Source organism: Mirounga leonina, unplaced genomic scaffold, assembly GCF_011800145.1.
Source record: "Mirounga leonina isolate KUSES-001 unplaced genomic scaffold, KU_Mleo_1.0 Mir_53, whole genome shotgun sequence".
NCBI lineage: Eukaryota > Metazoa > Chordata > Mammalia > Carnivora > Phocidae > Mirounga > Mirounga leonina.
In genome coordinates this window covers 103,408,331-103,696,688 of record NW_023270807.1, presented here as the reverse complement: position 1 = coordinate 103,696,688, position 288,358 = coordinate 103,408,331, and the positions used below count along the sequence as shown (strand labels likewise).

The 288,358-nt window shown below is 39.7% G+C and overlaps 2 protein-coding genes, 1 non-coding gene and 2 pseudogenes across 9 annotated transcripts in view; 4 read left to right on the top strand and 1 right to left on the bottom strand.

Annotated features, from left to right (window-relative positions):
* The window catches only part of CNKSR3 (CNKSR family member 3), a 159,048-nt gene extending 106,308 nt beyond the window's left edge, over positions 1 to 52,740 (top strand). For 3 of the 4 annotated variants that reach the window (XM_034991062.1, XM_034991065.1, XM_034991064.1), the window contains 12 exons: positions 20,857 to 21,020; positions 27,274 to 27,476; positions 27,987 to 28,074; positions 32,598 to 32,639; positions 35,154 to 35,273; positions 37,374 to 37,433; positions 41,650 to 41,718; positions 41,968 to 42,114; positions 45,627 to 45,750; positions 48,338 to 48,547; positions 49,047 to 49,136; positions 51,379 to 52,740. In XM_034991062.1, the coding sequence (XP_034846953.1) occupies positions 20,857 to 21,020; positions 27,274 to 27,476; positions 27,987 to 28,074; positions 32,598 to 32,639; positions 35,154 to 35,273; positions 37,374 to 37,433; positions 41,650 to 41,718; positions 41,968 to 42,114; positions 45,627 to 45,750; positions 48,338 to 48,547; positions 49,047 to 49,136; positions 51,379 to 51,677 (1,616 nt within the window). In that variant the 3' untranslated portion in view covers positions 51,678 to 52,740. Of the gene's footprint in view, positions 1 to 15,333; positions 15,555 to 20,856; positions 21,021 to 27,273; positions 27,477 to 27,986; positions 28,075 to 32,597; positions 32,640 to 35,153; positions 35,274 to 37,373; positions 37,434 to 41,649; positions 41,719 to 41,967; positions 42,115 to 45,626; positions 45,751 to 48,337; positions 48,548 to 49,046; positions 49,137 to 51,378 lie in introns of those variants that run through there. The other variant, XM_034991063.1, reaches the window with a different exon arrangement.
* A 42,140-nt stretch (positions 52,741 to 94,880) lies between these two features.
* Positions 94,881 to 278,496, top strand: IPCEF1 (interaction protein for cytohesin exchange factors 1). Of its 4 annotated transcripts, XM_034991067.1 has the most exons (14): positions 94,881 to 96,372; positions 135,448 to 135,613; positions 138,703 to 138,772; positions 150,719 to 150,762; positions 189,951 to 190,004; positions 203,670 to 203,709; positions 204,344 to 204,513; positions 226,475 to 226,548; positions 228,062 to 228,133; positions 233,397 to 233,455; positions 234,773 to 234,861; positions 247,272 to 247,629; positions 263,228 to 263,421; positions 272,973 to 278,496. In XM_034991067.1, exons 5-14 carry the CDS (start codon positions 189,981 to 189,983, stop codon positions 273,177 to 273,179), a joined length of 1,287 nt encoding a protein of 428 aa, XP_034846958.1. In that variant the 5' UTR covers positions 94,881 to 96,372; positions 135,448 to 135,613; positions 138,703 to 138,772; positions 150,719 to 150,762; positions 189,951 to 189,980; the 3' UTR covers positions 273,180 to 278,496. The 4 variants fall into 4 exon arrangements, with proteins under 4 accessions (XP_034846958.1, XP_034846961.1, XP_034846959.1 ...); XM_034991070.1 differs by lacking the exon at positions 138,703 to 138,772 and having other exon boundaries at positions 203,673 to 203,709; XM_034991068.1 differs by lacking the exon at positions 138,703 to 138,772.
* LOC118001644 lies at positions 186,194 to 186,317 on the bottom strand (annotated as a pseudogene).
* On the top strand, positions 243,093 to 243,213 carry LOC118001670 (annotated as a pseudogene).
* On the top strand, positions 253,399 to 253,500 carry LOC118001691. Its single transcript, XR_004676799.1, has one exon. It is a non-coding gene; the product is annotated as a U6 spliceosomal RNA (small nuclear RNA).
* Positions 278,497 to 288,358: the final 9,862 nt, after the last annotated feature.

The window sequence follows — 288,358 nt, the reverse complement described above, 5'->3', positions numbered from 1 at the left end:
AGGTGTGTGTTGTAGGTCTGAGATCTCTTCTGTTTGGAGAGCTGGCTCATCCTCCCAGCTTCACTGTCTGAGCCTCCCAGTGGCTTGTGGAGTTGGATGAACTTGAGTCTCAAGACTAATTCTGCCACTTTCTAGTTGTGTTGTCTTCTGCAGTTTCCTTAGCTCCTCCAACATCAGCTTCCTCATAAAAGGGAAAGAGATAAGACTGATCTTGTGGATTCCTTAGAATAATGGCGACTCCATTTGGCCGTGCACTATATAAACCTAGTATATGCATGGCAAGTGGTAATTTCCTTGGTTCACCCCTTCCACAGCGTCCGGTCTGGAGCCTCCAGATGCCCACAGGCTGTGCCCACTTGCTGACTCACTGATGGGCACAGTCAGCTCAGCAGGTGCAGGAGGAAATGCATTACCTCATCTTCTTCTTATACTTCTCCTCTCCCTTTTCAAATCTGTTTGCCCTTTCATGTTGCCGTTTAATGTTCGGTTAGAGTATGAATTTCTCCAGTTAGCCTAATTCAGCCCTTGATGTTGTCTTTGATGAATTCTTGCCTTTCAGGGACATTTCTACCTCATCATCTGCTTCTATCCATTTCTTTCTCTTTTGATGCCACAGTCCCCATCTGTGCTGTGCTTACGTCACTTCATGAATGGATTGCCCACAAGTTTTTTGGGGGGATTCTCTGACTTTGATCTGTCCCCGTCCACCTTGCACATTCTTCAGATGCTACTGAACTCCTGTCTCCTTCCATTGTCCTTGGATCTGGCCCTACATTTCCCCTCTAACCTTGATTTTCATTCGTTCCAAACATAATAATAGCTAACATGTATTTGTGTTTATTTTGTGCTGACGACTTTATTTTAGCTCGTTTTAAGAAATAGCACCACGAAGTAGGTACTGTTATTGCTGCCATTTTGTAATGGAGTAAGCTGAGACACAGGGAAATTAAGCGATTGCCTGAAATTGCCCAACTCATCAGTGTTTCAACCTAGGCCACCTGGTTGTAGCCTCTGCCTTCCTCAGACCAGCTCGGCCTTTGTTGGCTTCCGTCCATATATAAGGTGCTAGAGAGCAAGGGCTATGTCATTCCTCTCAGCGTGCCACGCTCCATTCCTTGTCTTGACATACGATAGACACTTCCTCAGTGCCCGCCTTGCCAGGCCTTTCTCATCCCTCCTGTGAGCCCTAGGTCATAGCAGGAGGTGGAGGAAGGGGTAAGTTTCCTGATAGGAGCTCAGACAGCATGGGGTTCAGACTACAGACACTTAACCAGCTGCCTCACCTTGCTCGGATCCCTTCTCTCAAAGCCTTGGTTTTACCCTACAAAATGGGGACGATAATTATGTTCACCTCATAGGGTTTATATGCAGTACAAACGAAATAATGTGTGGTAGATGCTTTAGTCTTGTGCCTAGCCCATGGAACATTGTCAATACACATTAGCTCTTATAAGTAGTTGTATTATAATACTCTCCTCTGCCTCTTGCAGTGAACCTTTGTCTGTTCCTTTTGGCCTATTTCAACTTGTATGTTCCCTACAGCACTTGTGTAACCTCTTCCCCTCACAAAGAACCAGATCGTTGTTGGGTTTGGCCACTTGTTAGCTGTGTGACTTCGAGCAAGTTCTGAAATTGACAAGTCTCAGCTGTATCAGGGTGGTAACAAAAGGTTTTTTGTGGATTAAGGACTATGCCCCACACTGTATCCACTCAGTAAACTTTAGTTCTCTTGCTTTTTTCCTTCCCATGTCACTAGCCCTCTTCCACTACTCAGGCCCTCCACAAAGGCTCATTGACAGACTCAAGTACCTAGCTTAGTTGGGTGGAAGTTACATGGAAGAAAAAGAGAGGCTTCCATTGTATGGGATAGACTGGATTGAGGTGCAGTAGTGGAAAACTGTAGGAAGTTTGAGAGCCTCTGCTTTGTGTCCTTTTGCCTTTTTGAAATGTACCCTTAGTGGTCATTCTAAACACGGCCAAGACTTATAATGTAGAATACAATTTTGACATCCTTTGAACTCATTCATTCAACAAATAATGCTTGATCACCTCTGTGCCAAGAACTGTCCTAGCTGTTGTTGAGGGTATAATGATGGACAAAACCAACCTGTTCCTTGTTTTCACGGAGCTTGTGTTTGGCAGACAGACACCAACTGTGCAAATATAAATTATAAAGAGAGGTGCCATGAGATACATAACCAGGGGGTTTTGCGTTGAGGGCAAGGGAAATATTCCCACTCAAAGGGGTGTGTGAGCTGAGATCTGAGGGCTGAGGAGACGTGCCCAAGTAAAGAGGCAATGGGATACCTTCAGATTTCATGCTCACTCATTTTCTGTAAATGTAATATGCTGTTTAGTATTTTATTAAGCTTGGATGATGACAGATGATAATTAGTCTTCAAATCTGGAGGTGCCCAAATACACTGTCACTGACTGTTTTTTATCTGACTTGTGTATAAATAGTACGTGTGTCAGGCTGAGTGAGGAAGGCTGAATGTATCTGAGCACAAACAGGGCATTGTGTTTCTTATTACACTCTTGAGGCCAGTGCTGTCAGTCAAACCCATCAGGCACTTTGTCACGTTACGGGTCGCATTGCCTGGGCTTGCCTACCCAAAGGCAGGTGTCTTACTTTTAATTCATATTACATATATTTGCTCTGAAAGCTGTTTTTGTTGAAACTTGAAGAGCCGGGTGCTTGCAACTAGAGTGTGGACCGACTTACTGGAAATTTGCTGAACAAAGTTTGTTAATGCGAAGAAGGGACACCCGTCAGCCAAGTGTAACCGGCTACCAAAATATGATGCTGTTTTAAAGCCCGCCCCCCAGTATAATCATCACCATGGAACTCATTTTCTGATCCTCTTTCAGGAAAGGTATTTTATGAAATGTTACAGCAGTCTTCCAAAGTGCAGAGCCCATGATGGTAGTAGAGATAATTTTAGACAGTCTCACTAAGCCGAAGGAAGACTGTATTTGTGGCCAGCATGTCTTCAACACCTGTCACTTGCAGTTTCCGTCTTACCATGAAGAAGGCGGCCCTGGGAGACGATTATATCCAGCTAACTTTGTTTTTATTATATTTATGTTTCTGATACTTTCTATTTATGGCAAGTGATGCTCATTTATAACAGTGATTTCAAGGCTCTTTTAAAAATGAATTGGTTTTTAAAAATTAAGTACATAATAGTAGAAATGGCACCCAGTTGTGGCAAAATCATGAAGGTGGTTCTTGAATGACTGAAGTTTGAGAATACTGCCTTGGTGTAATCTGATTTTTTTCCCTGCTATCTGGCATTTGGTTTCAAGGGCTTATTGAAGATTTGAATGTTAAGACACAATAAATACTGTGATAACACAATAAATATTACTTCACACCTATTAGTATGGCTAGAATTAAAAAGGTGGATAGTAGCAAGTGTTGGTGAAGATAACGGAGACATTGGAACCCTCGTCAGTTGCTGGTAGGAATGAAGAATGGTGGACATCTGGGTGGCTCCCTCGGTTAAGTGTCTGCCTTCGGCTCAGGTCATGATCCCAGGGTCCTGGAATTGAGTCCCATATCAGGCTCCCTGCTCAGCAGGGAGTCTGCCTCTCCTGCTCCCTCTGCCTGCCACACCCCCTGCTTGTGCTCACAATCTTTCTCTCTCTGACAAATAAATAAATAATTTGAAAAAAAAAAAAGGAATGAAAAATGGTGCAATCCCTTTGGGAAACAGTTTGGCAATTCCTCAGAAAGTTAAACATAGAGTTACCATAAGACTCAAAAAATTCTTTTAGAATCGGAGGTATATACCCAAGAGAATTTAAAAAACATAGGTTTAGGGGCACCTGGGTGGGTCAGTCGTTAAGCGTCTGCCTTTGGCTCCGGTCATGATCCCAGGGTCCTGGGATCGAGCCCCACATCGGGCTCCCTGCTCAGCGGGAAGCCTGCTTCTCCCTCTCCCACTCCTCCTGCTTGTGTTCCTCCTCTCGCTTTGTCTCTCTCTGTCAAATAAATAAATTCTTAAAAAAAAATTAAAAAAACACAGGTTTACATAAAAACCTACACACAGATACTCATAGCAACATTATTCATAATAACCAGTAAAAACAGTCCATATATCCATCAACTGATGAATGGATTAAGGAATATGGTATCAATGCAATGGGATATTAGTCAACCAGGGAAAGGAATGAAGTGTTGTTATATGCTACAACATGGGTAGCCCTAAAAATATTTTGCGGAGTGAAATGAGCCAGACATAAAAGGCCACATATCATATGATTCCATTTATAGAAAATGTCCAGAATAGACAAATCCATAGACAGAGGGAGTAGGGGCTGCGTGTCGGGGACATGGAGACTCACTGCTGATGGGTATGGGGTTTCTTTCTGGGGTGATGGAAGTGTTCTCAAATTAGATAATGGTCGTAAAACCTTGTGAAAATACGAAAAACCACCAAATTGTTGTACACCTAAAAAGGGTGAATTTTGTGGTATATGAATTATATCTTTAAAAAATCTGGCAGCATAAAAATGCGTGACTGGTCATAGAAGGCTTTGTATAGAGGTGTTAGTGACTGCCGCTGCTTATGGAATGGGCCTCCTGTCATTGCCCCTCTGTTACTAGGACTGCATTTTCCCCACGTGCCCACATGGCTCTGGAGCCGGGATTCTAACACAGGCCGCCATGGGTCAGCTGTGACTTGCTGTGCAAAGCAAAACGCTGCGTTTTTCTATTAACAGCAGTACTCTGAGATGTGTGAGTTATTCATGTATATTCTGCATATGTAAGGGAGGGAGGATGGACTCAAAGACGCTGAATGATAGGTAGAGTAGGGACTGGAACCTTGGTCTTCATACTGTGCTTTCTACTAAAATGTGTACGCAAGTTGTCACGTACTTGAGAGGGGGCCGGGCAAAGGCCAGAGTTGCCAAATGGGGTTGAGGCTGAGAAAGTTCACTCTTGCCAGATTAGCACACCTATTTAAGGATTTATTCTAATGAACCTTTTCATCGATGCCACTGTAAATACTGACTCAAAATGTCTTTAATAATAATAATCATAAGGTACTTCATGATTTACAAAGTACTTACAAACACAGTACTTCCTATTATCTTAGTTTACAGGTAAGAAAAAACAGACTTCTGAAGGTTAAGTAACTGTCCCTAGACCCATAGGAAATTAAGATGTCAAGCTGGATCTCAAGCCCAGGTTGTCTGACCCCATGGCCACTGTATTTTCATGCTTTCCACATGCTCACCTGTTGCTTTGGAGTGTGTGGGTCCATTCATTCTTTATTCAGTCAACAGTTACTTACTGAGAGCCTCCTATGAGCAAGAACCTGTTCTCAGAGCTGGAGACAGGCAGGTAATAAGGAAAATGAGAACCCTAACTCTGCAGTGCAGACTGTTCAGAGGGAGGAGACAGACAGGAAGCCATTAGTCTAATAAGCAGGGTAATTTCAGAGAGTGATGTCTTAAGAAAATCAAAGGGCAGCATGGTAGACATGACTGTGACGCATAGATGGACTTTTTTAGATTGGATGATCAGGGAGTGTCTCCCTAAGAGGTGACATTTGAGTTGAGAATGGAGGACCTGAGAAAGTCAGCCAGGCAAACATCTGGCAGGAGACTTTTTAGGAAGATGAACATCTTGTATAGTGCATACCCTCAACATGTCCTGTGTTCCTTATAGGATCATATTCTGAGACTTGAGTTTAAGCCGTTGTTCTGGTTCTCTTCTGTGTTTACATCTGTCATTTTGTACTTTTTAGCAGAGTGCATGCGTGTGTGCGTGTATGTATACTATATTATACTGTATTATATATAGTGTAAATATGAAATATGACCTATGGTTTTTGCTTGGGTGACCGGAACCCCTGAGGGCATTTGTAAGCCCCCTCCCAAGAGTGCTGTAGAACAGCTTCTAGGTGATGCTAAATATATCTGAATCAGCTCAGATGGAACAAACTCCTTATTCTAAGGAACGTGTCATTCTTTTAGAACTCTGAAACAGAAAACTTTTGTTGGTAGTGCCATGCCTGTCCAAAACAAGAGCCAGGCAACAATCTGTGAGTTTCGGGGAGTGGTGGTGATGGGGTAGGAGGTTCCACAGACTGTGGTGCAGTCAACCTTCTAGTTTTATGGCGTTTCCCAATTTTTGCAACATGGCGGCTCACGCTTGTGTGGGGCTTCTGTGGGGCAGGTGCTTCTTTTGTTCTTGTGTGTGTGGTAAGACTCAAGTCAGTCCATGAGCCCAGTGAACTGGTCTGTTCTCCACTTCGGGAGCACACTGCGGACAGAGTTGGGTTTTTTTTTCATTTTTCTTTTCTTTTTCTAGAGCCTTCAGGATAGACAGGTGGGTTTGATCTGTACTGACAGCTGCATTTTCTCTCCTGTGTGGTATTATCTCTCTCTGCCTTTGTTTCTTCTGGGATGCTAATGCCTACAGAAGATCTCAAGTGGCCTAATGGCCCATGTTTTTATTTGGTCCTAGAAACAGAAAACTTGCCTTTTTCTATATTAAAGTTTTTGAAAAATAACTTTGGGAAATATAGGGAGAGAGTCTTGTGACTTCCACAGATATTTAATCCTTGACTTATTTGTTTTTGAGAGAGAAAGAGAGGGAGAGAGAGTGCGCATGCCTGCATGGGAGCGGTGGGGGTGGGGTGAGGGTAGAGGGAGACGGAGAGAGACTCTTAAACAGGCTCCACGCTGAGCATGGAGCCCGACACGGGGCTTGATCTCACGACCTTGAGATCAGGACCTTAGCCAAAACCAAGAGTTGGACACTTAACTGACTGAGCCACCCAGGTGCCTCGATATTTAATCCTTTAAAGGCTGTCAGTTTTATTGGTGTATCACTACTCTCTTATGGTCACCACTGACCTAAAGAGCCTGTTTCTGGAGCTGCATTCAAAATCGAAAGAGCTAGAAAATTCTATCTCGATTTCTTAGACAACCAATAGAGTCCGTCTCACCTGTCTTTTAGAGTGGTACCAGGAAGACTGGGACACGAGTTAATACTGTCAGGGCATTAGCAACCACCAGTCTGCAGGAGCTGTTCATTTTCTCATCTGACCTATCTAGGTGGGAGGGACATTTGTATTTACATTGTCATTGCAATGTCCGATGGTCATCACAGACCATAAACCCAGCTGAAAGGACTTTGTACACTTTCCTGTTACACAGAACTGTATTTTCCTTAGATCCGTTAAAGGTCTGTGGATGAACATGCTGCATTGGAGCACGGAGAGGCAGTATATGGGGATGAAGAGCAGAGACCCTGTTGCCAGCCGCCAGGGTGTGAGCCCTGCCTCTGTGTGGCCTCGGGTAGGTCACTTCCCTTCTCTGGGCCCTAGCTCTTCATCCCTGAAGTGGGAGACTATAGTACACACTCATGGGAACAGGGGGAGGATGAAAGTTTTAGATATTTAAGTCTTGAAAAGGGGCCTGCCGTGTAGTAAGTGACATTTAATCGTCTGCTATTTTATATGTGTAATTTTGTATATTTATTTTTCCCAATTATATTTTTCTTAATTTTATATCATAGAGAACTTGGTTTCTTGTTATCCACAGTATTTGGTAAGACGTCAGTCCTCTTAAAGACTTGAGAATTTGTTTGAAGGCATCAGTTTTGCAGGTCTCCAGAGCAAACACAGACCTCTGAGGTTTTGACCTGCATTTGCTCCCATACGAGGCTGCTTCTCTTGAGAGGAGGCTGGTAGCTTAGGCTCCACGGCTCATTCAGGCCTTTGACTTTCTTTCGCTTACTTTTAAAAATCTATGATTTGTACTGTATGTCTGTATGAATGTTTCCACGTAGGGAATTATTTTTTTCTTTTGAATAGCTCCGGGAGCTCTTGAGGCCCGTTCTCTCGCCTTGTGTGGGAGCACGAGTGGGTGGGCCCTGCTCTCCCTGCTTCATGATGAAGAAGGGTTCTGGGGGGGGGCCAGTCAGTCCTAGCTGAGCCAGCACAGGACCTGCTTTTTTGTTTAATTCTGCTCCATTTTTTGGGCTTGTGTGATCTTATATCAACCTCAAAAGCACTGTTTTTTCATGTCAGTAACTGTATACAAATAGTGCTAATTACGTGTCCGTTGACAGGAGCTGCCTATGATATTTGAGCCCTTGACCTCTCTGTCAGCGGGGGGTTGGAGGATGCTGGTGTCTTAACTGATTCGAAGGTGGGAAGAGGGAGGCGGTGTCCTGAGATCATAGAATCTTAGAAATACAGTGCTGCTGGGACCATGGGATCAACCTTTCAGTCCCTGCCTCGTGCACATTGGTGAAGGGGTGAAGTGATCGGCTCAAGGTCACATAGCTGGTAAGATTGGAGCCATGGGCCTACACACTCCGCCCCCCTGCACAATACAAAGGTGACTTAATAAAATAAAAGGGTCTATGAAACTAACATGGTGCAGGGAGCATAGGACATGGACATTTTGTGTTGGCCCCAGAGCATAATAAAAGCTGGGTTTTCTGGAGAACGAGGAGAAGGCTTTCCTTTGATCACTCTGGGAACTAGAGCAGACATTCTGTCAAGCCATAATCATGGCAAACCTGTGAGGATTTTGTGTGCAAGCACCTAAAAGATTCTCCCCCCGCCCCGCTGTAAGCTGCGAGGGCTGGGACCTCGTTTCTCTTCTCCCGTTGCGACTACCCACCCCTCTTGTCACGGGGGGTTAACGAAAGACCCGGAGGAGGGGAGGCTTGGACAGGTTCGCTAAGAAGAACGCAGCCTCATCGGTGTACGCCCCTAAGCTGTGGTCTTCCTCCTCAACCAGGGTTCTCCTTAGTTTCGTCTCTTCTACCTGACCGGAACTTGAGTGCCATCTTTGTGCCAGGGAGCGTGCGTGGTGCCACGCTGAGGAGTTACGACAGGCCGGTGCCGGCCCTGTGATTCAGAGAGGGAGAGAGGCACGTGCGGGATAATGAGTCTGAGTCTCATGAAACCAGCAGGATCCACAGGGAAGAACAAGGACTGTTGGTCTGCTTTATATACTGGGTCAGCTGGGGCCTCCCTCGATGCGCTATTTGAAGCTGAGAGGCTGAGGGCCGGGGAGGTAAGATCATCTAGGGAGAAGGAACATGCTCTGGGGTAGAAAGGAGCTTGAGGTCTGGATGAAGTAGATAAAACCGCTGTCCGGCGTAGTAGCTGGGGGGAGCGTGTGACACAAGATGAAGTTGGAGAGGCCGGTCAGGAGGCTCACAGACCAGACTGGACTTCGCTGGCTTGGATTTTTCCCAGGCGCAGTGGGAAGCCAGTAGGGCTTGGAGCAAGGGTGTGGCATTTAAGCTGTTTTGAGAAGGCTTTAATGAGCCTTGACAACATTATATTGTGTGAAAGAGGCCAATCACAAAAAACCATATATTGTAGGATTCAATTTAGTGGAAATGTCTAGAATCCATTATGTGAAGTAACCAGGCAAATCCACAGACTTAGAAAATAGATCAGTGGTTGCCTAGTGGTGGGGGTGGGGGGTGTGAAACGGGTTTTGTGGGTGTGTGTTGGGGGGCGGTTTGAAAATGTACTAAGATCGGTTGTGTTATGTTGCACAACTCTGAATATACCCAAACTCATTGACTTGTGAATGTAGTAGGTGAATTGTATGGTATGTGCATTATATCTCAGTAAAGCTGTCATTTAAAAAATCAGAGAAGGGGCGCCTGGGTGGCTCAGTGGGTTAAGCTTCTGCCTTCAGCTCAGGTCATGATCCTGGGGTCCTGGGATCGAGCCCCAAGTCGGGCTCCCTGCTCAGCAGGGAGTCGGCTTCTTCCTCTCCCCCTGCCCCACTCTCCTTCTTTCTCTCTCTCTCACTCACTCACACACACTCTCTCTCAAAGAAATAAATAAAATCTTAAAAAAAAAAATCAGAAAAGACTGATAATGCCTTACAACCAGAGGCATTGCCCCAGGCAGCTGTCCACACATAAGCAGCTGTTTGGGCTTTTTTCTACCCTCCCTGTATCAGAGCACCCCATTGCCCCCATCTCCTGCCATAGTACAAAAAAGCATCAGCTGCTGATGACGTCAGTGTCTTGCCATTAGACCTCCAGCTCCCCCGGTCCCACATGGGTTCCCGTGCTCCGCTTCAGTGCTCACCAATGGTTTAAATCCTGACCCTACTTCTTATTGGTTGTGTGACTTCAGGTCAATTGCTTAAAAGCTCCCTGAGCCCCAGTTTCTGGTCTTTAAAAAAACAAAAACAAACAAACAAAAAACCTTAAAATTTTTATTTTCACAAACACTTAAATATCACTTACTGTGTGCCTATCATTATATTTGTAAGTGCTTTAAGAATATTTAACATGTTTAATCATGCAGATAACCCCACAAGATAGGTACTCCTGTCCTTCCCATTTTGTAGATTAAAAAAACTGAGGCACAGAGAGGTTAAGTAACTTGCCCAAGGTCACACAGCTGGGAAGTAGCAGAGCTGAATCCAGGCAGTCTGGCCCCAGAGGCCCTATTCGTTAATGACTCTGCCTTGCTGCTGATCCTGGCCTGTAAAGTAGGCTTAATAACAGCCCTTTCCTTGCTTTGCTTACAGTCCTTTAATCTTAAATTACTTGAACATCACTTGTAATGTTACAGCATTTCTGTGGTGCTCAGCATGATACCTAAAACATAGCCTGTGAATTAATGTACTTAATTAAGTCACTTTTCCATCCTTTCATTTCTTCTTTGACCACCTCAGACCCTACAAGGATTTGGGTGCTGGGTTGAGGTCTGGGTTCTACCTTAGTCTTGCCCTTTTACTGGCCCAGTGTCCTGGGGAACCCACTCTCTCATTTTGACTTCCTCATCAGTGGAGTGGAGGTAATTATAAGCTGACCAGCATCCTCCCAAGGGTCATTGCATGGAGCAATGAGATATTGTGCATGCAGGTGCTCTGTAAACCCTGTAGCCTCCTCTTAACCCAGGGGCTTCATTTAACATGCAGCCCAGCTGTTGGGACTGTGCCCTTGGAAGCGATGAGGGCAGTGATAGTAGAGGGCTAGACGAGTGGCAGTTTCCCCCTGGAAATCCTGATGGGCCCAAGTGGAACAGAAGTGACGGATGTGTTGCATGTTCCCCTCCGCACCAGGGTGCTTTTCCCTGGGCAGCATGGACACCCAGGCGATGGGCAGAGCTGAAGGCTGGCTTCCAGGCTTGCTGGCATGACCACCGCCTGGTCCACCTGCTGAGTTGATTCTCCCCCGTGCTGTAAACTTAGACTTGCTGTGTGGGGGGAATAGTTCATTCTTCCCTCCGTTCATCATAAGCATGCGAATGACAAGAGCTGTAGCCAATGTTTGGTTTTAGAGCAAATCTAATTTAGAGTTTTGGCAGAATAAGTTGTGTTAGAGGAGGGGGAAAGCATAACTTGAAGTACGTTATTTTCTCCTCTTGCACATCTTGCTCCTCCCCACCCCCCCCTTTGGTCCAAGTATTGCAGAAGTGGATACAATGGTTTGGTTACTGAATTACACCAGCCAACCTTGGAAAGTACCCCAGAGCATTGTGGAATCTTTTATGTTCCTCTCCACGACTTTGTTTTTGTTTTTAGAATCCAAAAAATTGTTTTGCATTTTGTGTTGAACATCTAGTAGTAAACATTTGTATAAACAGGTATACACACAGACACATGTAGACACCGTCAGACATAGAAGTCAATGTCAAGTTTCTTCCCTGCCTTCAATGTTACCTTTCATATTCAGGATGCTGGAGGGCAGCAGTCAAGGCAGGAGAACTCAGAGCTGAACAGTTAGGCCTGCCATTATATTCTGAATTCTGATCATCTTTTTAGATCATCAGTTCTTTGGTTGATTCTGATTTGCATCAGAATTTGCATTTGTCAGTTCTTTTCTAGTGATTTAGATCTGGATAAGTATCTCCTGAAAAAGATGATTTCCAAACTTTCATCTCCCCTGTCCCTGCTCTGGGCACTTCTCCCTTCATGGCTAGGCTCAGGACACTCAAGGGACGGCAGGATGGGTCCCTTTCACAGTGTTGTGCTGGATCTGCTGGAGGGATAGGAGAGGACAGGGTCAGACTGCAAGACCTACAACTTTGACGCAGTGAAAATTGCCTGGTGAAAATTGCCAGCCGGAAGGCATTCCTTACCAGTGCAGAAACCTCAAATGAGGGCAGGCCATTTGACTGACTGTTTTCTGGGTAACTTGAATCCTTGAACTAAGGTAGTCTTTCTATTTTTACTTCCTTAAATTATCCTGGCAGGGATAGGTTTGCTATTTCCAAGTTTTGTTTCGGTGATCGTCTGCTTTGGTAGTGAAACCCAAAGAGCAGTTGTTTCTTGGTTACATTTTCTGATGTCTTGAGAGTGACAGAAGTCTTAAACGACATGAGTTCCTAACAAGAAAGCGGAGTTTGCTTTAGAAACAAAATACTGACTGCCCTCTGCTCTCCCTGTTGTTGTTTCTTGTGAGAAATTGAAGCCCGAGTTTGTTGCTATACAGTGGGTAGCTCTTTAGTGATGTGTGGACCAGCTTTTCCAAAATGATTAAGAGCACAAGCTTTTACTTTGCCCTCGGCCTTACTGTGCTCTTAGCTTGGTGCCCTAAAAAAATGTCCAATAGCCTGTCCCTCCTCCAAAGCAGTTGCTCCATTCCACAGATACAGTTGGTTCCTAATTGGGCTCCCAGGGCTCCCATTGCTGGATCTTTCCATGTGTTTGGGTTTTATACAGCCCGTGCTTTGAAGGTAGCAGAGGCCTTAGGGATGGCTGTGTATGCTTGGACTCTAGTCGGGGCAGAAAACCTGACAGAGTTTTCCCCAAGACCAAGTTCATTCTCCTGCTCATTATTTTTAGCTCTGAGGATGTTTGAGATTTAAGTTTCTGGGCAGTTTATTTCCCTTCTTCATACTTGGCTATTATAAATGAAGGTAACTCGTGCTAGCTCAGACATGTTATAGGAACATACACTTAAGACCTGGAAGGAACCAAGCGGTCCTCTAATCTAGTTTTCAAGACACTGTGTTGTGGTCCCCTTTCTTCAAATTATATTTAACCAGAAGTGTGGCAGGATGACTGAAAAAATCAGAGCTGTGAGTAGTGGTGCGCGTGGGGGTTGGTCCTAATCCAAGCCAGCTCATACGTGTGTGAGGAGCCCAAGGGCTGGACGTCAAAGTGGTTTAACCAGAGTAGGGTTAAAGGCCATGGAGTAAAGTCCAGAATAAGAAATCAGTTCCTTTTGATAGAAAGCAGATCAGTGACTGCCAGGGGCTGTGGGGAGGGAACTGACCAGCAAAGGGAGCTTTTTTGGGGGTGATAGAAATGTTTATATCACGATTGTGGTGTGGTTACATGACTGTATGTAATTTGTCAAAAAAACTCATTGTCGAGTTGAAAGTTGGTGAATTTAATCATGCCTAAACAAACAAACAAACAAACAAAAACCAAAAATTGACCCAAAGGAAATAATAAAGTGGATAAAAAGTTGTGAGAGGTGTCCTAAAACATGGTTAGGATTTTTGTGGGGGAGGGGAGATAACATTTTCTCTGCTTTTTAATTCAATGTAATTACATAAAATGATTCTTTCAAAAATATAAAAAGAAAAAACCAGATTCACTTAAATTCCAGTCTTGTCTACTTTTCCACTTGGCAGATTGATCATCACTTTGTTCTCATCACTGCTGTTAGTTATACCAGGGGTTGGTAGAGGGCCAAATAGTAAATATTTTAGGCCTTGTGGGCCGTTGGGTCTCTGTCACCGAGTTCTGTCACTGTAGCGTGAAAGCTGCCGGAGGCAGTAGGTATGCCAAAGAATGTGGCTGTGTTCCTATAAAACTTGACTTACAAAACCCGGCAGTGGACCGAATTTGGCCTGTGAGCTGTATTTGCTAACTGGGAGTTATGCTTTTGTTCCTTTTGGAGAAACTCAGCAAAGTGGGCATTTTCTGCATTCTCACCAGAAGGATGAATGTCTTTTTTTTTTTAATTTTTAAAAAATTTTTTTTAAAGATTTTATTTATTTATTCATGAGAGACAGAGAGAGAGAGAGGCAGAGGGAGAAGCAGGCTCCCAAGGAGCAGAGAGCCCGATGCGGGACTCGATCCCAGGACCCTGGGATCATGACCTGAGCCAAAGGCAGATGCTTAACCATCTGAGCCACCCAGGCGCCCCAGAAGGATGAATGTCTTAGAAAAGTGGGAGTACAGGGAAGGTTGGAAGAGGACAGGCCCTCCAGGGCTGAGCTCATGGACCTGGATCTGTAAAGGATAGGGTGGTTTTGCTGAGACGGAATTGTGGACAATGAATTAAGAGAGAGGGGACTGACCATGGCAACCAGTTTCTAGATTACCGTGGAAACCTAGGCAAGAGGGTTTAGCTATGACAGTAACATGGGATGGACGGGACCTAGGGAAGGGATACAGTAAAACCTAACATAAGAAATAGACAATTCCAAAGGAAAAGCTAAAGATAAAAACTTTTTTTTAAAAAAAATCACAAAGCAAATATATATTTAGGGTGTGATTCTTCATTAACACAGGGTGTGATGCCACATTTCAAGTGATTCTCGTTAGATCTGATTATCATTGCTTAGAAACATCAATTCTACCATTTTTGATAATTTGCTGGACTTGTATTATCTTCATTGCTTTCCATGCTACTCCTTGTCCTCTTGAGCTCTGTGAGGGAGGACAGTGCATCCTGAGCCAAAGAAGGGGGTGTGTGCTTGCAGTTTCTTCCCTCTGAATGGATATAGGATAGGCTGACGGGACAAAGAGGATGGGGTTGTGAGGAAATTGGGTCCTTCTTTTTTTTTTTAATATTTTACTTATTTGAGAGAGAGAGAGCGAGAGCATGAGGGGGGGGTGGGGAGCAAGAGAGAAGCAGACTCCCTGCTGAGCAGGGCGCCCAACTTGATCCTGGGACTGTGGGATCATGACCTGAGCCAGTTAACCGACTGAGCCACCCAGGAGCCCCAAATTGGGTCCCTCTAAACTAGAGGGAAGAACTGCCTGCATCAGAGGCCTTGGCAGGTACAAAGACCATTAGCACAGCTGGGTGTGTGTCCTACTGTCTCAGGCTGCCCCCGAGAGGTGGCCCTTGGGCCCCACTCTTCCCCTGTTACCTAGAGACACTGGTTGTAGTTTTGACTCTTTAGGAAAGGTCAGTCAAGGGCCTGTCCAACCAGGCAAAAAGAATTCCTCAGTCCTTTAAAATTACACACTTCTGTGTCTCAAACATGGTGTTATTGCCGAAACTCAGATTGCTATATTTAAACCAGTTTTATCAGCTAGTTTTAAAATTAAAGCCTAGAGATGTCAACAAAACAAGGGTGACAAAAGAAAGTCATTCCAAAGGGATATAGTTGGATGGCTCACTTCATTAAAAGGGCACTTGGAGGTCTTACCAGTACACCATGCTGTGAAATTAGTTTTGCTCCGTTAATCAGATTATGCCCACATAGAAACCATACCACACTGAGTTTTGGTTTGAAACCCGATTTTTTTTTTTTTTCTTTTATCCTTAGCAAAGGACCATGTTTGGGAGATATTACAACATAGTGGATCAGGAGTGTCAGCCAGTTGCGAAGGCAGAAGAGCTTTGATGTCAGGTCTTTACTGTTTAATGTTTTTAAAAGGGCTGGGAATTCCAAGAATATTTTCTTTAGGTATAAATGTATGACCAAGTCTTGTTTCCTTTCCTCCGGTTCAGATCATCAAGAACTGACCTGTTCCTAAGTCCTCATCTCCTTTGTAGTGGAAGGCCTTGCACTTGGTAGTTAGTTGCTCCATAAATTGTGTTGAATTAAATTGAATTTGTGTGATCTGTAATTGATCCCCTTGGTTGAAGAACACAGTATCCCTGATCCTGTTGGTACCATCTGTCACTTGTGGCCCTTAAAAGTCCTAAATAAGACATGAGTTTATAAGCGTTAGCTAAACCAATTTCTGAATCAAACAAAACAAAACCCTCTGGTTAAAACATGCTTCAGTGATCAAAAGTACTAGGTATAAAATGCTGTAAGACCACTGTGGGCTCACTGTATTTGTAGAATTATAGTTTTTGCTGCCTTGAGCATATAGGCCCAAAGCATAGCCATTGGGAGGTCCTTCCAGTGGGCCTCACCTGCAGAACAGAGGGTGATCTAGTCAGTGACCTGATTAGAGAATAGCTCTATATTTTCTGTAGTGGGCCATTTACTCTAACTTCTTCATCTTCATGGACACAAGCCCTCCCACATTTTAGACGGATTAATTAATTAATAAAGAATAATTTTTAGTATGGGACAAGTATCTTGTCAAAGACTGGAATTTTACTTTGGGATTTTGTTTTCTGTATGATCCTTTCCTTAATGTAGAAGTGACCTTCTTTAATTTTGCAACATTGAGACTTACAGCACATACCTGTAGATGGTATCACCGACCGTAGTTTCTTTCTCTCTAGTTACTCACTTGCATAGGGAAGTAAAATCAGGTGGCTTGTACATTGGTGTGACATTAATAATTTTGTGAAGTTCCTTGTCTGTCTTCATGCCTTCACTTATTCACAGATATTATTAAGCACTGGCTGTCTTCTAGATGCTAGGGGATAAACAATGAACAAAGGGAAGCCTCTGCTTTCTTGGTGCTTCTATTCTGGTCTCAATCAGAAAACATTTTTGGGTGGAATCGATGATGATGATGATGGCAGGCTCCCATGTTTGGGAACACCTCCTGGGGAGGACAGTGATAATTTCTAGTTTACTGTGTTTCCGAGGAGGGGCTACCTAAGCATTTGGGGCTTTCTGTGTCTCCCTAGCAACTTTTATTCTGAACACTGAGGAAATTGAGGAGCTGAATAAATCACATTAAAGTAATTACCGTGTGCTTCATAGTGTTCTCAGCGCATTACAAATAACTAACATTTCAGGCTTGTTACGGATCTGTGCAGTGGGTAGCGCTGGTATCCCTGTCTTACAAACCAGGGAACTAAGTCACTTGCTCCCGTAAGCAAGTGGGACTAGTACTGGTACTCAGGCTCTTTAACTGCTGCCCTGTCTCCTTCTATATCTGGGGAGAGAGGTTGCTTGTTTTCCTTCTCCCACTTGGGATTTCTTTGAAAGTTTAAGAGTATTCACTGCCAGATTTGGGGACAGTGAAGGGAGTCTGGGCCTCCTTCCCTTGTGGTTTGCATTCTTTGGGAGCTCCCTTTCCTTTTCCTTCCTGATTCTTTCACATTGAATTATGTGTTTAATTTGTGTAAATGGAATGTGTTTAATTTTATTTAATGATGTGTGTTTCTCTCTGTTCTGCTAGACGTTCTGTAAATTCCTCGAAGCAAGGATCTGGCAAATAGGTACATGTGACAAATAGGTCAAAGCATGTATTGTGAATTCTAAAATGATTAGATCAGTTTACTTGAAATTGGGGATTTCCCCATCCTTTGTGGGACCGCATAATAGTTTAATTTAGCTGTTGACAAATGTTTAACTGTATTCTGATCAGTGGGATGTGAATAATAGGCCATAGCATATTGGAATAATAAGACTGGGAGCAATATTATTTAAAACCTAGCATATTCAACATATGTGTCTCTTGGGAAGAAGTCTTTATGCCACTGCAGATGCTGTTTTTAGGTAGGTAGCAACATGGCATTCCTACTTGATAATTCTACATGTCAGGGATCTTTTGATTATTTGAGGTTAGGTCATTTATATTCCCCCAGAATCCTCAAGGACATTCTGGCCCCCCTTTCAGGGAAATGTTCTTCTGTTTTCTTCAAGTTCTGATCATATTTACAACCTTGGTCCTATCAAGATCCCTTATTGCACCTCCCCCCCAACTTTCTCTGTGTCCAGAGTATTTCCTCATGCTTTCAGGCTACCTCTGAAATCCTGTTCCCTCAGTGAAACTCTTCAGTTAATTAAAAGAGGAATCTGGCCTCATCTTTATTTCTACTTATTACTCAGGGATGAAGTTCAACGAACATCCATGGTGCATGGTTTCTTCCTTTTAATTTTAATGGACTAATTTATTCTGCACATGAAAATAGGAATCTCTGTTTTATGCTTTACTTTGCACAATGAACTTGCCCATCACAGTAAACATGAATTTCAGTTCTGCCGGTCCCTGGTCCTTGTTTGTTTTGTTTAAGAAAGAGTTTGTGACATGTGGATGACAAGGAACTGAAACGCTGTTACATTTGTGTTGGTTTAATGGGGCTGCCATAAAAGAGCACCACGGACTGGGTCATGAGACAACAAAAGTTTATTTCCTCCCAGCTCCAGAGGCTGGGAGCCTGAGATCCTGGTGTTGGAAGGGTTGGCTTCTTTTGTGGCCTCTCTCCTTGGCTTGTAAATAGCTTTCTCTCCCCGTGTCTTCACGTGGTCTCGCCTCCGTGTGTGTCTCCTCTTCTTATAAGGACACCAGTCATTTTGGATTAGGGCCCATCCTGATGATCTCATTTTAACTTAATCGCATCTTTAAAGCTTTATCTCCAAATACAGTCACTTTCTGAGCACTAGGGGTTAGGACTTCAACATACAATTTCGGGGAGAGACAATTCAGCCATAACAAAGTTTAAATGTATAACATGGTTGTCCTAAACTTTTATGACAATTACAACAAAAATTCCTTTTAAAGCTTAAAAATGGGCAAGGGACGAGGACATCCCGATGGAGAGGAGATTGCAGGATATATTGCTCGTGATCTGGCTTAGACCTGGCTAAGGGATTTAGGGTGAAAATTCATAGTAATGAAGACTTTTGTTTGTACTTTCCTAGTTGTTCGGATTCAATGACAGTACCTTCTAAGTACCTCTAAGTTTTCGTGATTCTCTCTTAATAAGTGTTTGTAATTAGACCTGACTGCTTATTTGGGAAGATGCTTGGAGAGGCGTTTTTATAATCCCACGTTTCCCGGGTAGAATGTGAAAGAGCAGAGCTTGTGTCAAATAGGCCTTGATTTGAATTTGAGGCCTTTTCTGCTTATAGCAAGCTGAAGAAGATGGCTCTAAAAATCCTTCTCTTGACATCTTACCAGCTGTGTGGCTGTGGACAGGTTATGTAGCCCCCATGCACCCTAATTTAGGCATCTATAAATTGGGAAGGGACGCTGTCAGGAGGCTTTCCTTGGCTCTTGGTGCTTGTCACGATTGCTCATTGCAGATAGATGCCGACCCTCTGTAGACGACCCTGGGTGGTGGGGCTCTGGCACGCAGCCCCTGCAGCCCTGGGGCGGGGGGCATCCGCCTCCACACCTGTTGCCTTGGGTAGCCTCCAGTGCCTGTCTGACTCGCGTGCCCTGGTGGATGTCTGGCTCGCAGCCGTCAAAGTGGACCTGGGTTTATGTCAGTGTCTCTACTCTTGCTCGCTGTGTGATGGAGCCTCTCGGCGAGACAGATGTCACTTGAGGGAAGATGGGTGGGTTCCAACGGATCACCTTAAAATGATTTTTTCTTACCTCCTCTTCCTGTATGTGCTGGGGTCCCCAATAGTTATAAGGACAGTCTTCTTTTTATTATCTTCTTAGGAGGCAAATGGTGAAAGTTTGTGGGGCAGAGGTACCATTTAGCCTAGCACATCAGCTTCTAAGATCCGCAGACATTAGTATTTGCCAAAACCAAGTACTGGACCTTGTGCCTACTTTTTCTAGTGCAGAGTACCCACACGGCAGAGGGCTCAATGAAATGAGGTGTGTGTGTGAGTGTGTGCGTGTGTGTGCATGCGTGTGTTTGAGGGTGGCAGAGGACAGCCGCTTGCCTTCCACGTACTTTATGCTAGCTAAATTGAATTTTCATCCTCTGTGTTGGGATTAAAATTTCATAAGCCTCATTGTTGAAAACACTAAGGTGGCTTTTATTATTAGGCTTGAATAGACCAGTTGATTCAGTGTGAAGTTTTATTCCAGTAAAACCATTGAAACAAGTTGACCAGCGAGTTCTTTATATAGGCATAAGTAACCCCAAGGTCTGTGAGGCTTACCTACTTTACATATTTTAATCATTATAGAAGAGCATTAAAATACAACACTCTCGACAGTAGTATTTGACCTGGAAAAAGTCCCATGAGCGAACCCATTGATCATTGCCTTTCTCTGGTACCACTGCTGGTATCTTCTCCTTTGGATTCTGTATTCATCAGAACTTTTTCAGCTGCAAGGGACAGAAACCCAACACAAACAAGCTTAAGCTGGAACGGGAATTTATTTCAATTTAAGTGAAAAATCATAGGACTAGAAATATCCTTAAGTGGAGTTAGATCCAGGAGCATATAGGATATTATTGGAGCATTTTCTTTCTCTCAAATGGATTTGTTTTCAGAAAATTGATGAGAAAAATGACTGCCAGCATCCCCAAAGTTGTATCCTTATGACTTCCAACTGGAAAGGAAGAGCCTCTGTCTTCCTGTGTCCATATATCAAATATCAGGGAAGATTTTGATTATCATCCTTGAGCCTATAAATGACCAGCCTATAACTGGCCAGAATATTGTGGCCAGCGACTGTGGCAAAGCATCTTGATTGGCAAGTCCACTGGGATCACATGGGCTGGGACAGGGCCGATGTCCCATCCCAGCCTAGCAAACAAACTGCCTAGCAAACTGCCTAGCAAACAAACATATGTCTAGTACACATAACCAGCATTTCCAAGTCAGCAAGGGTTTAGTGTTTATTCTTTTAGTTGAAAGGGAATGGGAAGGTAACCGTCATAAAACTGCTAAATCCATTTGAAAATCATAAGCTGCACATTGCAGATCTGTTTGAGATGACAAGATAATGACACACATGAAAAGTGTCCATCAGGTGGGATATACATCGTATAGACAATCGAATAGTTGGAGCGTAATGGAGATTCCTGAGGTGGATTTAACCGTGGGCAGTGTTTTGCGTAAAGGTAACAAAATGACAGTAATGGACTTCTGCTTTTTTTGGTAGGGTTAGATGATTGCCTGCAGCAGTATGTCCACAAGTTTGAACGGGAGAAGATAAATGGAGAGCAGCTGCTGCAGATTTCCCATCAGGATCTTGAGGAGCTGGGGGTCACGCGAATTGGACACCAGGAACTTGTGTTGGAGGCTGTCGACCTTCTCTGTGCCCTGGTGAGTTCAGGAAAAGATGATCTGTGCCATGATGATGTCCTCTAGAACCTTACTCGCTTAAATCCTCAATGTTCGCGATTTGGTGTGTAGCATCGTTTTGTATTAATGCTCCATTGAAGTGAAGCATGAGCTGAAGACAACATAAAAAAGGAAGAAAAGGAATCGTTTTCTAGGTGAGGAGGGGGCAAACTGGCCTGCAGGTTAAGCCTGGCCCATTATTTTTGTCAGTAAAGTTTTATCGGCACATAGCCACGCCCATTCACCTGTTGTCTGTGGCTACTCTCCGGCTACAGCAGTAGAGTGGAGTAGTTGGACCAGGGACCCTGTGGTCCCCCAGAGTCCAGTGTATTTACTGTCTTGCCCTTTAAGGAGAAGCTTACCTTTTACAGAAAAAAGTCAGTGTTAGTTTCATTTTCTTATCTTGTGTGGAGAGTACAAAGAGGGAGATCATCCTGAACGCCGGTGGCATCTTCTAAACTAAAATGAGAAATAGGTTCTGATTTTCATGTCTGTTTTTGTCACTATGAAAAGCTTTTTTATGTTTCCCAGGTATTTGTGATATTTAAATAACCGATGCTCATGCTTGCAGTCACCAACCTATGAAATGGTAGCTAGATGGGAAAAAATGTGAACATAGTTACACTTTGCAGATGCTTGAGCTTTGGCTTGAACATAAATGAGTTCAGTCCTGCCAGGTTCTGACTCTTGCACGACACCCGTGGCTGCGTGAGTGACTTTTTTAGGCGTGGGCTAAAAGTATCTGTGAGGGCATTGTGTTTACAAACTGGCTGCCGTGCGGTGGGATCCACGTCCGTGTGTTACGGTGCCATGTCCAGGATGCAGTTTCCCCAGCTGTCAGGATCTGGACCCGCTCCGCAGCATTCAGGCTGGGTTAAGTAATGCCATGAACCTGAGCCAGGGGTATATACAATTACATCACTGAGAATGGTGGGAAAGAATGTGCTCCCGATTATTTTGCCGTTGCTGGTCTGCGTTCCGTTGATTATGTAACACTTGCCACATTGTGCATATTCTTCTTCTTAAAATGGACAGAGCTTTGTCTCCCGCTCTGAGATGCGCTGCTCTTGTTTACAAAAGTAATGGGCAAATTATTTGTGGTTGATAAATGAGCTGCCACAGGGGAGACGCGGTGGCCAAGTGGTGTGAGTGTTGGCCTGGGAGGCAGGCTTTCTGCATTCTAATCCTGGCTCTGCTACACTCCTCACTCTGTGACCTCCAGGGAAACGGGGGTGTCTGTTTTCCCCATCTGTACAGTAACACTCTCTGGATGTGGCAGGACTCTAACGTGTCTGTTGCATTGCCCAGAAGATGTCTTAGAGTCCTGTTTATTATTAAAGCTGTATGGTTTTCTTATATACAGTGAAACATGTTTGAGTTTACTTTTATTGTACTTTCTGGGAAGCTAACTTTTCCATCTTTTCTGCTCATTTGATTTGTCTCTTTCAACTTTGAGGAAGGGCTTTGAGGTAAAATGACTTTGGAGTCCACAATATGAGAGGTGAGGAGGAAGGGTCGATTTGAGGCACGTGGTGTATAGCAAGCCAGGTAATAAACATAACAACTGCCTCTCTGCTCTTGCCCCTTCCCTACCTCTTAAAATATTGGACTGAAATGAACAAAGCTGGACAAATGCCAGAACCTAAAGCTGCATTTTATCTCCTACAATTTCCTTCTAATTTCCTTTGCAGACAAAGTTTGACCTCAAACTCATTCTGGACATGCTTTGTGCCGCAGAGTGCCGGTGAACGCATTTGACAGGAGGGGCACGGGGGGACTCTCAAATGAGTGTGCCTTTTCTGGGTTGGGGAGGGTTTTAGAGGGTTTGATTAAAATATCTTTTTCATCTTGATGTAATATCCTCATAAAACGTTCCTATTGAAATGCATATGTTAATTATTATACTATCTGTTTAATCTATTTACACTATAAGATCTTTGTATATATAAATTGGTGATAATTCTTTGCCTTGAACAACCCAACCCTTGGGCAGTTCATGTATATTTGCAGTTGGCCCTGGGGTTATAAAAGAGGTTGTAACGTAAACTTAGTTTGGTGGATGTTGGTTTTGTGATGGACAGGAAATGAATAGAATGTAGAAGAAAGAGAGGAAAAAACAACCACTGGAAAGTTCTGGAAAGAACGGCGCAGATAGAATGGATAAAAACCTAACATAGGGAATAGCTATTGGTAAAGATTCCAAAACCGGTGAGCAGCTGGCCCACAGATAGCTAGTCATGGATAGAGAAGAGAACCAGGAGAGACCACCACTGCCTTTTGCAGATATTGACCATGGACTTGTATCATGAGGCTGAACCAAGACCACTTCTTAGGATTGAATTCAGAGTCTGAGCCCAGTTTTTCTCCACCTATCTGGGGCAGACTCTAGAGCTGCTCTTTCCAGTAGGACAACTATTCGCTACATGCAAATATTTAAATTAAAATAATTAAAATGAAATAAAATTCACTTCCTCGGTCACCCTAAGCTGCATTTCAAGGGCTCATAGCTACTGGTGGCTAGTATCTACCATATTTGGACAGTGCACATAGAGAACATTTTCATACTTGCAACAAGTTCTGTTGACTAGCGCTGGTCTGGAGGGTGCGATCGGGAGTAAGAATAAGTATAATTGTAACCGATTTTCATTGCAAAATCAACCAAACCCTAGTTACCAAGGCAGGCGCATATATATAATTATATATAAATTAATTAAATATTTTATAATTAAATATAAAGTATTATATACATGTCTTAAAGATTTTATTTGTTTTGGAGAGAGAGAGAGATCCCGTGCATGTGCAAAGGGGGAGGAAGAGAGAATCTCAAGCAAGACTCCATGCCAAGCACAGAACCGGTTGCAAGGGCTCCCTCTCACGATCCTGATGAGATCAAGACCTGAGTCAGACGCTTAACCAACCGAGCCCCCCAGGTGCCCCATATTTTTAAGGTTGAAGTAGGTTGAGAAAGTGAACAAAGTAGGGATCAGTAACACATGTTAGGTGATGCCACCTAAATGTATGATTAAATGAAATACCTGTAATGTATTTACCTGGCCAGGGCACTTCTGTGCACTTGTATATCCCTGAGATGATTCATTTCCTCCTTTACCTACATCTATGGCAAATCATGAAAACATGTTATCCTTCTTTATGGGGAAAAATCATGCCGGAAGAGTAATCTTTGCTGACAGTCTGAATTTAGCTGGATCTTGCTTATGAGTGTATTAAATGCCTTTTGGAAAAAATGTGGAATACATCTCTTAGGTTGTGACTGAACTGAGCCAAGTCAGTGGGATGGTTTCGATTGTGTTTTCTCTGGCACTCCTTAATCACATATGTTAGATCATGGACAGGGTCGGGAGGAATGGGACAAGAAGGTAGAAGAGAAGGAGAAGATTCATCTTTAGCTAAAATGTGTATAATGAAGGCACCAGAAGAGTGAGACTCTGCCTTTTTCCTTCTCTCCTGTCTCCTGTGTGATTTCTTAGCCAGACCAGGAAATAACCCCCTGATGGCTTACCTCTAATGAAGCGGGATCTCAATGGAAGGGTTTGTGTATGTGTATAGATTTTCAGAGACTCATTTCATTTCTTACTTGGTTTGTATCTTCTTGATACTTTTATCTTAGAGCAATTTCTGAATGGGACAAGTTTGAGGGAAAAGATTAATGAAGGTAATCAAATCTGGTGTGAGTAATTATTCATTTTCTGTTTTTCATTGTGGGGCACTTAAGTCAATAATCCTTTCCTGATTATGTTTCTACATTAGAGGTTCTCTTGAGCGAATATAATCAGTTTCTTGTTCTCTTCTTGTGTGGAATGGGGGCAGGGAGGGAAGGAATTGTCCTTCTTTGCTCCTTCTTTCTATCTTGTTAAAATTGTACTCCATCATAGCTGCATCTGTCCCTCCTTCCAGTCCTATGATTTGTTTTGGGTGGGAAACCAGATTCAGAGCCCATTGAGTGGAAAGGAAAAGAACCAGTTAACAAGAAGCTACACTTCCCCTTTATTTTAATATTAGAAATGGTAGGTTTGTAGGAGATTGAGGTTTAACACTTCTTGCAACACTAAAATGCATTTAATCCTCTTTGAGTTCAAGAAGTAAATGTTGTGTGTAGTAATAAGAGTTCCAAGTCATTTCTGGTGACACTGATTCTAGAAAGCTGACTTTCCTGCTTTTAGTTCAGAACTCTTGATAGAAGTTGGCAGGCTGAGTAATTGACTGAATGAGGGGACAATTCCCTTTAATCAGTCACAAGTCCTTCAAAACAAGCTGGTCATGTGGCTCTTTATCCATTCACTTGTGAGTCTTTGATTCTCTGGGTTTAAAAAGCATGATGAAAATCCATCTTTGTATTTTTGTCTTCTTTGTTGAAGGACAATGTCATATTTTAGTCTGTAGAAAATGACAGGAAAAAAATGAAGGAATATGAGATTTGGATAGAACCATTACTGTTAATACAGAACACTCATGTTTATTATGAAATTTTATTTCATTAGATTATGAAATTATGAATTTATTACGAAAATTTTAAAGCTTGCAAAAGACAGCCTCCAGTTAACGGATCTGAGGAGGTATTTTCATTTTTATTTTTTTATTGTACTCCACTCTTTTCAAAACGTCTATCTAAATTTTTTTAAAAAGCACTTTTTATTTTATTATAGGCAGCAACATTAATTTAAGCTTCATGAAAATTTCACTGCAGTGAAAACCCAGCTGTAGTGTCTGTAGTCAGTGTCACCAGAAATTACTTGGAACTTTTATTACGATGCAAACATTGACTTCTTGAACATCAGGGGACGGAGCAGGTCAAGATAGAATTTGGGGGGAGGTAAGCAGCTTGTTAGTTTGTGTAGATACAAGGCCACTGGCCACTTTTCTTTTCCTTGTCTACTACCCATCCTGCTTTCTGTCTTCTCCTTCTGTCCTCCCTTGGGCAGGGAGCGTGGACGGGGATCATGCAGCATGGTGATCGAAACCTTGTGCCCTCGCTACGGTTGGCCTTCATTAGAATCCCACCTCTCCACGGAGGAGCTGTGTGACTTTGGGGAATTTATTTAATGGCTCTGTGCTTCAGTTTCCTCACCTATAAAATAGAGATCCTGTCATTTCCACCTTTGTGTGCTCTTTCCCTGAGATAATACTTGTTGAGCACTTGGCCCAGTCTCGAGATGGCGGAGAGTAAGTGTTCAATAATATTGGTTATTCTTTTATTCCCAACGTTTAAAGGGCACCACATTCTTGCTTTGGGGATGCTATTGCAACAGTATAACAGACCCCAGAAATATCTTCATTTTTTGTTAAAATAATGAAACACCAACTTGGGATATGTCCATGCAGCTGAATACAGAAATGCATCCTTCCTCCCCTCAAAGTCATCTCAGATGTAGGTGTTGGGATTTGTTCTCTACCTATCACATGAGGTTCATTCTTTCAAAGCACCTAAGTAGAACATTATTATCCAGAAAGAACACAGGTGAGAAACTCAAGAGACGGAAATTACATTTCAGGTGAATTGACGTTTGGTCAGTGTTGCTGTTTCTGGGCAAGTGAGTCTCACCTGATGGAAATTCATCCATTCAGGGGCTGCTTTGTTGTCTTCTGTGCTGCCAGTATGAATGTGAGCCGGACACAGAACTTGGCTCTCTTGGACCTCAAATTTCCGTGGAGGAAGGTGGTGCCAAACAGGGTGGTTCAGAGAGGTGGCAGATCAGTGATGAGCTAGAGAGTGACCTGAAGGGGCATTTGGCAATGTCTGGAGACATCTTTGCTTGTCACAACTAGGGAGAGGGTGCTACTGGCCAGGGGTACTGCTCAGCATCTTGCAATGTACAGGAATCCTCCATCTCCCCCTCACCCCAACCCAAACAGAATACTGGGCTTTAAATGTCAGTAGGGCTCAGGCTAAGGAACTTGCTCTAGAATGTCAAGGAAGCCTCAAAGAGGAGGGAACCTTTGGGCTAGTAGGTAAATATAAAAAAGCTGTTCGTGCAAATATTTGTGGCAGGAGCATTTGAAAAGAGGAACTAGCAAGGACAAAGTCCCTGGGACAGGAATACGCTGGAGGAAGGACAAGAGGCTGGAGTGGGTAAGATCAGCACTGTGGGTAAATCATGTAGGGTTTTGTGGCTGTCGTAGGAGTTATTCAAGTTGCTCAGTGGGCTTTTGAGTTACTATGAGAGTTTGGATGTTGTTGATTGTCTTGAATTTTTCCCTTTGATTTTATTTTCCACAGAATTATGGCCTGGAAACTGATAATATGAAGAACTTAGTTCTGAAACTGCGAGCATCTTCCCACAACTTACAAAATTACATAAGTAGCCGGAGGAAAAGTCCAGCTTATGATGGAAACACTTCCCACAAGCCCCCCAATGAGTTCCTGACTTCTGTGGTGGAGCTAATAGGTGCTGCTAAGGCCTTGTTGGCTTGGCTGGACCGGTAAGTGATGCTTTCGCTCGACCGTCTGATCAGGGGAGGGCCCGAGCTGCACACAGGCCTGTCTGTTGTCTTAGGGAAATGAGCTGGTGTCTCTTTCCTGTCCCTTCCACTGCACCGCTGCGGGAGTTCGGGCTCAGTGGGGGGTTTTTGGGTCCCTTTGGAAGCTACCGAAAGGGTGAATAGCAGGAACAAATTAAGCTCCCCTTGGGGAAGGCCTGGAACCATGCTGAAGCTGTGTATCACTGTGGTTAAACATTTGTGATTATTTGGTTGGTGTGCAGGCTGTCAGTTGACCTCTGAAGGGACATGAATTCTCTTAGCTCCTTTTCTGAGGTGTTCTTACCTAGCACTTCTCTGTCTCTTTTCTGTTCAGATCCCTGTTTTTGAGAGGAAACAGTTGCATGACCAGTCTTTGAAACCAGCCTGTGGTGTGGCTGTGCTTCTCAGCCTATCGTGCGGGATCCTGGTGCCCCCACCCCCTTTTTTAAAAAAACGTTTGTTGCTTTCTAGGGCTCCATTTACAGGGATCACGGATTTCTCAGTAACGAAGAACAAAATCATTCAGCTTTGCCTGGACCTGACAACTACCGTCCAGAAGGTCAGTACGTCACTGTTGCTTTTTAACACTGTTTCCTCCCTCTGCCCTGTTCTCTTCTTCAGAGGACTCACATGCTTTTCGCTTTTCTGCCCCTCGCCATATTTTCCCCATCCCAATTGGGGAGAGAGGAAAGGCTTTTAGTTAGATGCATTGTACAGATGGTTTCTAGAAAGTGACCAGTGGCCTTTATATCGAAGATTACCTTCTTTTGTTTTAAAATAGTTGAGCTAATAGGCCTGTACTTTCTCTAAACTGTTTGAGCACTTAGTTTTTTTAAATAGAAACTCTGGAGGAACTACGTGACATAAAGTTAAGGAATGCTAAGGAGGAAAGAAGCATGAGAAGGATTGAGGTGGAATTCAGGTTTAGGTATGGGGCTGGAGTGACCCTCCGTGAGAAGGTGACTCTTGTCTGGAGGGAATGGGCTTGTTAATGTCGTCTTGGGGTGTTTTTCTGGTAGTCACAGAAGTGTTGATTGTTATGAACTGATGGTAGAAAAAAATCTCTGCATGGGAGGTACAGATCCTGAGCTGTTCACGTTAGGAGAAGGCTGCCCGCCAAGCATCCTCATCACACTTGCCCCTTCTTTGGGCCTCACACCGCCTGGCACATGAGAAGTGGTGATTTTTAAATGTGTTTTTAAACAAATGAGACAATGCTTTTGACAAATCAGCTGATGAGACTTTGTCACTTGTCGGAAGAAGTTTAACCCAAACTTAGGGGACACAAGGGGTATTGTTTTTGTTTTCCTTTGGTGCTCATTGAACATGTGCTTCAGAGACAGATAGCCACAGGTTCAAATCCTACCTCTACCACTAATTAGCCCTGGGACCTTGGACAAGTCACTTAAAACTTAGGAACCTTAATTTTTTTGTCTGTAAAATGGGAATACTAATATTTACCTTACCAGATGATTTGGCAGGATTTATAGAAGTTATTACTGAATAAGAAAAAAAGAAAAAAAGTGTAGTATAATGACAAATGGTGAACCCCCCCAATATGGAAGTGTATGTATATATGTATTTATAATACACATCCAAAAGCCTGTGTATGAAGGAGTAAGTACAGTACGCAATTTGGAAGAAAAGTTGGGTTTACTTTGGCAGGGAGAGAAGTGGGGATGGAGCGTACGAGCCAAGCCCCCTCCACCCCAGGAAGGAAAAGAAGCACTTCTTTCATTTACAAAGAATATTATGGGACCACATGTATGTATTTGTGTAAAATTGGATATAGAGAAATAATGTAAAATATTTGATTTTAAAATAATAATATCTACCTCAAAAGATTGGTATGAAGATTAAATGAGATGTAATATATGTAAAGCACAGTGCCCACAAGAAATAAGAGCATATAGTAGGAAATATAAAAAATCACGCCTTGTACTGGTTTTCTGGAAACAAATTTGATGGTTTAAGGAGAGGAAGTTGACAAGTATGTTGCTCTTTTCTTTCTGTTGTTGGTTTTTTTTGTTGTTGTTTCTTTAAATTTGAACGATTTTTAAAGATGGAGACTGGCAAAATATGAATATATGTGGGAATATCATTTTATGGACTTAGATTGAGAAAGATGTTTAGCTCTTGTGAACATACGTTGTCTTTAGCGATTAGAGAGCACAGGTGCCCTGGCAAGTGGACTGTTTGTGTGCACACAGATTAGAAATAACAAACTTGGTGAATGAGCCGGACGCCTCTTTCTGTGTGCCGTGTGATGGCAGCCACAAGACCGAACGAGCCAGGGGACTTCACGCTCTCGTCCAGCGAGGGGACGTACAGTTTTCTTCAAAGCTTCTTGGCAGAAGGTCTCTTGACTTTTCTGGAAGAAACCCGTCTTTTCCATTTATTCCTTTTCTCTGGGAAATTGAAGGAATGAAAGCTGTGTCCTTCTTTTCCTGTGACAAGGAACATGTTCTCCTTGGGTCTTTATTCCTTTCGTCTCCGTCTGTGAGGACAGGCATTTGCTTGGCCTTCTGCTCCTTTCTCTCGTCCATGTGTTGCCGTCCGCCCTCTTTCTTGTCACGTTGTCTGCATCCTTCTGTTGAAGGATAATGTGTCCGTCTCCTGATCTGAAGGGTGAAGAGTTGCTGCTTTTTCCCCTGTGAGGAGCCTGCACCATTCTTGTAAGCGTGCCTCAGCTGCTGTCCCACGCCAAGTCCATGGATAGAGCTCCCGTCCAGTTTTTAAGCTCTACCGTCGGACGAAGGAAACTGGGGTGGGAAGGCGTTGGGCTCTGTACCTTCAGTGTGTCCTCGTGAAGTTGTGATGACATGAAAAGTGCAGTCACAGTGGTGAGAGACGAAATGGCAGGGGCAGGCACCAGAGTTCCACTGGGGGAAAAAAGGGGGGAATGAGCAATAGAAAGCCCAGGAGGACTGAACAGAAAGTGAAGTGGCCACGGAAGCAGAGGAAGAAGCCCCGAGAACATTTATTGAGTGCTGGTCGTGTCTCAGGTGCATGCGACATCTTTGACACCTGTTGCCGTGTTGACTTCTCGGCAGATCTCGGAGCTGGGGTTTATCATGCCCGCTTTACAGAGGAAGAGACACAGCCCGGAGAGGGTGACAGGTTGCTGAAGGTAGAATGAGGAAGAGCCGTGGAGGGAAGGGGCATCCGATGGTGGCCCTGGCGGGGTCCCTGCCAGGCAGGCTGGTCTGCTGATCTGGGTGACCAAGGAATGTGACAGAGGTCAGCCCCACTGTCTGGCTTCTGAGGGGTGACTCGGTTCCAGAACTTCTTTTTCCCATTCCATTGCCTTTATGCCAAACAACATGAAGTCATGCCTGCAGCTACTTCCTCCCAGTAGGAACGGGTGTGGGAACCCACGTTCATGGTGGCGGAAGGTAAAAAGGGAGCTCTTTCACATGCTGACTGGAACAATTTTGGGAGGCAGGAGAGCCCCTCTCATGCCTTGGTTCCAACGCTGCAGGGAGCCCATTTTCTTGGCGGCTTCTTGGATCTGTCAGGGAGTCAAGTCTCAGGAACCATGAGGGCCCATAGCCATCTCGAATCGTGGGCCCTGGTGTATCGAGAGGAGCTCTCTGTCTGCGGGTGATTATCTCATGAGGGTGACAGGGCTCACATCATTTTGGGATTTGTAATGAAAAGTCATAAACACATATTTTATTTCTAGCACAAGACCGCATATGTATTCTGTTTGCTAAAATTGATATTTTTTTAATAATTCTGTCTTTCTGATGGTTTTAATAGAGGTTGACCCGTTGTGGTAGTTGATGGTTTAGTTCTCTGCACAAGAAGGAGAAGAAGCAGCACATTTTTAAGCTATGATTATTCTATTTTACAGAAGTTGCTCCTGTAGTTTGAGTTTATATCAGATTCATGCATGTAAAAATACATTTCTAAATTTCTTTTTTTAAGTGTGTTCTTACTTGGCTGCTCTTTTCCTGAGAATCAGTGTAAATTTTGGGAGCAGTGGAATATTATTGTTTTCCCACAGTTTTTAATCTAGTAGAGAATTTTTTTTAGGAAGACACTGAAAATCTGATTACAAAATCCTATAGGGTAGAATATCGTACATTTCTAACCCGACCCCCACTCCCGCAATGGTAGTAGAAAAATGACCTCAAATGACTTTTGATTGAAGTCAAAATCTGTGACAATTCCAACAGAGTTGATTAATATCTTTCATGTACATGAAATAATTAGGATGTCCTAGTTTGGGATCAGACTTAATGATGCAAAATAAAGTCTAAAGAATCTAGTCCCCTTTTTTTTCTGCATACTCTGCCACGTAGATGGGAAACCTCCGCTGTAGACCAGTTCTAGAAGGTTAACTGTGAGAGTTTGACGTCGGTGGCTTCACTGTGACCACTTTTAGACAGGACAATGGTGACTCCTGTAATCAGCCAACTGGGTTCGTACAGTTCTGAGTCTTTTGTTCTTAAGCTGAGTAAATAATGCTTTGCATTCCAGCGCTTTATTTAATGTCATCAGTAGCATACCTCAAGACCACTTTTTTGGCAGCGTGTTAATGAATGTTTTGTTGAACCTTTTTCATTTATTAAGGACTGAGATATCTGATTTAATCTCAGTGGTGCTTAAAATAAACTTCTGTGGCTACGTTTACTGAAGCCCTTATTTGAAAGCTATTCTTATAGGCAGGCCCAGAGCTAAAAGATTCCTGGCTTGTTGGCTAAGGGCTGGCTGAGTACGGGGTCATGTTTGGGAGCCATTGTCAGGTTTCTTGGACTTGACTTTTGGCTTACTACTCTCTGCCCTGTCTAGATGGTCGGTGGATTTCAGTTCAGTTATTTTTCATAGGTTTTCTGATTAAATAATTGGTCAAATGCATTCCTTGGATGATAAGCTCCTTCGGTCAGGAGAAACCAGAGCCTTGGGAGGAGTTGGAGTTGGCCCCGCTCTGTACCCTCTGTATTCAGTGCAGGACTCCTTGGGCTGCAGGGCGAGGAAGGACCCTCTTGGGCTCCAGGAAGTACCTATAGAGCTAAGCCAACAGTTTTTGGAAGTTTCTAGCTCTTACGGTTTTCTTTTTCTTTTTTCCTTCTTTAGGATTGCCTTGTAGCAGAAATGGAGGATAAAGTTTTAACCGTAGTAAGTATACCTTTTACAAGTTACTGTAAAATTCCTTTCCCCAAACCAGTGGGACTCAACATCAATTCAAGCAAAAACTCTGTGGCTAATTCCTTCAGGATATACTTTGAAATACTGGCTTTTTGGGAGTTGAGTCTATTAATTTAGGTCAAAAGGGAAGAATAAAAGTTATTTAATAACAAGAAAATGACTACTGTGAAAATTCCTGTGCTTGGGTAAATGGGGGTCCCTGTCTCCTCCGAACATTTCATTAGGTACAATTATACTTAAATTACTAGCTAGCCTGTTAATCAGGGGTACACTGATTTGTAGATTTCACTGGAGGAACATTTTGATTAAAAAAAAAAATCCTTGGCAAAAACCTTATGATGGAGGAGGGGGGAATGTGCTGTGATTGTTTAAAGAGATTTTGTGACTATTCATCATCGCTTCCTCCCTTTGACATAAGCTGGCCTGTGCTCTTTTGATAAGGCCTTCCTCCCACTGATGTTGAGGAATTTAGCAATGCAACAGCTATAAATATATTTTCCATAAATAGGGAGGCTAAACAAATTGGGGGAATGTAATAAGTGTCACTTCTTGGATTCTCCCCCTTGGAAAAAAAAATCCCTCTTTGGAATTTCCTGATTTCTTTGGTGGCTTAATTTTGAAAGGTTAGATGAATCTAACTGGAGGAAACCACCACACATAACCATGGTTATTTCTACACGGAGACCACTTACTAAGGATCTTCGTGTCTCAAAAATTTTACCTTGTCAACGTTCGGGGTCAGAGAATGTGAGCCATCACTAGAAAGATCATACACCCTAAATGTAAAGCACAAATCTATGTATCTCCTAGATGATACCAGGAGAAAATCTAGGTTGACCTTGTGTTTGCCAATGAATTTTTAGATACAACACCAAAGATAGAATCCATGAAAGATAAACTGATAAGGTAGATCTCCTTGAGATGGAACATTCTGCTCCATGAAATGCAGTGTTAAGAGGATGAAAAGACAAGACACAGACTGGGAACAAGTATTTTTAAAACACATATCAGATAAAGAATTTGTATCCAAAATATACAAAGAACTGTTAAAACTCAATAATAAGAAAATAAACCCAGTTAAAAAGTGGGCAAATTATCTGAACAGACGCCTCACCAAAGAAGATAGGCATTTGACAAATGAATATAGGGAACGGTGTTCCAACGTCATGTTTCGTTAGGGAATTGCAAATTAAAACAATAGTGAGACAACACTACACACCTATTAGAATAACTGAAATCCAAAACATGACAACACCAAATGCTGGCAAGGATTGGAGAAGTAGGAGCTCTTGTTCATTGCTGGTGGGAATGCAGAATGGTACAGCCCCTTTGGAAGATACTGCAACAGTTTCTTACAAAACCACGCGTACTCTTACCCTACGATCTAGCAGTTAGACCCTTAGGTATTTACCTGATCACAGAAACCTGTACAGAATGTGGTGGCAGCTTTATTCATAATTGCCAAAACCTGGAAGCAGCCAAGATGTCCTCCAGTAGATGACTATATAATCTGGCACATCCAGACAATAGAATATTGTTCAGAATATTCAGAATATTCAATATTATTCATAAAAAGAAAGGATCTATAAAGCTATGAAAAGATATGGAGGAAACTTAAATGCACCTTACCAAAGGAAGGAAGCCAATCTGAAAAGGCTACATGTTGTAAGATTCTAATTATTTGATATCCTGGAAGAAGCCAAACTGCAGAGACAGTAAGTCAGTGATTGCCAAGGGTTCATTGTGGGGAGGGTGAGAGAGGTGAAGTGGGGGGTTTTTAGGTAGTGAAACTAGTCTGTATGGTACAACAGTGGTAGATACATGACATTATGCGTTTGTTGAAACCTGTGGAACTGTGCACCACAAAAAGTGAACCCTAATGGAAACTGTGGACTTTCTGTTGATAATAAGGTACCAGTTTTGGTTCCTTGGTTGTAACAGATGTGCCATACTAATGCAAAATGTTTTTTATATCTTGTTCTTATTAGCCGTGTTATAGGTATTATTGGAAATTGTGTTGGGGTGGGGAGGGAAGTCTAGAGAAACTCTGTACTTTATGCTCAGTTTTTCTGTAAACCCAAAATTACTTTAAAAATAAAATCTATTAAAAAAAAGCAGTTAGAGACAAAAAAAATTTTTTTTAACCTTGTGAGTGTTTGATATGCACCGAATGTGAGTGATCGCTAAGACACTATGCGGACGGCTGGGAAGGGGTGATTCTCTTCGACTGCCAAACGGGGGTTTCTGTACAGCGTCTGCTCTTCAGTGGCCGTAATTCTTGGAAGAGCTGCACTCTTTAAACAAAGCCCATTTCCAGCGATTGCAAATACGAAGCCCAAATCCCTCGGCTTCATGGAGTAGCATTATTAAAATGATTGCTGACCGGAGCTGAAGATTGTAGGGAAGTGCCTATCTTTAAAATTCAGCTTGAGATAAACTTGGTTAATGATTGAACCTTTTCTATTTGCCTCTCCCAACCTTGAGGTCAAGGTTTTAAATGGTATCTGTGACAAAACAATACGATCTACTACGGATCCTGTTATGAGCCAGTGTGCGTGTCTGGAGGAGGTTCACTTGCCGAACGTTAAACCTGGGGAAGGCCTGGTAAGAATTCTAGAAAGACTTGTTGTTTTCTTTTTTTTTTTTTTTTAAAGATTTCATTTATTTATTTGGAAGAGAGAGAGAGAGATTGAGAGAATGAGTGGGGGGAGGGGCAAAGGGAGAAGCAGAGCCCCTGCAGAGCAGGGAGCCTGATGTGGGACTCGATACCAGGTCCCGGGATCATGACCTGAGCTGAAGGCAGACACTTAACTGACTGAGCCACCCAAGTGCCCGAAACACTTGTTTTCTTTTCAAACAATAACATATCTTAATTTATTAAAGTTTTTTTTTCCTGATTCCTTATTGCTTTTACTATGATTCTGAATAGAATTAAATTAGATTGTCTTCCATTATGTAGTTAGGAATTTGCCATCTCGAGCTGCTGATATGTTTTATGTCTTCAAAGTATAAAAATAAATACAGTTTTTGAACTGTGTTCTCATATCTTGAAGGAATTGTCTTAACAGTTTTATTTTAAGACTCAGCCATGTAAGGAGATATAAAACATTTACACAAAGGAAAGATGGTCTCTGGGTACAAAACAGCATCTGCTCTGAAAGTTTATATTAGCACTTAGGATGAATGTGAGAAGAGATGGAGGAACGGCATGATTTCTTTGAGAAGAGTTCAGAGCTGGATGAGCCCTGTACTGACAGGCCCTGAGCATACAGACAGGTAGGTTCCTGGCTTCCAGCATCTGTGCCTCAATACCTGGATCTGCCGGTACCTCGCCTGCCTAGGGCGTGCGTGATTCATTTGCTGAGATTGAAGCGGAGAAACTGTGAGGCCCCTTGAGCTTGAGAGAGCTGGGTTTCCTCATCTGACGGACGCGAACGGTACCATTACTGCCTCACAGAGGTGTCGAGAGTATTAAAGTAGACGAGGAGTGTAGGGCCTCAGCGGCTGGGGGCTGGGTAGGTACTGGTGCCAGCCCTGAGGAGGAGGAGGAGGAGGAGGAAGGCCCAGTGGGTAGGCAGCTGTGGGGAGACACGAAGGTAGCCTCTGCTCTCGAGAAAACAAAAATCAACCGAATATCGGTAAGTTCAGCCTTAGTATGTAGAAATACACGTGTTGAGACGTCTCGGCTTCAGAGTAAATGATGGATTATGGTGGATTAAGCAGGGAAGACTTCTGGAGGTGAGTTTATAGTTACGGCTCAAAGTTAAGGCAGAGAAGTGGGCAGAAGTGGGCAGAAGTGGACTTGCTGTTTCAGATGGTAAAGTTATATGAGCAAATGCTTTGGAAGGAGGAGCCCCATAGGTCGGGACAAGCGGATTCCTCTGTGAATGAAAGAAACAGGAAAGGAGAGGAATGGGGAGATCCTTGAAGGTGTTAGCATTTGATGAGAGTCTCATTACAGAGAGGTGTAGGTTGCTGACCAGGGCAAGTTCCGGGTCGAATGATTTCTGAGGAAGATCTATGTTACTGCAAATTTAATACCAGAGCGAGCAACTACTCTTTGCCCAGTCGACTTTTTGCTCTTTTCCCCCCATCTTATAAAAGTTTAATAAACATTTTTTGTATGTGATACATCAAACAGTGGAAATGTTTCCTCCATGGTATGGTATTCACCTGTGAGTTTGTCTTTACGCTTCCCTTAAGATGGAGGGGTGCCTGTTTCTGACGTACGCCCTATGTTGTGTTGCTTAATAATCTTTGCTCATATATCCTGGTCTGGGTTGTTAGTGGCTTAAACAAGTCACCCACGATGACTGCTGATCCCCCATTTGTCTGAATATATTGTGTCACCAGGGAAAGAGATGGTCAGGAGAGAACGGTCCTTGTTTGAAATGCCTCATTCATTCCGCAGGTCTGAGAAGGTATCTTCTGAGTCCCCAGAGTTATGGCAAAATTCTCTGTGCCTGGTACACAAATTATAATACTAGAGAGATCTGGCTCCTGATTTCTTTCATGAGTGTTTCCCTTTGTTAGCTCCCTGTCACTGCTCCTTGGCTCTGGTTTCCCAGTGTTTCAGGAGGCTTAGAAATAAATGAGCGTTGTTCTGAAGGGATTGCCTTTAATGTTTTATAAGATGAAGTCTCCCTGGCGGCTATGTTTGTAAATGTTGGAGTAATGAGTTAATATGTTTGTGACTCACTCTAGGGCATGTACATCAAATCAACCTATGATGGATTGCACGTGATTACTGGAACCACAGAGAATGTAAGTGCGCCTATCCGTTAAATGTAAAAGCTATTATGTGTTTAAACAAATGTGACACACAGTCCTTATACTTTTCGTTCAAACGTGTGCATCGTATTTTATTATCTGCAGTGAGAGCGTGGGTGCTGTTTTGTTTATTTCTGTTGCTAGCATGCTGCTTATCACCAGCTGTTGGAAATTTATTATTTAAATTGTCTTTTATTGCTGTTGTTCACATACCTTGCCCAGTTTTTACCCCCCACCCTTATTAATTATTCCTTTTGCACCCTGGAAGTGTTAACCCATAAGTCTAAAAACAATGATCTCATTGTGGTTGAGAAACTACTTTTACAAGAACTGGAGTTAGTAGCCATATGTGTAAAATACAGTTTTTTGTTGTTGTTTAATGGAATTTAGATGTATCACCAAAGCAGCTATTTTGGGATTTTTACACAATGTAGATTCTTTTTATAGAGTTGTGTTTTGTCATATTTGGCATGATATTGAAATTTAGCTTTTTTTTTCTCCCCTGATCTTTTAAATAGAAAAAGCAGGGCTGCTTCTACTGTGAGAGTCTTTGTACACTGTTAACTTCCTTTTGGAAATGCTGCTCCCTGAAAGATTTTTCTTGAGCCCCTCAAACATTTTGAATTTGTAAAAAGTAGAGCTAATTGAATGCTTTCTTTTTGCAACCTACAATATGGCTAGTTTTTGATGACATTGATATGAAGCTAAAAATGTTTGAATAGCTTCCTGGATCTGTATGAAAGAAGCATGTGTCTGTGGAACTAATCTGCTATTTAATCAACTAAGACCAGAGGAAATAATTCCTAAAAATAGAAGAAATTTGGTAACTCCTTCTCTAATCTGGTGGAAATACGTGTTGAATTTTAAACTTGAGCTGCTGGGTCTTTTGATAAAATAAAATGGCATGATCTTTGATTGAGGGCTTGTGACACAAGCTTGATTTTTGTAGCAAGAAAGAAATGGCGTTGCTGAAGGCAGTCAGTGAATTTTAAATATGGTGTGCGGTTCTGGCCGAGGAATGAGTGGAAGATGGTGGTGTCTTTAAGACTCCTTCGTCAGGCTACCGTGAAAATGCATTGAGAAACGATAGGAATTTTTACAGCACATCACCTGATAGGCAATAACTGCACGGGAGGTTCTGCTTTTAGGTCAAGGATGGTGCAGAAGAGAAAACGCATAACTCATTATGTGGTTCATCCCTCGTTCTTGTCAGATTCTTGAGCATATTTCAGCTCAAGCAGAACGAGGACCACTCAGTGCATTGTTTGGGAGTTGGTTGGATTCAGAGGGACGGTGAAGGTCATTTCAGGTTTTAAAGAGTGGAAGTTTTGAGTCCAGCAATTTAGTAGATTACATTGTTTAACCGCCAGACCTGTGTGGTTGCAGACTCTCACTGGTCTTCTTAAAGCAGTTTTCATCTTGGATAAGCGTATAGTTCACCATCCTGTTACTACTAGAAGGCACACAGATTTCTCCTCCTCAAACCAGCCCCCATCCTTTGGTTTTAAGGATGAAAGTTGAATGAGAGATGAAACAAGCTGCTTTTGAATGAAGTGAAATGTCAAATGCAAGGATACATCTCCTAGCATTCCTACCAGACTCAATAAGACTGGATGAGAGGTTCGGGGTTTACCTGAATGTAGTTGATACCATGCAGGATGATACAGAAGCCATCCTAGGGACAGGTGGTTTCCATCTTGTTAAAGAGCAAAAAAGGGAAAACTTATTCCATCTGGCAATCCATTTGAGAATGTCCCTCATTCTTTTTGATCACTGAGCTTGTGTTAACCGAGTACCTGGAATGTGCTAAACACTTGCTAAATCTTACAGAGGGGGGTGGGAAGTTAGGTAAGAGCGTACTTCTCAAGGGCTTAATCTGGGTATTTTACCCTAAATGCTGGATATTTTACACTTAAATGGCAGTAGAAAATGCCAGCTGTCAGCTCTGGGACAGCCTTCCAGCTAGCACTTCAGGTTGTTGTGACTTTCGAATCAGAATGTTGGTTAGTTAGTTATGTATGTATGTATGAATGAGAGAGTGTAAGCAAGGGGAGGGGCAGAGGGAGAGGGAGAAGGGAGAATCTCAAGCAGACTCCCCGCTGAGCTAGGAAGCTGATGCGGGGCGAGATCATGACCTGAGCCGAAATCAAGAGTCCATGAGCCACCCAGGCGCTCCCAGAATCAGAATGTTTTAATGGAAGCCTAGTGTGGTGGGTGGTAGTGGATGGAAATCACCCACTGTATTCCCTATATTTATCTTGGACTCCAGGCTGAAGCAATGATAGCAGGTCATCTTAGGCCTCCAATCCATTCTGGGGGGAGGTTACCTGAGAAGTCAGGATCATTCCAAGGTCAGCCTAACAGTATCTAGTGATTCTCTATGACTTCTTTTTTGATGTTGTTCAACACCTTGACAGGATCCCATCCATACTTCTATTCCCCACCTCTGAGATAATGTGGGAATTAGATTAGCCTCTAAAGAATGGACGCATTCTTCTCTAGGTCATCACCCTTCTGCAGAAAACCAGAACAAGCATCATTTTTCAGTAGTCTGGCTCATGGTGAAGATAGGCAAGAGTCACTGCCCCAGGAAGAATTTTGGTATCAAGCTGTCTCTTTACCAGTGTTCTGCCAAACACATCTCTTAATCACCTGGTAGGACATTTGAGAAATGAATGCTTGAGGATTCCTAAGAAGGAAAGTCAATTCAGGACATTTAGGCTTGGTTTTTAAGATTGCACATCCATAAACAAGAACTTCTTATAGCCTCAGGGTCATCTTTTATAAAGTGAAGCTTACCTTAAATGAATCCCCAGCCAGGAAGATTATCTGGGCTGGACTGATTCTGATCGGACTTACCAGAATTGGTCTGTAGCTGTTGGTTAAGCATCTGATGTGCAGGGGCAAAAAGGAGCCTAGACACATTCGATTTTTTTCTTTAAGTGCCTCAAGAGAAAGAGATTTGAGGTAGACCATTTCCCTGAGGATGAGTTACCCACAGTGCAGGTCTCTCAGGGAAGACACCCCTGGTTGTTATAGTGGCAGGTTAAATGTTTTGAAAAGTAATTCTCACAGTTAACCTGCGCCTTGCACTGGGTCTAGATGCATCAGAGGGACTGTTTCTACAGTTTAATGTTGCTTGCTCATTTCTGGTTGAGCCTATCCCAACAGTTGAGCGAGAAGATTCAGCCAAGAATGTCTTGGGTTTGGTTCCTGCCCTCCTGTGTTCAGGGGTGCTGTTTTTTTAAAAAAAAAAAAAAAACTATAAATATGTCTGAAGACTCAGCCAGTTACATAAGTTACATAAGTAACTGGCTGAATAAAATAAAATACTCCAGCCTAGATAACAGATTGTAATTTGAAATCAAGGGTTTATCCTTTTCTTCGCTTTTGCTCATAGGAAATACCTTAAACGTAGAGAGTGCTAGTTTCATTAATTGAACAGAATATTGTGGACAAAATTTTGACAGATAGATTATATCTAGATATTTATATGCACACATGTGGAGAGAAAGCTATATATATATATATATATATTTATATATGTGCAGATTTGTAGCAAAGTATTATTTGGGGGAATCAGAATCTGGACTTCTGATACTGAAAACACATTTCATTTTCAATTCAACCTGAAAAGGACAAAAATTTAAATTCGTTTTCTCTAAAGAAGTACATTTTCTATTGTCACCATCTTTCTATGCTAATAGCATTGTGATAATTCGTAAAACAAGGTTGAGTAGATGAGATTTTGTTTTAATAATTGCTTAAAAGGAGATAGGATGACACTGTTACAGTGATGGTCTTTATGTGTTAAGCAGTTGGTCAGCTTTTACAAGATTAATTATTAATAGGGATCTACATAAGGTATTTTTTAGATGAACCAAAGGGGTTTTTTTTAAATCAGTTCATTGTGTCAACAGCGTGTCCCGCTTTTCCTGATGGGTTAGATGGACCCGGCTATTGTAACTGACAGGTGGTCTGGAACAGCCGACCATTCATCAAGTAGGGAACGTGAGTGCCCACCCCCATGCCAGGCTCTGCAGACTGTGTCGTCCTGGGATCGTCTCATAAGTGCACCGTGTAATAGTTTTTGAGAAAATTATATTTCCATTGCTCATTGTCAGCAGAAGAAAGAAGGAGGAAGAAATAGAAGCAGAAAGAAATAGAAGATTTAAAAAATAAGGCTGGTCTCTGTGTTTGTTCCTAATAGTCTCCTGCAGATAGATCTCAGAAGATTCATGCTGGTGATGAAGTCATTCAGGTTAATCAGCAAACTGTGGTGAGTTTGTTCGTTGAGACTTAAGACGTTTAATATTCCCCTCTAGAACTTTTAACTAAATCCAAAGTCAGTTTGCTTGAATTTTTTAAATTTGCGATTTCTAGCCAATTTTCCATAGTTTTAGGTAGTGCTAAGATAAACATACTGGTATCTGCTTATTTGCTCACAAATGATTTCCTTGAAATAAATTCATAGATTTGATTTTTGATAATTCACAAGTGAGTCCCTTCTCATTTTCTTTCTCTGAAGGTGGGATGGCAACTAAAAAATCTGGTGAGAAAATTAAGAGAGAATCCTACAGGAGTCGTATTACTGCTTAAGAAGCGCCCCACGGGTTCTTTCAACTTTACCCCTGCTCCCCTGAAAAACCTCCGGTGGAGACCGCCCCTTGTGCAGGTATCCGTTATTGGTTGTAAACCCTTCTCTGCCAGCCACTCATTAACCATGTCGAGGATGGGATTTGTCTCCAGAAAGAACAGTTACCATCTGAAGGTGATTGGTTTCAGGAGTTTGTGTATGCAGAATCATTCTCTAGTTCTACTTCAGTGAAAATACACATTGTAGATTTTGCACTAGCCACATGTGACTATTTAAATAATTAAAATGAAAAGTCCAGTTCCTCGGCCTCATTAGCCACATTCCAGAGGCTTGGTGGCCTTGTGTGGCCAGTGGCTATCGTCATCCCTGCAGAAAGTTCATTCTGGTCCTTTTCCCCTCTCCTGTCAAACACATCGGACAGTACCCAGTTTGAGCACTAACCGTGGAGAGACTAACCCCTGCCTTGGCAGGCGAAGTCCTGCCAAGGCAGGAGTAGGGACGGTGGGAATAATCCACACAGTGGGGAGTGGTATCACCGCATTGTTTAGTTCAGACCTGGCAGCCTTGGGTGATCATCAAAAGCAGACCGACTTACAGTATCGTACTGTATAGTATTGTATAATTCTATACGAACAGTACACTCCTTTATTGCCTACACCTGGGTGGAGTGTGCTCAGGGACCAAACCCCCTCCTGATACCATGGGTCCTTAGTGTTTATTTCTTAAATCATGAATAAAAAGCAATGACATCTTAATACCCCTTTTTAAGATTGAGATTGCAATTTATATGAAACTGTCTGCCACATTACTGTTCATCTTCGAATGGAAGGAATGGTAGCCATCTCAGGCTATCAATTTGGACCCGTGGTGATGCATAGAGCATTGGAAATACACCTACATGTGTACCCAATGGGGGAGGGGGTTAAAATAAATAACAGGATATGGAGTAAGGAGGGGCACATAATTAAAATCACTTCTTAAATAATAACTGATTAACACATGATTTAGAAGTCAGTTCCTATAAATAATCCTCTCTTAAATAATAACAATATCAGTCACACTCCAACTGTGATGGGGCAAGTCCAGTGAAAGACTCATGTTAAGAGGTCATTTGGAAGAAGCATGAAAAAGACTCATGGAGCAGCACCGCATAGTGGTTGGGCGGGGGGCTTGGAGTTAAACTTTTCCAGTTCAAATCCCAGCTCTGCCACTTATTAGTTATGGGGCCTCTGATAAAGTATTTAATCTTTCTAAACCTCACTCCTAATTATTAGTATTTACTGTGAGGGAAGGCTGGGCTCCTGGGTGGCTCGGTTGGTTAAGCATCTGCCTTCGGCTCAGGTCATTATCCCAGGGTCCTGGGATCGAACCCCGCATTGGGCTCTCTGCTCAGTGGGGAGTCTGCTTCTCTCTCTCCTCCTGCTTTTCCCCCTGCTTGGGCTCTCTCTCTCTCTCACATGCACACACACACTCTCTCTCTCTCTCTCAAATAGATAAATAAACTCTTAAAAGTAAAGGCTTTGGGCTAAGGGATGAGGAAGGCAAGCAAGGCAGGAGTGAAATGTGACTGTGAACCTGGCTGGTGATACCAGTGACAGAAATTAGAGAGTCAGGGACGGCAGAGACGGTGGGTCTTTTGAGCATCACTGAGTTTGAAGTGAGGGAGGAAGATTCAAGTGGCTGTGTTGTTCAGGTGGTAAGTGAAAGTTATTTTTAAGTACAGGCTAGAGTTAGTCCCTTCACCTCTGGAAATTCACTTAAGAAGGACATGCTTCCCTCCTCTCTGGCTTTGTCCACCTTCCTGCCAAGTCCCACTAACTGTGTAGTTTTGGGGAGCAGATGATGGTGAGGGAGGAGACACCTCGTTTTGCTTCTGACCAAGGGAGAGAACCACCATCACAACTGAGAGGCCATTTTTTTAGCTTAGCTACCAAGTGTTCTCACGATGCATCCAGGATATTTTCAGAATATAAACTCTGGAGCACCAACACTGCCTGGGCATTGCTGTGTGTCATTCTCCAGGCTTCATGCCCGGGCACCCACCTCTTGTGGGAGGGAGCTTCTTTGCTTCTTGTCAACACCATTAATGTGGCCTGTCCCTGAGAAGGTGCCACCATCCTGGTGAACGGGAGATCTTTTACAGCCGCCATCATCAGTGTTGGAGTCTTTGGAGAGCGCTTACTCTGTGCCAGTGCCGTACTTTACTTCTGTTAGCACTTACGGAGGGCCTCCCTCCCGGCCCCGTGTTTTCAGACATTGTTCAAGGTTGGCGGATTGAGGTGTTGGTCAGTTCCGTACTGAGTAGAGTGGGCTGTGTTAGTGGCCGACATCCAGGTTGTAGGGATGATGTCACGGGAGACTAAAGACTAAGCCCCCATTTCTCTTGAGCCTGGGGGTCTCCCCCTAAAACAGTACATTCCAGTCCTTAAAATCTAGCTCATGGTCTCATTTCGGGGGGGCCTTTGGGGTCTTTGATCACCATCCAGGCTGGATAGGGTTTGAGGTGCCAGGGGCCAGGCACAGTTCTCATGTCCCCCCCCCACCCCCAACTGGCCATCACCAGACATCTCCATGCCTCAACTCTGGGATTTCCTCACGATTCCTTTACCCACCAGAAAGTGTGTCATCATTGTTCGTCTATAGAAGAGATAAGATTTGAAGGTCTCACACAAGATTTTTAAAAATAGGTCCTTTGAGCCCAATAACATAATTAAGCTGTAAGGACTTTAAACTTTTAAAGTTAACTTGTATGGATGTGTGTATATATAATACTAAATTAAACAGCATAATAAGGTTGTGTACTTACTATGTGACAAGCAGTGTGCTAAGCCTGTGACATGTGTCACTTAATTCACCCTTCATGGGTGCTCTTCTTGTCCCCACTTACGCCCATCTTATAGATGAGGCACAGAGAAGTTAAGTGGTTTGCTCAGAGATACACAGCTAATGAGAGCTATAGCCAGGCTAGCCCCTGGACGGAGTCCCAAGCCCATGCTCCTAGGCCATGATGGCATCGTTAGTGACTTGTACGAACTAACTCGTTCAATCTGCGCTGTAGCCCTATCAAGAGGTACTATCAGGATGGCTGTTTTTTTGAGGAGGAAACTGAGGGATGGGTATTTCAGTGATTTGCTCAGAGCTAGAATTCTAACCTGGCTCCCAAGCCTCTACCTCTTGTTTAAAGATTTATTTACTTGAGAGAGAGTGCACAGGCACACATAGGTGAGTGGGGAAGAGGGGCAGAGGGAGAGAATCTTTCAGGCAGACTCCATGCTGAGCACAGAGCCTGATGAGGGGCTCGATCCCACAACCCATGCGATCATGATTTGAGCCGAAACCAAGAGTCAGACACCCAACTGACTGAGCCACCCAGGCGCCTTCCACCCCCTACCCCCAAGCCTCTACTTCTTCCTGTGCATCTAGTTTTCTGGAACTCCCAATTAATTCTGAGTGTCTCAAAGACTACAAACTGAATTGTTGCTAATAGTTGTAAACACACAAATGACCTCGGCCCTCAGTGTTGGCTTTGGGGAAGGAGAGTTGCCCAAGAATAATCTCACCTCCACCCTTTGCACTGGCTTCCATTTCAGACCTCACCTCCACCCACAACAACCCAGTCCCCTGAAAGCACTATGGATACCTCGCTGAAGAAGGAGAAGCCAGCCATCCTGGATCTTTATATCCCTCCTCCACCAGCCGTTCCCTACTCCCCCCCGGTACGTCAGTGTCCGTTCATAGTGTACATGCCTGTCTCCTGTGCGTGAAGATTCTGAGTGGAGGTGTGAAAGCCAGGAGGATTTCGAGGGCAGGAGTTGATGAACTCCAGGGTGACAGGGCTGAGTCTTGACATTGCAGTTGTTTTAAAAAGTGTCATCCTGGGAGTAGTAGGGGTGGGAGGAATGGGTGGAGGGGGTCACAAGGTCCAGACTTCCAGTTACAAGATAAAGAAGTTGTGGGATGTCATGTACAGCACGGTGGTTATAGTTAACAATATTGTATTTTATAGTTGCAAGTTGCAGGGAGAGATTTTAAAAGTTCTCATCACAAGAATAAAAGAATTTGTAACTGTGAGGTGATGGATGTTAACTAGACTTTTTGCGGTGATCATTTTGCAATATATACACATACCAAGTCATTATGTTGTATACCTAAAACAAATACAATGTTATATGCCAATTATATCTCACTAAAACTGGGGTGGGGGGACATGTGTGATCCTTTAGGGGGAAGTGTAGGGATGGATCTAGGTTTCATGGGTCTTGAAACTATGTAGTTTGGTGGGGAGGGGACTCTACGTAAAGAAAGCATGTGCTCTTGGGAATGCATTGTTTTAGTTCCTCCCAGAACATCAGAAGGGGGTGCTTGGGGGTCCCTGAAGCTGAAGTTTGATTCCATATAAGGTAAAAATCATCTCTGAGGAGGAAGATAATAAATTTTCTTATACGGCAGGTTAAAGTTACAGCTTTATTTTACGGGGAGAGTTGTGTTCTTCATAGGACTTGAAAAATGTGAATGGAGGTGTGATACTCTGTATTTGTGCATGCGTGTGGTTGTGTGTGTCTATTAGAAATTCTAATGGAATAAATTCTTAATTGGTACATGGTATAACGAGGCTAGTCATATTAGCTGTTCCACAGGGGATTATTGAGGTGTGAAATATAGGCTTATTTATATCAATTTACCCATTTACAGAGAATTTGGCTCACTTATTCAACATACATTTAGTGAGTGTGGGGCCTGAATCACCATCTTAAACAAAACAGATGCAGTTCTTACCCCCAGAGAACTGCCAGTGTCTTAGTCAACTATCCAAAAATAAATTGAGAAATACATAATTATGCTATAATATTTCATAAGAAAAAGTTCGGGCTGAACTTAACAGTGATATTTTACTTTATATTGGGAGTTTTTGTTGGTTGTTTTTTGTTTCAAGCTGAGTATTTGATTCTATCCTGTTTCTTCCCTGGGCACAAGGAAGAATGAACATCATTTTCTTCTCCCTGGCTTTGGGCTGCCCAGAACTTAGTACAGCACATAAAGAACTTACCTTAGCTGATCAGAGACATCCTGGTTGGTAGATGGGACCCTTCCCTGTCTTCACAGACCAGAGTCATGTGGTCACAGGATCTTAAATGTGTTTAAAGTGACAAGTAGTTGCCTTTGCACATGGAGAACACAGTTTCACTGATGACCAGTGTGTGGGTTGTTCTATAAGAAACCAGGAGGCCACTCCCAAACTCCCAACTCTGAATGTTCTTGTCTGGGTCTCAGTGAAGGGTCACAGAGCAGTGGCAGGAAAAAGGGTATCTACATAGTAGAGGGGAAAGGGAACTGGAGCTTTTAATCTACTCGGGGGAAATAGACATAAGACACATGCACACGTGCATACACACACACACCTATACACCATTAGTGAAGGATATCTTCTGAGGAATGAAACACGCAAATGGTGATGGAGAATGAGAGGTGAGTCTTGAGAGCTTTGTGAATGGGGAAGTTATATGCCAGGTTTAAAAGTATAGAAGGAGATGGATTTATAGAAGGAAAAGGGGGCGCACAGGCAGGGGGTTCACTGGGAATACCAAGCAGGCAAAGCTGATCTTCAGATTGTTTTTGGACTCAGGTGATGTTGTAGTTTGTCTAGTAGTTTTTGCAATGATCACCTAAGAGAATTTTCTAAATGCAAAAAAATTTAACTAGCTGGTAACTTGGACTCAACTCAAATTAATTTTAAGTTTTATAAAAGCTGACATTTAGAAAGAATTAAGTTGGAGTCATTAATCCAACATTTGCCAGTTTCTGTACGGAGTTCAGAAAACAGACACTCTCCATGGGTATGATAAAGGCGCCTTTGTATTTTTTGACATAATTTTCAAACCTAACAACTCCATTACACATCCTGTCTTTGCTGGATCTTGGCCAAGATACTACTTGGGGCATCAGAAAAATGGCTCAATCATACGTTAACTTGTGATTTCTGTAATAAATAGGAGATTCAGATATAGGATAGAAGTACAGGGAACCAGAGCCGTCTTTTCAAAGCTATATTTATACTCTTTAAACATATCTGAAAAAAAAATGTCATTTTCTTTTATTTAGTAGGATCATGCTATTTACTCTTACCTAATAGGATTTCTGTGTATTGGAGGGGTAACAGAGATAAAAAACGAATGCTTTTTTACTCCAGTGGAAAGGAGGATTCAAATTTTCTTATGTGTGTTTGCTGGAGGAAGTCTGTCCTGTAATTCTTCTGTAGGAGAGGATCTTTGTAAGCAACTTAATTATTGCCCACTGTCTTCCAGGAATGAGAACGGGAGTTTTCTTTATGGAGGCCTCAGTAAATGTAAACAGCCATTGCCTGGTCCTAAGGGTTCCGAGTCACCAAATTCCTTCCTGGACCAGGAGAGCCGAAGACGGAGATTTACCATTGCTGATTCTGATCAGTTGCCTGGGTATTCGGTGGAAACCAATATTCTGCCCACAAAAATGAGAGAGAAAACACCATCTTATGGTACATTTCTGAGTGTTTGTTTTGTTCTGCCATTTGTTTTTCCTTCCCTCCCCCACCCCCTTCCTTATTTGGAACTGTTGGATGAATTTGGCAGACTTCAAGGGTAATCTGAGGAAAACATAAACCTCAATGAAATTCTAAGTATGAGACCTTTATTCATCTCTCTAAAGCGAAGTCTTGTTGAATCATTACTCTCTGCCTGGCATCAAAGCCCAGTGGAGTGAGATCATGTTACAGTTTTAACTTGCAGGGCCTGGGTTTTGGCTTGGAGTGGCTTTGCTCTGTAGATACACAGACTTCAGGTCAGCCGGCCTCTGTCCTCATTGCTTGCCATGGAAATGGGATGCTTTAAGATACTTTTCTTAGTTTACAATAATGTTATTACTTATGGTTAAGTGAGTGTGATATGGGGGAGTCTTAAGTTATAAACAAAAGGAAAGATTCTCTAAGGTCCAGAAACTCTTGTCAACTTGTCGCGTTCCTTCCCCTCCCTTTGAAGGCAAGCCCCGGCCTTTGTCCATGCCTGCGGATGGGAGCTGGATGGGGATAGTGGACCCTTTTGCCAGACCTCGAGGTCATGGGAGAAAGGGTAAGTTTAAGCAAACTAAAAATACACCAAACCGGAGTCAAAAGAGCCATGGCCCTCGTTTCAATCCTATTCCTATTGTGCTGTAATAACCAGATAGAGGACCCCAGCCTGAGACCTGTCTTCTCATCTGTAAAATCGGAGTTGCTGAATCTCTGAGGCCCTACCTGTTTCTGGAATGGCAGAATTATATTATCCTAGTTAGTGACTGAATCTCCTCATTAGCATCATGTGCTTTAAAAAGGTTGTGGGGGCACCTGGGTGGCTCAGTTGGTTAAGCCTCTGACTCTTGATTTCAGCTCAGGTCATGATCTCAGGGTTCTGGGATTGAGCCCTACATCGGGCTCCCTGTTCATCGGGGAGTGTGCTTCTTCCTTTCACTCTCCCTCTGCACGCTCTCTCTCTCTCAAATAAATAAATAAATAAAATCTTAAAAAAGAAAAGGAAGAAGAAAAAAGTTCTGGAGGCTCAACTTCCAAAGTGATCAACCCCTCACATCTCCCTGGGCCTTGGTAAAGTTCCTCCCTTAGGAACCCAAATCACCTGGATTATAATAAAGTGGAAAAGGGAGAAGATGTCTGTGTAAGGTCCAGGATACCCTTAATTGGCATGTGAAAATCTGTGGAGCAGTCAGCAGGTGGCAGGGCTGTCCTTTGTTTAGATTTAGAAGCATCAACATCTTCATTGCTAGTCTCTTAGGATTTTAATCCCCGATTTAGCCTTTTTATTTCCTTTTAGTATTGAGAGGTCGGAGTGGGAGGTGGGGAGTGTTAAGTCTGGAAGTGGAGACATACTTGACCTCCTATCTCACCATATTTCCATTGTAGGATCATTTTAGAATGAAAAGGTGTCTGTCTGCACGATGGGCACTTAAAAAAAAAAAAAAGCTTTCTTGAGAGAGGACTCACATACCATAAATCTGCTCACCCCATCAAAGTGTACAATTCAGAGGTTTTTAATACATTCATAGAGTTGTGTGTCCATCAGCACTGTCTAATTCCAGCGTATTTTATCACTTCAGAAAGAAACCCCTGCAGGCAGTCATTCCTCATTGCCTCATCCCTCAGCTCCTGGCAACCACTAATCTACTTTCTGTCTCTCTGGATTTTTGTAGTCTCAATGTTTCCTATAAGTAGACTCTTACAATATGTGGTTCCTTGACGATGGGCACTTCTTAAAAGTAACTACCCCTTTGATTACAAAAGCAAAACAAGTACACTGAAAAACATCTAGAAGACTCGAGAAAATAAAACACCTGTAATCTGCTTTCCCAACCTAGAAATAATCACTCTGAATGCTTTCTGTTTTTTTCCAACTTAGAAAAAACTGTGCAAAATGGAAGAACTAGGTGTTTGACAATACTGTGAAAAGTGACTGTTTTTCAACACATGTATGTTTTCTGTAATAACTGCATTAGGAATCTGTCTTAGGGCTGTAGCATGTACTTATTCAGGCTGCTGCTGAAAGCTTAGTTTGTGCACTCTCCCCATCCCCCATTGTAAGTAGTGCTGCACTAAGCATCTTGTACCTAGATCTTCATACACTTTTCAGAGTGGAATTTCTGGGTCGAAAGAATGCTACACGTTGCCAAAGTGCCCTGCATTTCAGGTTTCCATTCAGTTTCTTACCCCCCGCCCCCACTCTCATCCCAGGAGCTGTCTACTGACATTTAGGCTGGGACCGTTCTTCCTTGTTTGGAAATGTCTTAAGTGTGGCAGAACATGAAAATCTTTCGACCCTGTCCGTTAAAGGTGAATAATAGTGCCTGCCCTTCATTGAGGGTGACAACCCGAGGCTCCCCCACCTTTTCAAATGCTCTTCAGGAGATGCTTCAGGGTAAGAACCACTGTTCTAGAAGCGTGTGCTACATTGAACAAGAACAGATGGGGAAGGAGTGATAGACACAGCTTTTTCGCTTTTTTTTTTTTTTTTTAATTCGAGTGAAATTATGAAAATTCTTACACTGGTAAAGAAGTGTGGGCTCCCTGATTCTGCTCTGCCTTTGTGTTGCCTCTCAGGTGTAAAAGCAGACTAACTGATGGACTCCTTCCATTTCTACTTTCTAAACATCCCGTGGGGTGGGCCTGGCTGTCTTGGAGGCTTCGCAGCCCACCCCTGGGAGGAGGGCAGGGTCAGGTGCCCACCTCGAGGGCATCAGAAGTCTCAGCAGGCTGCCGGCCCAGCTGGACAGGGCTGCTCAGTGGATGGTTATTTTAATGGACTTGTGGGCTTTGTCTGAAAACAGGTGAGGAAGCCCTCTGTCGGTATTTCAGTAATGAGCGGATCCCTCCCATCATCGAAGAAAGCTCCTCTCCCCCGTACCGGTTCTCACGGCCCCCAGCGGAGAGGCAGCTGGTCCGCGGCGCAGACTACGTCCGGGGGAGCAGGTGCTACATCAGTTCGGATCTCCACAGCAGCGCCACGATTCCGTTCCAGGAGGAAGGGGCCCGAAAGAAGCCGGTCTCCTCGGCGGCCAAGTCCTCCTCTACAGAACCGTCCCTGCTGGTCAGCTGGTTTACTCGCCTCAAACTGTTGACTCACTGAGCCCCTCCCTGCCGGGACTCTTCCCCCTCTCCCGCTCGCAAGTGCCTTGCTTCCTCAGTTGACAACCTGTTCTGGTTTTCATCCACAGTATTATGTAGTGACCTTATGCAATTTCATTGTTTGTTTTCTTTTGGAAGTCGTAGACTGCCCTTCTCGGCATTTTGAAGTAACTGGATGGGAACAAATCCGGAGGATCTTAGGTGTTGCCTTGTGGAGGCCGAAGGAGAGAAATGAGTCCGCTTTTCTTGCTTCCTTGTGGTCGGAACACGGAGACACGCTGTAACTGGGGCCTGGACCAGGAATGTTGTGGCCATGATGAGGAACTGGGCCATCGTTGGTGCTGGGCGTGGGGCTGAAGTGGGTGTCCATTGTCACAGAGATGTGTTGGTTTGTGGTCCAGCTTCTTCACCTGAAAAAGCCAGTGGGGAAAACATTTTTGTTTTGATTTTTCAAGCTACATACCGTATTTGTAAGTGTAGCAGCTTTGACTTTGAAATAACATGTGGCATGCATTTCATGCTGTTTCAGAGAAGTGGTTTAAGTAAGTGTAGGCCTGTTACACTTGGCTCTTCCCTTTTCGTAACAATCTCAGTATGTAGGTCAGTTAATACAGAAACACATGAACACATTTAGATAGGGCTTATTACACACAGTGAAGTTTATGGTTATTTGTGAGGGGTGGTGTTGTTATATATTATTGTCTTTAAGGGAAAGAAGCTATAAGATTTGCTGACAGCCAAAGTATCATTCAGAACAATGAAGCAACAATATTTAGGTTAACGAGAGATACATCAGTTTGCATTTTGACTGTGTAACGTCTGTCTTCCAGAAAAAAACAAAACAAAACAGGCAGTTCTTCAAAATTGTATATATTTTGCTAAATAGAAATCTCTTGGAAAGTCTCATGGTCACTAATTTTCAACTAGCATCAGGTTTTTTGGAAAAGTGTGTCAGGATATTAACTCTTGTTAAAACTGAATGTATGATATTTTGTTAGAACAGAAAAGTACTATCTTGTTAATTTAAGTGTTTTAAATATAGTTGTATATTTTTCTTACCCGTAGTCACATGTAATTGGAATACTTCTGTTTTGCGTCCTACGTGAAGCTAATGAAAACGAGTGGTTCAAGGTGTTTTCTGATTTACAAGTGACCACCACGGCCGCTGCCACTGTGGGCCCTATTATTAAAAAACAAAATAAACCCTCCCAAGCATTTTGGGATGTTATGGATCAGAAGTGGGGGTGTTGAGGAAGCATGGTACAGTAACATTACATCTGGGGACTTTTCCGAGGTATTTTCCTAGGCAGAGCTGGTATCCCCTACTCAACACCCTCCCCCGCCACACACGCCCCTGAAATGGTTTACTTTGCTCAGGTGCCTGAAATTCAACGAATTAGAGCTCCCCTGGATTTAGTAAACATCTTCCTTTTTAAGCGAGGGGATTGAATTCAGTCAGGCTCTTCCCGTCAGCCTCTGAGGGAGCTGCAGCTGAAGGATAGAAGAGGCATGGAATGCGTGACTCATTGGGTGCTTCAGACACAATGTAAGGGCAGAGCACGGGGTAGGGAGGTCTGGTAACAGGGCTCTGGAGACTAGCATGGAAGCCCTGGAAAAGGAGGGGCACCAGCCTTGGCCCATTTTGCTGTTAGCTTGAGCTGGCTTTATGCCCAGAAAAGGGGATGCCAACACTTCCTCTCTGTCCCTGGATTTGGGAGGATTCTTAGTGCTGTGGTTCAGCTGAGTAATGAGTTAAGTAGCGTTGGAGGTCTTAGCTGGAGGTTGGCCCCTAATCTGTGGAGAAAATGCAACTTGTGATCAGATGACCATCCTCAAAAGGCATTTTCGGGTGTCAGTCTTAACTACAGGCAGTACCCAACTTAAATTACCATACCAGATCGGTGTTTTGCGACTTTGTTCCCTCAAGCCCTAATAGAAGACCAGAGAAATTTCTGGGTCCTCTACCTTCATTCAGTCAGACGCCGCAGCTTCATCTGTATTTTTATTTGGGGCTTTCTCCTGAATTGTGTTTGAGAGATAGATCCCTGCTAAGAAAAAAAAAATTTTTTTTGTATATAGCTGTACCGTTGAGATATATAAACAATAGTTTAATACTAATTTCTTAGCCATAAATGGAAGCCACTTGCCTCCATAGTAATCCAGGTTTAATGGTGGGCGTTTGGAATGATACTTTTTGACATGAAACTTTAAAATAGTGATTTTTCCTTTAACCCTACCAGACGCAGCTCAGCACCCACCCCTTTTTATCATAAATATTTTGCAGCATAGCTACAATCATCAGCTAAGAATCATGGATGATAAAACCTATCCTCACACATAAAAGCATCACCCGCATTTCCTTTTACGATTCCAAAATGAAATTCATCGGTAATATAACCAACTTCTATACACATGCATCAATTTGATGTCCTAAATGACATATAAACAAATATATAAATACTTTTTAGTGAAAATTATTTTCCTATGTAATATTCTAGCATGGTTATATTACACAACGTATTGAAATAATGAAACAAGGCACATACTCGCACCTGTAGATAAAATCGCCACAAATGTGGCAGCTACAAATGGAGACTAGTACAGGTGTGTTCTGTTGGCAACTCAATGCCAGGAGCAGACTGATGGGAGTGACACGATTTTCTAAAACGTGGCCAATTGTTGATAAAGTTGTAGACAAAACAAAAGTCTATGAGAGCTAACACCCACCTAGTGCTTACCGGGTGCCTGCCATTGTTCTAAATACTTACCCAACAACTTTATGAGGTGAGTGTCCCTGTTCTTCCCATTTTACAAGTGAGGGAGTTACCCGAGGGTAGAGAGCTGGTAACAGCAGAGCTGGGATTAGAAGTGAAGCAATTTAGCTCCGCCCTCCTTGTTTATAACCACTTTACTGTACAGACTTCTCTCAATTTGGGGAATGATTGCATTCCTGAAAATTCCAACACCTCTTAAAACTGGACTGAAAATTTCCCGTGTGTATACAGATAAAATGAGATTACAGACTCAGATAATGCTGAACCGGGTTTCCATCCACATTAGTACTTGGTGGCGCAGTTGAATGCTGTACTGATGGGGGACAGTTTTTGGTTGTAAGGGATCTAACCAGTGGGGCTCATGTAGCACCCAGGCCCCACCTGTTGACCAGTAGTGGCCCTCCCCATCATTGGCACCTCACATTTCCAAAACTGCCACTAGGACGATACACCATCCTTTTGAGAACAAGTGATTTAAAAGAAATCCTGTCATCATCATCATCAAGTGTGATTCAGTCTTCATGCTATATTCTTGCCCATCGTCTATCTCTGCTTCTTTCTCCTTGCTTCTCTACCCACCAAACCTGAAGTTCTAGAATCAGTTTATGGGGTATTTTGTTTTTCTTTTCCTCCCCCGAAAGCCAAGCAGTTGTTGCTGCCTCTGGCCCAAAGACCATGAATGTTACCGAGTTTCAGTTTGTTGGCCCTCAGAAAACCCTGAGGTATTTACACATAATTTTATCCCTTGAAGAGCTTAAGTAAATTTCTGTTTGACATCTGAATATTATCATCAAAGAATAAAAGGCATGGAGCTTTTTTTGCCACCATAGGCATAAATGGGATGGCCTCATTTGCAGGTCTCCATGTGTCTGTGACTAGTCTTTATGGAAAAGGGGTTCACATTTTGCTCCCTCCCTTGTGATAGAGACCCTGCATCATTTCTTTTGGGTTGAGACTACAACAAACCACTACCTTGGAGATTATATGGAAGGTGGATTTTTTTTATACATTCATGCTAGTCACCTGAAGGTGAGTATTTAAAAATCTGTTGATTAAAAACTGGCTTAAATAGTACACAAAAACTGTCCTTTCTGATGTTTCTTCAAATGGATGGAAGGTCTTGGCATGATGAATCCAACCTAGTGGGATCATAGTATGTGGTTGGGGATACCTCGAGAGACTTAAAAAAAAAAGATTTTATAACCTGTAGGATATGAAATCAGAAAAAAATAGTCATCTTCTTCTTATAAAATTTACCTTATAATTTCCTGGAAATTTCTTAACTGCTAAGTTTTGCCCTATGGGTTTTACTTTTGGTCACTAAAATTACTGCTAGAAATGTGGTGGTCTCACAAAGTTTTGACAAATGTAAGGTTTAATGTAAGTAAAGGAAAAAGAGATTATATTAAATTCAGATTTGCTAGATGGCCATGTTTTTCTCCAGTTTTAGGGATATGAGGTCTGTCCCAAACCCTGTGTGTGTACGTCGAAGAGAATTTTGTGCTCTTACAAGAGTCCTTCTACAATAATGGTCTATGGCTTACTGATTTGGAAAGAGGAGAGATAAGATTTTGTCCACAATCAACAAAATAACATCACTCAGCCAGGAGCCTGTCACACACAGTCTTTGAGAACCTTTGGGGCACCTCCTCCACCCCCCTCACATAGAAAGGCACATGGTGTGGGGTTATTGAAGACAAGATTCTGGGCATATGCTGACCGTCCTTAGGGATACTCAGAAATTCTATGGCAGCGTTTGTGAAGTTCATCTTCTGATTGATCAACAGTTCATGGGCTGCCAATTTACAAGAGACCTCAGGGACTAAAACCCTTGAGGCTGCAGCCAAGATCATGGGGTTTAATCCTACACCCTCTCCCGGATCCTACCTACTGCTCTATAGTTACTACTCCTGGGAGGATGGGTCAAGTCTGAGCGTTCGTGCCATGCTTGCAACCGAGTATTACACACGCTCTTCTTTACGGAGATTCTTGTCTCTCTGAGAAGTTGTGAAACTGAAGCCGTGGGAGAAAATTAAAAAATAACCCTCAAAGATATTTAAAAAAGAAGAGCTATATCACACCTGAAATCCAGTGATCTGGGGATGGGGATATTTTCATCATTTTCTCTCCCCATGTTCAGATAGCATTGTAAGCACTCAAATGTTTGTGAAGGAATGATTAAAAGAGAAAAAAATCTGGAAGCAAGTTATTTTTTTTGCTCTTCCATAGACCAGACCCATTTTAAGGGATTTACCCTGTAATTTTAATGTTAGGGTGACAAAGACCAGATTTTAAGAACTTCCTTCAACATTTTGACGTGTCTTGGTCTGAACGTTTTGATTATTTTAGAGAAATGTGAAGGAACTTTAAAAATGAAGCTTGATATAAAGTAATACTGTCTCTGAAGTTAAGAAATTGTCTTTTAATTTTGTCAGTGTCGAGTTCTGTTTTTCCACTCATAAATACCTCTCTGTCATTCCAGCTGAGGCTGTGCCAGGGTAAGAGTGGAGAGATTTCAGGAATTAGTACTAATTTAGGGGTCTTTGACTTTTGGAAATTGGCAGTAGTTAGAAGCAGTTGGGGGCTCAGCTTTTGAAGTCAGATAATCCAGCTGACCCACTTTACCACTTAGAGGCTTTGTGACTTGAAGCAAGTTACTTATCTCTCTGCTCTCCAGTTATCTACAAAATGAGGGTAATAATAGAATTGACTTCATAGGCTTATGGGGATTAAAGGAGATAATGTTTGTAAGGCCCCTTAGTATCGTCTACCAAGCAGCACTTAATAGATACTGACTTTTGTTGGAATACTCTAGTAGTAGTGTTTACACCATCTTAACCTCTAGTGAATGAGACATTCCAGAACTGGTCTACAGAGAACTGCTCATTCTTTTGTCCATAGGCAGCAAAATACTGCCTGTGTCACACAGAGGGCTGCTGTGCCGTGTGTGACCCAGAAGTGTGGTTTTTGTTGGTACAAATCTCAGTTGCTCAGAGGTGTTAGCTGAGTCAGAACTCAAGCGGTAACAGCCTGTCTGACTGGACACATCCAGAATCACAGTATCATGACACCAGCTTGACTTAGCGCCAACATGTCTTCTCTCTTACTGCCCCCCTCCAGCTTTCTTTGGCAAAATGATGTAGGAAAACAAAATCTGAGCATTTGCCCATCTCCTGTTCGGCTGAATGACTTTTGCCCCTCATCCCCAGTTTGGAGTGGTACCCCCAAACTTATTTCTGTGTTTCAGAAGAAATAAGGAGTTAGAAGAATAGGAGTCATGTAGAATGGTACCCATTTTGAAAACGTTCATGAGAATGAACTCTTACATGAATATGAAGTGAAAAGATTGTGTATTGCCTTTGCAGAAGCTGAAAAGGCCCGTCCTTGGATGCCTTTTCCCACTAATGCTGTGGTGGGCTGGGGGTAATTAGGGAAGAGAACCTGTGGGAGGGACAAGGGGGCTGGAAGGTGATCTTTAGGCTTGGCTTTCACTTGCTTTATGGAGCTGTGCCTGACTTTCAACCATCTGGGCATGTTGAGCACGCAGACCAACAGATGCTTAGCTAATACAGACATGAATATTGGTCATGAATATTGTTTCTGGAAAAACTTTCCTGAATGGAGTCCATATCTGATTGCCCACGAGTCTCGGCTGATCTGTCTGTGACCTGGGACTGGGGTGGGACTGTGGTTACACTTTTTACAGTGAATTTCCCAGCCCCTTCAGGGCTCAGGCTCTTGCATTTGTGTCCCTCCTCTGTGAGGGGAACCATGTGAATGTGTGAATTTGGCCATATGAAATAAAAACCTACATAATCAGCAGTCCACACAATTCAACTTAATCATACTTTCTTCCTTCTTTCCCTTTCTAGCAAAACTCAATTCTGTTCTGTACCATGTGTCACAGGTGCATTTTGTACGAATTGTCTGTCTCTGTGGATCTCTCACTACCCTGAACACCTAATGATGACCCCCAAATGTGATTTTACTCATCTGTTTTATTTCCTAAGAAATAATCTGTTTAATTACTAGAAAAAATGGAAGACAACAATCGTGGATTGATGAAATTGGCATTTTATATTATTTGTGCTCAGGGCAATGCCAAGGATAGATAAGGGTTGGCCATGGTCATTCAGATCAGAGGAGCAGTAAAAATCAAAACAAAGCAAACAACAGCAAAACAAAACAAAACAACTAGAACCTGGTATTTGGAGAAGAGAAGACGCAAGCTAAGACCTTTCAAGATTTTTTATTTTTTTATTATTTTTTTAAAGATTTTATTTATTTATTTGACAGAGAGCGAGAGAGCAAGAGCAGGAACATAAGCAGGGGGAGTGGGAGAGGGAGAAGCAGGCTTCCCGCTGAGGAGGGAGCCCGATGCGGGGCTCGATCCCAGGACACTGGGATCATGACCTGAGCCAAAGGCAGACGCTTAACGACTGAGCCACCCAGGTGCCCCAAGACCTTGCAAGATTTGCTCCTCCTTTTGCTCTTAGGGCATTTAAATAAGTGGAAGAACATTTAAACTAATACTGTTTAGAGTAGTATGTTTTACTTGGAAGTGCCTTTTTCAGAGTTTTCCTCGATGAGGGGATGCCTCTGAAGTGCCCCCTTAGAGGGTATTCGATGATGTTAATTGAATTATGTCCTTTAGACAACATAAAATACAAATGCCGGGGTATAAGATTTGGTTTGTATGTTAGCTTTAACTAACAACTATTTAATTTTAGCTAATGCTCTTCTCATACCCCTTACTTAGCACTTAGTTCTGGATTCTTTAATCCTGAGGATGGATTCATCCTTCCAGATCCAGTCACTGGGGTGAGTCCCAAGATCATCCCTATAAGGCTCTCTTTGATCCTACTCTGGACATAATTAACTGGTCTCTCCTGTTTTTCTATAAGATTGACTCATCCTGTTAGATGTTTGGCTCTCCAGCTTGGATTATGAGCCTTTCTGAATCAGAGTCTGTGTAACTCCCATGGTAGGCAGTAGAGCAAATATTATTGAAGTAACTAGATGGAAAAATTAATGACTGTACAGTCAGAAAAAAAACTAGAGAAAATTATTAAAGTTTTCTGTAAAAAAAAAAAAGATCCTATATTAAGGTTTTTTTGCAGACTACCGCATATAGAATTTCATTACATTGGCTCTCATTCTAAAGAAAAAACATGATATCATGTGTCAGAACTCACTTGTATTTATAGGAAGAATTTACCCGGGCCGTCAACAACAGCTTCTTTGGTTACAGGATTATAGGAACTGCTGAGAACGTAAGCTCTTTCAGAAGTGTACAGAGGACTCATTTAAGACTCGAGACAGGTAGTTTCAAATTAGGCAGAGAAAAATTAACAGTTGGAGAGTAAGGGGCAAAAGAACACTCCCATAAATTTAGGCAAGATGGAGGACCATTCCAGTTTTCTGATGTTGTGTTGAAGGAGAGTAATTTGGGCCTGAGAAAGCCAAGTGTGTCAGTATGAAGGCTGTTGAGTAGACAATCTATGTTCCTAAGAGCCTTCATCCCGAGGGGGCGAGTGACAGCACTAGGGAGACTATTATTGCTGTGGTTTAGAGACAACAAACAACACTTGCTACCATCTGAGATTGTGGACATCTGGTTTTACAATAAGGTCGTCCTTTGCTCACTGGGACGCTGGGCTCACCTGAGTCTGTGGGGTTCTACATTGCTGATGGATGGAAACAAGCAGGGTCCCCCAGGAACCCACACTCTGAAAAGATGACAAGTAGCAGGAGATGTTCAACTATGATGCCCTTCAACAAAGAAAAAAAGATTAAAAGGAAGAAATATCAGGTGATTAAATAAGAAAAAACCTCCTTTGCAAATCACAGTTAATGATGAGGATTACTGGACCTCCTTTTGGTTGCTTTTCTTGGATGGATCCATCTGGGCACTTTTATCAAAAGCATTCTTGTAGAATTAACTGAACATGTGGACTACACTTATTACATGGGAAATGGGATCGAATTCCATTCTTGACAATGGAGAATGCTTGGGGTGCACAAATGACAATATCTGCTTTTGTCTTTTTTCCCTTGCACGGGGAGCACTTGTCCTGAGCGCCCCAGGAAATCCTGCCCTCTGCTCTGCGGGCCTTTCATCCCCGTGCCCTTTTTACCGTTACTCTCTGACTTCTGGTCTCTTGCTCTGCTCGCTCGCCTTGGTGTTTTCCTGATACTGCTGCGATGGGGGAAAATACAGCCCATTGATTTGACACTTGGAGAAAGAAGCAACAAACAGTCCAGCCCATGCGGCTTCGAATACGTGGGGGTTCAATGCGTGCTTCTTCTGAGCAGTGTGGGGAGAGGAAAACACCACGGCGAGGAGAGGCAGGGCAGAGTGGAGCAGTCATCCGCTGGCTTTGCCCGAGTTCTGGCAAGAACAGCTGTCCCGTTGTTGGAGACTTTCTGCTGCGTCTTTGTTTCCATTTCAGCGATTTCTGCTCTTTTACTTTCTCCTTTATTCTATGTCCTTTGGGTTTATTCTGGTTTGTGTTGTGTTTTAGCGTCTTATTTTAGGTTCATGCTGCAAGAACTTGCATGTCTCAGTGCCTCAGCACACGAAGAGTTTACATGTTCTTCATGCACAGTCCTCTGTGGACGAGCCGGTGGGCAACTCTCCAGGCCAGCGACTCAGGGACTTGGGCGACTCCTGTTTTATGGTTTCTCCAACTTGGGGCTCACCCTGGCATTGCCTGTCTGGTAGATTGGGGTGTGGGACATGCGGAAGTGAAGCTGCATAAACCACTTAGCCTTGAAATGATGACCACGACCCCGTCACTGCAAGGGCCGTTGGGAAAGGTGGTTTCTGCCATGTTTCTTAAGTTGGATACTTGGCTCATTCATATACAACTTCTAAACTATGAACACTTAAGACTGTAGGTTTCCCTTGAAACATTACTTTTGTTGTATTTCACAAGGTTTGGTATGTGGTATTTCATTATCATTCAATTCCAACTAATTTTTAATTTCCATTACGATTTATTTTTTGGTCCATGCATCACTTTGAAGTTTATATATTTTTATGGCATTGGGATGGGGAAGGATCTCTTATACACGACAACAAAAGGGCAAACTATAAAAGAAAATGTTAGTACATTCAACTACCTTAAAGTTAAGAACTTCTGTTTGTTTTTGGTTTTGTTTTGTTTTGTTTTTAGAGAGAGAGCACGACATATCACTAAGAGATGAGGGTGGGGAGGGGCAGAGGGAGAGAGAGAGAGAATCTTAAGCACGCTCCATGCCCAGCAGGGAGGCTGATGGGGGGCTCAAGCTCACTACCCTGAGATCATGACCTGAGCCAAAGTTAAGAGTCAAAGGCTTAACTGACTGAGCCACCCAGGCACCCCGAGAACTTTTGCTTATCAAAAGACACTGTAACGAAATAAAAGGAAGCCTACAAATTGGGAGAGGATAAATTCTAAGGATTAGCATTAAGAATATGTAAATACTTTTCACAAGTTGGTTAGAGAAAGACAAATCAGTGTAAAAATGAGCAAAAAGCATTTCACAAAAGGGAATGCGGATGGCCCATATGCACATGAAAATACACTCAGTAGTCATCAGGGAAATCAAGTCAAAACTACAGGGAGCTACTCTTCTATACCTAATTGATTGGCAAAAATGAAGTAACTACAAAATACCAGGAGAATATACTAGGAGGATAGGTGGGACTTCATGTGGATTGCTGGTGAGAAGTTAAATTAGCATATTTAATCTTCATATGTCCTATGCCCCAGCAATTTCAAGCCAGGATATGTATTCTGGAGAACAAAATGGTAACTACCTGCGTGGTAAATGCTAACATGTCAAAGACTGATCCCCTACAAGCTGGTATCCCAAAAAAGGAGTTGGACTCCTAAAGAGCTTCATGGAAATTGGCTATGACCCGTTATTTAGGGCAATAAAATCTGATCCAATGCAAGGCTTAGATCCTATTTTCCTGGTGCTACAAGGGGAAGGAAGAGCTTGTTGTTCTTCACCATGAGTGCTAATGAGGCTGATCCTGCTGCTAGTTGGCATTATGTCAGTTACAAACACAGCCCCTGATCACCCCAGGGGAGGGCCTAGGGCATCTTTCACCAGGCAGCTTAAAAACCCCATGAGGTTTAGGGACTCTCTCCTAGCTCTGAGGTTGGGGTCTGTTAGACTTGAGTCTATTGAACAAGTCTAGATGAAATCGACAATAGGGGACTCACTCCTTCTGTACTTTTCTGCGTGTCCCCAACAAATGGTCTCAAGAGGCCTATTGGTGCTGCTTGGCATTTGCTTTTGTTTGCACAACACAACCTGATGTCCATCAACACAATACTGTTTACATTGTGGTTTATTCTTACAATGGAATAATCTGCAGCAAGTGAACAGGAATGAATTACAGCTCTTCACATCCAAGATGAATTCTATTAACATAATGTTGAGTGGAACAAGGAAGTGCCAGAAGGCAACATAGAGGACGACACTCTTTAAACATTCTAAAAGAGGTAAAACTGAAGAAAATATTATTGAGACGTAACATCTAAATGAAAAGTGAAAAGAAAGTGAATAAGAAACACCAAGCTCAGGATGTTACCTCTGCTGGGGTGATAAGAGCATGAGAAAGGAAAGCACCCACAGGTGGGGGTATGCAATGATTGCTGTATTCACCCAAGTCTCACTGGGGTCAAAGATTAAAGTGTTGATACTTTATATGCAAAATAAAGACCCAGGGCAACTAGAGTGAGAAAAAAAGGAAGTGAAGCCATATAAAGTGTAATGGGTTGAATGGTGTCCCCCACCCCTCACCACCCACACCTCATCACCCCCAACGCCCTCCCCTCCCCCACCGCCCTCCCCTCCCCCACCCCCGCTCCCTTTCATATGTTGAAGTCCTAAATCCCTGGCCCTCAGAATGCAACCATATTTGGAGATGAGGTCTTTAAAGAATTAATGAGGTCTTTAGGATGGACTCTAATTCAGTATGATAGGTGTCCTTATAAGAGGACATTTGGACAGAATTTGGACATGCACGTGTACACAGAGGAAGGGCTATGGGAAGGCACAGGGAGAAGAAGACCCTCTACAAGCCAAGGAGAGAGGCCTTGGACAAAACCAGCCCTGTTAACACCTTGATAGCAGCCTTCGGGGTCCAGGGATGCGAGTCGATAAGCTTCTGTTGTGTAAACCCAGTCTGTGGTCCTTTGTTCTGGCCGCCTGAGCAGACTACACCCAAATTGGTGCTCGGCGTCATGGGCTACCACTTCAGGATGAGCCATGGAGAGGCACAGTGGGTCACTCGGGATTGTGTCCTGCTCAGTGAGGCTTCTCTGGAAAGCTGTAAAGAGGCAGGATGAAGAAGGAATTTATCTTCCGGTGCCTCCCGGCTCTGGGCTCCCATTGGTCAGGGTCTGCCCGTGGAAGTTAAAGTCCCCATACTTTCGCCTCGTGTCATCCAGACTGTTCGGTGTCTGCTCAAGAACCCGGAGCCCATGCCACGCAGTGTGGCCTTTCATCGTAAAAGGAAAACTAGAAACCTGGATGGGTTACGTGGGGACGGTCAAGGGGATGCCCCGCCCTGATCAGCCCTAGGCGGGGAACCGGGTGCCCAGGTGAGCTGGTCAGCTGTGGGTGGGGCCTGAGACCAGGTAGTCCTGAGAGGGTTGGGGAGGTGCACGGGGTTTGTGGCTGGTCAGTAATATTCTAGTTCTTGGTTAGCATAGTGGGTACATAGGTATTCATTTTATTATTTTTAAAATGAAATTTAAAAAAGTAAAAGAAGGACAAGTATGGGCCGAGGATGATGATGTAGTGTAAAGAATCTAAGATCAAATTATGAATAATTCAATTCTGTGTTCCCAAGTTTGTTTTTCTATACAAAAGAGAAAAGCAGGTTGCATTTCAATTCTGAGAACCTCACTCTTCTTTGCATCCAGGAAATTAGCTGACTCTTTTGAAAAGCTATTTTAAACCTACTTTGGGAAGAAAAAGAATCAAATCTCCTGTAAAAATTCAACTATGAAGCCTGATTAGTTTTATTAATAAGCTATTGTTTCAGATGTTGAAAAACAATGCACAATACATTTGCTTATAGAAAATTTTCCTCTTTAAATAAGGCCTAATAAAATAATTGAATATGTATGTTTCTAATTTCCAAGGCTGGCCAGTTTATTATGTTTCATTAAAAGTAGAAGAATCATTACATATGCATATTCATATCCATCGTGAATTACTCATGTGGCTGCAACATGCAGCGATCTGCGGTTATCATGGACCCTGAACTTGACAAACATTCCTGCTTTTCTTAACATTCCTTTCCTATTGCCTCAGTTAAATAATGTACACAATAAAACATCTTTCTTTAATTTTCTTTGCGGCGATGCCTAAATTATTTTATTAGTTGTGCAAAGTTGGGCACCCTGTGGTTGGCTTATTCTTTTCTTTTGTAATTTACTTTTCATTTGGAAAAGAGTGAAATGCTTGATGCATTGATATGAAGGTTAAAAAAATCAGTCATGTACAATGCTGGTCATGGTCACTGCAGGAACCAGATGGCACCCTCCAAAGGGGTCATTGATGAGAGTCTCGTGAATGGGTTATTTATAGAAGTGTTGTTAGATGCAGAGATCTCCTGAGGGATAGTGAAGCATCCCAGTATCAGAAAGAAGGACCACAAGTTAGGGGAGGGAGAGGTCCCTGGAACCCAGTGAGAATGAGGCAGGAGGAGAGGGGAAGGGGTGCCCACTGGAAGCCTTGATCTTTGGTAGAAGATCACTGCCAATGCAGAGGAGTGAGAGAGAATGAGAGAGAGAGAGAGGAGAACGTGTCCTGACCTTTCTCTCCTGTTACTACCTCCCGCCATTGGCAGGACACAGCCAGAAGACAGAGGGCAGGAGAGGCTGGTTGATGGAAGGGTCCATGCAGGGCAGCTTCCTATAGCCCAAAGCAGGGGTCAGGGTGCCGAGAAGGCTTGAGGGAGTGAAGAGTAGATCTGAAGTGAAAATCAGAAAACATCTGGCACACTTCCAAGGCAGTTGCTACAGTGGTAAACGTATTTTTATTAATTCTTTTCAAATGGAACAAAGTACCTTCATGTTTTGATAATTGCCGTATTCGAAGATTTTTTTTCATTTTTCTCTTTAACATTGTAGGTTTGGGTAATTAGTCCCATTTCAAAAATGAGGAGCTACACAGGGGAAACTTGTCTTTGGATTTCAGGGGACCATTGTCATTTTTGATTTTAGAGACTGACAGGTGGAAGGATGCTGGAGGACTTGGGCACTCCTTGTCATGAGGGCAGAATGCTAATAATTTTGTATGAATCTGGGTATTATGTAATCCGTAAGTGCTTTAAAATTGCTTTTTAATGGAAGGTTTTAGGATGGTTAATCTGTAATGTAGAAAGATATCTTTAGCAAATATCACATGATCTCACTTACGCATGGAATCTTAAAAAAAAATCAAAGCAAAATACTAGCTCACAGATACAGAGAACAGATGAGTGGTTGCCAAAGGCAGGAGATGGGGGTGGGCGAGATGGGTGAAGGGGGTCAGAAGGTGCAAACTTCCAGTTATAAAACAAATCAATACTGGGGATGGAGTCTACAACATGGTGACTATAGGTAATAATACTGTATTTGTATATTTGCAAATTGCTAAGAGAGTAGATCTTAAAAGTTTTTACTACAAGGAAAAAAATGTGTAACTGGGGGTGGTGATGAATGTTAACTAGACTTACTATCGTGACGATTTTATAATATGTACAAATGAATCATTATGTCATAAACCTGAAATGAATATAATGTTATACATTAATTATTCCCCAATTAAAAAAAGAATGCTGTCTTTAGGAAATTTAGATATTTCAAGGTGGAATAGACTAAGAGCTCCACTTCCTAAACCTAGGCGCTTTTGCATTGTGCCTTTTCAAAGAATTCTCAGTGATTTGAGGGATAGATAAGAGAGGCAAAGGGAAGGTGATACTTATAAATAGGATAAAAAAATTGAGTGAGTCTTTAGTTTGGATGGAGTAGGATTACTTTTTTCTTCCTCAGGGAAAAAGAAGAAAGTTCCTAGGCTGGATTCAACTCAGAGAGCCCATTTGAAAAAGCCATTGCTTCTCCCACTCCTATGCATCCTTCCTGGGAAGGGTGTCATCCTACATCACCAGGACAGATGTTCCTGGCTCTCAAGCCTGCTGTGGAGCCCTGGACACACTTCTTCCATGTAAATCACTGGGGGCTGAGATATACCGAATGAGACTCCGAACGTATCAGATTTGGAGGGAGAAACATTCCTAGAGCCAGGTTCTTGCCCCTCCCCTCCACCAGCTGTGCTGTTCCCAGGAAAGTAGGGGGTGCGGGTGGGGTAGAAGGGAAAGTGTAAGGAAGAGGTCTCCAAACTGAATCTCTGTATCACTGGATCTTATGTCCTTTTTTTTTTTTCATTCTTATGTTAATCCCCATACATTACATCATTAGTTTTAGATGAAGTGTTCCATGACTCATTGTTTGTGCATAACACCCAGTGCTCCATGCAGAATGTGCCCTCCTCAATACCCATCACCAGGCTAACCCATCCTCCCACCCCCCTCCCCTCTAGAACCCTCAGTTTGTTTTTCAGAGTCCATCGTCTCTCATGGTTCGTCTCCCCCTCCGATTTCCCCTGCTTCATTCTTCCCCTCCTGCTACCTTCTTCTTCTTCTTCTTTTTTTTTTCTTAACATATATTGCATTATTTGTTTCAGAGGTACAGATCTGAGATTCAACAGTCTTGCACAATTCACAGTGCTTACCAGAGCACATACCCTCCCCAGTGTCTATCACCCAGTCACCCCATCCCTCCCACCCCACCCCCCACTCCAGCAACCCTCAGTTTGTTTCCTGCGATTAAGAATTCCTCATATCAGTGAGGTCATATGATACATGTCTTTCTCTGTTTCACTTATTTCGCTCAACATAATACCCTCCAGTTCCATCCACGTCGTTGCAAATGGCGAGATCTCATTCCTTTTGATGGCTGCATAATATTCCATTGTATATATATACTACCTCTTCTTTATCCATTCATCTGTCAATGGACATCTTGGCTCTTTCCACAGTTTGGCTATTGTGGACATTGCTGCTATAAACATCGGGGTGCACGTACCCTTTCGGATCCCTACTTTTGTATCTTTGGGGTAAATACCCAGTAGTGCAATTGCTGGATCATAGGGTAGCTCTATTTTCAACTTTCTGAGGAACCTCCATACTGTTTTCCAGAGTGGCTACACCAGCTTGCATTCCCACCAACAGTGTAGGAGGGTTCCCCTTTCTCCGCATCCCCGCCAACATCTGTCGTTTCCTGACTTGTTAATTTTAGCCATTCTGACTGGTGTGAGGTGGTATCTCATTGAGGTTTTGATTTGGATTTCTCTGATGCCGAGTGATATTGAGTTCTTTTTCATGTGTCTGTTGGCCATTTGGATGTCTTCTTTGGAAAAATGTCTGTTCATGTCTTCTGCCCATTTCTTGATTGGATTCTTTGTTCTTTGGGTGTTGAGATTGATGAGTTCTTTATAGATTTTGGATACTAGCCCTTTATCTGCTATGTCATTTGCAAATATCTTCTCCCATTCTGTCGGTTGTCTTTTGGTTTTGTTGACTGTTTCCTTTGCTTTGCAAAAGCTTTTTATCTTGATGAAGTCCCAATAGTTCATTTTTGCCCTTGCTTCCCTTGCCTTTGGCGATGTTTCTAGGAAGAAGTTGCTTCGGCTGAGGTCAAAGAGGTTGCTGCCTGTGTTCTCCTTTAGGATTTTGATGGACTCCTGTCTCACATTGAGGTCTTTCAACCATTTGGAGTCTATTTTTGTGTGTGGTGTAAGGAAATGGTCCAGTTTCATTCTTCTGCATGTGGCTATCCAATTTTCCCAACACCATTTGTTGAAGAGACTGTCTTTTTTCCATTGGACATTCTTTCCTGCTTTGTCAAAGATGAATTGACCATAGAGTTGAGGGTCCATTTCTGGGCTCTCTATTCTGTTCCATTGATTTATGTGTCTGTTTTTGTGCCAGTACCATGCTGTCTTGATGATGACAGCTTTGTAATAGAGCTGGAAGTCCGGAATTGTGATGCCGCCAGCTTTGCTTTTCTTTTTCAACATTCCTCTGGCTATGTGAAGTCTTCTGGTTCCATACAAATTTTAGGATGATTTGTTCCATTTCTTTGAAAAAAGTGGATGGTATTTTGATGGGGATTGCATTGAATGTGTAGATTGCTCTAGGTAGCATTGAGATCTTCACAATATTTGTTCTTTCAATCCATAAGCATGGAACGTTTTTCCATTTCTTTGTGTCTTCCTCAATTTCTTTCATGAGTATTTTATAGTTTTCTGAGTAAAGATCCTTTGTCTCTTTGGTTAGATTTATTCCTAGGTATCTTATGGTTTTGGGTGCAATTGTAAATGGGATCGACTCCTTAATTTCTCTTTCTTCTGTCTTGTTGTTGGTGTATAGGAATGCCACTGATTTCTGTGCATTGATTTTATATCCTGCCACTTTACTGAATTCCTGTATGAGTTCTAGCAGTTTTGGGGTGGAGTCTTTGGGGTTTTCCACATAAAGTATCATATCATCTGCAAAGAGTGAGAGTTTGACTTCTTCTTTGCCAATTTGGATGCTTTTGATTTCTTTTTGTTGTCTGATTGCTGTGGCTAGGACTTCTAATACTATGTTGAATAGCAATGGTGACAGTGGACATCCCTGCCACGTTCCTGACCTTAGGGGGAAAGCTCTCAGTTTTTCCCCATTGAGAATGATATTCGCTGTAGGTTTTTCATAGATGCATTTTATGATATTGAGGTATGTACCCTCTATGCCTATACTCTGAAGAGTTTTGATCAAGAAAGGATGCTGTACTTTGTCAAAAGCCTTTTCTGCATCTATTGAGAGGATCATATGATTCTTGTTCTTTCTTTTGCTAATGTATTGTATCACATTGATTGATTTGTGGATGTTGAACCAACCTTGCAGCCCAGGGATAAATCCCACTTGGTCGTGGTGAATAATCCTTTTAATGTACTGTTGGATCCTATTGGCTAGTATTTTGGTGAGAATTTTTGCATCCATGTTCATCAGGGATATTGGTCTGTAATTCTCCTTTTTGATGGGGTCTTTGTCTGGTTTTGGGATCAAGGTAATGCTGGCCTCATAAAATGAGTTTGGAAGTTTTCCTTCCATTTCTATTTTTTGGAACAGTTTCAGAAGAATAGGTATTAATTCTTCTTGAAATGTTTGGTAGAATTCCCCTGGGAAGCCATCTGGCCCTGGGCTCTTGTTTATTGGGAGATTTTTGATGACTGCTTCAATTTCCTTAGTGGTTATAGGTCTGTTTAGGTTTTCTATTTCTTCCTGGTTCAGTTTTGGTAGTTGATACATCTCTAGGAATGCATCCATTTCTTCCAGGTTATCTAATTTGCTGGCATAGAGTTGCTCATAATATGTCCTTATAATTGTTTGTATTTCTTTGGTGTTGGTTGTGATCTCTCCTCTTTCATTCATGATTTTGTTGATTTGGGTCATTTCTCTTCTCTTTTTGATAAGTCTGGCCAGGGGTTTATCAATCTTGTTAATTCTTTCAAAGAACCAGCTCCTAGTTTCGTTGATCTGTTCTACTGTTCTTTTAGTTTCTATTTCATTGATTTCTGCTCTGATCTTTATTATTTCTCTTCTCCTGCTGGGTTTAGGCTTTATTGGCTGTTCTTTCTCCAGCTCCTTTAGGTGTAGGCTTAGGTTGTGTACTTGAGACCTTTCTTGTTTCTTGAGAAAGGCTTGTATTGCTATATACTTGCCTCTTAGGACTGCCTTTGCTGCATCCCAAAGATTTTGAATAGTTGTGTTTTCATTTTCATTGGTTTCCATGTATTTTTTTAATTCTTCTTTAATTTCCTGGTTACCCATTCATTCTTCAGTAGGATGCTCTTTAGCCTCCATGTATTTGAGTTCTTTCCAACTTTCCTCTTGTGATTGAGTTCTAGTTTCAAAGCGTTGTGGTCTGAAAATAGGCAGGGAATGATCCCAATCTTTTGGTACCAGTTGAGACCTGATTTATGACCTAGGATGTGATCTATTCTGGAGAATGTTCCATGGGCACTAGAGAAGAATGTGTATTCTGTTGCTTTGGGATGGAATGTTCTGAATATGTCTATGAAGTCCATTTGGTCCAGTGTGTCATTTAAAGTCTTTATTTCCTTGTTGATCTTTTGCTTAGACGATCTGTCCATTTCAGTGAAGGGGGTGTTAAAGTCCCCCACTATTATTGTATTGTTGTCGATGTGTTTCTTTGCTTTTGTTATTAATTGCCTTATATAATTGGCTGCTCCCATGTTAGGGGCATAGATATTTACAATTGTTAGATCTTCTTGTTGGATAGACCCTTTAAGTAGGATATAATGTCCTTCCTCAGCTATTACAGTCTTTGGTTTAAAATCTAAGTTGTCTGATATAAGGATTGCCACCCCAGCTTTCTTTTGGTGTCCATTAGCATGGTAAATGGTTTTCCACCCCCTCACTTTCAATCTGGGGGTGTCTTTGGTTCTAAAATGAGTCTCTTGCAGACAGCATATCGATGGGTCTTATTTTTTAATCCAATCTGATAGCCTGTGTCTTTTGATTGGGGCATTTAGCCCATTTACATTCAGGGTAACTATTGAAAGATAGGAATTTAGTGCCATTGTATTGCCTGTAAGGTGACTGTTACCGTATATTGTCTGTGTTCCTTTCTGGTCTATGTTGCTTTTAGGGTCTCTCTTTGCTTAGAGGACCCCTTTCAAGATTTCTTGTAGGGCTGGTTTTGTGTTTGCAAATTCCTTTAGTTTTTTTTGTCCTGGGAGCTTTTTATCTCTCCTTCTATTTTCAGTGACAGCCTAGCTGGATATAGTATTCTTGGCTGCATATTTTTTCTCGTTTAGTGCTCTGAATATATCATGCCAATCCTTTCTGGCCTGCCAGGTCTCTGTGGATAGGTCTGTTGCCAATCTAATGTTTCTACCATTGTAGGTTACATATCTCTTCTCCTGAGCTGCTTTTAGGATTTTCTCTTTGTCTATGAGACTCATAAGTTTTACTATTAGATGTCGGGGTGTTGACCTATTTTTATTGATTTTGAGAGGGGTTCTCTGTGTTTCCTGGATTTTCATGCCTGTTTCCTTCCCCAAATTAGGGAAGTTCTCTGCTATAATTTGCTCCATTATACCTTCTGCCCCTCTCTCTCTTTCTTCTTCTTCTGGGATCCCAATTATTCTAATGTTGTTTCATCTTATGGTATTGCTTATCTCTCGAATTCTGCCCTCGTGATCCAGTAGTTGTTTATCTCTCTTTTTCTCAGCTCCTTTATTTTCCATCATTTGGCCTTCTATATTACTGATTCTCTCTTCTGCCTCATTTATCCTAGCAGTTAGCGCCCCCATTTTTGATTGCACCTCATTAATAGCCTTTTTGATTTCGACTTGGTTAGATTTTAGTTCTTTTATTTCTCCAGAAAGGGTTTCTCTAATAACTTCCATTTTTTTTTCAAGCCCAGGTAGTATCTTTAAAGTGATGATTCTGAACTCTAGATCTGACATCATACTAATGTCCGTATTGAGTAAGTCCCTGGCAGTCGGTACTACCTCTTGTTCTTTTTGTTGAGGTGATTTTTTCCGTCTTGTCATTTTGTGCAGAGGAGAATAGATTAATCAGAGAACAAAATGCTAGCAGAGTAACAATGTCCCCAGAAAATATACTCTAAACAAATCAGAAAAGACCTGAAGCATTGGAAAAAGAAACGGAAAGAGAGAATAAAGAAAAAGAAAAAAAAGAAAAAGAAAAAGATAAAAACAAACAAAAACAAACAAAACAAAACAACAACAATAACAAAAACCAGAATGTGATCAGATATGATCAGGCTGGTATATAGATCAGTGTCACACACTAGATTTGGGGTGTATTTTGGTCTTTTAGAAGAAAGTGCCTCCCAAAATTTTAAAGAAAGAAAAACTTATATATGTACAAAAATTAGGGTTAATATGATGAAGGGATGGAATATGACTGTAAAGATGGAAATTATAAAAAATTTTATAAAAGGAATTGATAAGAAGTTGTTTGAAAAAAGAAAGAAGAGGATTTAAAAAAAAAAAGAAAAAAAAAGGGAGAGAATGTGATCAGGCAGGGGAATAGAAAACACCATATACTAGAGATTTAGGGTATATTTTAATCTGTTAGAAGAAACTATCTCAAAATTTTAAAGAGAGAACAACTTAGATATATATGCCAAAAATACGGGTAATTACTATGAAGGGATAGAATATGACTCTAAAAATGAAAAATAAAAATGTTTTTTTTTTTTTTTAAAAAGGAATTGATAAGATGTTGGTTGAAAAAGGGAAAAAGAAAAATTCAAAAAGAAATAAAAAGACAAAAAGACAGTTAAAAAAAAATTAACTTTAAAAGACTAAAGAATCATGGTAAAAAGCCATGAATTCTATGTGCAGTATTCCCCTAGCGCTGGGGTTCTGCCGTTCTCATTGATCGGTAAACTTGGTCTTGGCTGGCTGTTCTCGCTGATCTTCTGGGGAGGGGCCTGTTGCCGTGGTTTCCAAATGTCTCTGCCGGAGGCGGAATTGCCCCGCCCTTGCCCCCTCCCGGCTCAGTCATCTGCTCGGGTTTGCTCTCCGGGGCTTTTGTTCCCTGTGAGCTTTCCCTACAGCTGTGGAGGCGGAGAGTGAAAATGGCGGCCTCCCAATCTCCGCCCCGGAGGAGCCGAGAACTCGGGCCCGCTCCTCAGGGAGCCCCCAGAGAAAAGCCGTCAGTCACTCCTTCTCCCCGGTCTCCGGCCGCACTCCGTGCTCGCTGGGCCTGTGACCGGGCGCCTCTATCTCTGGCCCCCGACCCCGGGTGGAGTCTCCAAACCCAGCAGATCCCTGCGGTGCCCTCCCGCGCGGCTCCTCCTGGGGGAGGAAGGGGAGTCTCCCCGGATCTGCCGCTTGTGGGGTCCCTGCTGGAGGAGCAGGGGCCCGACTGGGCCGCGGATCCCGGTTTATGGCCACCCCGAGCTGAGAGCCCGCGCCTCGGCTCCGCCTCTGCAGCCGGCTTCCCTGCTCCGTTACCTGGGAGCTCTGCTGCACTCAGGCACCCCCGGTCTTTCTGTGACCCTGAGGGTCCTGAGACCACACTGTCCCGGAGGGTTCCACCCCCGCTTAGCCACCAGAGTGACGTCCCTCAGCGGAGCCAACTTCTAAAAGTTCCGATTTTGTGCCCCGCGGCTCTATCACTTGCCAGAAGCGGCCGACGGAGGCCCCTCCCCCGCCGTCTATCCTCCCGAATATCGCCGCGGATTCACTTCTCCGCACGTCCTACCTTCCAGAAAGTGGTCGCTTTTCTGATGAGAGAGTTGTTGCTCTTCTTTTCTTCGATCTCCTGTTGGGTTTGTAGGTGTTCAGAATGGTTTGATCCCTATCCAGCTGAATTCCTGAGAGGAGACGAAATCCAGGTCTCCTACTCCTCCGCCATCTTGCTCCATCCCCCGGATCTTATATCTTATTACAAGTTGATAAAAAGGGGGGATGTCATGAAAATCCACACCGGGTGTAAGAGGTTTCCCACACTGAGCAGAGACCTGCTAGCTCTGGGAGGGCAGGGTCTTAGCTTTCTTGATAGCTGCTGGAAGTCTAGAAAAATATCTGGCATATTCTGGTGATAGATTCTTTCATAAATGTCTTTTGAATTTGATTACTCAGGAGGAGGAGAGAGCTTAGATAATACTCCTTTGTGATGTTGATGCACCTTGAAGAACCCTCCTTCTTCAGGGGGTGGGGAATTAAACAGTTTTATATAAATATTTTTAAGCCACTGCTTTTTTGAACTTTTCAGATTTCTGGCTTGCTAACCTAGCAATGATAAGGCTAACCTTGTTTTATAATTAGACTTATGGCTTTCCACTGCCTTAGAAGATTGTGAGGAAATTCCAGAAGCTCTGTGGGTGCTGTCATATCAAGCATTCCAGAGAGCAAAGCAAAACAAAATAAAGTGTAGTCTACCATTATTCTATGATGACAGTTACTGTCAGAAGGAGAAGGGCAAGGACATTTTTCACTGAATGGAGCTTATTATTTGGTGGAAAATTACTAAACCAAAAGACTCTTAGGAGGAATACTTAGGGACATTTGAGTAACAGCTTTCTGCCACGATCCCATTGTTTCTCTCCGCTCTGCTGCTCCTCACTCTTTAATCATGAAATGTAATTTCATTTTTGGAATCTCAAAAAAGATGTAAGGTGATAAGCCACAAAGCTATGAGATTTCTTGCAAAAATGTGAAATCATCTTCTTCCGCACAGGAAACGTAAAAGCTTACTTTCTGCTCTTTACTCAGCACACTGGAGTAGTTCACAAACTAACAAGGGTCAGGCTTTGGGAACCTTTGGCTTGACACCTCTTCCAAAGGAAAAATATTTGCCGGGTATAGTACTCAGCCTGCGGGAAGACCTCCGGTGATCTCCAACACCAAGTGTGTAGTTTCTCCATCATCCCACTGGGTGATTCCCTCGCACACTGTATAGAGAGGACCTGGGATGCCAATGGCAATTCTGTGGGAACGACGGTGAGTGACTGCTGAGGTAGGTCATAGAAGACGTTGATCTTGGACAATTCAGTGTGGGGGAATTCAGTTGCTATGTTGTAAGGACACTCAGCACTGACTTGCCGGCCATGTGAGTGAGCCAACTTGTAAGTGGATCCTGTACCTTGTCATCTTCAGATGACCATAGTCCCAGCTGCCATCCCAATTGACCATCCCCAAATTTCTTTTTTTAATAAAGATTTTATTTTGTTATTATTATTTAAAGATTTTACTTATTTGTTTTACAGATAGAGAGTGCAAACAAGGGGAGTAGCAGAGGGAGAGGGCCAAGCAGACTCTGCATTCAGAGCAGAGCCCGATTGATACTGGGCTCGATCTCATGACCCTGACAACCTTATTAATGACAAGGGCTCCAAAGGTAGATCTGGGTAATCAAGGACTAATCCTTGAAGAGTAAAAATATACATTCATCGGAAAAATGCAGACTTTGGACCTTAGGCTGTCGAGGTTGAATTCTTGTGAGACAGTCGCTCATATGCCTTCTCGCAGTGGTGATTGACCTTGCATTCCTGAAGTGCTTGGGAAAAAATCCCAACTTCTTCAAGACTGAATTTCAGGTAACCACTACCAACTATTTGTAACTGTCATAGGTAATCCAAGTCTTAAGGGGCAGTGGCACCTAAAATAGGATTTGCTGTAATCCTTACTTAGAGTATAGCAAAGAAGGGAGATACCATCTCAAGACCAGAGGCAAGGACTATGCCCCTCAGACTTCCACTCAAAGCAGTCTGGGCTGCTAGGTACCACGGAGAGCCCTCCTGCTGCACCACAACTAAATCTTGCACTAATCATGGTGAAGATGATTTTGTGTAATGTACGGCTGGATTTGTGAGAATGGGTGGGACCTCCACCAGGGAGCTGAGAATTATGACTGGAAAGGACAGGCAAGTGTGCCCGAGGGCAAATTCTTACCTCAGCCCTGGGATGTGGAGCCTAAGCTTTGTGGGTACAAAGCATTAGGACTAAAGGAGGCAAAAGTGGCCCCAGGAATCACCTAACTCTCCGCAAATGCACACACACATCTTCTTCGGATCAGATCAAGTAGCAACACCCAGGGAGCTTTAAGGCTAGTGTCATATTCTGGTTCTTACGTTGCAGGGGTGGGTTGTGCTTGTATTTACATGTATATGTAGCTCTTTTATTTAAACCAAATATAGATATGCAGATAAATAAAACGACACCATCTGCCCCCTTTACCTGTCCCCCACAAACAAAAAACAGATTTAGGGGTTCAGGCAGGTGAGATCAGGTGTGGGAGTTGAGTTACCCAGTTCAAATTGCTAAGCTTTCAAGCTGTCCTAACCAATTCCGCTTCAGAGAAAATTAGGACCCAAGGGTCTGAAGAGGAGCAGGAATGAGTATGACAGGTCTCTCTAATTGAGGATAAAGATCTTGAAAGCTTTTGGGACAGAAAAAGTTTGTAGTTGTTAGAGTCACTTGAATGGAAAAATCGAGCTGGGGAACGGAGGAACCCTGAATTGTAATAAGGGGTAATGTGCTGTTAATTCCTTCCACTGCCCCCACCTCCCCAGTTTTCAGGAGAGATGGTGTATTTGGTTTGTTTTGCTGCATGACAAAAGATAATAAGAAGCCTGTTTATTCCTCTGCACCTCATTATCCATTTAAATAAATGTTCTGATTTTATGATTCAGCCTCTACAGCTCTGAGTTCCTAGTGCTTTACATTTTTGAACTTGTCCTTTCTCATGGATGCCGCTGGAGTACGCTTCTGAGGCCAGGATTTTTCTGTCACCTTTTTCTTCATCTTTCTATAAATTGCCTTTTGGTCTCATACATTGCTAATGAAAATGCAAATGGCACAACCCCTACAAATTAGCGATATTTAGCACAATCATATCTCCGTTTACCCTTTGATCCAACAATCACAATTCTAGGTATTTTTTCCCCATGTTTTAAAAATTTTAATTCCAGTATAGTTAACATATATACACTTCTAGGAATTTATCCAAAGTGACAACTGGTAAAAATACAAAATGCAACAAAGATGCACGATGTCATTCGTTGCAGCGTGACTTACGATAGCAGATAATGGAACGAGAAATATTAATGTCCATCAATAGGAGACTGGTTGAAAAAACTAGCTGCATCCACATAATGGGATGCTACCAAGCAATAAGGGGTGATGAAGCTCTCTCTGTACTGCTGGGGTATCATCTCTGAATACATTACGGCTCCGGATACATCAAGTATATGTAAACAAAGTTTGTCCGCCCCCTTTCCCCTTCACCTTTCTTTGGTGGGCGGATTCTCACTATCCTTAAAACAGTCCAGCAATGCCTTGTCAGGGAGAAGCTTTCCTTTCTATTCATTCTCCAGATGGATTAGATGCCCCTCCCCTCCGCTATCAAAATACACTGTGTACATCCTTGTCCCTGCGCTCCCTGAATTGTCCCTCAATTATCTGTGCATCTGCCGGGCGGCCAGTCCAAGCAGGTAACTTCAAGCATAGGGCTCTCAACTTGTTCATCACACACCCAGTGATTGATAAATCCTAGCTGAGTGAAGGAATGAATAAATGGAGAATGTCAACCAAGGAGTCTGAACTTTAAGTGAGGTAGTGAGGACCCAGGAAAGGATTTTTTTTTAAAAAGGACACGGATTTCAACTTACTTTTGTAAGATAGCAAAGCATTGATCAGGACAAAGATACGAAGGTGCAAGTGCAGGGGAGAGAGTTGCCCAGTCTGTGGTCCATTTGGTGGATGAGGGGGAGGCTTCTCAGAGGAGGTGCTGCTGGAAGTGAGACTCGAGGATTCATTCATTCATTCATTCATTCATTCATTCATTCATTCATTCATTCATTCAAAACAGAATTTACCTGGCACATACTATTTGTTAGGCGCTGTGGTAGAGACCAAGGTATAAAGATAAATAGGTCTCTGAGCTGGGCAGTCAGATAGTGGGGGTGGGGAAGGCATTCTAAGAGAGGAAATGACTCTGTGGCTGTGAGAGAGTAAGGCTTTCGAGTGAGTAGCTAATTATTCAGCCTAGAAGGATAATATATGCAACATGTCCTATGTGAGCCTAGACTGGGGGGACAAATGCCCACATATCCCTTATTTTGAAGCCGAAAACTGGCATGAAAATGACAGCTATGCTCCAGGTATATTCAGCTTGCCATGGGAAAAGTGCTTGTTATGGGGAACACCCAGAGTTCTAGAACTCTGTCCTTGAATTGCTGATAATCACCATGGGGCAGTTTCTGAAATAGTCTTTTTTATAGGTGAAATAATGATGATGATCCCTGGGGAAAAAATGGCATTTTGACTTCAATAGTATGTATGTTAATTTGGCTAAAGGCCTGATGATACTAAGACCATTCATTTTTTTTTCTTTTTGGGGGACCCGTGGCCATGGAAGGTAGGCACAAGGTGAGGTAGCCTTGAGAATTTGCATCAAGAGCCTATGTATCAGTGATTTCATCAGAAAGAGGTCAAAACCCTGGAATTCATGTTCCCATTTAAAACAGAGTGGACAGGGGTGCCCGGGTGGCTCAGTCGGTTAAGCATCTGCCTGTGGCTCAGGTCCTGATCCTGGGGTCACCGGATCGAGCCCCACGTGGGGCTCCCTGCTCAGCGGGGAGTCTGCTTTCCCTCTGCCCCTCTCCCTGATCGTGCTCTCTCTCTCTCTCAAATAAATAAATAAAATCCTTTTAAAAAATAAAATAGAGTAGACAGTCCTTGCTTTGGGTAGTAGTATAGGACCTTTAGTACGACTGTGCAGGCGGGCACTTCCCATAACCAATGGGCAAAATTATGGTTCTTCTGTGAACTTTGAAAGTTTTTGTCCAAACATCAAACACTCTTCCTGTCAGTTATAAATGTATAAGGAAATGAAAAAAGATAGTAAAACTGATATATATTTAGTATCATCCACTTTAGAATGTTAAAAACATTAAGAATTAAAGTGTTTTTATTTCTTTGTAAAAAACTTATCAAGAATACTTTGTCCAGTGCTTGCCTTCTTCGAATCACTCCTAGACCTTGAAGCTGCTCATACTCCTTTCCTAAGTTTTAATCAGCCTCCGACATTTTATCCTTTGTGCTTTAATGGGAAATATCTCTCAGAGTTCTTTAAACGCAATTTTATTTATCTATTTACTTATTATTTATTTGGCCCACATCACTTCTTTTAGGACATCTTCATGTTTTGTGTCACAACCACTGTCCTCACTTATGAGGCATCTGTCTTCAGGGTGAGGGCAGTGTCCACAGTCCCGTGGTTGGCTGTTTCTTTCTAACTCCACTTACATTTATTTTTTATTTTTTTTTTTAAGATTCATTTATTTTTTTGAGAGAGAGGAAGAGAGAGAGAGATCGGGGTTGGGGGGGGGCGGAGGGGCTGAGGAAGAGAGAGAATCCTCAAGCCCAGAGCCCGACACAGGGCTTGATTCCAGGAGATCATGACCTGAGCTGAAATCAAGAGTCAGAGCTTAACCGACTGAGCCACCTGGGCGCCCCTCACTTACATTTATTTGGTTGGAAATTTACTTCCAGCCTTATTAGTTTTCATTTCTTTGCTGCACTTTCATTTTGGTGCCTTTGATTAACCCTTTTTGTGCACACCTTGCTGGCTGTATGTGAACGGAATTACGGGTGCACGGTGACCCATCACTGATAGATGTGGAAGAAGTGATCTCACTGATCATGGACTGCATCTGTTATTATGTAGTGATTAGGGGGCTGAGAGGCCAGCAGCAGTTTGTACTCAATCAGTTTCTCACAGTTAATGTACTTCAGTCACTGCAGTTTGCACATGTTGTTGCACGACTCGCGTCATTTAACTACACCAAAATAACAAAGTCATGCATAATGGAACCTCGCAAAGTGCGGGCTACCTGTATATAGGGACAATATCTGGATGGGTTTTATTTCTTACTTTCTAATAATGAAATAACCATACAACAAAGCCACCTACATATTATTATCCTAATATAAACTTTTAAGTTTATGTACAAAAAGCGACTCTTACCGAGGAGTTAATCCCTGACACAACTTCTCCCCAAACTTTTTCCTTCTTTGGTTCAAAAATGATCCCAATAGTGTTTGCCTTGCTGTATCCTTAATTTCAAAAACAGAGGTGAAATTTACAGATGTGATCCTGAATTCCACCTTCAGCTTTATGTTAATTTAATCTCCCAACTTATTTGCTGCCAGTCATGGCCTTTTAGTTAAAAATCGTAGTTGGAACTCAATCTTTCAAACAGAGCTAGGGTTCTCAGCCTTTGTGTTCCTTCTGCCGGGGCCTGTGAGAGTCTCTTTGTGAACTCCCGTCCAGAGCAGGATGCACAGACACCAGAGAGAGAGATGCTTAGACCGCCCCGCAGTTGGTCACACAGACCCGGGGAGCTACACTCCCTTTGGTGGGAACCGAAGTTCTGCCTCACGCTCACTGGAGATGCTTAGGGGGTGTGTTGTGAATTCAGCATGTGTCTGGTTCCTTTTTTGCTGCGTGGAAGGATATTAAAGTAGTGCAGCCCAGGGGTCATGCAAGGCTGAGAGCAGTGAGCCTTCAGGCAGATGCTCTGGTGTGGTTTTCCCCTTGAAACTTAGAGCAGTAGTCACATCTTAAACAAACAAACAAACAAACAAAACCAAGGAGGGGGGACAACAACAACAACAACAACAAAACAAGGAGGGGGAACCAAACCAAACCAAAACAAACAAAAAAACAACCCAGGGTAGATTGTCTTATTGCAAGAATGTTGATGATAAAAGGAGACATTTTTTCTCTAAGGGAAATTTCATCATAGAACTTGCTACAATTGTGAGCTGCATGACTTCGTTCTGGGTGTTTCTGCCCACCTTGCAGAGGAGAGCAGTCTTTTGGGGGTCCATGTTTCTCTTGCTTCTCTGCCCTCTGACCGGTGCAGCCTGGGGTCTAAAACTGGGTGGTTTGGTTCTGATTCCCAGATTTTTTTACTGATGATTATCAACATGTAAAAATCTTCTCCTTTCACTTGGGTCTGCAAAAATTTAAATCAGAAATGTCATGGCCAAACGAACAAACAAAAAAACCCCTCAGCTACATTTTAGCTCATTTCAATTTTGGCTGCTAGGTGCATTTCTTGGCTTCTTGGCAACCCAGTTAGGACATTTTTGAGGCAGAAATAGCATAATCTGTTCGAGGTCATACGTGACTACTTGGGTCTTCAGAAATTGCCTGAAATTTCCAGAAATTTCCTGAGTTACTAGCTATGTATGAACAAAATTGAGAGCTGGCATTTTAGCAAGACTTATAATCCAAATATACCACAATATTATTATAAATATTTTAAAAATCTCTAAATAGACTCAAGCAGGAGAAAGGCAAAAGATAACGGACAATGCTTATGCAAAAGGGAAAATGAACCAGGCTGTTCTCCTGACAGGATCCTCCTAGTACAGTGAGTACGATGCAAGGTTCATAGTACACTCTTTACACCAGATACTGGCAAGAAGCTTCGAGAAGCTGTTCCATGACTCCTTTTTTTCAAGAGGCACATTTTCCATCTTGATGAAGAGAACAAAGGCAAAAGACATGAAGCTACAATTAAGGGTCCTTACAACTTGCAGCCCATTGACAAATGCTTGACTCAGGCAGAGAATGATCTTCCTCAAGGAACTCACAATGGTCTTAGCTTGACAATAGCCAGACCTCCAGGATCCTGTAAATCTTTTGTAATATATGAAAATCCCTTTAGAAGCTTCCTTTATCTCTACCTCCACACCACCTTAAAAGTATATAATCAATCTCCTCTCAAACCCAGGCAGCTTTCTGCCCAAGGGTCTTGTCCCCATGCTTTAATATAAACACCTTTTTGCACTGAGAATGTCTCAAGAATTCTTTCCTGACCATTTGCTCCTGGCCCACCTCACATCTTATAATTTTAAATGCCAGAATAAGTATTCAATGTAAACTAGGAATTAAAATACGGAGTCAGAATTATTTAAAGTTTTCTAAACAGGGCCCTGTCTTAAGTATATCTTAAGAAACAATTGGTACATTAGTTTTGTGTTGTTTTTAAGAAAGGCAGAATTTGGGGCGCCTGGGTGGTGCAGTCAGTTAAGGGTCAGACTCTTGATTTTGGCTCAAGTCATGATCTCAGGGTCCCGGAATTGGGCCCTGCATTGGGCTCTGTGCTCCGCAGGGAGTCTGCTGGAGATTCTCTCTCTCCTTGACCTCTGCCCCTCCCCCTGCTCATGCGCATGCTGTGTCTCTCTCTCTCTCTCTCAAATAAATCTTAAAAAAAAAAAGAAAGAAAGGCAGAATGCCACATGCAGTGCTTTATGGATGTGTCTGGAGGCTTGGAAGCTAGACTACCCCACCTTCTCCTACAAATGGACCTTGAGACTTGTTTCACGTTTCTAACAGGAGAGCTCAGCTACTCATATACCCTTGACCAAAGAAGATCTTCCTCTATCGGGAAAGGATGTCTTCTTGGACAGAGCACCCAGCTTCGGGAGGGACACACATGGCCCCATGAGGGAGGAAGGGAATCCCCACTTGACCAGCCAGATCAGCTGAGTGAACACTAGCAATCAGTCAGATCACCCTCACATCTGGCCCATCAAGTTTTATAGATGGAAACATAGTAAGAACAGTTTCTTTATACTTGGTATAATTAGAGATAACTTAGCTCTAAAGACTTATATTTGATGCCAGTGAACATAAGCAATACAAACCTGAAAAGAAATGGTCAGAAATCCACACATCAAATACAGACCTTATTTTTTAGTTGCTCATTACTGCCTTGTTAACTCACTGCTACAAATCTCAGCTCATATATTCACAGTATAAGAGTAGATTCTAGGAGATCCGGCTACAGTGTTGGCCCTGCCACAAATTCTGTGATTTTAATCAAGATACTTAATCTTTGCATTTCTCTGTTAATTCACTGTCTTTATCAATTCCTTAGTTGCTCTAGCCCCATTGTTGTTGTTTTTTTCTTAAGTAGGCTCCACGACCAACATGAGGCTTGAACTCACCGCCCTGAGATCAGAAGTCTCATACTCTCTCTGACTGAGCCAGCCAGGCACCCCCTTTGTTGCTCTAGCCCCATTTCAATAGTCACAACGTAGCTCGGGGCTACCATCTTGGACAGTGCACATCGTAAAACATTTCCATCATTGCAGGAAGTTGGCGGATAGTGCTCGGCCTACACATAGACTTCTCTTCAAGTATAGCTGAATTCTGGGGTTTGAACAAAGCCTCGGGGAGTCTTGTTTCATTCTACCTCTCAACTATTTTTGCTATTGTGTTGGCTCATTCTCAGTCCAGCGGGTGGTCCTAGCAGCTCTGACCTCACATCTTGACAAGTTGAAATTCACCGTGAAAGAGAATCTTCTCCTGAGAACTCCAGTACAAATGCTGGTATGTCGCTGATTGGACCAGCTCGGAACAGATGGAGTTCTCTGATTGGCTTAGGGCTAGTCACGTGCTCTCGCCCCGCAACTTGGAGCATCCGCGGAACACAGACTGACAGAGGGCAGAAAGCAAGCTGACGAGAGAGCACGCGCAGCAGTTTGACAAACACAAGCAGATGCAAAATCTTAAAGCAAGGTTTTATAAAGTACCAAACTATAAGCTACAAACGACAACCAAAAACATCAAAAATGAAATTAGTTGGAGGTGTAAGAATAAAAAAAAAAAAAAGATAGGCAAAGATTAGTCATACAGACAAAAGGAAACAGGATTTGGCAATATTAATTTCAGATAAGATAAATTTCCAGGCAAAAGCAGAAGACAAACTGTCATTTATTTATTTCCCTGTAACATTCCTTTAAAAAAATTTTTTTTTTATTATTGAAGTATTGTTGATGTACATTTTATTAGCTTCGGGTGCACAACATAGTGGTTCAACAATTGTATACATTATTTAGTGCTCGCCATGACAAGCGCAGTCACCATCTGTCACCATGTACCATTATTACAGTATTATTGACTATATTCCTTATGCTGTATTCTTCATCTTTGTGACTTAGTTATTTTATAGCTGCAAGTTTGTTCCTCTTAATCCCCATTCACTTATTTTGCCCATCTCCTTCCTTCTCCCCTCTGATAAGCTCCCGTTGTATTTTGTTTTGTTATTTAGGTTCTACATATAAGTGAAATCATATGGTATTTGTCTTTCTCTGTCTGACTTATTTCACTTGGCATGATGCCCTTTGGGTTGTTAATCCATGTTGTCTCAAATGGCAAGATCTCAGTCTTTTTTATGGCAGAGTAATACTCTATTGTATACATTTACCACATCTTCTTTATATCCATTCATCTATTGATGGACACCTGGGTTGCTTCCATATCTTGGCTATTGCTGCAATAAACATAAAGGTGCATACATCTTTTCAGATTGGTGTTTTTGTTTTCTTCAAGTAAATACCTGGTAATGGAATTACTGGATTATATGGTATTTCTGTTTTTAATTTTTGAGGACCCTTCATACTGTTTTCCATGGTGTTTGCACCAAGTTTCATTCCCACCAATGATGCATGAGGGTCCCCTTTCTCCACATCCTCACCAACACTTGTCATTTCTTGTCTTTTTGATACTAGCCATTCTGACAGGTATGAGGTGGTACCTCATTGTGGTTCTGATTTTCATTTCCCTGGAGTGTCAGTTTAGATAAAAGGTACAATCTACAAGGAAGATGTAATGGTCAAAAACCTATATAAGCTCAAATACATGAACTTAAAACATATAAAACAACATCTATTGGAAATATAAAAGGAAATTGACAAATATCCAAGTGCCATAGAAATTAACATACCTCTCACAGTCTTCGACAGATCAAGTAGATGAAGTAGAGTTAAGAGCAGTGACATATATTGAAAGTTGAATTAATAGATATAAATTATTTATAATACAGAGAACTGCCCTTTTTTTAAGTGTTCATTGAAGATATACAATAGTCATATACTTGAACAATAAGAATTATAAATCTATTTTACAAAGAAATTGCACAGCTTACCTTCTCTTACTACTATGTAAAGAAATTAGAAATGAATAGCAAAAATGTAAATGATAACAAAAAATTCTCAAGTGTTCCAAAATTAAAAGTGGACATAAAAAACAAAACATCATCCTTAAGGACTCTCGTGTTTAATAGTATTTTTAGCTCATCCTTTTGTTCTCAAGAAACAGAGACTCATGCAATTTATCTCAGAAAAAGGGGGCATATTGCTAAGCGACATGAACTAGAACAGGAGCAGAAATGCCATCCGAACCCAGCTCTCTGCTTCTCTCTGTTAAGGGCGATCTATGTCTCCCCCTCTTCTTTCCTCCTGCCCCTGCCCCCCAACCCCTGACACAGCTTCAGAAAATGTTCCGAAAAGAGTAGTCAGGTTAATGTCAATATCTCATGTGTTGTATTTCTTATCTCAAATGAATACCTACCTCTGCTCTCTGGTTTTTGTGTGTTATTTGGTTAGGGTAAGTCAGCATCCCTGTGGCCAGGAAACCCCAAGGCAGGGACAAAATGGAGTTTCTGTGCCAGCAAGGATGGGCCTGACCCTGGACAGCGGAGAATTTACAATGCAACATGGCAGGAGCTGCTGTCCTGTCACCACTGCACTGAGAGAAACGGGCACGTCATTTTGTTCGAACTTCTGTTGCAGGGAGGCACCGCACCTATTCATGCCCGTGTTAGATGGTTGGATTGTAAAAATAAGCATTAATTCTTAAAGACCTAGCTTGAGTTACCTTGAAAATAACCTTCCAGATTGTTGTATTCCCTTTGATGTCAAGTAAACAAGGTATTACTGTGTTTTGTAAAGCTGACTGTGGAAAGTAGAAGTTAAAAATAACTCCTATGGTGAAGCTCACTAGTATTTTTACCTCTTTTTTCCTGTTATGACATAAAAATCTTACAAACTGCTGTTCTAAATAGCACCTCATTGGACCAGTAAAGCTCTGAGGTCTGTTTCATGGCCTGACTGTCATGGAAAAGAGGGAAGAGGCTGTCGTGTCTGCGTGAAGGCTCGCTCCAATGACAACATTTGCCACTTGGTGGCAGTGATCAGTTTAGTCCAGGCTGAGGAGTCCATCACAAACTCCTGTGATTTATCTTCTCGATCTTAGAAAGCTAATGTTATAAATATGTGGGGTCCGCTCATGTGAATTACACAAGCACTAACTGACCAGAGTAATGGGCTTCCTTACAGAATTGAATCATGTAGTAGAAACAGGTGAAATCCAATCAAAGTAATCCTTCACAAATAAGGAAGTAGCAGAACTTAGGTTATAGGATCTCTTTTTTGAACTTTTTTTTTTTTAAATCAATATCCATTATCACTAGTTCTGCTTTAGAAAGTATTACAGCAAATCTTTTTCAAGGTGTATGGGCAGCTCCTGGGGAGTGACAGATTTTTATGTTTGAGAATTCAGAATCATGGAGGATAGCTTTAGGGAGATCCAGCTTGCGGTGAGGAGTCTGGCTGGAGAGGTACTGCAGTTCTGTGGAGGATGAGGTCTGAAGGTGGAGTGAGGTGGCAGGCAGGTTTGGAAGAAGGACATGGATTTGGGAATTATTAGGTTACAGTGATAAAATTTGGTGATTTACTTGTGAGGGTAGATAGGGATCTGGAAAAAAACCCTAATGTCTCCCCTGCTTTGGCTCAGTTGGTATTAACGTATCTCACGTTCTGGATAAGATCTAGCTGCTTACGGAATATAAAAGCAATATAAACTATTAGAATTAGGTGAGAGAAGGGGCGCCTGGCTGGTCCAGTCAGTGGAGCATGCAACTCTTAACCTCGGGATTGTGAGTTCAAGCCCCACGTTGGGGGTAGAGATTGCTTAAGAAAAATAAAATCTTGAAAAAAAAAAAAAGCATTAGGTGAGGGAAAAAGAGTCTATCCCAGTGGACTGTTGGTAGGCTGAATAATGGTCCTTCACAGACGTCCATGTTCTAATCTCCTGAACCTGTGAATCTGTTATTTTACATGGCAAAGGAACTTCACAGACGCGATTAAGGTAAAGATTTTAAGATTGGGAGATTATTTTGGATATCCTGGTGGGCCCAATTCGATCACAAGGGTCCTTAGAAGAGGAAGATGGGAAAGTTAGACTAAGAGGAAGAGCTGTGACAACAGAAGCAGAGGTTGGAGTAATGTGGGGCGATGGGCCAAAGAATTCAGTAGCCTCTAGAAGCTGGAAAAAGCAAGGAAATGGTTCTCTCTTTAGAGCTTCTAGAATGAATATAGCCTGGCCAACCCATTTTGGACTTTTGCCTTCCTGAACTGTAAGGTGATAGGTGCTTTAAGTCACCAAGTTTATGGTAATTTGTTACAAGAATAACGGAAAACTAATATACCCACTTCTGGTATTTCTTCACTTCTTCCATCTTTCCCTCACCTATTCAACAAATATTTACAGACAGCCTGCTCTGTGCTAAGCATTGTGAGATGTATCAGTGAACAAGATATCGACCAGTGGTTCTCAACCTTATCAGACGCAGTGCTTCCCTTTTCTTGAGAGAATATATATTAAAATGCCCTGTTTACTATCTTGAAATGAGAGTCATAAATAATATAACCTACTTATACATAAGCTTAGAAAGAGCAAATATCACGCAATATGGTAATTTGGCTAAATGCATTAGCTTGCCCGGGTTCAAATTCAGGCTCTGCTGTCTGTTAACCGTGACATCAGGCAAATGACTTAATTTCTCTATGCTTCAGTTTCCTCATCTCCGAAATGGGGCTATTAACACTAGCTTCAAGGAGTTATATATAATAGGTCTGGCACACCCTCTATTAACTCTTAATGTCCTAAATGAAATATAAAGGTAGCTTATAATAAAATAATATGTATTTTAAAGATGTATTTGTTTATTTATTTTTAGAGAGAGAGAGCCTGAGCAGAGAGGGGCAGAGGGAAAGGGAGAAAGAGTCTCAGTGTGGAGCCCAATGTCGGCTTGATCTCAGGACCCTGAGATCATGACCTGAGCTGAAACCAAGAGTCAGAGGCTTAACTGACTGAGTCACCCAGGCGCCCCAAGTAATATGTATTTTAATATATAAATGCTCAGACATGACCACACTAGGAAAACAAATCAGACACTTGGTCCAATAAATAAGGTATAAGTTTTGAGTTAAGCTAAATAAGACAGTATTCAACTAAATAGTTTTGATACTTTATTGAAAAAAAAAATTGGCTTTGGAAGTCATGCTCAACTAACCATATTCATATACATGCTAAATCATTGGGAATTTAACAGCTATTGATGCAGATCAATACCAGACTGATTCCATAAGCAAGGCTGCCAGTGAGTGCTTTTCTGAAATGATAAGCAGTTCTTTGCAAACTTCCAAATGAAACACATTTACAAGATAAATTTGGAAGTAACAACAGTAGTATTCCTAGATATGTCAGTGGTACTAAAGCCAAGTAAAAAATATACTTTGTTTCTAGACTCAGGTGGCTAAAACTGACATACTATTCACACTTAAGAGGACGTCTGAAGTTCTGTGGGACACAGGATGATTCTTTGTTATGAGGGTTGCCTTTTGTTCTGAGAGACATCAAACTCCCCCCACCTCTTCATGAAACTCACCCTCAGTCAACTAAATGGGGGAGCAACTCAATCACTGTGACAATCAAAAGCCCCTACAAACCTCCAAAATGCTCCTTAGGAGGCTCTACCAGCTCAGTGAGGACCACCGAGCTGGTCGTCACCCTGCTGATCTCCTGAACCTTCACCCACTACACGGATTGTCATCCCCTGGCTCATCTTCTTGTCAGTATTGTCAGCTGGGCTCCAAGGATCAGCACCTGCACTATCCTCTCTGGGACGTTAGCTCAAGTAGATCCAACCAGGTTCTTTCCTTCTCTCTCTGACCTCTCCTACTCCTTATCTTGGGCAACGTCTATCCCACGCTGCTTCCTATTCTTGTCTACTTGGGTCTCTGACCCCTCCTCCTTTTCTAGCTCCACGGTCCTCAGTTTCTAGCACGTCCTCTAGCACATCATCACCCGAGAAACACATTCTATAAATACACTGAATAATAAATAAGCAGGTAAGGGTTTTGATATCTGATTGGTGGAAACGGTGAAAAAATACTTCAGGCAGAAATTAGAGATGATGTTATGCGTGTTGGAGACAATATATCTTTCAAAAAAAATCTTGAGTCAACGTTGATATGTTTTCACATATAACGCTGAAATCTTCACCTCACTGATTTGCAATGGCTGAGGCTCAGAAAGCTATTTGAGTTATTTGTATACATGTTTTACCAACATAGTCCGCAATCAGTAACACAGCTCCATGTTATAAGTTCAGAGTGTGAACTTAAAATGATTTGCCTTCTTTTGGGGCAGGGCTGGTTCTGTCTGAAGGGATGTAACAAATTCATATCAGTTAAGGTTCGCTAGCAAAATTTAAAGACTACCTCTCCCAGAGACATTTGACAGTGCAAGAGGAGGACATGCCTTCCAAAAAAAATGGGGGAGGGAGTAAAATTATAATTTTGACATTTCAGGCATCAGAGAATGATTAAGAGATGTTTTATGGATAGTGTTAGAGTGACTCCATAGCTTTCCTGAAGATGGATTATATTCTTGGATTTTAGAGTATAAAATTATGGCCCTCAGAAGTGAAATATATCTAAGTATCAGTTAGGCAAACAGCCATTTACTGAAGGCTTTATACTGGTTCATGGGGATACAAATCTCAGAAAGGATCCATCCCTGCTTTCAAAGGGCTGACAGTCCAGTTAGGAGCCAAATGTATAAACAGATGGCCGCATACTTCGCAGGGCTCAGTTCAAAATGAAAACATGGGCTCCTTGTTCACAGATGATTAAGAATTTCTCGAAAGGGCGACATCAGAACATTAAACCAAGCATGGGGGCCCTTCTAAGGACAGGGACTTGAGAAGGTACATGTCATGTGTGCTTATAAATATCATAAAATATGATAAGTGTGATCTGTGGGCTGAACCTTGAAGGATGGACAGCTGGAAGAGCTGGGGTGACTTGGGCCAGAGCAGCTCTCCTGCTGTAACCCTGTCCACAGACTGCAGGCTCCCCCTTAGCTCTGCTGTTTGCAATTCCTTCCTTCCTTCCTTCCTCCCTCCCTCCCTCCCTCCCTCCCTCCTTCCTCCCTCCCTCCCTCCCTCCCTCCCTCCTTCCTCCTTCCTCCCTCCCTCCCTCCCTTCCTTCCTTCCTTCCTTCCTTCCTTCCTTCCTTCCTTCCTTCCTTCCTTCCTTCCTCCTTCCCTCCTTCCTTCCTCCCTTCCTTCCTTCCCTCCTTCCTTCCTTCCTTCCTTCCTTCCCTCCTTCCCTCCCTCCTTCCTTCCTTTCTTCCCTCCTTTCCTTTTTTTTTTTTTTAAGATTTTATTTATTTATTTGAGAGAGAGAGAGAGAGCAAGAGCAAGGGGGAGGGGCAGAGGGAGAGGGAGAAGCAGGCTCCGCACTGAGCAGGGAGCCCAACACAGGGCTCGATCCCAGGACCCTGAGATCAAGACCTGAGCCGAAGGCAGACGCCTAACCGACTGAGCCATCCAGGTGCCTCTCCTTCTCTAGATCTCTCTATATTGTCTTCACGCTCTTTATCAATTTCAGACACTAACTATTGACCTCAGGAAATAAGAGATGATGGTTTAGTTTGCTTGAGAACTGCCTCGCCTCTATTCTCCTCCTGTTAAAATCAAACCTCCATTTTTAGTGCTTCTGTCAGTTATTTGGGTGACTTTTTTTATTTTTATTTTTTAAAGATTTTACTTATTTATTTGACAGAGAGAGAGAGAACACAAGCAGGGGGAGCAGCAAAGGGAGAGGGAGAGGGAGAAGTCGACTCCCCAATGATCAAGGAGCCCAACAAATACACATGGACTTCTATCATGGGAAATCTTCTACGTTATTGTTTTGATGAGATCATTGCATACTATTTCCTGGAAGACTTACTTGGATTTATCCCCTGACGCTTCCATGATAATCCTTATTTGGCAATCATATTTATAATATCCAAAAGTTCTTTCTTGTTCTCAGGTTACTTATTTTTCCTAGCACCCTGTTCATTTTTACGGATACAAGATCTTCATGCATCTCTGTAGAGAGACCCATTAGAAGACCACTCCCCCCACTCTTCTACAGCATTTCATGGTTACCCAACAGGGAGATGATGTTATGCCCCAGCACATGCTGGGTGATGCTCTAATAGCCAGAATGTGGAGTTTCCACTCTGGAGTGCCCATAGCCACATACCTTGTCTGTATTCTTTGCATAATTTCACTATTTTTAGAGATGAATCCTTCACAATATTGTGGGGGGTGGGGGGGGAAAATGGCTGCCCACAGGCTGGTCAGTGCTTGCTCTATAAAGGGGGGAGGCTGATGGAGATACTTGAAAGGGAAGTGTGGGCCGGGGTGGGGCTAGGTTCTTATACACTTTGAATCAATCTTCCCTTTTTTCAGCCCCTTTATGTATGTATGTATGTATGTATGTATGTATGTATTTTAAAATATTTATTTATTTGGGAGAGTGCACCACAAGCTAGTGAGGGTGGGGATTGGGGTGGGTGGGGAGGGGCAGAAGGAGAGGGAGAAGCAGGCTCCCCTATGAGCAGGGAGCCCAATGCGGGGACTCAATCCCAGGACCCTGAGATCATGACCTGAGTTGGAGGCTCAATCGAATGAGTCACCTAATCGCCCCAGCCCCATCACTTATTTAGATTCTCAGACTTGTCTTGGATTTTTGAGTCCTGATCCTTTCTGGGATCCCGCCGCACAGATGGCCAGTTTCTCTACCACTGTGTGGAGTCTTACTGACAGGACGCTCTGGTTTCCTGCCCTCCTACGCTTCATACCCCCCTCCGTCACTCCATCTTCCAGGAGTCTGCTGAAATTGCTCAAGCTCTAATGCTCTTCCTCCAATTTTACTTTTGTTATTTTGGGCTTATATACCTTTTATGCTTTTCCTATCATTTTAATGGAGTCTGGGGAGGGAGGGAAAAGGGCATGAAGCATCTGTTATCCGTTCCTCTTAAACTGGAAGTCCAGCCACCTTGAGCACTATTTCACTTCTATCAATCAGGAGATCTGTGCTCGTGGAATTTCAGGGCTCCAATCCCGGCCCCATAATTGTGAATGACGTGCCCTTTGGGGGATGTCTTCGATGATGGCATCGAAAAGCCTGAGGAGAAGCAAGTCCCTGCTACTGATGTCACTAAGTCCTTCCCATAGCGTCTGGCACTTTCAGCTGCCACCCACAACAGAGTCCTGCAGGGACAAGTCCAGGCAGGGAGGGGAGGAGGCAGCATTGCCCAGAAATGGAGGTTCATGCAAACAAGAAGCCACTGAGAGAACTTTCATTTTATTCCTGGTCAGAATTACAACATCTTCTTGTCACCCTTTCACTCCTCCACAGATTCAATTTCATTTTTGTCTCCTTATGAAAGGAATATAAAGAAACGGAGAGGAAGTCTGCAACCGGAGACTGAGGTTGTTTTTCAAACTATTTTCTCTTCCCCAAAGGCAATCACTTTCACCAAATAGTAACTTTATTATATGCCCTCGCTTTCTCTGCTCCTCCAATGGCTTTATTTATTTATTTATTAAAGATTTTATTTATTTATTTGACAGAGAGAGAGCTCAAGCAGCAGAGGGAGAGGGAGAAGCAGGCTCCCCGCAGAGCAGGGAGCCTGACGTGGGGCTCGATCCCAGGACCTGGAGATCATGACTGGAACCCGAAGGCAGACGCTCAACCGACTGAGCCCCCCAGGTGTCCTGGCATTATTTATTTTTAACACGGTTTTTAATTGACATTAGGTTTGTGAGACGTGGGGTATGTTGGGATGTAGGCTATGTTTAATCTGTAAATTCAAAAACTTCTGAAGAAGGAGAGACACAAAACATGACATACAGAAGATCTCCACTTGGCTTTTGAAAATGTTGCCCTTCATCTTTTGCCAGTTAAACTGCAAATCCAGTGCCTCAGGCTTCTGTCTAGAATGTCAGCTATTATCCGCACATCATCAAATGACGAAGATCTAAGGTCAATGGGATTCTTTACTATTCTTCACTTCTCAACCCAGAATGACCCTTTCTTCCTCACCCCCAGTGGTTTCAGGCCGGGAAGTAGCCCTTCTAAATGCTTACAAAGGAAGATGGAAGGAGTAGTATGTTTTTGTTCCATAGGGTGTTGGGGAGACTGTAGCAATGAAGCCCTGCTTGGTCTATTCTTAGGAGGGAGAAGATTCGTTGAGTGTCAAGAGGAGAGAAGCCAGGTGTTGAGGAGTTTGAATCTCATTGAGATGGATGCTTAAAGAGACTATATAAACCCGCTGAGGAATCTCTGGGTTTGCTTGAAGGCTTCTCATGCTTGTGGTTAGGTGAAAAGTTATTCTTTTGATTGAAATTGCAGACTCTAGTTTTGTAGTTTATTATAGGGTTTGCTTCTATGTTAATTTGTCCGTGTCTTGGAGATTGAATGATTAGGGTCATTGGGTTTTCAGGTCTGAGCAGTAAGTATGATCTTGGTAATGAATACAGTGAGTGGCAGGATATTATAATGTCTGGAGGCAAGTCTCAGATTTTCTCATAGCAGTGTGACTATATTTGTGATTTTATCTTTAGAAGGGTTTTCCCTTTTGTTAACATTTGGCTGGACCAAGGGCGACTTGTATTTGGGTAAAATTTTCCATACGGTATCTCACCCTGCAAGATGGCCCCCTGTGATCCCTGCCCTGGGAGTGCACACTGTGTGACCCTCTCCTCTTCTCACAAACACAATGTGGCAAAAGTGATGGGATATCACTTCTGAGAATAGGTTACAAAAGTTGTGACTTCTGTCTTGCTCACACTCTCTTCCTGTCAGGAGCTCAACAAAGCTGGGCAAGGTAGAGGTGATGAGTGGCTGATGGAAACGACCAGCCACAACTGAAAGAGTTAAGGCTTTAATCACTTACTGTCAGGGCAGAAGCAAGAGTCTAAAGCTGGAGGAAGCACCAACTCCCCCTGTTTCGTTTTCCCCCGTGGAATGGTGCACTGGTGGAGTCAGGTGGATGAGCACAGATGTGGGGGTAGTCTCAATGTTGAGGGAGCCCCAAACAAAAGGCTCCAGCAGTGTTATAGACCCTAGTGGGTGTGGAGAGGGGAGGTGGCTAGGAAGTACTGAGTAGTCAGAAAGGTATCTTCAAAGCTTCCCTCCTTCCTGCATAAAGAGGCCTCAGTGGAAGCACCCAAAGAGGACCTTGACCTAAGGTCCCAGATAAGAGATCTTGGAATGGACAATGACGTAGGTAAGATGTTAGGGTTCAAAGCTGATGGCTGAGAAAGAATTCTTGAGATGTCTTTGGTGCAAAAAGGTGGCTTTATTAAAGCCCAGGGACAGGACCTGTGGGCAGGAAGAGCTGCACCAGGGTCATGAGGAGTGGCCCATTATAGACTTTCAAGTTCGGAGGGGGTTAGGGATAGCATAAGTCTCTAAGGAATTTTGGAAGCAAGGTTTCCAGGACCTTGAGGAGGCTAGCTATTGTTGGGAAAAGGTCATTTATTACTGTCTAATAAAACCTTAGACCTGAGACCCTTCAGATGTATATCGGTGAGCCATATGCTTGGGGGATGATTGCCAACACGTATCTTGGGGGGGTAGAGATAAAGGAAGTTTCCAAAGAATTTTTATATGTTAAAGTAGACTTACAGGATCCTGGGGGTCGGGCTTAGATTGCCTTTTGCCCTTAGCAAAGTATTAACATGGAGGCAGCTGTGTTCTGAGAGGAAGGTCACTCTGCCTATTTCAAGGACTTGTCAGTGGGCTGTAGGTAGGAAGGAAATTTAATTTTTTTTTTTTTGCCTTTATTTCCCACTTCAGACACCTGGGGCTGAGAATGGGCCAGGGGACCCCAAGGCCTTCACTGCAACACCCCTCAGAGACCAAAGTGCCCTCGCTGTCACTGAATCCGGTGTGGGGAGGGCAGCTTTCCCCATGATGCCAGCCGGGGAAAGCCTTTGTAAGCACCCATTTTCAGGACTGATGGGCCACATGTAGGATTTTAACCAGGAATGAGAGCTTCTCACTCTCCTTCATTCCCTTTCACTCTTGCTTTTTCCCTCTGGTGAAGCCAGCTGCCATGTCTTGAGCTGCCGTGCAGAGAAGCCCATGTGGTAAACAAGAGAGGGTGGCCTTGGTCAACAGCCAGCGTGAACTGAGGCCCTCAGTCTCAGAGCTGTGAGAAACTGAATCCTACCAACAACTGCAGGACTGTGCCTGGAAGAGTTTCCTTCTCCAGTCAAGCCTTGAGGTGGCTGCAGCCCCGGCTGACCCCCTGAGTATATAGCCTGTGGAAGACCCTTAGCAAGAGAACCTAGCTCAGCTGGGCCCAGACATTTGACCTCCAGAAGCTTTGAGGTCATAGGTGTTGGTTGTTTTAAGCCTCTAAGTGTCAGCGCAATTAGATAACCGATACCCATGCTAACGATGTAGCTCCCACATTCTGGAAGATTGCCTTGGTCACGAGCTCAATTCTAATGGTTTGTTTCCTTTTCTTTGAAAGCAGAGTATAAATATAATGAGATTGTACTCTTCCCAAGAAACAAGATGCTGCCGTTGGAAAGGAGAGGTGGGAGGGCAGGAATTTATTGGTGAGGAGTTCAATTATCTCTGACTCCCAGCCCGTCATTTCCTTGCCTGGTGGGGGAAAGACAAGTGTTGCTGTTTGAGAATTTATGATTTGTGCTGCAAAACAGTGGCAGGCTAAGACTTATTTTTACCCGAAAATGCTTTTAGCCTCTGTTGAGAAGAGCATTATGAACTATTTGGAGAAGAGAAAGAAGAGAACTTTGAAATAGGACTGAGCCTAAACGAGGTAGGTGATGAACAAGCAGCATCTCCGCTGAACACACTGAGACCAGCTCTGCCAATGTTTCCACCCTCCGTGCCTGTAAGTACACTTCTTTGCCTCCAAAACAGGAAAGCAAAACCAGGTAATGTTTTGTGCGTGTGTCCTGGAAACGAAGACAGTGGGTGGTGTTTAGGGATAAGTGAAGTCGGACAGACAGGACATGGGTACTCTTTGTGCACGGTGCCTTGGATTTGGGGATTGAGGAAGGGATCAATAACAATAAGAGGGAAGAACAAGAAAATTGAGGAAGTAGAGATGACACTTCCTCTTCTTTCGAAAGAGCCTTAGTCTCTGCTCAGTTTCTAATCTAGTCCTGTGTAGACTGAGCCTCCAGAGCTGTTGACTGTGTAGGGTGGAATCCCAGCTTTTGCTTCAGTGGATTATGAGTTTTCTGAACTCAGGGATAACCAGCCAGCTCTTGGATTTACTCTCTTTTTCTTGCATGTAAGTAAAATCACTCCTTGGCTGATGTATCAGGCGTCATTGCTTGGCTTATCAAGGTGGCAAAGCAATTGATACCCTAGCACTCTCTCTTTCAGAATGGTGATGAGTTTTAAAATGTGACTCTTGGGAGATGATACAATGTTGGCTCAGCTCTTCATGAACCTGCTGTTGGGAAGTCCAGTGTTAAAATTACTCTTTAATTCCCTGGGAGAATTGTTGTATACTCATTCTGCTTTTCTCTTTCTTGAATGGATGTTGTATTGACAGGTGCTTGGACTGTGGACCATGGGTTTGATTTAGAAAAGCACAATTTAGTACTTGTTTGGGTCCTGAGGAATTCGCCTGGGGAATCACTCTGTGGCCACCCTCTTTGGAGAAGCTGGGTTCTTTGTGGAGGATCCCCCTTTGTAGGCAGGCAGCTGGATGGGATTTTAGTCTTAGGAAAAAGTCACAGGCTTGAAATCATACCTGTATATAAATGACAACTTAGGTAATGTTGGTTCCAAGGTTTTTACCAAGCGCATCTGGAGCATTTGGTTTACTTTGTGTGTATGGGAAAGAAATGTAATTGTAGGAGTCAGAGTTACCACCCACCAAGGCATCTCTGACTGTAGTGGTGGATTTTCTTTTTCCGCAGGGGCCCATGTGTTCCTACTATGGTCCTAGGCAGTGCACAGTCATATACAGAGTCTGATTCCTCTACCACTCATTATTTTACATAGAAAACAGGAACAGAAAGAATACACGTTTCTTTCGTGCAAGTGAGGAGGAAAGGGACTTCAATGTATGTATCTGTTGAGGTACTCATCCTTTCATCGATGTTTGAATTGTCTTCCTTTCCTTTCCTTCCTATATCAAGAGTCTTTTCTGGGGAGGGTGTGTGTGTAAATTATTGCAGCAAGCTGCATTAAGCAAATGCACATCAGCTGAGTCTGGAAAAAGGAAGTTCTTTCCTGTGGTAGTTTTCTGTGGCAATAAGAGATAAGAAATTACTTCATGATGATTGCCTGAGACTTTCCTTTTGACGCAGGGATCCTTCTTGAACAGCTCACTTCTGCTTTCCAGCCAGCATGGAGGCTAGGCTGTGGGGACTGGTAGCACCAACATGGGCTGGCAATTTGCAAGTGTGTTTCATACGGCAAACAGTATGTGAAAATGAAGAAAATTCTAAACAATGAGCTCTCGGGGTCGGAAAAAATCCGCAAATGGGGGACTTCCTATACACTGAGTGCTCAAAACAGTGTCTGCCACATAGTATGTTCTCCGTCAGCTTTTGTCGAACGGATAAATAATGGGGATTGTTCCTAAGGCGAGTGTGGTAGGGTGGCTTTTGCTCTCTCTCTGTTACTCTGACACTTAAGGAAATGCTTGTTGGAGGTTAAAGTGAAGCAAGAGAGGAGGAGAATATAAAGGTGAGAAAAGAAGAAAGGGTATATAGACATGAGATGGAAAGAAGTGGTGATGGAGATAAGAAGCCCTAAGGGTGGCGATCTGGTGGTGATGGGGGTGGTGGTATAGAGTTGGAGCTGGTGGTGGTGGTGATGGTGGGAGTAGACATGGCGGTGGAGTGGAGGTGATTCTGGGAGAGCAATATTGACACAGCGAAGAGAAAACATAAACATGGGGTCAGACCCATCTGTTCAAAACCTATGAGCTCTGGACCTGTAAAGTGGTGATTATAACACTCTGAGCTTTCGGGGTTGTTTGTGAAGGTCACAAATCTGACTGCCCACGGTCTGCTACTTCTTGGGTCTTCACTAAATGCCAGTTGTCAATGTATTTTCTTCAGTCTTCAAATCATCACGGCCACCTTTAAAAATTTAGCCACCAATTTATATTCTCTTCTTTATGCGTTTCAGTATTTTCTAAATTACGTAAGTAAGCATGATTCTTTTAAAGAATTCTGTATTAAAAATAAATGTCATGAGCCTAGTTATCAGGATGGTTAAGCACATGACCGTAGATCTATATAAAGGAATACCATCAATCCAAGGATGTTTATGGAAATATTGTCATTTATGAATGCTAAGTAAAAAAAAACCAAAAAACAGAAGCACAACTGTTTCACCTATGTAAAAATGTTGTAGAGAAGCAAGATTGAGGTAAATATGCTAAAATGACACTATATGATTAGTGGATTTATAACTGATAGTTATAGTTGTCTTTGTACTTTTCTATTTTTTTTCCAAGTTTTCCACTAGTGGAGCATATCTGGGCTACCTTAGTAATCTGAATACAAAATAAATGTTGAGTTAAAATAAATGAACAAAAATTTAACCCTCTTTTAATCTTCCACCAAAAATAAAACAAAAGCAGCTTCTTAGATGTAGTGTGCTAATGTTTCTGGTTCATTGCAATCTAAGAAATGACACAATTTATGTTATTTAATGTTTGTATGGGGATTCCTTTTGAGATTAAGACTGGTATGGAATCATGTGATAACTCTAACATGAAAATAAACAAATAAGATCCCACCTGGGGCTGATTGGTCTAATTAGTACCTAGCATCACATTAAAAAAAGGGGGGGGGATTATTTTCTCTGGGTGATTTATAATGGCCTCTAAATCTGTATTGGATGACTTTCTAGCAAGTTCAATAGTCAGTTCTATAGTTAACAGTTCTAAATTACGTTTAGGCTTGCCAGCATAAGGGTAATTACTTTTTTAGGGCATGATGACTTATCTTTATCATCTTGGCATACATAGGGAGAGATTGGAAAAACATTTTTGTGAAGTCAAGACATAATTCTTGTTGTTAGGATCTTGGCCATCTCATCTCATAGTGCCAGTGACAGCCTGTCACCCTGGAGGAGTCCCTGATCAGATGCTAACCCAGGATCAAATACCTGGGCTCCTAGGTTTTGAGCTACTCTCCTTTGTCTCCAAAATGATCAGGTGAGAGATATTTGCCAAAGAGGCAAACTATGAACAAATGTGAGCAAAAGACAGGCCTCTCAACTAGCCATTGAAATAGAAGTAGTGGAAAAGTGAAATTTAGCCAGTTTAAACTCACCCCCAAATTACTAGAATGTGGATAAGCCCTTGCAAAAATGTCTGAATACATTACTGAGAGTGAGTTAAAGTTAGAAACGAAAGAATTAATCTGACAAGAAACCTCCTGCCGAAATAGCCCAGGGCAGAATCTTGAACTAGAAATAGCACAACAGACTTGAATAGAGAGTCCATGGCATTTTCGGAATATTGCATGTGTGGGGCCCTGAATAAAGACAAACAATATTACTGAACACCTGCTCCAGGCTCTATAACCAGCGCTTTTACTAGTACATGAACAATTTCAGTCACTTCTCAAAGCAGTCCTGGGAAACAGGAGTTGTCATCTCCATAAGCCCGATGCCCAGAGAGGAAAAGTACCCTGTCTAAACCCCCACTTGAGGCAGGGGCAGAGAGGGGATTCAAACCCAGATCTTTGCATGTGTCCCTTGTGGCCTGGCCACTGTGCCCCAGGGCCCTATGCTGTTTTCATTCACATTAGAGATTCTCTTACATCAGCTAGTGGTTTGAGGCCAAGACTTGGGAGGCAAAGGGTGGGTCTGAGCAGATGCATTGTCTACTTTGAAATCTCTTTAAGCAAAATTCCTTTCCATTTGCTGACTGAGGAGGTAGCGAAAGGACTTTTTCTTTTTTCTTCAGGGAACTTCCCATGCCCTACAGGATGGCACCTATGGTTGTCACCGTAGCCTGCTTTCTAGGTGGTCCAGTGGTATTATGAAGGGACTGCCACTCAACCAGAGGGGAAGAAAGGGGCCTGGGGACCATCTTAGGACCATCCCTAGGTAGTCCGCAATCCCAAAGGCACACGACAGTTTCATCACTGCAAGGATCCTCCTTGTGGCCCCTTTATAACAACATCTAATCTGAAAACATCCAATTTGCATTTTGAGTGTCACTGGACCCATACTGATGGGGCTTTATATTAGGCTCTATGTATTAGTGGGAACAGCACCAGTCCAGGGATCAGGAGACCGGGCTGCCCATGACGTATGACACTTGGGCGCTACCAAGCAAGGCATTTAACTTCTCCACACATAAGTCTTCTCATAAAGACCTCTAATAAAAATTCCTAACCAGTATGCTTTCTGGTGTGGAAGAAAGTAAAAACGTTATAAACCAATGGGGCCTTCTGTCTTCATCCCTATTCTAGTTTCTTACCATGTAGAGACTCCTTCGGCGTACGAGAGTTTTACTGGCAGAAGAGGATTAAAGGTAGCTGGGGGTGTTACTGGCTGAATTGTGCATCCCTCCCCAAAGAAGATATGCTGAAGTCCCAACCCCCAGTGCTTCAGAATGTGACCTTATTTGAAAATAAAGTAGTTGTGGATGTGGATGTCATTAGTTGAATTAAAGTGAGGTCATAATGGATTGGGCCCCTAATCCAGCATGACTGATGTCCTTATAAGAAGGCAGTACTGTAGAGACAGACACACGGACAGCACATGATGATAAAGACAGAGATTGGTGTGACATAGCTGCAAGCCAACGATGGCCAAGGAACTGCCACCAGCACCAGAAGTCTAGAAAAAGGCAAGGCAAGGTTCTCCCCTGTGGTTTCAGAGGGAGCACGGCCCTGCCGACATCTTGATTTCCGACTTCTGGTCTCCAGAACTGGGAGAGCATAAATTCCTGTTGTTTGGAGACACTCAGTTGGTAGTATTTTGCTACGACAGCCCTAGGAAACATATGAGGGGAAAGAATGAAATCATTTTAAGTGCTAGTGATAAGCTCATCTGCATTTGCTGGCGAGCACTTCTAGGGACTAAATCCAGCATGACTCATTTCTCTGACTTTAACCTGTGGCACTGGGCCTCCAACAGTGGATTCACTTCCTCACTGAATGGGAATGAATAAAAACACTAAACAACGAAACACATTTACGAAATGAAAATCAGGCTATTGTGAAATCTATAAAAGGGCATCTTTTCATAAATTGAATCTAGCTAGGGACTCCAGATTATTGTACCAATGTGGTCATTTGCTAGATACAGAACATTTGTTGTCTTGGGAGGATATTTACTTCCTCAAGTTGTATATTGGAAGAAAAGTTTAAATATTCTGACTTGGAAAGTAATGCAATGTTACGGTTCTTTGATCCCAATATAAAATCTAAAACTTTAAGCGTATAGCAAATAGAAACTCCCCAATTAATGAGCCATCAGGTCATTAATTAACCTAAAATGGTTTAATCTAAAATTATTGAGTCCTTTGGTACATAAAATTAATTTGGTACCTGTCTAGCTATTTTAATGACAGCATAAGAGCCAGGATTTCAAGCATATTCTTGGGTTTCTCTGCGACATAAGAATCTCTTAAATCCCCTTTTCAATAGAGTTTAAATTACCCTAATTCTTATTACATAATTACCTCTAGCAGAACAACATTCTTTTAGCAGGAAAACATCATTGTATGAGGCTAGTCACTTAATCTGCACAAAACTAAAAATATATTTTTGATTCCCCTTTTACTTACTTATTTTTAAAGATTTTATTTATTTATTAGAGACAGAGAGAGAGAGAGCATGTGTGGCCAGAGAAGGGCAGAGGGAGAGGGGAGAGAATCTCCATCAGACTCTTTGTTGAGCACAGAGCCCGATGGGGGGCTCGATCTCATGACCATGAGATCACGGCCTGTGCTGAAACCAAGAGTTGGAGGCTTACCCGACTGTGCCACCCAGGTGCCCCGGGTTTTTGTTTTTGTTTTTTGGTTTTTTTGCTTCCCCTTTTAATTGATCCATATTCAATTTTCTTTAGACTTGTTATTCATTTTATATAATCTCTTTCAAAGTGCTCGACAGAAATTTGTGAAATTCTATTTCAAATGTGAGCAGGGCAGTTCTTTTCCTATTGTGAAGGAAAATTCTTTCTTAGGAGTATTATGCACTGATCTCTAATGCCAGAGAGAAATAGAACATTTATCCACTTTTTTTTTTTAAGATTTTATTTATTTATTTGAGAGAGAGAATGAGATAGAGAGCATGAGAGGGGGGAGGGTCAGAGAGAGGCAAACTCTCTGCTGAGCAGGGAGCCTGACGTGGGACTTGATCCCGGGACTCCAGGATCATGACCTGAGCCGAAGGCAGTCGCTTAACCAACTGAGCCACCCAGGCACCCCAGAACATTTATCCACTTATGGGCAAATGTATGTATTGATACTGAACTCTGGTTTAAAATAGGAAAATACAGACCCCTCAGAAAGGAGAGAAATGAAGCTGACTCCAAGTATTTCCCGGGAATCTCAATTTAACATTGTTCATTCCTATAGAATGTAATTCAATGTCTGTGTCACAACTTACTTGGCTGAACTTACACGAAGTCATCTTTTAAGGAAGAAACCTTTAATCTTTTCAAAAATTGAGCCAAAGATGCTATCAACATGAAAACCATACTTTTTAGGCTACTTGTTTATGATCATTCTGTTTGGATACCTCAGAGCATAGCACAGTGTTAGGGAAGTTTGCAATAGTTTTTATAGTCTGATGACCATATGTAGTCTCACTAATTTCTTGAACACCTTTGAAGATTCTGCTCTTTTAGCAAATTAACGGTTGCAACAAGAACATTTTATTAATTCACTTAAAGTGCAGTTCAGTTATAACAATCTTGTTCTTTCCACGTGTTAAACTCTTGAAGCAAATTTTGCTAAAATCCTTTTTTTCTGGTTCCTTGTTGGACCATAAACCCCAAACTCTCTTGCCATCCAGACAAAAAAGAAAAGGTACATAATTGTTCTCACTAGTGAGTACGGATGTTAATCATGTAATGTGATAGGAGCCCCTTTTTGAATATTCAGCATTCACCACATGCCTATTGAATACCTAATGTTTTCCAGGTGTTTCACTGCAAGAGAACGAACAAGATTACCTTTCGAGTTCCCTTATAGCATATGAATTAACACTACCTTTTCTTGGTTAGATTTAGTTGCAGCCATCTGTCAAAGAGAAGGATCTGAACTTGACCTCTCTTGGTCAAATGTGGCCCAAGTTTTCCAGCTAGAACCAGATTTCACCCTGGAACACAAGTTACCAAGATTTCCTGTAGCTGGATTTTCAACTTGATTAATCAACCAGAGCTGCTTTTGCGTAGGTAATGGGGACTTAAGAGGGAATTGTCAAGCAAGGTTTGAGCTAGGCACAAGAGTACCACTTAGTTTTGTTTTGTGAACACTCGGAAACATTCCACAGTTCTGTACAAATCAGTTGCCTTGGGAGGAACACCAGACCCCAAGCTATTCTGAGCCGGGACGCCAGCAAGCTAGTATGAGGAGAGAGAGACACCAGAGCGTTTATCAAAGCCGAGTAAGTGAGCAGAGCAACTAGGCCTTGGGGATACCCTCTGAGGTGACTTTGCTTTCAAATTTTGGTATTCTTCGTAACAGCAGGGTTCTAGACATGGGGTATGGTCATTTCTACTTTGCATTAAATACTTACTCCTGTGTGCTTTGCATTGGGAGCAAATTAGCAAGAGCTTCCTCTCTCAATCCTGGATGAGTTCGGGCATTGAGTACCTCTGTCTATGCCCAATGGGCATATGTTTCCTACCATTGCTCTCAAAGTCTCCCCTTGGGTCAAATCTGGGGCCCTTCTCTGTATTCAGCCTCCTGGATTCAGCATCTTTCAGGATTGATCACATACCCCAATTAACACTTCTGTAGGCCTCAGGATTTTCTACCACTTCTACCTTAATGCCCTATACTCTCTCTCTCTCTCAAATTTCTCCCTAAGCCTTTCTGTCAACCATAGCATCTGATCTGATTTACTTCTTGGTTCTCTGGCTTGCTATCTCTCGAGTTTCTCTCTTGGGAATTTCCCTGACCTCAATTCTCTTCAACTGTTGTTTCACAGAATGATTGGAAAACCCATCTTTCCAGTCCTGATATAACTCTGGTTCCCCATTCAGTTTCCTCTTGCTAGCAGGGTTATGCATACACACTGACATTATTGTCATGTTTAAAACCGAATTATTACCCAACATTAGAGAATGTTCTCTTTAGACTCTTCAGAGAATGCATGGAGAGTTGATCAGAACAAATGAACTCGGTGAGGTATAATTTTTTAAAAAGCCGTTAGGTTCTCTTCTTCCCTCATTTAGGGGTTAACAGCACTTTTCTCCAGTCATACTGGATTATACTTCTCTTCCTGGCCGACTGGTCCTTCAAGTAAGAAAAAACTTTCTTCTTTTTCCCGACCTGTTCACCCCAATCAGTAGTCCCCAGGCAATCTTGGCTGTGGCCAAATATCTTTTCTTTTCCCTGTCCCCAGTTTCTGTACTTCTTTTTCATGATTATTCAGGCACCTTGGACTAATCTCTCTGCTGAGCTCTACCCTTTGTTTGACTCTTCAGCTTGTGCCAGATGTCCTGGTGTAAAAGAGAGATTCTGTGATTCTTTGGCTTACTTGAATGTCTTACATTCCCTGGGGCTTTGAGTAAGTACGACAGAAGCTCAGGTTTAGCTGTCTTTTTATTATGCAGATATTTCCATTGAAAATCTGCTCTATTCTCTTGAAGAGCCTAGAGAAGTGTCACATATTGATATTTCGGTGTCTGTATTTTAGGATTGGGCAAGTAGGAAGCTGTTTTCTCAAAAATAGTTTTCTAACTTTTGTGTTTGCTCTTGTTTTTGCTCTATTCTATCCTAGGGAGACCTCCTTCTAAATCCTAAATGCTTGTTCACATGGAAGCTCTGAGGTGTGGCTGCTTTACAATCTACTGAGTGTGTGTGTTTATTTTCTTATATTGATACAAAGACTTTGTGCTGTCTGTATGTGGGGCAGATAGTAACACACGCATTGAGGAAACTGAGGCTCAGAATGGTTCAATGGTGTGTCCAAGACATGCTGTTAGGGAATGGCTGAGCTCAGTCTTGAACTCTAGCTGACTGTCTCTTATAGGAGGTTTGTTTCCCCTTTAGAGAATTCTATTGCCTGGACTTCACCAATAAGTTGTCTCTATTGATTTATCATTAAGGTGAAGTTTGAGTTTAAGTCTCATCATCTTCTGCCCCTCGATGTCTCCCAGCCTGGGTTATCCCATCGGGCATGTGCTCTTAGTCTTATACTTGCCTGGGTTGGGAGGCCCCTACTCACCTGTCTCAGACGCCCAATGTTAATGCTTACTGCATAGAATCAGACGCCAAACCTATTCTAGCTAGGAGGGAATTTAGATTCTGTTTACTCTAACACTGCCACCTTATAGATAGGGAACTGAGGTCCAAAGAGATTCTGTGATTTCCCAAATGAGTGAACGCTCAGTTCACTGCCTGGATTTCCTTAGTCCTAGATGTTCTTCACTGTTAAATCTGGGTTAAAATGAATACTTTTTTGGAAGGGAAAGCTCTTTAAGTTGATATGAGTTACTAACACCAATGTGAGAATGAGCCAATCAGATTCTTCCAAGTGAGTGCTAATTCAGATTGCCAAACCAGCTGGCCCACATGTCAAGCCTCGAGCTGATAAATGCCTGATCTAGATCTTCTAAATATTAACTGCCGAACAGAAAAGGCTGCATCATTTATTTTTCAGTTCTTTCAACTTTTCTCATTTAAAATGTCTTTCTAGATAAAGAACAATGTGTATGAAGACAGTAGATTTACTTTATTTCATCCTTCTGCTCTTCAAAAACTCTTTTCTGTCAAGGCTTTGCATGTACAAGGTTGAGGGGGCAGTCTGTGACCGAGGAAAAATCGAAATGAATTGGCTTGTATGAGGATGCAGCCCATGACTTTAGTTTCAGTAACATTCTGAAGACCATCAGAAAATGAAGCCCATCTAGTTTTGGTGTCCTTGGATAGGATACAGACCTGTGTTTCCACAGGTAGGAGTTAATGCTGGCTTTTCCATTAGATCAAGTTTCTTTGAAGTCTCCCTAACCACCATCCCCTTGAAGGTCCCCACAAGGCCTGCTTCAAGGTCAGCTGGGTATCTAGATTCTGTAAGCCATTTTGGGGACATCCCAAACACAAATCCCTTTGCTGACAGCTTTTCCTGATCCTGCAATGCACCCTTTCTACAGAGCCCTCTATCCAGTCTCCCTTTCTCTCTTGTGTCTCCCTCATTAAATGACAACTTCTTTTAGGATCTGAAGGTATTTGTACTGACTTTTTACCTGCTGGTTTATCTGGTGATTTGGAAGTCTACACAAGATGGAGGTGGAGAGGGGCACTCTTAATTGGCATAGAAGAGGTGGGAATTCAAGCAGAACCTCCACAAAATGCTTGAGTCTCTGGAGAGAATCTCTTCAAACTTTTTCAAGATTTTTAAATCAGAAAGTTTTTATTTTTATTTTTTGTTATTTATTTATTTTTAAACATTTATTTATTTGAGAGAGAGAGCAAGAGCGGGGGGGGGGGCAGGGGCAGAGGGAGAGGGAGAATTTCAAGCAGACTCCCCGCTGAGTGAGGAACCTCACGCAGGGCTAGATCTCACCACCCTAAAATCATGACTGAGCTGAAATCGAGAGCTGGAGCTTAACCGACTAAGCCACCCAGGTGCCCCAGAAAGATTTTAAATACATACACAAAACAACCAATTTTAGCTTCTTGATTTATTAAGCTTAGGCTCTCAGATAAGTATTTGTTATTCACAGGCTTTCATCAGAAGTTGCATTTGCTTCATAAAAAGTTATCTATAGGCCCAATGTCTTGCAGGGTATGAAGTAGGAAAATGTCATGGTCCCTGATTTTTTAGTTACATTTGTCTAAATGTGAATTAATGAAATTGTAGCAGAATATTCTTGATGGGAGCTGTGTCTTTTCCATATGAAAATAAAAGATTCCTTTATTAAGGTTCACCTTTAGCTAATAGACTGGAGAATGCTGAGTCAAACTTCAGGACTAAGCAAGGCTATTTTTGCCCCTGGAAGTCTTGGAAGCAATGTGTAATGATAAAAGTCAAGAAGTAATCAGCACATAGGAAGCCTGGGTCCATGGCTGAACATACTCTTGAGGGGCCCTGTCAGAGAAAATTCTCGGATTGGTTTTAGAGTTGCAACCAGTAGAACTTTCTTGAGCCGAGTGTTCGTTGAAAGAGAGGCTGTAATTTTAAAAGTCCTGTTGGTATTCTGTTAAATGGAACGTTATTCCCCAACCTATTTTGTTTTGAGGGAGTGGTATGAATTGGATCTCTTTTGTCCCATACTTAAAAAAAATTGGATTCTGCATTTGTTGCTATTGGTTATTGATGTGTTATACCAGGGAAGATTATCCCTATGAGGAAGTCTTTGATTCTGGTAGGCAATATGGAATTTCAGTTGTTCTCACCCTACACATACTTAGTCTTTTCATTTTCTTCTTGCCTGGGGACAAGAGCGTGCTCCTTGTGACAGAGGTCTGTTGTGCTGTAATTCGTACAGATGGAAGCTTCAGGTTAGCTAGGAGCTAATACATTTTTAACAGCACAGACTCCAGAGCAGGGCCAAAAGTGCTCTGGAGTTTGCTGAGAAGGAAGCAAAGATTCAAAACTGAAACTGATTCTGATTAGATCTGAGACTATACATTCCCTTGATATCAGGAGATCTCTTGATTAGCATAGAGTTGTCCGGAATCTGTTCTTTTCCTCATTTGCTTCCTCAGGCTTTCGAGCCATTTGAATATAACACAAGGCTGGTGCAGGACTGTTTGGCGGTCAAATGGGTAGGGAATCCAGTAAGAAATACCCCATTTTCTTTTTTTGCATGACCGATCTAGGAAGTCATGACAAAGTTGCTCATGTGAATAGTTAAAAATATTATTCTTGGGGCACCTGGGTGGCTCAGTCGGTTAAGCGTCTGCCTTCGGCTCAGGTCATGATCCCAGGGTCCTGGGATCGAGCCCCGCATCGGGCTCCCTGCTCGGCGGGAAGCCTGCTTCTCCCTCTCCCACTCCCCCTGCTTGTGTCCCCTCTCTTGCTGTCTCTCTCTCTGTCCAATAAATAAATAAAATCTTAAAAAAAAAAAATATTATTCTTAGTCATTTTACAAGAAGGCAACTTTAAACTTTTTTCCTATTTCCCAGAAAAATTAAAACCTAAACTAATAGCTTTTTGTGCAGTTTGGTATCGAAGATTATTTCTTTCTATCGTCTTCTGGGATTTATGCTTAGTAGCCTTGAAAAGAGATTTAAAACCATTAGTATTTATAATAAACCAGTCAGTATTTTAGGTTGAGTATCACTCCATATCACGTTAATCAATCATAAAGCATATTTTGGAATTCCCTAACCAGATTATTATTTACTTGGCTGTGTTTCGAATCATTCAATAGCGTCGAACGCTTAAGTTGCTTAATTTTTCTAAGGTGAAATCAAGAGTCTAGCGTGATAAAGTGGAATGGGAACCTCAGATATCATCCGGCATCAACTTTTAGATTTGAGACAGAAGAACCTGAGGCTGGAGAGAATGGGAGTCTTAAGTGAGGTCACAGTGCTAACCTGTGGCAGAGAGAAGAGAGGAAGAAAGAGAAGCTCCAAAGTTAGGCAAACTTCTTCACTGAAGGATTTTGTTGAGGGCCACTGGTAAGTTTGTTGCAGGAATTCTCTACCTTTAGTGCCTCTGGTTCTTGGTCATGCAGCTTTGAAGAATGAAGAGGTGGGACCAGATGAAGAGTGGTGGGCAGCAGAGCAAGGTTAATTGAGCAATCGCACAAAGCTGCTGGAGACGGAGGGGGGCCCGAGAGGGTTGCCCCAGGAGTTTCTAAGTTTTGGGATTTTTATGAGATCTTTTGTGGAACTATCTTAAGCAACCAGGCTGTGCTGAGTCGTGCCAATCAGGGCTCTGGTCATGTATCTGTCTATCTATTAGGTTAATGTCTACGTGCTGATGGTCTTTTTGGGCTGACATCTGGGGGCTTATGTCTTAACTGCCCCTTGCCCGTGATAGGGATTCTGTTACATTTGTCTAAATGTGAATTAATGAAATTGTAGCAGAATATTCTTGATGGGAGCTGTGTCTTTTCCATATGAAAATAAAAGATTCCTTTATTAAGGTTCACCTTTAGCTAATAGACTTCTGGAAAGGCTGCAAAGCAGAATGCTAATGCGATCCTGTTTAAGCTGCAAAACAGGATGTTAGTGCTGTTTTATTTTAGCTGTCTGGACTCCATATCTTCTTGTTGGGGACCCCGGCCCTGACTACCTGACTGTCCAACTCACTCCTAACATGCTGACGTGTGTTGTAAATCTCCAACGTGGAGACAATTTTTAATTGTAGGCATTTGTTTTTTTTTTAAGATTTATCTATCCATTTTTAGAGAGAGAGAGAGAGAGAGTAGGGGGAGGGGCAGAGGGAGAGAACCTTTCAAGCAGACTCCCCCCGCCCCCCTCCGAGTGAGGAGCCCAATTCAGGGCTCAATCCCACCACCCGTGAGATCATGACCTGAGCCGAAACTGTGAGTTGGAGGCTTAACTGACTGAGCCACCCAGGTGCCCCTAATTGTAGGGAAATTTAATAAGCAGCGTTCCCCAATTTATTGGCCAAGGAATACCTTCCTGGCAGAACTGAGCAAGCCTAGGGCTCATTAACCCTGCTTTAGAAATACTGGTCTTTACCTCACTCCACCCTTTAACCAAAATATGTATTTATTTTTTTTTGCAAGTGAAACAGTCTTAAAAGCAGTAATTTCATATTTTGTTGGCCCCATTGTTCTATATCTAGGGGAAAAGATATGGGGATGCAATGGAAATGAGAATAATAAGTGACTCTGGAATTGTTCTGAATCTCAGGACATGAGTTAGATGTAAATCCTAAAAAATGAATTAACTGATAAGGGAATGAGAAGCTTCTTAACTCTCAGTAGGTAAACCATAAAACAAAGGCAGAGAATCAGCAATGTTTTGTTGCAAGGAGAACAAAATTCTTAAATGATATGAATACATATGGAGGCATAAAGGATGAACCTCGTCTTGCTTCTTCTAACTCAGCAAAGCACATCCAAATTATTTACAACAATTGTGTCAGTAAGAAACTATAACAACTACCTTATATGAATCTAAATATATTCTCTTAAATTAAAAAAAAGGACATCCAAAGGAAACATTCATGACATTGCAGTCAAAATTACTAGACTGAACAGAATTCATTAGAAACTTTTATTATCCTCTCCCCAGGAGCATGTTAGAACTCTGAGGCCAGAGATACACGTTTGTTGTCCACTATATGTATTCCCAGTGCTTAAAAGAGTGGCACAAAGCAGATGCTCAGTAAATATTTGTTAAATAAAATACTTAATTTTATTAACTAGTTATTCTTTATTGATAAAGTAATGCAGACAATCATTAAAAAATTTACACATTATGAAAGAACACAGGATGAAAAATTATATTTACTCCTCATCCAGGAGTTCCAGACTCCCACCATAGAGGAAACCATGGTAACCAGTTTGCATAGTGTTCTTCTAGAATGTTCTATGCATATTTAAGTATACATACGTATATGTGTATATGCACATATACATTTATATATATGATTGTTTTTAAACAGGTAGAGGCACACTATAAAGATTGTTCTACATGTTGATTTTATTCAATTAAATATCTAAATGACATAGATTTTAAGAATTGCTTCCAATAAATGAAAAATTATATAACATTGACATTTTATTTTTCATTTCTTGATGATTTCATATGTTATAAACCATTTGTGTTTCTTTTCTATGAACTGCCTCTAAGTTCTTTGTCAATTTTTCTATTGATTTAATGGTCTTTTATAACTGATTTGTAAGAGGTCTTTATATATGAAGGAAATGAGCTCATTGTCATATGTGTTGAAATATTTTTCCCAGTTGGTCATTTGTCTTTTGACTTTGTATGGTATTTTTTTCTGTGCAGAAAAATACAGTTTTCATGTTGTCATATTCACTAATCTTTTTGGAATTTGGGTTTTGTGTATTGCTTAGGAAAGCTTTCTCATCTCCAAAAGGAAATAAATTCTCCTAATTTGCTTCTAATAGTTTTATTATTTTATCTTATATACTCAAATCTTTGACTCACATCAAATTTAATTTGATGAAAGATGGCTTTATTAGATGTTTTCCTCATGGCTCATAGGTTAATTAAGCCACATTGCTAAATTTTAATGTATTTAAGCATTCATTTTAAAAAATTTAACTTTGTTATTAAGGAAAATTCCAAACTTCTAGAAGTAGATAGTGAAGAGTGAGAAAGATGACCTGATAGGCAAGATTTTGACATTTTTGACCTTATCTAAAGACTGGAAATTTTCATTTCTTTCAGTCCAACAACTTTAGTTGTGCAGGTTGGGATAACAAGGATGTGTTATTTAAAACTGATCCCTCACAATGCTCCCAACAAATAAACAACCATTTTCACAATGGAAAACCTAAAAGTTTCTGTAATTTTTAAACGCTGTAACAGTGATGATCGCAGGGAGCAAAATACAAAACAATACAGTTCTATTTCCATCCTTGTTATTTTTCTGTTACTCTTCATTCCATGATCTTGGGGTGCCTAAAATCACACGGAAAAATCTGACTCATTGAAGAACAACATCAACAGAATTCATTTTGTTAGTTTTCTAAAAGTCTAAGTGGATTTATGAATAGCAGCTAATGCTTGGATAAACAGTACAAATTAGTGTATTTTGTGTTTCTGACACTATTTTTTATTTTTATCTTAATTATTTTTCAATATGTACCTAGCTAGATTTGGTGAACTGAAGGGAAAGCTAGTGTTAAAATGTGCTGCATTAAAATATAGTCATTGTCAGAGAATGAGAAGACAAGCCACAGATTTGGGAAAATATTTGCAAAGGCATATCTGATAAAGGACTGCTATCCAAAATATACAAGGAATTCTTAAAACTCAACAAAAAAGAAAATAAACAACATGATTAAAAAATGGGCAAAATATTTGCACATAGACCTCACCAAAGATACAGAACAAATAAGCATAGGGAAGATGCTCAACATCTTACCTTGTTAGCAAAATGCAAATTAGAACAACCTATTAGGATGGCCCAAATCCAGAACACTGACAGCACCAAATGCCAAAGGGGAAGTAGGGCAACAGGAACTCCCATACATTGATGACGGGATTGAAAAAGAGCACAGCTATTTTGTAAGACAGTTTGGTGGTTTCTTATAGAACAAAACCTATCCTTACCATACTATCCTTCAATTGCACTCCCTGGTATTTACCCAAAGGAGCTGAAAACTTAAAACTGCACAACAGATGTTTATAGATGTTTGGCAACACAGTTGCCAAAACTTGGAAGCAACCAAGATTTCCTTAACAGAGGAATGGATAAACAAACTGGCACATCCAGAGGATGGGATATTATGAAGTGCTAAAAGGAAATGAGCTATCAAGCCATGAAAAAACATGGAGGAATTTTAGTGAATGTTCTAAGTCAAATTGGCTTAGGGCTAAGCCAATTTGAAAGGGCTACTAATTATATAATTTCAACCATATGACATTCTGGAAAAAGCAAAACTATGGAGACAGTAAAAAATCAGAGGTTGATGGTTTGGGGGTGGGGAGAGGATTTTTAGGGCGATGAAAATATTCTGCATGGTACTATTCTAGTGGATACACGCCATTTCAGATTTTTCAAAAGCCATACAATGTACAATAGCAAGAGTGACCTGAACATGTGAACATATGGACTTTGGATGATCATAAGGTGTCATCAATTGTAACAAATGTATCACTGGTGGCAGCAGAGAGAAGAGCTGAAATCTGATGGTAAGCTGAGTTTTCTTTTTTTTTTCTGGCAGTTTTTATCAGTTTTTGCTACATGTATTTTGAAGCTCTGTTATTAGCTGTACAAACTTCTAAGGTAGACCCTCTGTATCTCAGCTAATACACTTTGCCCTAAGTATAATTTTTCTGATATTAGTATAGCTTTCTTTTGATTTAGTTTTGGTTTATCTTTTGATTTAGTTTTGGTTTATCTTTTGATTTAGTTTTGGTTTATCTTTTTCTATTCTACCTCTTAACCTATTTGTGTCTTTATTTTTGATGCATTTCTTGTATGACATATAGTTGGATACTGTTTTTTTATATCCAATTTGACAATCTCTGTCTTTTACTGGAGCATTTACATTAAGTGTGATTATTTATATGGTTGGCTTTAAACCTACCATATTGCTATTTGCTTTCTATTAGTCATCTTGATTTTTTGTTCCCTTTCCTCTTTTTCTGTCTTCTTTGTGATTAGTTGAAATTTTTTATGATTTTATCTCCTTTGTTGGCTTATTAGCTATTACTCCTTAAGTGAGTACTTAAAGGAGATCCTCTGCAAATCTCTGGAGGCCTTTTTCTATATAGCTATCTTTTTTCTGTTCCTCTGCCCTATGAACTATGATTGCTTTGGTGTCCCCAGCAAAGAGGTCTTTCTGAGTTTTCTTAACTTTGAGTTCTCAACTTTTCTACACTCTGCCTAGGGTCCCCCACACTTCTCTGGGGACTGAAAGCTTTCTCCATGCACTAAACTCAAGCGATCATGAGACTTACCTTATTTGTTTCCTATTTCTTGGGGATCACTGTCCTACATTTCCTGATTTCCAATGCCATGAGAGCCATTGTTTCATATAGTTTGTCCATTTTTGTTGTTGTTTCAGGAAGGAGGGTAAAGACAGATTTATCCTTTGTTATCTGTTACTCCATGTTGACAGGAAATGCATGTACTTATGAGGGGTTTTGGGCTACCTGTTCCTCCGCCCGTACTGCTCTTTCTCTTGGACTTCACATGATGGAATCTTTTTAGCATTTAGATCTTAGTCAAATGTCAGCTCCTTAGAGAAGTTTTCCCTGATCCTCAATCCAAAGGAGCCACCCAGACACTATCACATTTTTCCATCCCTTTGTCTCTGATACTACTTTCCGATATTTCCCCCAGATGATTTAATTATTAGGTTTTTAAAACATCTTTCTTTTTTCACTAGATTATAAACATCAGAAGATTAGGGATGTTGTAGGTCATATTCACACTGATTTCTTATTACCTGTATCAGTGCCCGACATGTAGTAAGAATCTCATAAGCATTTACTGAATGAATAAATGAATGAATCCTTATTTTTGTTACATTGCAAACTATATAATTACTACTCAAATGTGGTCTACGGATCAGTGCCAGTTCACAAACTACTGGTCCACAATGAAATAAATATAGAAATTGAGAGTAACTTTAGAAACTTTCTACCAACTCAGTACAACAATTTTGTGTCTATTAAATCTAATAGTATGGAACACTACATCAAAAACTAATGATGTAATGTATGGTGATTAACATAACAATAAAAAAATAAAAAAAAAGAAATAAAGAATACTGTAGCTAAAAATAAATCTAATAGTAAAAATTTGAGTTCTTGTAGTTTGCGTGTCTTTTTAAAATTTTATTTTTCTGGTAATTGATTTTGTCTTTTATAGAAGTATCAGTCTAGGATGGGTTAAAGTGAAAAAGAAAAACTGGCCCTTTCAAATTGTAAATAGTTAAATAACCTCTGGATTATATGCCCCATAGGGAAAAGAATACTGAATTTTTTAAAGGAATCAAGTTTCAAGACAGTCATTTATTTTCCATTTAATTCTGACTCAGGATACATGAATTTGAACTTTTCATATTCACAATGAGCGTGATGCACCAGATCAGGAATTACTACTTTTCTTTTTTCATACTCACTTCTTTGGAAGCAAATTAAGTTTCACCTCCTGGAGGGGAAAGTATCTATGTGTATTATTTGGAATATTTCTGTCGTAAGGATTTGTCTCCTCTTTATTTATTATTCAATCTTTTATTTATATTGGCAAGGACTCATGAATACTCCTTTATATCTTTGGTTAGAATTCAATACTGTGTTATTTATTTTGTTGTTTAAATTGTTCTAGTTTTGGTATATTGGCTTTTCAGATTGGCTCATGTCTCTATCCTTTTGGTTTTTGAGCACTTCCTTATTAAGTGTACAATTTTAGATTTTATGAATGGATATACCCATATAACCACCACTCCACTCAGAAATAGAACTTTTCCAATATTCCAGTTCTGAACCTCCTTCCTGTAGATTTCCACCCACTATAGGCAACCACTGTTCTGATTTTTATCACTATAGATTAGTTTTCCTTTGGTCTTGAACTTCATATAGATGGAATCATATAGTAGGTACTCTTATGTGTTTCTAAGATGCTTCATGTTGTTTTGTGTGTCAGCAGTTCATCCTTTTTTTTTGCTGAATATAATTACATTGTTTGGATATATGATAATGTGTTTAACCATTATTTTGTTGATGAGTATTTGAGTTTTTCCAGATTTTTGTTATTATAATTAGCTTGCTGTGAACAGCTTTGAGGACATTTAGTTTTTTCTTTTTGAGTAATTACTTGGAGTGGAATTGATAAGGTAGGTGTAGTAAAACATTTTCCAAAGTGTCTGTCTTAATCTTAAAATCTAGCAGCAATACTGAGTGTCATTGTTGATCTACATATTCTCCAATATTCAGTGTTGTTAGTTCTTTTGATTTTAGTTACCCTCTTAAAAGTAAAATTTGTGTTTCCTTGATGAAATGCTGAGTACATTCTCAAATACTTATTAACTATTTATATATCTTTTTTTGGTGAAGGGTTTGTTCAAGTTTTATTTTCTATTTTTAAAGGGATTGTTCATCTTTTTTTGCTATTTATTTGTTAGACTTTTATATATTCTGGAGCAATTTTTTTATTATATATATTCATTATGAATATTTTCTCCTGGCCTAGCAATTGCTTTTTTATTTTAAGAAGTCTTGATGAGCAACAGTTTTTATTTTTTATTTCATCTAATTTATCAGATTATTTTATATTTTGTGCTGTTTGTGGCACATCTAAGAAATCTTTGCTTACTGTGAGGCTGTGAAGGTATTATCCTATGTTTTCATCTGGAAACATTATTGTCATAGCTGTTACTTTGGATATATAAGGCATTTCAAATTAAGTTTTGTTTGTAGAATGAGTAGAAGGTGATATTTACTTTTTCCCACATAAATATTCAAATTCCCAGATCTCTTTGAGAAAAAAAAGAAAAAGAAAAAAACACTTTAATTTCCTTTGAATTACTTTGGTTTCTTTGTTGAAAATAAATTCACTGATCTATGAGTTTACTTCTGCATTTATCTTTTCTTGTACCAATGATACACTGTCTGGATTCTTTAGCTTTATAGTAAGTTTTGACATTAGGAAGTATTATGAATCCTCCACCTTTCTTTTTCTTTTTCAAAATTATTTTTGCTACCATAAGTCCTTTGCGTTTCCACAAAAATTTTAGAGTTAACTTGTCAATTTCTACAGAAATAGCTTGCTGGGATTTTCATTGGGAATGAATTGACCATACCAGCCAGTTTGGGGAGAATTGATATCTGAATAATACTAAGTCTTCTTATCCATAATCATAATATATGTCTCTATTTATTTACACCTTCTTTAGATCTTCTCTCAGCAATTCACAGTAGTTTTCAGTTTAGAGATTTTACAGGCTTTTGTTAAAATTATCCCTAATTATCCCAATTATTCTTTGATGATATTGTAAGGGGGATTGTTTTTAAAATGTTATTTCTCAATTTTTTGCTACTACATAGAAATATAATAGAAATTTTTAGATTAATCTTTTATCCTGTGACCATGCTAAATTCAATGATTACTTCTACGAGTTTTGTTTTTTTTTTTAAGAAGATTTATTAGGATTTTCTACATGGATTCCTTAGTTATTTCTAACAATGTTTTGATTTTCTTTAAGATTTTCTTTAGAAGGCAGTTATGTCACAAACAATGAATCCTGGAACACTACATCAAAAACTAATGATGTAATGTATGGTGATTAACATAACATAATAAAATAAGATTAAAAAAAAGAAGGCAGTTATGTCTTTTCCTTTCTAAGTCTTTAAGTCTTTTATTTTGTTTTCTTTTTACCATATTGCACTAGCTATCACTGCCCATACAAGGATAAATAGAAGTAGTGAGGTGGTATATCTTTTGCTTTGTTCCTAACGATAGGGGAGTACTTAAAATTTTATCATAAATATGATGTTAGCTGTAAGTTTTTTTCATAGATGGCCTTTTATTAGATGAAGTTCCCTTTTATAACTTGCATGCTTGGAGGTCTTTTGTTTTTTTAATCACAAATGGGTTTTAAATTTTGGCAAATACATTTTCTGTATCCATTGAAATGATCATATGGCTTTCTCTCTTTAGTCTGTTAATATGATGGTTTATATTGATTGATTTTCAAATGTCAAATCATGGATCAACTCCTCATAGTTATGATATAATATCCTTTCTATATATTGCTGGATTCAGTTTGCCAATAGTTTGTTACAAAGTTTTACATCTATGTTCATGAAAGATGCTGGTCAACAATTTTCTTATAATATCGGTGTCACGTTTTGGTATCCAGGTTCTGCTGTCATCATAAAAAGAGTTGAGAACTATTCTCTCCTCGGCCTTCTGAAAGGTTTTATAAGGTTCTTTGGGTTTTTTGGATGCTCATTATGTTTTACCTCTCTAAAAGCTGAGAAAGAAATTTAAATATACATATTATCCCCTTTCCTGAAATGTTTATCTACTACGTAATGATAGTTCATGAATAAAAAATTTTTGCATCCTCCGCAGGTTGTCTGTATCTACATATTGTAATTACTTACCTTCTTCTAAAACTAGCATAGGTATTTGAAGTATCAGAACAGCAAACCAAAATTTGCACTTATTTATGTGTGCGCATGCATGTGTGTGTGTATATATATATATCTTGTTTGAGAAAATATACAGTATCCTAGGAAACATTTCTCTGAGTATACAGTGTGATAGCTGGATTTGAGCAACTTTTCATATTATTTCATAAAATAGAATGTCTACAAAGTATGTCTAAAAATCTATTCTTATGCTTTTTAATCAGCGTGACAGGAATTAAGAATATTGAAGATTATTTAAATTCTCAGACGCACCAAAAGCTTTATTAGATCCAAGTTTTCTAGGCTTCTTTAAAATAAAGCTTTTCCTCAGGGCTGTTGAGGCCAATTGCACTCATTTTAGTTTCATCTCATTTTATGTTATCCAATCTCTTTCTTTCCAGAGCGTAATGAGCTGTGAAGTGGCCAAAATATAAACAGGGAAGAGAAAAGAAAAAAAGTGAAGATCTTGAATTAGACACAAATTGGAAAAATGAGTCTCAAAATAGTTGAAAACAATCTTTCCTTTTATTTTAGCTTCTTTGATACATATGAACTGTGATCGGCTTCTAGGATTTATAATTTACTCAGGAGTTTTTGTTTTCATTTTCCCTTGTTATTGCTTCTGATAACAGTATATGAATAGAAATGAGAAAACAGATTTGTGGATTAAAACCCAAAGCAACAGAATGAAATTCATACAAGATCAATTTATTCTAAATTACTGTTCTGAGGAAAATACTCTCATAATTTAACTATGCTTTATATTTTGGGGAAAATATATGAACTTAAAATATGATTCTTTTTGTTAGACAGGGGAAGAATTAGAACAGATGTTTGTGTTGTGATTTAAAATTTTGGGGACGTAGACATTATTACCACTTGAAAACCAAGAAGTTTCTTTTCTTCTTCCTCTTTCTCTCCTTCTTCCTCTTCCTCTCCTCTTCTCCTCCTCTTCCTCCTTTTCCCTCTCCTTCTCCACCTTTTCCTTCTTCTCCTCCTTCTTCATTTTCTTTTGTATTTGGAAAGATCATGTTTGAAGTTGTGCACTGGGAACATGAAGCTGACTTCAAGCATTTTTATATCAGTAGGGGTTTTATTCAGATGCAATCCTGCTAACCTTGGAATACCACACCGAAAGCCAATTGTTGCATTTGGTGGCTTTTTTTATTTAAATAGGTTTTTTCCCCTTCATATCTCCATTTATTTTGTGTTTTTCACACACTGATAAAAATAAGACATGACCCATATTTTGGTTAGGCTTGGAAAGTAATGCTTGATAGCAAGAGAGGATCCTGAAGCCAGAGGAAGGGAATTGAGAAGGAAACAGGGCTTGAGAGGGGCCATCTTACCTTGTTTTCTTTATACAGAAATGTCTCAAGATGAGAGTACAAACAATATTTTGGACAACTATATTAAAAAATTGTTTAGTAGGCACATTTTCCAGTCATGTTATAATGAGAAACAGATGTAGATGCTGTTAAATCATGTCAAATATGAACTGCCTGTGTATCCTGTGAATATGTGTAAATATTTAACTAGAAAAACAGTCACATGAGAACTTCTCTGGAGTAATCTTGGAAGCAGGAAACCACAAATTATAGGTCCGAAATTTACCATGCATGGCTTATGAGTTCAGATAAGTAAAACCAAATGAAGAGACTCTGAAAGTTTTATAAATAGTTCATGATTTTTGGTAGGGGGAGGGAAGACAAAGGATTAGTGAGAATTTTAATGTATTTCAAGAACGATCAGTACATTTAATTATAACCAAAGCACTAAGAATCATCTGATAGGAATTCAGTTATGCATTTGAATCTATTATTTAATACTTATCAACTTACATAGGGACAATTACTGTGAATTCCTAGCTTACCCTAATTAGGTTCTAAAGTCAGCATGGAAGGTAAAAATCATATATATTCAGACTCACCCTTGACAGTCTCCCTGGAAGGCATGCTGTTGGAGACAGAAATACATAGTTCTACCAACACAGTTGAGTTGGAACTGATCCCCATATCTTCTGCAGGTTTTGGATGATGAGGATAGCTTTGGTTTATGGGCCAAATGGGAGGGGGTAACTATTGACGTCTTTAAAACTAGAGAAGCATGCTGTGATTCTAGTCAGATGCAAATGAAAACAGATTTGTGCCTTCCATCTCCTCCACAGCCTGGAGCTTATTCTCCTAGAGGGGAAGAGTGGAATGAAGTGGCCCTATTTTATTGCTTTATTTGTTTTCAAGTATAATTTTCACTTCATCAAAATAATATCATCTAATTACCTTCTGTGCTTTAAATTATTTTATTGGAGTAGAGTCTCCATATAGTGAGATGCATGGCTCATAAGTGTTTTAGTTCTGAGTTTTCACAATTGCACATATTCATGTAACTCACACTGTTACCAAGATACAGAATATTTCCCTTCTTGCTCCCTTACAGTCAGTCCTGCCTCTCTCCTCTCTCCAGCCATAAGCATCATTCTGATTTCGTTCTCCACAGATTAGTTTTGTCTGTTCCAGAACTTCATTATCAATGGCATCGCCTGGCATGTATTCATGGATCTGGCTTCTTTTGTTCAGCATAATGTGTGTGAGGTTAATTTATGCTGTTGCATGTATCAGTAATCCTTCATTTCTGTTTATTGCTGTCTTTGGTATCATAAAAATATATCACAATTTGTTTACTTCTTTTCCTGTTTTTGGACATTTGGGTTGTTTCCAGTTTGGGATTATTATAAATAAAGTCACTGTGAATATTCATATGCAAGTCTTTGTGTGTCTGTATGTTTTCCTTTCTCTTGAGTAAATACTAAAGAGTGGAACTGGTGGTCATAGTGTATGTTGTGTTTAACTTTATTAAGAAATTGCCAAGCATTTAAAAAGAATGTTGTAGCTTTTTCCATGCTCATCAGTAATGACTGAGAGTTCTGGTTGTTTCCCATCTTGCCAACATCTTTTTATCTTCTGTCATTATAGTAGTATCTCATTGTGGGTTTGGGGTGTTTTCCTAATAGTTCACTATGTTAAGCATTATTTTACGTGCTTCTGGGCCATTTGTGGATCTTTTGTGAAGTATCTGTTCAAATCATTTGCTCATTATTAATTGGTCTAGCTGTCATTTTATTACTGAGTTGGAAGAATTCTTTATATATTCTGGATATGGGTCCTTTGCCTGATAGACATTTTGTGAATATTTTCTCCCATCTGTAGTTTGCTTATTCTATTAATGCCATTTTCAAGATTTACTTATTTATTTCACAGAGAGAGAGCGAGCGAATAGTGGGGTGGGGCGGAGGAAGAGGGAGAGAGAGTCTCAAGTAGACTCTCCACTGAGCACAGAGCCTGACATGGGGCTGGATCTCATGACCTTGTGATCACAACCTGAGCCGAAACCAAGAGTCAGATGCTTAAATGACTGTGCCACTCAGGGACCCCTATTAATGTCATTTTTAGTGACAAAAAAATCTTTAATTTTTTCTTTTATACTTTCTGCATTCTGGGTGAAAAATCTTCATGTACCTCAAGTTTTTGAAAATATTCTTTTATATTTTCTTCTGGAAGTTTTGTAGTGTTAACGTTTATATTTAGGTCTATGAGGTAGGAACTGAAGTTAATTTTTTTTTTCATAAAGATAACCACTTGTTCCAGGAGTATTATCAAAATGTCTTTTCTTTCTACATTGATTTGCTCTGGTGCTTTTGTTGAAAATTGATGGACTATAAAAGTGTGTCTTTATTCCTCAACCCTCTCTCTGTCCCATTGTCACTTTGTACCTCCTTATACCAATATCATGCTCTCTCAATTGTCATAGCTTTTGTAGATCTCTTTTCATTTTTCTTAGCCCTGTTTTGTTGTTTTTAGTGCAGAAGCTTTAGATATCTTTTGCTAAGTTTATCCATAATTTTTTTGTTTGTCTTTTGATGCTATTATAAAGAGTATTATTTTTTTAGATATAATTTTACATTTGTTCATAACTGTTATCTAGAAATACTGTTGTTTTTGTATGTTGACTGTGTTTCCTGAGGCCTTGCTAATTCAATTATTAGTTGTGGGATAGTTTTGTAGATTTCTTTGGATTTTTCTGCGTATATAACCATGTTGTTTGTGAATGAAGAGAGTTTTATTCCTTCTTTTTAAAGTTTTATACTTTCTATTTATTCTTCCTGCATTATTACACTGGCTAAACCTACCAGAACAATTTTAAATAGAAATGATAAGAGTGCATATCCTGGTGTTGTTTTTGATCTTGATTGGTAAGTGGTCAGCCTTTCACCATTAGGTATGGTATTAGCTGTAGCTTTTTATACATGTCATTTTTCATATTGAAGAAATTCCTCTATTAATAATTTGCTGACAGTTCTTCTTTAATTTATGAAGGGGTATTGAATTTTTTTAAATGCTTTTTCTCAATCTACTAAGATATATGATCCTTCCCTTTCATTGTGTCAACGTGCAGAATTATATTGATTTTTTTTAAAGATTTATTTACTTATTTTAGAGAGAGAGTGGGGCGGGGGAAGGGGCAGAAGGAGAGGGAAAGAAAGTCCTAAGTAGACTCCCTACTGAGTGCAGATAGAGTCCAATATGGGGCTTGATCTCAGAACCCTGAGATCAGGGCCTGAGCTGAAACCAAGAGTCAGAAGCTCACCTGACTGCACCACCAGGTGCCCCTATACTGACTGATTTTTAAAAGTGAACAAACTAGTATTCCTGGAATATATTTTGCTTTTTATATATTGCAAATGTTTTAAAGGCATTTTGTGTTTGTGTTCATGTGGGACATTTGTTTATAATATTCTTTTCTCCAAATTTCCTTCTTTGTTTTGATAGCCTCATAAAAATAGTTTAGAAGTGTTTTCTCTACCCTTTTCTGGCAAATAGAGTTAGTAACCCTTTCTACATTATATGGTTATTTTGAGAATTGATTGAATGAATCTATATTAAAATCTTTAAAACATATATGTGGTATACATAAAATATTATTTTATTTTTCCATTAATATTACATTAATATTACCACATAAGCATCTATTAAATGAAATTCCGTATTCTGACATTTGTAAGCTGTGGCAACATCGTTTATTTGTTTATATGACATACTTAATTGGAAGACAGTATATTTAGCTCCAGGGTAATAAAAAAATAAATCAGGATATGATCTACTTTTTATAGAACTTCCTTATAATTATGAGTAGACACATTATGAAATTCAAAGTTCATCCTGATATATCACATATATCTCCAATATGGTTTTGTATTAATATTTAAATGTATTCTAGTTTCTGAGATTGGTAGTTCATGTATGGGGGAATTTATAGTAATTATCCACCAACATATTATTATACTCCCTCATACTTCTCCCCTCCCTTGATCTCGTTGGCAAGTAGGATTTCTCCTAAGTTGTATGGCTAGAAGATGTGTATTTGATTATATACGTGTTTTCTGAAAATATTCAGGGGTCATACTCATTCTTTCAAAAAGATGATGCTTAAAGTAGAACTTTATTTGAAAGCCCATAAACCTACCAATTTTGAATGCAAGACACCCTCATTTCAACAAAATAAAAATTATTTTGTTAGCGATTGTGCAGTAATTTTCACAGAGGGGGAGTTGCGGGAGGAGAGGATTGTGTTTGCACTTAAGCATCTGAAATGCACATACATATTTATTAATCTGAAATTATTTCTTCCTTTATCTAGAGACACCTTTGTGTCAGCTAACAATCTGGTTTTGTTTTGTTTGTTGTTTCGTTTTTTTACTTGACTAAGGTCACAGTTCTTGTCCAAATGTGGGGATATCTGACAAAGAAGGAAGGGACCTGCCAAAGAACCAGCGGGTGGTCTTCCTTTTAAGTGCGGGAGAGGCCAATATCAGGGCAACACAACCAGTGTTTTACCAAGTGCTACCTAAAGCAAAAGTTAAGAATTTACACATTTAATCTTGATTCTATGTTTCTGTATCTTGATTTTCATTAATTTGCCAATAAATATTTATGTTAAAAACTTTGAAATGACTCTGGCTTCCCTATCTGAAGATAGATAGGGGAATCGGTATCCCACGGCCAAATACAGAGGCACTAGTGGGCCAGCACTATTAGCTTCTGAGCTTGGAGTGGATCCACAGGACTGAGAGATAAAATGTGAGACTTTTTTTAAAAAAGATTTTATTTATTTATTTGAGAGAGAGAGAGCATGAGCTGGGGGAGAGGCAGATGGAGAGGAAGAGGCAGACTCCCCACTGAGCAGGCAGCCTGATGCGGGGCTCGATCTAGAGACCCTGGGATCATGACCTGAGCCAGAGGCAGACGTTTAACTGACTGAGCCACCGAGGCGCCCCTAAAATATGAGACTTAGGACACTGTGCCATCAGTGGTGGATACCAGCCATTCCCATCAGTGATCCTTGCCACAAAGGAGATTAACTAGAGCCTCTGACCCTTTTTCTTCACTTTTCCTGATGCCCTATATTGTAGCCATGTTTGAAGTAAGTATCTTCCCATTGATCTCCACACTGGGGATCTGGGCTACTTGTAATTCAATTTATTCATGTTAATAAAACAGCTGTTATTAGAAAAAAACCCTTGGCTTTGAAGCTCTTCAGAAGACTCCCACTCTTAGTACTTTATCTCTATACCTTTCATGGGCCCTCTCTTTCCCTATAGAAATGTCACACACAGAAATGATTTGTCCCATGTCCCATAGAAGTGTCCTACAAATATTTAATGAACACCTATTGAGTGCTTAGGGTACAAGGGCAAGCAAAAACATTCACTCCGTCTATTCTCCTGAGGCTTTCAGTCTGATGTGGAGACAGATGTTAATGAAATAGTCATGCTAATAAAGTCATAACTACAAAGTAAATTTGGTCCTGAAGGGAAAGGAACCCACTTTTATGAGAGCTTATCCCTGAGACTGTTGGAGATAAAAGGTCTTTTCAAGGACTTCTTCCATGTCCTGATCTTATCTCATTTTATCTTTTACAAAACTGAGAACTTTTCAGAATGTTGTATTGCTCATGTCAAGTTTTGAGATCAACTGTTGAGATGGTCAATGTGTATGAGAATTCAGTGAGAACCACAACAATCAATATATTTCTGAGCTTTCTTTCACTGTTAGTACAGGCCAAAGAATTCTTATGATACTAGCCTAGAGAGGGAAACATGAGAGAAAGAATAGGTTTAAAAAGGTGAGAAGATGTGGAAATATTTTCCAGGCAGATAGATTTGATCTTTGATTGGTTTGTCCTTAGTATCTTAGTTGGTAATGTGTACAATATGTACATTTACATATTCCTCCATTTCTACCGACTGGATCAAACTTGGATATACACTAGCATCTCATTCATCTTTCCAGGCTGCTGGGCATTCTTTTGGAAGATCTGTTGGGCACAGGGTCATAATGTCTGATTTCATTTTCCCGCTGTCATTACCTTAAGCAGGTTCCCTCGACTCTGCTCAGTTTCTACATCTCCAAAACAAGTGGATCATACTCCAAGGATTTGTTTTTATGATCAAAATGAAATCAGATTAACTGTAAAGTGTGCACAAGCGTAAATGATATGATTATAAACCATGGAGGAGGGTAAACTTCCTTCTTGATGTCAGAGGAAATGTCAAGGTCATGTGGCAGTGGCCATCTGTGGTGCAGGGTCAAAAATAGGAACAGAAGATGAAGTTTTGGCTCCACAGAGCTTTCTGCCCCTTTTATATGCGCATGTATCCACTCACACATCATTTTGGAAAGTACTTACTTAAATAATAATTCAGAAAAGCCTTATTAATTGGAACAAAGATTGGGCCTAAAAGGGACTGGATTTAATGCAAAATATCTCTGCTTAATTGATGCAATAGTATAGACAAAGAACAAAGAAAAATGTTACAAATATTCACTAGAATAGAATTTTCTAGCCCCCTAAAACATTTAGGAGGCATAATTTATAAGCCTTAGTTTGAAATACCATCTATCTCTTCCTTTTATTCTCTACTTTTTAAGTTCTCTAAGACATCTTTGTGGCATTGATTTGTTGTCATAAAGCAAATAAAACTATAACTTAAAAGTACTTTAAATATAATTTTCACAGTGTAGTTGAACAATGTTCTTTGTATACTTAGAAGTTAATATTGTAATTAATCTGTTGATAATTTGAAAATAGAGAACATAAGTAGGTGGATTGGGGGATAGGGTGGATGGGGAGTGCCATTCATCGAGATGAGGATGAAGAACACATTTTTTAGGAAAGATGGTAAGCTCATTTTTTGGCACGTTTAGGAAACTTTAGTACTTGGAAATGGGGGATGGCCAGTGGGCAACCTAACGGATATCTCTGGAGCTCAGAATGTAATTCTGGCTTGAAATGTGGATTTGGAATCCATTGGCATTAATGGATCAGTGACAGTTAAATAAAATGTAATATGAGAAAGAAAGCACATGAACAGAGCCCCAGGGAACACCAATATTTAAGAGATGAAAGGAGACAAGGGGGAGCTAGGGGTCTGAGGAGAGATGACAGGGAGGTGAAGGAAGACTGGGAGGATGTAAAGTCCTGAAAACCAAGGGAAGGGAAATATTGAGACAGCATCCTGTGCTGGGGGAAGGTCAGTAAAAAAGGGTTGAAAAATACCCATTGAATTCAGCAAAAAAAAAAAATGCCTACCAGTTTTGATGTGAGTATCCCGATACCGCTGTGTCTGAAGTTCACTTTCAGGGCTTTGAGAAACAAGTGTATGGTGAGAACCGGAGCTGTAAGAGGAAATTTCTCTCAAGAAGCTTGCCTGAAGGTTGAAAAACAAGCAGTGACTAAGTAGGGCTTCAGCAGAAAGGATTTTTTTAGAGGTAGGTGGGATTTAAACATTGTTACGCATTTAGAGGAAAGAAAGTAAAAAAGTTTCTCTGAAGATACAAGAGAGAGCAGGGATGATGAATGTGCTTTCTTTGAAGAACTAGGAGGGGGTGGCTCCCAAACATGGGAGTTGTAATTCAATTTATTCATGTTAATAAAACAGCTGTTTTATTAAGGGGTTGGCCTTCCATAGGACGAGAAAGGCAGCAAGTATATAAGAATGGTCTCTAACTCCTCCGGGACACAAAAGGTGAGGTGGTTGAATGAGAGATGGAAGGAGGAAGGACGTTTTGGATGGGAAGGTAGAAATAACTGTTGTTTTCTTCTGTCAGTCAAGCAGTCATGTCCTGAGCACCTGTTACATTTTCAGCACCATAATGGGAATTAATGGTGAAGAAAAACAGATATGATGCCTGTCACCATAGAGTGGTGGTGGGAGGCAGATATAAATCTTTTATTGTTTTTGTTTTGCATTTTTCCAGGAGAGGGTCTGTAGCTTCATAATATTTTCAAAGGCATTCAGGAAGACCCATAAGCTGGGTAGTAAAGATTAAAATCAAAATTCTAAAGATGGTCTATTTTTATTTTCATTTTAAAATATTGATATATAATTGACATAATATTATGTTAGTTTCAGGTGTATAGCTTAATGATTTGATATATGTATATATTATAAAATGATCACTGCACTGAGTCTGGCTAACATTTATCACCACACATAGTTACAAATTCTTTCTTTCTTGTGATGCGAGCTTTTAAGATCTACTTTCTTTGCAACTTTCAAATATTCAGTACAATATTATTACTTATAGTCACCATGCTATACATTACATTCCCAGAACTGATTTAGATTTTATTTTATTTTATTATTATTATTTTTTAAAGATTTTATTTATTTATTTGAGAGAGAGAGAATGAGAGACAGAGAGCATGAGAGGGAGGAGGGTCAGAGGGAGAGGCAGACTCCCTGCTGAGCAGGGAGCCTGATGTGGGACTCGATCCCAGGACTCCAGGATCACGACCTGAGCCGAAGGCAGTCGCTCAACCACATGAGCCACCCAGGCGCCCCTGATTTAGATTTTAAATGGAAGTTTGTATCTTTTGACCACTTACACCCATCTTGCCACCCCTCCCCCTCACCTCTGGCAATCCCCCATTTGTTCTTTATTATCTGTGAGCTTGTGATTTTGTTTTTGTTTTTGTTCCTTTTTTAAGATTCCACATATAAGTGAGATCACATTGTATTTGTCTTTCTCTGTCTCACTTATTTCACTTAGCAAAATGCCTGTGAAGTCTATTCATATGACAGGAATTCCTTCTTTTTTACGACTAATATTCCATTGTGAGTGTGTGTGTGTGTGTGTGTACCACATTTTCTTTATCCACTCATCCATCAATGGACACTTAGGTTTTGGCTATTATAAATAAGGCTGCAATGAACAGAGGGGTGCAGAAATCTTTTCCAGTTAGTGTCTCATTTCCTTCAGGTAAATACCCAGAGTAGAATTACTGACTCATATGATAGGACTGTTTTTAATTTTTTGATGAACCTCCATAACTGTTCTCCATAGAACAGACATTAATTTTAATCACACAAATAAATACAAATTTTTGGTAATGGTAAGAACCCTGAACAAGAGGGTTTTGGAGTTCTGGGTATTTTGACTCATTCAGAGAGCTGAGGGAAGGTTACTTGACAGATTTTTGGAAAATAGGGAGAGAACACTAGATACATAATATTTAATATATGTTAGTTTTTCTTTTTCTTTTTGAAAATCGTATCATTTGGAAGAGACAGTATATCTTAGCATACATTAATCTTCTTCCCCATATGTCCCTTTACAAAACTTTCCTCATCTAAGAAGACTTGACATACTTGTAAGGGAGTTCCTTGTTTTTTTTTTTTTAGTAAATGTACGTGTTTACATGTCCAAAATGAGAACCACGAAGGACTGCATGACCCATTTTTAATGGGCTGTCCCTGTGTTCCTAGCTTCCAGATATCACAACTAACCTTAAGTTAAAAAATATTCTCATCCTGTAAGACTGACAAAACATTATACATGCAAAAATATTACCACATTATGGTAATGTAGAAATTGAAAGTGTATATTACCATCCCATGTCTTGCAATAGGGTCTGGTGTATTTATAATTCCTTTACTGCCTTTTCTCAGGAAATCTGAAATTAATATGTAGTAGGAGGCTGACTTCTTTTTTTTTTTTTTTAAAGATTTTATTTATTTATTTGAGAGAGAGAGAATGAGAGAGAGCACATGAGAGGGGGGAGGGTCAGAGGGAGAAGCAGACTCCCCGCTGAGCAGGGAGCCCGATGCGGGACTCGATCCAGGGACTCCAGGATCATGACCTGAGCCGAAGGCAGTCGCTTAACCAACTGAGCCACCCAGGCATCCAGGGAGGCTGACTTCTTAATAAGGGATACGTTTTTTAAAAAAATGAATTAAGTGATAAAATTTTAAATTTTTGACACTCATTAAATATTTCAGAAAGGAATATAAGCATGTTTATCATACCTTGGCCTCTTTGTTTCCACAATCACCATGCTTTCTTCTTTTTTTTTTTTAAATTCAAGTATAATTAACATACAATGTTATATTAATTTCAGGCATACAATATAGTGATTCAATAATTCTATACATTATTTAGTGCTCATCATAAGTGTGCTCTTAATACCCTTTACCTGTTTCATGCATCCCCCCCAGCTACCTCTCCTCTGGCAACCAGTTTGTCTGTTCTCTACATTTGAGTCTTTTTTTTGGGGGGGGGTCTATTTTTTCTTTCTTTGTTTTGTTTCTTAAATTCCACATATGAGTGAAATCATATGGTATTTGTCTTTTCCTGACTGACTTATTTTGCTTAGCATAATACTCTCTAGCTCTATCCATGTCATTGCTATCTATCTATCTATCTATCTATCTATCTATCTATCTATCTATCTATATATCTATATCTATCTATCTATCTATCTATCTATCTATCTATCTATCTATCTATCTATCTATCTCACCTGTTCCTTATCCATTCATCAGTTGATGGACACATAGTGAAATTGCTGGATCATAGGGTAGTTCTATTTTAAATTTTTTGAGGAACCTCCATACTGTTTTCCAGAGTGGCTGCACCAGTTTGCATTCCCATTGACAGCGTAAGAGGATTCTCCTTTCTCCGCATCCTCGCCAACACGTGTTGTTTCCTGTGTCATTAATTTTAGCCATTCTGACAGGTGTGAAGTGAAATCTCATTGTATTTCTGAATTCCTTTAGTTTCTGTTTGTCTGAGAAACTCTTTATCTCTCTTCTTATTCTGAGTGATAGCCTTGCTGGATAGAATATTCTTTCCAGCTTTTTCCTGTTTGGCATTTTGAATATATCATGCCACACTCTTCTGTCTTGGCAAATTTCTGTTGAGAAATCTCCAGCTAGCCTTATGGGTTTTTCCCTTGTAAGTTAAGGACTTCTTTTGTCTTTCTGCTTTTAAGAATTTTTCTTTATCACTATATTTTGTAAATTTAATTATAATATGTCTTGGTGTTGGCCTGCTTTTGTTGATTTTGATGGGAGTTCTCTGTGCCTCCTGGATCTGGATGTCTGTTTCCTTCCCAGTAATCTGGGAAAGTTTTCTGCTATTATTTCTTGAAATAAATATTATTCCCCTTTTACTCTGTCTTCTTCTTCTGGGACATCTATAATACAAATGTTATTATGTTTGATGGAATCACTGCATTCCCTAAGTCTATTCTTGTGTTGCATAATTCTTTCTCTCTTTTGTTCAGCTTCATTATTTTCCATTATTTTTCTTCTACATCACTTATTTGTTCATCTGCTTCTTCCAGCCTACTGTTCATTGCATCAAGCCTGTTTCCAATCTCTTTTATTGCATTCTTCATCTCTGGGTTATTCTTTTTTAACTCTTTTATCTCTGTGGTAAGGGTCTCACTGACGTCTTCTATTCTTTTTTCAAGCCCAGTAAGTATCCTTATGGTTGTTGCCTTAAATTCTCCATCAGGCATGCTACTTATATCTGTTTTGTTTAGATCTCTGGCCATGGACTTATTTTGTTCTTTCATTTGGGATAAATTCTTCTATCTTGGCATTTTGTCTAAGTTTCTGCCTTCCACTGTGTGTTAGAAAAGCCAGTTATATCTCCTGCTCCTAAAAGTAATGGCCATATAAAGAAAAGGTTAAGTAGTGTCCAGGGCCTGGTGCTTCAGGGAGTGTCTCCAGTATGTGCCAAATGCACTCTGCTATTGTGTTCTGGCTGCTCTGTCTTTCAGGTCAGTTATCTGCAGAAGCTCTCTATGCCTGCTATGGGCAGTGTTTGGTCTCTGGCCTGATTGTGGTGAGTTTTCACTAGGTGTGCTTTGGTCTGCTTATGAACTGAGACCTGACATAAACTCCACCAGAACTTTGGCCCTGCAGAACTCTCTGGTTGGGATATGTGGTGTGGGCAGAGGTTTGTGCTGGTTTTCTGGGGGAGGGGCCTGCTGTACTGGGACTGAAGCGAGCTTGACTGAGAAGGGCAGTCCCACCAGAATGCAGGGAGGTAGGGCTTGGTGTAAGAAAGTTAGGCAGCCAGTGTTGGTGCTATTCTCCTTCCTGCAGGTGGCTTGGTGTTCATGCTGAGGGGTGGGGAAGGGAAATGGTGTCAGCTATATGTGCCCAGAGTGGTATCTCCGTGAACATTGCCTCTCAAGGACACACTCTGAGAAGAGCAAATATTCTCCTCTCTGTGTGCCCCAGGCCTTCCCCCAGATCATCATTTCCATGTTGTCTGCCACTGGGTTGTTTGCCTGCCCTCTCCCTAGGAGCAGTGCAGTGCCCTCTGGGCTCTATCCCAGCCAAGCCCGCTGACCTTTAAAACTCCAGGCTTTAAATCTTGCAAGAGCTCACAAAATTCAGTCCCTCTCATTTTCCAAGCCAATGGCTTTGGGGAAATGTTCTCCTTGTGCATTCCCCTGTGTGCTCCTCTCTTTCTCACCCTTCTCCTCGACCATGGCTCTCTCCCATCCATAGTACCCATGACCCATTTATCCCCTAAACCACATCTTTGCACTTCCTGCCCTCTTCAATGTGGCCTCTTCTCTCCTGTTAGTTGTGGAGTTTGGTCTGTCAGTCTGCAGGTCGATTTCTGGGGTCTTTAGGATAATTTGATAATTATCTAGGGTTTGTGGGATGAGATGAGCCTAGGGTTTTCCTACTCTACCACCATCTTCCTCTCCTCACTCTTTGACCATTCTGAGTTTTACATTTGTCTCTGATAAAATGGATTCAGTATAAGGATACCATGAGCACATGTGAAAGCACTTAGACTAGAGCTGGTGGGCGTTCCATAGTATTCATCCACCTGCCTCTTCCTTGCCATGTAAGTGCTTTCCTAAGAAGAGCTGAAAAAGTTTGGTGTGTTGATCCTGAGAGTTTTCTGACAGATGGATGTCACAAGCATCTCTGGGTCTTAGTTTCTTGACTGCAAAGAAGTGAGGGGATTGCCCTGCATTGTTAGACTGTAACTGAAGGTCTTTTTTTTTTTTTACTTTAAAATGTTAGGGTTTAAGGAATTGAAGGAAACAAGTTTGGATGAGAAGGTGAGGAAGGGGTTTCTCAGTAAAGGCACAGTGTATATGAAAATATCTAGAGAGAAGCACAAAGATGGGGGGCCTGGTGATTGTCGTGGAAATGGAGAAATGCCTGGTGAGGAATGCACAATAGAAAAGTATCAAGGGGGTAGAGGAGACAAAAGTCCAAACAGCTGAAAGGCAATTGCTGAACCAGGCTATTTAGCTACAGCTTTTTTTTTTTTTTTTTCCCCCTCCTAGGAAAGACTGAATAAGCATTGACATGGAGAGAGCTGAGTGAATGGACAGCCAGGGTACAAGCCTTCTCACCGATTTTCCTATGATTTAAAATAGACACACTATTTTAGGCATAGCAGACTGACTCTGTCTAGAAATGCAAATGAAGATTTGTTTCTTTTTCTGTATTGAAGATACAGTTGGAAATTTCCCAGGTTAATATTAGGAACCAAGTGTGGTGGTAGGAGGTCAGTGGAGAGCCACAGGTAAGTAATGTCTATGGATTTGGTCACCTTTGCCTCCTGTTTTTCAGGATCTCTGGTTTCTGATCCAATTTTTTAAAAATTTATTTTAATTAATTAATTACCAATTAATTAATTTTTAAAGATTTTATTTATTTATTTGACAGAGAGAGAGAGTACAAACGGGGAGTGGCAGGCAGAGGGAGAGTGAGAAGCAGGCTCCCTGCTGAGCAGAAAGCCTGACTGGGGCTCAATCCCAGGGTCCTGGGATCATGACCTGAGCTGAAGGCAGACGCTTAAACTACTGACCCACCCAGGCGTCCCCTGATCCAAATTTTTATGATACCAGATTAGGAAACTCCTAATATATGCAAACTTTTGTTTAAGATATCTAAATAGTGATTCATTCTTTTATTCATCTATTAAATGTTTGCAAATGTCCTAGGTAATGGGCTAAGAGTTGGGAATACAATGGTGCATGAGATGTCAACTCTCACCTCAAGAAATCCAGAGTCTGAGGGCTGACAGGCTTATACATGTACATGTTCCTAAGACACCGTGGGAAGTGCTGTCATACAACTGTATTCAAAATCTGAAGGGCACTTAAGAAGCGTTACTAAAGCTGTTAGCTGTTGCTCAACAATGCCTCACTGAAGACAATAACTATGTATTTTGAAGGTGATCTATATATCTGGGTGCTGCAAAGTCAATAAACATGAAAATAAAGGAAGAAGGGAAAGGATAGGACACAAATAATTCTGAAGCATCTGCTTAAGTGCCTGACACGACCTGAGTAAATTTATGGAAATTATGTCACTTCATTCTCACAAACACTCTGGGTCCCAAGTTATATTATATTCACTTTACAGGTGAAAACACTTTACAGACTTGAGAAAAAGTAGTTTCCCCAAAGTTCCATAGTGAGCTGGAAGCAGAAGAAGGATTTCAATATACGTCCATAGTCCTTCCACCACATTGTGTGGTTACAACTCAATGAGACAAATAAAGGCTTGGGTGAAAGAGGAAGTGGGAACACTTGGTTTTGCTGCCTCTGTGAAAATGAGTATGTGACTCAGAGATTTCAGACAGTGGGACCTAGTGGTTTGGGTTGTCAAAGTCCGTAAATATGTCAGTTACTGAATTCAGGATGCTAATTCAACAACAGAAGCTTGCTGTCAACCAGAAACTGGGATAAACTCTGTTCTGAGTTTGTATATAGACATGCAAGGGTAGATATGGAAGGCTCTCTGGTTGATTTTCACAGGAAACTAAGTACAGTTGAATCTCATTTATTTGGAAATTACATTATAAACTCCTATATCTAACACTCTTCAAAGAATCAGCAAATCAGTAAAACTCTATGAATGCTCAAATGGATATCATAAACAATAAATAATAAGTCTCATGCATTGTGCTTTTTATTCCATTCAAGATGTCCTCAAGCCCTCAATCTATTCATGATTGCATATCTGGTTTCAAATCTAGTTGGAGGATAAAAGTAATGTCTGTCAAGAAAGGATTAGACAAAAATGGAAAAAGCAGCTTCAATTCTCAGCATCAGTTCCAATATAAGGGTCAAAGACCCCGTGTGGATCCTGGAAATTACCCTTGTAATGTGCCCATGCAAGAAAGTGGATTTTTTCAGTGTTGACCCAGAGTCATCAGTATAAGATTAAACTAATTTCAGGCTACTTTTCTACGTATGTAGGGGGTATATAGTACATTAATAATACAGTCAGTCGTCTAAGATAACTAACATGAAAACGGTGCCATTGCTTGAAAGGATAAGTCAGCCATCTGGAAATCTTATTAATTATACAAAGTGATGTATCCTCAGAAGATTTTAGATAATCTGGTGCCTTATTTATTTATGAAATCCAACTTCCAACTACACCTTTCATTGGAATGGGGCAAGGGGCCCAGGGGTAATATCCTCCTGTTGGCCCAGAGGAGAGAGGGAAGAAATTCCACCATCCAGGGATCCACCATGCCTCCTCACTCTGGCTTCATGCTTGAGTTGCGTTGTCCTGGGGTGGGGGAATCTCCCTAATGGGTCCATATTCTCTCTCCTAATCTTAGATCCACAGACTTGGGAAGTGGGGACAAAGGCCTTTGCCCATGGCTGTTTGGAGGTGGTATACTCTTCCCCTCAACACACCCACACAGACACTCACACTTCTTTGTACCAGGTCCTCATTGTGAATGTCACAACAGTAACTAAAAATAATTTTGAAGTGTGTGTTAAGTAATCATACTGACAGCCTTTTGTTTTACTTCCTTATTCTTGCCCTATTCCAATTGTGCTAAAAGTACCAAAGTGTCTGATAAAAATTCAAAAGAAGCCTGACATGCAAGGGAGAAAAAAAAATAAAATAAAAGGAAGGGGCTCAGATAATTTGCAAAATAGATAATGAGTCTTTACATGATTGAGTCAAATGTACTGCTTCTTAGTTGAGGTTTGAAATGTTAAGTCAATTGTTTTTTTTCTCTCTCTCAGTTAGAGAAATGCTGACCCTGAGTTTCACAAAGCTGTTAAATGTTTTTTTTTTTTCAGAAGTTGCAGGTGCAGACCTAAGAAATAGGTTTGCTGCGTGTGGGCTGATTGTGACCTTAACTTGTCAATGGGATAGGAAGATTCATGCCGCTTCTACTATTCCCCTTTATTGACAAGAGGATGCCACTGTTGTCCAATCAAGAGAAACCACCATTCCCTAATTATGGTACAGATCTCAGTAAGATATTTGCAAGCACTCGTAAAGATGTTACCTAAATACAGTTTGTGTTGTCAGAGTTTTAACTTCTTTTATGCCCTGGACACCTTTGGTAGTCTTAGGAAGCCTATGGACCCCTTTTCAGAATAATATTCTGAAATGTCTAAAGCAAAACGCAAAGTACTACAAGGAAACCAAATATATAAAAATATAATTATAAAAAAATTTGTGATATAGAAATAATGTGTTTTTTAAATACGTTAATTAACATAATCTAGCAGCAGCAAGTGTAGTGACATTTGAAGGTGATGATAAGTGTAAGTGATATTTTCGGATAGCTGCAACAACCCAAATGGGAGACGAGCGTACCTGGGATTTCTATGGGAAACAAATTCACAGATACTCCTAAATACTTCCGTGGTTTGTTGCCAATATTTGTATTTGAAGGAAATGTTAAATTTCAGTTAGAGATCAGTGCAAATGAAGATCAGCTTTCCCCCATCTAAGTGTACAGACTCCCTGAATTCTGTCTGCAGGTCCCCTGGAGTGTTTATGAGCCCTAAGTTAAGAACCCCTGGCATACATAAATCATTTTCATAGGTTTATGAGCATGGTTGAGATAAATTAAATTTCTTCAAATACACATTTGTGTATAATTCCAAATGCAGTAATGAACATTTATATTTTTAATTCTCAAGTGGAAATGTCATTCCTTCATTTGTTCATTCATATTCTTACTTAGAATCTGCATTGTTTGTGAAAGGATTTAAGGCAAGTTGCATAAATGCATACAGGAAAATAGAATGAAATTGCAAGAAGGAACAGAAGAAAAGGTTATTGTGAAAAGTAAGCGGTGTCTTCGAGTGAAGTTAATACACAGTGTATGTGGGAAGGCACTAGATCTTTACTAGAGTACAATGACATATTGATTCTAAGTTTTATGATATGCAATGCAAAGGGTAAGAAACAGTTATAGATTCATGACCACATCTCCTGTAAAATCAAATGAGATGCCCAACTTTTTGTCTACTGAAACTAGAGAGAAATTTCTTCCATAGACCTTACCTCATAATGACTGTCTTGGTCAGCTCAAGCTGCTATAGCAACTTTATTGACTGGGTGTCTTAAACAACAGAAATTATTTCTCACAGTTTTGGATGTTGGAAGTCCCAGATCAGGGTGCCGAGATGGTCAGGTTCTGGTGAGACCTGTCTTTCCAGCTTGTATATGGCCTTCCTCCTCCTGTGTCTTCACAGGGAGAGGGGAAAGTGCTCTCTCTCTCATCTCTAGCTCTTTAAGGGCACTAAAACCATCATGAGGTCTCCACCTGGTGGCCCAATTACCTCTGAGAGGCCTACTTCGAAATACCTTCATATTGGGGGGTTACAGCTTTAACCTATGAATTTGGGGAGAAACCTAATTCAGTCCATAGTAATGATACACTGTAATGAAATTAACGGTACGTTTAAAAGCTTCCTTTGTTTCATTGGGCTATCTCTTATAATTTCTCAGTGTAATCAATGACATATGTTTCTGCTGGCCCAGTAATATAGAAATGGGTTTAAAATTATGTAGTGTAATTTTAGAAACCTTTTTGGAGGTATAAAGTATTTTTTTTTTAGTACCACCTCGTTGGAGGTACTTACTCTCGAAATGTAAACTAGTGATTATTAATTTTTACATGTCATGGACCAATTTGAGACTCTGATGAAAGCTATATATGCAGACACACATTAAATTCTGCATGTAATTTTAGGGAATCACAGATCTCTCGAAGTCTCAGCACTCTGAGTAGTAGATAACTCTGGGATATAGAGTAATGGATATGCCTTTAAACATACTATGTAAGTATTGTTTATTGTAACTGAGAGTTTGACATGGACCGAGAGCCAGCCAGTTGGATTTAATGCTCCTGGCAAGCATGGGAATACAGCTATTCTATGCTGGAAATTAAACAAATGCTTTACTAGCTTGGAGAACAGGAAATCTGCAGGCATATTTAACAACATACAATGCTAATATTTCAAGGTTGGAGGGGTGCCTGGATCATACAGTCTCAAATCTTGTGCCTGAAATTCTCATGCCCCTTGGAGAACATCACAAATCTCTGACTACCACTATTGCAAGGCCCCAGGAGATGACAACAACAATGTGGGCACAGCCCCTAGACCCACCTCCACCCCAACCTCCTCCACCATCACCCCATCCTTTGCCATAGTCCAGCTGAGACCAAGCTGTCATGTGAGGAATCGGATAGCCAGGGTGGATCCAGACTTTGTGGGGCCTGAATCTTATACAATTTGGAGAGACTTCTTAGGGAAAATAATACAAAATTACAAAGAGGGTGTTGTAAGAAACTCAATATTTAAAAGACATGACAGAAATGAGAATAAATTTCAAATTTTAAAAAACTGACAAGATACCAAAAGGAGCACATTATCCAGAAAAATAAGATAATTTTAAAATTAACTGCCTGACATATCTCTAAAATACATTCCCCTACATTTTTATCTGTGTGATTTTTGGTTGCCCCTTTATATGACAATGATTTTGTAAAGTCATTTTGTCTAGAGAACATAGAAAGATAATACAGTCTTTCCTGTAGCATAAGTTGATCAGAATTGTTTTTTTGTTTTTATTGATTGTTTAGAAAAACTTCTTCTGGCTTCCCAGTTGATTACTGGTAATGTAAGTTTTTAGGATTTCTCTCTCATGTTTCTTTCAACTGTGAGCTTTACATTTGGAAGAATTCCCCATAAACTTGTTTCCGGTTCTGTGCATTAGAAGCCTTATTTTCCTCTACTGCCCATTGACACAGGGAGATACAGGACTTGTCCATATTGTAATATGACCTCTGGCCTGAGCCAGCATGTCACCATGCCAGGTGAATTGGCCAGTGGGAAGTAGAATGTTACTGGAAGTTACTACTATATTTGAACAGCTAGCAATAACTTAACTATACAAGGAAGAGAGTGTGAGCAACATAAGTATATCCCATTAATTACAAAATGAGTACACCCATTTCTAGAGATGCCTGCTCTCAGAACTGGTAGGCCAGCTCACCCTCATGCGATTTTTTTTGCTTTCCTCTTTCCCAGCACACTCCAAGGACTGCCTCCATGAACCTGCAGCCACCTTCATAACATCTTCACGGAAAAGAAACTTCTGGTAGGATTCCCTAGAGTAGGGGCGCCTGGGTGGCTCAGTCAGTTAAACATCTGCCTTCGGCTCAGGTCATGATCTCAGGGTCCTGGATAGAGCCCCGAGCTGGGCTCCCTGCTCAACAGGGAGTCTGCTTCTTCCTCTCCCTCTGCCTCTATCCCCCCACCGCCCGCCACGTTGTGCTCTCTCTCTCTCTCAAATAAATAAATAAATAAATAAATAAAATCTTAAAAAAAAAAAAGTTTCCTTAAAGTCTAAGCTCAAGAGAGCAAGGCCAAGATAGAATGAAGAGGGAAATTTTTCCTACCATGTCTCAGAGTCCAAATCTTTCCAAGTTCTTTGACACTGGGAATGTAGACTCTCTTCTGGAAAGACCCTGTTCCCAATTGCAGGAGTATGATCTTACCATAGGTTCTAATAAGACAAATATCTCAGAACATATCAGCCTAAAATCAGCATGAGGAAAGGCCACTTGAAACAGTTTGGGATCCATTTCCATTCGTAGATACAAGGGTATTTAAGGCCATAGACACATGGACCACAATATGACTACAGTCATTTTTATGTTGGAAAATTTAAACCTGATAGAACCATATGCTCGTTTCAACTATGAAACTCAGTACAGCACACATGGAATATTTTAAATGATTAATATAACTTTCTGGCAAATGCCCCAGGATAACTGGCTGCAAAATATATGCTTTGGAAAGTAGCTGAGTTAACTTATTTTATACATTTATTGATTACAAGCCAGTTAAATGTGGAGCTAAGTCTAACAAAGATATTCACTTTGGGTTTAGAATAGTTGGTTAACAGCTCTTCTTTTCAGGGTTCGAGTATCAAGGCAACTTCTCCGTTAAGGCCACTTCTAGCTGGTAACAATAAAAGCTATTATTTTTTAATATAAGAATTCTAATTTTATTACCTATGGAAGGAGAGTGTCTATTGATTTCATCTAAAAGCAGAGTAAATTGCTGAGGCACATGAAATGTCTGCTTCTTTAAAGCCGATGGGAAGCACGATGTTTACTTGTTTGAATACATTTTGGATGGGAGGTATCTACTTTGCTTGTTTGTTAAAGAAAAAAAAATCCATTTCTCTCAATGTCTGCGTTCAAATAAAAATAAAAATGTTCAGAGGTGTAGAATAAGTGAGAATACTATTGGTACAACGGTTTAACCTAAAATTTCCTCTTTTTTGGTCTTTACCCACAAAGAGGCCAAACCTGTCTTTTATTTTTAATGGAGATGGACAGCCCCTGTCCTTTCCTTCTGGGAGGAGATGCAAAACACATACTAGTGGGAAAAATTTCCTTTTTTGTTCATGAGGTCTTAGAAAATGAGCGTTAAGATGGTGGACTAGAGGTGGTAATATGTCTACATTAGCTTCAGTTGGCTTATAACAGTTCTAAAAATGGGTTTTCATTGTCTCTGTACTACCCCAATGATGGACTTTATAAATTATTCAGGCATAGAATGTGTGAATTTCGGAAAAATAAGTCAGAAGGGTATCGATTCACAATTTCAAAAGCATTTTTTTTTTTTTTAAAGTCATAGCACCCTTTCTCTGAATGCAAGTATGCCCTGCATCCACAGTAAAACCAACAAGTGCATATACGCCCGTCCCACCCAGGCGCTCAGCAGCCCTTCCCTAGGCTCTTCCTCTGCCCTCGCAGAACTGACACATGGTTGGGCATAGAGCAGGTACTTGACTTCATGAAGCCCCTTGCTGGGACTGACTGTTCAGGGTTTTAGGAGGCTAATGCTTGACAACAGCATTTTAAGTCGTGGATGATTCACAACCTTTCTGTGAAGGAAATAGCAGTATTTGCTGAGAGCTTCTGGGAGAAATACCCCAACAAATAGAAATACTGGTGTCCTTTCTTCCTTTGAGACCACGTGTGTGTGTGTGTGTGTGTGTGAGAGAGAGAGAGAGAGAGAGAGAGAGTGAGAAAGAGAGAAGATGGAGAGAGAGAAAGGGGAAACGCTGAAGCTGGTAATCTAAGTAGGAGTTGCTTATGTTCCACTGAAAGAAGAGACCCTTAACAGTATTTCATTTTTTAAAAAGATTTTATTTATTTATTTGAGAGAGAGAGCATGAGCGGAGGGGCAGAGGGAGAGGGAGAAGTAGACTCCCTGCTGAGCAGGGAGCCTGAGGTGGGGTTCGATCCCAAGAACCTTGAGATCATGGTCTGAGCTGAAGGCAGACGCTTAAGGGACTGAGCCATTCAGGCACCCCCAGTATTTCATTTTTTAAAGGAAGGCTACTCTCCATTTCCTTTGCTTTCTTTTGAGTTTGCATCATTTTTGAGTTAACTGGGCATATTCCTAACAAAGAAAAGTGTCCTCTTGACTTGAGATTCTATAATTGATTATATAATAACTCACGAAGTGTTTTGGAAGTTAAAGTTAAGATGCTGGTTTAAATTTAGCCTGAGTAATTATGGAGAAGTTTTCTACAACCCAATTCTAAAAAGACACTTGGGGGACAATTTGAGAAATCAAAGTGATGTGTATGTGAAATACCATTGTTATATATTTTTCTAATATGCCCTTACATTTTTTTAAGGAAATTATTTTATGGTTCTCTGAAATTGAGCCAGATGATCTTAAATCTTCTGTTTTCCTATTAACAGTGAATTTGAGTTAAACGATCTTTGCATCCTGCCATTTATGCAGCTCTTTCCCTAAAATAACAGAAGCATTAAACAAGGAAATATTTGGGATTGCCCCAATCATTGAGCCTTAAAAGTGTTACTGGTCCTGTTCTCAAAAGCACTTCTGTGCCCTATGTACTGGTTTTCAAACACTGAAAATGTACATGTGGACGTTCAGATTATTTGGCATCCTAGGACCTCCTGCTCAACAACTGAGATAAGAAAAGAATGCTCTTCAGAGCATTACAGTTCATTAGGGTGCTGTCCAAAATCTCGTACATGCCTGATAAAGTTAGGGGAATGTCAGGCCTGTGCTGTGATTAAAGGTTCTAAATGTGAGTTGTCACGCAGCTCAAATATTAGCTATAATCCACATCCATGCAGAGCTCTAAGATTAGGCCTTGTAGACACAAAGCTATATATATAGAATACTCCTGCTTACATTACAGATTTTCCAAACGAATGGAAGAAAACGGAGCAGGAAATACACATTAAGAGTAGGTATCTCTGGACTTTGAGATGATGGGTGGTTTTTGTTTTACTAACTGCTCTATTGCATTTTTAAGTTTATAACAATGCAACTATGTATTTTTTTTTATATCAAAAGCTTTATTTCCAAGAATGGAATAGATGCTAAGTTATTGGCAGAGCCAACTCTGGAGTAAGGACATGGTGAACATGGGTCCTGAATAAAACCTGTCCCTTTCAGCACTGGCCTCTCTGGCGGTCAAGGTCCCAACAATAACACAGGGTTGAAATTCCTCACTCCCAAGGCCTCCTTTCCTTCAGTTTCCTCGTCTTTCTTTTCTTTTTCTCAGTGCTTGCTTTCATCCTCATGAAATGCATACAGAGTTCACTGTATATCAAGGATCAAAACATGGAAAAGTCTGAGAGTCATGCATTTTGCCTCCTTCACATAGCTAACAATTTTGGAATAATTTATAATTATTCAAATTATCCAAAATAATAGTATTTTGAGCCGCGTCAGGGTGAGAGTCTGCCAACATGATCTGCAATGTTAGGTTGCAGCCAACCCACCGCTAACGTGCACCTAGGTGTCCAAGCGGGTCGCCTCCCTGCTGGCGGAGCCAGACAGCGGTGGGGGACCGGCTGAACTGCTTCAGGAAGGACTCAGGCAGAAGCAGGTGCACCACAGGGGGTCCAGAGCACTGGGGAAGAGGGGCGAAACTTCTCTGCAGTTACAGCTTAGACAATACACACTTGACGGAAGTCCGGGCCCCCAAAAGGAGCTGGACTGGAGGGAGAGCCCTGGGAATGCTGGTTAAAGCCAAGATGAGCGAGGAAGCCTGGCAGCGTGGGAGGAAGCATTGCTCTGGGAATGGACCCTCCCTGTTCTTACTCCTTTCTTCTTCTAGAAGGGGTGTCTGTGGGTTTCTAAGGGAGAGAGCTCATCATGAGGTCAAAGGAAGAGTCCTCATCAAAGTAATGGTCAGAGACATGGGTGTGGTGCGGGGGCGGGGTAGCTAGCGGAGGCTGGGGGGCTCGCAGGCTGCCAATGTTGGCCACAGCCCCAGATTTCACGGCGGCGGTCTTCACCTGTAAAATGGGAATAAAGGCAGGACCCTCTTCATAGGGTTGCTGTGGAAACGAAATGATCAGTGCCTGTACACCATTTAGCACAGGCCTGCGCAAATCAAGTAATAATCAGAGCTCAATAAATGTTGGCTATTGTTATCTTCATCATTGTTTCTGTGATCCCTTCTCTCTACTTATCTTCTCCTTATTTTCAAGTGGTTATATAATTTGATTTTATGTGATCCAATAAAATGAATTTTGGCTGTGTTTTTTTTTTAAGCAGAGAAATTGCTTCTCGGGATGTATTTGAAAAGGGTTAGATTAAACCTTAAGTGAATTGAACTCGAGCAAAGTTTTAAAAATAATTGTGGCATCTCAAAGTTGAATTTTTACCAAATAAAAAAATTGAGCACTGATGTCATTTTTTGCTCTAGGAAGATCGTGAGAATAACTAATAGCACTTGGTGGAGGTTAATATAGTGTTGAAAGTAGTAATTTTAACAATTTTGAACTCATTTTCAAAGACATAATTGGAATAATTTTCAAAAGACATCAGTCTTTATTTTTTTGGGAAATTACAGTGATTAAATTAACTGCAGGCAGCCTCTCTTATTGTTATTTGATGATAATAGTCTGTTGATGAGGATTGGTGGAAAAAAAGGAATGATATGTGTTCTATTAAAGACTTCACAGCTGAAAAATTTTTCATCACTCGGACCCGGACAATTTATATGCTCAAAGCAGAAGTATCAAATGCAGCTTCCTTTACTGTAGTTGTCTTGAAAACTAATCCAAATGAACAATGAGAATAGTGCATTTCCTGGGATTAAAATGTAGATTTTTCTTTTAAGGGGATAAATAATATGCCAGTTCAAAAGAAAATGATATGCTTGCAGAACTCTGTGAAAGTTGAAAAAGGAGTTTTGCTCTTTCGTTGAGTATTTTCAGGATTCTGTCTCTGCTTCCTTATGAAATTGAACACTGGACAAGGACAATAATATCACACCCATTATTTAGGCATTTGAAATTACTCTTTTACTTTGAAATGAGGTATTCAAATCACTGAGTGCTGGGAAATTGTGCACAGATGAAAATGTAAGTGGATTTTGATCTGTCATCTGAGCTTGAGGCTCTCGGGATGTGGCAAAGTGGTTTTTATCAGTGGAAAATATCACCCTATTTCTTTAAGATCTTTCCGAACTCAAAATGATTTAGATAGTATATCTGAGTGTGAATACCACCCAAACAAGCGCCTGCAATTGTCCTTACCTGGACATGGGTGGTATTGCTTTTTGAATTTCAGTATTACTGTAAAAGTTGTCTGACTTTTATTCCCATCAGTATCCTTAACCCACAGCTTGGAAAATCTGTTTATGCTCTTTCTGGCTAGAATGTCTACTTAAGGATCTATGCTATTGGTTGTGAATCAAGTTACATACACTGATAGCCAAATGTTTCTTGATTTGACCCTAAACTAAACAATACTGGGAATGTGAAGCTCAAGGTTAAAAAAAAATTAAAACGTTATTAATTTAATATGCTAAGAAATCCTTGTACAAATACTGATGGCTATGCTGTGAAACAATGCTGTTTTCATGCTTTGGGAAGTAGAAGGAATTGACAAAAAGTCTTCTTCAAGGGAGAAAAGAAGAGCTGGTGAATTGCTAGTTGCACCAAATGCAAAGACATAAACATGAACAAAAGCCAATTACTTGGCATTCAATACAGCTAACACTCATCCACTTTTATATTGTTTCTGCTTTGATTATTGTAATTTCAAATCATTACAGTTGGAAAATGTTTTGATAAAGCATAATATTATATTACCTTGTAATTTAACATACAGCTAGAACTGTAAGGCACAAAGTTTGGACAATGGAGAGGTGCAAGTTGTAGAAGAGAAAAAATATCTAGATTCATTTGACTTGAAAACACAGGGCTTCTTCCTCAGTGTGATATTTATGGTATTTCTATGCTTAAATTTTGGCCACAGATATAGTCTTCCTGGTTCTATAAACTTGGAAAGATTTGCATCCAACAAGAAAACATAATTAAAAATACCTACCTTGTGGGGTGGTTGTGCAAATTGAGTAAATGAATCCATGTCAAAGCGTTTTGTAAGCTGCAAACTATGACACTAAATTTACTTATAGGAGATAATCACTAAGTGTTATTGATTGAAAGAAAATATTAATCTGACCTATTTTGTGCTTTTTCTAATGTACAAAAAGAAGAAAAGCATTCCCACTTCACATGTGTGCCTCTGTCAAAATTTTCACCTGAGTCTAATTGTGAGGAAACAATTAGATAAATTCAATTTGAGGGGCATTATGCAAAAAAAACAACTGGACTTTACAAAAATGTCGATTGTCAAAGACAAAAGGAACTATATACATATGACTGTATATGCAATGGTGACCTTGAGTGAGTCCTGGATTTAAAATAAAATATAATAAATACCTAGACTGAAAAGGACATTCCTGAGACAATTGGGAAAATTTGAACTGCATATTAGATAATTGTATCACTTCAAATTTCCCAAGTATGTTTATTATTGTGTAATCATGATAGGATATTTGTTCTTAGGAGGTACATGCTAAAGTTTTTTTTTTTTTAAGTTTTTATTTAAATTCCAGTTAGTTAACACACAGTGTAATAGTTTCAGGTGTACAATAGAGTGATTCAACACTTCCATACATCACCCGGTGCTCATCACAAGTGCCCTTCTTAATCCCTATCACCTATTTACCCCATTCTTGCTTTCACCCCTTTCTCCTCTGGTAACCATCAGATTGTTCTCTATAATTAAGAGTCTGTTTCTTGGTTTGCCTCTCTCTTTTTTTTTTGCCCCTCCTTTGTTCATTTGCTTTGTTTATTAAATTCCACATATGAGTGAAATCATAGGCATTTGTTTTTCTTTGACATATTTTGCTTAGTATAATACTCTCTAGCTCCATCCATGTCATCACAAATGGTAAGATTTCATTATTTTTTATGTCTGAGTAATATCTCTTTCTTATCCATTCATCAGTATATGGGCACTTGGGCAATTTCCATAATTTGGCTATGGTATCATAATGTTGCTTTGAACATTGGAGTACATGCATCCCTTTGAATTAGTATTTTTGTATTCTTTGGATAAATACCTGGTGGTGTGAATCCTGGATCTTGGGGTAATTCTATTTTTAACTTTTTGAGGAAATTCCATAGTATTTGCCAGAGTGGCTGTACCAGTTTGCATTCACACCAATATTGCAAGAGGGTTCCTCTTTCTCCATATCCTCTCCAACACCTGTTGTTTCTTGTGTTGTTGATTTTAGCCATTCTGACAGGTGTGAGGTGATGTCCATGCTAAAGTTTTTAGAAGTCAACCATCTTTATAAGTAATTCTCAAATGGTTTGGCAAAATATTTATACATGTGGACAGAGAGATAAAGCAAATGTGGCAAAATGGTAATAATTTAGGAATCTAGTGAAGGCTATCCAGATGTTCATTGTTAAATATTCCCACAGCTTTCCTATAGTTTTAAAAACTTTCAAAATGAAAAGTTGGAGGAAAATTTAAAAGGTTAAAAAAACCAAATATTTGAAACAGATGAGTCATTAAAAAACAGATCTTCTTCTAATGTATCTGTCCTTTACAGATCATGTTTTTCTGCCATCTCATTTTACTGTGAGATATAAATATACAGGCTTAAAAAAGAAGAACCTTGCAGCAAAAGCAGTGATTGAAGGAAATTTATAGAATTGAATGCATATATTAGGAAAGAAGAAAAATCTAAAATCAATAATCTAAGTTTCCATCTTGGGAACTTAGAAAAAGAAGAACAAATTAAATCCAAAGTAAGAAGAAGAAATAATAAGACTTAGAGCAAAAATCAATGAAATGGACAATAGGCAATCAATAGAGAAAAATCAATGAAACCAAAAGCTGGTTCTTTAAAAAGACCAATAAAATCAGTAAACCTCTAGCCAGGCTAACTGAGGAAAAAAGAGAGAAGACACAAGTTACTATTATCAGAAATGAAAGAGGTGACATCATTACAGCTTCCATGGAAATTAAAAGAATAATAAAGGAATACTATGAGTAGCTCTGTGCCCACAAATTTGACAATCTAGATGAAATGGACCAATTCCTTGAAAGACACAATCTGCCAAAACTCACATGAGATGAAATAGATAATCTGAATAGGTCTATACCTATTAAAGAAATTGAATCAATAATAAATAACCTTCCAAAACAGAAAGACCCAGTTCCAGATGGGTTCACTGGCAAATTCTACCAAATATTTAAGGAAGAAATTATATCAGTTCTCTAAAGACTTTTCAGAGGATAGAAGCAGAGAGAATATGTCTTAACTCATTCTATGAAGCCAGCATTATCCTGATACCAATACCAGACAAAGACATTACAAGAAAACTACAGACCAATATCTCTCATGAACATAGGTGCAAAAGTACTCTATAAAATATTAGAAAATCTAATCCAAAAAAGTATAAAAAGAATTTTTATAACCAAGTAAGATTTATCTTAGTTATGCAAGGCTGGTCCAACATTTAAAAATCAATTAATGCAATCCATCACATAAACAGATTTAAAAAGAATAATCACATGATCATATCAATAGATACAGAAAAAACATTTGACAAACTCTAACACCAATTCATGTTAAAAACTCTCGGTAAACTAGGAAGAGAAGGGAACTATTTATACTTATATTGATAGCTATTGATAAAGACTACCTACAAAAAGCCTATAGCTAACACCATACTTAATGGTGAGAAAGCTTTCCCACTAAGATCAGGAACAAGGCAAGGATGTTTCTTCTCATTACTTTTCAACATCATACTAGAAGTTCTAGCTAATCAATAAAGCAAGAAAAGAAAATAAAAAAGATATAAAGAGGAAGACATAACTCTTTGTTCTTAGGTGGCATGATCATCTATGTAGAAAGTCTGTAATACTGACAAAAAAACCCCCAAAAAACAAACAAACAAAAAACCTCCTGGAACTAATAACTGATTATAGCAAGGTTGCAGGACACAAGGTTAATATACAAAAGTCAATTGCTTTCCTATATCCAATGATGAGCAAGGGGAATTTGAAATAAAAAACATAATTATCATTTACCTTAGTCCCCCAGAAATGAAATACTTAGGTATAAATCTAACAAAATGTATACAAGATCTATATGAGGAAAAATTCTGATGAATAAAATCAAAGAACTAGCTAGAGAGATAGTCCATGTTTATGGATAGGAAGACTCAATGTTGTCAACATGTCAATTCTTCCAAAATTGACATATAGATGCAATTCAATCCCAATCAAAATATCAGCAATTTGTTTTTTGGATATTGACAAATATATTTTAAAGTTTATATGGAGAGGGAAAAAACCCAGACTAACCAAACAATATTGAAGGAGAAAAACAAAGTTAGAGGACTGACATTACCCAATTTCAAGACTTACTATAAAGTTTCAGTAATCAAGACAGTGTGGTATTGGTAAAAAGATAAACAAATAGATCAATGGAGTAGAATAGAGAGCCCAGAAATAGACCCTCATAAATGTGGTCAATTGATCTTTGACAAGGGAGCAAAGGCAATACATTGAAGCAAAGATAGTCTCTTCAACAAACGGTGCTGGAATAACTGGACACCCACAGGCAAAGAAATGAATCTAGACACAGACCATATACCCTTCACAAAAATGATTATCTCTACTTAAGGAAGTGATGGAGAAAATTATATTTAAAACTATATCATAGACCTGTATAGAAAACACAAAACTCCCAGAAGATAGTGTAGGAGAAAGCCTAGATGAACTTGAGTATGGTGATATTGTTTTAGATATAACATCAAAGATGTGATCCATGAAAGAAAACATTAATATATTGATTTCATTAAAATTAAAAACTTCTCTACAAAGGCAGTACAAAGAATTAGAAGACAAGTTACAGACTGGGAGAAAGTATTTGCAAAAGATACATCTGATAAAGGACTGTTATCCAAAATATACAATGAACTCCTAAAATTCAATAATAAGATAAACAACCTTATTAAAAAATGGACTAAATATCTTAACAGACACTTCATCAAAGATTTACAGATGGCAAATAAGCATACAAAATAATCATGTAAAAGGACGCTCCATATGTCATCAAGGAAATTAAATTAAAACAGAATTTTTTTTTAAGATTTTTATTTATTTATTTGACAGAGAGAGACACAGCGAGAGAGGGAACACAAGCAGGGGAAGTGGGGGAGGGAGAAGCAGGCTTCCCGCAGAGCAGGGAGCCTGTCGCCAGGCTTGATCCCAGGACCCTGGGATCATGACCTGAGCTGAAGGCAGACACTTAATGACTGAGCCACACAGGCACCCCAAAACAGAATTGTGATAACCACTTACACACCTATTAGAATGACCAAAATCTGGAACACTGACACCACCAAATGCCAGTGAGGATGTGGAGCAACAGGAACTCTCATACATTGCTAATGGGAATGCAAAATGGAATAGCCACTTTGGGAGACAGTTTCTTTGGAATACAGTGGTTTCTTAAAAATCTAAACATAATTTTACCATATAGCTAGCTCAGCAATCATGCTTCTTGGTATTTACCCAAAGGAGTTGAAAACTTACGTCCATACAAAAATCTGCACATGGGTATTTATAGCAGCTTATTCACAATTGCTAAAACTTGGAAGCAACCAAGATGTCCTTCAGTAGGTGAATGGATAAAGAAATTGATACATTCAGACAATGGAATATTATTTAGTGCTAAAAAGAAATATGTTATCAAGCTATGACAAGACATAAAGGAAATTTTAATGCATATTACTAAGTGAAAGAAGCCCATCTGAGAAGGCTACATACTGTATGATTCCAGCCATATGACATTCTGGAAAAAGCAAAACTATGGAGACAGTAAAAAGTTCAGTGGTTGCTTGGGATGGGAGAAATGAATATGCAGAGCACTGAGGACTTTTAGGGCAATGAAAATACTATGATATTATATCATATGATATTATAATGATAGATACATGTCACTGTACATTTTTTCTATAAACATAGAATGTACAACACCAACAGTGAACTGTAAGGTATATTATGAACTTTAGCTAATTATGATGTGTCAGTGTAGGTTCATCCTTGGTAAAAAATATACCATTCTGGTGAGTGATGTTGATAATGGGGGGGGTGCTATGCACATGTGGGGGCAGGGGGTATAGGAGACATCTCTGTACCTTCCTCTCAATTTTACTATAAACCTAAAACTGCTCTTAAAAAATGAAGTCTTAAAAAATCTGTATTTTTTAAACTTATGGTTTAGGCAATGAGTGGGATGATTATTACTAATACGAAACATTTTCCCACTGACAGAATTCCAGGAAAACAGATGGAAGTTCTAAATCCATGTGAACATCTTTCAAGATATTTAAAAATAAAGTAAAAATATATCTTGAGTAGTGTTCAAAGGGATTTGAACATTATTTTCACACTATCGTTTAGAAAACATTCAATTCCAAGAGATCTCAGCTTAATGATTTCCTGCTAGTTTATACCTAGGTCTTCTTTCCTGTGAGATAGAACTTTCTGTCTCATTTTCCAAGAGAGACATTGGGTAGTTTTTATGATGGGCAAGTTACTGTTTTGTTGCCTCTTCTCAGGGGTGATGTGGTAAGATTCTGACTTCCTTCTAGGGAGTGAGGTCCAAGCAGAAACCTCATGACCCCTTTCTTGTCTTTTTCTTGTACAGATCAGAGGCAACAGACCTGGAACAAGGACACTCATAGCTTTTTGGTATGTAATTGAAAATTCTTCAAAATTAATTCTTTCTTTTAGTGATATTTATGACCTGAAGGGTCTGTACTTCACTTTGTCATTCTAATCTGTGAACTAAACTGTAATAGACTAGGTATATTTATCCTTAGGCTAGGATTAATGCAGAGGGAAGCTAATAGTATTAATAAATAACAAACTATGTTTGTTCCTCTGTATTTCCCTTGAAAATGGATTCTTGGTGGTAATTACTTTTCAGTGGGAGGGTTGTTTAGTAAAACAATTTATATATAGAATGATCTTTTTTGACCCCCTCGGTGGTCAGGAACATACCATAACTATCAAAGTACCATAGAAGTATAATTATGTGAAGGATTTATTTATAAGCAAGTATGTGTTTTGATGCCCAAATGCAAATTGAATGCTCTAGAAATGAGGCATTTACTGATCTAAATTTACTCCTGATTCAAATAAAATATTTATATTTAGTTATTATAATATAAAAGTAAAACAATCTTAAGATGTTCTTGCCTTTAAAGTTCATCACTAATGATCTAGGCAAGACTGGAGTTTTTTGAATATGTGTTTATTCTTCTCATTATTCCTTTGATTTTATATTTATAAAATAACTTAAAAAGAATTATTATATGTCTTAGTTCCTGACTGGGATATCCATCTCTTGTTTGGTTTAACTCTTTTTTAAGATAAAATATAATTCTAAGCCTGCTGGGGAATGCAAGAGAAACAATTTCATTTTCTTTTCTTTTTTTTTTTTTTTTTTGAGAGAGAGAGAGAGCATGAGTAGAGGTGGAGGGACAGAGGGAGATGGAGAGAGAGAATCTTGAGCAGGCTCCACGCCCAGTGTAGAGCCTGATGTAGGGCTTGATCTCAAGACCCTAAGATCATGACCCGAGCCAAAATCAAGAATTGGGTGCTTAACTCATTGAGCCACCTAGGTGCCCTAACAAGGGAAGCATTCTTTCACAGCTATCTATCAAGGACACATTTCTTGAGTGTGTGACTCTATGGATGTTACTGAAAGTCTGGTAATTTTTCAGAAAATATTAGTGCATCATTAAACTAATATCAATAGCACTTAAATGTGCTATTATTTTTCTATGAGCCAAACCATGATAATAACAATCATTATTGCCCCTGGTATGCACTTTCTACCACTCCCAATTATATTGCAACTGTCTTTGAAACATTGCTATCCATGATCCATTAGTCACCTCCATTCTTTTTGGTGAGCATTGCTCTCTCTTTTCCTTCTGTAGTTGTTAAAACCCATTGGTTGTTTGTCCAACTCACTGACAAAAAAAATTAGTTTTGGTGCATACATTTGCTGTTTAGATGTCTTCAAACACATAAAGTCCAATTGTTTCAACATGGGTATACTTAAGATATGCATTTATTCATGAGACAGATTGTGTGACTCAAGTCAATAATACTCTCACATTGCCTTCTATGGTAAAGAACACTTTATTCACCATAACATTTGATGTTTCATTGAGGAATTTTAAGTGATACTTTTCATACTTAGACTTTTTGTTGATGGTTTGCAAACTGGTTACCGAAAGGTATTGACAAACATTGGTGGATTTTGCCATCTCTAAAAGTTGTCAAGTACCTTTTCTAGCAAAACACTTCTGATCCTCAGATTAGGGGCCTCCTCGTTATCAAAGGTATCTAGAAAGAGCTGGCTTGTTGTCAGAGAAGAGGTATGTTATGAGGGAACCCTGCATTGGTGGAAAGACTAGGTAAGATGAACTCTGTGGTCTTTTGTAATCTAAAACTCGATAATTCTTATGGAAGAAGATACTCAGCCAATGACCAGATTAGATAATCTGAGTTTTGCTAAGCATTATAGAAATTCTTGCACTGAACAAAATCAGAGACAGCATAGTGGTGAAAATGACAGTTTCTGACCTCAGATGGTCTGGGTTTGTACTAGCTAAGTCACCTTGAGAGCAGACAGTTCATATTTAGTTCTTACTTACAGGTACCTACATTTCTGGTCCCATGATTATTTTGAGTTCTTCACAGAATTTTTCTTCACTTTTTAAAAGTGTGGTAAAATACCCATACCATAAAATTTACCATTTGAGCCATTTTTATTAAATATTAAATACATTCACATTCAGTGATATTAAATACATTCATGTTACTGTGCAACCATCACCACCATCCATCCCCATAACTCTTTTCATCTTGTAGAGCTAAAACTTTACACCCATTAAACAATAACTCTCTATTTTCTCCTCCCCTTTGCCCCTGGTAACCACCACTATACTTTTTGTCTTTATAATTTTGAAGTACTAGTAAGTACTTCATGTAAGTGGAATTGTACAGCATTTTTCTTTTTGTGATTGGCTTATTTCACTTAGTGTAATGCCCTCAAGGCTCATTCATGCTGTAGCAGAGGTCAGAACTTCCTTCCTTTAAAGGGCTGACTAATATTCCATTGTGTGTGTGTATACCACATTTTCCTTAACCATTTATCTGTTGTTGATAGACACTTGGGTTGCTTCCACATTTTAGCCATCATGAATAATGTTGCTGTGAACATAGATGTATAAATACCTCGTTGAGACCCTGCTTTCAGTCCTTGTGGGTAAATACCCAGAAGTGGAATTGATGGGTCATATGTTAATTCTATTTTAAATTTTAAATTGTTTTCTACAACAGCTGTACCATTTTACATTCCCACCAACACTTCACAGAGTTCTTAAGTACAGCATGCTTGTATAATTATTTTGACATATTCCTACTGGGCAATGAATATTGTGAAGTTTTAAGTGAATACATTCTGAAAGCAGGGTTATATTTTTCCAATTTCCTTTTTCCTGCTGTGCCTATGAGGGTTATGTTCTAAGACCTACCTAATGTTAATTTATGTTACCAGGTGATTCAGAGCGTCAATGGACTTTTTCCAGAACAGAAACATGTGGGGCCAAGTTTCATACCTCTAATGGAAAAACAACTTGGACTCCAAGGATTTCTTGGCTTAGTTTAAAATAAACTCTATGTTAAAATCCTGTGTGTTGGCAGTTAAGGAATAGATGACCACATATGTTTTCTTCTGAAGGTTCATAATTTTTTTTTGCACAAAATACACCAATGTGAACAGGAATGGGGACAACTGGGTTACAGAGAGAGAATTGGCTAGCTGAAAAAATACTTATATTGAGGTTTGAAACAGACTGCAAGCTTTCCAAATTATCAAGAGAACAGGTTAACATTTGTGGTATTATTTTTTCTGGTTAAATAATATTTGTGTTTTCTTAAATTTTGGTTCAACAGTATAGATACAGCTTTCTAAGGGACAGAATCCAATTCCAAAACTGAGAGGTTATTAGCTGAAAATCTCAAAGTCTTTTGAGGTTAATTCCACAAATTAGTGAGGCATTTTCTCAGAAAATCTTCTGCATTTATTGTTTATGGACAGAGAGCAAAGGGAGGAGGAAGAATAAGCTTTCTCAGGGAGCAAAAGTATTCTGGTTGTCAGACATTTCATTTTTCCTTAGTTTATTGTACTCCATAGAAATATCAATGTCTTTCCTAATAAAGCCAATTTCCAACAAAAGTGTTCAAAAAAGGCTCTAATGACCTTGGGTATATGTCAGTTTACACAGGAAAATTTTAAACATAACTTAAAGAAATTTAGCAAAGACTTTTGCAAATGATTTGTGAGGCACAGGGAGCTCCTGTCAAGGGAGGCTAAATTATGCTGTGGGAGCAAATTAACCGCGAAACCGCAGTGGCTTAACACAAGGAATTTTTATTTCTTATTCGCACTGTATGTTCAATGCTGTTCGCATGAGAAGGGGAGGCCCCTCTTCCGCACACAATCTCTCGGAGGTGCAAGCTGATGGAAGCTCCACCTCCTAGTGGCGCTACCATGGCAACAGGTGGCTTTGGGTTTGCCGTGAACAGGGAAGGAGAGAATGTGGGGCACTCATACTCTTCTCCAGGCTGCAAGTGAGGAACATCACCTCCACCCAGAGCCATGGACCAGAACTGATCACATGGCCTCTCCCAACAACCTGAGGTGGGCGGTCTTCCTGGGGCATGAGGGAGGAGAGAAAAACTAGATTTAATGAGCACCAATAATTTCCTCTTTGATGAATTTTGCTGGAAAGTCTTGGATTAGGCATCTTTACAAGACAATTCTCCTTCCTAAATCAGTCACATTCATAATTCCTTATGTTTTACTATATAGGTAAGTAATTTTCATGTTTTTAAATTAATTTCACCTTTTTTATGTGCTAATTTTAGGTAGGAATAAATAAAACAAGGATTACTGAAAAGGAGTCAGTGAAGTATAGATATAATCAACCATGGAAAAAATGTCTACGGAAAAAACGGCCCTCATATGTCAACGTATCTATGTTGGCTTCAACGTATGGCTTCATTTGTATTTTTAGTTATATTTTATTATCTCTTTTTCTTTTCTATAAAACCATAACTTGAAATTAAACAGAACTCCAAATGCAGTAAGGATTGATTGCAAAATCAGTGCAAGGGATATTGAACTGGAAATAAGAAACCATACTTTAGATCAGTTTTAATAGATTGTCCTTAATTTATTTTATACTTTTTTTTTTCCATTTTATGGTCATCTTTTCCTGAATCTTAATCTCATGTTTTGTTTTTTTGTTTTTTTGGTGGGGTTTTTTTTTTTTTTTACTTTCTTTTATCTCATGTTTTTCTCCCTAAATTTCTTTTTCTATTTATTGAAATGTTTTTTTTTAATTAATTTATTTTTTTTATTCTTATGTTAATCTCCATACATTACATCATTAGTTTTAGATGAAGTGTTCCATGATTCATTGTTTGTGCACAACACCCAGTGCTCCATGCAGAATGTGCCCTCCTCAATACCCACCACCAGGCTAACCCATCCTCCCACCCCCCTCCCCTCTAGAACCCTGTTTGTTTTTCAGAGTCCATCGTCTCTCATGGTTCGTCTACCCCTCCGATTTCCCCCGCTTCATTCTTCCCCTCCTGCTACCTTCTTCTTCTTTTTTTTTTTCTTAACATATATTGCATTATTTGCTTCAGATGTGTTTTATTAAGCAATATTTTCATATCTGGTACATGGAGAATAAACGTGTCTGCCAGTATCTTTATTTTGCCCTCATGATTGATTGTCTGCTTGGATATGGAATTTTATGTACATATTTAGTTTTGATTCAGAACTTTGAAGCATTACATACCCTCTAACATTCCATGTTGCCTATAAGAGATCTGATGTTATTCTTATTCGTGTTTCTTTGTAGGTAATACCATTTTATCCTATCTGTAAACGTTTAGGGTTTTTTTTTTAAAGATTTTTATTTATTTATTTGTCAGAGAGAGAGAGAGAGCACAAGCAGAGGGAACTGCAGGCAGAGGGAGAGGGAGAAGCAGGCTCCCCATTGAGCAGGGAGACCAATGTGGGGCTCGATCCCAGGACCCTGGGATCATGACCTGAGCCAAAGGCAGACGCTTAACCCACTGAGCCACCCAGATGTCCCTAAACTTTTAGGATTCTTTGTATGCCTTTGACATTCTGAAATCCCACAAGTCATATACAGCTCTTCATCTTCTTAAATATCTAGTTTAGCATTTTGCGGCATAGGAAGATTTTTTTTTTCCCCTCTCTCCCAGGGCTCTCTCCCCACTGTTTTGGTTTTGTTCTCTATTCTCCCCACCGACTCACCAAGATGGCCACTTCTTTTTTTTTTTTTTTTTTTTAAGATTTTATTTATTTATTTGAGAGAGAGAATGAGAGACAGAGAGCGCAAGAGGGAAGAGGGTCAGACGGAGAAGCAGACCCCCCGCTGAGCAGGGAGCCCGATGCAGGACTCAATCCCAGGACTCCAGGATCATGACCTGAGCTGAAGGCAGTCACTTAACCACCTGAGCCACCCAGGCGCCCCCAAGATGGCCACTTCTAACTCCAGGCTTGCCCTGTGCTCATGGCTCAAATCCCAGAAAAAATGACAAGACTCTTTCCCAATGCTTTAGGGAGAATTTCCTGGCTAGCCTTAGTTCATTTACTCTTCTCTTAATTGGCCATTGTGGCCAAGGTGCTAAGTACTTTGGTCCATTAACTTCTTACCACCTCTTCTACCCTCACTGTGGTCCAAAGCATTCTCATATATTCTCCAGCTTACTTCAGTAGCCTCTTAACTGGCCTCTGGGTTTATGTCTTTGCTTCCTTCAGTCTCTGCTCAGTCCTGGAGTGGAGCTGTTAACATGTGTGTTAGATCAAACTCTATAAAGCTTGCCTGTTTCACTTCAAGAAAAGCCAAAGTCTTCAGTGACAGTTCAAAGGGCCACCCACAGTCCGCATGAGCTGGCCTCCCGTAACCCCTCTGACCTCATCTCCTACTCTCTCCCCCCATTGCACATTCAACCTCTGCCATGCTGGCCTTCTTGCTGTGCCTTACACATGCCAGACACACTCTCAATCCCAGTTCAGGTCTCTGCCTTGGCTGTTCTCTAGCCCTGACTACTCACCTTTGGATTTCTACTGACTGCTTCCTTACCTCTTCCTGGTCTTCACTCAAATGTCACCTGTTTAGTGAGACTGTTCCCATCCATGCAATTAAAATGACAATCCTCTATAATACTCATCCCTATTTTGTTTTTCTTCATTTATCTCCATCTCATATGCCATTTATTTTACTTATTTATCTTGTTAATTGTCTACTCCCCTGAAATATAAACCCCACGAGGGCAAGGAGATTTTTATCTATTTAGGTTGTATCTTAAGGCTCTAAAACTGTGCCTGCTACATGGTTAGCCCATAAATATTTGATGAATGAGTGAATGGTTGGCAAACCTAGCCATATGCTTGCTCCTGTTCTGGGGATGTGGGGCCATATGATTGACAATGCGACGGGAGGTGAGGGGAAGGAAAAGAAGCTGATTAGACAAAAATTAATAAATATCCAAAAAAAGATCCTTCTGGTGAACATTGAGAAATGGGGTCTCTGTTAAAAGGGGATAAGATGAGTAGGTGGAAGAAAGGAGCAGACTCTGAAACAGGACAGTAATTTTCTAATTTGTTTGATTTTGAATTTTGAGTGTATATAATTGTCCTTATATGTTACAATAATCTTTAAATGTTAGGTAATTTTGCCTGGAAAAAACTTACAGGGAAGATATTTTTTTTCTGCTTTTCTACATCATTTATTTCTAATTTCAATTAGATTTTTACTCCCACTGACCAATGTATGAAAGAATAAGGTAGATTTGGGCAAAGAATATTTTACTTCTTTCAGGAGAGCAGGTTGCAAGATGGGTTATCAGGCAATCTCTCTGTATTAGATTTCTTCTTAACTGTTTGCCTGCATCCAGATGAAATTTTTGAAGTTAATTTCTGGCTGAAAAATTGGCAGGCTAAGAGCTGTCACTCAGAAGTTTTTATTTGTATCTAATACCCCTTACCCCCTTAATCAGTCTTGCTGGAGTTCTATTTTATTAATTTTTGTTCAAAGAACTAGCTTTGTGTTTTATTAATCTTCTCCTTATTTTTCTATTTCATCGATTTCCGCCTTTATTTTTCCTCTTCTTCCTTGGTTTGCTAGTTTGCTATTTTTCCAGTTTCATGTGTTGAGTCCTTAGCTTATTTGTTTTCATTCCCCCTTGTATTCTGATAAATGTATTTAAGGTATACATTTCCCTCTAAAAAATGCTTTAGTAGTGTGCCCTAAAGATGTGTAGTGTTTTCAATGGTGATAAATTCTAAATATTTCCCATTTGAGTTCCTTCCCGATTCAAATTTTTTTTAGTAGTGTGAAATTTTGTTTTTAGACATACAGACATTTTAAAGCTATGTTTTCATTATTAATTTCTACAATTAAAGCATTGTAATCAGAGAACATAATCTGTGTTAAATTGATTGTATGCAATTTATCAAGACTTCTGTTGTAATATAGTACTTTGTCAATTTTTGATAATATACCACGTGTGATGGAAATGTGTGTATTTCTCAAGTACAGAGTTCTGTGTATCTGAAATTTATTAATTTGTGTCATCTGCCTTTCTATTTACTTATTGTCTGCATTGATTTCTGAGAGATGGGTGCTATAATCTTCAACTATAATTGCCAACTTATTTACTTCTTTTTCCAGTTCTATGAATTGTGGTTGCTTGATGTATTTTGAGGCAATATATGTATATTCTTATGAAGGTTATATTTTCTGGCTTTTTTTATTGGCCTATGCCGTCTTTCTCTATTAAATGTATGTTTAACGATACATGGTAAATATATATATATATGTAAGAATTTTATATTTTCAGATATTAAAATTTTCACCACAGCTTGCTTTTCCTTTATGTTTGCCTGGATATCTGTTTCCATCTTTTTTTAACCTTCTATATCGTTTTGTTTTCTGTTTTTCTTCTTTCAGATACATATTGTTAGATCTTGGTTTTTAAAATAACTTTTATTTTGCAATATAATATACATTGTGTTAAATAAAATATAAATATAGAAGAGTGTACAGACAAATTTGTATACCTCAGTGATTTATCACAAAGCATAACTTCTAGACCACGTGAGTCAAGAAATAGAATACTGGGTGACTCAGTTGGTCAAGCCTCTGACTTCAGCTCAGGTCATGATCTCGGGGTCCTGCGATTGAGCCCTTTGTTGAGCTCCCTGCTCAACGGGGAGTCTGCTTGTCCCTCTCCCTCTCCCTCTGCCCCTCCCTGCTGCTTGTGCTTTCTCTCACTCTGTCTCTCTCTCAAATAAATAAATAAAACCTTAAAAAAAAGAATACTGTTGAACCCCTAGAATCTCCTTTTGTGCCCCTTCCAATAAATCTTGCCATCTTCCCAAAGGTAACCACTCTCCTGCCATTTGTGGTAATTCATTCTTGCATTCCTTTATAGTGTTATGACCTAAGTGTACTTTACTAAACCCTATGGTCTAGTTTTGCCTGTTTATAGTCTTTTGTGTCTGGCTTCTTTCTCTCAGTATTATGTGACTGTGAGTAGAAGTAGTTTTTTTCCTTTTTATTGCTAAGTAGTGTTTCATTGTATGACTATACCACAATTTATCTGCGTTCCTATTGATGGACATTTGGGTTGTTTGGAACTTTTTGTCTATTATAATTAAAGCTGCTGGAAAAATTGTTACACATGTATTCAGTGTACAGGTGATGGATATCTGACAGATGTGCATCTAACAGTAAAATTTATGGATCATAGACTCTGCATGTGATCCATTTTGGGAGATCTTGCTAAACAGCTTTCCAGAATGGTTGCCCCAACTGACACTCCCAACAGCAGTGTTTGAGACTTTTTTCATTGGCTTTACAATGTTGCTGATACATGGTATTGTCAGTCTTTTAAAATTTCATGATTTTGGCAGTTTTGCCTTGCATTTCCCTGTAAAGGAGCAATAAGCACCTTTTCTTCTCTCTCTCTCTCTCTCTTTTTAAAAGATTTTATCCATTTATTTATTTGACAGAGAGAGAGAGAGAGAGCACAAGCAGGGGGAGTGGGAGAGGGAGAAGCAGGCTCCCCGCTGAGCAGGAAGCCCGATGCAGAACTCGATCCCAAGACCCCGGGATCATCACCTGAGCTGAAGGCAGTCGCTTAACCATCTGAGCCACCCAGGTGTCCAGCACCTTTTCATACATATTTGGTTAATTGATAGCCTCCTTTGTAAAATGGCTCTTAAGTCTTTTCCCATTTTTCTCTTGGGTTTTTTTGCTTGTTTCTTACTGATTTGTAGGACTCCTTCACACATTCTGGTGTAGGATTGTACAGGTTATATGTATTGCACATGTCTTTTCTCATTCATTTATTTGCTTTTACAATCCCTAATGGTGTCTTTGGGTGAGTGGAAATTCTTAATTTCAGTGTGTTCCAACTTATGAAGCTTTTCCTTTATGGTTAGAGCCAGTGGGGAAGTGGACGTATTTTCAGTAAATGATACTCAAACAGTTGGTTATTAATTTAAAAAATGAAGCTTTACTCTTATTTGAAACTAGGATAAAAAATCAGTTGTAAGTAGAGGGGCACCTGTGTAGCTCAGTTGGTTAAGTGTCCGACTCGGTTTCAGCTCAGGTCATGATCTCAGGGTTGTGAGTTCAAGCCCCGTGTCAGGATCTGCGCTCAGTGCAGTCTGCTTGAGATCCTCTCTCTCCCTCTCCCCCTCCCCCCTTTCTAAAAATAAATAAATAAATCTTAAAAAATCAATTTTAAGTAGATTGTCAATCTAATATGAAAGGCAGACAATGAAAGTTTTAGAAGAAAAGGTAGCATAATATCCTTATTACCATAAGATAGTAAAATTAACAGCAAATTAAAAACACTAACCATATTCATCTTTACACTCTCGAGTACTGTAAACTAATGAACATGATATATTTTCCATTTATTTAGCTCTTCTTTAATTTCTTTCAATAATGTTTTGTAGATTTACAGATTTTTTCATACAAGTATTACACATCTTTTGTTAGATTCATTCTAATGTATGTGAAATTTAATGATGTTGCTGTATATGTATTTTCTTAAAAATTTTATTTCATACTATTTGTTGCTGGTATGTAGAAATGATACTGATTTTTACATATTGGCCTTGTGTCTAGTAACCCTTCTATAACCACTCTTATTTTTAATAATTCATGTGTAGGTTCTTTTCCACATGTAATATCATCTGAAAATACTGACAGTCTTAATTTCTTATTTTTGATCATTGTAATTCTTACAATTTTTTAATGAGCTCTTCTAATACAATGTGGTTGAATGATGGTGAACATCTTTGGTTTATTCCTAATATTAAAGAAAAAGATTTCAACATTTCACCATCAAATATGTGACGGAGGAAATAAGGACCACTTTACTTACTGAAAATGGTGGAGTAAGGACCTCCTTGTTTTGCCCATGATAGGATTTGGGAAGGGCTAGCCTTGGCAGCTCATCTCTGATCCACCCAGTTTTAGCTGGAGTGGTTGGGAGGAGAATCTATTTCTAAGATCACTTTTTCATCTACACATCTAGAGCCTGGGCATTCTTTGGCTTCTTCTTCTGCATGTGGCGCTTCATCCTCCTGGGACTATCCACATGGGTTTTATGGCATGGCCATCTCAGAGGAATCAGACTTTATAAATGTCATCTGGTTACCCCCCAAATAAGCCTATTTCTTTCAGATCTAAAAATCCTATGAGTCTGAGTCTCTGAGGTCATGCAAATTGTAATTAAACATATCTATTTAATTAAAAACGATTTCTAATCTGAACTCGGGGCATAACCAAATTTCTGTACTGTGGGGTAAAGAAAAAATAGATGATTCCTTGTTTTTTGGGAGGACAGACTTTTACTTTGAGGTTAGATGATGTTATCTAGGGTGGTGGAAGCGTGGCAAGTGCACATGTAAGTTGACTGTGAGGAGGTGGGTATAAAACTGTGTAGGTGAGGTGTGAGTGAGAAAGGCAGTGTGTGAAGTAACAAGGTTGGGTGGGCCACAGGAAGCTGGGCGGACCACAGGAAGCTGGCTGGAAAAAAAAAAGTCTTTGGCTTTACTGAATTAAAAGCAAGAATAAAATAACCCAAAGACAAATGGAAAATCTCACACACAAAGTCTAGAAAGGTATGGAAACAAAAATAATCACACATGTGTTCAGGGAAAGGTGAACTGAAGTGTCTGGGCAATTACAATCTACCCTGTAATTGTGTACAACTTCGTCTAATTAAAAAACAAATAGAGTAGTAAACACTTCCTTTAGAAAGAGACACAAAATATTCTTTTGCAAAACAAATTTCTCAGTTTAGAACTTTAGTAGTTAAAAAAAAAATGCCCTATTGAAATCAAAAGAATGTTAAATTAGGGAGTCAAATGTTTCAGTCTTTGGTCTCTAGCTAAATAGTGTACTTACATGTTGGACCACTAGGTGTCTCTTTGCATACGTGTTAGGATTCCAGCCAGAGAAAGCTAATCTAGTCTTGAAGGAAATTGTTAGATGGATTGTGTCAACAAATGTTTCCATTTGAGTGTATTTAGGGATGACTTTAATTTAACAATTATTCAGCAAGGATAAATAGATGTGTCTTGGCTACATCTCTCTCGCTCGTTAGAAGTTTTGGAAACGTTAATCCAGGATTGTCAGCAGATGCAAAATTCAGGTACTAACACCAGGGTGGTTGGCAGGCTGATAGGATGGAAGAGCCTGCCCATTTAGGATGATGACCAGGAGGTCAGGCCCACATTATTTCTGAATGAAGCCGTGGCAAGGATACTCAATTCCCAAACAAGCTGTGTTTGGCTCTCCAATGTCTCTTTCTAGGAGCTCTAGTCCTTCCTGATCAGATCCTTCAAAATTACCCAGTGGCAGCTGATTTGTGGTTGCACATGGCCCTTTGAGTACAAGGTATCAATTACTTTGAGTCACATAAGCCCCCTCTAAATTGTCCAAATTTGGTAAATAATTTACTCGCTCTCTTTCATCCTGCAAGAATGTAATGAGATTTACTGTTTGCAGAAAAATTAAGCATGTTGCTAAGGATAAGCTGAAAAGGCAAAGATTATTATAAGAGACAACACTGCTAATGTCCAAAGGGCCCTGAGCCTGGAGTCTGAATTAAAATTCTGGCTTTATAACGTGCTAGCTGTGGAATGTAAGTGGTCTACCTGCTCTGTGTGTCAGTTTCTTTGTAAAAGTATAGATGATGTTACTTTATAGAGTTGACACGCAGACTAAAAACAGTTTGCAATAATTCTGCCAAATATCATGGTAAGAGCCTCTAAGAGAAGTCACCCTATTCTTTAAAAAATTTTTTTCCTGAGAAATAAATGACAACATCATTGTATAAGTTCAAGGTATACAGCACGATGGTTTTTCTTTTTTTACTGAACTATGGTAAACATATAATGTATTAGTTTCAGGTGTACCAAATAATAATTCAATACTTATATACATGATGAAATGATCACCATGATGTCTAGTTACCATCAGTCACCATACAAAGTTATTACAATGTTATTGACTGTATTCCTGACAGTATAATGGTTTGATTTACATATATTGTGAAATGATTACTCAAATTGCTTCAGCAAACAACCATCTTACATAAATACAGTAAAAAAAAAAAAAAAGAAAGAACAAAAGAATAAAGGAAAAAAATTTCTCCTTGTGATGAGAACTCAGAATTTACTCTTAACAACTTTCCTATATGTCATACAACAATGTTAGCTAGTCATCATGGTGTACCTTATATCTCTAGTACTTATTTATCTTACAACAGGAAGTTAGTACTTTTTGACCACTGTCCTCCAGTTTCCCCTCCCCCAATCCCTGCTTCTGGTAACCACAAGTCTGATCTCTTTTTCTATGAGTTTGCCTGTTTTTTTAGATTACCATATATGTGAGATCTTGTCTTTCCCTGTCTGACTTATTTTACTTAGTGTAACACTTTCAAGGTCCTCCATCCATGTTGTCCCAAATAGCAGGATTTCCTTTTTTTTTTTTTTTTTTTTATGGCTGAATACTATTTCATTGCATATATATACCAAAACTTCTTTATCCAATCATCTATTTATGGACATTTAGGTTGTTTCTGTGTCTTGATTATTGTGAATAATACTATGAACATGGGGGTGCTGATATTTTTTCAAGTTAGTATTGATTTCCTTCAGGTAAATACTCAGAAGTGGAATTGCTGGATCATATGGTAATTCTATTTTAAATTTTTTGAGGATCCTCCATACTGTTTTCCATAGTGGCTGCACCAATTTACATTCCTACCAACAGTGCACAAGGGCTCCCTTTTCTCCACATCCTTGCCAACATTTGTCAGCTCTTGTCTTTTTGATGATGGATGGCTATTCTAACAGGCATGAGGTGATAGCTCATTGTAGTTTTAATTTGCATTTTCCCGATGACTAGTGATGTTGAGCATCTTTTCATGTACCCATTGACCTTTCATATATCTTCTTTGGAGAAATGTCTGTTCAAGTCCTTTGCCCATTTTTTGATTGGATTATTTGTTTTTTTGCTCTTGAGTTGTAGAAGTTCTTCATATGTTTTAGATATTAACAGATACATGGTTTATCAGATACATGGTTTGGAAGTATTTTTTCCCATTCTGTAGGTTTATCTTTTTACTTTTTTTTTTTTTTTAATTTTAATTTAATTTAATTTTTTTATTCTTATGTTAATCCCCATACATTACATCATTAGTTTTAGATGAAGTGTTCCATGATTCATTGTTTGTGCATAACACCCAGTGCTCCATGCAGAATGTGCCCTCCTCAATACCCACCACCAGGCTAACCCATCCTCCCAGCCCCCTCCCCTCTAGAACCCTGTTTGTTTTTCAGAGTCCATCGTCTCTCATGGTTCGTCTACCCCTCCGATTTCCCCCGCTTCATTCTTCCCCTCCCGCTACCTTCTTCTTCTTTTTTTTTTCTTAACATATATTGCATTATTTGTTTCAGAGGTGCAGATCTGAGATTCAACAGTCTTGCACAATTCACAGCGCTTACCAGAGCACATACCCTCCCCAGTGTCTATCACCCAGTCACCCATCCCTCCCACCCCACCCCCCACTCCAACAACACTCAGTTTGTTTCCTGCGATTAAGAATTCCTCATATCAGTGAGATCATATGATACATGTCTTTCTCTGTTTGACTTATTTCACTCAACATAATACCCTCCAGTTCCATCCACGTCGTTGCAAATGGCAAGATCTCATTCCTTTTGATGGCTGCATAATATTCCATTGTATATATATACCACCTCTTCTTTATCCATTCATCTGTCAATGGACATCTTGGCTCTTTCCACAGTTTGGCTATTGTGGACATTGCTGCTATAAACATCGGGGTGCACATACCCCTTCAGATCCCTACTTTTGTATCTTTGGGGTAAATACCCAGTAGTGCAATTGCTGGATCATATGGTAGCTCTATTTTCAACCTTTTGAGGAACCTCCATACAGTTTTCCAGAGTGGCTGCACCAGCTTGCATTCCCACCAACAGTGTAGGAGGGTTCCCCTTTCTCCGCATCCCCGCCAACATCTGTCGTTTCCTGACTTGTTAATTTTAGCCATTCTGACTGGTGTGAGGTGGTATCTCATTGAGGTTTTGATTTGGATTTCCCTGATGCTGAGCGATATTGAGCACTTTTTCAACTGTCTGTTGGCCATTTGGATGTCTTCTTTGGAAAAATGTCTGTTCATGTCTTCTGCCCATTTCTTGATTGGATTCTTTGTTCTTTGGGTGTTGAGTTTGATGAGTTCTTTATAGATTTTGGATACTAGCCCTTTATCTGATATGTCATTTGCAAATATCTTCTCCCATTCTGTCGGTTGTCTTTTGGTTTTGTTGACTGTTTCCTTTGCTTTGCAAAAGCTTTTTATCTTGATGAAGTCCCAATAGTTCATTTTTGCCCTTGCTTCCCTTGCCTTTGGTGATGTTTCTAGGAAGAAGTTGCTTCGGCTGAGGTCAAAGAGGTTGCTGCCTGTGTTCTCCTTTAGGATTTTGATGGACTCCTGTCTCACATTGAGGTCTTTCAACCATTTGGAGTCTATTTTTGTGTGTGGTGTAAGGAAATGGTCCAGTTTCATTCTTCTGCATGTGGCTATCCAATTTTCCCAACACCATTTGTTGAAGAGACTGTCTTTGTTCCATTGGACATTCTTTCCTGCTTTGTCGAAGATGAGTTGACCATAGAGTTGAGGGTCCATTTCTGGGCTCTCTATTCTGTTCCATTGGTCTATGTGTCTGTTTTTGTGCCAGTACCATGCTGTCTTGATGATGACAGCTTTGTAGTAGAGCTGGAAGTCCGGAATTGTGATGCCGCCGGCTTTGCTTTTCTTTTTCAACATTCCTCTGACTATGCGGGGTCTTTTCTGGTTCCATACAAATTTTAGGATTATTTGTTCCATTTCTTTGAAAAAAGTGGATGGTATTTTGATGGGGATTGCATTGAATGTGTAGATTGCTCTAGGTAGCATTGACATCTTCACAATATTCGTTCTTCCAATCCATGAGCATGGAACGTTTTTCCATTTCTTTGTGTCTTCCTCAATTTCATTCATGAGTATTTTATAGTTTTCTGAGTAAAGATCCTTTGTCTCTTTGGTTAGATTTATTCCTAGGTATCTTATGGTTTTGGGTGCAATTGTAAATGGGATCGACTCCTTAATTTCTCTTTCTTCTGTCTTGTTGTTGGTGTATAGGAATGCCACTGACTTCTGTGCATTGATTTTATATCCTGCCACTTTACTGAATTCCTGTATGAGTTCTAGCAGTTTTAGGGTGGAGTCTTTTGGGTATTCCACATAAAGTATCATATCATCTGCAAAGAGTGAGAGTTTGACTTCTTCTTTGCCAATCTGGATGCCTTTGATTTCTTTTTGTTGTCTGATTGCTGTGGCTAGGACTTCCAATACTATGTTGAATAGCAGTGGTGATAGTGGACATCCCTGCCGCGTTCCTGACCTTAGGGGGAAAGCTCTCAGTTTTTCCCCATTGAGAATAATATTCGCTGTAGGTTTTTCATAGATGGCTTTTATGATATTGAGGTATGTACCCTCTATGCCTATACTCTGAAGAGTTTGGATCAAGAAAGGATGCTGTACTTTGTCAAAAGCTTTTTCTGCATCTATTGAGAGGATCATATGACTCTTGTTCTTTCTTTTGTTAATGTATTGTATCACATTGATTGATTTGCGGATGTTGAACCAACCTTGCAGCCCAGGGATAAATCCCACTTGGTCATGGTGAATAATCCTTTTAATGTACTGTTGGATCCTATTGGCTAGTATTTTGGTGAGAATTTTTGCATCCATGTTCATCAGGGATATTGGTCTGTAATTCTCCTTTTTGATGGGGTCTTTGTCTGGTTTTGGGATCAAGGTAATGCTGGCCTCATAAAATGAGTTTGGAAGTTTTCCTTCCATTTCTATTTTTAGGAACAGTTTCAGAAGAATAGGTATTAATTCTTCTTTAAATGTTTGGTAGAATTCCCCTGGGAAGCCATCTGGCCTTGGGCTTTTGTTTTTTGGGAGATTTTTGATGACTGCTTCAATTTCCTTAGTGGTTATAGGTCTGTTCAGGTTTTCTATTTCATCCTGGTTCAGTTTTGGTAGTTGATACATCTCTAGGAATGCATCCATCTCTTCCAGGTTATCTAATTTGCTGGCATAGAGTTGCTCATAATATGTCCTTATAATTGTTTGTATTTCTTGGTGTTGGTTGTGATCTCTCCTCTTTCATTCATGATTTTGTTGATTTGGGTCATTTCTCTTCTCTTTTTGATAAGTCTGGCCAGGGGTTTATCAATCTTGTTAATTCTTTCAAAGAACCAGCTCCTAGTTTCATTGATCTGTTCTACTGTTCTTTTAGTTTCTATTTCATTGATTTCTGCTCTGATCTTTATTATTTCTCTTCTCCTGCTGGGTTTAGGCTTTATTTGCTGTTCTTTCTCCAGCTCCTTTAGGTGTAGGGTTAGGTTGTGTACTTGAGACCTTTCTTGTTTCTTGAGAAAGGCTTGTATTGCTATATACTTTCCTCTTAGGACTGCCTTTGCTGCATCCCAAAGATTTTGAACAGTTGTGTTTTCATTTTCATTGGTTTCCATGTATTTTTTAAATTCTTCTTTAATTTCCTGGTTGACCCATTCATTCTTCAGTAGGATGCTCTTTAGCCTCCATGTATTTGAGTTCTTTCCGACTTTCCTCTTGTGATTGAGTTCTAGTTTCAAAGCATTGTGGTCTGAAAATAGGCAGGGAATGATCCCAATCTTTTGGTACTGGTTGAGACCTGATTTATGACCTAGGATGTGATGTATTCTGGAGATTGTTCCATGGGCACTAGAGAAGAATGTGTATTCCGTTGCTTTGGGATGGAATGTTCTGAATATGTCTGTGAAGTCCATTTGGTCCAGTGTGTCATTTAAAGTCTTTATTTCCTTGTTGATCTTTTGCTTAGACGATCTGTCCATTTCAGTGAGGGGGATGTTAAAGTCCCCCACTATTATTGTATTGTTGTCGATGTGTTTCTTTGCTTTTGTTATTAATTGCCTTATATAATTGGCTGCTCCCATGTTAGGGGCATAGATATTTACAATTGTTAGATCTTGTTGGATAGATCCTTTAAGTATGATATAGTGTCCTTCCTCATCTCTTATTACAGTCTTTGGTTTAAAATCTAATTTGTCTGATATAAGGATTGCCACCCCAGCTTTCTTTTGGTGTCCATTAGCATGGTAAATGGTTTTCCAACCCCTCACTTTCAATCTGGGGGTGTCTTTGGTTCTAAAATGAGTCTCTTGCAGACAGCATATCAATGGGTCTTGTTTTTTAATCCAGTCTGTTAGCCTGTGTCTTTTGATTGGGGCATTTAGCCCATTTACATTCAGGGTAACTATTGAAAGATAGGAATTTAGTGCCATTGTATTGCCTGTAAGGTGACTGTTACCGTATATTGTCTGTGTTCCTTTCTGGTCTATGTTGCTTTTAGGCTCTCTCTTTGCTTAGAGGACCCCTTTCAAGATTTCCTGTAGGGCTGGTTTTGTGTTTGCAAATTCCTTTAGTTTTTGTTTGTCCTGGAAGCTTTTTATCTCTCCTTCAATTTTCAATGACAGCCTAGCTGAATAGAGTATTCTTGGCTGCATATTTTTCTCATTTAGTGCTCTGAATATATCCTGCCAGTCCTTTCTGGCCTGCCAGGTCTCTGTGGATAGGTCTGTTGCCAATCTAATGTTTCTACCCTTGTAGGTTACATATCTCTTCTCCCGAGCTGCTTTCAGGATTTTCTCTTTGTCTATGAGACTCGTAAGTTTTACTATTAGATGTCGGGGAGTTGACCTATTTTTATTGATTTTGAGAGGGGTTCTCTGTGCTTCCTGGATTTTCATGCCTGTTTCTTTCCCCAAATTAGGGAAGTTCTCTGCTATAATTTGCTCCATTATACCTTCTGCCCCTCTCTCTCTTTCTTCTTCTTCTGGGATCCCAATTATTCTAATGTTGTTTCGTCTTATGGTATCGCTTATCTCTCGAATTCTGCCCTCATGATCCAGTAGTTGTTTATCTCTCTTTTTCTCAGCTTCTTTATTTTCCATCATTTGGCCTTCTATATTACTGATTCTCTCTTCTGCCTCATTTATTCTAGCAGTTAGTGCCCCCATTTTTGATTGCACCTCATTAATAGCCTTTTTGATTTCTACTTGGTTGGATTTTAGCTCTTTTACTTCTCCAGAAAGGGTTTCTCTAATAACTTCCATATTTTTTTCAAGCCCAGCTAGTATCTTTAAAGTGATGATTCTGAACTCTAGATCTGACATTGTACTAATGTCCGTATTGAGTAGGTCCCTGGCAGTCGGTACTACCTCTTGTTCTTTTTGTTGAGGTGATTTTTTCCGTCTTGTCATTTTGTGCAGAGGAGAATAGATTAATGAGAGAACAAAATGCTAGCAGAGTAACCACGTCCCCAGAAAATATACTCTAAACAAATCAGAAAAGACCTGAAGCAGTGGGATAAGAAAGGGAAAGAGAGAAAAAAGAAAAAGAAAAAAAAGAAAAAGAAAAAGATAAAGATAAAAACAAAAACAAACAAAACAAAACAACAACAACAACAACAAAAAAACCAGAATGTGATAAAATATGATCTATATGGTATATAGATCAGTGCCACACACTAGATTTGGGATGTATTTTGGTCTTTTAGAAGAAAGTGACTCCCAAAATTTTAAAGAAAGAAAAACTTATATATGTACAAAAATAAGGGTTGATATGATGAAGGGATGGAATATGACTGTAAAAATGGAAATTATAAAAAATTTTATAAAAGGAATTGATAAGAAGTTGTTTGAAAAAAGAAAGAAGAGGATTTAAAAAAAGAAAAAAGAAAAAGAAAAAAAAAGGGAGAGGATGTGATCAGGCAGGGGAATAGAAAACACCATATACGAGACATTTAGGGTATATTTTAACCTGTTAGAAGAAACTATCTCAAAATTTTAAAGAGAGAACAACATATATATAAGCCAAAAATATGGGTAACTACTATGAAGGGATAGAATATGACTCTAAAAATGAAAAATAAAAATGTTTTTTTTAAAAAAAGGGATTGATAAGATGTTGGTTGAAAAAGGGAAAAAGAAAAATTCAAAAAGAAAGAAAAAGGCAAAAAGACAGTTAAAAAAAATTAACTTTGAAAGACTAAAGAATCATTGGGAAAAAGCCATGGATTCTATGTGCAGTATTCCCCTAGCGCTGGAGTTCTGCCGTTCTCATTGATCGGTAAACTTGGTCTTGGCCGGCTGGTCTCGCTGATCTTCTGGGGAGGGGCCTGTTGCCGTGGTTCCCAAATGTCTCTGCCGGAGGCGGAAGTGCCCCGCCCTTGCCCCCTCCCGGCTGAGTCATCTGCTCGGGTTTGCTCTCCGGGGCTTTTGTTCCCTGCGAGCTTTCCGTCCAGCTTTGGAGGCGGAGAGTGAAAATGGCGGCCTCCCAATCTCCGCCCCGGAGGAGCCGAGAACTCGGGGCCCCGCTCCTCAGGGAGCCCCCAGAGAAAAGCCGTCAGTCACTCCCGTCTCCCGGTCTCCGGCCGCACTCCGTGCTCACCCGGCCTGTGACCGCGCGCCTCTATCTCTGGCACCCGACCCCGGATGGAGTCTCCAAACCCAGCAGATCCCTGCGGTGCCCTCCCGCGCGGCTCCTCCCGGGGGAGGAAGGTGAGTCTCCCCGGATCTGCTGCTTGTTGGGTCCCTGCTGGAGGCGCAGGGGCCCGACTGGGCCGCGGATCCCGGTTTATGGCCACCCCGAGCTGAGAGCCCGCGCCTCGGCTCCGTCTCTGCAGCCGGCTTCCCTGCTCCGATACCTGGGAGCTCTGCCGCCCTCAGGCACCCCCGGTCTTTCTGTGACCCCGAGGGTCCCGAGACCACACTGTCCCGGAGGGTTCCACCCCCCGCTTAGCCACCAGAGTGACGTCCCTCAGCGGAGCAGACTTTTAAAAGTTCCGATTTTGTGCTCCGCGGCTCTATCACTTGCCAGAAGCGGCCGACGGAGGCCCCTCCCCCGCCGTGTATCCTCCCGAATATCGCCTGGGATTCACTTCTCCGCATGTCCTACCTTCCAGAAAGTGGTCGCTTTTCTGATGAGAGAGTTGTTGCTCTTCTTTTCTTCAATCTCCTGTTGAGTTTGTAGATGTTCAGAGTGGTTTGATCCCTATCCAGCTGAATTCCTGAGAGGAGACGAAATCCAGGTCTCCTACTCCTCCGCCATCTTGCTCCGCCCCCCTCTTTTTACTTTGTTGATGGGTTCTTTTGTTGTGCAAAAGCTTCTTAGTTTGATTTGGTCCCACTTGTTTATTTTTGATTTTATTGCTTATACTTTAGGTGTCATATCCAAGAAATCATTACGAAGACCCATGTCAGGAAGATTTGTTCCTTAGATATTCTTGTAGGAGTTTCATGGTTTTAGGTATTACATTTAGGTCTTTAACCTATTTCAAGTTAATTTCTGTGGGTGGTGAAAGATAGGGTGTAGGAGTGCTGACAATGCTGACTCCATCTTTGGCCCTCCTTGTTCATGTCTGCACAAAGACCCCCTTAGGGCTATGTGTTCCAGGCCCCTTGGAGGTTAATATATGGCCTCACTGGAATGCAGGAAGGCTTGTCTTGAGCTTCGCTCTGCCCACAGATGGCACCACTTTAGATAACTACCCTTTGACCTCACCATAATGCCCCTCACTCTATAAAAGCTGTAGATTAAGGTCTGCACTTTGTGGAGAATAGCTGCGTAGTGCCCAGGTCATCTATCTGCCAGTCAGTAAGTTACCCTGAATAAAACTGTGCCAACAATATGGAGTGGTTTACTTTGTTTTTTGGTCTCAAAGTGCCTTCTCAAATTTGAAGATACTTTACTGTCCCTCCTCCACCTTCTAATGTATGGGTTCAGTTTCATTCTTTTACATTTGAATATCCAGTTATCTAGCAACATTTATTGAAGAGACTGTCTTTTCTCCACTCAGTATCCTTGGCTCTCTTGTCAAATATTAGTTAACCATATATGCGTGAGTTTATTTCTGGGCTCTAAATTCTATTCTAGTGGTCTATTTGTCTATTTTTATGCCATTACTATCCTGTTTCGATGAGTATAGCTTTAGAGTACAGCTTGAAGGAAGTGTGATACCTCCTGCTTTGTTCCTTCTCAAGATCTCTTGGGCTATTTGGGGTCTTTTGTGTTTCCATATAAATTTTAGGGTGTTTTTTCTACTGTGAAAAATGCCATTGGAATTTTGATAGGGATTGCATTGAATCTGTAGATGGCTTTGGTAGTACTGACATTTTAACAATATTAATTCTTCCAGTCTGTGAACACAGAATACTTTTCCATTTATTTGTATCTTCAATTTCTTTTTTCAATGTCTTGTCATTTTCAGTTTAGAGACTTTTCACCTCCTTAAATTTATTCCTAAGTATTTTATTGTAAATGGGATTGATTTCTTCATTTCCTCTCTAGAAATTTTGTTGTAGTATATAGAAACACTACAGATTTTTTTTTTTTGCATCAGTTTTATATCAGTTTTGTATACTGAAACTTTACTAAATTCATTGATTAGATCTAACAGTTTTTGGTTGAGTCTTCAGGATTTTCTTTATACAAAAGTATGTTGTCCACAGAGTTTTACTACTTTTCCAATTCTGCTACATTTTATTTCTTCTTCTTGACTGATTGCTCTAGCTAGGACTTCCAATACTATGTTGAATAAAAGTGGTGAGAGTGGGCACCTTTGTCTCATTCTTGATCTTAGAGAAAAAGCTTTCATCTTTTCACCATTGAGTATGATATTAGCTGTGGGCTTGCCATATATGGCTTTTATTATGTTGAGTTGTGTTCCTTCTATACGTAATTTGTCGCATTTTTATTTTGAATGGAAGCTGAATTTTGTTTGCTTTTTCTATGTAAATTGAGATGATCGTATGATCCTTTTATTAATGTGATGTATTACATTGATTTGTACACTATTGATTTGAACTATCCTTGCATCCTAGGGATAAATCCTACCTGATCATGGTGAATGATCCTTTTAATGTGCTGCTAAATTTGGTTTGCAGTATTTTATTTGGAATTTTTGCATCTAAATTCATTAGGGATATTGGCTTGTAGTTTTCCTATCTAGTAGTTTCCTTTTCTGGTTTGGTATCAGGATAATGCTGGCCTTATGAAATCATTTTGAGAGTCTTCCCTCCTCTGGTTTTTTGGAAGAGTTTGAGAAGGATTGGTGTTAATTCTTTAAATGTTTGGCGAAAGTCACAAGTGAAGCCATCTGGTCCTGGGCTTTTCTTTGTTGGGACATTTTTTATTACTGATTCAATATCCTTACTGTTAACTGTTCTATTCAGATTTTCTATTTCTTCCTGATTCAGTCTTGGTAAGTAGTATGTTTAAAATTTTTTTCCATTTCTTCTAGGTTGCCTATAGCCTCTTCATAATAGCCTCTTATTATCCTTAGAATTTCTGTGGTGTCAGTTGTAAGGTCTCCTTTTTTATTTATAATTTTATTGATTTGAGTCTTCTCTTTTTTCCTTGCTTAGTCTAGCTAAGGGTTTGTCAATTTTATCTTTTCAAAGAATCAACTCTAAGTTTGGTTAATATTTTCCATTGTTTTTCTCTTCTCTATTTCATTTATTTCTGCTCTAATTGTTATTATTTCTGCTCAGTTTGTCCTTCTTTTTCTAGTTCTTTAAGATATAGAGTTAGATTATTTATTTGGGATCTTTCTTCCTTTGTATCATTGGTGTTTATTGCTATGAACTTCTGTCTTAGAACTGATTTTGCTGCATCCCATAAGTTCTTGCATGTTGTATTTCCACTTCTGAAAACTTAATTTCTCCTTTAATTTCTTCTTTGGGCCGTTGGTTGTTCAGGACAGTGCTGTTTAATTTTCATGTGTTTGTGAATTTTCCAGTTTTCCTCTGAGGGTTACTGATTTCTAGTTTCATGAGGTTGTGGTTAGAGAAGATACATAGTATCATTTCAGTCTTCTTGAGTATGTTAAGACTTGTTTTGTGGCCTAACATATGGTCTATCCTAGAAAATGTTCTATGTGTGCTTGAGAAGACTGTGTATTCTGCTGTTGTTGAATAGACTGTTCTCTATATATCTGTTAGATCCATTAGTGGTGTTCCAGTCTGCTGTTTCCTTATTGATTCTCTGTCTGGATGACCCATACACTGTTGAGAGTGGGTTATTAAAGTCCCCAACTATTATTGCATTAGTGTTTATTTCTCCTTTTAGTTCTGTTAGTTTTTGCTTTATATGTTAGGTGCTCTGATGTTGGACATGTAAGTATTTACAATTGTTATGGTGTGTTCATATGTTAACCCCTTAATCATTATATAATGACCTTCTTTGCCTCTTTTACCTATTTTTAGTTTAAAGTCTATTTTGTCTGATATAAGTATAGCTATCCTTGCTTTTTTTTTTGTTTTGGTTACTATTTACTTGAAATGTCTTTTTCCATCTTTACTCTCAGTCTAGGTGTGTCTTTAAGGCTAAAGTGAGTATATTGTATGCAGCATATTGTTGGATCTTGTTATTTTATTCATTCAGCCATTCTGTGTCTTTTGATGGAAGATTTTAATCCTTTTGCATGTAAAATAATTATTGATGGGTAAAGACTTACTATTGCCATTTTGTTAATTGTTTTCTGGTTATTATCTAGAGCCATTGTTCCTAGTTTCTTATCCTGCTGTCCTTTTTGTGTGTGCTTTGATGTCTTGTATCCATATGCTTTGACATCTTTATCATGTCCTTTTGCATGATTATTACAAGATTTCCCCTTGTAGTTAGCATGAGGCTTACATAAAATATCTTAAACTTATAACACCCTATTTTAATTTGAAAATGAATTAACTTCAATAGAATTTGTATACTTTACATTTTTATTTCTTATCCCCCTCACATTTAGGTTATTGCTGTTATAATTTACATGTTTTTATCTTGTGTAACTAATAACAGATTATTGTGTTTATGGTTATTTTGCTACATTCATTTTTTTAAAATTTTAAACTAGAGTTGTGAGTTATGCACCATTATTATCATATTACAAAATCTAACTATGACTATAAATGTACAATTGCCGGTGAAATTTATACTACCTTTTTGTATTTTTATGCTGTTAATTAGCGTTTTTTTACCTCCACTCAAAGAAGTCCCTTTAGCATTTCTTCTAAGGGAGGTTGGTTGTAATGAACTCCCTCACTTTTTGTTTGTTTAGAAGTCTTTATCCCTCTTCATTCTGAAGGACAAGTTCACAAGGTATAGAATTCTTGATTGATAGTTTCTTTCAATATTTTGAACATGTCATCCCATTCCATGGGGGTTCCCTTGTATATAACTTCTCTCTTTTCTCTTGCTGCTCTTAAAATTCTTTGTCTTTGACTTCTGACAATTTAATTATAATGTGTCTCGGTGTAGTGCTATTTGGGTCCAACCTATTTGGGATCCTTTGGGACTCATGCATCTGGATGTCTGTTTTTTTTCACCAGGTTCAGAAAGGTTTTTTCACCATTATTTCTTTAAATATACTTTCTGTCCCTTTCTCTTTCTCTTCTCCTTCTGGAATTCTATAATGCAAAATTTTTTTTTATTGTGTTCTATGATTCCCATAGATTTTCTTCATTCCTTTTCATTCTTTTTTATTTTTGCTCTTCTGACTGGATAATTTATAATGTCCTATCATGCAGGTCACTGATTCTTTCTTCTGCATTGTTGTGTCTACTTTTGAAACTCTATCAAATTCTTCAGTTCAGTTATTGAGAATTTCTTTCTTTTTTTATGGTTGCTATTTCCTTCAAACGTCTCATTTTGTTCATGCATTGTTTTCTTAATTTAGTTTACTTGTCTGTGTTTTCTTATAGTTCCCTAAACTTTCCAAAGAGGATTATTCTGAATTCGTCTCACAGTTCATAGAAATCCATTACTTTTTTTTTCTTCAAGTTTTTATTTAAATTCTAGTTAGTTAACATACAGTGTAATATTAGTTTCAGGTGTAGAATTTAGTGATATCCATTTCTTTAGGGCCAGTTATTAGAGTTTTGTCAGTTTCTTTTGGTGGTGTCATATTTACCTGGGTTTTTTTTGTTTTGTTTTGGTTTTTTTTTTTTTGGTGCTTCTTATTTCCTTATGTCAGTATCTGTACATTTGAGTAATGGGGCTCCTTTTCCAGACTTTATAGGTTTGCTTTGGCAGAGGCAGTTTTTTACCAGTTAGCTCAGTTTGGGTCTCTAGGTGTGTCTGCTGGTAATGTCTTTGGGCAGGTGAGACCTGCTATTGTCTATTTTTGGGTAAGGCAACTGTTTGAACTCTGATGATGGAGATGGGGGGTGTGCCACTGGTTGAGAACAGTTGCATAGGAGTATAGGCTTGGTTCCTTACCCAAGTGAGGCTATAGGCTATGTCCCACAGTTGCTTGAATTCTTTGGTCAGGCTTACTAGATGGTTGGGACTGGGTACTATATTTAATAGTAGCTGAGGCTATAAATTAGCTTTCCAACCCAGGGAGGACAGTAGGCCAGGGCCCAGGCCTATACGGCTTGTTGTTTGGGGAGCTGAATCAGGCCTGAGGGTGCACTGAATTCCCTGGTCAGATGAATCCACCAGTTTTGCTCTGCAGATGAGGGAAGCCACCGGCTGTGCTCTCTGTTCCAGTGCCACTGTATGGAGGGCTGTTAAATGTACTATGCAGCTTTGTGTGTGCTCTTATCACACAGGCTGAAGGCTGTCTTCAGTGACGAGTAGATTCCCTGCCCAAGTGTACTGGAAGCAGCTCTAAAGCCTCTTTGTTTGTTGTCTTAACTCAAGCCAACCTGCACCCTAAGTTCCCTGGCCAAACAGGGCCACTGGCTTTGCTCTGCAAACTGTTGGCTCTGTCTGCCCTACTCTTGACTCAAGCACCCCTGGGCTGCACAGCTTCCAGTTGTTTTTACCAGCTCTTCTGGTTTGATGGGGCCAGGAGACTCTTTCCACAGCTGGTCTCAGCCCCCTTGCCTGGGTGGGAGGGGAGGAGACATTCCAGGCTATCCTCAACTTCCCAAATAGGCTGTCTGGTTGGGAGGGACCAGAAGCTACCGTCAGCCTTGACTGTGAATGAATCCCTCTGCTTGCATATAGCACAGGACGCCTCCACATTTTGTACTGGCATGGTGCTCTGGAGATTGGCTCTCTCCACCTGCCCCTTGGCTCCAGTGCCACTGGGCTGCACAGCTTCCAGCACTTGTCATCAGCCCTTTTGTCACATGGGCCTGGAAGGCACTCTCCACAGCAGGTGGGGCTCTGACTCAGTATCTTGCCTGGGTGTGGGCAAAACAGCTCTGGGGCTGCCGAAACTTGTTTTAGGATCCCAAACAGACAGACCTGCACCCCTCAGAGTTCCCTGTCAGAGTGCAGTCCCAACTTGGTTCTATAGGTGAACAAAGCCACTGGTTGGGATTACTACTTGGGCACTGCAGGTGTGGACTTGGTCTGCCAAGATCTGTGTGCTGGTTGTTGAAAGCCCCTCCCCACTTCTCCATCACAGTCAGATTTTTGGTGGCTGGGCCCTACAGATTCCTCTGCAATCCCTATGGTGCTCTTTTAGAGTAGAGGCTCCTGCAAAGTGACTCACAATGCTGGGGGAGGCTGGTCATCCCCTTGGATTCTCTTTTGCCACTGAAGGCACTAGAGGCTCAGAGGGACCCCTGCACGTGGTGCAGCCCTGTCCTGGGGGAAGGGCAACATAATCAACACGTGCCTCTTCTCTTATCCTTCTAAGGCATTGTCTTGGTCTTTGAGGTGCAGGGGGCTGCTTTGGCCTCACCGTTATGCTCCAGGATTCTCTCAGTGGTGTCTTGTTCTTGAAAAGGTATTACTTGTTCCTCTTGTGAGGGAGAGCAAAGTAAGAAACAACTTATGTCACCATCCTGGTAATATCATTCCAGTCACCCTATTCTTTTTTTTTTTTTTTAAAGATTATTTATTTATTTATTTATTTGAGAGAGAGAATGAGAGAGAGAGAGCAGGAGAGGGGGGAGGGTCAGAGGGAGAAGCAGACTCCCTGGCGAGCAGGGAGCCCGATGCGGGACTCGATCCCGGGACTCCAGGATCATGACCTGAGCTGAAGGCAGTCGCTTAACCAACTGAGCCACCCAGGCGCCCTCACCCTATTCTTAATAAAGGAAGCCTTCTCATTATTATGCACAGCAGTTTAGCTCTCAATGATCTCCACCTCTCCTCTCTGACAAGACTTGGGACACTACCTTTGCAAAATCATAAGGCCTATTAAAAGTGGTATTTCCCAGTGAAAGAGCTAGCCAGACAGAAAAGGAATTTTGGCTCAACTCCACAGCAACAGGTGCAAACAGCAGGCAGCTTATGTGATAGTTTTTCTTTTTCTGGCTTTCTTCCATCCAGCAATGGTCCTGTAGTAGAGACTACTGCACTATGTAGGGTATACTTTATCAACTTTGATGGGAAGTGTTCAGTGGAAGGTCATTTGGGAAAGCTGAATTAGAGTGATTGGCTGCCTCAGAGCAGTGCCCATATGGTCTGGATTTTACAAGCAGAAACAGTACTATCTTTCATAGAGAGAAAATATGAATATTATTCTTGTAGAATAAAGAATAGCAGAGTAGAGAAATTTGGGGGTGCAAATTGCAGAAAAGTAGAGGCCATCCCTTGCCATTCTCGTCTGATCTATCTTAGAGCACTGCATCTGCTCTTACCCCCGCAAACTGGAGTGAAGGCATCAGGTGTCGTTACTTAGGGGCTGCCATTGTAGAGAACTAGGGTGTGCTCCTAGGTCAGACTGTAGTGGACCTAATAATTGATACTTTGTCTAGGGGCTCCCAATGTTTCCTGTGGCCTCATCATAGGCCTCGCGGTCCTTTCCCTACTTGATGTAGCATCTTGGTGCCAGTACAAATCTTTGAAGAGCTTCCTTGGGTTTCAATCACAAATCTCTTAGTTGGACCTAGATGCACATCTAGATTGAATCTTAGAATGATTGGCTCCTAGAAGTTCCTGAGATCTGTCACCGGCCTAGGAGAGGAGGCAATTATCCTGCAGGTTTTATCTGCATTGTTGTACAAGGCTGCTGCTAGTGTGTATGTGTGTGTGTGTTTAGGGGTGTGTGCAAATATGTTTTGCAGGGCCCCTGCCTATAGAAATAATTCGAAGAGCCCAAAGTCAACATGCTAGCCTAATTCTGGAAGGCCTGTGGGCGCAATCACTTACAGGGCTGGCATTATGGAATTTAAGATGATCATGGGAACACAATTAGCCCCACAGAGATGTGTCTCTTCTGGCATCCAGTTGACTCTATGAGCTGGGGAAGGGAAAGTGCCTCACAGGTGACCTGTCATGGTCCCACTGGGAGATCAGCAGGGTCCTACCCATTTGTCTGAGCCCTAGGGGCATACTGGGGTGCAGACCATAATCTCTGATGTTTTGGGTTCTGGAAGCTCACAGAAGGGCCAGAGACCTCCGCAGGCCAGGGACACAAAGGAGTTTCATGCCTCCCTAAGGGGCATGGTCAACAGCCACTTGTATTTGGTGCAGGTTCTTCCAGGAGGTAAAAGAGGCAGATTGTTCAGGATGTCTTACAGTTTGCCACTTGCTTGTTACCATGGTAAAATGGTCCCTTGGGAGCAGAGATCGACATGATTGGCTGAAAGAGAAGCTTTCCTTGCTTAGATTTGTAGATGTTTCTGTCTAAGTCTTGATTGTCGGGACTGACAGCTTCTGTGGGGATGCAAGAAGGACAAGTGAGAGAGAGGTCTGCCAGTCTCTTCAGATGATATATCACAGTATTTTAGTGGTGTTGAAAATAAAGTAATTTTAATCATCATAGTTTCTGTTTAAAAAAAGCTGTGCTCTGAAAACCATCTGTCAGTTCATCCTCAAAGTGGAGCGAGAAGAGAAATGTAGCAGAATGAGTGGAAAAGTTAACAATAAAAAAGAGAAAATAAATGAAAGAGAAAGAATAAGATGTTTAAAAGCTTGCAGGAAATAGATTAGAATCAGGATGACAATAGAGCTTAAATTTAAAAGAAAAATGGGGGCACCTGAGTGCTGCACTAGGTTAAGCGTGTGACTCTTGGTCTCAACTCAGGTTGTGATCTCAGTGTCGTGATCTCAGGGTCGTGAGATCGAGTCCCACGTGGAGCCCCAGGTTGGATTCTGCACTGAGCATGGAGTCTGCTTGAGTTTCTCTCTCCCATTCCTTCTGCCCCTCCCCAACCAGAAAAAAAAAAAATCTTAAATAAAAAATAAAAGAAAAAATGAGATAATTTGGTTAAGCCATTTTTCCTTTCATGAATTTCCTGGACCAAGTAACAACTCCAGACCATCCCCCACATACATCACTGTGTATGTGCTCACAGGGAGGTTATCTTGTGTTTTGCTTCTTTCTCTCCTCCTCTGCCTTAACAAGAGATCTCCTGCTAATTGGCAAAACCAATGGATTATTTCATGTCCTTTGCTTTTATATATGAGCAAAGATGGATTTTTCTCTCTTGCTTCCCATGGCATTGCTTTGATGGACTACCATGTAACAGAAGATGCTTGCTTATGGTTCTCAATTGCTAATTAAGTTTGTTACCACACATATTATGTGCTTTTTGGTGTCTGAGACTTCTGCCTCTAGAGTGACCAGCATTTTCTATTTCCTCTTTAGCTCTTGTTCCTGAATTAAGAATAATGCACATTGTTTGCCTCTGTTTATGAACTTTCTATAAATTTGTTTGCTGCTCTGAGCATTTCTTGTCAAATGCCAGTGTTGTAATTTTAAAGGATAACCAGGTTATGAATTAATATGTGGGTTTTTAAAATTTTAGTTCAGAGTTGTCTTACTCTGTAAAAAAAAAAAAGAATTAACCTAGGTCATAGTTTGTTCCACCTGAAAAACTATCTTTAAATTACACAAAAGATTTGTCTTTTTTTAAAAAAAGTTTTATTTAAATTCCAGGTAGTTAACATACAGTGTAATATTAGTTTCTGCTGTACAGTATAGTGAATCAGCCCTTTCATATAACACCCGATGCTCATCTAAATTGTCTTCTTTTCAAAAACCTTTAAAACTAGGCATGGTGCTTACTTTGCTACATCATCCCGAAGATTATAAGGTCTAGAGGGGAATAATCAAGGCAGTTACTTTTGGATCAGTTGAACCAATAACTGCCTTTAGTGAATATCTTTCTTTTTTCTTTAAAAAAAAATTATACTAGCAATTGCCTTCTTTATCAATAGAGCATTGGTTGCATGTTGATATTCTTGGTTTATTTTCTGGTTTTAAAATGGTATAAGACCAGAGTCCATATTTCTAAATTAACTAGTTTGCTAAACAGTTTTTGAAATATGTTGCTAGAATAAACTTGCATTTTATTTGACCTAAAACAAAATAGAATGATTCTTCACCGGCATCCTAGTCAGCTTGGGCTTCTATACCAAAATACCATAACTGGGTGCCTTGTCAACAACACAAATTTATTTTTCATAGTTCTGGAGGCTGGGAGTTCAAGATCATGGGGCTGTCATGGCCGGGTTCTGGTAAGAGATCTCTTCTGGGTTGCAGACTGCCCACTCTTCTTGTCTCTTCACATGGTAGAAAGAGAGGGAGCTAGTTAGCTCTCTGGTCTTTTAAAGGGCCTTACTCCCATTTATGAGGACTCCACTGTCATGGCCTAATCGGCTCCCACAGGCCCCACCACCAAACACATCACAGGGGGATTAAATTTCAACCTATGAATTTTGGGATGGGGTGGAGAACACAAACATTCAGTCCCTAACAACCAGTGTATATTAAGGGATTTATCTTGTTTGAAATTAGCTTTATTATCCATTTGGTAATGAAATGGGTTTTCCACTTTCAGTTACAGAGCTTATCAGGAATATATTTGATTTCATTTCACAAACTTAAAAAAAGTATTTGTGGCCTCATTGTTTTGGCTGAGTCTCATGCGGTGGCGTGTTAAGGAGTTATTTTTAAAAGAAGATAACCGTCTCAAATGTGACTGAGAAAATTATTCCCTTAAACCCTTAAACTCTGAAACAAGGCACCAGAAATTTCTCTAGGAGAGTAGGTTAGGGAGCTTAATCAACCTTGAAGCATAAAAGCTATTTTATTTGATGAAACCTGTTACCACACTTGCTCACATCCTATAGTTGTGTGCTAATTCCATCAGGAAGAATAGTTTTCTATAACAAAGCCATTTCCAGGTAATTTCTCCCATTCAAGATGATTGCTACCGCTTGGTGAACATGCATCGGGTTTTGCAGGTTTCTCATATATTTCATTTAATTCTCACAAAATCCCTGAGCTGGTTATTACTTCTGTTTAACGTATGTGGTGTCTACTATGCAGGCAAATTAAGCTATTTTAATAAGTTTCCACATTTACATAGTGGTAGAATGAAATGTTTGACCCTAATCCCTGCGTGGGTAGTAGTTTTGAAACATGTTATTTTGGTTGTCTACCCGAAAGTAATTTGGAAACCCTATGTACTCCCTGACACCTTACATTGTCACCTAGAATTTTTATTGTATGTTTGTTTAAATAGTTGTGAAAGATGTCATTTCTGACATATGATAAATCTTGACAGTAAAGGTTCTATTTCTTTTTAAATATAACCTATGTGATAGAAATAACACAGAGATTTGGTACGTCATATATACATTTTTTAAAAAGTCATCTTTGGAGTTTTAATTTTACATTGCTCTGTTTTCTTCCCCTGTGGAACTCATATTTTCATTCTACTACTCCATGGGTTTTTATCCAATTATTTAATATGTATATTTTTTGCTTCAAAAACTTTCATTGATGATTTTATACATTTCAGCAAAAAATACATACTTAAACTGAAATTGATCTAATTTTTTTGTGTGACATAATTCTTTAAGCCATATAAGATTTCATTTGGAGTGGGTTATCATTATAATTATTATTAGTACACAATTTAGCAAACAACATGAATATGCTATTTTGACAAATAATGATTAATACAGAGGTACATACTTTTATTAAGAATGCATCATTTAATGAGATAGATGAGGTTTTTCCCCCTAATTATGGAACTACTTCTAGGTGAATAATATTGCTAGAATGAGAGAGAGTTCAGAACGAGTTTTAATCCTTTTGTTGGTTTCTATGTATGTGAGCCCTTAAAACTGTTTTTCACATAAATAGATGGAAATAAAGCACTTTTGAACCCCTTTCAAGTATATGCCAAATACCTCATGTGATCTATCACAACTGCTTTTAATAATTAACAGACAATCAAAATAGATTTTTCTTTAATTTTGTTGAAAGCAAAGAATTAGAAACCTCTTGATTTATGAAAGTTATTTGTTGCCTTGTCATTAGGTTCTTATACATATTTAATTCCTGGGAATTATATAAAAATCCTTTATAAAAAAAATCCTTTATCAAGACATATCAAATAACTACTCCTTCTTCCTTTAACTCTTTACTTATGGGCACCTTGCTTAAACTGGTATTCTCAGGGTTAGGAATAAGGCAAAATTATTACTTTCAAAATACTTTTGTCAGCGTCATTATTTTTCATTAACTGCTTTCATTGTGTGCTTATAAATATTTTTTATCAAAATCATGGAGCTACATATTTAGCTTATCAATATATAGATAACAAGTATGCTGTATCATGGTTAGCTCAGCTGGTTCTCATTATCTAAACAATAAGTAAATGTTTTTACATTAGTCTCCATGACCACTATTTCACTTCTTAATTCTTTTGGATTATGGCTATGTGATTTTTATGGAAGAGGGGAGGCAACAGTTGAGCTTAAATTGTTTTGATGATTCTTCTGCCCCAAATTATCTTTGAATCATTGTGGTGAAATTTTCAATTTCATGTATGCTCACTACTTCAAGAAATAAAGTACTGAAACTCTAAAATTATTAAGTAAACACTCACATAATAGCCTCTACAATGGCACATCCATGCCTACATACCCCCCTTCCCCTTCTTCCCCGTTAATACCACTGATTGCATATTGTTTCTACACATTTGCTCTTTGACTCAGAGAAGTCTGATATTGACTATCTCATTTCCATATCCTGCAGATTGGGAAGGAGAATTCTAGAGGGATATTCCTGACAGCACTATTCCCCTAAACAAAAAAATTTGGAATCATAGGTTTTGTTTATGGAAACTCATCTAGAGTTCAGTGTTTTTACTGGTTTGTATTTTTAATTCATTTACTCAACAAATGTCTACTGAATCACCCTGTGTACAAAGACTGGGGATACAGCAGTAAACAAGTGAACAAAGTATGACACAGTACCTGCCCTCAGGTAAGTTATACTATAGTGGGGAGTCAGACATAATTGTAACATTAATAATTCAGTACAATTATGCGAACTTCTATGAATAAAAGACAACGTGCTATCAGAGCATACAAAAGGGGATTGATCTCTCATAAGATCTGTGGGAAGAGATGAGTAGTTAAATGTGCATTGAAAAACAATGCTCTGGGCAAGAAAGCAAAGCAGGACCTCAGCTGGGATGTCTCCGCAATGGTCCAAGAGAAAGGTGCCTTTGACCATAGTGGTTGCAATGGGTGTAGACAGAGTGAACACACCTAAGAGATTGTTAGGAGGTTAAGGGATACAATATGTACCAGGGAAATATTCCACATGATCAAAGGAAAACTTAATATCTGTGACTAGAGCAGTGTATTGTCAACAAACCCCAATGCTTAGTGGAAAATTAGAGATGAATTTTTTTCTTTTTGTCTTCCATCATCTTCTGTCAGTTCTACTTGTTTTACTGTTAGAAAGCTGGCTGAGCAAAGGGATTCAGAATTTCACTGAAATAATAGTTTTCTGATGGAGTGATCTATTCTTTAAAAAAAAAAAAATCTTTTTGACAACTCTTGCCAAAGCTGTGTGTTTCACTTGGATAGCCCTGGGGCATGAAGAAGACTGGGTCATGGCCTCTACCTTTGATATTCTCATTGTCCAACGAGGGAGACCTGTCCACAGCATCATGGTACATAAAATACCAAATGACCATTGAGGGGTTAATTATGAACAATGTCCTGTTGGAGACTTTGGGGGAGTGAGGGTGGTACCCTGCCATTAAGAGAGAAGGCTGTGGAGTCTGGGCTTGGATTTGGAAACATCGATTTACTAACTTCCTCCTCTAAGTTTCCTACATTGTCTCATCTAAGACATGGGAGTAATAATAGGGGATTATTCATAGGTGGTTCTAATAATCATATGGCATGATACATGAAAATCATCAATTGGCAGAGGATGTAGTAGTGGCTTAATAAATACAACAAATGTAGCTGTTCTATTGTTCTAGGGGAGGGGATTATTAGCCCTCTGAATCAGGAAAAGTTACACAGCAATGCTTTATATCATATTTAAAGGGTGTATATAGCTGACCTTTATTTTAATAAGTTTGGGCTAAAGGAATAAATATGTTTTATGACAATAAAATAATTTATTAAATATTTATTACATGTTAGGTACTGCTCTGAGTATTATAGAGATATTTTCTCCACGGAAATCTTTAGTAAAAGGCGAAAGATTTATGCGATCTGAAGAGAAACCAGAGCGTATATAGAGATATTTTCTAACTTCATTTTTGTCTGGTCTTAAGAAGGAAATACTATTACTATGCCCATTTCACAGATGAGAGTCCTGAGGTCCCAAAATATCTGTTACTTGCCCACGATTACATAGTAAATTGCTAACCTGAGATTTAAATCCAGTTCAGACCAACCCAGAGCTTTGCTCTTAAGTTTTACAAGTTTACAAGCTTCTTTACTTAAAAGCGCTGCTGAATTCAAACCAGCTTTTACTTATTATGTATTTGCTCAATCAATAGAAATTAAAAATACATGGGGCGCCTGGGTGGCTCAGTCGTTAAGCGTCTGCCTTCGGTTCAGGTCATGATCCCAGGGTCTGGGATCAAGCCCCGCATAGGGCTCCCTGCTCGGCGGGAAGCCTCCTTCTCCCTCTCCCACTCCCCCTGCTTGTTTTCCTTCTCTCACTATGTCTCTCTCTGTCAAATAAATAAATAAAATCTTTAGGGGCGCCTGGGTGGCTCAGTCATTAAGCGTCTGCCTTCGGCTCAGGTCATGATCCCAGGGTCCTAGGATCGAGTCCCACATCGGGCTCCCTGCTCGGCAGGAAGCCTGCTTCTCCCTCTCCCACTCCCCCTGCTTGTGTTCCTGCTCTTGCTGTCTCTCTGTCAAATAAATAAATAAAATCTTTAAAAAAAAAAAATAAAAAAAAATAAATAAAATCTTTAAAAAAAATTAAAAATACATTGCTATAATGAGTCAATAAAAATATTTATTTTATTTTATAAATAAGTACTTATTGTGGGAAATAAATCCATCAGGGAATAAGCAATACATTATTGGTTATTCCGATTCTCATAGATGATTACTGTACACATTTTGCTGTAAATATCTTCAGACATTTCCCCCCAATGCACTGATGCATGAGATGTATGTATATAAACCTATACTTTTATGATAAAAAATGAATGGGATCACCCTGCACATGTTTTTACCTACTTTTTCACTAAGGATATATTATAAAACTCTGCACGTTTAGTATGGTAGTGTGTAGTATAGTTGATAGAGGGTGGTAAAGACTCAGCAAATGTTGGTGGTCACTGATTGTCATCATCATCATCTTGAAAAATCACCCTCCAGCTAGGCTGTAATAATTTGACATTTCAAAAAGAGCGCATTCTTGGGCGCCTGGGTGGCTCAGTTGGTTAAGCGACTGCCTTCGGCTCAGGTCATGATCCTGGAGTCCCGGGATCGAGTCCTGCATCGGGCTCCCTGCTCAGCAGGGAGCCTGCTTCTCCCTCTGACCCTCCCCACTCTCATGTGCTCTCTGTCTCTCTCATTCTGTCTCAAATAAATAAATAAAATCTTTAAAAAAAAAAACAAAAAAAAACCCCGGCGCCTTCTTTTCAGCACACCTCCACCAAATGTGACTTCTATCACATAATTTTTGTGTGTGTGCTAATCTTGAAGATTAAAAATGGAATCATGTTGTTTTATTTTGCACTTATTTTATTGTTAATGAGGTTAAACTTTAGTCATATGTATTTTTATTTTTTGAAAATTTTTCACCTGTTTTTCTATTAGTTTGCTTATTATTTTATTAGTGTGTAAGAACTCTTTATATTATGATTTTTTAAAAAAGTTTTTATTTTAATTCCAGGTAGTTAACATGCAGTGTTATATTAGTTTCAGTTGTAAAACATGTTAATTTAACACTTCCATACATCACCCGGTGCTCATCACCACAAGTGCCCTACTTAATCCCCATCACCTATTTCACCCATCTCCATACTCACTTCCCCTCTGGTGACCACCAGTTTGGTTTCTATAGTTAAGAGTCTGTTGCTTGGTATGCCTCCCTGTCTGTTTTTTTTTTCCCCTTTGCTTGTTTGTTTTGTTTATTAAATTCCACATATGAGTGGAATTAGATGGTATTTATCTTTCTCTGACTTATTATTTTGCTTATCATAATACACTCTAGTTCCATCCATGTTGTTGCAAATGGCAAGATGTCATTCTTTTTGATGCCTGGGTGATATTCTGTTGTGTAAACCACATCTTCCTGATTCATTCATGGGCACTTGGGCTGTTTCCATAATTTGGCTATTGTAGATAATGCTGTATAACATTGGGGTGCATGTGTCCCTTTGAATTAGAATTTTTGTATTCTTTGGGTAAATACCTAGTAGTGCAATTGTTGGATCATAGGGTAATTCTATTTTTAACTTTTTGAGGAAATTCCAAACTGTTTTCCAGAGTGGCTACACCACTTTGCATTCCCACCAACAGTGCAAGGGTTCCCCTTTCTCCACATCCTCGCCAACACCTGTTGTTTTTTGTGTTGTTGATTTTAGCCATTCTGACAGGTGTGAGGTGAAGTCTCATTGTAGTTTTGATTTGTATTTCCCTGATCAGTGATGTTCAGCAACTTTTCATGCCATCTGTATATCTTCTTTGGAAAAGAAGACATCTATTCATGTCTTCTGCCCATTTTTTAATTGATTCTTATATATTAAGTATATATTGCAGGTATTTTCACCAACTTGTGATTTGAGTTTTACTTAGGCTTTAGTCTATTATTTTATTTATTTATTTATTTATTTATTTATTTATTTATTTTTTAAAAAGATTTTATTTATTTATTTGAGAGAGAGTGAGTGAGAGAGAGCGAGAGTGGGGTGAAGGGCAGAGGGAGAAGCAGAGTCCCTGCTGAGCTGGGAGCCCGATGTGGCACTCGATCCCAGGACTTTGGGATTCGTGACCTGAGCTGAAGGCCGACATAACCGACTGAGCCACCCAGGCACCCCTAGTCTATTCTTTTAAATAAATAAAAATAAGCAATTGAATTTGAGTCATTTTTTTACTGTGGTTTTTCTCTTTGGTATTTTATAAATAAGTCTTTTACTCATACCTACATAATGTGTATATGACATTTTTGACATTAAAAAGGGGGATCCATTCTTTGAGATTTGGGAACCATTGGTATAAGGAATAAAGTCACACAGACCATGGGTCTGTATCTTTGGTATCGCTGAAAGAGATTGAAAGTCTCTCTGTGTTGGGAAGAGTTTCAGTGGCTGGTGGATGTTTAACAAGTTTCTTTGCTTGTCAAATTCTGAAAAGTTGAGCTTTTGTTTTCACCTGCTTTTCCTGAAACCACAGAACATCTTGTCTATCAGGTAATCCACTACAAAGTGCAATACGTCAAAAGGGGCTCATCTTCATACTAAAGTTGGGACTTCTGAGGCAAAGGGATTAGTTACGTTTTTGAAATTGTTTCGTTAATACAATCAGAATAATAGTAATGGATCAAAATATTTCCACATCTTACACGGTGTTGTTCATCATGGAGAGGAAAACAGTTTTGTTTTTCAAAGATATTTGTTTATATGTCACACAATATTAAGTATGTAAATAATGTGCATGTCTTGCTGTGGACTTAAAAGGATACGAACCAATGTGCAGATGAAATTCTGGCTTATTTTAGGAACTCAGTTTTAAATGTTGGCTTATTGAATTCTGTGTTAAAAAGCTATTTAATGAATTGTTTTTATTGTGAAATTCATCAATCAAAATAGAAATGCCTTTCCTCCTGTCAAAGAGCTATATGCTTTTATGAACACTTTAATCCCACATTTAACTTAGAATCTTTTTTTCTTTTCTAGCTTTTGTTTCTACCAATTTGAACAGTATACATGGCGACTGATGGCGATGCTCTTGTAAGTACCCTTCGACTTAAATATTCATCGTTAGTTTGATGAATGAGTAAAAAATTTAAAAAGTTGATCTTAAGTTCAGCTAGCTATTTATTGTCCTCCATTTCCTTAGCCACATTGGAATTACATGATCCTTTGGTTAGGTTTCGGGGTTTCTTATGCTAGCTATTTGCTTTTAAAGATCAAAAACATAACCATGATTTTCATGTATGGTACGTAATGTATCTCTGTGTTTGAGGTCAACTATGGTATTAGTGCAACCTCTCATGCCACCTCTATGGGAAACATTCTGCCAGTTATTATGCTGACGTTGTAGGTTTTTCTAAAAATAATTTTATAGCTATAAATTTGCCTATTTAAGTAAGTCAATTGAGCAAGTGTATTACCTCTATTAGACAAGGACACTAATGATGAAGGGAAAAATAAAAAGTTGATGTAGATAACATGGTATTTCTAATAGGAAGGGATGTGGGGTAGTGTGGGATTGTATGGTGTGAATCTTTTGGCAAATCTAATGACCTCATGATGGATGAATAGGACAGAGTTTTTAGAGTAGAGCCAAAAGCAGAATCAGAAGTCGGGTGTTGAGAGAATATAGTAGGGGCTTCCTGCCAAATAGGGGACATGGCCAATGGTTTCCTGATGCAAATTAGGAAATGAATGTCAAGGCAGGTTGTAGGAATAGTGATGGAGAAATTGAACTAGATAGCTCCTGGAAGGGACATCTTACTAAAAAGCAGGGCAGCTGATTAATTCTCTGCTTCATTAACAATTTCATTTCCCAGAAATAGACAAAACAATGAGAGCACTTTGATTCTGATGCTAATTCTAAATGAGGAGGAAAAGCTTGTTAGTGATGAAAATGGTAGAAACTTTGGGAGACAGGACTGCAGAAAACTAAAAATGAAAACACAAATTATAGTCAGTTATGTACCCTGGGAAATTTGCCATCTAAAAATTGCAGAAAAGGAAAATGTGATCCCTTGGACACAAATGGGTAGGTGTTGTTTGAACATGGAAATGTGAATAATCATGATGAAGATAAGAGGAACAACGAAGAGCATACATGCAGCTGCAATGAGATTCTTGGCCAGGGTTAGACATGAAGGCATATGCATGGGGTGTTAAATGAGGGTCCTGTGGTCAAGGGCAAAAAGAGGTGGCCATCACAGATTTGTAAAAGAGGAACACTAAAGTTTACAGTACCCAACGTTTATAAGATTTTTTTAAAAAATGCATATGATTATAAGGACGTGTGTATGTGTTATATGGAGCAAAGAAATGGAAAGGGAGAATTAGAATGGTTGGATCCTTGAGAAAAGTAATGGAGGGTTTAATTTTTACTCTGTTTTCCTATCCTACTGAAAGAATGTAGTGTTCCAGCTGGAAAGAGTTCATCACATATGTTTAAGAAGAAATGGAAACTAAGATAATAAGAGTGCACCTAAACACTTTAATGAATTCATTCATTCATTCATTCATTCAAACATTCATTTAATGTTCACTGATTACCTCTCCTGACTCTATCATGTATCAGCCATTGTACTACATAGGTCCTGGAAATGGAAATATGATCTGAAACAAGTTCAAATCTCCACATCTTAAGGCAAGTAAAACCATGGCTATTAGAACAGACTGCAGATGCGATCACCAGAGGGCTAACATACCAACCATATAATTTCCAATCAAGTACTGCTGTAATATGTAACCTGCTTCCCCTTGGACAGGGAGCAAGTGGATTCTGTCCTTACTGGTGGGAACTCTGGCTATTTATGGGTTTTTCTCATTTCCTGAGTCATCCTTCACACCTAGACTCAATCAGCTCAGTTCTCCTTGTGTGCCTATTTACCTGTTATTTTTATCTCATAGTCATCAGTGTCTAGATGGTATAGCTAAACATCTCTCTTGTATTTCTTCCAGCTGCTTTTCAATGGTTACCCTACTTTATATTTCCATTCAGAAAATTAGTTCAATTTTCTGCTGTCATTTGTTCTCTAAATAAAATGTAGCACAGGATACCTATTTTTATGCTAGGTAGTTTCAGTAGGCTTGACACATTTGACCTAATCACATCCCGAAATACAATTCATTTCCACTAACCTAACATTTATTGAGCTCTGTGTGCTGAGCACTCTGCTTGCTGCTTATGATGAGGAGCCTGCCATCTTCAGGGGGGAGGGCAATACTTTAAGGCACTTTTGTTGATCCTGACCTGATAGTTATTGAGGTTGGTACAGTAAATGGTACTAGTAAAACTGCTCAAGAAACTAGATTCTAAGCGTTTGAAATTTTATTATGTGTGCAGTAGATGAACATTTTTTTTTTCCGCTCAGCTGAGTTGTTTGTTATCTGATAGTAGTCTTTTCTCTCCTCTGAAAGAAACAGCAGAATTTTCAGAGCTAAAGCTTCACAGAGCACCAAAGGTATTAACTCACCAAGTTCTGTTGGTTTTACCTTCTTAATAGTTCCCCACCTTCCCAGACACAACACTTGCCCTTCCCTCTGCCCGTTGGGCTTCTTGCTTCTGCACCTGCCCCCTCCAACCCACTGGCCATGTGACAGCCAGAGTGAACTTTCTTACATGCAGATCTGATGGTGCTACTTGCCTGCTAACATCTGTTCAGTGGCTTCCCACTGGCTTTTGGATAAACCTTACAGTTTTAAACATAATTTACAAGGCCCCACCCGATGTGACTTCACTACTCTGAATGTGGTTATGTCCCAACGCTCTGGGGTCTGTGCCTTCGGGCTCACACCTGCATCTCTGTATTAGACCCTCCTATGCTCAGATCTTCATCTTTCAGGCTTTTGTTTTTATCAATTCATGGGGTACTTCCCCTGACTCCCCAGTTCTGGGTAATAGCACTTCCACGTGGACCTCCTTGTTCAATTCCCTCTTTTCTGCCTTTGACTGGAAGCTGTGTGAGAGCTTGCTTGCCACTGAATCTCTAGTCCCTGGCACCAAGTAATTGTGCAATAACTGGTGGTTGAATAAACAAAAGCCATAATTTACCCAACTGTGGCCTGAAAGAAAGAATTAGCATAATCATCTTTAGGATCTAGGCCATAGCCTGTTGGGAAATCTTCAACATAATGATTAGATTTAGTACAATCCCTAAACATCTCTAAGAATCCACTTGTGTAGTCCTTGATATTTATAAGGCTTTCTGCATATCACGCTGTGGTGATAACAAAGTATTGTATGCTAAATCAGTATTGCTTAGTTTTTTTTTATGATTAGTTTCTCACTAAAATAAAGAAATAGATGAATAAACACATAAACAAATAACAATTAGCATATATGAATCCTAAAGGCTTAATTAAGAAAGTTATCTGTTCTCAGATTTTAGTAATAACGTTACAACTAAGTAAGGAAAACAGCCTTAACTTAAAGATGACAAGGCTCAGAGGGAATGTGACACACTGTCTCTTTTACCATCATATGTCATTCTTTTACCTAAAGCTTCTGAAAATTCTTACTTTCGTGGGGAAGCAATGATCAGATTTATCTTTGATAAAAATTTTATGACAGTGATTTCTCAAGAATTATTTTAAATAAAATTAATTTATTAAGTATTAACACATAATAATTATAATAAATGTATATGAATATAAATTAATATTAAATAAAATGTTAAGGGAAAACTTACCTGAAACAAAAGTCTCTGCATATAAATCATGGTAACTGTGCTCAGTTTTCGTGCTCGATGAGGACAAGCTCATTGAATGTGAAGGGACATTCACTCCTGGCGCTGTGGCTGTATTATCTGCTGTTGCCTGGACTGCCATCTGAGGGATGGCTGGCCTAACAGCAAACTGGTATTTGTTGTGTTTCCTTCACAAGAAAGCTCTGCATCCATTACTTACACATCATGTATTGCCTGGTCGTTGTGTACTGTGTGCGGTGGGCTACCTGGACATGATTGCAGCCCCCATGGGAAGCTGCCTGCTCCTCTAACTCTATGCCCATGGTGTGTGTCTCAGGGATGTGGGGATAATTCAGGGTTGAAGAGAGGAATTTATTTTTCACATTTTTGATCAACTAAAAAGAGCTCACATTTTAGCAGCTTGTTTTTTAGGCTACATGAACATAATGCTATGTTAAAATGGCTTTCCCAACACTGTTGTGCACAAGCCTGACGTACAGATCAAAACTGGGAGGCTGTTTAACACATTTGCTGTTCCAAGTAGGACTTCCAGCAGAGCAGTTACCTGGCAGCTGTCTGGGGAATAGATTCCTGGGTAGGGTCTTGTTAGCTGCCTCTGGAAAATTTCTGCCCCTCCTACTAGTCTCCCTCTTCTACCCCATGCATTCTTATTTCTTTGGTTTTAGATTCTTAGTATTTGGAGGATATGGTTAAAACAGGATGCTGGAGAAACCTGCGATAGTTTTTGAGGAAGTGGTATTTTAGATAAAAGCAGAGATTTGGTCAACACAAGTTTATTTTACCTACAAGGAAATAGCAAGGGTCAACACTTCAGGTGAATTCAAATTGAGTGTCAATCAATACCAGAAGATTTTCTCTACGCATGTGCTGCTTTGGGCGAGAAAGGTATTGGAGCAATCTTATGTTGCTTAACTCTGTTGATGTTATTTAGTGGAGGCATTTTTCAGCTCTGAGTAATCAAGCAGTAGATGGCTTTCTGGATATTTGTTAAATCTCCACTTGTGCCAAGGCTACTAGTAAGGCATCATATGAAGTAAAAATTGACATAAAACATGGTTAATGTTTTGGTAAATATTTATTGAGTGCTCCCTATGTGTCAGATAGTCGGCTAGGTGCTAGATTTTGAAGTCAGGACTTGTTCAAAAACATCAATTCTATCTTAAAGTCTTGGCCAGTCATTGAATCTAAATACAGTTGTAGTCATTCAACTACAGAGCTGATAAAATCCTTGAAAACTTTATTTATTTTATTTATTTTTTATTTTTTTAAAGATTTTATTTATTTATTTGACAGAGAGATAGCGAGAGCAGGAACACAAGCAGGGGGAGTGGGAGAGGGAGAAGCAGGCTTCCCGCCGAGCAGGGAGCCCGATGTGGGACTTGATCCCAGGACCCTGGGATCATGACCTGAGCTGAAGGCAGATGCTTAACGACTGAGCCACCCAGGCGCCCCAATCCTTGAAAACTTTAAAAAGCAACATGAACAGGGGTAGTGACTGAGTAAACGTTTGAACTAAGGGAAAGGGCCTGTCTGAGATTACTCACAGGTTCTGCGTTGGACCATTGGGTGGGTAGGGTTACCACCATATATGTACCACACAGATATGTAAACAAATTAATTATAATCCACTTCAGAGCATCAGCAAAGTGTTGTGGAATATAGGAGACAGAATAAGCAAAGTAACATAGAATTAAACAATGGAGTTGACTGGCCTGGGTCCCAGTCTTGGCTCTGCTACTTGTTAAGCGTGATCTAAGGAGATGTTACTTAACTATACCAAGATGAAGTTTCTCATTTGTGGAAAGGAAGATAGAACAGTACTTAACATGAAGATTTTGGGGAGATAATATGAATCAAGTATTATAGTGACTACAAATAAATATCACTGCATGAATATAAGGTTCTTATAGGAGCTAACTTCTTCTAAAGTCAGAGAAGGCTTCATGGTGGAGGTGGCATTTGACTGGGGTCAGAAAGGATGAGTAAGCCTTAACCAGATGAAAAATGGGGTAGGGAATAAGGTATTCAAAAGTATGGAGTTGTCAAAGTACTTGACATTTCTGCATAGTAGAATAAAGTTTAAGGTGCCAGAAAAGGAAATGAATGGATGTCTTGTTGGTATATTAAGGCTACTATGGAAAGGGAATTGCTTATCATTTGAACTGTGATTTCAAGATAGACTCTAATTAATGAATGACTGGCTTCCATTCAATAATGGTCCTGTGAGTTCACACTTTGATATTCCACTCTGCTGGAAACAGAGCAGTGCTAGACAAAGAGAAACATGGAAAACCAAAAAAGCACAGGTAGGTTCAACAATACAGTAATCATCTCTATGGATCAGAAATGAAAAGCAGCAAGCAAGACTGAAGCTATGGGCCTAATGGGTACCTTGTCTGGAAGCAGGAAGTAGTTTGCCTCCTGGCCCAGGTTAAAGGGGTAAAAAAAATGCTCCACTAAATATGAGGCAAGTCATATTTACTTCCTGATGACAAGTAAATGGGGGCTCCCCCACTTGTGAAAGGGGCTAAAGATGAAAACATTTGTCAAACCACTGCCTGGGGTTATGCAATTAGCTCCCTAAAGTTTAGGGAGGGAGGAGACAGGGACACAGCTTCAAAATCAGGAGCAGAACCTAGTCATCAGCTAGATCAGTGACTGGAAATGCGATTCTTTATGTTCATCTCAGGACATGATTTAGGGCTGATTCTGCACCATGTAGAGGCAACCTCCAAACTGATAAAGAGGGAGCCATGGGCACAGTGGAGAGAAGGGGGGGTGGGACTACAGAATATCAAGGATGATAAGTATGTCTTAAAAGAGTAAAAAGATAGGTCACATACAAAGACTGACAGACTTATAGCAGCAATTTCATCAACATAATAAATGATAGAAGACAGATGATCAGAATCTTCAAAGTGCCAGGTGAAAATAATTTTATACTCAGCTAAACTATCATTCAATTTTGCGGGCAAAATAAAGACATTACTATTTACATAAAGATTAAGAATTTGCTACCTACAAACCCCCATTAAAAGGACTATTAAAGGAGGTACCTTAGTAAAAAGAAAAGTGAATCCAACAGACAGACATTTGCTAAAGGAAACACAGGTGATCACAGAAATTGATAACATGTCACTAAATTTAATTGTCCATTGATGAGTAATGATGATAATAATAACATTTTAACAGAAAAGTAAAAATCTTGACTACCATACCGAGAAAGAACACTGAAGCAGGAGTTAAAAATGTGCTGAAGTACATGTTCTATTCACGATGAATTTAGAAATACTAAATTGAGCAGCAGAGGAATAGCATGTAAAGAAATGGAAGAAAGGGAAAAAATAAAATAAATGTAAACTAAAAATGCAAAATGAAATTACAGTAAATGTTAGTAGATTAAACACCTATCAAGAGGCACATATAATCATATTTTAAAAAATAAAAATCTAGTTATAGGCTGCTTATAAAGGAAACAGCAAAAGTAAAAAAAGAAAAGAAACAACAAAAATGAACAAACAAAAAAACATACACACAAAAATGCCACACAGAAAGATTGAAAATAGAAGAACGGAAATACTAACAAAGTTATAGCTCTGGCAACAAAAATAGGAAATATTTGGGAGACAAAATTAGCAACTTTGAGGTTTACATAGAATGCTTACAAAATTTGACTATGTAGTAAGTCACAAATAAATGCTAACACATTTCAAGAAATTGATGTCATAAAGATCATGTTTTCTGAACAAAAGGCAATGAAGTTCAAACTCAAAAAGAAAAAAATTAGTAAAAAGTTCTCATATGTTAGGAAACCTACAAGTGCATTCTGGAATATCTCACTGGATGGAAAAAAAATGACTTAGAATTAAAAAACAAGGAGGTATAGGTAGAATTTAGATGTAAATTTATAGCTCTAAGTGTGTTATTAAAAACAAAGAGTAATAAATGAGGTAAATATTATCTACAGGAATCAGAAAAACAGAGTAAATATAAAGAAATTTGAAGAAATAGGGATAATAATTCAAGAGCAGAAATTAATGGAATAGTTAAAAAAATAAGTAGGAAGATTTCTGAAATCCTGAAATAAGTCACCAAAATACACTTGAGGTTGCAGAGAACTGAACATTTTATATATTGGAGGAGATTGTAAGTAGGTCCCTTGAAAACAATTTGGGAATATCCAAAAAGTTAAAGAAACCTCAACTGTATTCATATTCTAACTCATTGAGTACATATTTCTTCCTTCTTTTCTTACTTTTTGATGATTTATTTATTTATTATTTATTATTATTATTAATGTTAGCCAACATATGGTACAGCATTAATTTTTGATGTAATGTTCAATGATTCATTAGTTGCGTATAACACCTATTGCTCATTACAACACATGCCCTCCTTAATACCCATCACCCAGTTACCCCATCTCCCCACCCCCCTCCTGTAACCCTCAGTTTGTTTCCTGGAGTCCAGAGTCTCTCATGGTTTATCTCCCTCTCTGATTTCTTCCCATTTAGTTTTCCCTTTCTCTTCCCCTATGGTGCTCTGCGCTATTCCTTATATTCCACATATGAGTGAAACCATATGACAGTTGTCTTTCTCTGCTTGACTTATTTCACTCAGCATAATCCCCTCCAGTTCTGTCCATGTCGATGTAAATGGTAGGTATTCATCCTTTCTGATGGCTGAGTAATATTTTATTATATATATGAACCACATCTTCTTTACCCATTCATCTGTTGAAGGACATCTTGGCTCCTTCCATAGTTTGGCTTTTGTGAACATTGCTGCTATGAACTATTTTTTTATTTTTTTAAGATTTATTTGTTTATTTGAGAGAGAGAGAGCGAGAGAGCAAGCAGGGGCAAGGTCAGAGTGAGAGGGAGAGAGAGAATCTCAAGCAGCCTCCCCACTGAGCATGGAGCCCATTGTGGGCTTGAACTCATGACCCTGAGATCATGACCTGAGCTGAAATCAAGAGTCAGACACTTAACCCACTGAGACACCCAGGCACCCCTTAATATTATTTTTAAAGTAATAAAACATAAATACACTTGCATTTTCCTACTGATGCCTTCTTTTTACTATTACCCTCTTATTCACCCCAGGTTACATTGTGATGGTTATCATTCCCATGCAATTTTAGTATTTATAAGCAATATTTAACAATACTGTAAACAGTAGCATTAATATAGACATTTAATTTTCAATGTAGTGTTTCTGAGATTTTTTTGCATGCAGCTCTAGTTCTGATAGAGCACAGCAATGAATGAGAGTGACAGTATTTATCCACTCACATACCCACACACATTCAGCTTCCCACAGTTGTGCTCTCCCACCACCGTGTTGCAATTCACAACTGTCTGTGACTTGTGTTGTGCACACGGGCAGGTGTTTTGTTGGGCTGAGAGTGGATCTTTCTTTTCTATATCGGCAGGACTTGACGGTTTAAACCCACCTTTCTTTTGACTCTCTTCCTCACTTCCACAACAACCCCTCTCCTGATTTTCTTTATCTTTTCATTGGCTATTCTCAGTCTCCTTGATTGTCTGCTCTGTTGCTTCTGTGTAACAAATTGGGCCTCCTTCAGATTCTCACTTCAGTTCTTTGTTATTCTACACACATGGGTGATCTTATCCCAGCTCAAGGTTTCTACTCTCTATGCATGGATGATTCCCGATTTTATATCCTTATTCCAGAATTTCTCCAAATCCCAGACCCTTAAGTGTAATATGTACAGAGCATTTCCACTTGGATGCCTTGGATGTACTACTGAATGTGTATATTTAAAACTATGCTGTCTATATTGCTGTCATTTATTCAATTGTTTAAGCTAGAAACTCCAGGATTTTCCCTGGCATTCCATTCTCCCTCACTTTCTACATTCTCACTTTTTCTCCTCCTCCCCCTCAGGCCCTTTGTCCTTTCTCTGGCTCCTCTCCCTGGCTCCTTCTCTCCCCTCTCTCTTCCCCCCTCACCTTCTCTGCCTTCTTCCTAGGCATCCCTCTTTCATTCCTTCCCCTCATACTCTAGTCCTTGCTTCCCTGTCCTACTCCTTTTTATAACATCAACAACAAACACGCAAATATTGTAAGAGGCTACCACTTTGCAAGTTTTATTCTTGAAATAAACATCTGCATGTTACCATTTACTTTTGTGACTTTGGGCAAAATCCTGAATGCATTTGCTTCAATTTGCTTCTTCTTTAAGATGGGGATAAGAATAGCACCTAAGCCACAATAATTGTGAGGATTCAATCCTGGTATTTGGGAAAAGATTCAGGGCAGTGCCTGGCACATGGCAAATGTTATATATATCTTCTAGCTGTCATTGTTTTCTACTACTGTCTATTATTATTAGAATGTCTATTATCTGTTTCCATTTTTCACTACTGGAGATTTTCTTTTCATATGAATTATTAAGTAATATTTAGGGTGCTTAGTCTTCTGAAAAAAAATAAGCGAGATTTTCATGTATTTTCTCAGGTAAAATTTTAATAATTGAAAGCTTTAAAATTCCCTTTATAAAGTTGAGTTTAATTTTCCAGGAAGGAGAAAAGATCTTTGTGGGGGAAAGTTGTTGGTGGAGAAACGTTCTTAACAGCTCTGTCAGCTGGAATTGACTGTAAAATATTTAGGAATTTTGTGGCTTGGTTACAGTATTGGTAGTTTGAAATTGACAATGATGTGAGGCTTCACGCCATGGAAACTGGTAAATGCTACAAATCAGGGCCCATTTATTATCATATCACTGTATAATTTTGCTAAAGACCAGAATCATTATGAAGTTTCATGCAATGACAAACCATCTTACTGTGAGTTTTAATATATCATGGGGGTAAACTGTGCCTGCAAGATTTACCAATTACTATATAGATTAGAAGTCACTGTACTAATTACCCTGTAACTTGGGTGTTATCATCATTCAACATCAAAGGAGGTCCCTTTGTATATTTTGTACTGGTTCCTTTGCTTGTTTATCTGTGTTTTTAAATGATTAGTAACCAAATGAATTTTTGTAACCATTTTGTAAAATAAAAGTGCTGTTTTCCAGTAAAAAGGAAATATATACTTAAAAGAAAAATTTCCCCCATATTTTAGAATCAAGTTAGTGTAAATTCAGAATTTAGAGTAATTCTTCCCTTTTACCCACAACATCCCAATGGGAAGATCTTACTAGGCTCTGGATACTTGTTATGATAATGAGTTGTAATTTCTCTATTGAAAAACTATCTTATAAATTGCTCAACTGGTTGCTTGGCTTTTTTTTTTCCTTACCTAGTGAAAAAAACCACATGTAAGATCTTTTTGAAACTGACTAGTTTGTGGGTTCCACTTCCTGTTGTGAGGAGTAAAATGTATCTTAAACTCACTGAAGTTCTCAAGATTGTTTTCATTCTCTCATGTAAACCAATGTAGGTTTCAAATTCATATACATCAAGTGAAACTGAAACTCCCCATAATTTGTTATTTCTATAATATGCACTCTGTTTCTGGTTGCGGGAAACTGTTTGAACAGTTAATGTAGATTTTGTAATAATTTGTCTTAGGAGAAGTATTGTCAGAGGAGGGTGTACTCAATGACTATAAACTCTTTCGCCCTCCTTAAAAAAAGTCTGAATAAAATCCTTTCTCGGTGTTGGGTGCTCACCCTGTTTGAGGTATTGTCCTTCTGCTTGGAGCTCCCACTATCACCCAGCGAGGCAAACTAGCAAACACCGAGGGCTGGTCTTGGCAAAATTGAGACAAAACTGACAGTTTCATTTGGGCTTTCTCTGGAGCCAGCCCTAAGGTTGGATGGAGAAGCTGGAGAGCTCCCAGTCCCACTGGAGCTCAGAAGGGGGTGAATGGAAGAGATTCACTGGTTTGCAGTGAGGAAAGATGGTCTCAGCGCTGCCTCCCCTCACAGGTTCTACAGTCGTCCTCTTGAGACTTTCCTTTCTTTTGTTTTTAGAGTTGCTCTTTTTGTATGAACTAGTGTGATTCACCTTGTTCATCTGGGGCCAGAATCCTTTGGGAATGCCTCTGTTCCCACGTCTAAATTTATTTACTCTCTTCTTTGCCTTTAGTCCTGGATCTTACCTAAGTTTTAACTGTCCAAATGATATATGTATTTGGGCTAAAATTTTTGAGTAGGTACTAACCGATTTCCCTGATGTCAGGTAATTGCATAGTAAAAAGACCCCAGGAGACCATTTGAAGAAATGGTGGGAATTTCAAACCAAGATGCAGGTCAGGGTGGGAGAGACTTGGGGAAGTGGAGCTGAGACTGGGACCCTGGCATAATCATATGCCTAAATTTTAGTCACACGTCATGACTGTAATAACTCTATTCTTACCTAAAATTTAGGGCAGTTACTGCTTTTGTTCTGTCCGTGTCTCACAAGGATGATTGATTCCTTCAGGGATAAAATTTCTTTCTAACATATGTAAAAAAAAAAAAGTCAGTATGAGATTTCCCAGAAAATATAATTTAAGCCCATTGACATCATCATAATTGCTGAAGGAAATACAAGTCCTACTTATCCTAAAAATGCTGAAACTTTTGTTTATTAGTGTGAAGTATTTGCTTATATCTGTAATAATATAATATATGACATATAGTCATATAATGTTTTTCAGTTTTTGGAGCATTTTCACATACAATCTTGTTGAATATCTATGAGACCCATAGGACTGGAATTATTAGAAATATCTTGCTTTTACAAATGAGGAAGTGGGTTCTGAGTGGTAAATCAACTTTTCCCTGCATAATAACAGCTACTAATTATGACAGCAAGGAGTTTATTTCAGGCCTCTGGATTTACAAATCCCATCCTATTACCCCTGTGTCGTATTCCCTCTTCACACATATAGGACCATATACAATAGCTGTGTTAGATCAATAGTTAGATATGTAGACTAGTAGCCAAGTACCTCTACAATAACATTTTAAAATGTTGTTGTATGATTGCATGCCAACTTATGAGACCTGCTCTGCAATTACCACAGTGTTTTCAAATTCTCTACTTGTTAACATATAAGATTAAGTCTTTTAAATCTGAGTAAATTCAGCTTAGATATTGTGGAGAAAAAGTGAAACTCCTTTAATCTAAAATGTCTCTCTCTATGCACACACACACACACAGGGTCATTTGAAAGCATTTTTTTTTGTTATCTATTTTTGCTGATAGTGTGATCTGACACAAATTGTTTAAAATGTATTGTGAAAGATGTGTACTTCAGATATGTTATCTTATGTCTGATTTGAATATTTGAAGAGCTAGTATAAAATAGAAATTGAAATTAATTTATCTTCTGTAAAACACGTGAGAGATATTCAGAGATGCTTAAAGACAGAATGAGTAATTTAAATATGGCTGTAGATAAGAATTTCCTGATAGGAGGGTTGATATTTACTTCGATGTCACCAAAAGAGGTTGTGGAATTTGTTTTTCTGGGATATTTAATTCATGTGGTTTAGGTATCACCCTATGTGGGGGCAGGGCCATGGATTTAATAATCTGATGTGAACCTGTAATATTGTGAGATCACAATTATCTTCCCGGTTCATTGAAATAATTGGTGTTATTTAGAAATTGCAGGAGAAGAAGCAGGATCTGGTTTTTTCCTTCTCTCTCTCTCTCTCTCATACACACACACACACACACACACACAGAATCAAAGGGGAAATATATCATTATTTTTAAGAACTTGAGTGCACATCATCCTGTCCTAACTGAAGTGATAGCACGAAAGCTGTCTGTGGTGGAAACAGGAAACATTAGTGATACATGCCAAGTTACGCATCTTTGTATCTTTCTTCAGGTTCAGCTCAATGTATGCCGATTCTAATTAGCACATTTTGTGCCTCAGCGAGTAGCTCCCCTTTAGCTCTGCTTGGAGAGTTTTTTTTTAGCTTCCATCCTGCTCATAAACACTGCCACCCCCTCCCTCCTTCTCTCTTTACAAATGTTACAACACAATCAGAAATTTCCTCTTTTCTTTCCTTCCTGCATTATCAGCAGGTTCCCTTGCGTCAGAAGCAGAGAAGGAAAACTCAAGGTAATTAGATCTCTTTTGTTTCTTTATCCCCTTTTTGTGTGCATGAGTGAGGGTTTTCTGTCCGATGCCTTCTTTGGGATCAGATTTTTGTCCGTCTTAATGCTAATATCAGAAGGTGGATGGCAGATTAAATTTTTGGTTGTTTTTGGATCGATTTTAAGAAATGACGGCATGCTGTTCATTTGGATTAATCCCTCGGGGTATGTCAATAAAGCTCAGAAAAGCCGGCACTGAGTGGGGAAGTGGCTGTGTTTCGGTGGGCATTAACCCTTCTCCATCTGTTGCATAAGGACTGCTATTATTTTGGAAGGAGCTGTGTTAGTGCAATGATCTGCCTGTCAGCCTCACGATTTTCATTTATTTCAACTTATTCTTGCTGAATAATATTCTTAGACTAACACTTGCATTCTAGTCTCATTGTTTCTTTGGTCCTATCTTGTACCTCCTAAGCACCAAATGAATGCTTAAAAATAAAATAAAGAAACAAGCCTTTTTTTTTTTTTTTTGCATTTACTGTGCATAAATCTTGGTAAAAAAATCCAACTCCCAAGAGGTAAACAATTAACAGTTACCTTTCACTCTGTCACATACACCAGGGTAATATGTTACCTACCTCTTCATATAATTGTTGCAGGGTTTTTCACGATGAGTCGGAGGAGGATATCCTGTAAAGACCTGGGACATGCTGACTGCCAAGGGTGGCTGTATAAGAAAAAAGAAAAAGGAACTTTCCTGAGCAACAAATGGAAAAAGTTCTGGGTAGTGCTGAAGGGAACGTCGCTATACTGGTACAACAATCAAATGGTGAGTCTACTGTCTTCCTCTCCTTTTCAGCCGCTTGGACAAGGGTGGATTAAAGAGCACTGAGGAGCAGGTGGGCCCTAAGGGAAAGTTCATTTTTATTTCTGGGACTTGGAATAGAGCTAATAAACAAATAAGTTCTAGAAACCATTCCTGATCCAAGAGATATGTAGGTTATTCTACTGTTATTTTATACAAGAGAAAAATCATCCTGCTTGACTCATCTTTGGTTGGAGAAGGGTGTCCCAATTTATATCCTCGCTGAAGGAGGGTTTCCGTGTCTATTAATGTTACTACTCCATGACAAATTGTACTCATTTCAGGATTTACATGGACAGCACTTTATCTGGAAACTTTGTGTTATTAAGATTTCTATAAAAAAAGGGCATCAGCTTTAAGACCTGTCGGGGGTGTAAATTGATTCAGTCCACAGAACGTATTTTCCTTTCTCCTTCTTTACTGTGTTCTCCTCTGCCCTTCTTTATCGGGTGGGTTGGTTTTGGACTCACTAACCTGCACTGTGTTGCCGACTGTTGGCTCTTGCACCTTGGCACGCTAAGTGATGGCATTAAAGAGGGATGATCAGACAACACTTGAAAAGAAAGTTGCCTAATTTATCTTTTTTTTTTTAAACAATTTTATTTTTATTTATTTATTTATTTTAAAGATTTTATTTATTTATTTGAGACAGAGAGAATGAGAGCACATGAGAGGGGGGAGGGTCAGAGGGAGAAGCAGGCTCCCTGCCGAGCAGGGAGCCCGATGCGGGACTCGATCCAGGGACTCCAGGATCATGACCTGAGCCAAAAGCAGTCGCTTAACCAACTGAGCCACCCAGGCGCCCTGCCTAATTTATCTTTAATCATCAGTACACTTCTGTGGTCTGCTTCACAGGCTAGTTTTCTGTTGGGAAGGGCTGGAAATAAAGTTATTGTTAGAAGGTTTGCTGATCTTTCCTTGCTGGAAACATTTTGAGGACAACGATGTAGTTGAATAGTGAATGAATAGAGATTTTTCATATAGTAATTCTTTCTACTAACCCCCAGTAGCCAATTGCTGATCTCAGGAGAGCTGGAGTTTCTTTTGGGGTCTAGTGAAGATCAGCAATGGATGTCCTTTAATCAATTAAGGGGAAATTACTTAGGGATTGCCCATAAGCAAGATTTTTTTTTTTCCACATGACACCATTCTTCTGAAATGGCTTGTGGATGCCCGTCATTCAAGCAGCAGAGCTTTAGAGCATGTAACTTCATAAATGTAAGTGCTGGGTGTAGTTTGTTGGTAAGATTTTTAGTAGATAAATTTACATTCATTGGCAATTAGTAAGAAATTTATGTTACCCATGTGCCCCAAGCCACCTGTCCTATAAAGGTTTGGTAAGACTGGACCCAAATGCAACTCCAGTGCTCTCCTCTTGTTTCATAATATTTTAGGCTCTTGCTTTTGGGTAGTTGTAGCAAGTGATAATCTGCATCTTTTATAAAATGAGAGGACTTATTGATACACCTTCTAACACCCTCTGGGAATTTCCAGAGGCTGTTGGAAGGATTGGATGTTGACGGGGCATGGCACATCGTGGTAAGTAACAAACTCAGATATAAGTATGGCATTAATTTTCTCAAACAAATTATTCAACAAATATGTTCTGAGTGCTGTCTGTCTTCATAGAATTTAAAGGAAGCCCCCTCTGAATCACACATAGTTACAGATTTGGCTGATGTGTCTTCATTGGCTCATTTGGCTAGAACTTCTCTCATAGCAGCAACTTACAGGACAGTTACCTATTTTGGGTCTTAGGAATCAACTGCTTCCATAGGGAGCAGAAGTGTCGGCTGAGACAAGATTTGAAAGAGGAAAAGGAGAGAGCATCAGACACACTCAAGCATCCAGTCCTCACTTGGCCCTCATTCAAATCTATAAAGCAGTATTCAGGTAGCAAATCATGTATTTAAATAGAGTTAGATTAACAACATTGAAGGGAGAATGAGTTTACTGTTATCTGGCCTTGGAATTACCCTAATAAACTAGTGGTATCTAACAGAAGGACCTTCTAACTCCTCAGTCTATGACTCTGTTATAGAGGAATTCTCTCTTTACGCACACACATACACACACCCCCACAAGAGTGAGTGTACATGCATACCCTGACATCTTAATTATATGTTTGTTACAGGGGGAAAAAAAGGCTACTCAATGAACACTTAATTAGCAGTCATATTCCTGGTATCTGTGTGAATGTCAACTGTGAAATAAGAGCCAAACACATATCCTCAAGCTAAGAACATTTATTTACTTTCTGCCACCCAAGGAATTCAGAGTAGCTCCCAAGGCACCTACGCTTAATGAGCAAACTTCTTGTTATTCTCCCTTCCCTAGTCCTTATTTTTTCTTCCATGGCCTGATGCTGGGAGGTAATGGAGCCAATAGCCGCCCAGCAAGAACCACCTCTTATTGAATGCCTACTGTTATGCTAAGGGATATGCTAGGTGCCTTTCACACATGCTCTTTCTTCTCAGAAACACCCTCCCAGGTAGTAATTGTCACCATGTTTTGAAAGTTGGGAAGGCTGAGACTCAGGGAGATGGTGTGCGTAGCCCCAGGTGACACAAGTAGTAAAGTGGGTAAAACAGATCACCTTAAGTCCCTTTGACTCCGCAGCCAGGCTTGTTGCCATATGCCGGCCTGACCCCATGCAGACACCGGGATAAATGACTGTTTCCAGTAGGGTTCTGAAGGAACAGCTCTAGAGATGGAAGCTAGGGCAATTCTTACATGAATGTAGGACAATCTCATGGGATCCCTTTGCTTGTCTCTATTGCTCTCTGACACTACCTGAGGAGAGGTGTCATCCTCACCATTCTGGACACGTCTCTGTTGTACTGCTACCCAGTGATGGAGGCATGGTGTACCTTCTTCCTTCATGACACTTTATGCTTCAGACAGTCCTACCCGGATTTCCTTGAGAAAGGTCAAGTCCAGACACTCAGCTGCCATTTTCACACCCCGTATTACGTGCTTAGACTGTGTTACAGCATGCAAGAGTGCATGCCAGGTCTTACAAAACCATATTCAAGTTTTACACCCATAAAAATCCAAGCTGGTCACAATCCTGCATTTGCAATCCGCACAACTGTTTTCCCTTTCCCCTTGGATAAAGTATAAATTTCTTTCCTTGCTTGTGAGAGTCTCCTGACCTGCATCTCTCTTATTGTGCCCCCCTCCCTTTCGCCACTCAACCTTCAACCACAGAATTTTTTTTTAATTCCTTGTTAGCATCACATATACTGACACTCTCTTTAAGCCTTTTCGCACATGCTGTTGCTCTGCTCAGAAAATTGTTTGTCTCCATGCCCAAGTCTTTCTCCCACACAATCCCACTGACCTCCTCAGAAGTCAAATTTTAGCTTAAGTAGCTTTTCTTCTACATGGTCTTACTTTATCCTCTGACCTAATTCAGAGCGCTTCTGCCTGTTCCCATAGGCAGCTTATCTTTTTCTCAGTTTTATACTCCTCTTTCTCTTTTGCATGTGTTTGTTAGGCTTTCTGTTTTGCATAACTGATAATCTCTGTAGGACAGGACCACAAGTATACTGTTAGTGCAGTGTCTGACGCTTACTAGGCACTCAATTAATATTTGTTGATTTCATATACTATATAAGGTTTAGGAGTCATCAGCATTTACATTACCCCTGGGAATTTGGAGAAATGGGATGGTTAAAGACTGCTTTTGATGGAAAGTAATTTTCCAGTGAAGAGATTTCCACTTGTATTCTTATAAATAGATAGAGGAAAAGCACAATTTGAGATTTGCTAGAAGGCCTCCATGATCCTAAGTAGGTCCTGCACATTTGCTCCCATTTGGTGACATTTTAGTAGGGGCTATTTTTCTTAAAGAGTATTTCTAACCATGTCTCCTAGCTGTAAACAAGGGTCTGTTGATCAAGATCACCATACTGGGGGCAGAAATGTAGAAAGGGAGATGGCAGGTTTCCCAGGGAAATCCCCTGCGCTCCAGCACTTCACCTGGATTTCAGGCACAGCTGGAGAAGTTTGGGACCAACTTCTCTCTGGTGAAGGAGGAGCAAAGTTCTGAGTGACTGTTTTCCTTCAGGCATGCCACTGTAAATTAGTGACAAGATAAGTCCTTAAGATGTTGTTACTTAGTTATTAAAACTATCTTACATTTTTAAGGTTTCAGATTTTCCCAGTTTTGCTATAACTTATTTTTCTTTTATAAGAATTCTTAATTAAAATCTTGCTTCGTCCCCTGGGAAATATATTTTGGATTTTATTTATACCCCAGATTATAAAGTAAATGTATATTATATAACTCATTTAAAATTAGTGAAGTTCTGAAATGTTTCTATTCAGAGAACATTTACTCATCTCAGCAGTGTATTTTCTTACTTTATCCAGTAGCATGTGTGGACTATTAAAATACATCAAGGGGATGTATACATTATGCTGGTATACAACTTGGAGGCATTGCCTAAACAATTTAGGCTTTAATTAACAAAGCACAGTTTAATATTAGTTACAGAGAATTGATTTAAAATTTTTTCTTTTTTTTGAAGATTTTATTTATTTGACAGAGAGAGACACAGCAAGAGAGGGAACACAGCAGGGGGAGTGGGAGAGGGAGAAGCAGGTTTCCCGCCGAGCAGGGAGCCCAGTGTGACACAGGGCTTGATCCCAGGACCCTGGGATCATGACCTGAGCTGAAGGCAGGTGCTTAATGACTGAGCCACCCAGGCTCCCTAAAAAATTTTCTTTTTAAGTGAACCCAACATGAAAAGTTTATCATCCATCCACCTACTCATCCACCTATCCACCCGCTTACTTATCCTTCTACCAGTATTATTGAGATCTTAAAAATAATTTGGACTAACAGTTGTAGATGCTGTTATAGGAATAAAAAATAAGAGACTACATTTCTTCTCTCTGTTAAGAGCTTCTAGACTGGTAGAGGAGAAAGCTGTGTAAATGACATAATCAAAGAAAGATTGATGAAAAAAATGGCTCTGAGATTGAGCAGTACAGATGAATTCTGTAAATTCTAGGGTAAGGGGAAATAGTTTGGGCCAAATGTGAGGGAGTTCTGCCACAGTGATTTTTTTTTTTTTTAATCTCTGGAAGTTTTTCACTCTCTCTCTTTTTTCCTATCTAGAAGGTATGTTTTTCCCTTTTTTTTTTTTTAAAGAAAAAAAAATCATTTTCCAAAGCTGTATGATTTCCTTGGTCAAAGATTTCCTTTCTGAGGTAAACACAGTTTTCACCAATCATAAAACATTATTTCTATGCATTGCAGTGAATATAGAAAATTTTCCGGGAGAAGGTTCTCTTAAGACCTGCCTTGGAAGACAGATTTTTTTTTTCCCCCCAGGGAAGTAGGGTGGGGGGTTGGGCATTCCAATCAGGGGACTTATGTGAACAAAGGAATGAAAATATAAATGAGCTGTGCCAACCCACTGTGTTGGGCATGATATTGAATTCCCATAACCTAGCAAGAGAGATATTATTATTCCCATTTTTCAAGGGAGTTTACTGAAGCTTAGGGAATTGAAGTAACTTGCTCGAAGTTGAGTAAAGAGCAAATGGCAGAGCTGGGATTAAAAAACAAGATCTGCCAATACCAAGGCCAGGCTCTTTTCCCTGGGCTGCTTGGTGTCCCTACTGAGAGGTGAGCCAGGGCTGGTACATGGGGGCATCAAAGGCACTGTTCAGGAATGCGGATTTGGTCCAGTGGGTAGTGGGGAGCCACTGTAGGTTCTTGAGTCTGAAAATGATCTAATGAAATTAGCAAGTGAAAATATTAACCTAGCAGTGATAAGTGGGATGTATGGAGAATAAAGGAGCTTCCAGAAGGTCAGTTAGTAGATATGACAAAATGCAGACACTGAGACAGGAACTCCTGGCCTGTAGTAGACACAGTGAGGATGTGGGACACGTTTAACAGTAAGAAATGTCTATCGAGTGCTTGGGTATAAGACACAAAACATTTGAGGCTAAAATAAGAATGATTCCAAGTTTTGGAGCCTGGGAGATTGAGAAAATAATATGAAAACTGAGGGAGGAAGAATATGGTTAAAAATGTGAATTTCCTTTAGACTCATTGTCTTTTACTGTTTTGGTCTTTTACTGTTTCTTTTAGTTTTGTACATTCTATCTTTGTATAAAATTACTAGAAACCTGCATTGTTGCCTAGTTAAGTAACTGTTCATTGATATCATTTGTTCTATTGCATCAACAATTCAAGGGAGGCTCAGGGCCCCTGGGCCTCACATAAAAACGGTGAATCGACCAACTCTTTATTTCATTTGAACTGATGAGGTTTGAGGTTAATATCTGGTTTAATACATATTATGCAGACTTTAACGTTTTTGAGAATCCTGTCTGCCTGCCCAGCTGTGACCTGTTTCCTCCCTCACTGTCTGAGTTCAAGCAATTGGGTCTGTATCATGTTTTGGTCTTTAGCTGCATTTGCGTTTCATGTGAATTTCAGAGGAAGGGATTTTTTTTCTTGGAATCAGTTTTATGAGAATCTCTACAGCAACGATCTAATCGGTTTTTAGATTAGGCAGAATTTACTTTTGCAGAAAATGATATTTGAAAGCCAGAATTTCTCTTTTTGTGAGGCAACTCCTCTGAAAGTTTCAGTGAATATAAAGTGTCTTTCTTTCAGATAAGAAAAATAAAGAATGAGTTCATTTTTCCTTGGAAAAAGACACTTAAGTCTTCTGCACCTTTCATTAGCAGTCACCTATTAGCATAGATTTTGGAAAAATGTCTGCATGGGTTTACCGTAGATTGGAAAAAATTTCTGAGGAATTTATGAATACTTCAATCAGAGGTGCTTATATTCTTTTTTTCATCTTTTACCCACTACAGTGGAGACAGCTGAGGGTATATTCTTTACATGTCTGGTCTAAACTGTGTCACTAGAGCTTAGAGCTAGTAGGTACAGAGTGGGCACCAGTATTGTTTGAATGAATTACTTATTATATTGCTTAATCATCAATTAGTTATGTAAATCAATTAATCAAAGCATTATTGAACACCTTATGTGTTCCCAGAATTATGCCCAAATGAGCTGCTTTATTAATAATGGGTGCCTAATTTATTTGAACTTCATTTATTGTGTTAATCAACAACCAACTTCTGAGTGTATCCTGAACAAAATTCCAATATTTAAAAATGTTTCTTCAGAGAAGGCAATTCAGACTAATTGTGTAAAATTGATGAACTCTCTGCCAACCTATGTTCCTAGAGTTTGTACTGGAAAGGGGAAATTGGAAGGTGTAATACTGACAGTCTACACAGGGCAAAATAGGATGTTTTAGCAGCTGTAAGTGAGCAGTTTACCTCAAGGTGACGACTCATGGGTGAAAAGGATTGTCTAGGGTACCACTGGAAAATCTGAACGTAAGAATAATTGAGGACTTTTTGAATTCTGTTACTTCCCTTCTTAAAATTTCAGGTATGTGGGAAAGATCTTTAAAGGGGACTTTGGTTTAATTTACTTATTGTCTCTGATGCTGTCTGTCGCTGTGTCCTAACATTTATTTTCCTTGGTAGGTCCCAGAATGGATTTCTAGAATAATGGTCTCCCGCTAAAGCTTTATGATCAGCCCAGTCTCTACTTGGGGCAGGCTGTTTTTAATAACTTATTGTTGCTCAATTCATATGATGTGGGAACAATGGCTTGTGTTGCCAATATGATTCGCCTTTAAAATCTTTCCAAACTTTACATAATCAATTGTGAAACACCAAGACTATGAAATCCTTTGTTTCTTTTGTCTTGTTCTCAGGAGGCAGTGATATGCTTGGGCACTGCCGATTTGGAAGAGGATACCAGAGTTAATGATGTAGGTTGGGTTGTAAGAGAGGACCATCCTTTAAGCTCACAGCACTGACTGATGTGCCCATGCAGGGGATGCAGCACTGTCCTTCCTCACATGCTTTTGCGGGTGTCTCCACGACTTCTCTCTGTTTTACTTTATCTGTTTTTGGTACAATCCATCTTCTTGCTTGTTGGAAATTTAAATTAATTTTGAAAATGCTTAAAAATTTTATAAAATAATATGTGTTCATTTAGAAAAATTAGAAAATAAAATTAAGCAAAATAAAAAAAAGAAGACAGCTAAGGAGGCAAACAGAAAGAAATGAATGAAGACCATTTACTTATTTATTTATTTATTTATTTTAATTTATTCTTTTTTTTTTTTTTAAGATTTTATTTATTTGACAGAGAGATAGTGAGAGCAGGAACACAAGCAGGGGCAGTGGGAGAGGGAGAAGCAGAGTCCCCGCTGAGTAGGGAGCCCAATGCGGGGCTCAATCCCAGGACCCTGGGATCATGACCTGAGCCGAAGGCAGACACTTAACGACTGAGCCACCCAGGAGCCCAGATCATTTATTTATTTAAATGAATCACAATCTTACCACCTTGAGGTGTTCACTGTAAGCATTTTGGTGTATATGTTTCCAATTTTTTCTATGTTTTCCAAAAATAAAATGATATTATGTGTAATATTGTAACTTGATTTTCTCCCTAAGCAATATATTATCAGTATATTTTCATGTCAACACATATACATCCACATCATTTCTAGTAGCTGTAATACATATAGTTATAACATAGTTTGTTTATCAATCCATAGAATTTAAAATCAGAAATGCCTTTTATTCTAAAACTTCTTAAAATAACTAACAAGTGATAGAATACATAAGCACACATATACTAACTTAAAAATAAAGTGATACATATTTTTAACTTATATGTATAAATATATGTATGTTTATATAGCCATTGGTATGTGTATAAATATTAATATCTGTATAAATATACTGATATGTGTGTATACATACATGTATGTATGTGTCTGTGTATATAACTTATAAATTCTTTTAAGCAAGCAGCAGGAAGTTGGATTTCACCAGCATGGTATAAGGGAGAAACATCACCTGGATTTTAGTCTTGCAGTTTCTTACAAAGTGGGGTACCCCAGGGTCAGTGATGTAACTCTCTATGGATCCATTTTCTTACAAGTACACTTAGAACAAGAACGATCTTTATGTAATTCAGAGCAACTTTGAGAAGATCAAATGCACCTGAAAACAACAACAAAATCAAAGGAATACACAAAGAAAGACAATTTTATATATGCTTACGTGAGATGTGCTTGCATAATACTGTGATTTGGGGTTGTAAAAGAATTGGGCTAAAGGTTTTTAGACACCAGAAATGGTTTCTTTTGGCAAGAATGGCCTATCCTGTGCTGGAGATTCTAAAAAATGCCCCTACTAACCCTGTGCAAAAGTTGATTTAAGCTATAAAACAGAAGAGTGAACTAGAAAGCCCTGGAGGATTCTTCAGCTTGGTAGCTCCTAACCTGGAGGAAGAATTCAGGTAATACATGATTGTGTGGTGAGGCTTGTGTGCACATTTCCCAAGCAATAGAATGACACGAGGCCCATGGGATGAGCTGAACTTTTGGTTACAGCTGAGGATTTTCCTGAGAAGTCATTATTTGCAGATTGATCATCCTTCTGGAGCAAGCTCTTTGAAGGGCCAAGAACCCAGCTGCTTCTACAGAAAAGCTCACTGGTGAACTCATCAGTCATGGTGCTGCTGTGTTTGGGCCCCCCTTAGAGCGCGTTTCAGGAACATTTCAAAAGGAAACTATGCAATGGAAATTAAAACAAAAAATGAATATGTTTTTTAAAGATTTTATTTATTTATTTGAGAGAGAGAGCGCACACCCGAGAGAAAGAGAGCGAGAGAGAGAGAGAGCATGCACGCAGGAGCAGGGGGAGGGGCAGAGGGAGAGGGAGAAGCAGACCTCCGCTGAGCAGGGAGCCTGATGCGGGGCTCGATCCCAGGACCCCGGGATCATGACCTGAGCCGAAGGCAGACATTTAACCGACTGAGCCACCCAGGTGCCCCTAAAACATTGAATATTTTTTAAAGGAGTCAGAATTTAGGAGAACGTGTTTGAAACAATGTCTTCAAAAAAGACACACGGAAATAACATGCTATTGTCGAAGATGTCCCTGGATGTGCAATCAGGAGGACAGGTTCTACCCTGATGCTGCAGCTAGTTAACACTTTAAGCAAACCACCTGCTCTCTCTGCGCCTTCTTCCTTTTCTGTTTCACAGATATATGAATAGATGGCTCTCACTTGTGAAAGAGATGGTGCTCATTAACAACACGTTAACCAGGATTTTCACTTTGTCTTTTGAAAATTATTGTGGTAAATTCATTTTCATTTACTGACAAATGAGTTTTGCAGTATTATCTTTAAAAAATGTTTTAAATTTATTTTTTTTTTGTTTTTGAAGACTTGTAGTGAAATACACATAACAGGAAATTTCCCATTAATCATTTTTGAGGATATAATTCAGTGGCAAGAAGTATATTCACATTATTATACAACTGTCTCCAGAACTCTCTTCATTTTACAAAACTAAAACTCTGTACTCAGTAAAGAGTAACTCCCCTTCTCTCCTTTCCTCCATTTCTGACAACCACCATTCTACCTTCTCTGTGAATTTGACTACTCCAGTACCTTCTATGAGTGGAATCACACAGGGTTTGCTCTCCTGTGACTGGTTTGTTTCACTCAGCGTAATGTCTGCAAGGTTCATGCCTTTGTGGCATGGCTCAGATTTTCCTTTCTTTTTAAGGCTGGAATTCCATTGTATGTGCATACCACGTTTTGTTTATCCATTCATGTCTTTTGATAGACACTTTGGGTTGTGTCCACTTTTCGGCTGTCATGGACATTAGTGTACAAATATCTCTTTGAAATCTTGCTTTCAATTTTTTTTTTGTTATGTTCCCAGGAGTGGGATTGCTGGGTCATATGATAGTTCTATTTTTAATTTTTTGAGGAGCTGACATACTGTTTGACATAGAGGCTGCACTGTTTTTGCATACCCCTCCAATAGTGTACAAGGGTTCCAATTTCTCCACATCCTCAACAATTGTTATTTTCTGTTATTTAAATTTTTAAAAATTTTAATTTTATTTATTTTTTAAATATTTACTTATTTATTTGAGAGAGAGCATGTGAGGGGGAAGGGCAAAGGGAGAGGGAGAGAATCTCAAGCAGACTCTGCACTGAGCGCGGAGTCTGATCTCACAATCCTGAGATTATGACCTGAACTGAAATCAAGAGTTGGATGCTTAACTGACTGAGTCACTCAGGTGCCCTCTGTTTTTTAAAAAATTTTTTTGATAGTAGCCATTCTAATGATGTTAAGTATTATCTCACTGTAGATTTGATTTGCATTTCCCTAATGATTGTTAACCTTGACCATGTTTTCATGTGCTTTTTGGCCATTTGTACTTCCTCTTTGGAGAAATATCTTTTCCCATTTTTGTTGGGGTTGAGTCATAGCTTAATGGCCCTTATGAGACTCATGAAAACAGTTTGAAGATATTTGAAAGTTCGTGAAGTATTGGAAGATTTAATATACATTGTATGAAGACAAGATTATGTATTATACTGACTGTGATTTTAAAAGAACCAACCTTATTTTTTTATTTTTCCTAAATTTCTAATTTTGAAAGAGAATGCACCAGATTTTTAATTTTCCTGAATGGTATTCCTTTATTTACTCTTCCCTCACTCTTGCTCTAACCATGGATGGTAGATAACGTTTATTAGATAGCAGGATATGCAATTATTCTGTAATAGTGAGATTTCATCAAATTTTTTCATATTCATTTAAAAACTTTTCTTCCTATGTGGTGCTTTCTCTTCTTTCCTTCCTTCCTTCCTTCCTTCCTTCCTTCCTTCCTTTTTCTTTCTTTCTTCTTTCCTTCCTCCCTTCCTCTCTCTCTCTCTATTTCTTTCCTGCTGAAGACACCAATCCTATGTAGGTGAAAATTATTTCTAGGGTTTTAAAGCTTCTGAAAGGTGAGAGAGGATGTGGACAGAGCCAGATCATGAAGGGCCTTGTGTGCTCAGGATTTTATATTACAGAGAACAGTAACACAAGACTCTTTTATATGGTGAGGTTTCTGTCTTAATTGTTTTTAAAATGATATTTCAGAAGGCAATAACTATTTTCATATGTCAGACTACCAGAAAGTTCACTAGTAACTTAATTTCATTTAAAATGTCATTCCGTAAAAAGAGAATGGAAGAATATGGTAAGAATGCTAACTAGGCGACCTGATTTACAAATCATAGAATAGGATGCCGGTCACTTCTTGTTCACCACTGAAATGTGACCTAATATGATAGTGAGGTAGTCATAGCCTTGGGTGGTACTTAGGAGGAAATAATGAAGAGGGATTATGATGCCAAGCAGATGGAACCATGAGTAGAAACATTTCTGTGAGAGAAATGGCATCCTGTTATAGATTTCCCAGAAGCAGACCCTGGGATGAGGATTTGGGTACAAGTAGTGTATTTGGGAAGTGATACCAGAAATACTTGGAAAGGGAATAGGGAAGTGGGGCAGGGTGGAAAGTTAGCTGGTAAAACTCTCCTTTGGGGGTAAATTAGGACTGGGGAACGGAAGCCCAGTTCTGCTGGGGAACTCTGAAAGCCTTTAGAAAACACGCACCTCCGAGTTTTCTCCCCAAGGGGCCAGGAGATGGGGCTATTTAAACACCGAGTCCCATCAGTCATGGCTGGAGGGCTCATCCTGAGAGGTGGAATCTGGCAGCCAGAGAAGGCCTCCCACAGAGAGGTGCAGGTGCTGTCGGTGGGGAGTCTGGCCAGCCTGGCCTGGCGGTGAGGAGGGGGGCACGTGGCTGGCTCACCCGCAGCATCTGCTACAAGTGGTCTGTGGTTTGCTTCCTTCAGATGGTTTTCTCTCCTCCTTAGAGCATCCTCCGAACCATCACGATGATCACCTGCAAAGTTTCAGTCCATTTTTTATAATTCAGGCTGGGAATGTGTAGGTTTTGTAGGAAATTGAGTCTCAGTGTTTCTTAAACACATCTACCTAATATTTTCTATGTGGAATATCTATTTCTAGGCATTTGTAAGAAGAGTCTCTTTGCATTAAAATCTCATTATATTCATAAGGTAATGTTACATAAACTCAAATGCAATGAGATTTTAACAAAAGCATAACCTAGGTAATATATGAAGGATAGGGGCGCCTGGGTGGCTCAGTCATTAGGCATCTGCCTTCGGCTCAGGTCATGGTCCCAGGGTCCTGGGATCGAGCCCCGCATAGGGCTCTCTGCTCGGCGGGAAGCCTGCTTCACCCTCTTCCATTCCCCCCTGCTTGTGTTCCCTCTCTCGCTGTCTCTCTCTCTCTGTCAAAATAAATAAAATCTTAAAATATATATATATATGAAGGATATAGTGAGCTTGCTAGCATTATGGTTATCCAAAGAATTTAAAATATTTTTTAAAAGATTTTATTTATTTATTTATTTATTTATTTATTTATTTATTTATAGCATGAGTGGGGCCAGGAGCAGAGGGAGAGAGAGAATCCCAAGCAGATCTGTGCTATGGAGCCTGTAGCAGGCCTCAATCCCAGGACCCTGAGATCATGACCTGAGCTGAAATCAAGAGTCGGATGCTTAACTGACTGAGCCACCCAGATGTCCCTAAAATATTTTTTACAGCGATTAATCTGATGCAAAGAAGACAAGGGAGAACTAAGACATAGAGACAGTTACTCAGAGGGCTCAGCTGACAATGGACAGAATAAAAACTTATTTTACTTCATCTTTCTCTTTCCGGATCATTCTTTGTCTTTTCTATTCCTTTTCCCCATTCTTATCATTGATGCCTGGGAATTAATGTCAATAAAATCTTAATTTTTAAAATAACTTGAACAGTTTTACAGCATGACCTGCCTCCGTGTTAACTCTAGTTAGCCTCGATCTGGTTTTATCTGCCTTTTCATTGTGTGGACCCTGGCCCGAGAGGTTACATGCTCTGCTTGAGATCACACAGGCAGGGGCTTGCATTGAAATATTCTGATTCCAAATCTGGGATTCTTCTTCTGTGCATCCATCGACTGTAGATTCTCTTCTATTTTAGCTCCTGATTGAGACCGTTCCATCTCATATTTAGAATTAGTTAACCGATTCCGGATTAGTTAACCGGTTCTGGTCTGAGTTCTGTTTCTTTAACAATAACCCTATAACTTTCCCATTTTATGATGCCTACCTAGTTTGGTGACGAGATTAAAAACCAATCAGTTTCATGAATTCTGACACTCAGATGTGATTAATTTCCCTCCACTGGCTAAGAAGGTAGTACCTCGATGGCCTATAGTTAGCACTCAGTAAGTGTTAGCTATTATTAGATGTTTCTCAAGTTTATCATGTTCCTTAACAGGATTTCAGGCTTCGTCACTGCCAGGCCTACTTGCCATATCTAGAAGAGAGGAAGACAATACAAAGGCAAACATCATTTTTTCTTGCTTCCCTTGCAGTGCTTGTCACAGCCCAGTGCTAATAAGCTCAGCTGTCTGCCTGCAGGTCCAGGTAATACTTGCAGAATGTGCATGCGTTTCCTTTTCTGAAAGGAAGAGGAAGATGAGCTGCTTATCAGAACAGAGCAGCGTGGTGGCCTCTAGCGCAAGCAGAGAATGAGGGAGCCTTGGGGTTCCATGCAATTCTTTTATGTGTGTGGGGGGAATGTCAGAAGAAACTACTTAAAACTATCTTAAAAAATAGCAGTGTTGCTACTAAAAGTCCCTAGCCTATGTTCCACCCACTATGTATAGTCAAAATTCTGGGCTCTAAGGTCTCTTGGAGTAGTTGTTATAATTTGTGTGGGGTGACATCACCATGTTTAGATTCAGTTAGGTTCATTTGTTTCTGTTTGTTTTTAATTTTGGGAATTGCTTCATTTTTTTAGTTTTTTTTTAAAATAAAAATCATCTACCTAATTCCAAAGTCAAAACTGTTAACAAATGAAGACCAGATAAGTCTTGCTCTCATTTCTATTTCTACCCTCTCTTTTCCCTCCTTTTATGTTTGCATTTCCTGCATGGTTTCCTTCTACAAATATAGGCAAGTATGTTTGCGGAGGCATATACTATCTCTTTTTGTACATAAAATTTGCATACTATATCTACCATCCTGTATCTTTTTCTCTTACTCTGTCTGGGAGGTTACTCTATATGTATATTATGTTATTCATTGCATGTGGATGCTGCAGTGTAATCAACAGTCTCCTGATGATACACATTTGATTCTTTTGTTCTTGCAAATAATGTTGCCATGCACATGTTACTACACATATTTATATTTAGGACAGATCCTAAATGTTGAATTTCTGGGTCAGAGGGTAAATACAGTTTTGCCAATTACTGCCCAGTTTTCTTCCATTGGGTTCCATTCTGCACCACCACCAGCCATGTATGAAAATGTCTGTTTCTCTTTAGAACTGGAGCTTTCACAATTGATTGTAGGTTCTCTTTTCTTTTCTTCCATATTGGTTTGTATTTTAGAGACTGTAATTCAGATTTTATTAGTGGTCACAAGTCTGTGTGTACTGTGAGGACTTAGTAACAACTGTTCAAGATGACATGAGAAAGGATGGCTCTGCTTAGAGGTTAGATTTTGCCTGTTTCCAGCATGCTAGGGGTTTGAGGGCAGAACTGAGCAACCCATGGGTTTATTTAGAGAAAATGGAGTTTTGCAGCTTCTCTTGATTCTGATATTCACTGGATAACTTCACTTAAACGTTTATTACAAGTCATTGCAAGAACGTTAAATCCATATTCACATGTAAAGACAAAAACATCTTACAAAGAAACATACATTTTGTTTTCTAAACTATTTTTTTTTCCTCCAATTTAAGATTCTATTCATTTAAAGACCTACAGTTTATTTAATATCAGGTTTTGGGGGGAAGTGAAGCACTAAAAATACTTATAGAATCTAAGGTGCCTCCTGATTTCAGAATTATTGAAGTGTAAAAAATTCAGGTTTCTTAGAATCAGAGAACTATGATTCCATTGAGAATAGAGAGATAATTATACTTTTTATTTTTAACCATGAAATGTATAATAGTTTCCTATATCACACTTCCTTTGTTTCTGGTTTGGTCTTCTTTAACCTACTTACTCTGGAATATATATATCACTCTTATTTTTCTAGGTCTGTCCTTCTACCTTTCTGATATATGTAGATACTTATGAAGTAATTTTGTCTATTTTGAAAGGTATTTGTAGTATGAAAGAGCCAAACATTATCGATGGCAATGGATACTGATGTTTGCATTTAAATATTAAAATTTGGTGTCCCATTTTAATTAATTTTCAAAAATATGCCCAAAGTGTGGCAAATTCTATATAAAATATCTTTGTCTCTAAAATTCCTATAGTCCAAAACTGAAGCCATAATTTAGCTTAAGCCATAGAATATGGGAAATATTAAAACAATTTTGTCTAAAGTTTGAACAAATCACATTGAGTCACCAATAGGAGCATCTGAGTCCTCATATTTTACCTTCTTTCAAGTCTTACTGATAGCCAAAGAGGAGGGAGTTCATTATGGATTTCTAGTCCCCAAACTTTCCTTGCATCTTATATTTTTATTTATTTATTTATTTAAAAGATTTTATTTATTTGACAGAGAGAGACAGCGAGAGAGGGAACACAAGCAGGGGGAGTGGGAGAGGGAGAAGCAGGCTTCCCGCGGAGCAGGGAGCCCTATGCAGGGCTCGATCCCAGGACCCTGGGTTCATGACCTGAGCCAGAGGCAGATGCTTAATGACTGAGCCACCCAGGCACTCCTGCATCTTATATTTTTAAAAACAATTTTATTGAAATATATTTGACGTATGGTAAGATTCACTCTATTAAAATCTACAGTTCAATAGTTTGGGTAAATTTACTGAGTGATGAAGCCATCGTAATGAATCAGGTTTAAATAATTTTCATGACATCAATAAAATCCTTCATGCTTATTTACAGTTAATCTTCACTTCCAAACCTGACTCTAGTCAACCCCACTATTTTACTTTCTGTCTCTAGAGACTTGCCTTTTCTTTACATTTCACATAAAGGAATCGTACAGTAATATGTGGTTTCTTATTTCTGGCTTTCACTCAGCATCATGTTTTCAAGGTTCATCCATCTTTTAGCATGTGTCGATAGTTCACTAGACAATATTCCATTGTATGAGTAGACCACACTATTTATTTACCCATTGATGGATATTTAAATTGTTCCCAGTTTTGGGTTATTACAAATAATACTGCTGCAAATATTTGCATGCACTTCTTTGCATGGGCATAAGCTTTCATTTTTCTCGTATAGATACCTGGGAGTGGAATTGCAGGGTTGTATGGTAATAATATGTTTATGTGTTTTAAAAATTGCCAAACAGTTTTCCAAAGTGACCTCTGCATCTCATTTTAGCACTTTCTTTATTGTCAGAGGAAAAAGACAATGTTCCTGTCATTCATTCATTCATAAAACTCCTTTCTTTATTTCACATGTATTGACTGCCTACATTGTCCCAAGTATTAATGATATAACAATAAATGACAAAATCATTTCCTTCAAAGTGCTCAGAGGCTTTTGGAGAAACAGAGAAATAGATAACTAAATACAGGAAGAGAAGTATAGAAGGAAAGCCTGCCTCTGGGCACAAAGAGGAGGAGACTTATTCTAGGCTTAGAGGAGCAGGGGAAAAGTTTTGGAGAAGGTCATACCTAAGTTGATTTGTGGAGCTATATCTAGGGGAGTGAAGTTGGAAGGGCATTATAAATCTCGGAGCAGAAGGGCAACCTGCCCTGTTTATAGTCAGAACCCCTTTACTCTGATCAACTTTATTTTTTTCCATAGCAATTATTGCCTGCAATGGGCTATGTAATTTATGTTGATAAATGTGTTTATATGTTGAGCTATTGTCTGTTTTCCCTCAAGGGTAGAGATCTCTGTCTGCTTGTCCACTAATACACCCCAGATGTCTGACACAGTGCATGACACAAAGAAGGTACATATTAAATATTTGTTGAATAAATGAATGGGTAACACTAAGAGTTTTGATGAAAGTGTGTATTTAATGCTGTTTAATACAGCAACTGAAGATTAGATCCCACTGAGATGAACAAAATCAAAGTTGCTGGGGAAAGTGGATGGATTCATATGTGAGGAAGAGTAACTTTAAGATTGTTGAACATCATACCAGAAATGGAATAGCATTGTCTCACTTCGGAATTTAAGATAGACTTGGTAAGGCGAGACTTGGTAAGACAAACCAAAGGATGGTTTGATACCTCTGGCAAGAGAATAAGATTTTTTTTTTTTTTAAGATTTATTTATTTGAGAGAGAGAGAGGAGAGAGAGAGAAGCACAAGAGTGTGTGTGTGGGGGAGGGACAGAGGGAGAGGGAGAGGGAGAGAGATAATCCCAAGCAGACTCCCAGCTGAGTGTGGAGCCCAACGTGATAACCCTTAGATCATGACCTGAGCTGAAATCAAGAGTTGGACCCTTAACTGATTGAGTCACCCAGGCGCCCCAAGAGAACAAGATTTTTTTACATTAGGATACAGAGGAAAAATTGCAGGTACTGATGCAGAACTTTCAAGTAACTTTTCAGAAAGTTACGAACTATTGAGGAGGAAGGATACATTTGAGAAAAGTTATTTTGGTTAATATAACAAGGAACAAGGGATGTGAGGGGGTAGGAGGAGAAGAAGGAGGAGGAAGAGGAGAAAACTGTCATTCCTTTAGGATTTTCCCAATGTGATTGTCATTTTTAAGGCATTTTTGCAAGTCAAATAGGCAAAGGCAGTTTTTGACACAGTGATCTGTGAATTTGAATGCAGCTTCAATGTCTTCAGTACAGTAAAAAAAAAATGCCTTTGCTAATGAAGGAAGGATTTACGGAGGAAGAACTAAGGTATCTTTTACTCAAATTCATTTTGGTTCTTAGTTGAAGGACTCTCAGCCGTTTCAGTCGTGCAGAAAAAAATTCCACCGAATGAAGATTTATAATTGATTTATATTTCAGTTTTTGTTGATTGACTTTATCTTGTTATCATCTAAGATGGGCTTTTTGTTCTGAAAATAAATTGTCTGCAGAATAATAATGCCATAAATTTGGTGTCAATTCTAATTCAGCTCAAATGGAAGCATAGTTTTTTCTTTGTTTGAATTTTTTGTTTATTTTTGGTTGAGTGAGGGGCCAGGGGGATTGGAGGAAATGAAATTGTGTAATGAAGCAGGCCTTGATCATGAAGGGCCTTACTGCTCTGCTGAGGCACTCAGACTTGGCCCAAGGGCCATTGGGAACTGTGCAGGATTTTAATGAGAGAAGTGACATGAAGTGTGTTCAAGGAGTCACGATTTGCTGTGACTGTGATTTGGACACCAAATTGGAAGAAAGGACAAAATTAGAGGAAGATTGAGAGCAGTTTGCCAGACTTCACAGTAAGTGAGGTGAGAATCAGTGGTGAGCTGAAGGAGGTGCGAGGTGGTGCACAGAAGGAATCCCGGGACAGAGCAGTGCCGATACATCTCCGTGATGACTTACATGCATGCTAAGAAGGGAATGGAAGAGTCAAAGATGTCTGCCACATTTCCTTTCTTGACAACAGGATTGCAAGTGGTATCATTCAATGAAGTAGAGAACACAGGAGAAAGAGGAGCAGGCATTTTGTTGAATAAGATAATAAGTTTGGTGTTGATTTGTCACTCTTTGGGAGTGTCTTAGTTTGTACAGCTATGACAAAATATCTCCAACTGGTAGCTTAAACAACAGTCATTGATTCCTCATGGTTCTGGAGACTGGGAAGTCTAAGATCAAGGTGCTGACAAACTCTGTCTGGTGAGGGCTTTCTTTCTGGAATGCAGATGGCTGCTTTTTTGCCATAACCTTACTTAGAGGAGAGAGAGAGTTGGGGGGCTCTGGTCTTTTCTTCTTTTTATAAGGGCACTGATCTGATCATGGGGGATTCATCCTCATGACTTCATTTAAAACTAATTACTTCCCAAAGGTCCCACCTCCAAATACCATTACACTGGGGCTTAGGGCTTCAGAATAGGAATTTGGGGTTCACGGAAACAAATATCAATCTGTAACAGGGAACCTATGGAATACTCATATGAACAGATATGCTAGGCAGCTGGATCTCTGGGACAGGCGCTCAGGATTAAATCCCCGTTTGAGGTATAGATTTTGGATATGTGTGTACATGGTGATACATGCAGCCATAGTAGTGTATATGGTCCCCTACAGAGAGTATTGGAATGAGAAGAGATTAGGTTTGTGTTTGGAAGTCCGGGGAACACTGACATTTAAGAAACAGGCAAAAGAAGAGGACCTCGTGAAAGCAAGCAAGGAATAGTTGGAGGAGAAAGGGAGCAGTGGGAATATGTCAAAAAAGCAAGAAATGAGGTATTTCTAGAGGGAGGCCTTGAGCTTTAGTATCAGTAACTAGAGTTCAGTCGAGTGAGGACCAAAAAAGGTAGATGGGACTTAGCAACATGAAACTCATTGGGGTTCATGTAACTACAGCTTCTGTGGAACAGTGGGCATAGAAATGAATGAGGGGAGGAAATAGAAGCAAATGGTGAATATAAGTTGTTTTCTTTCTAACACAGTTATGGAAATTTATACCAAAAATACTTTAGCCTAACATAGGTTATGTTTTTTAATTGAGGTGAAATTCACATAAGATTATCCACTTTTTTTTTTTTTTTTTTAAAGAGGGAGTGGAAGGAGGGGCAGAGGGAGAGGGAGAGAGATAATCTTAAGCAGGGGCATGCTGGGCATGGAGCCTGACACAGGGCTTGATCTCACAACCCTGAGATCATGACCTGAGCCGAAATCAAGAGTTGGATGCTCAACTGACTGAGCCACCCGGGCACCCCAAGATTGTTCATTTTAAAGTGAGCAATCTTGTGGCATTTGGTACACTCACAATGTTGTGCAACCACCACCTCTGTCTAGTTCCAAACAGTTTCAACATACCAAAAGGAAAACCCATACCCATTAAACAGTTTCTCTCTAGTCCCCACTTTCTCCAACCCCTGGCAACTACTCATCTGTGTTTTGTCTCTGTGGATTTATCTATTCTGGATAGATCACATAAATGGAATCGTATAATGTGTAATGTTTTGTGTCTGGCTTCTTTCACTTTGCTTAATGCTATTGAGGTTTATCCACATTGTAGCATGTATCAGCACTTCATTTGGTTTTATGGCTGAATATTCCATTGTACGGATATGCTACAATTTGTTTATCTATTCCCCTGTTGATGGGACTGTTTCTACCTTTTGGCTATTGTGAGTAATATTTCTGTGGACATGCACAGTCATATATTTATTTGAGGACCTGCTTTTGCTTCTTCTGGGTATATATCTAGGAGTAGACTTGCCAGAGCCTAACAGTTTTTCAAAACTATACTTTTATAAATGCTGATGAGAATCCATGGGAAGCATTGTGCATTATAGAAAAAGTTGATTTACACCGTCTATGTTCTTTAAGTACTTTACATTCTTTTTGAGATAGATTGGTGAAATGATGAGTAAACAGTTCATCAAGAAATAGATGAGTTGAATGAAAAAATATATATACATCATTTTTAAAGAAGGAAGTTCCCTTTAGAGTTGAGTTTTAAGCCTTATAAGAAAAAAGTATTTCAAATGAAGAGTGTGGATAGATTAATTCATACAGGAGAGGGAAGATGGGACAGGCATAGGTTTGAATGCTTCATTTTAATTTTTCTGAAGAAAGAGTAGGGGTTGCACTCTGGTTGGCAATAGGGAAAGAGTTGGCCGTCCCTGAGCTGTGTCATGTTACTTCTCATGGAAAGATTCTGGAGGACTTAGCAGGAGAATATTAATGTCGCTCATAAAATATGTATCTGGATAAGTCCTATGCTGATTCAGGGAGGTATCTTTTGATTCTCTATCATTTCATTATATGATCTCTATTCAATGTATATGGTCTCTATAAACTTACTGCTAGGATTGACTCATTTATTCATATCTATTGTATGTATTTTTCTCAGGCAGAGAAGGCTGATGGATTTGTCAACCTGCCCGATTTCACTGTGGAGAGAGCATCTGAATGCAAGAAAAAGCAGTGAGTTGTTTTCCACAAAACTCTGAGCCAGAATAACATCGCTTCATAATTTTAGTTTCTCGAGTGATATGGTAACTTGGAAGTTAGTGAAGGTAACACCCAAATGTCTGAGAATTTTGAACTTTATGGGTTGGCATCCTAAACAACAGCGTAAGCTTTTAACCTCTTGTTTTCTGGAATTTCATTTTGTGGAACAGATGGATTATAAAACCCCATGGAGCCTTGGCATGGCATATTTTTGACAACCGTGTCTGAGATGGAACGAAAAACAAGCTCCCATCCACGAGTGGCTGGGATCAGATGTCAAGATATTTTCTTGGTGAAGAGGATGACTAGTTCAATAGGACTCCCCAGAGCTGCAGATGTGATAGCAAAACCAGTTTCTTTTTCTTAGTTTATAACATTATTATCCTTGAAATAGAATTCTCTGAGAGATCTTGGACTTTGGGATTATACCCTGATATAATTTAAGTCCAAAAGATTTGAGAACAGACAGGAACCAAAAAAAGTCATCAGCGTATGGTCCCCATTTTACTGAGAAGGGAGTAGCCTAAAGAGTCTGAGCTTGCCTAGAACTTGCAGGAGAGCCTCGCTGGTCAGCCAGCTGTATTCCCATTCACCTGCTCTTGCTGTGATAGCATCCAGCCACATTTGGAAGATGTGCCCTCTTCACCTTTTTCTTGTTGTTGTTGTTCTTCTACCTCTGACATCTTTTTCCGTTTTATCAGAAAGACATTTATTTCCCTACTGACCTATGTTACCAATAGTGGCAATTGACTAGATTTTTCTAAGAAAATGAGTAAATGGTATTAGTTTTAAGTCTCTGTCACTCTAGTGTTGCTGCATGTATCCAGTGATACATAAGCTTGTGTTGATTTTCATGGTTTTGACCAAACTGGTTATTTACCAAAATGCTGGCCTATGCTGCAGGACTTCTGGTCTAATGATAAAGGGGAAACATTTCAGTGTTTGCTAATTTTCAGTGTTTTCTACTTTTCTTTTAAACTGACAATAAATAATTTTTCCTCTACTCATAGGGGGAGGCTTGGATATAATTTTTGATGTGTTGTCACACTGTGGAAATTCTATACTTGATTATTTTCCTACACATAACATTCTTGTATGTATTTGATTGAATTTGAATAAATATTTTGCTTTATGGATCTGAGTATTTAAGGGACACCTCTAAGACCGTAAACTTTAATTTATTGTCTCTTTCTAGCAAAGCAGTGAGCAAATGAAAATACAAGAATATGCCCATATGTTTTAAATAGAAACTATCGACCAGCCAAGACTCAGTCCTTTTCTGGATGTCTCAACATGATAAGTTAATTCTTTGCTCTCTACATGAAGTAGAGATTAGGCAATGGGTATTTAATGTAACTAAATTATTTTTTGTAAATTTACAAAGAAAGCAGGTGAATTTACCACACATATATGATTTACTTTCAAACCCATTGACAACAACACTAATTTCTAATTTTTAATGTGTCTGTGTTTTTCCCCCTTCAAGTGCTTTTAAGATCAGCCATCCACAGATCAAGATCTTTTATTTTGCAGCTGAGAATGCACAGGAAATGAGTGTGTAAGTAGAGAAAATTGCTAAATCTAATCTTTTTGGGAATAGATTACTTTGGTCAGGTGTTTGAATTTTAAGCATATGTTCGTATCAATTCTTGTTAAAGCATTCTTGCTTTCTTCTTCACTGTTTGGAAGCATTTTGGAGAACTACATATATCAAAATGGCTATTTTAGGAAGAAGTAATAAGATTCTTCCGAGGGAACCACTAAGTTGAGAAAGGAAAGAATAGAAGTCATTATAAGAAAATGTTACAGCGAGAATCAGCATCACAGGGAGAAAGGCCTGAAAGTACTGTGACCAATCTCACAGCTTTTAGACTTCTACATGAAAAATATCTGTAGGATTTCTTATGTGCTGTGTAATTATCATGATGATCCCTGTGTTTATCATTAATCCATGTTCTATCCTGAAAATTTTGCAAAACGTCCTTGCTCAGAGTATATCTCACATAAAATTTTATATCCCTAACTCCATTTCCTGTTTTTTTTTTTTTTTCTGTTTAAATAAATGGAATAAATGCATAGAACACTACCTGTCCCACTCCATCCCCTGCTGGTTTAGATTATAGTGTGATCACAATGGCTCTTAATTGAATGAGGCTATATATATATATTTCAGGTGCTTGAGACATCAGAGGACCTTCTATTTAACTTAAGCCCTATTCCCAGATTTCTCAGTGTTCCTCATTACCTTCACATAACTAATAAAAATGTGTCAGTGGAGGGTGCCTGGGTGGCTCAGTTGGTTAAGCGACTGCCTTCGGCTCAGGTCATGATCCTGGAGTCCCTGGATCGAGTCCCGTATCGGGCTCCCTGCTCGGCAGGGAGTCTGCTTCGTCCTCTGACCCTATCCCCTCTCATGTGTTCTCTCTCTCAAATAAATAAATAAATAAAATCTTTAAAAAAAAATGTGTCAGTGGAATACCTACTAGGTGCCCCACTGTGGCAGATCCTGGGCAATAGAAATAAAATACTTTTATTTACTTAAATGAAGAGAGGAGTTGTTTCTACCCTCTTTCTGATTTTAGCTTTCTCCCCTTGGCTTTCTCAAGCGCCTGAGAAAAAGAAGAGCAGATGCCCCCAGAGAAGATAAAAGGCTTCCCAAAACTCTTTTATTTCTCTTTTTATTTGTGTTGGTAACTAAATCCTATTGATTAGCAAGCCGTTGGTATGTCGGTGGTGTGTGAAAGGCTTAACATTTTACCCAGCAGTGCTTGGAGTCCCGCCATAGTGAGGGTCAGGCTGGAGCTGAGCCACCGATTAATCCCTGGTGGTTCTTTCTGGCATTCTCTGGTGGTGGTATTAAACACCAAAGTGGAATTTCTTCGGGCCTCCAAGTTAACTTCTCTCTTCTCCCACAAGATGATGCAGATGACATTTAAAGATTTGTTCTCAGTGGCACCTGAAGACCTCCCTTTCTTCCTGAGGTGGCCAGTTTAAGCCAGTAAATAACGTGTCTGGGTATTTCTTTATGAGATGCAGAGAATCTGGGAAGGAGGGACTGGCGTGTCGAGAGATGCGTCCTGTTTTAGAAGTTCACTTCCTTGGGAAACTGCATTTTTGGGTAGTGACATTTCTCTCAGGGACGATGAAGGGAAAGGTAATTACGTTTAATAGAAATGCTGTGTGTTCTGCAGGGACTCTCAATTTACAAGTACAGGGGTAAGTAATTAAGGGTAATGGAAGAGTTGCTGTCTAAACAAAGACTGGTTGGTAGCTGCCTTTCTCAGACCGCGTTTGTGGGAAGAACCTTCTTGTTTTGTATATCAATTTCTTAACACTTGTGCTCCTCCAACACATCGAGTTAATATACAACAAACTCCCAAGAAACATCTGTCATCTTCTTTTATGTAAATATAAGTCTTTTTGTGCATCCATCTATTTAGCCACAAATAGAAATTTTTCTACTGCCTTAATGTTTTTTTAAAAAAGTTCTTAGCAAAAGGGGTACTCTAAGCCAGTGGATTCCAGGAAGGAAATAGTCAAACAAGATTCTAAACAATCACGTTTTCCACAGCAAGTAACTAATGGTGGCAATTAAAAGGATATGAGTTTTAGGTAAGAGCTGGGAGGAATGATTTCTTTATTGTCAATACTCTTTCGTTTTGCTATATTTCTGTATTTCCGTGTTCCGGAAAGGAACTTAGAAATGCCTTTTCTTGTTTCAAGCATTCTCAGTTCAAAAATATTTTTTGTCTTGATATGTTAAAAAATTTGTCTATTTTACTTTTAGATGTTTTTTTGGGGGGAAGGGTCAATATACAGTTAGGAAATCAGGTATAAACTAAGAATAGTTTTATTTTGGTATTTTAAAAGTGAACTGTTAAATTCACTGTGCTTTGTCTGATCAGTTTTTAAAACTGTACATTAAAATGTATCTTTTAGTTTAATGACACACAAAATATATTCTTGTAAAAGATCCTATAATACAGAAGTAGGTAAAGTAAAAACCTTTTTATCCACCCAACTTCACCCTCCAATTCAACTTCTCTCTTTAGGATTAACTACTTTTTTTAAAAGTTTTTATTTATTTATTTGAGAAAGAGAGAGAGAGAGAACACAAGCACGGGGAGGGGCAGAGAGAGAGGGAGGAGCAGACCCCCCTACTGAGCAGGGAGCCAGACATGGGGCTCGATCCCAGGACCCCAGGATCATGACCTGGGCTGAAGGCATACATTTAACCGACTGAGCCACCCAGGCGTCCCAAGATTAACTACTTTTTTTTTAAACATTTTTTTTTTTTAAAGATTTTATTTATTTATTTGAGAGAGAGAGAGCACATGAGAAGGGGGAGGATCAGAGGGAGAAGCAGACTCCCGCTGAGCAGGGAGCCCGATGCAGGACTCGATCCTGGGACTCCAGGATCGTGACCTGAGCCGAAGGCAGTTGCTTAACCAACTGAGCCACCCAGGCGCCCAAGATTAACTACTTTTAACAGTATGATTGACATTCATCCTTTTTGATGGTTTTCATTGCATATCGATTCATGCACATACACAAATACATAGTTTTAAAAGTACATTGAATCAGGCCAATCATATTGTTCTGTACTTGCTTTTTTCACTTAACAGTATGTTAGGATTTTCCCAGGCCATCAGAAGGCTTCCTATCCCAGTCTTTTTATTAGCTTCGTAATAACATTGATTGTACTGATGAAATTAGTGGTATACTTTATCCATTTTCCTGTTAATGGATGATTATATCGTATCAGTGTTTTTATCTTTTTGCCATTGCAAATCTTATTGAATTAACATTCTTCCACATTTATTTGTGGTTTGTAGGATAGACATTTATAATTGGGGTGGATACTTAAATTTAGACTAGTATCATCAAATTGCCTTTTTTAAAATTGGCTGTATCAATTTTGATGTTCAACTAAGCAAAGGATGAGAATGTTTCCTCCTAAATCCTAGAAATCAGTGGTATTTTAGGTTTTGCCAATCTAGTGGTGAATATTTTCCTGTGTTTGTATATGCATTTCCCAAAATACTATGGAGGCTGATAAATTTTTTCTATTTTTTTATAAGCCATTTATATATATTTTTTTGTGATTTCCTGTTTTGTTTGTTTGTTTTTGGGTTGTTTATTATTCTATCGGGTCTTGATGAACACTTTCTGGTTCCTATGGTGGGATCTGGGCCCATGTATTGGTCTGGTTTTAAGTGGCTATTAAGGAGCTCATATTTGTCATGATGCTAAAGGGGCTTCTTAAAATACCTTTTTAAAAAAAAAGATTTTATTTATTGTTTATTATTTATTATTTATTTATGATGCAGTTGTCATAATTCTGTAGTTGGTCTAAACATTTCCAGAAACAGCATAAGTTTGTGGTGTTGAAACCTAAAACCACTTATTTATTTATTTAGAGAGAGTGTGCAAGTGGGGGAAGGGGCAGAGGGCCAGGGAGGAGGGGAAAGAGAGAGAGAGAGGAGCAGACTCCCTGCTGAGCATGGAGCCCCTGAGATCATGACCTGAGCTGAAATCAAGAGTTGGACGCTCAACGGACTGAGCCACACAGGCACCCCTGAGGGGATTCTTAAATGAGGCTGAAGCTCATCTTTCTTCTTGTAGAGAGCCCTATTTGTTTTTAAAAATGAAATTTATGTATTTCCTGTCAATAAAAAATAAATATGGCAAGACCATGGCAGGTTGAGGGTTGGGTAAGGATTCCTAATTTGTTGACAGTTGAAGACTTGGGAATACGCGATAATTATGTGGTAGGGGAGCAGTGTGCTGGATAGTTCACGAGGCAATACAGGACTAGAAGAAATGGAGAGCATAACTGAGTTAATAAGTGCATAGCATTCTTATTTTATTGGTATTGGTTGACTTAGGCCACTATTGAATGCACTGGTTTCTCAAAAAAAAAAAAAAAGTGAACATATAATATGGAATACTTTTTAAAAATATAGAAAATTGGAAAGAAGTGGGAAATAAATCAGATTATTACCACCCCAAAAATAATATTTTCCCCTTTAAATAAAAGGTTATATAGCTAGGAACATATGAAATAGATGCATTTTGTGTCTTTTATGAATTTGTATGATGAAATATGTTCCTGACTAACCCCTTGAGAAGGAACTCCAATGGCCTTAGGTCATGAGGCAAGTTTGAGTTCCTTAAGGTGTGTCTAGTTCTATTTTTATCATTGATGTTTAGTTGAAAATCATTGCCAATAAGATAGTAAATTGATAAGAAGATAGGACACTGTCATTTTTTACCTAACATAAAATTCTTCAAGGAATTAAACATTTCCCCTGTCAAACTCTGAGATCTTCTATTGATTAATATAAAAATCCTGTCTTAAAAATGGATCATCTTCTCTTTATTTTTTTTGTAAAATAAAATTACATTTTAAGAATTATAGAGATGGGACGTTAATGTTAAGTAAGGTTACTAAATTCAATGATAGAGGTTTGATTGCTAAAAATTTGCTAAAAATTTGAAATGCACAACTACAAAAATATACTTGTTCATATATTTAGAATATTTAATGTAGTTGCCCACCTTAGCAAGCTGGATAATGGACCACCTTGTTTCTTGTCTTACAAAGAATATCCCAAGGAAGGAAAGTATTGTGAAACAAGTGGTTTTAGGTTTCGATACCACAAACTTACACTGTTTCTGGAAAAGTTTAGACCAACTATAGAATTATGACAATTGCATTATAAAGTCTGGCACAAGACCTTACTTCAGGGTCTAGGGGAAGTTGGATAGGAGATGATCAATCTCTTTAGCTAAGCATTTATTTTCTATTTGAATTTTAGGTGGTTAAACAAGCTTGGGATAGCTATAATCCATCATGATTCTGCTACGAAGGATGAAGGTATGTTCTATTTTAAATTTCTGAAAATTTAGCAAGAATATTAGGATGAGAAAGGATGGAAATACAATGTCAAGTTCTATGCATAGTCTTGTCTAATGAAACATACTTTGGCATTTAAGATTATCTGGAAATATGTAGAAGCAGACATATTCACACAGACTCACCAACATGGAATAGAGCTTCCCATGCTGGCTAAGAATGCTTTTTACACTTCACCCACACACTAGCAGCTGTAGGCTTCACTGACATCTCAAACAACTGCCAGTGTAAATGTTTTATTGTCCCACTCACTGAATTCTTACTCAGAGATATGATCTCGTCATGATCTAGACAGGTAACTTTCATCCCACCGTTTCCTCTCTGATATTTTAATATTTCCACCAGGTGTATGCTGAGGCTAATTACTCTAAGTTTGTGCTCGGAAACTGAATGTCAAATTGGGACACAGGCCATATTTTTAGCTCAGTCTGTAGTTCTCTGGGTTCAAAAGCTACAGGAGTCAAAATCTTCTTAAAGTTGCAATTACTCCTAAATATTGAGAAGAAGAAGGCTTTAGGTTCGGGGTCACAAAGTTGATACTATTTCTGAAGTACACAGGCCATATAAAACTTGGGAATTGGAAGGTGGGGAGTTACATCTTTTGATAGCAAAAATTGTAAAAGCTGAAATTGAGAAATAGAAAAGTGAAATCAGTGTCCTGACCATCTCCTTGGTCCTCTTTGCTGCAACATCAATACCCATTGTATATTTGAAGTGCATTTATAGATTGTGAGGAAAAAAATCACTATACAAAAATCTTCTCCCTATCCTGGTATTTAAAGCCTTCCATGATATGGCCTTAAGCAAACTTTCAGTTTCATTTTTTTTTTTTTAACCACATCCCTTAGGGGACTCTGTATAATTGGCTCAGCCTGCACCCTCGACTTGGTCCTCTCATTACTCTGTGCGCGCTGTTGATTGTTTACTTATCCTGCCATTTCCAGCTCCTCATGGCTCCTATGATCAAAATTAATCACTACTGATTTTATGATCCCTTAGTATATGATTCACACCTCTTTTGAGGAATGATTTTATTTTCCCTGAGGTATGGTTAGTCCTTTTCCTAAGTATTAGACACTCAAGAGGGCGGAAACCCTAATATGGCTATCATTTTTTTTCTGCTCCTATGTAATGCCCTTGCACCAGGTAGCTCAGTAGATGAGTCCTTTCTGAATCGGATTGGAATTGCAATAGCCAGATGGAGCAAAACCTCTGCTCATGCATTATGGAATGAGTGATGACAGGGTTGAAACATTAAGCATTTTCATTTTTGTATAGAATGCTACAGTGAGAGTGAACAGGAGGACCCCGAAATAGCTGTGGAGACACCACCCCCTCCTTACTCTGCAGAGACTTTCTCTCCTTTGGTACGTACTGACCTCAGTAGTCTTTTGGTCATGATCAAGTGCATGGACATCGTTCCTTCCAGTGGCATAGAATCTACTTTGGCCGATAAATTTTTTAGAACGGGCTAAATTAAGGTACCTGCCGAGGAGCAAGTGCAGTTCTCAGATTTTGAGTCTTCTCCATGGCAACCCCCTGGTATGACAAACTTGGTGTATTTGTGAGTGACCCACAGATGTATCATGCTGACAGGACTTATGGTAATGCAGAGGGCTTCTAGGTGGTAGGCCAGGGCTTGCAGAGATTTGTTTTATAATGTTTATTTATACTCTACTGGTCTTCAGAAAGAATTGAAAGTGCTTGTCCTGGGCGCAGGCATTATAATGATGCCAAATGAACATAAAGGGGATGAAGGCAATAGATGAAGAGAAAATTAGAGTCTGAAAGGTATCAGGAAGCCAGGAGTGGGGTTACAGCATTCAATCTGCACGTGGAATAATTCTTCTGTATATTCACTAGAGAGAAGTCCAAGTTTAATATCAGCTTTGGAAGCATCCAGCATAAGTTCAGGTTATCAATGGATGTTAAGACTGTGGCATGTTGCTTTGTATTTAGATGCTTGTTGGCATTATAGTGATGTCCCCTAGAAGGATTCAAGCAAGAATTTTCGGGAAAGCTTATTTATGGTTCTTCTACCTACCATGTGCCAGGACTTATGTAGGTGCTTTAAATATATAACCATTTACTGCCCCCGTCCCCAAATAACCCTGAAAACTAGTATTATTTAATCTGCATTTCACTGATTACCAATGAGCATCTCTTCGTATTTATTGGCCGTTTGGATTTTGTTTTGTCTAATGTCTGTTAAGTCTTTAGCACATTTTTAGCTGTCTTACTATTACTATTTTGTATTTATAAAGTTTCTTTATTCTATCCGTTAGCTCTATGTCAGGTAAAAGTGAGGCGCATTTCCTTTTCTGTTTCATGGCTTTTACTTTTTTAGACGGTTTCATGGTTTCTTTTTGTAGACAGTTGTTCTTGGTTTCAATGTGGCAGATTCATCCATCACTTCTGTTGTGGTTAGTGCCTTTGTTTCTGATTTTAAAAATTGTTTTCTATAGCTAGGTCATGGGAAGGTAGATATGGCTGTCCTCATTTCATGATTTAGGAAACTGAAGTTCAGAGGTAGAATGGGCTGGCTACTCATGCAGTGAACGGGGCACCTCAGAAGGGAACCCAGTGTGTCTCACTCTATTGTACGTGTTCTTTCCACCCCACTACAGTCCTTGTCCATCCACGGACCCAAGTGATGAGAGGTTCTGATAGGTTACAGCAGCTCCATCACCTACTGAACCTCCTGTGCCAGAATTTTCTATTTGTGTGATGAAGTTTGCACCTTTATTTCTGTTTTGCCAGTTTCTGGATTTAGGGTATTAAATAGCATTTAAGTGATGACCTCTATTATTGTCACCTGTCAGTGGAGAATTGTGGTCCCTTTTCTAGTTTACTTAGCTAGCAACCAACACCAGAAATAAATATTTGTTGACTGAGTATTTTTATCAAAATCTCTATGCAATAGGACTAGTCTGTTAAATTAAGCAACATATAAATAAAATTAAACTTTGAATATAGTAAAATTTAGACTGTTTTTTGAACTAGACTTACAATATATCCTATCTGAATATATTCATAACTTGCCCTTAATGTAGACTTTCTTCTCTTTTAAAATCAGTTTCTGAATTTAGAAAAGACAAATAGACATGCATTGGTTTAATAGAGAAGCATATATTTTTGTTTAGTTTCTCTGTTTCTGTTTCTCTTTGTCTCTGTCTCTCTTCCCTCTCTCTCTTTCTGTTTCTGTCTCTCTGTCTCCATCTCTGTCTATCTCTGTCTTTTCTTCTTTTCTGTTTCTCCTATTTTAACCTGTGACACACAGTGATTTGGTCAGTCCTCCATCCTTCTCTTCCTGAAATTCTCTCTCCCTCCTACTGTTCCCCCCGGCCCCCCGCCATGACTCTTAGATGATTTATTTTAGTTCTAAAATACTGTGATTTTTAGTTTTCTAGGGGCAACTACTGTCACAGGTTACTAAGAGCATTGTCAGGTATCTAGAACTCTACTTGAAAGTAACAGCAACCAAATTGTCTTTTTAGATGAGGGATCATGGCTCAATTGCATTATACCATGACAGTGTTTCCTGATGTTACAGTAGAAGCTCATGGAATGCTTGTTTCAAAACAAACAAACAAAGGGATGCATATGAGACCAGTAAGTTAGGTCATCGAAGTAGGAGGATTCTTTAAAAATTTCTGAGTCATTAATCAAATGTTATTTTTTTAAAGTTCTAAGTTGAGCATTTTTCTGGAAGGCCACTAAGGCTATTTTTTTTTTCTGAAGAAATATATTGGAAATAGATACATGTTGAACAGTTAGGTTTTATTTTCCTTAGAAACAGAATATGTTCCTCCTGCTCACATATTGTCCAGGCAGATTTTGTTTTTGTTTCCTCTTGTTTCTTAAAAACAGACATGCAAGGCACTTGGTTAAAATAACATTTAAGCTTTTTATTGAAACAGATGATAATTGAAGAACTCATGGTGACTTTTTTTTTTTTTTTTTTAAGATTTTTATTTATTTATTCATGAGAGACAGAGAGAGAGGCAGAGGGAGAAGCAGGCTCCCAAGGAGCAGAGAGCCCGATGCGGGACTCGATCCCAGGACCCTGGGATCATGACCTGAGCCGAAGGCAGACGCTTAACCATCTGAGCCACCCAGGCGCCCTCATGGTGACTTTTATCCAGAGAATGAATCAACTTATTGTTTTGGCTCAACCTGGCATGGGCTAGCTATGACTGAGCTATATAAACCTAGGTGCAAATTTTTTTCTCTAAGTTCTTGCTTTAAAAAAATATTTGGGGGAGCCTTCTCCCTCTCCATCTGCCCCTGCTTGTGTTCCCTCTCTCACTGTGTCTCTCTCTGTCAAATAAATAAATAAAACCTTTAAAAAATTTTTTTTGGGTCATGAACTTTCATTTTGGAGTGATGACTCAAAAATATAAAACAATGCTAGTCTAGAAAATTATCTCCCCAAAATTAGAGTCTGGAATTAAAAATGCAATTCAATGTCCAGTCATTCTAATGGCTGCAAACTGTAAGACTTCAGCAGCAGACCAGTTTGGACCTCTGCTTCTCGTGGGTGGCATCACCTTCCATGAGAGAATAAAGAACGCTTCAGGGTCTTGCCTGAGGGAACAAGAGGTTTCTGTTTATGTTGCTTCTTCTTGGGAAGACTTCACAGGCTGGAGAGTGGAAAGGACATCCATTGATTCACAGAGAAATTAGAAATGGGGACCTTTTTTCAGGTTTACTAAAAAGGCTTAAAATAGATGGGACCCTGTAGATTTCACTTGGGAAGTTTCTCTGTAGAAATCAGTATCTAGGATTCCTTGAAATCCGTGATTCCTTGAAACCCACAAAAGAGCAAAAAAGGATCTGACTTCATTCACCTTTCAAACTCAGTAAGTTCCAAAGTGATTTAAGAGCTTAACCATCATTAAAAATTGGTTACACATGTTTGTTCTCTAAGTTTAATTATGAACAAGCATTGTCTGGTACCTCGATCTATGTTTATATATTTATTCATTTAACTAATTTTGTTGAGAGCCATTGTTCTAAATATTTGGGACACATGAGTAAATAAAGACAATGATTTATTTCTTCATGGAGTCAAACTTTTAGTTGAGAGAGACTATAATATAGTCTCTATAATATAATATGTAATTATATTTATATAAGTATATATTATAATATATAATTATAATTATATAATATAATATAGTCTCTGTAATATAATAAATAATCAATATACTAAGTAAATTATCTGCTACGTAGTAGAAATAGAATACGGTGAATATGGGGAGATGGGGTGCTGGGGGTGGGACTGGGACTGTGAACAGAGTAGCCAGGAGAGGCCTGAGTGAGAGGTCTGAGCAAAACTTTTGAAAAGTGGTGTGAGAGACAGTCAGGTGGATGTTTGGGAAGCAAAGGGAACAGTTAGAGACAAGATCTCCTTGGTGTATAGGTAGCAGTGCAAGGAGATCAGCGTGGCTGAAGCAGGGTGAGTTAAGATGAGAATAGCAGGAAATGATCTTGGAGGGTAGTGATGGCCATACCATGTAGAGCCCCAGGGCCCCACAAGGACTTTGATATTTTGAGTTACTTAGGGAGCCTTTGGGAGTTTTGAGCAGAGGAGTGATGTGATCAGTTTCCCTCTTAAAAGGACCCCTCAGGCTACTGTGTGGGAGAGACCCTCGGAGGTGGGAGGGGGGTAGGATAGAAGCAAAGAAATCAAAGGGAGGGTTGCAGTGATCTGGTGTGGGAGATGGTGGTGATGCAGGTCAGAGCATAACTGAAAAATGGAATGGGCAGATTTTTGAACTTGGTTGGAAGGTAGACCACCCAGTGTGTGGATCAGATAGGAGAGAAACTGAGAAGATAAGTACTTATAAACCACAGCTTCAGACAGCTCCTGTACATTATCTTAACGTGGTCGTCCTCATATTTTGATGCTTTTTAAAAGTACAATTCCTTTTATATCTAAATGATGAAAAATATCATCTAAAGCCAACCAAAGGAGCCGTAAATAAAAATAAACACTGTAGACCATGGCCCCTTGGCCAGTGGCAGAGGAGGAAGTAAAAAATGAAACACAGAAAGGGGTAAAATCAGTTTTAGAAATTCATTTTTTTTCTTTTCTTTTTTTTTTTTTTTAAGATTTTATTTATTTATTTGACAGAGAGAGACACAGCGAGAGAGGGAACACAAGCAGGGGGAGTGGGAGAGGGAGAAGCAGGCTCCCTGTAGAGCAGGGAGCCCGATGCGGGACTCGATCCCAGGACCCTGGGATCATGACCTGAGCTGAAGGCAGTCGCTTAACCAACTGAGCCACCCAGGCGCCCGGTTTTAGAAATTCAAATTAATTTTGGTAGGACGACTCTCACACAGCTGCTTACTAAAGTCACTTGATCTTTTGATATGTGTACCATATAACAGAAATGCTCACAAGTGAGATAATTTTATGAAAAATTATCAGTCACTACAAATACAAGCTAGGTAAAGGTAGAAAGAAAATTCATCCTTGCAGGAATTGTCGCAAGCTCTATGGTTGAACATTTAACTGATTTCAAGACTACTTCTTCTTTTTTATTTTTAAGATTTATTTTTTTGAGAGAGAGAGAGAGGGAGAATGAGTTCCCTAGTGGGGGGAGGAGCAGAGGGAGAGGGAGAGAAGCAGAGTCCCTGCTGAGCATGGAGCCCGATGCAGGGTTCAATCTCACAGCCCTGAGATAGTCTGAGCCGAAATCAGGAGTTGGCTGCTTGTCCGACTGAGCCACTCAGGTGTGCCTGATTTCAAGACTTCTAAAATTAGCATTTACATCTTTGTCCTTTGCTTCAGCAGTTTATTTCAGACTCCTCCTCAGGCAGTCCATCACAAGGCATGGGGCTGCCCCCAACCCCTCATGCCTTCCATTCCCGTTCCCACTGCCGCTGTCCCAGTTGGGGCCTACAATCGCTCTTGCCCAAGTCATAGAAACAGCAGGTATTTTTCTTTCTCTGTCTCTAATATCTCTCTCCTCTTAAAAAACCACGTTCAGATTTGTCATCCCAAAGCTCAGTTCTGATGGTATTGATTGACCTGCACAAAACCTTCCAGTGACTCCTCGTTGCTTATCAAATTACTTCTCGACTTGGTGTGGTATTTAAGGCCCTTGGGTTTACTTCCAGCTGTCATTACGTTCTTGTTGCTGATTTCTCCTTTCTCAGCAGCCCAGTAAACTGCCTGCTGTCTCCCCAAAGCTTTCCAGACTTTTCTGCTCTTGCACTTGCATTGATAAAGTTTCTCCACTGTGGGAGCCGCGTGCTCCCACCCTTGTTCCGCCATCTCCGGGTTAAATGTGACTTCCCTCACTAAAGCTTCCCTGGTCCTCTAAATCAGGATAATCCTGCCCTCTTCTGAACTCTTCTGAACTCTTTATGTTTCTATTTTTGTGGGGTGGGGTGGGGGGAACATTTTTCATATTATCATTTGCCTTGAATTACAGATTTTGTGTTTCTGGTTTATTTCTCTGGTTATTCAATTCTTTTTTTTTTTTTTTTTTAAGATTTATTTATTTATTTTGGAGAGAGAGCACACATGCAAGCAAGGAGAGAGGCAGAGGGAGAGGGAGAGAGAGAATCTCAAACAGATTGCCCTCTGAGTGTGGAGCCCGATGAGGGCCTCGATCCCAGGACCCTGAGATCATGACCTGAGCTGAAACCAACAGTCAGCCACCCAGGCGCCCCTCTAATTATTAAATTCGTAAAGTCAGAGGCAGTGTCCAATATCTTTTTTCTTACCCACAACATTTATGACTGTGCCTACCACAATTTGAAATGAAATAAATCTTTATTTAATGGACTGGTAAATGGGCAAGTGGGTAATTGTAACTTCATCCACGTTTTCTGCTGATTTCTTGCTCCAATGTTATTTCCCCATGTAAATTAGAACATAGCTACTTTACATTTGTCTAGTACTTTCACGTGGCTTTGAGGAAGATGATTTCATTTTACTTTGACAAAAGTTCTGCATTTTACAAACGAGGAAGTCAAAGAGAAATAAATATAACTATCACAAATATCCTTTGCAAGCTTAGCTTCACCTTTTACTAAGAATATTCTTTCATGTTATCCCATTTGCTCCTCTTGATAAATATGAGTCAGTCAGGCAGGCAGCTAATACTTTTTTTGTGTATCAACCATGTGCCAGGTCCTGTTGCAGATAAGAGAATGCTGAATTGAAATAGATAGTATCTTTTCCCCAGAGCAGGCTAAGTTCTAAGTTGAGGAAGAGGCACAATAAATTTGTAATTCAAACAAATAGTCTCAAGTGCTGATAAATGCTGTGAAGAAGATAAACAGGGGTAATGTGCTAGGAAGTGGCTGTGGTTGAGGGTGGGGAGGATCTTCTTTGTGACGGTCAGGGAAGAGGCTGCTGATACTTGAATTGACACCAAAATGGCGAGAAGGAAGCGCCACCCAGAAATCCACAGAGAGAACGTTTCTGGCAGAAAGAACCTGTGCTCAAGGGATGGAAAGAAGGCCGCTGTGACTGGAAAGGAGAGGGAGGGGGAGGTGGAGGGAGATGTAGCTGGCGGGGCAGATAGGGGTCCACGTAGACCTTCTCAGCTATAATGAGGACTGTGGCTATTTTTCTACTTGTGATGGGCAGTTATTAGAGGATTTTCAGCAGGGCAATATTGTGATCTATTTTATGTTTTAGAAATACTCTAGGGGCGCCTGGGTGGCTCAGTCTGTTAAGGGTGTGCCTTCGGCTCAGGTCATGATCCCAGGGTCCTGAGATCGAGTCCCACATCGGGCTCCCTGCTGAGAGGGGAATCTGCTTCTCCCTCTCTCTTTGCTCCTCCCCCTTGCTCGTGCTTGCCCCCGCTCCCTCTCTCTCTCTCTCTCTCTCAAATAAATAAATAAAATCTTAAAAAAGGAGGAAGACCTGTAGTTATTGTTTGGAAGATGGACTAGGGTAGGGAGGGGATGGGTAATTGTGGCAGGAAGAAGTCAAAGGAATAGGACTTAGAGCTAAAGTGACTTCTTCAAGGTCACTTGGATACAAGGGATTGGAGGGAGGAGCAGATCCTCTGCCACCTCATTGCCCAGGGTCATGCAGAAGGCTGGGTCAGATGGGGGTGTGTGCTCTATAAGGTATCTGGGTTTTTAGAGGAATGCATCTACTAGCATATGGTAGAAATATAGACATTACTTCCTAGGGTTTAGCAGCAATTGACTGGTTTGAATGTGGTCAATAAAAGAGAAGAAAAGCCATATGGGTACGTTCCTTTTTTTTTTTTTTTCTCGTTTTGTTTTGTATGTTTAGTCTTAAGTTATTCCTGTATTTTCTTTTTCTTTTTTTTAAAATATGCCTTGACCAATGTTGCTTAACATTTATATGCTGATTCACTTCTTCCTAATTCCAGAATGTTGGTGGCTATCTTAAACTGTTTTTCCCTATGTCAAATTTGTGTTTTTGAACAATTCAAAGAAAAAGATTTTAGAGCTAATCATTTGAACTAAGCTTCTTTGATAAATACAAATATCTTATGTAAGTGTTGAATCACTAAATTCTACACCTGAAACTAATGTTACACTGTATGTTAATTAATTGGAATTCAAATAAAAAAATATACATTAAATGGGAAAAAGTGTATTCACTTTGGCAGCACATATATGAAAATTGGAATGATACAGAGAAGATTAGCATGGCCCCTGCACAAGGATGACACCCAAATCCGTGAAGAAAATGGGAAAAAGCAATATTGATTTTTTAACTTAATCATATAGTCTCTTCATTAAAACTTAGATCTTTAAGATGTCTTTAAATTTTCTCATTAAAAAGTAAAATCTTTAAAACCCAAATATTCTGAAATGAATGAACCACCATGCAATTATTAACCTCTAATAGATAAAATAATAATTTTGTTTGCGATCATGAGAACATTTTGTGGGAGTATTTGCATTATAATCAGTGAGAGTCACTCCTAGATCCTGGGGTTGGGATAAATCATTTGTAGCAATTCTACAAAGAATTTTGGGGCGTTCCTCCATAAAAGACTGAACTACTCTGGGCTGTTTTTCTTCTAGACCATTTGGTATTGGCATTAATTTATTACCAGCTATACGTCAGGTACAGATGTAAAAAAATAGACAGGCAAAAATAATAGTTAAAAACAGCCTGTTCTCAAGTGGCTCATCAAAAAAAAGGTGAACAAGTCTGTCAGCAGTTATAGTATTAATTGACAAATAAAGTGATATTCCACCTGCTAGGATAGAAGGAAGCCTGGGAACACCACGCGGAGGTACCCACCTGGCCTTGAGCCCACTGCCGGCTTCCTGGAGGAGGTGGTCCTTGAACTGATACAGAGGGATGGGCTTGTCCCTCCCTTCTGCAGTCCAGGAGAGACTGTCACTTCTTTCTACCTTCATTAGATTTGCAGCGAGACGTTTTGTGAGTATATTACATGGATGGTTCATAGAAGGCACTGAGCTAAATGTTCTCTCTCTGACTGTGGCTATTGGTAGCTACACAGTGGTGGAAATAATGACTTGTGATTTAGCACCACAGTATCTATAAAGAGTGTTTCCATATTCAGCCCTCTGAGATGGCACTCCAAGATCACTTTGATTCCTGTTTTGCTAATCTCTCTTCTAATAGAAGCTCCCTCTGGCCTGATACACATCATCTTTTTTCTCATTTTCTCTTTCCATCTCTCTAGTTCTTCCTTGTTTTTTCTTGCTCACTTTTTCCATTTAAAAATCAAATTTCTAAATGTTACACAGCACAAGAGTAGAGACGATGGATTGGAAACATTTGAGTTGTGTTTGAGTGGTACCTCCAAAGGGAATATACTTCACAGAAATTTCTGATGCTCAATGAAAATGTCTTTCCTTGGCCCATTAAGCAGAGTTTTGAGGTCCAAAAAGGCTTATGGGAAAAGTGCTGCAGCAGCTATGTGGACAGGCTTTTGCTCAAATAGCCCATTTTGCTAATCAAATTACAGAAATATCAACAGGAGCAACAGGAAAACCTTGTACTTGGTCTCTTTTCGGAAAAGGAATCTGGCCCCACCAAAGCCAAGTTTTACTAAAATAGCTAACAATGGGGGAACGTGTCAGGACTACGTCTGAACGGTATTTTTGTTGATATTTATTTCGTAGATCATTCTGATGACTGGTAAATAAGGCTTAGCATTTATTTGGACAGCTTGGGGGCTGTGTGTTATCTCCTCTGGATAACTAAGGTTTTATTTAGTGAATTACAGATCCTTAATCTCTTAGTTGTTAAATGATCTGAATGATTTAAGGCAACTGATTTGTAAGCCACTGACACATTCCTGAATGGAAAGTTTTCATGTCTGTACAAATATACTATTAATAAGGTGTATGTGATGAGCTAGTATCTTAAGTGGATATTTTATTTTATTTTTTATTTTTTTTAAAGATTTTTATTTCAGAGAGAGAGAGAGGGAGAGAGAGAGCACAAGCAGGGGGAGCAGGAGAGAGAAAAGCAAGCTCCCCACTGAGCAGGGAGCTCGATGCAGGGCTTGATCCCAGGGCCCCAGGATCATGACCTGAGCTGAAGGCAGACGCTTAACCGACTGAGCCACCCAGCTGTCTCAGTCTAAGCCAGATATCCTTAACTGGATATCTTAATGTCATGTTCCTAAAAAATGGATTTACTGATTATTTGACAATGCATGTCTAGTATTCAGCAAATTGAGCATACATTGGGTAAATACTGGCTTTTCCCATCAGAACTCAGAGTTTAGAACCTGCAAAATTCTTGGGAACATACTGGATGGAAACAAAATCAACCATTCTGAGTTAGTTGCAATGATTCTGAGGCTTTTGGGAGAAAATCCTAGTTTGCTCTTTGGCTTCTTCCCACTAACAATTTCCTTACTACCACTTCTTTGGAGTTTTGAATGCTTGAAATTGATGAACCTGAGCCATAAAATGCCTTTTCTGTCTCATCTGCCATTGGAGATATAAGGTGACCCAGAGAGCACTGTTGTCTCTGTTGTCTAGATTTTTGGATTTTATTGACAAATAAAATTAAAAATGAAGGAACAACATATAGTTGCCAAATTTTTATTTTGCTACATAGGACATTAAAAAATACTTTAAAAAGACAAAAACTAACATCTATCACCATTTTCCAAAAAAAGGAATATATTTTATCATCAAAATGAAACAAGGATAAAATCTTGGAATAAATGAAGTCCTTTCTGAGAGAGGGTGATTGGTGATGTTGCACTGATGTTTTGTCCATGGGGAGATGAACATTTTGCCAAGAACTCTTATTCACTCTTGCATTGTATGTTAGGAACAGCTTTCAGAAGATCCTGTATCATCAACCTACTACTCATAGTCTGGGTGCAATTTTTGGTTTCTCTTTAATGAATTAAGAGCTTGCAAATGGATTCTTTTTTGGTCAAAGTTTATTAAAGGTTTTATTTTTTATTTTTTTTAAAGATTTTATTTATTTATTTGATAGAGAGAGCGAGAGAGCACAAGCAGGAGGAACAGTAGAGGGAGAGGGAGAAAGAAGCAGGCTCCCCGCTGAGCAGGGAGCCCGATGCGGGGCTCGATCCCAGGACCCTGGGATCGTGACCTGAGCCCAAGGCAGACGCTTAACCATCTGAGCCACCCAGGCGCCCAAAGTTTATAAAAGTTTTAAGTTATTAAAGAGCTAATGAGCTAACATGATTTCACCTATGTAGTTATGAGCTATTGGTAGATGTGTGCTAAGGAATATGTAAATGATATTGGAGAACTTAAATATATGTACTTTGTGCACATCTGTAGTCTCCACTCAGTTAATATTTTGCTTCCCGTCCGGCTTCAGCTTTTGTTTTCTTTCTCTTAATTACCTTTCTCAAGAGTTTTTGCTCAATCAGTGAGAATTCAGTAATCAATTACAATCTCTTTTTTTGCTCAAAGTATCCTTTAGTATTTCAAAGAATCCCCCAAAGGGGCATTTTACATTTCTAGGGAGCATTGAAGAATAGGGTAAATCATGTTATGGAGATCTTTCAGATCCTAAAACAGAGAATTTAAAGTTATACAAATTGGTTTTGGACAATGGCATCATAGTTCTTGTCATGTGAATATAAATATCATACATTTTTCTTCTGATTCTTTAGACTAGTTTAGGTTTCTTTAGTATCTTCTTTAATAAGACATTACAGCACACAACTGAGTCCCCAGCATGTCAGTTAAACATGGGGACGTAGATCCATAAGAAGTAGAATGGAATTTAAATTTAAATATAATCTTAACTGCATCTCTTGTGGCAACTAATGGAAATACGGAATACAAACAGGCCAATTCTCTCTCAGTGTATTTTATCAAGTCTTCGTAACAGTTTTATAATGAACTTTCCTGTGATATGTTAAAGAATCTTCAAATTAAATAATGAGGAAGCTTAAGAATTATTACTTTCCCCTTATAGCAAATTTAACTCAAGCAGAATAAAAAGGGATTGTACTAATAATCCTCACATGAAGTGTGAGAATTAAGGTCTTATGCAAGGGCCAAGGCAGCTATTCCCCCATCACTGAGATACAAAGTTAAATATGGTGTCTTCAGCTGTTTGGAAAAAAAGGGTTAAATACAAGAACAAAACGCTTTTATTCTGAATTACAGTTGGTAAAACAAATGAAAAAAAAAATGAACCCAAAACTTGTGAATGGTTTTAAAAATGATTTGTTACTAATAATTTGTTTCTGAAACATTGGTGTACCTTCATGGAAAATGGAAAGTAGAGAATGCCAGTTTAATCATGATTTATTTTATTCTTTTTTTGGTTTTATTTGTGAAACAGGCTGCACAGCAGGCATCTCTCTCTTCACCCAAATCCTGTTCTTCCTCTTCCTCGGAAAGTACAATAAAGACACACAGCAGTTTGGCCTCCTTATCTAGAGAGAGACAGTCCTGGATCGACATGGTGAATAGTTCCGCCGCTGCTGACGATGAGGGACAGTCTGTGACATTTGCTGTGCATGTTCACTCACCTGCACCCTCAGAGGCAAACAGTTGCAGGGCTCTGGACAACAGCTTTGCCACATCAGAAAGTGGATTTTTGAACTCTCTGTCTAGTGATGACACTTCTTCACTGAATAGCAACCTGGACCATCTTATTGTCCCAGACAAGCCCACTGGATCAAAGATGGCAGACAGAGGTAAACCAAAAAGTTATTTACTCTTTTCTAGAGAATGAATATTTGTTCATGGATATAGAACTCTTAATTTGTTAAGAGAATGTTGAAAGGCATGGATGGTGATTCAATAATTAAACAATCAGGTGGGGCTAAGCCCAAGGGCTGCTTCGGTAGGGGAGTTTGTATGTGGAAGACTCCAGCTTCGAGACCATTAATTACCCATGTAAGTGTCACTGGCCACATGCTTATAGTGATGAGACATGTAATTTTCCACCGATCTGAGGAAAAGCTTGACTCCCTTTTGGTCCCATCCTATGTCCTGGAGCTTGTGGTGATTAGATCAAGGTTTTGTAGATTGATATCTTGCGGTCCCAAACAAACGGAGAGCAACCACCTTCCCTGGGCCACAACCACAGAAAACGTCTGGCTCCTCGTTAGTTGGCTCCTGAAGGTGTCTGTGGTTAACGGGGAAGACAGACAATTTGCATGCACTTTGGAAGGCAGCACCAGAACTTTTAAACACAAAGGAAGCAGTGTATGCTTTTGAAAACAACAACAACAAAATATTTTAAATCTTAGCAAAGGAAACAGTTAATGGAGTATGGAAATTAATAATGTGAACTTTCTTAATACTCTGTGATAATTGGTCTTTATCTTTTGTTCAGACCAACTTTTTTTTTATTATTAGTTTTCAGTCATGATGTGTCTTTTTGGATGGTCTGTACCTTATTTACTCAGCTGTAAAAACAAGCTTACCTGATATAAGATACCGAGCAACAAGAGAATGCTGAGTTTGGTTTGTATTTTTTCAGTGTACTTTTGAAAGAAAGTTGACGGGTGAAATTCTCACGATACCTTGCCAGAGTGGCCCAAGGACACAGACGACTTCTGTCCCCTCTCCCCTAGCCTAATCGGAAAGTTTATTTAAGTCCTCAAATTTTCAGATATACCTTATTAATTTAATATTTGGTATCAGGGTAATTTAAGTCAAGGATCATGACTGTAGTCCCAGTTGTGTGTGTGTATACAGTATTTTGAACTATGCAAAATTGAGTGCTCAGGCTGGGAACTCATTCTCTAAGTCACCACGATCGTCACCACTCCTTGTGGCCTTACCTGAAGATGCTTCACACAGTTGAGTTACCTGCCTGGCAACTGATGGCATTTTTGTTTAATACCTCTACTTTACATTTAAAAGAGTGGAGTGAAAAATGTCATTGGTGAAATAACCTATGTCTAGAGGTGAAGGAGGTGGAATAGGGAGGAGAGTGGGAACAGCACCAGTGAGGAATACAGGGGGCCACAGGGGGCCTCTGATGGGTGGAAAACAGGAGACGTGAGCTGGCCTCAGGTTTGAGAGGTGCTGTCACATAGAAGAACTGTTGGGCGTAATCTCTGTCTCCTTGGAAGTACAAAACTAATGCAGATGGTAAAGCTAGAAGCGCAAGCAAAAAGGAGGTAGTTTTAGATTCAGCATAAGAAACTTCTTTTAACATTGAAAATGGTTCAAAATTGAATGGGTTTCTTGGAAAATAATGCATTTCTTGTCCCTGGAGGTGTTTCTTCATTCTGAGACAATCGTTTTCATTGAGTATTAATTGCATATTGCATATTGATCACAATCTTTATTCTTCTTTAAAAATATTTCGTTTATTTATTTATTTTATTTTAGAGTGAAAGAGAGAGAGACAGAAACAGAGAGAGAGCACGAGCAGGGGGAGGGGGAGGGGCAGATGCAGAGGGAGAGGGAGGACTTGGTGCTGAGCGTGGAGCACAACCTGGGGCTTGATGCAGGGCTCCATCTCACCACTCTGAGATCATGACCTGAGCCAAAACCAAAGTGGCAGACGCTCAACGTGCTGAGCCACCCAGGTGCCCCACAATCTTTGTTCTTACAAAGACATACTGAAGAGAGCACTTAAGTATCTTGAGCTGGACCGCCTCTATCTTGGTACTTGGAAGAGCCTTCCAGATACATGGCTGCTTGAACTAAAAATCATGGAAAGTACCACATCTATAATTTTCCTGTAAAAACCTCTTGCTTTAATCATTGGGCCATAAGTAGAACTAAAAAATGTCATGTGCAAGCGCACACACACACTACCCCAGGATGAGGACGGCTTTAAAAGCAAAACAGAGAATAAAATTCCATTTGCATTCTTTCCCGAGAGATGACCCTGCAGATGGAGTTTTTCTTTAGGATGAATAAGCTGCGAGTCATGGGAATATGTATGTACCTCTTGTCCATGTCCACATGTCATTCTGGGGATGCATGAGCTACAGAGCTGGCTGGGGACCAACGTCTCTTTCAATCTAAGGAAGAAGAAACCTAGTATTTTAAAATTTTGAGTTAAGTGCAGGGTGACCAACAAAATCTCTATGCTTCTTTCAACAGTTTGACATGAAGGTATTCCTCTCAGTGGAAAAGAAGGAAGAGAAAATAAAAGTATTTTTCCCTCACTGATGTGTTGGCAGTTGCCATATGTTACAAAATTTTTGCTGATGATTTTCTCCTGCTTCTGGGGATTTGGTTAAATTCCCAGAAGAGTTAAACCACATAAAGTCATTGCTATGGAAACAGCAACCAGGTCTTTTCTTGTGTTTGCAGTGATTTGCTGTTGAGTAATCAGACTGCATATTATGCATTTTTTTACATGTGTATGTTTGTGTATTGGAGAACAAGGTAGCTTTTCATTTCTGTGACTGCTAAAAATTATTTTTTAGCTGCCAATTAAAAAAAGAAGAGCTCTGATATTCCTGTGTCCGAAATATTGTTCAGGGTGTTTTTATGACAGGGATTGAAGTGTTGACATGGTCCAAGACAGGAGTTAGGATTTTAGGTTAAGTCCCTGTCTCAGGATGCGTTTGCTAGAGAAAGAGGCTTTTCTCCTAGAAAACATTCTTAGAGGTTAATAACTGAGTCCTGAAACAAGTAGGCAGCATGCGTTACAGCCTTCTTTCTATTTCAACAATGAGAGAAATGTTTTGCAGTTATGCAGTTAAAATTGTGGTTGCTAGAATTTTATACTGAATTTAAATAGCCTTTTAGACATTTCTTCTCTGCAGCATAAGCTAATAATAAAAAAATGCGGCAGGGTGTTAATTGCATCCCATTGCCTTTCCACATTGGGAGTTCCAGAGTTCCATAGCTCTCTAGATTCTTCACTGAGTCTTTCCTCAAAGCACAGTGGGAAAAGAGGTGATGGGGATAGTGGAATATTCATCTCAGGTCAATTTTACCCTATACTGTTTCCTTCTTCTGTGAGAAGTTATTTGGTCTGTTACTTATGCCTAGATGATAATGACTCCCATGTATGTCTCTATTTACATTACTCTGACAATGTGGAGACAATTTTATTTTTGCTTACTCCATGAATGGAGTGACCATACCCTGGATGCTAGAAAGCTGAAAAGACTAATACTCTATGTAAATAAGCAGTCAAGTACAAGTCCAGTCAGAATCAATCTAGGAATCATGTTGAATAAAAAGAGTTGTTAATGAGGAAATAAGCATACTGGAATATGCATGACATCTTAAGACATAAGATGTGACATAAATGAGCCAGATTTTAAGAGTTAGCAAATATTACCAAAAATTGTACATAATCTGAGTACAAACAGGATAGATGCTATATTATTTTAGCTAGCTAATTCAGATGCTGTTGTAGGAATTACACAGCATGTCTCTTTAGGAAGCAAGAAGATAAAAAAAAAAAGTTGAATACTGAAGTCCATTCCATTTAATCTTGTTTTTTTGAGTACCTAACATGTACTCATGTACTCAGTCCTAACAAGAAGATACAGATGAACAAGATACAACTTCTGGGCTAAAAAATTTTAAGATCTTAATGGGGAGAGTGGGAGGAATAAGACTCATTTAACAAAAGCAAGCAGAGTAAAGTAAGTGCTACAGAAAGATAGAAGGTACTCGAGGTATTTAAAGGTGAGCAGGAACTCAAAATATGGAAGATCACATCTAAGTAATCTGTGATCCAAGTGGGAGGATCTGCACACAGAGAGGGGAGCCGTGGAAAGGAGGGATGGAAAAGAAATTTGAGTGATGTTGAATGCTGGGTTAGTTGTTAGTTTATTTCAGTAGATAATGGATGACCATTTTTAATCAGGGTACTCATATAATTGATGATATACTTTTTTAAAAAATTATTGATCATAATTTGTTCTAAAGTCATGAAAAGCCAGCAAGAGTCAGGCTGGACAAATACCTGAGATATGCTATATTTTAGAAAAATTATGTCGCTCTAGAATGTGGGGTAGAAGCATATAAGGGGACAAAGGAAATCAGAAGAATTAGGAAACTTCTGTGGTAGCTGGGGTGGTGGTAGATAGAGAAAGCAAAAGAGAGACTGGAGGGCTTCCATAGCATGCCTATCAAGGTGAGGATCTTAGTCTTTGTACCTCTATTACTTAATTTAGTCCCTAGAAGGTTTCCCAGTGATCCTATTTTTTGAACTATAATTTGAGAAGGGATCTCAAAATAGAAGTAAATATTTACTATTGGGAAAATCCTGAATCTATAATTGTTGACCTCAGTGGCATTGCTCTCAAGCATAGATGATCCACTACCTTCTTTATCTGCTCCATACCCAGTGGCTAACGATCCCTAGAAGATGTCGTGAAATAATACTGATTAGGTTACCTGCAAATTTGTGCAATGTAACTAGTCCATTTTATTCATGACTATAAGCATCTAAGTTATTTTTTAGTGAATATCCATTACCTGATGTGATTAAAGAGATTCTTTCCCCAGTGACTTGTATTGCCACATTTACAGTATCAAAATTCATATATATAGGCTTATTTCTGCAATCTCTGTAGTCTTTTATTGACATTTTATCATCTATTTTGTCAGTATAGTAGTTAGATTCTACGTTTATGCTTTATTATTCAGTAGAACATTACTCTCTTTGGCACTATCTTCAGGTAAATTTTTGGATTTGATTTTCAAGTTTAATTTTAAAAATCACATTTGGATTTTGATTAAAATTTTCTTGAATTTGTCTAGATTAATTTGGTGAGAACTGCTATCTTTAAAGCATTGAATCATTTCATCTATGAACATGGTATATTTCTCCTTCAGTTCTCATTTTATGATTTTAAGTACATTTTTCTTCTTATAAGTGTAGCATATATCTTATTGAGTTTGTTCTTACACCTTTTATAATTTTTCTTGCATTTGTGAATGGAATCTTTTAATTCCATTATATTTTATGATTATTATTGCTGATGTGAAAATAGAAGGCTTATTTTTTCACATTTGTCTTATACTAGTCACCCTACCTTATAGTTGGAATTTGTTTTGTTTCTAGATAAGCTATCCTAGCTTTATGTAATGGCCATTTTAGCTTGTCCTCTCTAATATTTATGATTAATTTCTTTTTCTTACTTGTGTGATCAGAATTTGCCTGAAGTTTATTTGCTCTTTTACTCTAAAAAATAGTCTTTGGCATTATTGGTTGCACATTATTTTTATTATCCAGTTAATAAAATTCTGCTTTATCTTTATGAATTATTTCATTTTATTTAGAATTATTTTGTTGGGCCTTTGCTAGCTCCTTAAATTAATTGCCTAGTTGATTCACTTTCATATCTTTTTCCTAGTAAATATGTGCGGGTTCTGCATACCTCTTTGACTAGAACTTGCAGTTTGTGTTATGTAATACTTTCACTGCTGGCCATTTGCAAACAGTAAGGTTTAAGAGTAATTTAACTTTTAATTTCTTCTGTAACCAAACCTAGTTTTAGAAGAATGCTTTTAAATTTCAAAATGAATGCTCACTTCAGCAGCACATGCTGAAAATTGAAACAATACAGAGATTAGCATGGTCCCTGCACAGGGATAACACACAAATTCATGAAGCGTTCCATATTTTTGTTAACTGAAATTAAAATGAAAACTTAAACACACACACAATATTTAAAAATATTTCAAAGTGAATATGTTTTCAGCTGTCTGCATGGGATTCACAAAAGGTCAGTGACAAAAGGTCAATAACATAATTTAAGGAACCATGATCTTTATAGAAAAAGATTGTAAGTTTCTTCATTGACAGCAGCTATGGCAATCTCTCTTAGCAGTATGGTTACACAAAACTGAAGGTGACTTCCCCTTGTGATCTACAAGTCTTCTCGAGAACAGACTTCTACAGTTTACACCATTTGTTCTGGGAAGATTCCTGTGTAGTTTTTTGAAATGCTTCTATCCTCATGGTCTCAGATTCATTTTTTTTTGTCTTTATAATTATATTCCTGGCCCTTTTTGACTATTCTGGAGTTGTTTCTCTATTCATCAAGAGCAAGGAACTGTGAAGATACCAGCACATGTCTGAATTAGCTAGAAAGGACAATTCGAAGGTCAGTTTTCCAGGGAGACCCTTCTCATCAGGATAATGTCTTAAGCCTTTGAGGTCTATTCCTGCACTATCCTTTTGTTGTTAAATTCTAATTTCTCTCCCTACAATGTTATGCTGTCCTAAATAAAGCCAAAGCAAATAAGGTTCTATCTTCCTCAAATTACACAACTATAGTAAGCAGAAGATTGAAAAATAATTTTTTTAGTAGGCTTTTGTCTTTCTTGAAGTAATTTTAGGTTCTGAGCAAAATTGAGAGAAGATACAGAGATTTCCCATCTGTCTCCATCCCTATACATTCATAGTCTCCTCCATTAGCAACATTCCCTCCACCAGAGTAGGATATTGTTACAACTGATGAACCTACACTGACACATCATTATCAGCCAAAGTTCATAGTTTACATTAGGGTTCCCTCTTGGTTGTGTATTCTGTGGGTTTGAACAAATGCATAATGACATGTATCCATCATTATGGTATCATATCGAGTATTTTCACTGCCATAAAAATCCTCTGTACCCCGCCTATTCAGCCCGCCCTCCCCCTTAGCCCATTGGCAGTCACTGACCTTTTACTATCTTCATAGTTTTGCCTTTTCAGAATGTCATATAATGTAATCTGCAAACAAAGGCAGTTTTATTTCTTCCTTCCCAATCTGTATACCTTCTTTTTCCTTTTTTTGTTGCATTAGCTAGTATTTTCAGTACAGTGTTGAAAAGGAGTGGTGAGAGGACCTCCTTGCCTTGTTACTGATCTTAGTGGGAAAGCTTCAAGTTACTCACCATTTATGAAGTTGGCTGTAGGATTTGTAGATCTTTTGAATCAAGTTGAGAAGGTTCTCTCCTATTCCTGTTTACTGAGAGTTTTTATCATAAATGGGTCATAGATTTTTCAAGTGCTTTTTCTGTATCTATTGATAGGATCATGTGATTTTTTTTCCCTTCTTTAGTCTGTTGATGTAATGGATTACATTAATTAATTTTTGGATATTGAATCAGCCTCACATGCCTGGGATAAATCCCACTTGCTTGTGGTATATAATTTTTTTATACATTGTTGGATTCAATTTGCTAATATTTTGCTGAGGACTTTTATATCTATGTTCATTGAGACATGTTGGTCTATAGTTTTCTTTTCTTGTAATGTATTTGGTTTTGGTAGTAGAGCAGTTCTGGCCTCACAGAATGAGTGAGGAAGTGTTTCCTCTGCTTCTGTCTTCTGAAAGAAATTGTAGATAATTCGTATAATTTCTTCCTTAAATGTTTGATAGAATTCACCAATGAATCCATCTGGGCCTAGTGCTTTCTGTTTTGGAAGGTTATTAATGTTTCAACTTTTTAAATAGAGATAGACCTGTTTGTATTATCTATTTCTTCTCATGTTAGTTATGACAGATTGTATCTTTCAAGGAACTGGTCCATTTCAGCTAGGTTATCAAATAATATTTCTTCATTATCCTTTTGGTGTCCAGTGGGATCTATAGTGATGTCCCCCTTTTTCATTTCTGGTGTTAGTAAATTGTGTCCTCTTTTTTTTCTTAACTAGCTAAATAATACATATTTTTACTTTTGGCCTATCTAGATACTTGGAATTTAATAAGTATAATTTACTTACTGAATCTTTAATACTCTGATTCCAAAATTAGCTCATTGTGCTTATTTGATAGAAGGATAGGTGAAGGGGATAATAATGAGATAAAGAATGAACATTTTGACCAAATAATGAATGTTTAGCAAATATTTATTGAGAATCTACTATCTTCCTGGCACAATTGGCATTTGGAGATACGTGAGTGAGTAATAACAGAGGCAACAGCCCTCTTGCATAGAATTTACAATCTGGTGTATATATTATGTCAGGGTAGGGAGACAATTAGGTAAATATAAGAATAGGATGATTTCTGGTAGTGAATAAGTTCTATACAGGAAATAAGGTAGGAGTATATAATAATGGGGGGTTGGAGGAAGGATCTTGATTTAGATGACTGGTTGGGGAGGACCTCCCAGGAAAAGGTGATCTGAGAGCCAAATGGCACAAAGCAACCTACACATGAAAACAATAGTTGGCAAAGTGTCCCAGCCAGAGAGAAAAAAAGATGCAAGGGCTCTAGGACTAGAATAAGTTTTGCAGTTCAGGAAACAGAAAGAAATTCAGTGTGGCTATTATAGAGTGGGCAGGGGAAGCTCAGGAGGGATTGGAGAAGTGGGTAGTAGCTGGCTTATGTGGCAACTAGTGGGTCCCGTAAGGTGTTTGGATTTTGTTCTAAGTGCAACGGGATGATCTTGGAAGCTGGGGAATGTTATGGGGTGCCTTATGTTTTAAAAAGATTACTTCACTATATGGAAAATGGGTATTAGGAATCTGTAGTAGACCACGTATCTAGTTGTTGAAATATGTCAACAGTGAAATGATGGGTGCTTGGACTAAGTTGATAGCAGTGGAGTGGGTCAGGGGGCAGAAAAAATATACATTTGGGATATATCATACACATAAAATATAAGCGTATAAACATTATAAAAGATTCTTGCCTATTTAGTCTATCTCTAGTATCTAAAAACACTGCCTTAGCACACAGTGAACATTCAAAGAGTATTTGATGGATGAATTGAGTAAATGAATGGATCAGATGTGCAAGGGAAAGAGAGGAATCAGGGATGAGTTACAAGTTTTCCAGCACATTCAGTGTCTTGTATTACTAAATATAATTGCAACTCTTAGGGATTGGTATCATTTCCTGGGAAAAGGTTTGCTAGTAGGGATTTAATGCCATAATTAAATACATAACTCTAAATATGTACACTGTGGATTTCCTATAAGGCAAAACGAAGGATGTTTTACAAGTAATTATAGATCACACCTGACTATAATCATTGAGGTAAGGAAAAGAGAGTGTCATCTTAAAAAGGTAAGAGCATTTATCTGCTCCAAACCTTTGTTTTCTGCTTAGTGAAATAGGTTAACTTCTTCCTTTCTCTTGCCTCACTGCCCCCTGCATCCCTTCCCTCCTTCTGCATCTTCCATTTTTATATTTTGTGCTCATTTGTCTCCATCATGGACCCACATTGTAGATGGACTCAGCAGTTTATGGAGCCAAGGTTGACATATTTATCTACAGTACATTAGATTTGGATCCTTGAATTTAGGCAATTTTCTGGCTTTTTTCCCCTTTTAAATTCGCACTCAACCTCTACCTTGCAAGTATATTTTAAAAAGGAAAAAAAAATCTAAGGAAATGCCTTTTTTTGTGTATTTGCTAATGTTTTTTGTTTTCTTAGGATGTGAGCAGATACAGAAATTTTATGTCTACGTTAAATATTTCACCTAATCCTAGGTGCTCATATGATTGGACTAATACATTTTAAAAACAAATAGAATATTTGTTTTAAGAATGTAGAGCTGCTTATCAGATACTTGGACCACAGACTCAACCTAAGATTATTTCTAAAGATCACTGCCATAAGATACAATAATAATAAAAAAGAACAACATTAAAGATTGCCCAATAGACTAGGTTTGTTCTTATTAATAAAAGCAATAATATGGTAGAAGAGTATTGAGTCAGCTTCCTTAATAGAAACATCAAATACCCAGGAGAAGAAAGGTATATGATTCTGGTGGAAAAGGTAAATCTAATACAAAAAAATGAGGGAAATCAAAATGAAACTACTCTTTCTCAGACTTAAAAGAGTACAAGTACTGGCTTTGTACTTGGATGCTTTGTCTTGCTCAATCTGATTTCGAATAGAATTTATTTTACTGGCCATCTTTTTTTTTTTTTTGGTTTTAATCCCCTCTTTCCCAGCTAGTATTCTTCGAACATTCTATTCTCCATTTCTAAGCTCTTCTATCATTGCTTTACACAGAGCCCAACCTACCATGACCATGACTCAGGTTCTGCTCCTGATTGGAACTAGATTATCGCCAAGTGCCCAGTACAAATGCCAAGCAGAGAATCTGATTATACAGCCTGTCTCCTAGGTTGCTGGCCAGCTTATGAATTTCCTGGTCTGGTGCCCTATGGCCCTGTGAGAACGGAGTTTGCCATGTAAAACCTGGCCACTTCAGAAACAGAGGCTCTGGGTGGGGGTTTTTTCCTTGGAAGACAGAAGAGTGGGAACAGGGCTCTGAGCCTTGGTCTGTCTGGTTCATGTGGCTATCATCTCAATCACTGTCTATTGCTTGATTTGAAGTTTTTCTTCATTGGGCTTTATTCAAAAGACAGTTCATCAAATATATTTATAGTATAGCATAGTGTTTGAGGCTGTGGGTTTTGAGTCATAACCTATGTCTGTCTCCTTATAGGTTTGGTCAAAGTTTTTAATGTTCCAACAGTCTCTCCCTTCTATCAGGGCAAATGACACTTTTTTCATAGGGTTGTTTCAAAGATAATGAGGTCATGTTGGTACAGTAGTTAATGTGGTATCTTTTACATCCTAAAAACTCAATACCTAATGGCTATCTCCACCAGCAGCAAGAACAGACAGTCTCTCAATTCTGCCATGGGAATGTTCTTGATCAGTAGTATCCTTATTGTTAAAATGAATTATCCAGATTTGTCTTAGTTACATGATTCAAATTTGTCTGTCAGTATCATTCTAAGTGTTGCTTAGAATTGCTATGTTGGAGAGTCGTCAGAATCACTAATTAGAGGAAGCCTGTTAAAGTTTTTGAATCTCTTGGCATCAGGTGTTCTATTAAATAACATTTGCAAAGTCTTAATAGCTACACATAATGTCGAAATGACTATGTAGTTACCTTTTTGTGATAAGTGCCTTCCGTGGTCTTTTCCTTTCTCAAACACTTGGAACGTCCCACATAAAGCAGGGAATACTGTTTTCTACGTAAACCCTCCCAAGTATTTCATGTTTGGGAGCTAACCTAGTCTTCCTTGGGACATCATGTAGACTTTTTCAGTCTCAAACAGGGTTCCTTTCAAATTCTGATATGAAACATGGCCTGTGAATTTCCTTCGGCACTTATGTTCTAAATAGAAAATAAAAACCACATTCTAGAAAGCACAAGGAAATACCAAAAATAAGATAGTGGGGGAGGCAAAGTTGAAAATACTGCATTTAAAGAGATAATCTGCATACAGTGTTCTCGACAGCCAAATTCTGGGCCTACGGGAGCATGCCTGCCCTGTCAGAGGCAGACAATAGGGTGGGTTACGTGGGAGGATGGCAAGGGAGCAACACATTCATCTGGCATAATCTTGGAAAAGAGTGAACTTCTAACCATTAGTTAAAATGTTGTTTTGCCTCATTTGCTAAAGTCACCAAGAAAGATCCTATTAAAAATTCAATTTGTTTCTTGAGTCTGTCTCTGCATTACATTGACCTAAGTTTAAAGAAAGTTTACTAGTTGGACCCCTGAGACATCCTGAGCTAGCCTAACAGGTGTAAAGGGTCACAGAGAAAGTAGGTGCTGCTTTATGGATGAGTCTCTACTTTTTAATTGTAACACCAGGCCCTTTCTCTTCCAGTGAGTTGCAGCTGGTATTGCATGACAAATCGGACAGGCTAGTCTTGCTATGTGAAGCATGGTCCATGGGCCAGCAGTTCCAGTATCTCCTAAGAGCTTGTTAATAATTTAGAAGCTCAGAGCCATCCTAGACTGGCTGAGTCCGATTCTGCATTTTAATAGGAGCCCTGGGTTATTGTTCGCCTATTAAAGTTTGAGAAGACTGGTCTACAAACGCGTGGGCCTGCATGGTACGGAATTGAACTTCTATTCCTAATTCCATCACTGATTTACATTTTGGAAAGATCACTTACTGTTTTTCAAGAATCTCCATTTTTTCTCCTCCATAAAATAAAAATAGTTTTCATCTTCCTTGGCAAAGCCTTGGGAACTAGTTGAGGTAAAGTGCGTTATGTGGTGGAGGGAGTGAAAGTCCTGTTACTTTATGCAAGAAGACTGAGACTCTTGAGAAGAAGGCTAGCAATTGCATTGGAAACACTTGACTGTCAGACAGAATTCATTTCTTCTGCTGGAGAAGACAAGGGAGGCGGAAATGATGAACTTGGCTTCTCTTTCTAGCGTGAGACAGACCAGCGGTCTTTACTGGCAATCTTTTTTTCCTTGCTCCTTCCACAATCTGGTAAAATACGATAATAACCTAGTGCTTCCTAATATGATATTATAATGTAGAACAATATTTACATAAAAACACGAAAAGGAGATTTTAAAACATTACTTTATGCAGAAGCCCCATAAAGGCACGGGGTTAACACACCAGCACTACCCTCTCTGGAGGGTTTGGGAAGACTCTCATCTGTGCTCTGGGGTCAGGCGTAAGTTGTATTTTGCTGTGTGCTTTTGTTGTCCTATGAATTCTGTTTATCATCTCCTTTCATTGTTATTGGATGTTCATTTTATGGCCCCGTGAAGACCTAAGCACCAGCCGTTAACAGCAGTAAAAATAATGCAAAGCTCCTAGTTGGGTCATGGACATGGTTGGATCACAGGTATGTCCCCTGAGTATTTAGCGATATATTGTACATCTCTCAGATTATGACACAAAAAAACCAATAGGGATATTTTCTTGACTCCTAACATCACCATTTATTATTTTATTGTCCTTATGTTTATGGGCAATTCTGGAATCCTGTTATTAGAGGTCAGACGTATATATAGTTTTTCAGTTTCAGGTTTCCCCTGAGAAGGGATGGATGGCTAGAGGCAAGAACACAGCAAGAACATTTTCCTTTCAGGTTTCCCTCCATTTCCCTAACAGCTTTAACCTTATCTGAGCATACTTGCTCCTTCCCATTATCTCCAGTTTCTAAATGAATTCAAATAGAAAGTGTTTTTTGAACATTATTTGGTCATATTTTAGGTGAATTCTGCATTAATGTTCAGTAATCCCAACAGGTCCACTTTACCTCTGTGTTAATTTCAAAGTTCCACTATTTCTTGGGGGACTGGAAGATCAAGTTACACATGCAACACACACACAAACACACACACATATGCATACACACACACCACACACAACACATACCACACACACATACCTCATACTACATACACCCCACACTACACACACACATAGACACACACACACATAGACACACACACACATTCTGATTAATGCCCCCAATTTAAGTCAGGGAAAGGAATGTGTATGGGGGAGGAAGATGATTTCTGATATTTGTAACAGCTCCATTTTACATTCTTACCAGCAATGTATAAGGGTTCCAATTTCTCCATATCTTTGCCTACACTTACTACTTTAGCCATCCTGGTTGGTGCAAAGTAGTATCTCATTGTGGTTTTGATTTGTATTTATCTAATGACTAATGATGTTGAGCATCTTTTCATGTTGAGAAAAACTCACTTTTGATATGTGTACACAGTCTGAGCCAAAAAGTCTAATTGTGTTCAAATGCAGTTTTGAATATCTCCTCCTTTTTGGAGTCTGCTTTGGTTGAGAGCAAAGGGGTTTACTGACCAGTACTTTAAGTTAGTCATAAAGTTAGTTCAACATCTTCACCCTCTATTTTATGAAAATATATTGGGAACACCCGTGGTAGCTTTCTGGCAGTAGAAAAGGAAAAATTAATTATTGCTTAAAGATTTCTATTCTTACTAGAGTAAACTGTAAAGTAAGTCAAGTTTACTTGATTTTGACGCTCTTATATTAATATTGTATGCTTTTCTCTCCCCTTTAGAGAGGTCCATTTTTTTCAGTTCTTCCTAATGCCATACTTTTTAGATGGCCCTCTATCAAGCTTGTTCTCAGGATAAGATGTGAAACACATAGACACTAAAAAGTACATGGTGGAAAAACAAATCTCGCTATGCATCTTTATTAAAATTATTTTCAGGGAATAAAGGAAGAAAGGACCAAAGTTCTGAGTGGGATATTAAAGTGATATCGAGAGATGAAGATTTTTCTTTGGGTAACCTATATCATTTGGGGTCCTTTCAGTTGTATGTGACTGAAATCTACAATGAGAGTAGTTTAACAAAGGCAACATATTGGCTCCCACTAGCTGCAAGGTCTCCAACAGAATCACCAAGATCCATGTTTCAGCTATATCTTGTAGATTGGCTCCATTCTTATGATTCTTGGGGTGATCCCTGGAAGCTTCTAGCTCACATCATCAAATGATCAGGAAAAAAGAGAGATTGGTTCCCTGATACCCCAACCAAAGTCTCAGAACTGAGTCTTCCTGGCCCCAGTTAGCCTGACCTGAGACACATGCTCATCCCTGAATCGATGACTGTAGCCAGCATGGTGGAGCTTCCATTAGCTTAGCCTAGTTCACGTGGTCCCCTCTGGATCCTGTGTGTCACTTCACTGGAAGCATTTGGGCTGAGGCTAGCAAGTTGTGGTTAAGAAGTGGGGGTGGAAATATGTGACAGCATGAGAAATGATCACTATTTCCTCAAAGCCACAAAGATCACATGGGATTCCTTCTCTCAAAGGGCAGTTCTAAGAAGGACATTAAAAACTCATCAGAGGCAATGGTTCTCAAGCTTTAGGTTATGTATTAGTTTGCTAGGGTTTGTTTGTCCCACTGCTGTATTTTAGAAGCAGATAACTTGTTTCACAGGTTTACAGATGGAGAGGAATTTTGCCATAGGATGAATCATTCTCTGAGTCTCACCGATACCACATTTAGATGATATTTGGATTAGATTTTGGGTTTAGAATTGATGTTGCAATGGGTTAAGACTCTTGGAGTTGTTGGGATGGGGTGAATGAATTTTACATGAGAGAAGGACATGAATTTGGAGGGAGCTAGATGGTGTATTATTATGGGTTCAATTGTGTCATTCCAAAATTCGCATGTTGAAACCCTAGTTCCGAAGTACCTTAGAATGTGACCTTATTAGAAATGAGGTTGTTGCAGATGTAATTAGTTAAGAGATGTCAGGAAGGTGAGCCCCTAATCCAATACAACTGGTATCCTTATAAAAGAGGGAAATTTGGACACAGAGACATACAAGGAAATCACCCCATGAAGATTGGAGTTCTGCCACAAACCAAGGAACTACCAAAATCTAGGAGAGAGGCCGGGAACAGGTTTTTCCCTAGTGCCTTCAAAGGGAACATAGCCCTGTCCTAACAAAATACCATAAACTAGTGGCTTTGACAACAAAAATTCATTGTCTCACAGTTCTGGAAGTTAGAAGTGTGAGATCAAGGTGTCAGCAGGGCTTGTGTTAGGATCACAGCATCTAATGATCTCAACTTGATTTTAACTGGGTTTATTGTTATTGCTTTTTTCTTATTTTAATAGAAGAAACAAAATTGTCTGAAGATGATGAAATGGAGAAACTCTACAAATCGTTAGAACAAGCTAGTCTCTCTCCTCTTGGGGACCGTCGACCTTCAACCAAAAAGGAGTTGAGAAAATCCTTTGTTAAGCGTTGTAAGAATCCATCCATAAATGAGAAACTTCACAAAATCCGAACCTTGAATAGCACATTGAAGGTAAAAAAATTTCAGATTGTGGATGAACTCTGTAGATGTGGGGCAAGGCTGTTTCTGCAGAGAGATTCATGCTCACTGGTGTGTTTGTATGGGTGGAGGGAGGGCAGTAAAACCAAATATAATCATCTGTAGGGTCAGATGACCTTTGGCATCCTTAAAGCACTGGCTCATTCACACAGTAGCACCCATTGCACTTTCCTACAATAGGCCTTGATTTTTACATTCACTTTGGTATGAAAGTTCAAATGCTAAACTCCTAGACCCTTTACCTAGCACAGTAGATGATAATGAGGGCTTAAGATAGTCAGCTTGTGAGAATAAACAGTAAAAGTAAACAAGATCTTGGAATTTCACCTGAGTCATTAAAGAGTGCCATTCTTCTCCTACTACGTCCAGAAGAAAATCTCTAGATTTCAGATAGAGCCAAGACTTCGTGATTCTCAGCCCCAGGCTCTGGAACCAGGAAACACCATGAGAGATGGGCCATGGGAAGTGTCCCGTAGATTGTAAGGCCAGCAGATGTTTTCACAATGGGAATGGGGGACAGGGTACAAAACGTAGTGAGGCTATTTTCAGGGCCTCCTGAACTAAAATGGTTCTTCATAACAAAAGCAACTTGCTTTCACATGTAGACTGTAGCATGAACAAGAGGGGCCCAGGATACTTTGTAAAATAGTCCCAAATTAGCAGAAGATTTATAGATTCTGAAAAGCCTTGATAGATTCTGCAGTTTAATTTTGATTTGTATATGTTCTTTTGCATCAAGAATTTGAGTCTCTTTCCAGGAAGAAATACCAGCAATCAAAGGACAAGGCTACAAAGAAATGGCTGAGTGACTCTTAGTCAGATGTCCCTGTTAGTCCGTAGAACAGCTAAGCACCCCCAAAAGGCTACAAAAATGAGGCTGAAAAAGAAAAGGCACAGGAGTATTTTAATTATATGAAGAAAACCAACATGTAAAGAAATTCTCCAATGTTGAATGGTGAAACACATCAGTAGCACTCCTGTAAAAGCCAAATATATTATATTCCATGATATGTATGAAGTTGATAAATACGTTTAGTCATTCAATGTAATATACCATAGTATGTTGGGATTTTTCTATCTTATTTGTAATAACTGATATAAGTGAATACATTTTTCATTAGACAAATATTTCCTGAATCTTACTATGTCCCAGACTCTTATTTTTGGGCATTGGGAGCATTGAGTGCACCCCACCGGATGGTGGAAATAGAGAGGAAAACAGAATGCAGTGTGTTGAGAGGTGTAGCTCATACAAACTTGGGTGCTTTGGTAGCCTGGAGGAGGGACATGGCTGCTTGTCTGAGGCCACTGGGGACAAAGTCATGGAAGTGCTGACAACTGGCCCATGAGTAAGAGATGAAGAATATCGGGGTGAGAAGAAAGAACTTTCGTGGAGGAGGAACTGGTCTAAGATGAATGTGTCAGGGGAGGATACATTGCAGCCCACGTTGGGAGAAGCAAGGAACAGGATAAGGAGAGGATGGGCAGTTCAGGCCATTTCTAGAAGGAGAAAGACGATTGTTTTAGCTTTCCACAGAATAGCAACTCAAAACTCTATAGACTGTCACAACACCATGCCCTGACCTGGCCACTGGGAGGCCAGGTTTGAACAAAGAATTTTGGTTCTCTGTGACCTCCTGTTCTCCGTGCACTATGGCCATGGAATTTATGAATTCAGCAGCCTTTTGCTTTTCTCCCCATGTGTTAGTTGTCTATTGTGAGGTAACAAAATACCCCCAAAATTAGCAACTACAAACAATGAACACTTGCTCACTGTTTCTGTGGATCAGGCATCTCTTGATGTGGTTTGGCTGGATGCTTCTCCAGGTCTCCCACAGGCTGCAGTCTTGGCATCAGTTGGGCCCACATTCATTTCTCTACTGGGGAAGGTGTGCTTCCAGGCTCTGTCATTGACTGGTTGGTAGGATTCAGTTCCTTGCAGGTTGTTGGACTGAGGTCCCAGTTTTTCTCCCAGTTCTTTGTCCTGTGGATATACGGTAGCTTCTCCGATGGAAGTTGGCTTTCCTCAGAGTGAGTAACACAGCAACAGGGAGTGAACAAGATGGATCAGACCTGTCTCAGCAGCAACACCACATTACAATTACAATGTTCTATGCATTAGGAGCAAGACACTGGGTCAGCCCACGTTCAAGGAGGGGAATTACATAAAGGCGGGAATGCTGGGGAGCAGGGAGCATCGGGGGCCATTTGGGGGCTGTCGACCACACCCATCTGAAGATCTGCTGTCTCTGTGCATTCCTGGAAAGAAGCCCTCTCCACAGACCCCTTAGAACTCACAAAAGTGTAATGCTGGGCCTGGTGAAACATAATCCATGTTATGTGGTCCTATGAACCTCATCACAAGGTAGGAAGACACACTGATGTGGAAATTGGCCTTCTTGGAAAGATAAAGCACATCAACCTATTCACTGGAGAAAGATAATTTAGTACATGTTTGTTTATTCATGTCAAAAGGCTATAAGAATTATTTTAACTATCTATAATTGAATCAAATTTGATAATAATTATCTTTAAAATTCAGAGTAGTCAGGATAGTGGTTGCCTTTGAGGGGGAGGGAAGAGATTCCTGGGAGGGGCCACAGTACAGCTTCTGAGATGCTGGGTAGGAGTCTCCTCTAACCTCAGTGGGGTTACACAGATGTGTCCATCTTGTTGTAATTCATCAAGCACAAACCTTTTTTTTTTTTTTTTTAAAGATTTTATTTATTTATTTGAAAGCGAGAGAATGAGCGAGAGCACATGAGAGGGGGGAGGGTCAGAGGGAGAAGCAGGCTCCCCGCCGAGCAGGGAGCCCGATGCGGGACTCGATCCCGGGACTCCAGGATCATGACCTGAGCCGAAGGCAGTCGCTTAACCAACTGAGCCACCCAGGCGCCCTCACAAACCTTTTTATATGTGTGTTTTTGTCTACGTATATTACGTTGTGATATGTTTATTTAAAGAAATCAAAACTGTAGTGTGAACAAGGAAAGACAACATAGTTTCATGCAGAGACAATGAAACTGTTTTAACAATAATGTTTATATTCGTGATAGGTACGTTTCATAAAGAAAAATCCCTACCCTGGGATTGTATTGGAACAAATTCTCTTTATGGAAACTCTAGGAAGTCGAGCAAACCATCATGTCATACCCTAAATGTAGATCTTTAGGAATTTCTTTTTTTTTTTTTAATTAAAAAAAAATTTTTTTTTAAAGATTTTATTTATTTATTTGAGACAGAGAGAATGAGAGAGAGAGAGAGAGCACATGAGATGGGGGAGGGTCAGAGGGAGAAGCAGGCTCCCTGCCGAGCAGGGAGCCCGATGCGGGACTCGATCCAGGGACTCCAGGATCATGACCTGAGCCAAAGGCAGTCGCTTAACCAACTGAGCCACCCAGGCGCCCCGATCTTTAGGAATTTCTGATAATTTGACATCCATTGACTTTTGGCTAAGCCTGTCTTTTTAAAAAAAATGAATAATTAAGGGCACCTGGGTGGCTCAGTTGGCTAAGCGTCTGCCTTCAGCTCAGGTCATGGTCCCGGCATCCTGGGATAGAGCCCTAATCAGACTCCTTGCTCAGCGGAGAGCCTGCTTCTCCCTCTCCTGCTCCCCCTGCTTGTGCGTGCTCTATCACCCTCTCTCTCTCTGTCAAATAAATAGATAAAATCTTTAAAAAATAATAAAATGAGTAATTAATGGATCCAACTGAAACTTGCTCTCAGGGTTATTCTGGTCTGTGTTAAAAGAGGAACGAACCCTCCTTTCCCCAACTTCTGTGGTAGAACACATTTTTGAGTCAAGTCATGTACTATTTGGAGTGAAAAAGGAGAGTAGAGCATTGTCTCTCTCATGCTATTTTCTGGAGGCCCTGCCAAACCTTGCCTAACAGAAGGCAAGGGGGATGTTGTAAATGTAGTTCAAAGCATCCAGTGAGCCTCCTGTACCACAAGGGAGAGGCAGGGTCCATGCGCCATGCTGCTGGCTGGAATGCTGCTCTGCTTAGCACTACAGACCCTTCTGTTGTTTCATTAATTTTCTTCCTCTCTAGTCTTCTCTATAGTTATTTCTTTTATCCATAAAACACAGGCTTGAGCTAAATGGTAAGAAATTTGAATTGTTTAGTTTAGAATATGTTTAACCATATGAAAAGTGTTAGCCCAAAGTTGAAGAGAACTTTTCCTAAAATCTTTGATCAGATTTAGAGGGGTGGTTAATTCATTTTGCCTTAAGAAAATCGGTTCTTTAAATTTTGTTTATCTGCAAAGATCTTATTTAATACTTTCTTTATTTTATTTTTTTTTAAAGATTTTATTTATTTATTTGACACAGAGAGATACAGTGAGAGAGGGAACATAAGCAGGGGGAGCGGGAGAGGGAGAAGCAGGCTTCCCGCCAAGCAAGGGAGCCTGATGCGGGGCTTGATCCTAGGACCCTGAGATCATGACCTGAGCTGAAGGCAGATGCTTAACGACTGAGCCACCCAGGCACCCCCTTATTTAATACTTTCAATAAAATATTAGGATGTCTCTCTGAAGCAGGTGTCAAAAATTTTTTTGTGTGGAATAAATTATAGTTTTTAATAATTTAAAAAATATTTATTTGAGAGAGAGCAGAAAGCACAAGGGGGGTGGGGGGAGAGAGGCAGAGGGGGAGGGAGAAGCAGGCTCCCTGCTGAGCAGGGAGCCCGATGGGGGGGGCTCAGTCCCAGGACCCTGAGATCATGCAGGCAGACCCTTAACCGACTAAGCCACCCAGGCGCCCCTTAATAATTTTTATTAAGTTTTTAATTTTCATTCCAGTATAATTAACATACAGTGTTATATTAGTTTCAGGTGTATAATATAGTGATTCAACACTTCCATACATTACTCAGTGCTCATCATGATACGTGTGCTCTTTATCCCCTCACCTGTTTCATCCCAGATGTCAAAATTTCTTAAGAACAAAGTAAAACTCCTTAAACAACTTCATATGAATAGCACTATGGTGATATCAAAGGATGAAAGCTTATTTTGGGGGGAAAAGATTGTTATTTGAAGTGCAGATGTTGAGAACTCAAAGGGAAGAAAGAAAATTCTCTTGGCCTTGCTTGATTTTCTACAAGCAATCTTTTCTAGTTACCCACTTACTTAACCTGCCTTCCTTCTGCTTCTGGTTCTTGATCAACCTGCTTGTTATCACTCTTTGGCTACTTTCACACTGCACATTTTTTCTTTCCTTCCTGGAATCCAAATACATATTTTAACCTCCATCTATCACCATATTCTTGTTCTCTTGATTCAAAATTGTAAATCTTACCACTACATACTATGTGTATGTAGTAAAAAAAAAAAAAGTAAAATAAGTAGAAAAAAAGAAAGAAAAGAAAAAAGAAAATGTAATAAAATGCCTCAAGTAAAACATAAGTTAAAGCTAATTGTAAAGAACAAATAGTACATTTCTTTGTGCCAATGTTTGTGATCATCTAAGACCAGATCCCTCATTTGGGTAGAATAAATGCTACCAATTCTAGAATCCCTAAAACTATATACAAATGTATAGATATAAATATCTATCTGTATATTTATGTATAAACAAATGTGACATATTTAATAAATAATATGTATATAAAACACACATACATATAAACCTTTTTCTGGTTTGCGGAAAGGATTTCTTCAGGCTTTAAATAGGATTCATGATATAAAAGAGATTTAAAAACAATCATAATTGTTCATTCACATTTTATTTCATATATTCATTTTTAAAAAAGATTTTATTTATTTATTTGACACGGAGAGAGAGAGCACAAGCAGGGGAAGTAGCAGGCAGAGGGAGAGGGAGAAGCAGGCTTCTCGCTGAGCAGGGAATGCGATGCGGGGCTCCATCCCAGGACCTTGAGATCATGACCTGAGCTGAAGGCAGTTGCTTAATGACTGAGCCACCCAGGCGCCCCATCATATATTTGCTTTTTTCCAACAAATATTTAGTGAATGTCTAGCATATCACGTGGGGATAATAGCAGTGGGCGTATCAGACAAAAATGCCTGCCGTTAAGAAGCTTACATTTAGGTACAAGAAGAAATTAACTAACTAACTAACTAACTAACTAACTAACTAACTAACTAACTAACCAACTAACTAAATTTTATAGTATGCTAAGTGATGATAGATTTGATAGGGAATAGAAGGAGGATGAGGAATGCTGATGGATTGATTTTTAACTAGGAGAGGCATGAAAAGGCTCTTTGAAAGGTAGAATTTGAGTAAAATCTGAGAAAGGAAGGGAAGTGAGTCTTGAGGTGATCCAAGGCAGAATGTTACAGGCAGAAAGAACAAAATTGCAAGTGCCTTGGGGTGGGAATATGCCTAGTAGGCTTAAGGAAGAGCAAGGAGGTCGTGTGGCTGGAGTGTTGCAGGAGAATGGGGCACGGGGAGAATAGCAGTGGGTCAGAGGGCAATGAGAGATTATAACATAAGGTGCCTTATTGCCACTGCTAATACTTTAGCTTCTACCCAGTGAGATAGGAAGCCTTTGGGAGGTTCTGAACAGAAGTGTGCCATAGTTTGACGTATTTTGAAGGTAGAACTTGGGATTTGCTGGTGCATTGGCAGTGAGAGCAGGAGTCAAGTATGATACTCCAGTGTTTGGCCTGAGCTGCTGGAAAGGTGGAGTTGCCATTAGGTGCTTTGCAAAAGGCCATGATAGGAAAAGGTTTCAGTGTGTATTAGAATTTGTAGTGGGTGAGGCATGCAGAGAATAATAGGAACTTAGTTCTGAAGATTTTTTTTATCTGAGAGGGAGAAAGAGACAGGGCCTGTGCCCGTGTGGGGGCGTGGGGCAGATGGGGACGGAGAGTGAGAGAGAATCTGGAGCAGACAAACCCTGCACTGAGAAGGGAACCCCATGCAGAGCTCGATCCCATGACCTGAGATCATGACCTGAGCCAAAACCAAAAGTCGATAGCTTAACTGACTGAGCCATCCAGGTGCCCCCAATAGGAGCTTAGTTTTGGGCATGTTATATTGAGATGCCTAGTATGTGTCCAGGTGGAGCTGCTAAAGAGGAAGTTTAGACAAGCAAGTATGAAGTTCAGGGGAGAGATAAGGCTTGCAATATAAATTTGTGACCCGTAGTATATAGGGAGATTGGGAGACATGAGATTACATGAAATTAGCAAGAACATGGATATACATAGAAGAGAGAAGAGGCTAAAGGCTGGGTTCTGGAGATCTCCAATGTTAAGCGATTGGGCCAGAATGAGGAATCAACAATGAAGATTAAGAGTAAGTGGCCATTCTAGGATGAGAAAAATCAAGAAAATGTGCCACAGAAATGACATGATGAAAGTGTTCAAGAAGGAGTAGTCAACAGTTTTAGATGCTGTTGATAAATAAGGTGAAGACAAATAGTTATTGGATTCAGCAACATGGAGGTCATCGATGGCCTTAACAAGAGCAGTTTTGGTTGAATCTTGGTGGGAGTGGGTCTGTGAGAGAATGGGCATGGGGGGGGGGGGAGGAACATTGGAGACAAGGAGAAAAGTGGAGCATTCCCTGGAGCAGAGATTTGGGGTTTAGAGAGGGCTTTGAAGATGGGAGAGGTGACAGCACATATAATGATCAAATGGAGGTGGGACATTAATGAGTCACAGAAAAGAGGGGAGTATTGTGGGAGTGAATTTCTTGAGTATGAGAGAGTGAGTGATAATGCACAAATGGAGAGATTGTCCTTTGCTGGGAGCACAGAGATTTCATCCAAAAAAACAGGAAGGAAGACTGGGATATATCTGTGTTGATGTAGGTAGTGGGCAATAAGAACTTGGGAGAAGTGTTCTCTGATTGTTTCCATTTCCTCAAAAAAAAAAAAAAAATTAGAGCGCAAACTCATCAGCTCTAAGGGAGGAAGGGCACGGAGGTTTGAGTAGAGATGAAAAATTTTGAAATAGTAATTTGGGAGATTGGGAGAGAAGAGAGGTGGGAAAATATGACTACTGGGTGGTAGCAAAGCCACTTAACGGCAGTGGTCATGAATTTGAACTGCAACCAGTGAGCCTGGTTGTGAATTTTTAGCTATACACATGCTGGCCTGGGGACAGACTGAAAGATTGGTTTAGTAATAAACGTGTATTGAATGTCTCCCTGGCACGCGGCCTTGTGTTAGGTATAAGGAATACAGGGATGAATAAAATGTTTTCTGTCACCTTCCTGAAGAAGCTTTAGAATTGTGGGCATGACAGATCCATTAACATTGAAGTATAACATGGTAAGTTCTAAGCATTGGAAAGCATGAGAGTGTAAAAAAAGCTTCTCAGTCCAGTTGAGGGGTTCAGAGATTTTCTGGAGAACATGATGCCTGAAATGAGTATAGATTTATGAGGTATAGTAAAATCCGGTAAAGAAAGATTGGCAAGTGTTCCATGTGAAAGTAACACTGGGAGGTAGATTTCACCAGAAAAAGATACGGAAGGTCTTCCATGTGGCACAGTATCACAGTGTGTGAACTGATGTTATGTAGGGGGAAATGCACACCACCACTGTTTGAGCAGGAAGTGAGAAGAAAGTGGAGGTCAGCAGGTGGAGCTCAAATCCATACAACCTCAGACATGAAGGGGAGCCATTATGAGGACTCGGGATTTTAGGTGATGCCCTGCACTGCCTTGCGGATGGCGGATTTAAAGTGAGGATTAGAGGCAGGGACACATCAAGTGTGATGAACTGCACTTCATACCCAAGTTAGGATTGCGGTCAGAGGGATGGAAGAAACAATAGATTTGAGAGAAAATTGTCAGGACTGAATGACCTTTCTTGAATGTGGAGGCTGTTAACACCTCATTTTTAGCCCATTCCTTGACTACAGAACATTCCCCTAACCTGAGCCAGACATTTCAGAAATGTGTGTTATTGGTTACGGAGGATGCAGGGTAAAATAATATGAATAGATCTGTTTGCTCATTTAGCATCATTGGAACACATACTGTTTTGATGGAAGGTTAGTAGTCTTTGAATAAAAAGCCTATATATTTATTCGGTATATGTTAATTAAATACATGTGTGTGAGTTATTAAAACAGAGGACAATTTAATAAAATAAAAATATATTTTGTATTATCTGATGTCTTAGGGAGAGTACTATGTCTCAATTTTACTTAGTGAAGTTTGGGTGGTCAATGAAATGATGATACAATTCTAAGTTTTAGAAGTAATAAGGCTCACCCTGAGATAGAAATATTACTGAGGTGTGGAATAAGCATTGATCAGGGAAGAGCCACATGGAAGAACCTGGCTATATGTCTAGTTCTTCCACCAGCCTTTGTGTAGGATACTTACCTTATATTTGGCAAATATATGCAAATGGGTGTCCTGCCATATCTCTTAGACTTGGTTAGGGATTAGAATATTAGTGTGTAAAAACACTTTGCTAATTTTATGATGAATGTATATGTGCATTCGTAAAAGCGCCGAAGAGGGTTTATTGAAATTAAGGTACTCACTATATCTCACCTCCTTCCCCCACCTTTTCTTTTTTCCTACTGGGGCAGTGTAAAGAACACGACCTGGCCATGATTAACCAGTTGCTGGATGATCCGAAGCTGACAGCCAGGAAATACAGGGAGTGGAAGGTGATGAACACCCTGCTGATCCAGGATATCTATCAGCAGCAGCGGGCCCCCACGTCTGCCCATGAAGGCACTCCCGAGGGAGTCGAGAAACCACCTTCCTCTGCCTGTGTTGAAAATTCTATTTGAGAACAAGCCAGCATTCTCTCCCCTGATCTCTTACCCCAAGTGACTCTTCAAGAGGTTGCAAGAGCTTTCCTTCAAAGGAAAACTGAAACCAGTTCCTTAAGCATTGCCTCTCTCCAAAGATGCAGCTGAGGTGAGGACCCACTCTGATGGCAGCAGGACTCCTCATTCTGGCTGAAGTGCTTTCATTGAGACTCGAGGAATTGAGTTCAGTTGAACAAACATCGTGTTCCTACTCGGAGCTCTCGGTTATGCTAGGCTTTAAGTGGGATGTGAGAGGTGTATGTTCCTTGCTCTCAGAGAACCACGGTGTTCTACGGACAAAGATCACATTTTACCAGGGATAATTATTCATAGAAATGTTCGTTTTCCAAAAGAAGAATGTACATATTCCCCTGGGTTGGGTAGTTGAATTCTTCAAATCATTTCTTGGAGTGGAGGAACATGTTTTACAACAGAAACTGGAATGGGACAAATGTGGTTTTGTGGAACCCAAATCTCTTGCCTTTGGTCTGGAATGGTGGTGCCTTTTCCATGAGCTGAGAAATACTTCATGGTGATTGGTGTGTGGGAGAGCCCAAGGGGGAGGCATGTTCTATTGAACACCCTCTCAAAGGACAGCTTGATGTTTCCACACTTGACCCAGGGGCAGGGCGGGGGGAGGGTGAGGGATCTGATTAAAGTTTCCTTTCCACAGAACAGCTAAAGAAATCTATCTTATTACTCGTAGAGACCTCTACTCCCTCCTAGCTTTTCTAAACCACTGCAGGAGATAGAAATAAGTCCAGCAAGGAATGTTTGCTGCTTTGTCCCTGGGAGTGGTGCCTCTATCCAGTGTCAACTTACATCCTGTCTCCCCGGGATCAAGATTGACAAGATAATTCTGGTGTCTGAATGGGTTTGATATCTTTACTCCAAAAAAACCCAACAAAAACAACAAAAGAGTTAAAATATGATTGTTTTATTTTTGTATGTTTGTGTCACTTTGTGTCCTATGTGAAGAGCTATCTATAATATGTTTGTTATTTAAGTATATTTATAGAAGGTCAAATTACTAGTGTTTTAAAAGATGGTAAAGTAATTACATGTTTTGCTCAATATATATTCTCCAAGTATATACTTTTTTGCTTGAGAAAATAGGAGTACTGTTGATTCACTGGAGTTATTATGTTGCACTATAATGTATGAGGAATGCTCAGGATATCTTGTGGGATAAATGTGGAGGCATGCATTATTAATTGTTCACTTTCTGGCTTCTCTTTTTCTTTCTCCCTCTCTCTTTCTCTGCCTCTTTCTCAACCCAGAGTGCTCAGAATTCTGTCACTCTCTTAACCAGAAAAGGACTTTCACCTTAGGTTATTTCTTCTAGTAAATAAACTTTTTAAGCTTCCTGCCATTTATGCCCACAAACCCTAAACCAAATGAAACACAACTAATATAGTCTTTTGTCTAAGGTCTAATAGAAATTTTGGGGTCTGCTGTTAAAGAGAACTCATTTTATTAGAGACATAATATGAAAATCTTCCCTTACTAATCACCATGAATATTTTTCATCCTACGAATAACCACAACCCACCAAAAACCCATTTTGCCCTTACCCCTAGCTAATTGTCAGCCCAATATGGTGTGTTTCAGAGCGTTAACATATGGCTTGACATTCAAATGGAAATAACCCTCCGAATTTTATTTGCAGACCAAATGGAAAGAGCCCTTGAAGGTTTCCCCACGCTTTACTCAGAAGTGTTAATACTTTGTAAACAAAAACAACCTCAGTGTTAAGAAAGAAAAACAACAGGAAACAAGTCAGAGTACTAGAAGCTTATGTAAAATAAGAAGGCATGCCTAGCCAATCTTTAGGAGCACCTGCTCCTAGTGCTGGGGGAAGGATCCAGGCTACATAGGAGCTTGGGGTGGGGGGGCGGCGGTCCTGGCTTGCGGTGAATTTACTGTTGGCTCGGGCGGCGCTGGAGAGAAGTAACCATGTAGGACCTCAGATGAGACCCTGAAATTCCTGTTTGGAGAGGCTAGTGCTTTCATCTCTTTTCTTTGGGAGTTATTGATTATTTCTACAATTAGTAGCTGTTAGAAGGTTCATTGTTTAGGAGTCACGATGTGAAGAAAATGTTGAGGGAAGGAGAATTGCTAGTGGAGGAGATAATCGTTGGGCACAGTTCTCTTCCACCTTCTTTCCCTTGGCTGGAGATACCAACCTAGAAACTTCAAAACAGTCTTTAAATTGAAGTGCTCAGAAGCTTTTGGCCAGGCTTGGGAACACGTGTCAGTGCTTTGCTTGGGCTTCTCATTAAGGCACACATAACTGACCACTGAGTGTAAATTCCTTTAGGAGAGCTCAAACTTAAAGGCAAAATGGGTCCATGAGATTATTGAATCGAGCCTTTCAGTTACTTTTCAAAGTTGTCAGTCTAGAAGCTCTGCCTCTGTGAAAACACTTACTCCCCAGATGAAAGTCAGACCTAACTGCCCAGTCTTGCACCCCCTCTTCTAGACCAAGCTTGCCTGCTTGTCAGGGTTTTCCCTTCTGTAAACGCTTTCCCTCTGCATTACCTTGTGTTAGCAAGTAGGGGCTGCCTCTGTGAGGTCCCAGCTTCAGCTGTGGCCACTGAGAGGAAGTGGGGGTGGGGGGCAGTAGGAAATGATAGAGTGGGTGACACTTTCCATTCTACTCAATTTAGGAATAACCCTGCCATTTTTCTGGTGCAAAGGATATTGGGAAAACTGGATTACTTCCAGTTTATTCCTGGGAATGGGGGCATCTCTGAAATGGATTTCGGGTAGTTTCATGGGGTCTAAGGGGTGATTCTTTTACCCACTCCTGTAGACATAGGGTCTGAGGGCTGTGGAATGACCCAGAACCACGGCTGCTCAGGAAGCAGAGGATCTGAGCATAATCAAGTCCAACCCTCTGGCACTGGCTGTGGATTAGGATCTGGCTGGGACTCGTCTTTGGGGTTGCAGGGAGGACCCCTTCTCTCTGGTTAGCGTGTAGACCCAGACTAGTGCCTGATAGGATACTTCCGTGGCTGGCACATTGCGGCACACGCCGAAATGAATGGTCCCACACTTGACAGGCATATACTGCTTTTAATAATTCTTAGTTCTGGCACAATCTTAGCATAGCATCAAAGACCCGGGAAGAATCATAACGTATACCATGGCAAAGACTCCAGGAAGCCTAAGAGAGATTGTGTTTGCAGTCAGATTTCAATGTGAAACCCAAGCCTTATATTTATGTAGCACTTTGTAGTTTGCAGATCTGTGTGTTCAGGCTCCCCCGTTCCCTCCCCAGTGGTTTTTGCAGGGATGATGGTGGATTCTCCTTCCTCCTTTTTCACCGGGGAGGAAATAAGCTCCTCTTGCCCCTCTCTCTCTCCCCTTTACCTTGTGCAGTCACTGTTGGCCCCCAGCCCTGTGAGGTGCGGGGTGTGTGCATTCACTGGACCGGGCACACCTGTGGGGTTTTTTGTGAAGTCAGCCACTGGAAACCTGAGGGGGCCTCTTCTTCTCCTCAGGGCTGAAGAGTGACTGTCCCTCCTGCGGCCATTGGTTCCTGGGTTGACTGGATTGCGGTGTGACCTAGTCACTCTGCTTTCTTTCCTTCCTTCTTGAAATTTCACTGCTTGTTTTAGGTGCTGTGAAATCCTAGGAGGAAAGAGGCAGTTAAAGAAATGGAATTCATTTATTTTCTTTTAAAGGCATGTCAGGAGATGTCAGAGAGCCTAGGGACTAGGAGTTAGGCCCTCCCTCTTCCTCTCCCAATTTCTTCTCCTGTAATTATGTAGCTTCCTCAGATAGACTTAAAATGATGAACAATATCATAGAATTGAAACAGATAAAAAGAAAATACACATTAAGTCTTTTGAGGAGAGGTACTAGACAAATTCCAGCCATATGTAAACTCATGGATACAGACCTCTTTTAAGATACTCTCCTTGAAAGATAATATTTTGATATATAGCCGCACGGAAGATTTAAGTGAGGAATTTAGGTACAGAGGATGCCTATCCCAAACAAGCCAATATAATAAAAATAACCAATAACTTTTGGTTAGTTTTAGAAGACCTCTCTTTTTCAGTCTAATAAAATATATTTGAGATTTCCCAGTTTATTTCCTTCTAATTTTTTTGTGTGCTTACCTCACAAGAGAAATCGAGTCCTAGAAATGTCACGTGACTGCCCTGCTAGGGTTTTGTAATGTGTAATTAAAAAGGAAAGCCCCTGAAACTAGATTTTAACAACCCATATGAAATGAGTGAAGGCAGAGGAATAATTTTAACCTTCACAGAAAGCCGCCTCTCTCTGTAAACAAGATGCCGAACAGCTCCATGTTTTTTCTACATTGTGAGACAGGAAGCGATTTCCTTGCTTCCTCTGCACGTTTTTCCTCTTCCCCATACTACCACAGACCACAGAAAACATGAAAAATAGTTCTACATTTCAAATGTTCTTCCATATCTCTTCCCGTGAGACTTAATGGCTCTATATTGATATTTCTTTATGTTGAGTCCAAAGGGGAAGCATGCTCCGTGGAGACATTTAGCATCCCATAATAAACACCAGGAGTTGTAATCACCATAGACTTTCATGTCCTTGCATGATGGGGATGTGACTTTTAGCACTGCATGGTGTTTGGGACAAGATGACAATGTGGAAATTATCTCTTCAATCTCATTGTGCTTTCAGTCTCTGTCACCTATCCTCTTTGAACTGGAAAAAGAGGCATGGCTCATTTCTTCTGCTTTATGTTTTTTAGATTGACTTGTAAGATACAAATAAAAACAAGAGAAAATATATCTAGTAAAATGACATGAAAAAAATGGAAATATACTATTGGTATTTGTTTTCTGCCCTGCTGTGTTCCTTCTTCCAAGAACAGACTCGCTGGGAAGGGTTTGATGGCTGGGCTTTTATCTTCTACAAAGGTTGTGGTGCCCTCTGGTGGCCATCGTAAGAATAACTGACTCGATGATTTTATTTTTAAATGCAGCCTTTAATTATGTTGGGAAATCTCTCTCAATAATAACTGATGTGCTCTTCTCCAGTGGTCCTCAGCTTACAGGCTTGTTAGGAAAAAGATATACTTTTCAAAATTGTTGGTCCACAAAACTTGACTTGCACATTGCATACCCCTTATCATTACGAGACACCCACCTTTTGTTTAGAGAATTTAAAAATTTTGCAGATCATAAAAATTAAGACCTGTGGCACATATGTTCCTTAAAATGCATAAGCTGTTTCTGTGTGAAAAATAAACAGAAAATATTGAAATAGCATAATAAATTGCTTTATTTTGGACCACTGATGGGAAGAAGTTAGACTGCATTTTTTTTTTTTTTTTTTTTTAAGAGAGAGACACGGGGAGAGAGGGAACACAAACAGGGGGAGTGGGAGAGGGAGAAGCAGGCTTCCCACTGAGCTGGGAGCCCGATGTGGGGCTCGATCCCAGGACCCTGGGATCATGACCTGAGCCCAAGGTAGACGCCTGACGACTGAGCCACCCAGGAGCCCCAGCCTGCATTTGAACTTGATTCACAAATCCTTGATTGCTGTCTACACAAACAAATAAGGTTTTTTTTTTTTTTTTTTTCTCACTCTCTCTCAGTTATTGCTTCACATGTTGAGCCCTCCCCTCTTTTTTCCCTCCATCCAGCTCCCACACAGAAGCAGGAAACATTGTTCTAGACCAAAGGGATCAGCAAAAGGCATACGTACAGTGTGTTCCTGATTTCTAAATAACCTTGTATTAGTTTTCTATTGCAGTTACTACAAATTTAGCAGCTTCGAAGAATGTGTTTTCTTATAGTTCTGGAGGTCGGAAGTCTGACAATGTCTTTCTTGGGCTAAAATCAAGGTGTTGGCAGGATTATGTTCCTTCTGGAGGCTCCAGGGGAGAATACATTTCCTTCCCTCTCCAGGTCACCCATATTCTTTGCTTCTTGGCTCCCTTCCTCGGTCTTCAAAATCGGCAATATTGTATCTCTGTGTACCCTTCTTTCCAGCCACACCTTCTTTCAAGGACTCTGGTCATTACATTGGGCCCATTTGATTAATCCAGGACACTCTCTGTTTTTATGTCAGCTAATTAGCAACCTGACTTCAACCCGCAACCTTAATTCCCCCTTGCCCTTAATGGCCCTTTGTGGCATGTACACAGTTTCCAGTGATTAGGAGATGGATGTTGTTCTGCCTAGTGCAAACCTCCATTTCGAATATCTTTTTTTTTTTTAAAGATTTTATTTATTACGTCATCCCCCCGAACCATCAATTTCTCCGAGAAATTCTAGGATTTCCAAGTTTTAACCCCAAGCATGAAAGTTCTTTGTCTTACTCTGTGACTTGAATTTGATTTCGTCAAAATATGTTCACCATAAGAAAGGTAATTCCATCTTTCTGAGAAAACGAAGTCTTAGCACATGTACACAGGTGTAACAAGTATATTTTAATAATCAGATCAGGTTTTAATAATCCTGCATTTAAAGACAAAGCCTTACAAAGTCACTTTCAAGGATCAAGTATCATAAAGCAAAGGATGATTTAGGATTCATATTCTTAGGTTTGTGAGCTGCCCTGTGCCATGTCAGACTGACCGAGGGTGTGGCCAGGTCACAGGATAAAGAGACTCTTGTGAGTGTGGGTTGATGTTCCAATGTACTGATAAGCATAGAATTTTCAGACGTGCTGGCCTTTGTAAATCTGAACATTATCTTTTCTCTTAAACAAACAAACAAACTTGTATTTGTAGGTAATTCCATGATGCTGGTTAGTGTTTCTAGCCACATTTTTTAGGAAGTCATAAACACTCTACCAACACTGAAGTCTATACACAGTGTGTCTTGGCAGTTCTGTCCAGAGCAGGATATGTAGGGAAGGGTTATTATCCTAGTGCCCAAAGCTATTGTTACGGACGCCGTGGATGCCTTCCCAGAACCCTTCACCTGGCCAGAGCTTTCATTCCCCAGTTACTGTGAGGTTTTGTAGCTAACAGCATCCTTCATTTCCAGAAAACTCTCCTCAGCTAAATGAGAGAAGCCAGGAGGTTCTGTTCCCCATCCCCAACGAGGGTGCCCATGACCAGTGACTAGTTGAGGTCAGATGGCAACACTTTGCAGTTATAAGCAAGGTAGTCAGAATTACTGTAATGGGAAGCAAGTTCAGAGTGATAGCCTGGGACTGGTGCTGACAGTAAGGATCTTTGAAGATTATTAACAGAAAATAGTTTTCCTAGAGACGAGATATATGGGATGTCAACAATAGACATTACATATATTTTCAAGGGAAATTAGATACAGGGTATAACTTGTTGCTGATTCCCAGGAACCACCCCCAAATATTATGGCACTATGTTAGAGTAGGGTAGGGGCATATACAAGTCAAGGTATAAATGGCCCATACCCATTGGTTTCTGAATGTATAATTGGAATGGCAATACTTAGTGGCTGGAAGAACTCTCATGTTGGTTCTTTGACCAGTAATAGCTATTGTACTAAGAGAGGCCAAATAAAAGTCCAAGAAGCTACCTCCTTTAGGAAAAATAGTAAATAAAAACCAATATCACATCCAAGGGGAATGACAGAGATTAGTGCCACCCTAAAAGACTTTAAGAATACAAGAGTAGTGGTCCCAACTCATACCAATTTTCCAGTTTGACTCCTGACAAACCAAGATGATCATGACAAATTATAGTGGAGTCTTGCAAATTTAACCAAAATATAACCACAATTGTAGCTGCTTTGTTGGACATAGTGTCTTTACTAGAGCAGATTACAACCTCAAGTACATGGGCTTTGGCTAGGTAAGTGCTTTCTTTTCAATATTCATCATGAAGGAGGATCAGAGGCATTTCACATTTATATGGGATGGATGGCCATACACATTTATGGTCTTGCCCCAAGTCTATATTAATTCTGCTGCTATGTGTCACAAAATAGAAGTTGAGGCATTTTCCTCCTTTATCTGACAATGAACCATTTAAACAAGACATCACATCAGTCCACTATATTGATAATATCATGTAATAAACAATGAGAACTTGATGAACAAGAAGTGGCAAGTGCACTGGAGGCTGTGATTAGACACAAGAACACCAGAGAGTGAGAGATAAACCTACAAAGATTCAAGGGCCTGCCAAATATGTGAAAGATTTAGGGGTCCAATGGCCTGGGAAAAGCTAGGACAGCTTATTCAAAGTAGAGGACTAGTTACTGTATCTTGTACTTCTACCAGTAAGAAAGAAGCATTGTGCCTGGTGGGCCTGTTGCAGTTTTTAAGGACTCAGCAGATCCCATGGTAATAGAGATATATACAGTACAGAAAGAAATAAAGTGGAATCTGACAATCTCCAATCTGAGAGTCATTGGACCAAGCCCATGCCATTTACAACAGAGAAAGAGTCACTATTTAAAAAATAGCTCCTGGACATAGCTCTGGTAGATACTGACTATGGTAGAGTCTAACCATGGAGTATCAGCTAACTCTGCAGCCAGAAGTAAACATTAAGAGATGGGTACTAATAGACGTATAGGTACTAATAGACTAATAGACACCACTAATAGTGGTGCAGAAGTAATTCATTGTGAAATGGAAGTGGCACATCCAAGACTGGGCTTAAGCAGCTCCAGAGAGCGTTGAAAATACCATGAACAAGTGACACCTAAGCCACTTCCCACTATTGCATCATTACCTCTCATTCAGTTCACACATTTGACCTCATGGGGGAGTTCTCTGTCAGATAGAAGAGGAAAATGCCTGCACTTAGGTCACTGGGTTGGGTTGATCTGTGAATTCAAACCAGAAATGACTGTTACTGCTCCATAGCTTCACCTACGGGCGACTCTAAAAGCCACTGGTGAGTGGAAAACCTCTCAGGAGTCTGAGCTTCCAGCAATGCACCCCATGTCATCCACTTTGTGTGGAGAGAGCCTTGGCCCAAGGAACATCAAGGACAAAGACATCTAGGGGAGAGACTTGAGAATCTACCCATAAGAGTGGGCATAATATGTGAAGATCTGATCTTTGCATGAAATGTTAATACTCATCAAAAAGCATCCATTTCAGAAGCACTAAGCAACCAAGTGGACAGCATGAGTCAGCCAACTGATGTCTACTAGCCTCTGTCATTGACCACTCCAGGGCTTGTGCAATGAGCTCACAAACAGAGAAACCATGGTGACAGAGATGGAGGCTACCCATGGGCCCCAGACCATGCATTTTGTCATCAAGCTGAAAGCTACTTCTGCTGAACATCTAGCCCACTAGTAACAAAAACCAATGCTGAGTCCCAAGAAGGTACCATGATTTGAGGAAACCAAGCAGATACTTGTTGGCAAGTTGATTAGATTTGACCTCCTCCACCTGGAAAAAGGCAGTGTTTCACTCTAACTAGGATTGACGAGTATCCACAAAGGGATTTGCCTTTCTATAGTTCCTCAGCCAACACTACCATTCAAGGGCTCGCAGAATGTCTAATCTATGTGTGGGGTCCCACATAACATCACTGTTGTGGACTGAATGTTGGTGCCCCTTCACGATATGTTGAAATCTAATCCCCAACGTGGTGATACAAGGAGGTGGCATCTTTGGGAGGTAATTAAGTCATGAAGATGGATAGCACTCATGAGTGAGATTAGTGCTCTTCTAAGAAGAGTCCAGAGGGATAGCTCACTCTCTTTTCACTCTGTGATGATGAAACAAGAAGTTAGGAGTCTTTAGCCAGGAAGAGGGCTCTCACCTGAACCCATGCTCAATCCCTGAGCTCTAACTTTCAGCATCCAGAGCTGTGGGAAATTTCTGTTGTTTGTAAGCCTCCCAGTTTATGGCCTTTTGTTAGAAACCAATTTTGGCAGTACATATATTTACAATTTTTATATCCTCTTGATGGATTGACCCTTTATCAATATATGCTGATGTTTGTCTCTTTTGACAGTTTTTAACTTAAAATCTATTTTGTCTGATATAAATATAGCCACCCATGCTTTCTTTTGGTTACCATTCGTGTGGAATATCTTTTTTCATCCCTTCACTTCCAAATGTGTAGCTAAAGCTATATCCTTAGAGCCAAAGTGAGTCTCTTGTAGATATCATAATTTGGATCCAATTTTTTCCCGCTAGCTACTCTGTCTTTAGACTGGACAATTTAATCCATTTATATTTATAGTAATGATAAGTAAGCAAACTGGGAAATAGTCTCTTCTATTTTCTGAAAGAGATTGTGTAGAATTGTTGTTAATTATTCCTTAAAAGTTTGGTAGAATTCTTTAGTGAAACTATCTGGGCTTGGACATATCTTTTTTGGGGGGATTTTTAAATAACAAATTCTATTTCCTTAATACAGGGTATACAAATTATTTCATATTGGACAAGTTGTGATAGTTTATGATTTTTAAGGAATTGGTCCATTTCATCTATGTTGCCAAATTTATCTGTTTTGAGTTGTTTATAATATTTCATTATCTTTTGATGTCTGCAAGGTCTGTACTGATAACTCCTGTTTTATTCCTGATGTTGATAATTTACATCCTCTCTTTTTTCTTTGCTAGCCTTGCTAGACATTTGTCAATTTTATGGATCTTTTCACAGATACTTTTTTTTTTTTCACAGATACTTTTTAATTTTATTAACTTTTTCTACTGTTTTTCTCTTTTCAATATTAGTTGTATTTTATTGGAAAAATAGGAAAAAAGTACATTTATTCAATTTTCCTGGAAATGGAAACAGCTGATGAATGCTTACTAATAGGTCATCAGGCCCTCCCAAACTCAAGTGCAATTCATTTACCTCTTCAAAAGATGCACTGCCTTTTCCAGTGGTTTATACAAGTGAAGACAGTTTTTTTTTTTTTTTTTTCATTCTTATTAATCTTTACCTCCTGTCCTGGGGAAGAATAAATTCATTGACAGATGTGTATCACAGACAATAATTATAAAAAGTGCAGAAGAAGAAGAGAGAACTGTGTGCTGGAGTGGTCAAGGAGGGCTTCATAGGGGAGGTGAGGTTTGAGATGGATTTTGAGATATAGATGGAGAAAGAGGAAGAGAGGAACTAGGATTGCTAGTCTGAGACACAAAGGGGCAGCATGAAGTCAGAAAAATACAAGATGTATTAATGAAACAAGCAATTTAGCTTCCTGTAGAAAAGTAATCAAAATAAATATTAACTTCTTTTATTGAACATGTATTATACCTATGCATTTATATGCATGTGTGTATGTATATATTAATGACCAGGTGTTCTGCTATGTTAGAAATGAGACTGTTACTCTGGTTGGAGGTTCTCTATTCTAGGCAGAGTAAGTTTAGGGAATCTAAAACTACTATCTAATTGAACAGAACTTAAAGAGACGTGAAAAAGAACTAGTCCACAATTGGGGTTGAGATAAGGTCACACCTAGTTAATGGATTGCGGGACCACCAGATGAGACTGGACTAAAGAGCAAGAGGAGTAACAGGGCCTGTGGAACTGTAAACATAGAAGTTTGGCAGAGAGGGCTGAAGGTTGGAGGGGACAGATTGCTTTCTGAAACTACTATTATGCAGATACGAAAGCCAGATAAAGTCAGGAGAAAAAAACCAGACCCTCATAAATATAGATCTGAAAATTCTTAAAATAATAAAGTTCAGCAATATATAAAAAGAAATATGTGCTATGACCAAGTGGAGCTTATTTTAGGGATGCAAGGCTGATACAATATTTAAAATCAGTCAACAAATCTACCATATCAACAAGCTAAAGAAGAATCACATGATTATATTAATTGATATAGCATAACTTGATAAAGCATATCTACCAAAAACCTATAGCTAACATTATACTTAATGGTAAACCACTGAATCCTTTTTCTCCAAGATTGGGAAAAAGACAAAGATGTTCGCTCTCACCACTCTTATTCATCATAATGCTGGAAGTTCTAGCCAGTACAATAAGACAAAGAGTGAAATAAAAAGTCATACAGATCACAAAGGGAAAGAAGAATACAACTTCCCCTGTTTGCAGATGCTATGATTGTCTATGTAAAACGTCCCAAGAAATCTTAAAAAAGAAAAGCCAAAAAAGCAAACAGAAGCCTCCTGGAACTAATAAGGGAGTTCAGCAAAATCATAGGACTCAGAGTAAATGGACACACACACAAAATCCTTTGTATTTCCATATACTTACAATGGACACATGGATACTAAAATTAAAAATAGAATACCATCTATAATCACTCAAAAAAATGAAATATTTAGGTGTTAATCTGACAAAAATGTATGGGACTTATATGCTATAAACTACAAAACATTGAAGAAAGAAATCAAAGAAATCTAAATAACTGGAGAGACATACCTTGTTCACAAGTTAGAAGTCTCAACACGGTAAAGATGTCAATTCTCCCCAAATTAATAGATTTAATGATATTCCTATCAAAGTCCAAGCAAGGGGAGAGATGTCAGCAAGACAGTGGAATAGGAGTTTCCAGCACTTGTCCCCTCAGAGAAACATCAATTTAAGCAACTATCCCCACTTGAAAATATCTTCATGAGAGATAAGGAATCCAGGTGAGAAATTATACAACTTGGGTGTAGCACAGAAATATACCAATACTAGATACTGTGGAAGCACGAATGAATAAATGACCTATTCATGGTCCCAGATTCCAGGTTCAGAGTGAGTGAGGGTTAGGCTATTTTCATTTTTCTCTGCAATTCAAGTGCCCAAGTGCCCTGGGAAACAGGAATCCATGGCACTAGAGGTGCCATGGGTCTACATGGGAACTTGGTCAGGAGAGGTGCAGGACAAAGCAGCAATGGAGGCTTGCAGACTGGGAATGCTGGAATTCTAGCCTTGTCTGAAGTTCTGTGTGCCAGGGCTGCCAGAAATTCCATCATGCCCACCCCTGTCAAAACTTCTAAGGGAATAAGAGAAGGAATTAATGGAAAGGGCTGGACTTTCAGCCGTGATGGACCTGCGGCAGGTAGGCTGAGGCTTAGGGTAGGGTTGACCATTAGAATATTTATCCTTACCAGCTGGTGAAAGCTGGGACAAACTGGTAACTTCTGACACTAATGCATGTTGCCTACATATTTTGTGTAAGGCAGTGTAATTTATATACACAATCTCTTTCATGTGAGGTAGGTTTTATCCTTTTGATAAATGAGGAAACTACACTAAAGCTCAGAGTGGTAAATGCTTTGCCCAAAATTGTGCATCCAGTAAGAGCCGGAAGTGGATTAGGTTCCATTCCAGTTTGGCTTTGGCTCCATTACTGAGGCTCTGGGACTGTGCATGGGTCGTTTGTTCGTTCTTGCTTCTACAGTGTCTAGTACTGGCCTATAATTGGAATGTGGCAAATAATGATTGATTTGACTCCATTGCAAGAGCATCTGAGTTGTTGGGTGTGACAACATGGAAGCAGTCCACAGGAGGTTTGCAGGAATGGTGGGCTCTCTCAGAAGATTATTAAAGGGTGGTGAGTGTAGAGATGGCGCCCCTGTGGGTTGAGCCATTAAATCTATGTTTAATAGTCTCTTGGAGCTTTCTGGGGCTGCGTGTGATTCCTGGAAGGCACATCTGTAAGCAGGTCTTCATCAATAAATGGCTGAACTTTAAATTATTTTAAGGTTGAAGATGCAATAAATCATAGGTCTGGGAAGAGAGAGAGAGAGCCTGAAAGTTGGAGTTCTGAAAATCTTACTTCCTTCGGGAGGATAAAAGCTGTGTTTCTTTTGTTGTGATAATGACGGACTGTTAGTGTTTGTCTGCCTGAATCCTGCTCACTGAATAAATGCTGGTAATTGCTAATTGCTTTGAGAAGAAAACTGACTCATCCAGAGAATGACTTGCATATCAATGTTTCAGGCCTCCTGTCAGCACAGAGGGAATGCAAACGGGGTATGTATCACAACTGGAGTCTGCACACGTGCTTCCTCATCTTCCTGTGGGGTAGCCGATTCAAGTGTGAGATACCATCATGGGGAAATTTAAAATGTGAGTAGTGGGATCTCATGCTCCTTGTTTCTGGCCATTTTGGTCTGCAGATCATGTCTTTCATATATGGTGGAGAAAATGAAGAGCATTTGATTACATTTCTAGCAAGCCAGGCTATAGGGGCTGATGTGAGTGGCCACCCACACTTGCCTGGGTCTTTAAGTGTCTTTCACCCTGATTGCTTCTGTGAAAATATATTAGCCAGCTGCAGCCATAGTGACACTCTTCCTTTCCTTAAGGACAATTTTATATTAAAAAGGGTATCCCAGTGACCCCCATGTCTGGGGCTCTTTCTGACATGCCAGTGACCAGATCGGAGGGAGTGATCGCGGTCAGAGTGAACGGGAACATGGGGCCACTCAAAGGCACTGCTATTGATTGCTGTCCCTTCCACTGCGGTTGTTAAACTATGTGTATTTTCTGGTTTGTGGTTTGCTGCAGGTTGAAAGAACACTTAAAGATAAGAGATTGTAAGGGGAGAACTCAAGGAGTCTGAGAGGCACCATAAAGGGAAACCATGCTTAAGTCCCCAGAGAATTGCTTCTGCCCTCTCCAATAAATGGTACACACCTGATCCTCTTCCCATCTTTTCTGCTGGATTCCTACACCTGTCAGCATTAAATGAGCAAATCTTTTAGAATCTCTAAAAGTAAGAAAGAGAGTTTTATTCGAGCCCAAGTTAGGACAGCTGCCCAGAAAACATGCTCTTTACAGGGAAGAAGGTGTGCTGGAGAATGAACAGTATTTACAGGGTTATATACTTTTTACATCTTGTAAGAGCTCAAAAGATTATGGATTATAGATTAGCATATAGGCAGGAATCATGAGTTTCATCTCAAAGGAATGCAGGAGTAGGAGCATTGATTGATATCTCAAGGACAAGATAGTTTTTCTTTAGGCTACTCATTCACGAATGAATGTGTGGTGGGCTCTAAATCAGGCTTTTGGTTTGAACAAAGTTTATACACAGTCATGTTGACTTAGAAAGAAATCTACACTGGCTTCCCTTGTATATCAGGCCTTTAGAGAGTTTTTCTCTCATCATAGCTGCTTTACAGGTGAGGGATCATCATCAATTTCTTGTTTTGTTTTGTTTTACTCTGGGATCTGAGCCCCATGAAGACGAAGACTATGTCTTTCTATCTCTCTTTTTCTAGCACTTAGCACTGTTCCCAATGAAAATTTGGAAGAGGTGAATACACATG

Excerpts from the sequence above, each read along its gene's own strand:
- IPCEF1 (XM_034991069.1), top strand. The coding sequence starts at position 189,981 with ATGGCGACTGATGGCGATGCTCTT. Across the intron at positions 247,630-263,227 it reads ATCAAAGATGGCAGACAGAG|AAGAAACAAAATTGTCTGAA; the intron begins GTAAACCAAAAA and ends TTATTTTAATAG. Across the intron at positions 263,422-272,972 it reads CCTTGAATAGCACATTGAAG|TGTAAAGAACACGACCTGGC; the intron begins GTAAAAAAATTT and ends CTACTGGGGCAG.